Source organism: Salvelinus alpinus, chromosome 4 (assembly GCF_045679555.1).
Source record: "Salvelinus alpinus chromosome 4, SLU_Salpinus.1, whole genome shotgun sequence".
NCBI lineage: Eukaryota > Metazoa > Chordata > Actinopteri > Salmoniformes > Salmonidae > Salvelinus > Salvelinus alpinus.
The window spans coordinates 65557696-65846053 of record NC_092089.1 but is presented as its reverse complement, the minus strand read 5'-3'; the positions used below and the strand labels follow the sequence as shown (position 1 = coordinate 65846053).

Below are 288358 nucleotides of genomic sequence, written 5' to 3'. Positions count from 1 at the left end.
GGCAAACAGCAAGCACATCGAGCTCGTGCTCAAAAAGCCATTTGACCGCGAGCATACACCGTCTCATCAGTTCATACTGACAGCTGTCGACGGAGGCACCCCGGCGCGCACGGGCACAGCCAAAATCAACGTTCATGTCCTGGATTCCAACGACAATGTGCCCGCGTTCGACAACTCCGTGTACAAAGTGAAACTGTTAGAGAACTCGCCCAAGGGCGCTCTGGTGATAAAGTTAAACGCCACAGACCCGGATGAAGGCACAAACGGGGAGGTGTTTTACTCTTTCAGCAGTTACACGCCAGAGAGGGTGAGACAAATGTTCTCCATGGACACAGATACAGGAGAGATCCGAGTGAAGAACAACATAGACTATGAGGAGACTAACTCCTATGAGATGTACATACAAGCTATGGACAGGGGCCCTTCTGCGGTGGCCGTCCACTGTAAAGTGGTTGTAGAGGTTTTGGATGTGAATGACAATATCCCAGAGATCGTGCTGTCCTCTCTGTCCAGCCCAGTCCGTGAGGACGCTCGGGCGGACACGGTGGTGGCCTTGATCAGCGTTAATGACCGGGACTCCGCCCAGAACAAACAGGTGACCCTGGAGATCCAACCTGGCCTCCCCTTTAAGATCAAGTCCTTCCGGAACCACTACACCTTAGTCACTTCTGCCTTCCTAGACCGGGAAACCATCTCCACCTACAATGTCACGGTAACCGCCATTGACGGAGGGACCCCGGCCCTCTCCTCACACATGACCATTAAAGTTGACGTGGCGGATGTCAATGACAACCCTCCTCGCTTCGAACAGACGTCCTACACAGTGTACATGACAGAGAACAACACGCCCGGGGCCTCAATGTGCGTGGTGAAGGCTCTGGACGCAGACGCCGGGGAGAATGCTCGCATCACCTACACCGTCCTCAATGACAACAACCACGGAATCCCCGTGGCAAGCTACGTCAGCATCAAACCCGACACGGGCGAGGCCTATGCCCTGCGAGCCTTCGACTTTGAGAAGCTCAGAGAGTTCCACTTCCAGGTGAAAGCCCAGGATGGTGGCGTGCCGCCCCTCAGCCGTGTGGCAACCGTCTATGTTTACATCATGGACCAGAACGACCACTCCCCCAGGATAGTCCATCCTCCAGCCAATGGGACGCGGACCACTGAGACACTGATGAAGAATGCGGAGGCGGGGGCTCTGGTGACCAAGGTGGTGGCGTGGGACGGGGACGCGGGTCAGAACGCCTGGCTGGTGTACGCCCTGGAGCAGATCACCTCCGAGCTGGACCTGTTTAAAGTCCATGAGCACACGGGGGAGATCCGCACCACGCGGCGTGTCAGCGAGGAAAACTCCACCTCCTTCCTGCTCACCGTGCTGGTCCACGACCATGGCCTCCCGCCACTCTCCTCCACCGCCACCATCAATGTGCACGTCATGGAGCTGCCGCCCAAGCTGACCCCTGACCCCAAACGTATCATCAGGCCTCACAGCCCACTACTGTTCTCCAACGTGACCCTCTACCTGATCGTGGCCCTGAGCGCCACCACCTTTGTGTTCCTGGTCACCATTGTGGTGCTGGCCATCGTCCGCTGCCACGCCTACTGCACCCAGCCCGGCTCCTGCTCCCCATGCTGTGTGTCCCAAAAGAGAGTCCCCGAGGGGGGCACCTCGGCCGGCGGGGGTGGAGGGTCATTGGGTCGAGGTGGAGGTGGTGGGGGAGGTGGAGGAGGAGGTCAGGGTCAACCCAACAATAACGTTGCTCTGCGGAGAGACCTGAAAGTGGAGCCTCACTACATTGAGGTGCGGGGGAACGGCTCCATGACCAAAACGTACTGCTATAAGACATGTATGACGGCCACGTCGGGGAGTGACACCTTTATGTTCTATAACACGGGCCGGCCCCACAGCGGCACCTGGGGCTCCGGGGGATACGTTACCAGCCAGAGTGGACAGAGCCAGATGTTTGTGCGCAGGCTCAGCATGCCAGACGCAACTGCGATACAGGTGTGTGTGTGTGTGTGTGTCGTCATCCCATCCCAACAACACATCCCAACTGACTGGAAAGCCAGTTGGTTTTTTGGGAGATGTATTATTTGGGTTTTTCCCGTAAGCAGGGTTTTGTGGAACAGTGTTTGGCATTTACATTTTTCATGCAGGGAGGAGTGTAGAGGAGTTTTCATATTTTTTGTTGTGTTTATGCAATATTCAACTCTGCTCTTTAAAAAAAAAATCAGATTTCAATTTTATTTTTTTTGCAGATATGGTCAAGTTTGTAATCACCGAAATAATTTATACGCTTTTGTGTCACGGGCCTTGAGAATCGAAAACCTGAAAATCACAGTGCCCCTCCCAGTTCTTCTTTTTATCATTTGTTTCTTTTTGTCAGAAGGTTACCTGGGTTACCTGAACTAATTGCATTGTGTTGCAGTAGTAAAGGTGTTTTTGCTGTGTAATGCTCTGTTGTGAGCTCTGTCTGTACATTACGTACATGCATGCAGTGTCGGAAAATATGTTCTCTAACTTCTCAAGTTTTTTTTCATTTTAGCTGTGCGGGGTGCAGGCAAGTTCAGAGCTTCTTTGTGGGAGCTGTGTGCTTGTGTGCATGTTTGTGTTGGTGGGTGGAAACGCTCTTATCTCTGTGTTGTGTGTGTGTGTGTGGTGCTCGGAGCCTCTTTAGAGAGCCTGAATCATCAGAAACAAACGGCAGCTACCAGATGTTTTATGCGCCTCGCTCCTCCGTGGTCGTTTAGAGAGCTGTTACAAAAATACTCGTATTCAGGGAAAACTTCTCTCTCTCTCTCTCTCTCTCCATATCTCACTCACCTTCTTCTCTCTGTTGTGTACTGTACTGCTACAACCTTTGTCAGTAGTACTACAGTCAAGAGACAACTGCAACATATCTTGGTTATTTGCGATGATATTGTTTTGGAAATGAAATGGGGTCGATGGTTTAGAAACTGACCGTTTCTAAAGGGGCAGTGGGATTGCTTTGATCACTTTATTCTAGAACATGTCTGTACAGTTGAATAGACTTTTGTAAACTTGATTGGAATGCTAGGTTTAGTGTGTAAAGGGTTATTGTGATTGACTGGGTGAGGTGGTACTAGACCAATCTGATTGGTCCTCTGGTTCTGGTTCAATGGGCAAAGACTAGTCTGGTGTGGTCTCTCTGAACAGAGAGGTAGTCTGGGCATTAGTGTTGCTCTCTCCAACTTAAATAGTCATGGGTCTTACTCCATTACAATCCCCACGGGTCAGTCACGCTCAGGGCAAATGCCCTGAGTTTGGTTTAGTGGGTTAGCAATGGAATGTGAGGGAGATAGACAGACTCTGCGCTGGATTAAAGTCCCATCTTCAGTTCACTGAGTTTTGTCATTTGGCATCATTTGAGAAGCAGGGAAAAACAGAATCAAACTATTAGTAGCTATGTGTCCAGTGCCTTTACATCATTAATGGAGAGGTTCATTCCAGGTGTAAAGTGGAATCTGGTGACTGTTGCCATAGGAAACTGTTCTGACTGCATGGTTGTCAAAGAAAACACATTAGAGAAAAGGACAATTATGACCAAAAAATATGTACATTATCGACACGGCTAATTTAAAATTAAGGTAACATTTAAGCCTTCAAAGAGATGGATTGGGATCTTAGGCACTTTAATACACATGTGTAGCTTAATTTATGAATTGGAATTCGTAACATATCATACGAATCGCAAGAATTTAATTATTGTTATTTCGCTAAACAAATTCAGGACGTAACATATACAAAATGGAATACGTTTTGCACAGTTGTGAAATGATTTCGGGGATCGGTTTTTGCTCATGAGCTCTATTTTCAAAACTATTGGCTGAAATTATACACAATAAAAATGAATCAAGAAGAAATGAGGTAGGGGGAGTAAAAGAGGATGAAAGGGGTGAAATAATGAGGCAGGGGGAGTAAAAGAGGATGAAAAGGGTGAAATAATGAGGTAGGGCGAGTAAAGGGGGATGAAAAGGGTGAAATAATGAGGCAGGGGGAGTAAAAGAGGATGAAAAGGGTGAAATAATGAGGCAGGGGGAGTAAAAGAGGATGAAAAGGGTGAAATAAAGAGGTAGGGGAGTAAAATGGGATGAGAAAGGTAAAATAAAGGGGTAGGGGAGTAAAAGAGGATGAAAATTGTGAAAAAAAACAATGTTCAGGTAATTGCTCCTCTATCCCTGGTGGTTTCCCTCATTAAATGCCAGTCGTGTTTGCTCTAGCTTTGTAATGAACTGTCGGCGACGGGTTTCTCGATACCACGGTGGGATTGATCGGTTCCATGAGGACGGGGAAAGCAAGGTGATTGGACAAGGCGTTCGATGGTGGAGGTGCGAGCGCTGTATCCATGCGAGGGGTGTCCACTCAGAGGCAGAGAGAGAAAGAAAAAAAAACAGGGCCTTATTAACATTTGTGTTCACACAGCGAGGCAGGGAGGAAGGGAGTACACAGGAAACCCATAGGGATAAAAACATATCTTTATTTATTTCTCTCTCTCTCTTTCTCTCTCTCTCTCTCTCTCTCTTTTCTCTCTCTCTCTGTGTTTCTCTCTCTGTGTTTCTCTCTCTCTGTGTTTCTCTCTGTGTTTCTCTCTCTGTTTCTCTCTCTCTCTCTCTCTCAGATACAGAAAACAAATTCAAATTCACAATATCAACTCTCCGACATTGCGCTACGCCCTGTGTGTATTGCTGATAGACTCAGAGCCTGTATGTGTGTAGGGCTGCATCCGACTGCGGGTGTGTTTCAGGGTCCAGATGCTCCTCTCTAACCTGCGGTGCTAGTGGGAGTCTGTTCTAATGTACACACACACACACACACACACACCGTAAGGACGGCCAGACCACTCCCCCAAGCAGTTACTCCAGGGCAACTGCTTAGTGGCAGCGTTTATATTTCTATGGAATTGTTTATGAGAGTTGGAGTGTGGAGTGTTTAAGTCTCTCTTGTTTATGAGAGTTGGAGTGTGGAGTGTTTAAGTCTCTCTTGTTTATGAGAGTTGGAGTGTGGAGTGTTTAAGTCTCTCTTGTTTATGAGAGTTGGAGTGTGGAGTGTTTAAGTCTCTCTTGTTTATGAGAGTTGGAGTGTGGAGTGTTTAAGTCTCTTGTTTATGAGAGTTGGAGTGTGGAGTGTTTAAGTCTCTCTTGTTTATGAGAGTTGGAGTGTGGAGTGTTTAAGTCTCTCTTGTTTATGAGAGTTGGAGTGTGGAGTGTTAAGTCTCTCTTGTTTATGAGAGTTGGAGTGTGGAGTGTTTAAGTCTCTCTTGTTTATGAGAGTTGGGGTGTGGAGTGTTAAGTCTCTCTTGTTTATGAGAGTTGGAGTGTGGAGTGTTAAGTCTCTCTTGTTTATGAGAGTTAGAGTGTGGAGGGTTAAAGGCTTTGGAGTGTTAAAATGTCTTGTGCTGTTCAGGTGTGAAGCCTATTTCCATCCTTGGTTGTGCTAACAAAGTCTATTTTATCTGTAGAGTTTGTCACTGCTCCATAAGGTGTACTTCTTTATGGATTTGACGCAACTTCAATACAAATATGGTTTCTCTGAATCGCTGAGGTTTATACTGTGTCCCTGCTGCAGTGCTGATGAGGCTGTCCGTGTGTTGCTGTGGCACGTTGAGCTGTCTGTTTCCCTGTGGATGTAGATGATGTGATGGGATGTCTGAATGACTCCTGGAGGAATACCAGGTTTTTCTAATTTGGGCCACATATTGGATTTCAGGGTGATGAATGTGCTGCGTGGAGAGACTACGGTCGATTTTTCCATCTCCAGGAAGTTAACATCTGTCTTGTGGACAGCACAGGAAATGGGTAACCACTGTGAAGAAGGGAGAGCTTGTTCCTACCACTGATCTAGGATCAGATGTGTTTTTTTTTTTGCCCCGTAATGGTTAGGGTTAGGAATGGGTAATCTGATCACTATGTGATACAAATACATTTCCATTAACTTTTTACAGTAAGACTTGTGTTTTTTAAAGCATGTTATCAACTTGGATACATCCCCAAGTGTTGGCTGGTATTCAGAGTTCACCTGTAGATGTCACTACAGACAGAGCCTGCAGACAGAGGTTATGGCCGTTTCACACGCCTCTCTCACCGCTCTGTTGTGATGGGGATGTCACATTTATTCTCTGTCCAGGTGCAGGCCTGAGGGGGTAAAGCTGATCTCGCCTCCCCCTCACCTCCCCCATCACCTCACCTCTCCTCCTCCACCTGTGACCTGAAACAGAAGGAGATGAGGAGAGATGGGGTGGGGGGATCCATGTGGTTACCATGGTGAGGTCTGTCGGACCAGCTCAGGCTGATACTGTGACAGTGACACACAAGGTTTTGATCAGAGGGGGAAAGGAGAATAAAATGAAAGAGACGGAGCGATAGCTGGATATAAAATGGAGGATATAGAGATAGGAGAGCACTGAGACGAATGAGGGGCAGTAGATTGGGGCTAGCATTTTTTCCAGATTCTTAAACCACGCCTAATACATAAAATACAAATAAATCAAATATTAAATTAGTAAGAAGGACATTCCGAGCGAAAGAGTGATAGAAAGCGAGGGAAAAAGAGGAAGGGTGGAGAGGTGGACAGCTCTGATGGAGCCCTTCGACAAAAACAGCGATGTGAGAATTCCGTTGGGTCGCCATTGTAACGGAGCGTATCCCCTGAAGCTGAGTGGTTTGACCCAGGAAAGGGGTGACCTGATGGAGCGTGGCAGAGAGGCAGGGTCAGGGGACCGGTCTGGTCTGGGCACTGAACAGGCGTATCTCTCAAAGTCATCACTCTCACAGAGGACAGGGAGGAGGGGAAGAGGGGAGGGGAGCAGGGGAGGTCCAGCACAACTCGTCACTCATTTCTCTCCACAGTCAGAGGCAAGCTGTTGCCTTCATGATGAGTGTTTGTGCATATATGTGTGTGCATGTACTTCACGCCATGACTTATTCATGAGAAGATATTAGGTTTTGCCTGTGTGATCTCTTTCAGTACCTAAGACTCCAATCCATTTCTCTCTGTCTCTCTTGCAGCCCAAGGTACCCAATTCAGACTGGCGTTACTCTGCTTCACTTAGGGCTGGGATGCAGAGGTAAGCACATAGAACTTTTTTACCCTACCTCAGAAGGTGCCCACTGTCCATTAGAATGTTACTTCGTGATTCATAATTCACCGGCATTCCATTCCTTTTAAACCCTCATAAATCATATGTTACTTTACCCATTCCCCTCCACTAGAAGTACTACTCACATTGCCGCTTGTCTAATTCAAATGGATACCAAACCCTATAGCACAACAGAAGATTTTCCTTCGGAGTCAGCCACACTCCAAAAAAGCAAGTTTTGTCTAATCTTGATTGTTGTCCAGTCTTGTGGTCCAGTGCTGCAAGGAAAGACCTAGTTAAGCTGCAGCTGGCCCAACACAAAGCGGCATGTTTGGCTCTTAATTGTAATCAGAGGGCTGATATAAATAGCTAAGAGTTGAGGAGAGACTGACTGCATCGCTTCTTCTTTTTATAAGAAACAAGAATGTTTTGAAAATCACAAATTGTTTGCATAGTCAATTTACACACAGATCAGACACACACACTTATCCCACCAGACATGCCACCAGGGGTCTTTTCACAGTCCCCAAAACCAGAACAAATTCAAGAAAACAAACAGTATTATATAGAGCCCTTATTGCATGGAACTTCCTCCCATCTCATATTGCTAAAATAAACAGCAAACCTGGTTTCAAAACCCAGATAAAGCAACACCTCGCGGCACAACGCCTCTCCCCTATTTGACCAGACAGTTTGTTTGTGTTCATTGATATGTAGGCTACGTGTGCCTTTAAAAAAATACATACGTAGTTCTGTCTTTGAGCTGTTCTTGTCTATTGATGTTCTGTATTATGTCATTCTGTATTATGTTTCATGTTTTGTGTGGACCCCAGGAAGAGTAGCTGCTGCTTTTGCAACAGCTAATGGGGATCCTAATAAAATACCAAATACCACAATACATTACTATTAAACTAGATATTATCCTATTTATATAGCATCTGTTCTACAGTATTCTATTAGCTTGGTTGTTAGACAGTAGTAGATAGACAGAGAGCGAGGGGTAATCAGGGTGTCAGTGATAGACTGAGGGGACAGACGGAGGGATGGAGAGAGAGAGAGGGGGATGGAGAGAGAGATGGAAGGGAGGGCAGTTGGGCGGAAATATGGCATTGTGAATGCGCAACACAACACAGGGATCACATTACCCATGAGCCATTGGGCCACTAGCTGCTCTGGGATTGTCTGGGCTTGACCCAAACGAGGAGCATGCTAATGAGAGGGAGGGGCTAAGTTAACGAGCAGAGCCAGCCTTAATGAGCCAGGGGTAGCCAGGCGAACCACATCACCCACTGCACTGCACTGCGGCCAGGTAATCTCATAGTACCCCCGCAAACACACACACTGCTCTGCTGCAGTACCGATCTCATGAACTGAGGATGACTGGCGGACCAGTCCCTCCGTTGGGGAAAAACAGAAGTAGGTCATCGGCCACCGCCCCTCACAAACACTCACAAATATACACACACACACACACACACACACACACACACACACACACACACACACACACACACACACACACACACACACACACACACACACACACACACACACACACACACACACACACACACACACACACACACACACATAGAAGTCTTTCCCTCTGGCCATGGCAGACAGCACTGCGGCAGTGATGAGGGACATGAGAGATGACAGAATGGACAACGCTTTCACAGCTCCCTGTAAACAACGTCTGTCTGTCTGTCTGTCCAGAGACATGGTTCATCAGGGTCAGTGTGTGTGTGTATTTGTCATTGTTTTATGGTTTATCATTTATTGTTTAATGTGTCTGTCTCGTGTGTGTATGTGTGTCTGTGTGTCAGATTAATACAAGTTTAACATCTGAGTGTCATTGGTGTTACACAGATTCCCTCATAATTACAGCAGGGTTTAATGAGAGTTAATGTGCTTGAGCAAATCATTTTAATACATTAAATCGCTCTTGTCACTTTAGCATGGAGCCCTTTATCCATCCCTCCTCCTCTCTCTTCCCCTCCCTCCCTAAATTTGAGCTGTTGACTGATCTATTTATACTCTACTGAGATTACAGTTTGTTTGAAACATTCTGAGACATTTTGAGTGTATACCCCAAACAGCAATGCACTTGAGTAATGATTTTGACCTAGTTAGTTTTACAGCCCTAAATCTATTTCTCTGTAATTACGAACCCCGCTTAGCTAGAGGCTAGCATGTCTATGGGTTCATTTTTACTGCACTAGTTGTAATAATGACAGGCAAAGAGAGAGATAGAAATGTTTGCCAATTTATTAAAAATAAAAAACAGAAATACCTTATTTACATAAGTATTCAGACCCTTTGCTATGAGACTTGAAATTGAGGTCAGGTGCATCCTGATTCCATTGATCATCCTTGAGATGTTTCTACAACTTGATTGGAGTCCACCTGTGGTAAATTCAGTTGATTGGACATGATTTGGAAAAGCACACACCTGTTTGTATATGGTCCCACAGTTGACAGGGCATTTCAGAGCAAAAACCAAGCCATGAGGTCGAAGAAATTGTCCGTAGAGCTCTGAGACAGGATTATGTCGAGGCACAGATCTGGGAAAGGGTACCAAAACATTTCTGCAGCATTGAAGGTCCCCAACAACACAGTGGCCTCCATCATTCTTAAATGGAAGAAGTTTGTAACCACCAAGACTCTCCCTAGAGCTGGCTGGCTGGCCAAATTGAGCAATCGGGAGAGAAGGACCTTGGTCAGGGAGGTGACCAAGAACCCGATGGTCACTCTGACAGAGCTCCAGAGTTCCTCTGTGGAGATCGGAGAACCTTCCAGAAGGATGACCATCTCCACAGCACTCCACCAATCAGGCCTTTGTGGTAGTGTGCCCAGATAGAAGCCACTCCTCAGTAAAAGGCACATGACAACCTGCTTGGAGTTTGCCAAAAGGCACCTAAAGGACTCTCAGACCATTAGAAACAAGATTCTCTGGTCTGATGAAACCAAGATTGAAAATCTTTGGCCAGAATGCCAAGTGTCTGGAGGAAACCTGGCACCATCCATACGGTGAAGCATGGTGGTGGCAGCATCACACTGTGGAATGTTTTTCAGTGGCAGGGACTGGGAGACTAGTCAGGATCGAGAGAAAGATTAACGGAGCAAAGTACAGAGAGATTATTGATGAAAACCTGCTCCAGAGCGCTCAGCACTTCAGACTGGGGCGAAGGTTCACCTTCCAACAGGACAATGACCCTAAGCACACAGCCAAGACAACGCAGGAGTGGCTTCAGGACAAGTCTCTGAATGTCCTTGAGTGGCCCAGCCAGAGCCCGGACTTGAACCCGATCGAACATCTCTGGAGAGTTTAAAATAGCTGTGCAGCGACGCTCCCCATCCAACCTGACAGAGTTTGAGAGGATCTGCAGAGAAGAATGGGAGAAACTATAGATAGATAGATTATTTCATGGTATTTGCAGGGTACAGTGTAAATCTTATGCTCTTGGCTCCAACAGAGCAGGTTCAATTAAAAACCAAGAGAATTTTTTAAAAAGTGAATGAGACAAAATAAAGATAATAATAATATGCATATTTACAACTGTGGGAACAGGGTAAGAGGCGCAGCCCGTCTGGTGTTCAACTTTCCCAAGTTCTCTCACGTCACCCCGCTCCTCCGCTCTCTCCACTGGCTTCCAGTTGAAGCTCGCATCCGCTACAAGACCATGGTGCTTGCCTACGGAGCTGTGAGGGGAACGGCACCTCCGTACATTCAGGCTCTGATCAGGCCCTACACCCAAACAAGGGCACTGCGTTCATCCACCTCTGGCCTGCTCGCCTCCCTACCTCTGAGGAAGTACAGTTCCCGCTCAGCCCAGTCAAAACTGTTCGCTGCTCTGGCACCACAATGGTGGAACAAACTCCCTCACGACGCCAGGTCAGCGGAGTCAATCACCACCTTCCGGAGACACCTGAAACCCCACCTCTTTAAGGAATACCTAGGATAGGATAAAGTAATCCTTCTAACCCCCCCCCCCTTAAAAGAGTTAGATGCACTATTGTAAAGTGGTTGTTCCACTGGATATCATAAGGTGAATGCACCAATTTGTAAGTCGCTCTGGATAAGAGCGTCTGCTAAATGACTTAAATGTAATGTAAATGTAAGAGTCCGTTTGGGAATGTCCATGGGGGAGCAGCAGGGGGGTGAGAAGTGATGGGATGAACTAACCATCAGCCAGACAGACAGGCAGGCTGATTGTCTTTCAGAAAGACAAAGAGACATTTACATGGACACAAGGAGATAGTGAGACAATGAGCAATAGCGGTGCGTGTGTAAAATCCCCGGGGAAGCCAAACCAGGAAAAAAAAGCCATATTGCAACCTATGTGTTGTGATAATTGTATTATTTGCTCTGTAACCTGTTAGTTCATATGCCTTGACATCATGATGTATAGGCCTAAGGCTGAGACAATAAGAAGCCCCATTGGCAGAATACATTTAACCACACCTTTATTTCGTTACAAAGCCGGAGTACAACCTCTGTCCTGTGAAGTCCAGAAAACATATTGCATGTAACAAACAGTTACATGACCTACAGCGTGGTCAAGCGAGTTAATGTTTCCGACATTTTCAGACCACTAAACAACTATTGATTTAGAACCACAGAGAGTTACCGCAAGTCGCAAAGAAAACAGGAGATGCCTCCACTATTCCAGCACCATTTCATCTTCAACATTTTAACATCATCAGATCGCCTATGCTTGGTCTAATACAGTGACAAATTAAAGATACCAAAAACAATGTAGTCCAATCAACGTAAGATAAATATGATGTGGCTGTCCTTGGATCTGATTTGTGTGTCGTGTGTGCAAGTAGAAGAAACATGTTGGCTCACCCTACACCCTCCTCTTTCATGTTGACTAAACGGTCTATCACTTTATCATACAGTACAAGCTTTTTTTGTTGTTGTCCTAGGCTACCTGGCTAAAATGCTTGCTCGCTAGCCTAACGTCCTTTCATGGGCAACGTTAGCTAGTTAACATTAGCCTTCTACATCTAGCTACATATTGAACTTCCATCCTCTCAATCCAGGGGCACAATATGAATATGTGGTTGGATCAAAATCACCATTATAATCATTGGCTAGCAGGGAAAATTAAGTAAAACCACATGTCCAAATCCCTATCCATCCATTGCTAATTTCAGAAAAGGACAAATTTAGCTAGCTAGCTAGCCACCGGAGGACAGCAACACAACAAGATGCAACAATTCAAGTTGTTTCTGTCAATTACGGATTTCTCTTGATGTGATGACAAAGAAGCCAAATCAAAACTGGCTTCCCTTGACACTAGCTCAGTTTAGCTCAGCGATGATTGGCTATTATTATTATCTTTTTAATTATCAAGGGATGCCAAATGCTCGCTGGCTTCCCTGCATTCAGTGCTACAGGCGGCAACAATGTCATACTCTTTATGACCAGACAGCATCACAGCGATGGCCTACACATACAGAGACAGAGGGACGCTGTTTTGCTCACTCGGATCCTTTCTCCGGTGATATACATTCAACCTCTTGTGAATTGAAGGAAAATTATGAAACACAAAGAGAAGAAAGATACATTATTTTGTTTCTTTTTTTTCTTGGTCATTTTTTGGGGGGAAGCCTGGCTTCCCTTGGCATCCATGAATACACGTCACTGACAACGAGAGAGAAACAGATACAGGCATTAGCTGTAGGAACATGCTTTCGGTCCAGTGTTCCCCATTAATAATTGATCAGTGAATCTGGATGACTCCAGCTCTACACAGCACTTAAAATGGCCACCCTGCCAAATCTCTATTCATCTCCTTATACCACTACAAAAAGACAGGAGGACCTTTACACACACAACACACACACACATTTCAATACAGCTGATGGAATAGAGATGGCAGAGGCGTGAAAAATTGCAAAGAAAGAAAGGGAGGGAGAGGGGGAAGGGAGAAATGAATAAAGAGAGAATGGGTGAGGGGGAGAGAGTGCGAATCAGATGGCAGAAGAGCGAGGAGAGGATAGGGACTGAGCTGTGATTGCCTGACCTTGGGTGTGAACACGCTCACACATACACCCGCACACATACGCACATACACATGTGTGCACGCGGACGGCCAGACAGTGTGTGAAGAGCCTGGAGAAGAAGTGCAACTAAAATGGTGGCAATACTCCTGCCTCCTCCCACACGCTTTCCCTTCCGCCTGTCTCTCTTACATGTTCAACTATTATTTATTTCAATAGCTTCACTTTTACCCTATGGAGAAAATGTCCTTGTGTTCCACCTCTGACATTTTGCAGTATATTGTGTTATGGGATCGAGTATTCAATCACATATTGGACACTTCCAAGTATGTGTGTGTGGGCCAGAGAGAGAAATACAGCGAGAGAGAGACAGAGAAAGGGACTCCGGCTGAAGTGGGGGAATGGTTCTCTTCTCATCTGACCTCTGTGAGACTAAACTTTGCGAGACCCAGTTTTCCAGGCAGGGTCAAAGGGGAGGAGAAAAAGAGGGGGATTAAACATGGAATAGTAGCAATGCAGGGGGATTGAAAGAGGGAGAGCACCGCCTTAGAACCATATGAACGGGTTGATATCGGGAGACTGTGTGCATTTAGCATGTATCCATGCAAACACACAGCGCTCTCCGCGTTGTTAGCTCTGCCTGTGGGTTTCAGTCACCCCTGGTTCCTCTTAAGGTTTCTTCCTAGGTTTCTGCCTTTCTAGGGAGTTTTTCCGAGCCACCGTGCTTCTACATCCGCATTGCTCGCTTTTGGGGGTTTTAGGCTGGGTTTCTGCTGATGTAAAAAGGGCATTAAGAATACATTTGATTTGATGTAATATCTGCTAACACAATAAAGAGAAGGTCTAGATAGTGTTTTTCTAACCCTCAGTTAAAACCCTGCTCTGCATCTCACTATGGAAAAAGGTGCTGCCCTTATTGGATAAATGATAGTGGAACATGCAGATTGTTTCAAAAGCGACATGAAATGTACCTGAACCCTTTTCATGATTAAAACACGTAACCATAGTTTGAATAGAGGACATTAAGATTTTGTGGAATCTCATACCTTACATTTATGGTGTGTGTGTGTGTGTGTGCGTGTGCGTGTGCGCGTGCGCGTGCGTTTAAGGTTCTGTTTATTTGCTGTATTTTGGCAGCAGCCTGTCGCTGTTTTAACACTGCAGAGCTCAATACATTTTAGTGGGAGGGTTGCTGAAATCCTTGGGGTGGGTGTGAAAATGTTAGAGCACCCATCTGTAATCCCTAATCCAGGGAGCGGTGTGAATATGCAGGGTGACTACTGTTTAATCCTAATCCAGGGGCCCATTTGAGTTCCTGAGATAGAATTGGTCTGACCCCCATCCTGAGATCCCTGCTACTGACTGTGTACACACACACACACACACACACACACACACACACACACACACACACACACACACACACACACACACACACACACACACACACACACACACACACACACACACACACACACACACACACACACACACACACTGTGGTTTCCTACCATGGCTTAATTTAGTAATGCTCTGTATTATAGGAAACTTGTAGAGCGAGAGACGACTGGGTCCACAGAAGCTTATAGCTGCTGCTGCTTTATGGCCCTGTGATAGAGAATATAATGGAGTTCACCCAGAAAACGTGTGTGTGATGTGTTTGAGAGTGAAAGGGTGTGTTTGTGTGTGTATTTATGAGAGAAACTGTCTCAATATATACTGTACCATCAGACTGTGTGTGTGTGTGTGTGTGTTATATTGCTCTAGACTCTGTAACCTCTGAAAATGTGTGTGTTGGGATGTTTCTCCAGTGTGTAACCTCAGAGGGTGTGTGTGTTGGGATGTTTCTCCAGTGTGTAACCTCAGAGGGTGTGTGTGTTGGGATGTTTCTCCAGTTTGTAACCTCAGAGGGTGTGTGTGTTGGGATGTTTCTCCAGTGTGTAACCTCAGAGGGTGTGTTGGGATGTTTCTCCAGTGTGTAACCTCAGAGGGTGTGTGTGTTGTGTTCCAGCTCGGTGCACATGGAGGAGTCGTCGGTGATGCAGGGAGCACAGGGGGTTCTGGTCCAGAACTGGCCGACCGTGTCTAGCGCCGCCGGAGGTAAGAGCCAGGCCAGTACACCACACACTGAACCGCTCTGACCCTGACCAGACCAGAGCAGAATACAATCAGACTAAGACCCTGAGCAACCCAGGCCAATGCAGAACAACTCAGACTATCAAAAACCAACCCAGACTAGCTAAGCCAGACCTACCCAAGGACAATCCAGACCAGTTTAGGCCAACTCAGACTAACTCAGACTACCTCCGACTTTGACTGGCACAGTGTAATCCAGACCAACTACGGCATAACCAAAGGGAGAGTCCAGGTTCTCCATCGCCCTGACTCCTGCTCACTGCCCTTATCCACTCAGAGATGAAATGGCACTGTTCTGTGGGTGGAGATTGGTATCCGTAACAGGAAGAGAGGGACCGGAGAACAACAGAGAGAGAGAGAGAGAGAGAGAAAGGAGTCCAGAGTCAACAGAGTAGATGACCTGATAAACATCAGGTTGTTTACAGAGGCTTAGAGAGCTGGGACTCAGAGACATCAACACAGACCCATATTAACCATGAACACAACTCTGATTACATTCTTCCTCTTAGCAGTCTCTCTCTCTCTCTCTTTCGCTCTCCCATACACACCCCATCGAATGTGATTTTTTTTAAACAAAAATCACATTCGTCCCCCACGTCTCGTAACCCTGGTGACTGTTCTTGTCACTTCTGTACTTCTCGGATGATGAAACGGGTCGTGGCTCCCTGCTCTCGGCTGCTCTCTACCTCATTAGCATACTGATTATGACCGCACAAGAAGCATTAACATCTGACTCAAGGTCAGCACCTTCCGGAACAGACGTGTTTGGGTGGAGAGGAACTCAGCTGGAATGTGTTATGTAGCAGGGTCCAGGGAGGGAGGGAGGGAGGGAGGGAGGGAGGGAGGGAGGGAGGGGCGAGTAACAAGAGAGGAGTGGAACGTGAAGACATTGTGGAGGATACAGAGAGATAGAAAGGGGTGGGAGAGAGATGGATGGACACAGGAAGAGAAGGATGACAGTGCAATTGACTGAGTAGATAGGAAGGTGATTTGTTGTAATTAAGGTATGTAGAGAATGACCCGACTCTCTGTCCATTATAGACAGCCTGACTAACTGCCCACACACACTCTCTCTCTCTCTCTCTCTCTCTCTCTCTCTCTCTCTCTCTCTCTCTCTCTCTCTCTCTCTCTCTCTCTCTCTCTCTCTCTCTCTCTCTCTCTCTCTCTCTCTCTCTCTCTCTCTCTCTCTCTCTCTCTCTCTCTCTCTCTCTCTCTCTCTCTCTCTCTCTCTCTCTCTCTCTCTCTCTCTCTCACTCACTCACTCACTCACTCACACACTCTGCCTTCCCCGCTTTTTAATCGATTTCTTGCCCAGACTGAGGAGTTGCAGCCTTGAGCAGGGGGGTGGTGAGTGGAGGGAAACTGAATAGGTGGAGATGCCAGTCTTTATGGGTAGGGTTGACTAAGGGGTTGTGGAAAGGGGTGACAGGATGGGGAGGGTGTATACTGGGATCGACAGAGTAAGGGGTATGGATGGATTTTAATGGGGGAGGGAGTTAAAGTAAAGAGATTGATGCTAAATGAAGCAGTGCCGTCTGGGCATGAACGTTGGGGGTTTGGAATAATGGGGATGGAGTCCAAAAAAAGTCTAATGGCAAATGTTAGGATGTAGAATGATTCAATTGACCAGATTTGAAAAATGTCAGGAAGTTGTAACGGCGAAGATGTAGACAGGGACACAGCTGGATCTGTCCAGTATGATAACACTCATTGAATGAGTCATCTCCTGGTCTAATGATCAGTGAGTCAGTTGTTGCCTGTCTGCTTTCTGCAGGTTTAGGACCTGAAGTAACTTTTATATATTGCTGCAGCGTGAGAGAGGAGAGGTGTTGTGTCGATTGTTACAACTGCAGGGTGGGTTTGTGTGTGTCGTCTGACAGAGTCTATTTGCTCTCTGTTAGATGTGAGACAAAGAGCCACAGCTGTAGACTACGCCCCTGCTTCTTCCCCCGTGTTTTCGTCAGGGTGGTTTGCTGCGGATATGTGTGTTTGTGTAGGAGTGTGTGTATGTATTTTTATGTATGAGAAAGAGTGACTGTGTGTGTGTGTGTGTGTGTGTGTGTGTGTGTGTGTGTGTGTGTGTGTGTGTGTGTGTGTGTGTGTGTGTGTGTGTGTGTGTGTGTGTGTGTGTGTGTGTGTGTGTGTGTGTGTTCGCTCCCTGCTTTGTGTGCAACTCCTGGTATGACAGATGGAGTCCAGCCTACGCCCAGATTAACAGACTCACATTAATGAAATCAGGATTCTGCATGCTGCCTAACTCTATTACTCTCCTCTCTGCTTCCATCCATCCCGCCATTTCACGGCTCTCTTTCTAAAGCAGGGGCACGCACAGGGATTCACAGAGGGCTGTACTGGATCTGAACAATCCCCTGGGGAAAAAATGGTAGAGGGAAGAAAAGAGAAGGAGAGGGAGAAATGTAGAGCCAGAGTGAAAGGAAGGAGAGGAGAAATGGAGAGCAGTGAGAGGGAAGAGAGGGAGAGAGGAAAGGAGGGAAGAGAGGGATGGGGGGACTGGGAGAGAAGGGGGAGAGTGTGACAATGAGTTGGAAAAAAGAGACAGAGGCAGAGAGTGAAAAGGGGAGAGAGGGAGAGGGGGAGGGAGAGAGGGATGGAGGGGGTATGAGGCTGCTGTTGCTAGGGGAGAGTGTGTTGCTAGGGGAGAGTGGTTGACTCGGAGAGCGAGAGAAAATGAGGGAGAGAGAGAGAGAGAGAAAGCTCACAGCATTATTCTCCATCAGCACTGTCGCTGTGACGCCCAAGTCCTACCGCTTCACTGGAGGATGCAGTTTCCCCGGCAACCATTCATAGCCCTGAACTGAGTGTCGAGAGAGATGAAGAGAGAGAAAGAGAGATGAAGAGAGAGAGAGAGATGAAGAGAGCGGAGAGAGGGTGTAAGAAGACCATTACGGAGGGAGAGAGAGAGATGGAGATGTGGACGTGAGTGGGCTGTGAGGTTGAAGCTACGCAGGTGAATAGAGAGAAATAGGGAGGTGGCTGCTGGTCAAATAAAAAAAAACAAGCGTTGGATAGAAAAGAGGGAGAGGTTGTGTTAGCTAGAAATGGTCTGAGGAGGGCATGGCGAGGGGAAACAAGGAGAGAGGGAAGGAGAGAGGGAAGGAGAGAGTTAGAGAGGGAGACTGACCTACATACACAGGGCCGTGCTGTACTGCAGAGGTGGAGGCAGGTTTATTGCAGGTCTGTATGCATCACTGCTCTATTTGATGACAGGGACACACACACACACACACAAGCCTGATTTGATGAGGGGGGACAGGAGTCAACAGCAGCTTGCACCTGACGAGGCAAACGGAGGACAGCGGATGAGGGAGAAGGGGTAGAAAGGGCAAGAGAGGGGGAGGAAGGGTGAAAGAAGGAGAGAAAGGGGTGGGCCCTGCCCTCCTCCGGAAATAAGCTCCACGGCAGGTGGTCCATCCTGTGTCCCTCTCCCTTATTCAACCTCCTGGAGTCCAACCATATGACCACAGCACGTTGTTGGGTTAGATTAGGGGAGGGTGGAGGCGTAGAATTCTAATTTGATGAATGCAGAGATGGAGGGTTGAGGATGCTGCTTTCAGTTGCTCAAGCAGAGGCTCTGTGGTGGTAGTATTGTTATGTGGGTAGGTCTGCTGGATAGAACTCTCTGGAACCTGCCTGGGGCGGAGAGCCAACTCAGGAGGGGAAGCCTAGACCAAGTTGTTCCTCTTTGCTCATCCAAAAATGCCTCCCCTCTTCTCTTTTTTCCTCCCCTCCTCCACCTCCTTCCTTCCGATCTTCGCAGACTTTCTATCTCTGTCTGTCCTTCTTTTTTGTTTAATTTCTGCCCCTCACCATTTCATTTTCTGCCTCTGTTTCTTTTCTCACCCTCCCTCTCGCCTTCCCTTTCTCTCTCACCCCCCCTCTTTTTCTCTCTATCTCACTCCCCCTCTCTTTCTCACCCTTTCTCTCTCTCTCTCTGCTTCACTTAGAATAAATCCGTTTCTAATAGTCTGCTAACAGTCATGTCACTGTTAATGACTATATCATCCTCATTAGTAGCACTGCTCTCATTTAGATGAGACACACACCACACACACACACACACACACACACACACACACACACACACACAGTGGCAGTGGCACCTCTTTGTGAGGCTGTTGAGGACGGTCTCTTGGGAGAGCTTGTCTCTACCATCTGTCACATGATCCGTCTGGGCATCACACTTCAAGGTGTACACACACACACACACAGTGAAGAAAAACACGCAATCACTGTCACCAACACGTACTGTAATTTCTCATTAAAAAAAAAACACACAACCAGTCGCCATAGTTTATTTTTACACACACACGTACACTTGCTCCTTCATGTTGCCGTTACCAGTCAGGGGAATATATGGTGATTCATGCAGACACACATATACTCCTGTCACTACCGAGGCACAGGCAGAAAAATACAGATGCACGAATAACAATTAGGTTTTGAAGAGACAGCAGTATCGCTTAGGGTTTCTGTCCTCATAATACACAGTCGCACACGCACTCACGCATGCACACGTATGCACACACAGTCACACACACACGGAGCGCAGCTGTTTTGATAGTGAAGGGTGGGGTCCCAGCGTTTCACTACACCCGCAATAACAATCTGCTACATATGTGTATGTGACCAATAAGAATCATTTGATTTGCTATCATAACAACCCATTATCTTCTTGCACTGCGGCACCTCTCCCTCTCTAAAACAAATCTGCACCTTCAGGATTTTTAGTTGCAGTTTTTCTGCCTTTCTGGGTGGATCGCATTTCATACCCGCATCCCTGTACTTCCTCTCTCTCCTCTTCTTCTCTCTCTTCCTCCTCGTCCTCTCTTCTCCTCCTCCTTCCTTCATTATGTAACCCTGCACTGCGCTCCACTGTGCTTCTGCTCAAGCGGCCGATGGATCGTGGAGCTCCTGGATGATTTTAAGTCACTGTGAAAACCTTGGTCAGCAGAGAGAAAAAGGGAGACATGCACAGAGAGTTAGAGAGAGAGAGAGAGAGAGAAGGAGAGAGAGAAGGAGAGAGAGAGACAGACGGAGAGAGAGAGAGACAGACGGAGAGAGAGAGAGACAGACAGAGAGAGAGACAGACGGAGAGAGAGACAGACGGAGAGAGACAGACGGAGAGAGACAGACGGAGAGAGAGACAGACGGAGAGAGAGACAGACGGAGAGAGAGACAGACGGAGAGAGAGATGGCGAGAGAGATGGCGAGAGAGATGGCGAGAGAGACGGCGAGACAGGCGGAGAGACAGACGGAGAGACAGACGGAGAGACAGACGGAGAGACAGACGGAGAGAGACAGACGGACGGAGAGAGACAGACGGACGGAGAGAGACAGACAGACGGAGAGAGAAAGAGACAGACGGAGAGACAGACGGAGAGACAGACAGACGGAGAGAGAGATGGAGAGAGAGAGACAGAGAGTTAGGCTACATTAGAGGAGTGTATTGCTTTGGATATTTGTTTCTGAGAGAAAAATAATACACGTTTATGTATAAGTTCTGAAATACTTGGAGTGTGTTGGGCTATGATTCTGATCTTTGGTAAAGACAGAGAGGAAGAGGAAGAGACTCAGAAATGTAGAAACACAACAGAGAGAGATACACATATACAGAGAGGGTGTTATGCTGTGGTCATCCCAGTGTAAAATGAATCCTTCACATCACTAATGTGCCTCTTAATGAACAGTGATTGACAAGCTGTTTAATTTCCAATCATAATAACGTTGCCATAACAGTGATTGGCATAATTAACGCTCTATCAATCACTGGAAGGGACGGGTGTTTGCTGGACCAGGTTTCACGCTAGATTAGACGAAAGGTCAGAAGAAATGAGAGACTTCGAGCGGGAGGAAGGGTGAGTAAGGGAGGCAAGTAAGAGAGAGAGAGATTTTTCCAATGCAACAGCCATCGACAAATCAGACAGTGCTCAGGCCCCTCCTGTACTCCCTGTTCACCAATGACTGCCTGAGTCTCCAACTCAATGATCAAGTTTGCTGACAACACAACAGTGGTCGGCCTGATTGCCAACAACGACGATATAGCCTACAGGGAGGAGGTGAGAGCCCTGGTGGAGTGGTGCCAGGAAAATAACCTCTCTCTCGACATCAACATAACGATCGGCTAATTGTGGACTTCAGGAGACAGCAGAGGGAGCACGCCCCCATCCACATTGACAGGGCCACAGTGGAGAGGGTCAAAAGCTTTAAGTTCCTCTGCGTGCACATCACTGACAACCTACAATGGTACACCCACACAGACAGCATTGTGATGAAGGTGCAAATGCTTAGCTATTAAGACACTCACAAACTTCTGCAGATGCACCATTGAGAGCATCCTGTCGGGTAGTAGCACCGCCTGGTACGGCAATTGCACCATCCGCAACCACAGGGCTCTCCAGAGGGTGGTGTGGTCAGGCCAACGCATCACCGGGGGCACACTGCCTGCCCTCCAGGGCATCTACAGCACTTGGTTTCACAGGAAGGCCAAGAAGATCATTAAGGACCTCAGCCACCCGAACCACGGGACTATTCACCCGCTACCATCTCGAACAAGGGGGGGCCAGTCCTCCAGTCCTCGAGGGCCTGATTGGTGTCACAGTTTTGCCCCAGCTAACACGCCTGACTCCAATAATCACCTAATCATGATCGTCAGTTTAGAATGCAATTTGATCAGCTGTGTTTGCTAGGAATGGAGAAAAATTGTACACCAATCAAGCCCTCGAGGACTGGAGTCGCCCACCCCTGATCTAGAAGGAGGAGACCGTAGAGGTGCATCCATGCTGGGACCAAGAGACTGAGAAACATCTTCTATCTCCAGGCCATCAGACTGTTAAACAGTCACCACTAGCCTGCCTCCGCCCACTACCCTGCCCTGGACCTTAGTTAGTGCTCTAGCCGGCTACCACAAGGCTCTACCCTGCACCTTAGAGACTGCTGCCCTATGTACATAGTCATTGAACACTGGTCACCTTTAATAATGTGTACATACTGTTTTACCCACTTCATCTGTCTATACTGCATTCTAAGTCCAGGCTCATCCTATATAACTACTGCTGTACACACCTTTTCTTCTCATATACTGTCCATACTGTCTTTCACCATTTATATGTATATACTATATTTAAAAGATTGTATTGCCAGGTATTACTGCACCGTTGGAGCTAGAAACACAAGCGTTTCGCTGCACCTGCGATAACATCTGCAAATCTGTGTACGTGACCAATAAACTTTTGGGAGGGGGATTTGATTTAGAGGTTGTGGTTGTGTGTGGATCTGTGCTGGGCGAGGCATGTGCCTATGTTGCCCTCCTGATAGGCGAGAGAGAGGAAGAGCGGGAGTGAAGAGTGGGGAGAAGGGAGAGTGGGATGGGTAGAGGGAACGAAGGGGGAGTAGAGGAAGAAGGTCAGGTCAGAGAGGGAGGGAGCGACGCTGGGAGAGAGGGAGGGGAAAAAGATGATTGGAGCACAGACAGGTTTCCTGTTCCTGTTTGATTGACATGGCTCAATCAAAACAAAGAGGAGGAAAAGTGGAGGTTTTCCCCCAATATTGAGTCTTGAGGGCAGGAAGCAGTATGCATCCAAACATATAGACAAGGAAGCATTAATGGATTCAGAAAGTGGAAGAAGAAGAGGTGGGAGGGATTCATTCTGACCAGGATTTTGACATGCAGTCAGACCCAGTCAGAGCCGATCCTGACCTCCCTGGGGCCCTAAGCAAAATTCTGCTAAGGGGCCCTCCTACCTGACCCGTGAGCCATGTCAACCATTTGCCATTGGCACACAGTCACACCTGACACCCAGTGCTCCTCCCTCCTTTAAAACAGTTTGCTCCATCTGTCGGTCTAAGAATAAGTAGATCTATACGGAACAGAATGAGGTGTAAACAAACAATATTTATTGAATAGAATATTTTCTACAGAATCTTAACATAAGTGAATATTAACATGAACATAAAGAAGAAATAGTAGAAAATAATTAAATATAACACTGAGCTTTGGCTCTGCTGCCTGGTAATTAGTCCAGTCCTCAAAATATTATACAGTTAGCTTTGGCTGTACAATGTAAACATAAGCCTATAGGCAATGGCTGCAGCTATATGTCTCAAAATAGTCAAATAAAACCTATACAGCTGTGTGTTTAACTTTGGTTCCCTCTACAGCCTGGGCATTTTCAGCATCGGCATGGCCACCGGTCTATCTGGGCTGTCTGGAAGAAATTGAGAAAATATGTCACATAGTTAGTTAAGCAGTCATTTACACAAATGCACTTCTGCCGTACAATCTTAAATGTTACTAAGTGCGTAAACATTTGAATGTTTGAATTAAAATCTTACCATCAAAATATTCCTCTTCTGCACTTTCTTGAGGCAAAGTCACCAATGATGTCATCGTAGGACATGCGTTTCCCCCACGTCATGATTTATGCTCACGATGGCCAGACCACTCAAACGTTCCTGTGACATGGAAGACCTCAGGTAGCTTTTGATGAGCTTTCATTTTGAAAAGCTCCTCTCTGCCGATTCTACTGATACTGGTAGGGTGACTGCAATTCTTCGGGCTATCCAAAAGGCGAGGATATAGAGTTCCTCCAGGTGTTTCTCGCAGAGAAAGGAAAGCAGCTCAAAGGCAGTCATCTTATCTGATGGCAGATCAGGTACATTTTGAATCTCGTGTGCCAGATCCATTCCACTGATGTCACAGTCATCTCTGAAGGTCAGATGTTTTCAACTTCCACACAGGGACTCTTTACAGATTCACTGGACATCTGAGAGGCACTACTGAAGTTCAGCAGCACTCCATATGTGGTTTTCACCTGGTTGAGTGTTTCAAATCTCTCATCCATGGATGTCACAGCAGAGTCGACCACAATGCTGAAGTAGTTGACTTCAAGGTTTTTCAGTGCGTCAGTCACTGGTTCATCGGGAGCCTCGTAGCTGAAATGCCTCTTGCTGTTTCTCAGTCTCTTGTCTTTCAGAACAGGCTCCACATTCATTTCTTCACAAATGCTTTTTGGCTGTTGTCTGGGCCTCAGAGAATCCAGTTTCCCGGTATGTAGTGAGGGCCTTTGCATATGAGATTACATTCTCTGCGATATCCAACTGCATTGAGGCGGATTGGAGGAGCGTATTCACCTTGTTTGTCATTGTCAGTATCTCACACCATACGACACAGCAAATCAAGAAGCAGTGGGACCCGAATTCCCCTGCAAGTGCTTGTGCCGCCACTTTGGCCACAGGATCGTTGATCGCCTGTCTGGCTTCCAGTAATGCATCCCGAACCTCAGAAGCCTGATACCTGATTGCCTACTCTCCCATTTGTGTCACTCCATGACTTCACAGTTATGTTCACGTGTTTCTTCAAAACACTCCATCTTTGTGGGCCAGCTGAAAAGAAGGTGAAGAGCTTTTGCACACGCCCAAAAAACCCAACTGCAGATTTTGAAGATTTGGCAGCATCTGCAATGACAAGGTTTAGAGTGTATGCTCCGCATGGGACGAGCAGGCTCTGCGATTTTTTGGGAGCAGTCTGGCTTGTACTCCTTGGTGCTTGCCCTTCATGTTGGCCCCATTATCATAAGCTTGCCCTCTGCAATCTTCAAATGGAATCTTCAGCTCGTTCATCTTATCTAAGATGACAGTGGTGGACATATTCAAGCCTGTTGTAACCTCAACATTCACAAAGCCGAAGGAAGTGCTCCTTGATCTCTGGCTTTCCCTTTAAAACCACGCTTCTCAGAATAATGGACATTGGCTCCTGGTGACTAATGTCAGGTGTACAGTCCAAGATAATGGAGAAGTACGTTGAGGCTCTTACTTGAGTCACTATTGCTTGCAAAATCTTGTCACTCACAATCTGTATCAGCGCATTCTGTGTGCACTTCCCAAGGTCATGAGCATGTGTCTCTCCATCTTTCATTTTGCTGAGCTGGTTTTCCATAACGAGGTCAAATTCTTCCAGTGATGCAACCTCTTTTAGAAAGTTTCCGTTATCTGGTTGGAAGAGTTTGTCTGATGAACCCCTGCATGCTAGGTTTCTTTCAGCCAGAGACTGGGGGATACTTATGAAACGTGTAAGGACATCCCGCCATCTCTTTCTTTCAGCCTCCAAAATTGTCATTTGTATCTGGTCAAGAGTCTGTCCCCGACTTAGGCGCAGATCAAGTTCTCGCCACTTATATTGTTTGTGTGTTCAGGACTTCCCTCGTGGTGTTTCAGAATGGCGTTGATATTTGACCAGTCATTCACGCCTTCCTTTATTCTTTTGTAGTCTTTTGTAGAAAAGAGCTTACAGGAAAAACAACACACAGCGTTGTTTTTGATTGAGTATGAAAGCCAGCTCAGAAAAATCCAGTCCTGGTTTGAATGGACCTCTGCGCACCAACTCAGTCCTCATAAAGTCTGTTAAGACTGGGGGCCATTCTGCTGGGTCATTTGGTGGAGCAGCAACTGTTCTATTAGGGTCTGAGCTGTTTGTATCTGATGCTGGCTGTACACCTCTGGTTGTGTTAGTACTGGCTGAGGCTGCCTGTACTTCACCTGGGTCTGTGTTAGTAATTGCTGAAGATGGCTGTATTGGATCTGTGTTAGTATTTGCTGAAGCCAGCTGTACTGGGTCTGTGTTAGTACTTGCTGAAGCTGCCAGTACTGGGTCTGTGTTAGTATTATCTGAAGCCGGCTGTACTGGGTCTGTGTTAGTTCTGGCTGCGGCTGGATGTGGATCAACTGAGTCTGTGCTTGTCCTGGCTGATGATCCAGCATCTCCTCTACTGACAAACTTAAGCATAACACTTGTAAATTATAGATAACAATACTATTATTAATTTTATCAGCTGCATCAGGCCCATTCAAACTGTCTCCCCCAGATTTCCTTTTATACATTTTCAAATATAAAATACTATTTATATTATGGCTTGGCTGAGTACTTGATGGTTATTATTTACTTAGAGATGTGCATCCATATTGCCCAGTATGCCCAGCTAAGCAACACTTTAAATTCAATATATAAATCAATAATCACTGTCAATCCATTGCATTCCATCTTGCATTAGTCCAGAGTTGTAACTAAACCTTGACTGAGAGACTAGATAATCATTGTCTTGTTTTAAAAGTGTGTGTCTATGAGGAGTGCCATCATGCCCATATATTGTCTGGACTGGTCCCCACAGAGGTTGCTGCTAGAAAGCACGAGTTTCATTTCGTGCACGCGCAACGCGGTTTATCTTTCACGAGCTGCCGTTTATAAACACCGTTGCCGTTTATCAAACGTAATGAATAGTTGTATTTCACTCTCATTCACTCTCACACTCAAGTCACAGAACACAGCCCTGGAAGTGGCTGGCAAGCAAGCAAGACACAGACAGACCAAGAGATGCACTGCCCAGCTAGGTTAGCGAGACAGACAGACTAGAGAGAGATGCACTGCAAGCTAGCACATCGACTTAACGTTCCTGTTATTTGCTGACATCAAACTTGGAGGGGAGAACACAAGTTTACCTGATTGCTGTTCCCGTAATTCCCTCTCATGGTTTTTATCTTCTCTCTCTTCGTGACCAGAAGGATAGTTCCGTTTCATCCTCTCATCGAAGTTGTAAACATTGACACCCGCTTTGACACGAGGGGAAGGCGGGGCCCTTGTGTAATTTGCGGGGCCCTACGCAACTTGCGTAGTGAGCGTATAGGGCTGCCCGGCTCTGGACCCAGTCATGGGGCTTTTGACTCGGTCATGATATGTCAGAGACAATCAAAAGGCTTTTTCTACCCAGCTGTAATGTTTTTGACCCTGTGTAATGCTGCTTCTCTCCTCTGCCCGGCCCTATCAGGTCCTGCTGCATCTGTCTGCTCTCCATCACAGTGACTCAGGGCCGGCTGCGGGCATAAGCATATACAGTATACAGTGCCGTGCAAAACTATTCAGCCCTCTCGGATTTATTCACATTTTTGTGTGTTAAAAAGTGGGTTTATTTGTACAAAATACTATGTCATGTCAAAGTGGAGGGAAACAGATTAATACAAATGAAATAACTTAAATAGAGTCGTTGCATAAGTACTCAGACCCTATGTTTAGGCAAGCCTAAATTAGTTCAGTGATACAATTTGACTTAACAAGTCATATAATAAGTTACATGGACTCACTCCGTGTGAAATATTAGTGGTTGACATGATTTTTGAATGACTAACCCTTCCTCTGTCCCCCATCCATACAACATCTGTAAGGTCCTCAGTCAAGTATTGCATTTCAAGCACACTACAAAGACCAGAGAGCTTTTCCAACGCCTCACAAAGAAGGGCAGTGATTGGTAGATGGGTACCAATAACAAATCAGACAATGAATATCTCTTTAATCAATGGTCAAGTTAATAATTATGTATTAAACCACCCAGACACATCAAACTGGACTGCAGGACAGGAATGAAATTGCTCAGAGATGTTACCATGATGCCATTGGTGATTTTAAAACAGCTACAGAGTTCAATGGCTGTGATGGGAGAAAACTGAGGATAGATCAACAACATTGTGGTAGATCACAATAATGTTCTAAATGACAGCATGAAAAGAAGAATACAAAAATACAGAATACAAATATTCCGAAACATGCATCTTGTATGCAGCAAGGCACTAAAGCAATACTGCAAAAAAACACGGCAAAGGAAAACACTTTTTGTCTTAAATGCAAAGCGTAATGTTTGGGGCAAATCCAACAAAACACATCACTAGGTAACTGTCTTCTTATTTTCAAGCATAGTTGTGGATGCATCATGTTATGGGTATGCTTGTCATCGGCAAATACTGTGGAGATTTTTAGGATAAAAACAAACGGGATGGAGCTAAGTACAGGCAAAATCCTAGAGGAGAACCTGCTTCAGTCTGATTTACACCAGACACTGGGAGAGGACTTCACCTTTCAGTAGGACAACAACCAACAACACAAGGCCAAATCTATACTTGATTTTATTACCAAAAAGACAGTGAATTTTCCTGAGCGGCCAAGTTACAGTTCTTACTGAAATCTAGTCACGATCCCCAACATCGTGACAGAGCTTGAAGATTTCTGAAAAGAATAATGGGAAAATATTGTGCAATCTAGTTGTGCAAACTAAACTTTTATAGACTTCCCTGAAAGACGTACAGCTGTAATCGCTGTCAAAGGAGCTGAATACTTATGTAACGACTATATTTTAGTTATTACTTGTATTATTTTTTATTAATCTACAGTGGGGAGAACAAGTATTTGATACACTGCTGATTTTGCAGGTTTTCCTACTTACAAAGCATGTAGAGGTCTGTAATTTTTATCATAGGTACACTTCAACTGTGGGAGACGGAATCTAAAACAAAAATCCAGAAAATCACATTGTATGATTTTTAAGTAATTAATTTGCATTTTATTGTATGACATAAGTATTTGATACATCAGAAAAGCAGAACTTAATATTTGGTACAGAAACCTTTGTTTGCAATTACAGAGATCATACGTTTCCTGTAGTTCTTGACCAGGTTTGCACACACTGCAGCAGGGATTTTGGCCCACTCCTCCATACAGACCTTCTCCAGATCCTTCAGGTTTCGGGGCTGTCGCTGGGCAATACGGACTTTCAGTTCCCTCCAAAGATTTTCTATTGGGTTCAGGTCTGGAGACTGGCTAGGCCACTCCAGGACCTTGAGATGCTTCTTACGGAGCCACTCCTTGGTTGCCCTGGCTGTGTGTTTTGGGTCGTTGTCATGCTGGAAGACCCAGCCACGACCCATCTTCAATGCTCTTACTGAGGGAAGGAGGTTGTTGGCCAAGATCTCGCGATACATGGCCCCATCCATCCTCCCCTCAATACGGTGCAGTCGTCCTGTCCCCTTTGCAGAAAAGCATCCCCAAAGAATGATGTTTCCACCTCCATGCTTCACGGTTGGGATGGTGTTCTTGGGGTTGTACTCATCCTTCTTCTTCCTCCAAACACGGCGAGTGGAGTTTAGACCAAAAAGCTATATTTTTGTCTCATCAGACCACATGACCTTCTCCCATTCCTCCTCTGGATCATCCAGATGGTCATTGGCAAACTTCAGACGGGCCTGGACATGCGCTGGCTTGAGCAGGGGGACCTTGCGTGCACTGCAGGATTTTAATCCATGACGGCGTAGTGTGTTACTAATGGTTTTCTTTGAGGCTGTGGTCCCAGCTCTCTTCAGGTCATTGACCAGGTCCTGCCGTGTAGTTCTTGGCTGATCCCTCACCTTCCTCATGATCATTGATGCCCCACGAGGTAAGATCTTGCATGGAGCCCCAGACCGAGGGTGATTGACCGTCATCTTGAACTTCTTCCATTTTCTAATAATTGCGCCAACAGTTGTTGCCTTCTCACCAAGCTGCTTGCCTATTGTCCTGTAGCCCATCCCAGCCTTGTGCAGGTCTACAATCTTATCCCTGATGTACTTACACAGCTCTCTGGTCTTGGCCATTGTGGAGAGGTTGGAGTCTGTTTGATTGAGTGTGTGGACAGGTGTCTTTTATACAGGTAACGAGTTCAAACAGGTGCAGTTAATACAGGTAATGAGTGGAGAACAGGAGGGCTTCTTAAAGAAAAACTAACAGGTCTGTGAGAGCCGGAATTCTTACTGGTTGGTAGGTGATCAAATACTTATGTCATGCAATAAAATGCAAATTAATTACTTAAAAATCATACAATGTGATTTTCTGGATTTTTGTTTTAGATTCCGTCTCTCACAGTTGAAGTGTACCTATGATAAAAATGACAGACGTCTACATGCTTTGTAAGTAGGAAAACCTGCAAAATCGGCAATGTATCAAATACTTGTTCTCCCCACTGTATATGTGTATATATATTATTATTTTTTCACTTTGACATTTTTAGATTGGTAAATTAGTCTTGCCAGCTACCAAAACTTTTAGTAATCATGGCTGAATTACCGACCGGACATGAAGGGCACTTGCCCAGGTGCCATGACCTCCAGGGGTCCCCCATTGATTTTTTTTTAGCCACTGTCACTCAGATATCATTTTAACATGGCATAAGTCATTGCAAAATGTGTGGAACGTGCTGTAAAATTGCAAATTTTTCTCTCCGCACCATGGCAAAACAAATAAACTTACATAAAATTAGTTATAAACCTGCAACATTTTCTCTACGCTCCATGGCAAAATGTGTAGAATTTCAGGAAATTAACTTTATAACCAAATCTCGCTTAGGGCCCCCAATGGGCTGGAGCCGGCCCTGCAGTGACTCATCACTCTCTGGGGTCCTATTTGTTTTTGACTTTATGTTTGCATCAGGGGCATGGGTGTCTCTTCATCTGCCTAGATTGTTTTAGACAGGAAATTACCCAGGGACAGCATAGCTGAGCAAATGCATTTTAGAGTTAAATACCCTACCACTTTCTACGATTGCTGTCTTTCCCTTTCCCCTCTCATTCCTCCTCTCTTTTATCATTTTCCCTTTTAAAGAGCAGAATTGGATCACAATGTTGGCTGGGAGTCAGATAAGGGCATTAACCCAAGATTGATACAGACTATCCCACTGTCGAGAGAGAGAGAGAGAGAGAGAGAGAGAGAGAGAGAGAGAGAGAGAGAGAGAGAGAGAATGCAAAAATCTAAGAAATAAATTGAGGAACCTGTCCAACCAAAAACATAGAGACCCGGAAAACCTGAGTCTACGCCTTCACTATGGCGAATCACTAAAACAATACAGAAATACACTACGGAAAAAGAAGGAACAGCACGTCAGAAATCAGCTCAATGTAATTGAAGACTCCATAGACTCTAACCAATTCTGGGAAAATTGGAAAACACTAAACAAACAACAACACGAAGAATTATCTATCCAAAATGGAGATGTATGGGTAAACCACTTCTCCAATCTTTTTGGCTCTATAACAAAGAATAAAGAACAAAAACATATACATGATCAAATACAAATCCTAGAATCAACTATTAAAGACTACCAGAACCCATTGGATTCTCCAATTACCTTGAATGAGTTACAGGACAAAATAAAAACCCTCAAACCCAAAAAGGCCTGTGGTGTTGATGGTATCCTTAATGAAATGATCAAATATACAGACAACAAATTCCAATTGGCTATACTAAAACTCTTTAACATCGTCCTTAGCTCTGGCATCTTCCCCAATATTTGGAACCAAGGACTGATCACCCCAATCCACAAAAGTGGAGACAAATTTGACCCCAATAACTACCGTGGAATATGCGTCAACAGTAACCTTGGGAAAATACTCTGCATTATCATTAACAGCAGACTCGTACATTTCCTCAATGAAAACAATGTACTGAGCAAATGTCAAATTGGCTTTTTACCAAATTACCGTACAACAGACCATGTATTCACCCTACACACCCTAATTGACAACCAAACAAACCAAAACAAAGGCAAAGTCTTCTCATGCTTTGTTGATTTCAAAAAAGCCTTCGACTCAATTTGGCATGAGGGTCTGCTATACAAATTGATGGAAAGTGGTGTTGGGGGTAAAACATACGACATTATAAAATCCATGTACACAAACAACAAGTGTGCGGTTAAAATTGGCAAAAAACACACACATTTCTTCACACAGGGTCGTGGGGTGAGACAGGGATGCAGCTTAAGCCCCACCCTCTTCAACATATATATCAACGAATTGGCGCGGGCACTAGAACAGTCTGCAGCACCCGGTCTCACCCTACTAGAATCCGAAGTCAAATGTCTACTGTTTGCTGATGATCTGGTGCTTCTGTCACCAACCAAGGAGGGCCTACAGCAGCACCTAGATCTTCTGCACAGATTCTGTCAGACCTGGGCCCTGACAGTAAATCTCAGTAAGACCAAAATAATGGTGTTCCAAAAAAGGTGAGAGAGAGAGAGAGAGAGAGAGAGAGAGAGAGAGAGAGAGAGAGAGAGAGAGAGAGAGAGAGAGAGAGAGAGAGAGAGAGAGAGAGAGAGAGAGAGAGAGAGAGAGAGAGAATGAATCTACTTGCATTTGACTCCTCCCCTTTGCTGATAGCTACTTTATTGGGGGAAAGTGTACTTACGAGGCCTGTGATAGGTGGTTGTCTCAGCTAGCTATCTTAAGATGAATGCACTAACTGTAAGTGCTCTGGATAAGAGCGTCTGATAAATGGCTAAAATGTTTTTAAAAAGTCAATGTATGTGTGTCCGACTCTATCTCACGGCGCTGATGTCACAATCAGTGAAGGTCAGATAGCACTCCTGGCTTGAATAGGAAGTAAAAAGGAGGACTATGTGACTGCTGGAACTCTGTGTCTGTTTCATTCGGCCAATCTGTGCCCTCTTACAGAGTAGGCAAAATGGCCGCTGGTAGTGAGGATATTCCCTATAATCTTTCCCCTGCGTCCCAATTCTCTACCTTCGAGCATTGGCTAGAGACAGATGTGGCCATATTCTTACACCACTCATTTCCTTTTAAATCCATGAAGGGAAGTGAATAAGTGCACACTTTAGGTAAGAAGGGTAAAGAATTGGGACATAGCATCTGTATCAATGAGAGGGGGAATAGGACGGCGTCCCATCATCCAGAAAGGCTTGCTGCAGTGTTTGACTCCATAAGAGGGATTAGGAGTGTGTGCAATGCAGGGGATGTCACACTCTCCTGACGCCCAGCCTGGATTTACTCCCAGAATCCATCACTCTGAGCAGCTCCAGCAGAGAGCCCGGGCTAGTACAGAGGGGGTGAGAGGGAGGAGGGAGAGTAGGAGGAGAGAGGCTGGGAGGGAAATAGGGCTGCAAAGATAAGGGGAGGGAGAGAGGTGGAGAGGAGAGAGCAAAGTCGGGTAGGGAAAAAGGGTGGGGGGAGAAAAATAGAGAGGGAAGAAAAGAGAGGAGAGAGGTCGGTTAGGGAAAGGGGGCGGAGGAAGGAAGGGAAGGAGAGGAGAAGAGGTGATAGGGGAACGGGAGAGAAAGCGGGGGGATAAAGAGCTTCATAAAAATCTGCATGTTCCATCATTTTTATCGTTTTTTTTAATGTTCACCAAGTGCCAGAGAAAATGTTTTTGTTTCTTCCCTCTACTTCTTTTTATAGTACTTAGAAATGTTTTGGGTAACAAAAAAAAAACTATTTTGGTTCCTTTTGAATTGAGAGAGGAAGCGGGAGAAGAGAAGAGTAGGGTGGCACTAGAATAGATCAGTGATCTAGCTCCGTCTTGTAGTTCTGAGCTCTGCTTAGTTGTCATTGAGGCAGACTACATCTGTGCTGCTATTCGTGTTCCTTCGAGCCGTGTAACAAGGCCTCCCCCTGGCCACTTCAATCACTACCTGCTGGATGAGACATGTACTGGCTGATCACAACTTACTTACTGAACTCTTGCCCTGTACCAAATGATGGGTCTCTTTCCCATGTGGTGCTTCATACTAATTTAAAATAGTTTTTTTTGTTCTCTGTTTTTTTCCCCTGTACATGTTTATGTATTCAGGATGCCTTTAGTCCATCTGTCAAGAAAAAGCTATGTTAATGGGAATTTGAGCTGAAAGTACTACCAGAGCCTGTCCTACTAACTCACCAATAGAGGCAGGGTTAGGGAGGACAGGGACTGGGGAGATGGCCTTCCATACCCTGGGTGTTGTATGAGGCCAGTCCTCCCTCTTCCAGACACTGTTCCTTCTGCTTGGATGAACTCTGTTTTGTTAAACTCCCCTTTGGAGGGAAGTCAAAAAAAAGAGAGAGAAATAAACAGTGTAATATGTGAAGGAAGCATCGCAACTAGGTCATAGCTGTGAGGAACGAGGCAAAGTGGCGTGGGGTGTGTACGTGCGTCGGTTTGTGTGTGTAATGGGACTCAGTCGTTAGAACAGTCCCCTCTGGATCCCTGGGTTGTCAGGGTGGGGTGTTAGCTCTGTTACATGCACCCCGGCTCATCAAACCACACACGCCTTTTGAACGCAGAGTCACGGTGAGCTGGCTGTTTGACTGACTGGGCACCTCTGCCATCCCCTTCCCCATCCCCTTTAATGAGGAGTTATTGATGTGAGCGCCGCTACCCCTTTAATGGTGTTGTTTATGTGTGTGGAGGAGCGTTCTCTCTCCTCGGGCAGATCGACGGGGTCGGGTTGGGAGGGGAGAGCTGAGAGCCGAGAGCCGAGCCAGGTGTCGCTCTACTCTGCTCTGCTGCAGTGACTCCTGATGTGCGTCGAGAGACTGAGGGAGAGCTGGCAGTTTATAGAGGTCGTTTCACACACCGTCGTTCTCAAAGTACTGAGTACAGACTCTTTAACTAACTGGAGACCACTTAAAATGCTGAGCGTTTGAGATGGTTTAGGTCGCCGTTGTTTCGGCTACTTACTCACGCACACGCACACGCACACACACATAAGGTAAACACTTCTATTGAACAGACACTATCTCCATTTACCTTTTTTCTTCTTGGCGCTTCAGTGGCGATCTGTGATGGAAGTTGAAAGCGCAGTCATCTCCCAGAACGAACGCTCGGCGTGTAAGCGGCTTGTTGACTTTCCGTTTAAATGCCATGTCTTTATTCCCTGACCTTTCCCCGCCTCTCCCTGTGTGGTGGAGCGCTTCGTGTCTCGTCCCACAGCGCCAACCGGGGACCCTAGCCGTGGCAGAATGGACACTTTGATCCTGTGCTGCTTATCAGTGGACCGTTTGAGAGCTTGCATTCTGAGTCGCCACCCCTTCCTTTTGACTGGTGTTATGGCTGTTTCTGTGGATTAGGGACCGATTAGTGACATCACAATGGGAGTCAGGGTGATCAGAGAACTCCTGTGGGGGACGCTTCAGCATGGTGTTGACTGTGTGCTATGGGGGCATCACCAATGGATGCTATGTGGGAAGAGTCTGACATGGCAGAGGTCTTTTCAAGAAAGTGTCCAAGACTATGACCACCAATGACAACATTGACAGTTGTACCAATGACATTGTTGTTTACAACCATCTTACAACCCCCTCGATATAGACGATATTGATGACAATGGTTGTGAGAGAGATGATTCCAGCGCAACATTAATAACAATTCGTTGTTCTCTGTCTCTGTCTCTAGATGCTGAGGGTGGAGAGGTGTCCCCACCCATGGGAGCCGGAGTGGACAGTAACAGCTGGCACTTCCGTTACGGCGCCGGCGGTCCCGGAGGACCCCCCCAGCACCTGAAGCCCGGCGAGGTCCCCCCCGAAGCCTTCATCATCCCTGGATCGCCCGCCATCATCTCTATCCGCCAGCAGGGAGGAGAGGACGACAAGAGCGACTTCATCAGCTTCGGAAAGAAGGAGGAGGCAAAGAAGAAGAAAAAGAAGAAGAAGGAGAAGAAGGATAAGAAGGATAAGGGGAAGGATGACGATGAGTAGAGGAGGGAGGAGGAGGAGGAGGAAGAGAAGGAAGGGGAGCTGTTGAAACAGAGGTACCAACCAAAGTCCACCAGGAAACAAAAATAAAATCATTTTAGACCACAGGTGAAAAGAGATCCCCAATTCTACTTCATAATCTCTGGCTCAGTAACACAGACAGGCAGACAAAGTCACACTGCCGTAGTCTGCTCTATACCCACCCCTGCGACAAAGATAATAGCCCAAATCTCTCTGGTAAAAATCGGCTTTACCAAGATTATTGTAGATTACTGTCGCCTCACAAATCCCTTACTGGGGTAATTGATTAATCATGCCTTGATGAGAAAAAAACAGATTGATAAATGTTCCTCCATGCCCCCTGGTGCCTATACACCTTGAGCCAAACGATACCCTCCCTACTCTTCTCAGCGAGGGGACGAGAGCCACTGTCTCCCCTCGCCCTCTGCTTTTCACCCTCCCACCCACGGATACGTTGGCACCTCTGTCTTACCCCTTCCCACCATGTTGTATAATTCACTCTCTTTGAGAGGAAAAGAAAATCCAACAGCAAGAAGAAAACAGCTCTGTGCCAGCCTCGGAAAAAGAGCAAAAAAAAAAGGAAATGACGAGAAGAAAGTAAACTGAAGACTACACAACAGAAGACGAGTTAAATGTTGGTGATTTAGAGCTGGACACTCACACTTGTAAATAGCACGGGAGAGAGTTGCTAAAGCTGAGGCTAAAGGCTAACATGACACTGCTGCTGCGGCTTCCTATCGCGCTCTCTAGCCGTCAGTGTTCCCTGTGACGGCAAGGAAAACATGGCTGTCAATGACAAAACACATACACGCTGACACACACTCGCTGTAACAACCCGGACACTGAGAACACCTGAGAACTGGAGAGAGGTAAAAAATAAAATAAGAAATACAGGAGCAGCCAACAAAACAGCATTGTGTTTAATACAGAACGCAAGCTGTACAGAACGCAAGCTTTTCCCCAGCAACACAGCAGTCTCCTAAGCAGTACACATGTGTACAGTAGATCTACTCTCTCAGGGTTGGCACAGCAGCATCCCCTGCAGTTACTCCTGATGGGTTCGCTCACTACTCTCTTTTGGGACAACCAGATCCTTCTCTCGCTCAATGCAAACAGATAAAACGAGGGATCGAGAGAAAGGGGGAACACTCTTCAGAGTCTCTTGAGAACGAAAGAGAGAAGAGTCCAGTTGAGTTGGCCTGTGATCCAGTTTTGTTGATCTGAGCTCAGTTGGAACCTTGTAGAATAGCAGGAACGTCTCTAGCTAAAGAGGATCTCTTCTACTCTCCCCTGCCACTCAGCAAAAGCCTGAGGCTTTCTGCTCTGAATGTTTGGTAGCAACCATCACTTACCTGATATCCGACCCGATCCCCATCCCCCACAGCCCCCCCCCCCCCCCCGCCCTTTCCACTCCCTGCCCCTACCCACAGATTCTCATCCCCACCCTTACACCAACCACAGACTGCTTCTTCACGTGATGATGATGAATCTGTGAAACTTTTTCACTTTCTATTGGTTCTTGGAGAAGACCCACGATTTCCTACTCTGTTTTGTTAGCTTTAACTGCTCTGCAGCGCTTCTGCTTGTCCCACCCCCCTTGCCCTCGGCCTTTCTCTTTTTCTGGCCATGGACTCCCCCTCTAACCCCATGTTCTTTCAGGGTGAACTGGGAAGGCTGAACATTGTGGTGTGCTGGGAACAGCATGGAGTAATGTGGAGGAGGCCTGAAGAACCCAGTCGGGACCGGGGTTCCATTATTCTGAGTTCTAACGCCAGATGTCTCCAAGTGCAAAACGGTTGAGTGCTTTTAACTTGTGAATACTACGCTGTTCATTCCTGTTTGTGGTCACTGGCGAGAGGGGGCGAGGTGGGATGGGGACAGGGATGGGGTGGATGTCTGGGACATGGTTCTGAGGGCTAGGCCTATCCTCCATGTTCCTGGGTACACGTATATCTCGAAATTGATTGATTATGATTGGTGAATCAAAACAGTAGGTCATCCATTGGCTTTTATGTACACGAAAAATGTAGTTAGACTTGCTCTTTATATATGTGGCCTGTGCATTAATAAATGCAATGTATACGCTAATTATTACATTATTAATGAATAAATAAATAAGAGCATCTAAGGATTCCCACCCCACAGCTCTATCCCACCAATCCCCTCTCAGGAGGTTTTGTAAAGGGGCGGAGACATGCTTCGATTGGTTCCCCGTTCCCCTGCCTGTATGTCGTTGCGACGCCCCCCCCCCCCCCCCCCCTCCCGGTTTTGCGGCTCAATATGACGTCACTCCACTAAAGCGGCTGCTGCATGTTCGTCTCAAAGGAAACTCAAACAATATAGAGATACAAAATATATATATAGAAATAGATGGCTATGATTTTATTGTTTCGTATTATAATTTGACTTTATGACTCCCACAGGAGATATGTGTATGTACCGTCTCTGCCATGCATCTTCTACATATTACACCCTCCGCACTCCACAAGACAGTGGTGTTGTATGACGTTAACTAAACCTTTTCGATATTTGTAAATGCTGTTGTGTGATGCCCTTGAACTCAACTCTGTTCATTTTGTTTTTATGGAAATAGGATTTTCGTTTTTGAGAACAAGCAACAACAACTAAAACGTTTTGTGTCCGGCTTTGACATGATCTAACTAACACTGTAATATTGTAACTGAAATATGTATGATCCTGTGATGAGCTATCCTCTTCCCTTTCACTCCCTTTCAACAGAAAAAATAACAAAAAAATAACCACAAAAAAAGAAGACAATTCCTATGTAAAAATTGTATATGTAGTGTATGCTTGTGTTTAGTGAGCGTTCACGCTGTCATTCTTTTATCAGCGTATGATGGTGACCAATGGTGGCGCTGTCCTGGCCTACTGATCAGTACAGATCTGTTGTGAAACCTTTTTTGTACACCTGCTCATCTACTGTGACGGTGAAGTAGTGAAATTTCATTTCTTTCAGTTTTTTTATTTGACCTAAATGGATACAGTGGTAATGTGTTTTGTTTATAAATCACTAAATAAAAATTTTCTTTCATAAAATGAGACTGACGTTGTCGCCTTGGAGCTTGCTTGGAAACAGGCATTCACACACACACTCTTCCTCTTTGCACGAACAGCACAGTTGCAATCAGTACACTGTAACAAATAATGTGCCCCTTTTACGTAAACATTTTTTGGTAACTATTTGCATCAGCATTTTAAGTAAATCCAAAAAGGAGTATAATTTAAGTATAATATACTTCGCTTTTAGTGCATCACAAACTCAAATACATTGAACTTCGTTTTATCAGGTTCAGAACAGTTTTTTTTTTTTTGACCTGCTTAAGTCCTTCAAGTCCTATAACTAATGTTATAAGTTTGATATACTTAATGTAATCAGTTACAGAACTAATATTGTAAGGTTAATTTGCTGAATTTACTCCGTATCGTAATTGATATTCTATGTTTTATCTACAAATGTTTTTTTGCTCAGTTACTTATGGTTCTCAGGTTAGTTAAATGTATGTAACCTTAGTACTCAAATATATACTCACAAATATACTTAAAAAGCTGATGCAAATAGTTACCTCAATAGACTTGGGAAAATGTATTTCTATACAAGGGAATATGCAAAAAGAAACAACAGTGTTCAGCTTCAAACTTCAACACCTTGATTTTGAATAAAGATTTTCTTCAAACTTCAATCTCAAGTTGCCTCTTATACCCTACTCCTTAAGCATTTGTGGAGAGCTCATTATTTTGTCATCTTTAATCATTCTGCGTATAAATCCACCTTGCCTCCTTAGGTAAAGTTACATCCAGATAGCTTGCACCTGACTACAAATAAGTTCAGATCTTCACAACTGCATAAAGTTTAGGTGATAGTTTGCGATTAGCACTTTGACCTCACATCTTGTACAGTTTGGCAAGAATTCTCTGGTGGTCTGTGTGCCCCTTAGCAATATTTGAACAGAAACATAAATGAAGGATTTATCTTAACAGACTTTACACAAAGCACAATATGAACTTTAGCTCAAATACAACCTCATTCAAATTGTTTTAGATTCATCAAAACGTGGGTTTTCAAAACATACACTGCACATATTGTTACAAAATGTATGCCAAATTGTCCCTTAAACCTGACTCCATATGGACATATTATTTTGACTGGTATAAGCATTCTGGGTATAACTCCACCTTGCCTCCTTAGGTAAAGTTACACCCAGATAGCTTGCACCTGACTACAGATAATCTCAGAAATCCACTAGTGCATATGGAGTAAGTTATAAAACAAAACTGTTTTTTAAACAGGAATTGACCATGTCTCGTATGACTTCACCTGACAAAGAGCATCTTTGTAAACTGTAGCTCCTATACCACTTAGCAACTAGCTTTTCAGCTTACCGAGTAGGGTTTAGACCACCGTTTGTGAGTGGCCCTTTGAGAGTTCTCATAGATATCTCTGAAAACAAGTAACTTCATCTTTAGAGCTTGGACCTGTGGGGAGGTCCTGAGATCATCAAGTTCCAAGAATACTTTTTGGAACACCTCAAAAGGTATATTTCAGTTCTTTGGGGTACCTTAGATTTAAGCCATAGATGAGGCCCATATACAAGGTACGTGACTGTGTAACACTACAAATAGCAGACAGGACCTCTGCTCCTTCGATGCAGATCCCCATGCTCTATACTCTGGTGCAGATCCTTCACAGTGAACACCTTCATCACATGCTGAACGAGGTCCTCTCGGATCACGGTGTCGTTAGCATCCTGAGTGAAACAATTAAGAAATAACAGGCTAGGCTATTACGTTAACTGTGCCACTTGAGGAGGAGAGGGAAACAAAGGAAGATACCTCATTTAGAGATAAATAAGGATACAAAAATACAAACCTTTACCTTGTATCCTGTGATAAGGTCTTCAACCCTCTCGCCGAGGTATATGATCAGGCCACGGATCACACTGTCTCTTCTTTCCTGGATGGTGTCGCCCTGTAATACGATGTTATACAAATAATAGCATTTAATACCAGCAACTAAATACATACAGTATAACCTATATACTATTGTGAAGGTGTTCCTGTGCATACCCCTCACAGAACATACTCCCACCTTTACAGCACCTCCTTTTGACTTAAACAAGTCCAATAGTTTTGGTGTAAATTCATCCAGCTTCTGGATGAAAGTGGACTCAAGAGCAACAGTTGCAATTCTTCTGAACTCTTCCTTAATCTGAGAGAGAGAGAGAGACAGAGAGAGAGATAGAGAGAGACAGGGAGAGAGAGAGAGAGAGACAGAGACAGAGACAGAGACAGAGAGAGAGAGAGAGAGAGAGAGAAAGAGAGAGAGAGAGAGAGAGAGAGAGAGAGAGAGAGAGAGAGAGAGAGAGAGAGAGAGAGAGAGAGAGAGAGAGAGAGAGAGAGAGAGAGAGAGAGAGAGAGGAAACATCTTCTGAACAGATAAGGACAAAAGAGACAATGCTATTGGGAAACTCCTCCCAAAGCATGTGCAGAGTGAGAATGTTCAGACGAATCTTTAATGCATATATAATTGTAGATTAGAATATTAGGTCAAGATAACACAAAATATTTAAATGAATATTAAAAAAATTGACCTACATTGACTATGTTCATTCAGCTGTATTTTGTACCTGAGTGGGCTTAAACAGGGCTGGCCATCTTTCTTTTTCAGTCCCTCACAGGAAGGGCCTGAATGACATCTGCAAAACTGCAGCTCTTACATTGCATGTGCACCCTGATCCCTACGGAATTAAGATATAATCCATTCATTTTTGTGTGTGTATACATCAGCACACACATATATTATTACTTGTGTAACCATTATTCAACTAGGCAAGTCAGTTAAGAACACATTCTTATTTACAGTGACAGCGGGTTAACTTCCTTGTTCAGGGGCAGAACGACAGATTTTGACCTTGTCAGCTCGGGGATTCGATCCAGCAACCTTTCGGTTACCGGCACAGCGCTCTAACCACTAGGCTACCTGCTGTTCCCATTAGCTATCTCATTCTAAAATAAGGAAGACACACATTGTCAATACCTGCCTGGGCGACAACGCATTGAGTCAAACACTAATAGGGCCCTATGAAATCCTTGTTCTTTCCACCCCCCAAATGCTGTTTTATTTTCCGGAATTCCATGTTAACTTTTTGTTGCCTAACGTGTTCAATCCATTTGGTTGATTTAAAAAATACAGGATACATCTAATACCTATTACTCACACTAATGTTGGGGTACTGTAATAAAAATATCCTGTGTATCCTGTCTGAGGGGTACAGTGTATTCTGTTTACATTTCTGGATTCCATAGGATTCAGTCTGAGTTTTCCGCATTGCGGAAATCATGGGGCCCTACATGCCCCATTGTGAGTTACAATGAAAACACACAGACATTTGAATATACTGACATACCTTTCCAATGTATTCTGTAAAATATGGTCTGTCCGGTACTCAGGAACGTCTGAATACCTAAAAAAGAAAATAAAGAAGAGGAGTTGTATTAAAATCTATAACAATGTCAGGAAATTAAAACTCTAGGTTTCTGCAAGGACAGGTGTAGTTAGCTAGCTAGCTACGTATTGTTCCTACCTGTCTCTTCCTGGGTAGCTTGCCTAGCAGACAAACATTAAATTGCAGGGGTACGTGTTCAGTTCTACTGTAATGTTTGCAGAATATGCATTTTTTGAGAAGCTAGGTAGCTAATATGTTACATAGCTATTTCGGTTAGTATAAAACTTACACAAAATGACAAACGTTACAAACAGCCCTGAGGTGAGTAAATGTACTGCTAACTTACTAGCTAGTAGCATGCCCACCACTAGCTAACTAAACAGACATCACCGCCGTTAACTAGCTAGCTTATAAACGTGCAAATATATAACGTACTCTGGCAATATAGCTAGCTAAAGGCTTTTCGTATTTGAATAATATTATTTCACGTTTTCCACAAATATTTTTTACATTTCGTCGAAAATATGTGTAGAAATATCCAAACTACATTCCAAGTTATAATTTGGTCCTTACCTGCCGTATGGCCATTCCAGAGGAGAAAGATCAAGACCACGTCCGTTTAAATGTTCCAAGCGCAATTGATATTCATAACTAGATCTAGCATGTCAGTCCAACACAATAATGATAAATTGAATATCATATTTTTTAAGTTGTTGGTTGTTACTTAGAAATATTCGTTCAAATTTAGCAGCATATTACCTTGGATTTTTATTTGCAAATGCCAGTCTTTTCCAACACATATAAATGAAGTACTATATTCAAAAATGTAAGTAAAACCAGAAACCTATTATTTTAAGTAAAAATCATTGATTTTCTTTTGTAATATTTACTCAGCCCGTGGGTCAATTTTTACAGTGTATATTTGCCTCACAGTTGGACCTTGTTGCTAGGGAGAGTGAGAGACAGGGCTAGAAAGAGAGGGCTAGAGTGTTTCTCTTCAAGTTGAAGAGAGAGAGAGAGAGAGAGAGAGAGAGAGAGAGAGAGAGAGAGAGAGAGAGAGAGAGAGAGAGAGAGAGAGAGAGAGAGAGAGAGAGAGAGAGAGAGAGAGAGAGAGAGAGAGCAGACATTGATCTGCATTAGTCTGTGGAGAAAAGGCAGACATTCTCTCTCACACACACACACACACACACACACACACACACACACACACACACACACACACACACACACACACACACACACACACACACACACACACACACACACACACACACACACACACACACACACACACACACACACACACACACACACACACACACACACACTCCTGTCTCTGTTGTGGCACCCAGTCAGAAAGGCTCAGTCCCAAAGGAGATGAGAGAGACAGGCTGAGTGACCTGGCTCCTCCTATTGTCCTCTGTGTCTGCCACAGTCACAGTTTGTCCTGAAAAACACCTGCTTTTATATCAAACCTTGAATCAATTATACTTGAATGAATTGTTTATTGACTAAATACGAAGAGGTCAAATCATTTGACCATAGAGCACAGTGTATACAGTGAACGCATTTTGGTCCACTAAAGAGACACCTAGGATTTGGTAAATGGTTTGTAGAGCACAGTGGAAAAGTTTAAGTTAAATCACAAGAATAGCATTTAAACAATACTGCTATACATCTTTATCAGGTCCTTAGAGGAGTACTGTGTATATATTATAATTTCACACAGAACAAGGAGACCCATTTTGTCTATAATCAGTCCCAGCAGACTTCAAGATGGCCGCCATTCATAACTGAATAAATAGTTGGTGTTATAAGACCAATAAAGGCTTCAAATGTGTGGTACAATGAGGACAACAGAAAATGATGAACAAAGTATGGCATACAGTGCATTCGGAAAGTATTCAGACCCCTTGACTTTTTCAACATTTTGTCACGTTACAGCCTTATTCTTAAATGGATTAAAGAAATGTTTTTGTTCATCAGTCTACACACAATTCCCCATAAAGACAAAGCACTTCCTTTTTTTTTTGAAATGTTAGCAAATGTATAAAAAAAAATATATATATATATACCCTATTTATGTAAGTAGTCAGACCCTTTGCTATGAGACTCATAATTGAGCTTAAGTGCATCCTGTTTCCATTGGTTATCCTTGAGATGTTTCTACAACTTGACTGGAGTCCACTTGTGGTAAATTCAATTGATTGAACATGATTTGGAAAGGCACACACCTGTCTATATAAGGTCCAAACAGTTAGTGCATTTCAGAGCAAAAACGAAGCCATGAAGTCGAAGGTATTGTCCATAGAGCTCCGAGACAGGACTGTGTTGAGGTGCATATCTGGGGAAGGGTACCAAAACATTTCTGCAGCATTGAAGGTCCCCAAGAACACAGTGGCCTCCATCATTCTTAAATGGAAGAAGTTTGGAACCACCAAGACTCTTCCTAGAGCTGGCCGCCCGGCCAAACTGAGCAATCCGGGGAGAAGGGCCTTAGTCAGGGAGGTGAACAAGAAACCCGATGGTCACTCTGACAGAACTCCAGAGTTCCTCTGTGGAGATGGGAGAACCTTCCAGAAGGACAACCATTTCTGCAGCACTCTACCAATCAGGCATTTATGGTATAGTGGCCAAACAGAAGTCACTCCTCAGTAAAAGGCACATGACAGCCCACTTAGAGTTGGCCAAAAGGCACCTAAAGGACTCTCAGACCATGAGAAACAAGATTCTCTGGTCTGATGACACCAAGATTGAACTCTTTGGCCTGAATGCCAAGCGTCACGTATGGAGGAAACCTGGCACCAACCTTTACGGTGAAGCATGGTGGTGGCAGGATTATGCTGTGGGGATGTTTTTCAGCAGCAGGGACAGGGAAACTAGTCAGGATCGAGGGAAAGATGAACGGAGTAAAGTACAGATAGATCCTTGATGAAAACCTGCTCCAGAGCTCTCAGGACCTCAGACTGGGGCGAAGGTTCACCTTCCAACAGGACAACGACCCTAAGCACACAGCCACCACAACGCAGGAGTGGCTTCGAAACAAGTCTCTGAATGTCCTTGAGTGGCCCAGCCAGAGGTCGAAGTTGATCCTGATCAAACATCTCTGGAGAGACCTGAAAGTAGCTGTGCAGCAACGCTCCCCATCCAACCTGACAGAGCTTGAGAGGATCTGCAGAGAAGAATGGGAAAAACTCCCCAAATACAGGTGTGCCAAGTTTGTAGCGTCATACGCAAGAATACTCAAGGCTGTAGTCGCTGCCAAAGGTTCTTCAACTAAGTACTGAGCAAAGGGGCTGAATAATTATGTAAATGTAATATTTCAGTTGATATTTTTTATACATTTGCAAAGATGACTAAAAACATGTTTTTGCTACGTCATTATGGGGTACTGTGTGTAGATTGATGGGGGGGGGGAAGATGTAATCAATTTTAGAATGAGGCTGTAACGTAACAAAATGTGGAAAAAGTCAAGGGGTCTGAATACTTTTCCGAATGCGCTGTTTCATAGTTTTTAAGATGAGATCCACTCAATAGAATGTTCCACTGTTGTTTGATACTTTCAATGGGCATGTGAACATTCCAACTTGTCTCAACATTACTTTATCAGCCTGTGAACATATACACTACCAGTCAAGAGTGTGGACACACCTACACATTCAAGATTTTTCTTTATTTTTACTATTTTCTACATTGTAGAATAATAGTGAAGACATCAAAACTATGAAATAACACCTATGGAATCATGTAGTAACCAAAAAAGATTATTCAAAGTAGCCTCCCTTTGCCTTGAAGACAGCGTTGCACATTCTTGACATTCTCTCAACCAGCTTCACCTGGAATGCTTTTCCAACAGTCTTGAAGGAGTTCCCACATACGCTGAGCACTTGTTGGCTGCTTTTCCTTCACTCTGCTGTCCAACTCTTCCCAAACCAACTAAATTGGGTTGAGATCAGGTGATTGTGGGGCCAGGTCATCTGATGCAGCACTCAATCACTCTCCTTCCTGGTAAAATAGCCCTTACACAGTCTGGAAGTGTGTTGGGTCACTGTCCTGTTGAAACACAAATGATAGTCCCATCAAGCGCAAAACAGATGGGATGGCGTATCACTGCAGAATGCTATGATAGCCTTGCTGGTTAAGTGTGCCTTGAATTCCAAATAAATCACTGACAGGGTCACAAGCAAAGCACCCCCACACCATCAGACCTCCTCCTCCATGCTTCATGGTGGGAACCACACATGCGGAGATAATCCGTTCACCTACTCTGCGTCTCACAAAGACACGGCGGTTGGAACCAGAAATCGCACATTTGGACTCATCAGACCAAAGGACAGATTTCCACTGGTCTAAAGTCAATTGCTTGGCCCGAGCAAGTCTCTTCTTCTTATTGGTGTCCTTTAGTAGTGATTTCTTTGCAGCAATTTGACCATGAAAACCAGATTCACACAGTCTCCTCTGAACAGTTGATGTTGAGATGTGTCTGTTACTTGAACTCTGTGAGGAATTTATTTGGGCTGCAATCTGAGGTACAGTTAAAGTAATGAGGGACTTATTCTTTGCTTCTTTGAGATGTTCTTGCCATAATATGGACTTGGTCTTTTAACAAATTGGGCTATCTTCTGTATACCTACCGTACCTGGTCACAACACAACCGATTGTCTCAAACGCATTAAGAATGAAAGAAAATCCACAAATTAACTTTTAACAAGGCACACCTGTTAATTGAAATGCATTCCAGGTGACTACCTCATGAAGCTGGTTGAGAGAATGCCAAGAGTGTGCAAAGCTGTCCTCATGGCAAAGGATGGCTACTTTGAAGAATCTCAAATATAAAATATATTTAGATTTGTTCAACACTTTTTTGGTTACTACATGATTCCATATGTGTTATTTCATAGTTGTGATGTCTTCACTATTATTCTACAATGTAGAAAATAGTAAAAAAATTAAGAAAAACCCTTGAATGAGTAGGTGCATCCAAACTTTTGACTGGTACTGTATATCTCATACAGCAAGACATATAATGGTGTGAAAAACATAGAAAGCTACTTTTTTGGAGCGGTTACCGTACATTATGTATAGTACATTTGATCAGGGGCTTGTGGGGAACCATTTTAATCCATCAAACCTTTGCCACCCCAATGTGGACCAACTTTTGGTCTAGACCGTGGACTAACTATCTAATTTAGAATTCTAAGAATATTCCAATTAGACTGTGATCCATTGACTTGGTTCCCTGATTTCCACAGTGTTAATTATGGGGTTTGGAACACTTAAGTGTTCCTCCAGCACATTGATAGCTGAGTGATTAATGGCCGTTTATCTAGCAGGAAGCTTTGAAAGATCTGAGAGCTCTTGTCTCTTTTCACGTCTCTTTTCTCTGCTGCCTCTCATCTGAGTCTTTGAGCTGCGTACGATGATGTTTGTTGCTCATCTCTCACCCTCCTCTCTCATTGTATCTCTCTGCCTCTGTCTCGCTCACTCCCTCTTCCATTCTGCATCTTGGAGAAGGGAGGGAGCTGGCGGTGAAGAGAGTTCAAGGGGTCACATGTTAATGCTGCCTGCCAAAACAACCCTCTCTCTCTCTCCCCTCTCTCTCGCTCTCTCTCTCCAGAAAAGGAGGTTTCTATGGTTACCACCAATAGGGGACATGTCTCCATGGCAACAGCCTTATGATAAACTCATTGTGCAGAGGTGGAGGGTGGAAACAGTGGGGGACCAGGAAGGCAGGATGGGCGGGGTTCCTTCCATCTGACAGACAATGGTTCAATGGACTGTCAGAAGACTCTCTCTCTCTCACACACACACACACACACACACACACACACACACACACACACACACACACACACACACACACACACACACACACACACACACACACACACACACACACACACACACACAAACCTTTTCTCTCTCTTGGTGTCTACGTCAATGAGATGAGATGATTCCCCTGAACCCTCCTCCGATCACAGGTACACTGTCAAGACAAACTGCAGCTGCACTGACCCAGCACACCCTGTGTTCCAGACACAACACCAGACAAACATACAGAATCACAGACATCCTGGTCTGCACGCGTGGGAATAGCATCTCAACTCTCCCCAGAGCATTCACAAGGGGGGTCCTAGCCTTCTTAATTTCTGCATTTTGTATTATTTCAACTCTCTCAGTAACACAAACAAACAAACATACAAGCGAGGGGGAGGAGGGAAAGAGTAGCCAGCAGCGTGTGGTCTGTAGAGTAGTGAATCGCTCCGGTTAATGAATATGGATATGCATTGTGGCAGAACTAACAGACCTCGAGCACTACTAGCAATAGACTGCTATACTAACAGGGGTCTCTGGTCTCTCTTCTACACGACCGTGATCTAGTTATATGCCGTCCACAAAGATAAATAGGAGCCAATTACATTATGATGAATAGTAGGACTGGTTTTGAGAGAAGGAATGTAAAAAAATAAATAAAAAAAAAAGGCCCTGAGTGACTCCAACCCTTCAGCTCACTGCAAAAAAAAAAAAGAACTGACTTAACCCTGAAAATGGAGTGAGGGATTGTGGAGAGGGAGATGAAGGAGTGCTGCTTAACCTGAAGTCAGGACGAGGTCAGCACTGGATGACTGAAATGCAAAAAGCAGGTAAGGTGCTGCGCAGTGCATACTTAAATGACTGAAACACTTCATTTCATCATGGCTACCTCGCTGTCACTCCCACTCCGTTCCCTGTAAGAGTTCATAGTTGCTTATTGTGGCTTCTAACAGAGTATTTGGGATGTGAAAGTATACCGTACCGGGTTGGAGTGTTTGGGTTTGAGGGATTGAGATGTAATGTTTCAGGGGTTAAAGGTTTTGGGGGTGTCTGTGGTGGGGTTTGTCATGGGGTGACAGACAGCCAGCTCTCCAGCCGCAGTGACTCGGCAAGAACAGCATCCTGCTGAGGGAAGCGAACAGGGTGGGTCGGAGACACGACCACAGCCAAGCAGACGTGGAGATGGATGTCTGTAATAAATCCACTCCGCAGCAACAAAGCTTGCCAGGGAGAAATACAGAGCGCATAAGAGAGTGTGAGAGAGAGATAATGAAAGAGGGGCAGACAGGCATGGAAATTAAGTGACTGACGGTAAACTCACATCGGGTCTGCGGAGAGGGAGCGGGCAAGGACAGCGTCAGTGTGTGCGGTGGGTGTGTGAAGGACGTGAAGTTTAGACAAGAGCATTACCATAAACCCAACCCATTGAAAGACGCAATGTGCACTTTTGATTTTAATAAAGCTCCATATATTTCTATGGAGGGTTGCGTCTGTCATTTGCAGTTTGCCATTCATCATATTGAACTCTTACGGTATTTGCCTACTCTATAGCAGAGCAAGGTAGTGTTGCCGACTCACGGAGCTGGCAGTCACACCTGCCTCACGAGACGTGCCAGACAAACACCATGTCCCCATGCTGCCTACACTACACAAAGCAGGCTTACAGCAGCACAGCGCTGTCCATCTCTGATGACCAACCAACCATTCACGGTCACATTCACAGCCACACCGCAGAGGTCGCCTGGCGTGTGTGTGTCGTCTGTTCCGCTCCAGGCTATGTGCCAGGGACACGACTGTAGCTGGATGGTCATAAGAGCGAGGGCACAGTGAACAGGGCACAAGAGAGGTCTTAAAAGGGCTGATTAGACCAAACAAAATGGCTGCTGACGCTATATTGGCTGCAGTGGCCAGAGAGACTGGTCTAATGAGGAGCCCAGAGACTGCAGGGCTGAAGTTGATCAGATTTGACCATGAGTTCTCTATTCTCCCTTTCTCATATGTATAGCATAGTCTACGCTATAGAAGACATAAACATGCTTCCCACTGGGCACACACTGGTTGAATCAATGTTGTTTCCACGCCATTTCAATGAAATTACGTTGAACCAACGTGAAATAGACCTTGAATTGACGTCTGTGGCAATTGGTTTCTCGGTGTTTCTTCATAGACCTAAATGATTTGGCTATAGATGCAAATCTGCCTACAACCAAAAAGCCCTTCCTTGCCTTACACTGAGGAAAATGCGCAGACTATGCGCCCCACGATGCAATGGGTGGACGACGCAACACACGCTTCTGTCTCCCTGGAAAGCAACACTTTACAGTCACACACAAACAAACCGCTTACAGGTTGATAACACGCGTCTGCAATTCTGTATGCAATTTAGATCAGCTGTATACCACCAGCGTAACACGTTGCAAAGCTGTTGTAGAGCACAATTAGTTGGAAGACCGTTTATCGCTCTCGTCTGTTTCGTCCACATTGAGTCTTGCTGGCTCGCGCTGTGAGTGAAAGGCGCTATCTGCTGGAGAAACACAGCACACACGGACCGGGCAGGTGGTATTCATTACGTCTTGCAACGGAAACCAAACGGAAGCAAACAGAGCAAACGGAACGAAACGATAGGGAACTACCTGAATATGTTTTTCGCGTTTTCGTGCAAAACCTATTCTGTTTGGAGTAAACTGTTTCTGCTGCAAACCGTAATGAATACACCCTTGTTTTAAGGCCAAACAGGGGGGCCAGTGCGGTTATAGTTGCTTTCGTCTACAACCAACAACGGGTAATGTCTGCATTTACAACACAGTATCATCATCCTTGCCCAAAAATGCATGTTCACACGAGAATAGTCTGATTGATCCAAATGCAAGTTTAGCAGTGCCCTGACCAGTCCCTTTGGAGAGCGGGTCTATCACGCTAAACTGATTCACAACTTTAATTAACCAGAATAGGACCCCAACATGATTTTCCGATGTATGCCTACATATCAGATAAACGTGTAAGTTACCGTCACGTTCCATTATTTGCAAGCAAGCAGCAATATATAGGCCTCACACTGTGCTAGCAATTATATTTAACGAGCTTCTTTTATCACTGCAGGTTGTCTCCTATTTCCCACTGTCACTGGATCACGTGCAAGGAGGATGTCGTCATAGATGCCACAGAGAAAAGGTGGGATGTTGTGTATTGATTCATAGATTCATATAACTGTTGCTGAGGATTAACGGCCTATTGGAATACTGAATACGAGTTGCACGACGCAGAAGCTTCGTGTGTTTGGAATGTTGCCTTACAGAAACCAAATGTTTAGGCTTAATGTGTTTCGAACGAATATGGTCTAGTCCTCGACAACCCGAAATGCGTAGGCGAGTTGTTGTTTCGTGTCACTGGATTCAGTGGATCGCGTGCATTCAAATACCAGGACTAATCATTGGATCAACTGCAGTCGGTGCCTTCATTTAGTCGATGTGTGCAGTTCTAAAATGACTCTCTGCATGCCGCTGTGTAGCATCAGCCACGAGCTACTTTCAATGAATTGCGCAGGCGCGTCTCTTTCCCTCCCTCCCTCCCTCCCTGTCCCTTCAGGATAGCCTACAGTAAATACTGTAATGCGAGCGCAGCACTTGTGAACTGCATGTGTGTTAGCCTACACATCGTGTACAATGGGTCCGTGTCCGGCTTTTTCCCGTCAGTTAATTTGGTTGACATGCAGCATCTTTATAGGTCGGGATTCAGCTCGTTTTAATCCACCATCTCTCTGTCACTACATTGGGCCTGAAATGGCAGCATTCTGTGGTATTCAGTTTCCAGGTTGGAAAACGAGGCTATTTGCTGACATAGGGACGAGAAGAGGAAGCGTGAGAGTATTTCTAGCGCTTCCCCTGGTGACCGCTGTCCATGGTGCTGAAACATGTTGAAACATGTTGCTCTGTATAAACAATGGCTTTATTAATACAGATAAAAGCTTAGCAGATAATAAGAAAATACGTAAAATATTTATCTGGCTTAAAGAGAAGGAATATAATATCTATTGTTTACAGGAAACTCATTCAACAATTTTAGATGAAGTTGTGTGGGAAAAAGACTGTGGGGTGGGGGATATACTTATCCCATGGGCAAAAAAACTAAAAAGGGGTGATGATATTAATTAACAGGAATTTTTATTTTTTATTTATTTATTTATTTCACCTTTATTTAACCAGGTAGGCTAGTTGAGAACAAGTTCTCATGTACAACTGCGACCTGGCCAAGATAAACAAGCGTACAGTCAACACAATAGAAAAAAAGGAAGTCTATATACAGTGTCTGCAAATGGCATGAGGAGGTATGGCAATAAAAAGGCCATAGTAGCAAAGTAATTACAATTTAGAAAATTAACACTGGAGTGATAGATTAGCAGATGATGATGTGCAAGTAGAAATACTGGTGTGCAAAAGCGCAGAAAAGTAAATAAAAACAATATGGGGATGAGGTAGGTAGATTGGATGGGTTATTTACAGATGGGCTGTGTACAGCTGCAGCGATCAGTTAGCTGCTCTGATAGCTGATGTTTAAAGTTAGTGAGGGAAATATAAGTCTCCAGCTTCAGCGATTTTTGCAATTCGTTCCAGTCATTGGCAGCAGAGAACTGGAAGGAAAGGCGGCCAAAGGAGGTGTTGGCTTTGGGGATGACCACTGAGATATACCTGCTGGAGCGCGTGCTACGGGTGGGTGTTGTTATCGTGACCAGTGAGCTGAGATAAGGCGGAGCTTTACCTAGCATAGACTTATAGATGACCTGGAGCCAGGGGGTCTGGCGACGAATATGTAGCGAGGGCCAGCCGACTTGAGCATACAGGTCACAGTGGTGGGTGGTATATGGGGCTTTGGTGACAAAACGGATGGCATTGTGATAGACTGCATCCAGTTTGCTGAGTAGAGTATTGGAAGCTATTTTGTAAATGACATCGCCGAAGTCGAGGATCGGTAGGATAGTCAGTTTTACTAGGGTATGTTTTGCGGCGTGAGTGATCCAAATTATCCAAATATATCCGCAAGGTAGATGGATGATTTTAAATATGTTATTGGACCATTAACAGATATGGCTCATTAACCTTTACGGACCAAATAATGATGATCCACGATTCTTTGAAAATATATATAATAAATGATCAACCCTACAAGCAACACAAGACTCTATTATTATGGTGGGAGATTATAATAAAATAAATACCTCAATGGACCTTAAAGGAAATCACACTACAAACGATCGCCCTCCATGCTCTTAAGGAAAACACAAATGTCATGGATATATTGGAACTAGTGGATATATGGAGGCTTAAATATCCTGACCTAGTGGGATATACATGGCGGAGGCTCAATCAAGCTAGTCTTGACTACTTTCTTATGTCATTCTCGTTGGCACCAAAAGTGTAAAAAGTGTTGTTATGGGACCGAATGCGGTCGGACAATCAGATAATTAGCATATACATTGCTCGTACTGAATTTCCACGTGGGCGAGGATATAGGAAATGTAATCGATGACTAGGACAGAGAAATGTATAACTTATTTTTTCCCACATAATATAGGTACAGCAGATTCCCTTATTTTATGGGATACTTTTAAATGTGCCTTTATAGGCCATGCAATTCAGTACTCATCTATAAAATAAGCAATTTATGTCAAAAGAGTAATGAACAAAGGAAATAGAAGGCCTAACAGAACAGATAAGTAGCAATAAAACGGTACCATAGAGGCTCAGAATAAGTTAGAGGAAAAACAAAAAGAAATGGAGGGACTTATTCAAGAAAGATTAAGTGTAAGATATTATACAAATTAAGCAAGCTGGATGGAATATGGGGGAAATGCACCAAATTATGTATGTATCTTCAACATAGAAATGCTACCAAAAAGAATTTACTGAAACTTGTTACAAATGACGGAGTCACCCATGATTCACCAAATTATATTTTGAAAGAGGAAGCAAAGTACTTCAAGGTGGTTTTCGTTTCAGTCTCCTCCATCTCCTCTAATCGAAGCTAATTGTATGGATTTTTTTAAATTAATGAGATAAAATGAACATCTGTACGGAAATACTCATGTGAAGGCGAAATTACAGAAGAGGAACTTCTTTAAGCCTTTAAGTCCGGGAAAACTCCATGGCTGGATGGAGTTTTTTTAATATAGTCAGAGGACCGTTATTAGCATGTTTTAACCACTCCTATGAAAATGGTAGATTATCAGACACTCAACAAGGTCTGATTTCATTATTACTGAAACAGGATACAAGTGGTAAATATAAAGATTTAGTCCATTTAAAAATCCAGGGCTTAAAAACAAAGGTGTCATTGTACGCTGATGATTCATGTTTTCTTTTCAATTTGGATCCCAGCCCAGCCTCATAGAGGATACTTTTTCTAACCTCTCTGGATATATTCTAACCTCTCTGTACTATATTTCGTATTTGATCACAAACAAATACAAGTTTTACATTACATTACATTGTAGTTTACCAATACAATGGTCTAATGTTGATGTGGACATTTTAATTTAATAAAATAATATATATATATATATTTAACTAGGCAAGTTAGTTAAGAACAAATTCTTATTAACAATGACAGGGGCAGAACGACAGGTTTTTACCTTGTCTGCTCGGGGATTCGATCTAGCCCAACGCTCTAACCACTAGGCTACCTGCCGCAACCGATATACATATCGCGAAAGAAATGATCTCACTCCAATACATTTTTATAAAAAGTTTGCAAAAATTGATAAGATCTTGCTACCATGGAAAGGAAAATACCTTTCTATTTGTGGAAAAATCACCCTGATTAACTCATTAGTCATATTCCTGTTTACCTATTTGCTTATGGTATTGCCTACACCTAGCGAACAGTTATTTATATTATATGAGGAAAATATATAAAATTTTATTTGGAACGGCAAGCTAAACAAAATTTAACGGGCCTATTTATGTGCTGAATATGAATTCAGAGGGCATAAATGATGAAATATTAAAGCATAAGACCTCTCACTAGAGGCTTCAGTCATACAAAAGTTATACTTAAATCAGAACTAATTCTCCAGCAAATTAATAAGAATGTTTCACCCCATGTTCAAGACTGGCCTTTTTCCTTTATTCAGATTACAACCTCGCACTTTCAGTTATTTGAAAAGTAAATCATATCCCAAATATCGCTATTTTTATTTAAATTTAATCAACCAGAAAAAAAAACTGAACAAATAATACAACAAATATTATGGTTAAACTCACATATACTAATAGATTTTTTAAAAACATAATAAAAATAAAAATAGGTATAATCTTTGTAAATTATATCATAAATAGGACTGGTGGAGTTATGTCACACATGCAGCTAACAAAAATATATGGAAATGTCTGCTTTACCCAAAATTACAACCAACAAATTGCAGCATTACCGCAAAAATGGAAGAGGAATGTGGAAGGGGGGAAAAAGTAGGGAACTTGTCTGTCGGCCCTGCATTAAACAACATAACTGCTAGAAGAAAATTGTGATAAATAAAAAAGTATATCAGTTTAATTTAAGGTCCAAAAAATGCCATATAGATTGCAAAATAGTTGGGAAGAGATTTGTGACGTACCGATTCCATGACACATGGTTAATGAACTGATACGCAAAAGGACGCAAAGCTTAGAATTTTTCTATTTAAATTATTATATAAAATTCTTGCAACCGATAGAATGTAATATATATGGGGGATACAATCTTCCCAGCTCTGCAGATTTTGCTGCAAAGAGACAGAGTCATTATATCATTTATTTTGGTACTGTCTATATGTAGCTTGTTTTTGGTCACAGGTCCAGGAATGGCTGAAGAATTGTAACATTTGCCTGGAGCTAACGCTGCAGATAGCAACACTGGGTGATCTGAAAAGTCATAGTCAATCGATCAATAATACACTGCTCAAAAAAATAAAGGGAACACTTAAACAACACAATGTAACTCCAAGTCAATCACACTTCTGTGAAATCAAACTGTCCACTTAGGAAGCAAAACTGATTGACAATAAATTTCACATGCTGTTGTGCAAATGGAATAGACAAAAGGTGGAAATTATAGGCAATTAGCACACCCCCAATAAAGGAGTGAATCTGCAGGTGGTGACCACAGACCACTTCTCAGTTCCTATGCTTCCTGGCTGATGTTTTGGTCACTTTTGAATGCTGGCGGTGCTTTCACTCTAGTGGTAGCATGAGACGGAGTCTACAACCCACACAAGTGGCTCAGGTAGTGCAGCTCATCCAGGATGGCACATCAATGCGAGCTGTGGCAAGAAGGTTTGCTGTGTCTGTCAGCGTAGTGTCCAGAGCATGGAGGCGCTACCAGGAAACAGGCCAGTACATCAGGAGATGTGGAGGAGGCCGTAGGAGGGCAACAACCCAGCAGAAGGACCGCTACCTCCGCCTTTGTGCAAGGAGGAGCACTGCCAGAGCCCTGCAAAATGACCTCCAGCAGGCCACAAATGTGCACCGCCAGCATTCAAAAGTGACCAAAACATCAGCCAGGAAGCAGAGAAGTGGTCTGTGGTCACCACCTGCAGAATCACTCCTTTATTGGGGGTGTCTTGCTAATTGCCTATCATTTCCACCTTTTGTCTATTCCATTTGCACAACAGCATGTGAAATTTATTGTCAATCAGTGTTGCTTCCTAAGTGGACAGTTTGATTTCACAGAAGTGTGATTGACTTGGAGTTACATTGTGTTGTTTAAGTGTTCCCTTTATTTTTTTGAGCAGTGTATAATAATACTTTCAGCAAAACAGTTTATTTTTCATTTACAATCTGTAGAAATTATGAGAGTAGAAAGGTTCAGAACTTTTGTGAAACATCACAGCACAGTTGAAAAACATATGGCAAATAGAAATCCAATATGGATGGTGTTAAAACTTCTTCAGGATTGGTGGGTTCCCTGTAGGACGGTTGAGCAAAATGTAGACTAATGCGATTAGCATGAGGTTGTAAGTAACAAGAACATTTCCCAGGACATAGACATATCTGATATGGGCAGAAAGCTTAAAATCTTGTTAAGAGATAGATGGGAAGGGTTACATGTAGCCGAAGTAATAAATGAACATTTAAAAAAAATGTGTATATACACATTGTTGCAGAGAGGATCGAGAGAGCGGGGCTTTGTGGCAAGAAGACTTCGTGTGCTTTGACACAGGAACTTGTGTTAGAGAATCGTTTGGAGCTGCAACGATTAGTCTTCATGTTCAATCTATTAATGATAACTCTCCACAATTTAATGAGTTGATTCAATTTGAAATAGCAGGATCGGCAGATGTTTCAATTGAAGATAGCATTGCATTTTCTATGGATCATAAAACTGGAGAAATAACAGTTTGGTTCAGTTGATTATGAAGAGGAGTCATCGTATGAAATGCAGATCGGTGCCAAGGATTGGTTAGGGTCAGCGTCATACGCAACGTTGATAATACAAGAAACTGATGTAAATGACAATGCCCTTGTGATTTATCTAAAATTCCTGAGAACGCGTCACCTGGCACAGAGGTGGGCATCATTAACGTGGAGGATAGAGACTCTGAGAATAACCGTCAGGTCCGCTGCCCCATTCAGCAAAGCGTTCCTTGCTTCTACACCTGCATTGCTTGCTGTTTGGGGTTTTAGGCAGGGTTTCTGTACAGCACTTTGTGACATCAGCTGATGTAAAAGGGGCTATATAAATACATTTGATTGATTGATTGATTGATTAAGCTGGTGCCATCAATCAAAAACTACTATTCTCTGGTGACCACGGGTAAACTGGACCGTGAACTAGTGTCTGATTACAACATTACAAACACTGCCACCGACGAGGGCTCTCCGCCGTCTGCCCTCCTCTAAAACTAAAACGTATCTGATCATCGGGCTAGTGTCCGTCTTCACCTTTTTCTTTACCTTCATTATTGTCATCCTGGCCGCAGGGGAAAGCCCCGACTTTTGTTTGATGGAGTGGTCACCATCCCCAGCGCATATCTCCCTCCAAACAACACAGAGGTGGATGGCATGGGAACTCTCCGCAGTGCCTACAATTTATAACGCGTACCTGACGACGGAGTCACGCACAAGTGACTTCCATGTAAGATCTTCCATTGACAACACGCTGCCCGCAGATCAGACTCTGAGAAAAACTCCAGCAGACTTTTCTGAACAACTTGATGACACTGATGGGTCCTCGAAGGTAGGCCTTTATTGTAAATAAAAATAAACTACATTTGTTTTCATAATTGAATGGAAGAGAGCTATATTGTTATACAATTACAGGTAAGATGCTTTTTAACATTTTCCTGGATAAAATCACCGTTCCCCGTGACTATGTCAATGCAGATTGTCTATTTAGCTGACTAGTTTGTTCCCCAGGTTCGATGTAATCTCATTATGTGGTTTGATTTGTGACGGCCTATGTACTGTTTGGGATTGATTTATTGGATTTTTCACCTTCACGCAGCGCAGTTTGGATTTCACAGGAAATGTGTTGATATAAGACTTTTTTGGAACTGTTGGAGTCTAAGCTTATTTGAAATGAGGTTAGAAAAGAGAGAAATACATTTTTTTTGGAGAGCTACACTACATGACCAAAAGTATGTGGACACCTGCTCGTCGAACATCATTCCAAAATCATGGGCCATAATATGGAGTTGGTACCCCCTTTGCTGCTATAACAGCCTCCACTCTTCTGGGAAGGCTTTCCACTAGATGCTGGAACATTGCTGCAGGGACTTGCTTCCATTCAGCCACAAGAGCATTAGTGAGGTTGGGCACTGGTGTTTGGTGATTAGGCCTGGCTCGCAGTCTGTGTTCCAATTAAAACCAGAGGTGTTCGATGGGGTTGAGGTAAGGGCTCTGTGCAGGCCAGTCAAGTTCTTCCACACCAATCTCGACAAAACCATTTCTGTATGGACATCACTTTGTGCACGGGGGCATTGTCATGCTGAAACAGGAAAGGGCCTTCCCCAAACTATTGGCACAAAGTTGGAAGCACATAATCGTCTAGAATGTCATTATATGCTGTAGCATTAAGATTTACCTTCACTGGAACTAAGAGGCCTATCCTGAACCATGAAAAACATTCCTCTTACACCAAACTTTACAGTAGGCATTGGGGCAGGTAGCGTTCTAATGGCATACGCCAAACCCAGATTTATCCGTCGGACTGCCAGGTGGTGAAGCATGATTCATCACTCCAGAGAACGCGTTTCCACTGATCCAGAGTCCAATGGCGGCAAGGTTTACACCACTCCAGCCGATGCTTGGCATTCCGCATGGTGATCATAGGCTTGTGTGCGGCTGCTCGGGCCATGGAAAACCATTTAATGAAGCTCCCGACGAACAGTTCTTGTGCTGATGTTGCTTCCAGAGGCAGTTTGGAACTTGGTAGTGAGTGTTGCAACCGAGGACAGACGATTTTTACGTGCTACACGCTTCAGCACTCTGCGGTCCCGTTCTGTGAGCTTGTGTGGCCTACCAATTCGCGGCTGAGCCGTTGTTGCTCCTAGAAGTTTCCACTTCACAATAACAGCTCTTACTGTTGACAGGGGCAGCTCTAGCAGGGCAGAAATTTGACAAACTGACTTGTTGGAAAGGTAGTTTCCTGTGACTGTGCCACACTGAAAGTCACTGAGCTCTTCAGTAAGGTCATTCTACTGCCAATATTTGTCTATGGAGATTGCATGGCTGTTGGCTCGACTTTTTACACCTGTCAGCAACGGGTGTGCCTGAAATAGCCGAATCCACTAATTTGAAGGTGTGTCCACATACTTTTGTAAATATATAGTGTATTTACACAGCGTAGGCCTAATTAGCGATACAATGTGATGCTTCGACCACACAGACATTGCTTTTTGCGCATAATAGTACGCAGCATCATCTGACTATGTATGCAACAAAAATTCAACATTCACCTTCTGATACCATTTCTGTCAAGCAGTCTACGCATACAGTTTAACGCATACGTTAGATAAATCCAACGTATGCACCACACCGAAAGCACTGCAACTGCCTCTGCAACGCAATGCTACAAGGCAAACGCAGCGTTTAATTTGAAATTAATGTAATTCTGGTGTACCAAAATAGTAAACACTTTCGGTGTGTTCGAAGCGTGAGAGTGTCTGGCGTGCAGCGGCCTCGCTATGTCGCTGTCCATGATGTTGAAATCTCATACAATCCATGTTTAAGCCAGTGGGGTTTACTCAATGATTGTGGACTCTTAGGACTTTCTTTCACATTCTCTGCTTTTGTGTATGAGATTTTCCTCGCTGAAGTACCAGCATTATAAATGGCATACATCTAATATTTGCATTGTAGCTTATATGCCCAATCGCAGATGCGTTCCCTTTTGTAATGCATTCGTTCTGCCTGATCCTAACTCATATCAACAGAGTCCGGTTCATTGACAATTTTGGATGTTTTTGTGGTTTTATATGCTGTCGTTTGCTGTTATTTCCAATAGTTTCCCGATCAATTCAGCCTAGGCTATAGGCATTTTTGAACGATAATATGTGTAATATCTGAAGGGTACTCACTGTGTCGCTATTCACCAGCTGTGTTTTTATAGATCCAGTTCTCCACCCACTTGTGTTGTTACAAGGCTCGGGTGCCATTTAGCCGCGGAAGAGGTTGGAGACGGTCAGATTGCGTGCACATTTTGAGAATGTAATTTTGATCAAACTGTATGTTGTTTTTTTTGCAGAATACTATTTGTTAAAATTGTACTATCTTAAATATATGGTGTGTTCACGTTTTAATCCCATGATGGGACACAAAGGATTTTCGGTCGCAGTCCTGGTTTGCAGCGTTTCTTTCTTTCTTCTCACACTGCACTCCGCCTATGGAGACGTGAGCTATTCTTTTCCCGAGGAGATGAAACGCGGATCTGTGATTGGAAATATAGCCAAAGATCTCGGACTGGAGGCGAGCAGACTGTCCGCTCGCAAGGCCCGTATTGATACAGAAGGGAACCGCAAACGTTATTGTGACATTAATCTGAGCACCGGAGATCTTATTGTTGCGGAAAGGATTGACAGAGAGGGGCTTTGTGGCAAGAAGATTTCGTGCGTTTTAAATCAGGAACTTGTATTAGAGAATCCGTTGGAGCTGCAACGTATTAGTCTTCATGTTCAAGATATAAATGATAATTCCCCACAATTTAATGAGCACATGATAGATATGGAAATAAGCGAATCGGCATCTAAAGGCGCTCGTTTCTTATTAGGGGAGGCCCATGACGCAGACATAGGACACAACTCAGTCCAAACATACACGCTAGAAAGGAATGAGAATTTCGTTTTGATTGTTGACAGTAACAGTGTTGAGCTTGTTCTAGAGAAAGAGCTCGATCGAGAACAAAAGAACGATCTCAAATTATTACTCACGACGATGGACGGGGGCACTCCGCAGAGATCAGGTACTGTGGTCATACACGTCACTGTCCTGGATGCTAACGATAATGCCCCAGTGTTTAGCCAGGCCGTCTATAAAGTCAGTCTCCAGGAAAACTCTCCTTTAGATACTGTAGTGGTAACAGTGAGTGCTACAGATGCAGATGAGGGCGTGAACGGGGAGATGGCTTATGACTTCGATCACATTTCAGATGAGGATAAGACAGTATTTTCTATGGACCGTAAGACAGGAATAATTAAAGTTATCGGCGCTGTTGACTTTGAAGACGTTCCGTTGTTTGAGCTGCGCATTAAAGCGAAGGATGGTTTAGGCTTAGCCTCATATGCCAAAGTGATAATAGAAATTACTGACATAAATGACAACGCCCCAGTGATATATCTAAAATCTCTGAGTAACCCCATACCTGAGAACGCGTCACCTGGTACAGAGGTGGGCATCATTAACGTGCAGGATAGAGACTCTGAGAATAACCGTCAGGTCCGATGCTCCATTCAGCAAAACGTTCCTTTTAAGCTGGTGCCATCCATCAAAAACTACTATTCTCTGGTGACCACGGGCGAACTGGACCGTGAACTAGTGTCTGATTACAACATTACAATCATTGCCACCGACGAGGGCTCTCCGCCTCTGTCCTCCTCTAAAAGTGTTCAGTTATCTGTAGCTGACGTGAACGACAACCCACCTGTGTTTGAGGAACAGTCCTATAGCGCCCACGTGACTGAAAATAACCAACCTGGTTCCTCCGTGTGTTCCGTTACTGCTCGAGACCCAGACTGGAGACAGAATGGCACAGTTATTTATTCCCTTTTACCTGGCGAGATGAACGGTGTCCCGGTGTCCTCATTGTTATCTGTTAACGGAGACACTGGGGTGATCCACGCTGTGAGGTCATTTGATTATGAACAGTTCAGGAGCTTTAAAGTCCACGTTGTGGCCAGGGACAACGGTTCTCCTCCGCTCAGCAGCAACGTCACCGTCAGTGTGTTCATAACGGATGTGAATGACAACTCTCCTCAGATACTATATCCCGCTCCGGAGGGGAACTCTTTCATGACCGAGCTGGTCCCCAAAGCTGCACACGGGGGCTCTCTGGTTTCCAAGGTGATAGCGGTGGACGCGGACTCCGGCCAGAACGCCTGGCTGTCCTATCATATAGTCAAATCCACTGATCCGGGACTTTTCACTATTGGTCTCCACAGCGGAGAGATCAGGACACAGCGGGACATTTCTGAATCTGACAGCATGAAACAGAACCTTATTGTGTCAGTAAAAGATAACGGACAGCCCTCTCTCTCTGCGACCTGTGCCATGTATTTAGTGATTTCTGATAACTTGGCTGAAGTGCCGGAACTGAAAGATATATCTTATGATGAGAGCAATTCCAAACTCACCTCTTATCTGATCATCGCGCTGGTGTCCGTCTCCACCTTTTTCCTCACCTTCATTGTTGTCATCCTGGCCGTGAGGTTTTGCCGCAGGAGAAAGCCCAGACTGTTGTTTGACGGAGCGGTCGCTATCCCAAGTGCTTATCTCCCGCCCAACTACGCAGATGTGGATGGAGCGGGAACTCTCCGCAGCACCTACAATTATGACGCCTACCTGACGACGGGTTCACGCACAAGTGACTTCAACTTTGTCACATCTTACATTGACACCACCCTGCCTGCGGATCAGACTTTGAGAAAAACTCCAAAAGACTTTGCTGAAGAACTTGATGATTCTGATGTGTCCTCACAGGTAGGCCTGAACTGTAAATAAATATCAACTATAGATTTGATTGTATTTATCATAGAATATATGCCCATCTTTTTGTACAATTACAGTAAAGCAGCTTTGTACAATAATGCTTTTTGTTATGGAGAAAATCATGTAGCCTTTTGAACGGGAGTGTGTGAATACCACAGCTTGTCTATAAGGCAACCTGGTCATGCTTTACGTTTGATGCAATTTGCAATGCATTTATGATTATTGAAATCCCCCTCACAGTTGAACGGGGAAATATTGATGCTACTGGTTTGAGTTGTGTGGGTTTGAGTATGGGTTTGACTTGTGATTGGTTCTGTTTGTGATTGTTCTTTGACATACACGCTGCACATGTTTTGAGGTTAAATGTGTTCCTCTTAGAAGTTTGGCCTGTTGGAGTGGAGGCCATTTTGGGAAGGGATTACGAAAAACAACGACTTTATGTACAGCGCTATTAAGACAGTGACGAGAGAAGTGGTGTGATAGGGTCTGAAGTGCAGCGGCATTGTTGTGCCGCTATCCATGGTGCTGAAATCCAATTTGTAGCTAGCAGTGTATACGTCTTATAGCTTTATCACTGCAATTACTTTAATTCATTGCCATACTCTCCGTTTATTTATATTGCATTGATGAGTGTTCACTAAAATACCAGCGTTGTACATCTGATGCTTGCAACGTACAACTAAAGCCTACCTTCTCGCAGATGCCTTCCCTTCTGTAAAGTATTTCTTCTAGTTAATCTTAACTCGTGAAAATAGTTTGAGGCTTTTATTGCCGTAATTCATGCTGTAAGTGTTTTATTTCCGTTTCCTGTGTTTCTTTTTTGGTTATTTATATGAGCTTGCGGTGATTTCCCCCGAATAGTTACAGTCATCAATCATTCAGAAGGCTATTTATCCAAACACGTCTGGTGAACGACGACAGAGTGAGTAGGTCTACCCTTTTACATACTACACATTAACAAACATTCTTCTAAATCTATATTTGGTGAAATATAGAATCTACATTTCGTGATGTATAGATTTAGAAGAATGTTAATATGTGTCATATCTAACGAGTACTCGCTGTGTCGCTGTTCACCAGCTGTGTTTGGGTAGATCCAGTTCCCCACCCACTGGTGTTGTTACAAGACTCGGATGCCATTTAGCCGCGGAAAAGATTGGAGACGGTCAGATTTCTGGCACATTTTGTGGATATTGTTTAGATCATACTGAATATTTTGTGGAATACGATTTCTTTACATTGTAGTATTTAGACTTGATGGTATTTCAACGTTTTTAATGCCAGGATGGGGCACAAAGGAATATTGGTGACAGGCCTGGTCTACTGCGTTGCTCTCTTTCTTCTTACACTGCATTCCGTGTATGGAGACGTGAGCTATTCTTTTCCGGAGGAGATGGAACGCGGATCTGTGATTGGAAATATAGCCAAGGATCTCGGCATCGATGTTCGCAGACTGTCCGCCCGTAAGGCTCGTATAGATACGGAAGGGAACCGAAAACGTTATTGTGACATAAATCTGAGTACCGGGGAATTTATTGTTGCGGAGAGGAATGACAGAGAGGGGCTTTGTGGAGAGAAGGTTTCATGCGCTCTAAAATTCGAATTTGTGCTTGAAGATCCACTTGAGTTGCACCGAATCACATTGCAAATTCAGGATGTTAACGATAACACGCCTATCTTCCCAAAGGAGTCTATCAAGCTCGAAATTAGTGAGTTGGCTGTCAAAGGCGCTCGCTTTCGTGTGAATGCTGCCCACGACGCAGATATAGGACAAAACGCAGTGCAAAACTACATGTTACAAAGGAATGGCCATTTTCTGCTGAATGTTCAAACCAATACGGTCGGTAGTAAATACGGTGAGTTGATACTAGATAAAGAATTAGACCGCGAGGAGCAGCGGGAGTTAAAATTATTGCTTACAGCAGTAGACGGTGGCACTCCGCAGAGATCAGGTACTGTAGTCATACACGTCACTGTACTGGATGCTAACGATAATGCCCCAGTGTTTAGCCAGGCCGTCTATAAAGCCAGTCTGCCTGAAAACTCTCCTTTAGATATTGTAGTGGCTACAGTGAGTGCTACAGATGCAGACGAGGGAGTGAATGGGGAAGTGATGTATGAATTCAGTCGCATATCTGACATAGCCAGAAAATTATTTGCATTAGATCAGACAACTGGAGAAATTAGACTAAGAGGAGAAATAGATTACGAAGAAGAAGCTAAACATGAAATGATTATTGAAGGGAAAGATGGTTACGGTCTTTCATCTGACACTAAAGTGATTATAGAAATCACAGACATAAATGACAACGACCCTGAGATATATCTAAAATCTCTGAGTAACCCCATACCTGAGAACGCGTCACCTGGCACAGAGGTGGGCATCATTAACGTGCAGGATAGAGACTCTGAGAATAACCGTCAGGTCCGCTGCTCCATTCAGCAAAACGTTCCTTTTAAGCTGGTGCCATCCATCAAAAACTACTATTCTCTGGTGACCACGGGCGAACTGGACCGTGAACTAGTGTCTGATTACAACATTACAATCATTGCCACCGACGAGGGCTCTCCGCCTCTGTCCTCCTCTAAAAGTGTTCAGTTATCTGTAGCTGACGTGAACGACAACCCACCTGTGTTTGAGGAACAGTCCTATAGCGCCCACGTGACTGAAAATAACAAACCAGGCTCCTCCGTGTGTTCTGTTACTGCTCGAGACCCAGACTGGAGACAGAACGGCACAGTGATTTACTCTCTCTTACCCGGTGAGGTGAACGGTGTCCCAATGTCCTCGTTTTTATCCGTTAATGGAGACACGGGGGTGATCCACGCTGTGAGGTCGTTTGATTATGAACAGTTCATGAGATTTAAAGTCCATGTGATGGCCAGAGACAACGGTTCTCCTCCGCTCAGCAGCAACGTCACCGTCAGTGTGTTAATAACGGATGTCAATGACAACTCTCCTCAGATACTATATCCCGCTCCGGAGGGGAACTCTTTCATGACCGAGCTGGTCCTCAAAGCTGCGCACGGGGGATCTCTGGTTTCCAAGGTGATAGCGGTGGACGCGGACTCCGGCCAGAACGCCTGGCTGTCCTATCATATAGTCAAATCCACTGATCCGGGACTTTTCACTATTGGTCTCCACAGCGGAGAGATCAGGACACAGCGGGACATTTCTGAATCTGACAGCATGAAACAGAACCTTATTGTGTCAGTAAAAGATAACGGACAGCCCTCTCTCTCTGCGACCTGTGCCATGTATTTAGTGATTTCTGATAACTTGGCTGAAGTGCCGGAACTGAAAGATATATCTTATGATGAGAGCAATTCCAAACTCACCTCTTATCTGATCATCGCGCTGGTGTCCGTTTCCACCTTTTTCCTCACCTTCATTATTGTCATCCTGGCCGTGAGGTTTTGCTACCATAAAAAGCCCAGACTGTTGTTTGACGGAGCGGTCGCTATTCCCAGTGCTTATCTCCCGCCCAACTACGCAGAGTTGGATGGAGCTGGAACTCTCCGAAGCACTTACAATTATGACGCCTACCTGACGACCGGGTCACGCACTAGTGACTTCAAGTTCGTCAGTTCCTACAATGACCACACGCTGCCCGCGGACCAGACTCTGAGAAAAATTCCAACAGACTTTGCTGAAGAACTTGACGATTCTGAGGGATCAACCGAGGTAGGCCTTTCCTGCAAATAGAAATTGAGGAGGTTTGCTTTGATGTTTTAAGAATATTATTTCACAGCAAGTTTTTTACAAAGAGAGATAAAATGCAACTATTTAATCCCCTTTTATTTCAAAGGGAAACATCTTATTGATGTTGTGACCGGTTTATTGTGATTGATAGATTGGCTGGACACTTGTGCAGCATGTACGCTGCACATATGTTCGTACAGAGAATGTGTTCATGGTAGTTTTGTAAATTGTGGTTGGTAGTTAGGTAGCCTATTGTGGTACAGTTTACATGTAGACCTGTTTGTATATAATCATTTCACGAGCTAAAGTAATGAGAAAATCAGTTATAACTCATCCGTTAAAAACAGCAGCAACTCTGAACGAGTAGTGCTATCCGAGATCCTTGGGGCGTCCCTACCCTTACCCTAACCATTACCTAACCTTAACCATAACCCTAAACCTTATCTAACCCTAACCCTAACCCTAACCATTACATAACACTTATCTAACCCTAACCTTATCCCTTGCCGTAATCATTTTAAACGTGAACTTCAATGTGGTAGTGACGTCCCAATGAATCTACATAGCAAGGACAGACTCTGAACTAAGTGTGACTGTCCAGCCCAGCCTCACATTCAATTCGCGCATATATGTACAAAATGTATTTCAGCAGATTTCGTGCGTTTTTGTGAATTTTTGGGGTGGTTCAATTCGTTTGAAAATACACGAATTTCTGTGCTACTTAATTCGTGCGAAAAGACACGAATTTAACCAGTAGGCGACACACAAGCCGTTGCAACAACCATAGACGCGATCGCCTGTATTTATTTATTTTACGTTATGAATATATAGATATTTTGTCTTTTTTTAACCATTTAATCATAAGAGGTTATATATATATTGTCTTTATTTAATCCCTATTAAAACATTGTGGTTTTATGCCTATATGTACTGTTTTCGATTTTTCTGAACAGACTTTTCAGGATAGAATGAATGTAAGCAATGCATGATGGTTAATGGTGTTTTATTCGGTTGTAGTTCCATGTATTTCTTAAAAAATAAACGTGTAAACCATTTTTATTGAACAGAATGTAACTGAAAATGGACAATGGCAGCCTTGCTGTAACTTATTGATGGACAATGGCAGCCTTGCCATTGTCCATCAATAACAAAACGTATAACATTTGGGGAAACGTATGCAGTCATTGTAGTCTTACATTTTGTTGGCCAACCAAAATTACCAAAACGTTAACCCGTAATAAGGCTAGGGTGGCTGAGTGTAAATACATGCTCTGAGTGTAAGCACCTTTTCACTAGAAACGTTCTTGTGTTCAAATTACCGTCAGTGCGAAATAGCTAGAAAGCTTTCGTATTTCCACTTGGCTGCACCTACGGTTACGATAACGATAAATCAAGTGCAATACCTGCGTCGACCTGTGTCGAGCAGCAAAACACCGGAAAGCTTCTAGCCTACCGGAAAGTTACAAGAAGAACAAGAATAGTTACCTCATCCGGTCATGTGACACTCTGGTTGCCCCCTAAAAGCAATTTCAACCGTTTTGAAAAATGACGCCTGGTAACCCCAAAAAAATACCAGGTGCATGAAAAGTTTGGACTTAGAACATTTTTTGAAAACCTCCATAAATCACTCAGGCCATTGACTCGAGAAGAAAAAACATAAAATATTTTCCAGAAGAAAAAACACAATATTTTTTGAAAACCTCCATAAATCACTCAGGCCAGCACCCATTGATTTGGGGCGGTAGTATAGCGCTCCCAGAGCGGGTATGGAAGTCTGGATCCCCCCTAAAAGCATTTAAGGCTCTGTGTGTCTTTAAGCACCATACTTTTTCACTCCATCCTTGCTGTGTGTGTGTGTGTGTGTGTGTGTGTGTGTGTGTGTGTGTGTGTGTGTGTGTGTGTGTGTGTGTGTGTGTGTGTGTGTGTGTGTGTGTGTGTGTGTGTGTGTGTGTGTGTGTGTGTGTGTGTGTGTGTGTGTGTGTGAGAGCTTTTCTTTGACATCTGTTTAGCGAAATTACTGATTTACAGTTCATGAGGGTTGACCGATTCACACATTTAAAGTTTTGGAAAGATCTGACTTTTTTAAACCTTCGAAACAGCACCTATGACCCCATTTTAAGGCACTTCCGGTTGGCACAGGAAGCTATAAGTAAATACATATCCTGATCGGGGTATGCTTTTACAGAATCCTGAGTTTTAAGTCTATACGTTAAGGAAAAAAAATCATATTTTTTTGCTTTTGGGAGACAGAGAGAGAACCGTTAAGGTTAGAAGCACAATTTGACCTCAGGAACGTTCCTAAGGTCTCTGTGCAAGCCTAACATTGACCGTGTGGCATTAACCCTTAACAGTTAAAAGAAGGTGTTTACATCAAACAGTTTACAATGACATGTCTCCCCATAGGAATACATTTCCTGCTCCCCTAAATTCAACCTGAAGCCTATGTGGGTTAATAATGCCTTATGAACCTGTCTTCGATGACAATCCATCAGGCCACTATGAGGTCTACCTGTGTCGATTCTAAAGATTCGATTTTAAATCACCCTAAAAGTGTTTGCCATACCCAACCTGCAGTTTGAGAGAAATAGTGCATTCAACCCTATGTAAATCAGTGAGTTTTTAACGTATAGACTTAAAACTCAGGATTCTGTAAAAGCCCACTCCAATGAGGATATGTGTTTACTTTCAGCTTCCTGTGCCAACCGGAAGTGCCATAATTGGTGTCAAAAGGGCTGTTTCGAAGGGTTAAAAAAGTCAAATCTTTCCAAAACTTAATATATGTGAATAGGCAACCCTCATGAACTGTAAATCAGTCATTCATCCCATCAGATTTCAAGGAAAAATTTACACACCCACACAGAAAGGATGGAGTGACACTCTGAGGGGCTTTTACAAACCTGTTCTAGAGCTCAGGTCGATTAAGCACGGTGAGTTATGTGGCTCTAGAAGGTTCTCGGACCGATAAAAAGCCTCAGTTCATTTGCATTGACTTCAATTCATTTTGAGCATTACAAAATGGTGACATTTAGAAAAGTCCCAGAGTTGCAAGACTAGGTGCATTGAAACCGGCTCGGCCCATAGAGACGGACCCCGACATTTCTGTCCGATAGCTCATTCAAGGACCCCGTAGCAAGGCATGGAAAAAAGTGGAATTTCAGCACCAATTAAGGTTTTGCTCGGGCACCGAATGACCTATCGAGCCGAAACTTGGGATTCGAGGTCGCCTCACATAGGGCTAAACATAATGTGAAAACTGGACCCGCAGCTAGAACATAACTACGTATTATTTGTTTTATTATGGTTTAAATGGAAGGCGCTGTGAATTTTGGGCCTGCTCTGAAATATGTGATAGTTGGCTTCTAAACGAGTTGGAAAAAGTGAGTTTGGAGTCAGATGGTATCAGTTTGGTGTCTGAAAATATCTAATTGGCTGATGGACACTGACTTGCTAGTTGACTTTTGTGGATTTGCAATATGTTTCAACAGTGAAAAACCACCAAAATAGCATTCTGAAATCACCACTAAAAATGACATCACCATAGCCGTGCCGAGTTCAACGAGATGCCCCGCTTGACCGTAGCTTGCTCGGTCTGAGCGCAGCGACAGTGACAAGAAGATGACCCTTGACCTACATTTCAAGTATTTTGCTTTTGGGAGACAGAGAGAGAACTGTTAAGGTTTAGAAACACAATTTGACCTCAGGAACGTTCCTAAGGTCTCTGTGCAAGCCTAACATTGACCGTGTGGCATTAACCCGTAACAGTTAAAAGAACAGTTTACAATGACATCTCACCCCATAGGAACACATTGCCTGCACCCCTAAATTCAACCTGAAGCCTATGTGGGTTATGAATGTCTTATGAACCTGTCTTCAATGACAATCCATCAAGCCACTATGAGGTCTACCTGTGTTGATTCTAAGCTTCCTGGAGCAACCGGAAGTGATAAAATCACCCTAAAAGTGTTTTGCCATACCCAACCAGCAGTTTGTGATATATAGTGCATTCAACCCTGTGTAAATCAGTCAGCTAGCTACGGTCAAGCGGGGCATCTCGTTGAACTCGGCACGGCCTGGAGATAATGGCAATGCCATTTCAGGCTTTGTGTGTCTTTAAGCACCGTACTTTTTCACTCCATCCTTTTATCCCCTTTTCTTTGTGGTATCCAATCGCTAGTAATTACTATCTTGTCTCATCGCTACAACTCCCGTATGGGCTCAGGAGAGACGAAGGTCGAAAGCCACGCGTCCTCCGAAGCACAACCCAACCAAGCCGCACTGCTTCTTAACACAGCGCGCCTCCAACCCGGAAGCCAGCCGCACCAATGTGTCGGAGGAAACACCGTGCACATGGCCCCCTTGGCAAGCGCGCACTGCCCCCGGCCCGCCACAGGAGTCGCTGGAGCGCGATGAGACAAGGATATCCCTACCGGCCAAACCCTCCCTAACCCGGACGACGCTAGGCCAACGGACCTCCCGGTCGCGGCCGGCTGCGGCAGAGCCTGGGCGCGAACCCAGAGACTCTGGTGGCGCAGCTAGCACTGCGATGCAGTGGCAGAGCTTCGAGACCCACTTAAAAAATGTTCGTCTGAACACACTGCAACTGGATCTGTAACTTTTTCTTTTTTTTAACTCCTTTTTGTGAACATGACCAATTTGTCAATGTACGATTTCTCTTAAATTACGATAGATAAATGGCTGGTTCTTTTTTTCCTGACACCGTATGCTTATGTACTTTGACGTGAAGCGGTCAAATTAGCACCCTACTTTACGTTTTTGACCTTTAATCCCAGAAAAATGGCCATAACTCAAAAAGCGTTGAGGCCTCGACGCCATCTTGTTCGGGGCCAACTGTCCATTACGTCTTCGAAATATTTTCCGTTTAGGAGAAAAGGCCACATGCATTTGCAATGTGCTTGTGCATTTGCAATATTATTTATTTTCCCTCTGGTGGGAATTTCCTAGACTGCGGAAAAATGACCAAAATGTGTTATTTTTATAAAACGGAAACCGAACGTCCGAGAGATTTAGTTTGATGACTTCCTGAAAGATCTCTCCCCCGCGCACGGCCCGACGCCGTCCGCGAATTTTAGAAACGTTGCAGGACGTCTAGTAAGGGACCTTACATTTGCAATGTTGCGTTTCTCACTAACCATATTGCGAGTGCTAAAATGTTCCCTTAAGGTATGGAAAGGCCTTGGAAAGGTCATAAGTGTAAGCCAACATAATTCATTATTTTACATTAACATGTAATACATGCATTATGAAGAAAAATGTGTAATTTAGGCTCCACGAAATATGAAATGGGTTATGAAGAAAATCGTGTATGGTTGCCTACATGACAAAAAGGCGTTCTGATTACAAGTGCACCAGTATCCAAAGTATGAAGCGAAATCAAGCACAGAAAACAGCATTGGCATTAATAAAACAATATTTCCCACGAATTAAGTCGCAGGTAAATGTGCGTCTTTTCTCAAAAATTCTGTTCAGCAAGTCTAAAACAATACATATAGGCATACAACGACACATTTTAAAACATGGTTAAACAAAGACAACATTTCTGTATATTCATGACGTTGAATTAGCCATTAAGAAGAACAAAAATGAAATATAAATTATCGCGTCTATATGGTTGTTGCAAAGGCTTGTGTCGCCTACTGGTTAAATTCGTGTCTTTTCGCACGAATTAAGTAGCACAGAAATTCGTGTATTTTCAAACGAATTTAACCACCCCAAAAATGCACAAAAACGCACGAAATCTGCTGAAATACATTTTGTACATATATGCGCGAATTGAATGTGAGACTGTGTTGGACTGTCTGAGGTGCTGAAATCATGTATTCAAGAGCGGTAAGACCAGCTAGTCATTATTGGTTGAAAGTTATCACTTTGTTTACGTCACTATTTTTCTATTTTTATGGGAAACAAAGGCTTTTCCGTGACAGTCCTGAAATGCTACGTTGCTTTCTTTCTTCTCATGCTGCACTCTGCCTATGGAAATGTGAGCTATTCTTTACTGGAGGAGATGAAACGCTGATCTGTTATTGGAAATATAGCCAAGGATCTCGGTCTGATGGCGAGCAGACTGCCTGGTCGTAAGGCCCGTATTGATACCGAAGCGAACAAAAAACGTTATTGTGACATTAAAGTGGCAATCAGCAGTTGCTGAATATATTTAGACTGCTACGTTAATGATGTAGAATGATGATGGGTACCATTGATTCTTGAAGAATATATAGAATATATCTTAGAAATGCGTCATGAGCTTAGTTCAACTGTCGTTCCACATCAGAACCCCAAATATAAGCAATTTTTAAACTCTATTGTTTGTAAACAAAGAAAATGTAAGCAAACGCTATATATCCTCAAAACATGGTTAAAACTATAATGTTGTACCTTGGATGATTAGTCCTTGCATCCATAGCTCTGTCTGGATTTGAGAGTGGTAGATTTCCCCAGCTCAGTAGCTTTTTACCGAACCAGGGACGGCGTACGCTATGTTATTATTTACACTGCGTATTGCCGCTTTTATCTGAGTACCGTGGAATTGATTGTTGCCGAGAGGTTTGACAGAGATGGGCTTTGTGGCAAGACAGGATGTTGAAGGTATTAATGATAATTCCCCACAATTGAAAACGACATAATTACAATTTAGATCGCCGAATCTGCAATTGAAGTTGCGCATTTTTCATTAGATGAGGCCCACGATGCAGCTATCGGACAGAATGTGCTCCAGAGCTATACAATGCAAACAAATGGCCATTTCGTTTTGAGCATTAATGCGAAAAGTGGTGGACGCAGATACTTTGAGTTAATCTTAGACAAAGTGTTAGACCTTGAACAGCAGCAGGAGATACAATTACTATTGACAGCTGTAGATGGTGGCATTCTGCAAAGATAAGGCACTGTAGGCATACACGTCACTGTACTGGATGCAAACGATAATGCCCCAGTGTTTATCCAGACCGTCTGTGAAGCCCGTCTGCATGACAACCCTCCTTCAGATACTCTAGTTACAGTGAGTGCCTCATATGCAGATGAGAAAGGAAATGGTGGAGAGACGTACGACTTTGACCAAGTTTCAGATGAGAATGTTGAACTACTCTCGTTTGATCCTACGAAAGAGGAAATAAGGGTTTGTTGGGTCAGTTGATTATGAAGAGGGGTCGTCATATGACATGCAAATTAGAGCCATGGATGGGCCTGGGTTAACTTCATATTCTGTATTAATTATAGAAATAACCGACATAAATGACAACACCCCTGTAAAATATCTAAAATCTCCGACTAACCCCATTCCTGAGAACGCGTCACCTGGTACAGAGGTGGGCATCATTAACGTGCAGGATAGAGACTCTGAGAATAACCGTCAGGTCCGCTGCTCCATTCAGCAAAACGTTCCTTTTAAGCTGGTGCCATCCATCAAAAACTACTATTCTCTGGTGACCACGGGCGAACTGGACCGTGAACTAGTGTCTGATTACAACATGTCCAATCACTGCCACCGACGAAGACTCTCTGCCTCTGTCCTCCCAACAGACTTTGCTGAAGAAATTGATGACTGATCGGTCGCCAAAGGCCTTACTGTAAATATAAATAATCTACACTTGGGTTCATAATGTTATGGAATACGGCTATTTTTTTCATTCAATTACAGTTAAGATGGTTTCTAAAAAAAAATCCACTGAAGAAAATCATTCTCCCCACGGGCCCACAGGAATGCGTAATTTAGCTTGTCTATTTAGGCAACTTGTTAGTTCTCCACGAGTGATGTAGTTTGTAACGCATTTCAATCCCTTTGAAGTTCTAGTGAGAAATCCAGGGATGCTAATATTATATGGTTTGGTTTGTCATGTGGGATATGTGGCCTCCTGTTTGGTATTTCATTTTTCACATACACGCTGCACATTTTTGAGGTGACAGGAAAAGGGTTGATATAGGAGTTTGGCTCTATACGAGTGAAGTGCTATTTAGCTCGTTTTAGGAAGAGGATAAATACTTTACATTGAGAGCTATTTAAACAGAGTGACGAGAGTAGCGGTGTGAGTGTCTGACGTGCAGCGGCCTCGCAATGTCACTGTCCATGGTGCTGAAAATGCATACAATCCGCTTTTACGCCAATAAGATCTACTTATTGTTTAGTGTCACAACTTTCATTTCTTGCCATACTCTGTTTTTGTGTGTGAACGCACTGATGCTTTTGTAATGGCTGAAGAAGCCGCATAAATTGCATAGCCTAAATCTGATATTTGCATTGTAGCCTACTTCCTATCGCAGATGTGTTCTCTTTTGTAATATATTCATTCCACCTGATCTTAACTCATATCAATATAATGCGGGTTATTGGCAATAATTGATGTGTTTGGGGTTTTATATACTGTCGTTTGGTGTTCTTTTCTTTTGTTATTTCCAATTGCTTATCAACCAATTCAGCCTAGGCTATTTATAGGCCTATTGAAATACTTTTGGTGACATATAAACGAATGTGGGATAATATGTGTAATATCTGAAGGGTACTCACTGTGTCGCTATTCACCAGCTATGTTTTTATAGATCCAGTTCTCCACCCACTTGTGTAGTTACAAGGCTCGGGTGCCATTTAGCCGCGGAAGAGGTTGGAGACGGTCAGATTGCGTGCACATTTTGAGAATGTAATTTCGATGAAACTGTATTTTTTGATGAAATACTATTTGTTTGCATTGTATAGTATCTTGGCTATAAGGTGATTTGACGTTTTAATTCCACAATGGGGCACAAAGGATTTTCGGTCGCAGTCCTGGTTTGCAGCGTTTCTTTCTTTCTTCTTACACTGCACTCCGCCTATGGAGACGTGAGCTATTCTTTTCCCGAGGAGATGAAACGCGGATCTGTTATTGGAAATATAGCCAAGGATCTGGGGTTGGAGGCGAGCAGACTCTCCGCTCGTAAGGCCCGAATTGATACCGAAGGGAACCGCAAACGTTATTGTGACATTAATCTGACTAGTGGTGATTTGATTGTTACCGAAAGAATTGACAGAGAGGAGCTTTGCGGAGAAAAGGCGTCATGCCTTCTGAGCTTTGAGTTAGTCCTAGAGAATCCTCTTGAGTTGCATCGCATATCACTTCAAATACAAGATGTCAATGACAATTCACCCATATTTCTGAAGGATACAATTAAACTGGACATCAGAGAATCAGCTGACAAAGGAGCTCGCTATCGTGTGAACGCTGCTCATGACGCAGACATAGGACAGAATGCAGTTCAAAGTTACGTGCTACAAAGGAATAATCATTTTGCGTTGAGTGTTCAAACCACTTCTGCAGGTAGCAAATACGGCGAGTTAGTGCTTGACAAAGAATTAGACCGTGAGAAGCAGCAGGAATTACAATTATTGATCACAGCTGTGGACGGGGGCACTCCGCAGAGATCAGGTACTGTAGTCATACACGTCACTGTACTCGATGCTAACGATAATGCCCCAGTGTTTAGCCAAGCCGTCTATAAAGCCAGTCTGCCCGAAACATCTCCTTTGGGTACACTAGTTGTTACTGTGAGCAGTACTGATGCAGATGAAGGAGTGAACGGCGAAGTAATGTATGAATTCAGTCGAATGTCTGATAAGGCAAGGAAAATGTTTACATTGGACCAGAGAACGGGGGACATTACAGTGATAGGGGAGTTAGACTATGAAGAGGAATCAACATATGAAATGTTTGTGGAAGGAAAAGATGGCTATGGCCTTTCTTCAGACACTAAAGTGATAATAGACATTACAGATATAAATGACAACGCCCCAGTGATATATCTGAAATCTTTGACTAACCCCATACCTGAGAACGCGTCACCTGGCACAGAGGTGGGCATCATTAACGTGCAGGATAGAGACTCTGAGAATAACCGACAGGTCCACTGCTCCATTCAGCAAAACGTTCCTTTTAAGCTGGTGCCATCCATCAAAAACTACTATTCTCTGGTGACCACGGGCGAACTGGACCGTGAACTAGTGTCTGATTACAACATTACAATCATTGCCACCGATGAGGGCTCTCCGCCTCTGTCCTCCTCTAAAAGTGTTCAGTTATCTGTAGCTGACGTGAACGACAACCCACCTGTGTTTGAGGAACAGTCCTATAGCGCCCACGTGACTGAAAATAACAAACCTGGTTCCTCTGTGTGTTCCGTTACTGCTCGAGACCCAGACTGGAGACAGAACGGCACAGTGATTTACTCTCTCTTACCCGGTGAGTTGAACGGTGTACCGATGTCCTCGTTTTTATCCGTTAATGGAGACACGGGGGTGATCCACGCTGTGAGGTCGTTTGATTATGAACAGTTCATGAGATTTAAAGTCCATGTGATGGCCAGAGACAACGGTTCTCCTCCGCTCAGCAGCAACGTCACCGTCAGTGTGTTCATAACGGATGTCAATGACAACTCTCCTCAGATACTATATCCCGCTCCGGAGGGGAACTCTTTCATGACCGAGCTGGTCCCCAAAGCTGCACACGGGGGCTCTCTGGTTTCCAAGGTGATAGCGGTGGACGCGGACTCCGGCCAGAACGCCTGGCTGTCCTATCATATAGTCAAATCCACGGATCCAGGACTTTTCACTATTGGTCTCCACAGCGGAGAGATCAGGACACAGCGGGACATTTCTGAATCTGACAGCATGAAACAGAACCTTATTGTGTCAGTAAAAGATAACGGACAGCCCTCTCTCTCTGCGACCTGTGCCATGTATTTAGTGATTTCTGATAACTTGGCTGAAGTGCCAGAATTGAAAGATATATCTTATGACGAGAGCAATTCCAAACTCACCTCTTATCTGATCATCGCACTGGTGTCCGTCTCCACCTTTTTCCTCACCTTCATTATTGTCATCCTGGCCGTGAGATTTTTCCACCATAAAAAGCCTAGACTGTTGTTTGACGGAGCGGTCGCTATTCCCAGTGCTTATCTCCCGCCCAACTACGCAGAGGTGGATGGAGCTGGAACACTCCGCAGCACTTACAATTATGACGCCTACCTGACGACCGGGTCACGCACTAGTGACTTCAAGTTCGTCAGTTCCTACAATGACCACACGCTGCCCGCGGACCAGACTCTGAGAAAAATTCCAACAGACTTTGCTGAAGAACTTGACGATTCTGAAGGATCAACCGAGGTAGGCCTTTCCTGCAAATAGAAATTGAGGAGATTTGCTTTGATGTTTTAAGAACATTATTTCACAGCAAGTTTTTTACAAAGAGATTTGATGTTGAAATGTTTATGTGTTGTGACCGATTTATTGTGATTGATAGATTGGCTGGACACTTGTGCAGCATGTACGCTGTATAGATGCCCTTACAGAGAATGTGTTCATGGTAGTTTTGTAAATTGTTGTTGGTAGTTAGGTAGCCTATGTAGAACTGTTTGTATATAATCATTTCACGAGCTAAAGTGATGAGAAAATCAGTTATAACTCATCAGTTAAAAACAGCAGTAACTCTGAACGATTGTGCTATCCGAGATCCTTGGGGCGTCCCTACCCTAACCCTAACCATTACCTAACCCTAACCATTACCGTAATTTTTAAACGTGAACTTCAATGTGGTAGTTACGTCCCAATGATTCCACATAGCAAGGACCAACTGAACTGAGTGTGGCTGTCCGAGGTGCTGAAATCATGTATTCAAAAGCGGTAAGACTAACTAGTCATTATTGATTGAAAGTTATCACTTTGCTTACGTCACTCTTTTTATGCAAGCTGCTAACCTTAAGACCAACAGCAACATACAATGGTTTATTTGTGGTGGTTTTATGTTATAACATGTTTTTCTATTTGGTTATTAATTGATCTAAAGAGATAAATGTATCGAATAGTTGATCAAGAATGCACGTCTTTATTTGAAAATCATTCAGGACGATATCAGATCATTTGTGTAATTTCTGAAGGGTCCTCACTCTGTCGCTAAATCTGGTGCCATTTCACTGCAGAAAGGATTGGAGACGGTCAGATTGCGAAGATGTCATCTATTCTTTACTGGAGGAGATGAAACGCTGATCTGTTATTGAAAATATAGCCAAGGATCTCGGTCTGATGGCGTAAGGCCCGTATTGATACCGAAGCGAACAAAAAACGTTATTGAGACATTAAAGTAGCAATCAGCAGTTGCTAAATACATTTTTGACTGCTACGTTGATGATGTGTACCCATTGATTTTTGAAGAATATATCTTAGAAATGCCTCATGAGCTTAGTTCAACTGTTGTTCACCAACAGAATTGATCTGATGAACTTCAAGTTCCTCAGATCTTACAATGACAACACGCTGCCCTCGGAACAGACTCAGAGAAAAACACCTACTGACTTTGCAGAAACTTTTGAAGATTCTGAGGGAGGGTTAATTTGATTTTATAAATATATATATATGTATGTATGTATGTATGTATGTATGTATGTATGTATGTATGTATGTATGTATGTATGTATGTATGTATGTATGTATACATATATACATACATACATACATACATACATACATACATACATACATACATACATACATACATACATACATACATACATACATACGTACGTACAGTGGGGAGAACAAGTATTGGAAACACTGCCGATTTTGCAGATTTTAATACGTCATGTATTAAAATCCTGCAGCGCACGCAAGGTCCCCCTGCTCAAGCCAGCGCATGTCCAGGCCCGTCTGAAGTTTGCCAATGACCATCTGGAGGATCCAGAGGAGGAATGGGAGAAGGTCATGTGGTCTGATGAGACAAAAATAGAGCTTTTTGGTCTAATCTCCACTCGTCGTTTTTGGAAACTCCACTCGTCATGGTCTGTGTCACAGCATCATCGGACTGAGCTTGCTGTCATTGCAGGCAATCTCAACGCTGTGCGTTACAAGGAAGACATCCTCCTCCCTCATGTGGTACTCTTCCTGCAGGCTCATCCTGACATGAAGGTCCAGCATGAAAATGCCACCAGCCATACTGCTCGTTCTGTGTGTGATTTCCTGCAAGACAGGAATGTCAGTGTTCTGCCATGGCCAGCGAAGAACCCGAATCTCAATCCCATTGAGCACGTCTGGGACCTGTTGGATCAGAGGGTGAGGGCTAGGGCCATTCCCCCCAGAAATGTCCGGGAACTTGCATGTGCCTTGGTGGAAGAGTGGAGTAGCATCTCACAGCAAGAACTGGCAAATCTGGTGAAGTTCATGAGTAGGAGATGCACTGCAGTACTTAATGCAGCTGGTGGCCACACCAGATACTGACTGTTACTTTTGATTTTGACCCCCCCCTTTGTTCGGAGACACATTATTCCATTTCTGTTAGTCACATGTCTGTGAAACTTGTTCAGTTTATGTCTCAGTTGTTGAAATTTGTTATGTTCATACAAATATTTACACATGTCAAAATAAATGCAGTTGACAGTGAGAGGACGTTTCTTTTTTTACTGAGTTTATTTATATGTACATATTCTTATTCCATCCCTTTAGATTTGTGTGTATTAGGTAGTTGTTGTGGAATTGTTAGATTACTTGTTAGATATTACTGCACTGTCGGAACTAGAAGCACAAGCATTTCGCTACACTCGCATTAACATCTGCTAACCATGTGTATGTGACCAATAATATTTGATTTGATTTGTACAATAACCTTTTTTCCCCTGGATTAATTCAGTATTCTGACAGGAGTAACCTAAGTCAATATCCCAGTTTGCCCTTTTCAAGACAACTTGGAACTCGGAAAATTCGCACATTTCCTACTTGTAAACTCAATGTAGAAAGATGAGCTCCGAGTATCCCACTTGGAAAGTATCAGAATCAACCAATGGGAAGCTCTGCGCAAAAAACGTACCCACATTTTTACTCAGAGGATCAGAGTTTCCGAGTTGTCTTGAAAGCACCATATTGGTCAACTTGTTCATGCTTTAGGTTTGATTCTATTGATGATAATGTATATATACCCTCCAAATTGAAGTGAAAATGTTTTATGTTAATCTATTTTGTGGTTTGAATTATTTTGATTTGAGTATGTGCTTTGAGCTGTGATGTCTATGTTGTGATTTATTTAGATTTTTTACATATGCCTACACGCTGCATAATTGAGGTTAAAATGAGTTAGTAGCCTAATTTGTCCTGTTTGAGTGCAGGACTATTTGGAAAGGTGTTACAAAATATTAATACGGTATGAAGAGAGCGACTAAGACAGAGTGATGAGAGAAGCGTTGTGCAGAGGCATGTGTATGTCGCTGTCCGTGGTGCTGAAATTTAAAAATTTAAGACCTTTAGGGTTTACTTTTCATCGCCTTTTGACTGTCATTACTTTCATTCATTGCCATACTCTCTGTTTTTGTATATTGCATCGATGAGATTGTGTTAACTAAAATACCGGCACCTCAAATATGATACCTGCAATGTAGACCTATACCTTTTTGGATATGTGTTCACTTTGGAACGTATTTCTTTCAGTCTATATCTTAACTCGTGAAAATAGTCTGATATGGATTTTAATGCCTGGTAAATCCATTTGAACTCAATCACTTTTTGACGTCACCCGTTTTGATTTGAACGAAACCTTCCATACATATTTGCCTGTTTTAGAAGTGTTCAGTAAGTGACTTTTTGGACCGGAATTCCCAAATATTCAAGAGATAAATGTGCTCAAAGTTGACCGATGTTGCATATCCCACCATACCATGAGACATCCATGTCTTCATCCCTGGAAAAGATCACCAAATGGTTTAGATTGATATCATATAAAAGCTTACGAACAGGGTTGTTAAACTATATTGGGGGGGGAGTAAAATAAAATATATATATTTTTTAACCTTTCACATTAATTATCTAAAAAAAGCGTAAACTCAGAGTTTTTTCATGTTCACTTTTGTTGTATCTTATACCCTTTTTTGAATACAGTGTGGGTGTCATGTTTTGGCTGATAAATGTACAAAAAATTGCAATAACATTTACATTTCAACCTTGAAATAGAACCACAAAGATGGTTGGAGGTCCACACATCAGAGAATGTTGACTTGAATGGGAATATCCGTTGTTTTAAATTATACTGTCAATCCTCAATATACTGTAAACCTATTGATATCATAGAAATATAGATCATAGAATAGACATGACCATTCAAGTTGACATTCGACAGTGGTCTGTCTACAAGATACGTTACTGTGGTCTGACGGGATAGGTCCATTCTATTAAATGTATTTCTATGATTGAAATGACACCCACCCAGTATTCAAGAGCATGTTGTATCTCAACCGATAGCGGGCACAGCGCAAAATAGGGTCTGAGCTACAACATATGCAAATATTTCAAAAAAATTACAGATGACACATTGTTAGATACTTGACGTTAAAGGTTGATATCTAACAATATATAACATGTAAAGGCTATCCAAAACAAATACTATGGGTTATATTCTAGTCACTCAAAAAGGCTATTTTACATGGGAATCAGAATGGTTGTTCATGACCTTTTAAAAAATATATATTTTTAGAAATAATAACATGTTTTTGACAACACTGTTTGTAAGCTTTTAAATGATATCCAACTCAACCGTTTATATCTTCCAGTGATGAACACATGGATGTGGTGTCCAATGGTATGCGACATGAGTAAACGTTGAGCACCTTTATCTCCTGGATGTTTTGGCATTCAGGTCCAAAAAGTCACTTTCTGACCAACTTTTCCATGGGCAAACTTGAACAGAAAGTTTTGTTTAAGGGATGCTGTCAAAAAGGGGATTGAACTCGAATGGATTTACCCTTCTGTAATTTATGTGTTGGGCGTTTTACTGCCGTTTACTGATTTTCTATATATTTGGCTTAGAGGTAGGCAAATAATAATAAGTTTCCCCCCAATAATTACATTTAGGTCATTTAGCTGACGCTCTTATCCAGAGCGACTTACAAATTGGAAAGTTCATACATATTTATCCTGGTCCCCCCGTGGGGAATGAACCCACAACCCTGGCGTTGCAAGCGCCATGCTCTACCAACTGAGCCACACGGGACCTGTGTGACCTGTGCTCAATTACAGTAGTCTACCTATTCAATCATGCAGCCTACTTATATAGGCTACAGATTCCTATGAGGACTTTTCGTGAAATATACTGTAGATTTAGAAGAATGTTTGTTATCATATGTAATTTCTTAATAGTACTCACTGTGTCGCTATTCACCAGCTGTGTTTTTATAGTCCCAGTTCTCCACCCACTTTGTTCTGTTTCCAGGCCAGTGTGCTCTGGTGCCATTTAGCCGAGGAAAAGATTAGGAAACGGTCAGATTTCTGCCACTTTCGTTGGATATTATTTCAATCAGACTCCATAGTTTTGTGGAACACTATTTCTTTACATTCCAGTATCTAATGATATGCTAGTTTGCAGTTTATAGTGCAAGGATGGGTCACAAAGGAATATCGATGACAGGCCTGGTCTGCGGCTTTGCATTCTTTCTCCTAACACTGCACTCCGCCTTTGGAGACGTGAGCTATTCTTTTCCGGAGGAGATGAAACGCAGATCTGTTATTGGAAATATAGCCAAAGATCTCGGTTTGGAAGCCAGCAGACTGTCCGCTCGTAAGGCCCGAATTGATACGGAGGGGAACTATGAACGTTATTGTGATATTAATCAGAGTACCGGGGATTTGATTGTTGCGGAAAGGATTGACAGAGAGGAGCTATGTGGAGATAAGGTTTCGTGTATGCTTACATTCGAGTTGGTTCTGGAAGGTCCGTTGGAATTGCATCGTGTATCACTACTGATTGAGGATGTCAATGATAATTCACCCATTTTCCCGAAGGACACAATCAAATTGGAAATTAGTGAGTTGGCAGTCAAAGGGGCTCGCTATCGTGTTAACGAGGCACATGACGCAGACATGGGACAGAACGCAGTGCAAAGGTATACATTACAAAGTAATGAACATTTTGTGCTGTCTGTTCACGATTACACAGATGGAAGAAGGAACGTAGAGTTGGTTTTAGATAAAGAACTAGATCGTGAAGAAAAACAGGACATGAGTTTACTGCTAACAGCAGTAGACGGTGGCACTCCGCAGAGATCAGGTACTGTAGTCATACACGTCACTGTACTGGATGCTAACGATAATGCCCCAGTGTTTAGCCAGGCCGTCTATAAAGCCAGTCTGCCTGAAAACTCTCCTTTAGGTACTGTAGTGGTTACAGTAAGTGCTACAGATGCAGATGAGGGAGTGAATGGGGAAGTGACGTATGAATTCAGTCGCATATCTGACAAAGCAATAAAGGTATTTTCTTTGGGCCACAATACTGGAGAAATTAAGGTGATAGGTCCGATAGATTTCGAAGGCGACCCAAAATATGAAATGCGCATAGAGGGTAAAGATGGCTATGGCCTTTCATCTGATTCAAAAGTAATTATTGATATCACGGATGTAAATGACAACGCACCTGTAATATATCTGAAATCTCTGAGTAACCCCATACCTGAGAACGCGTCACCTGGCACAGAGGTGGGCATCATTAACGTGCAGGATAGAGACTCTGAGAATAACCGACAGGTCCACTGCTCCATTCAGCAAAACGTTCCTTTTAAGCTGGTGCCATCCATCAAAAACTACTATTCTCTGGTGACCACGGGCGAACTGGACCGTGAACTAGTGTCTGATTACAACATTACAATCATTGCCACCGACGAGGGCTCTCCGCCTCTGTCCTCCTCTAAAAGTGTTCATTTATCTGTAGCTGACGTGAACGACAACCCACCTGTGTTTGAGGAACAGTCCTATAGCGCCCACGTGACTGAAAATAACAAACCAGACTCACCATTGTGTTCCGTTACTGCAAGCGATCCAGACTGGAGACAGAATGGTACAGTGATTTACTCTATCTTACCCGGTGATGTGAACGGTGTCCCGGTGTCCTCGTTCTTATCCGTTAACGGAGACACTGGGGTGATCCACGCTGTGAGGTCGTTTGATTATGAACAGTTCAGGAGCTTTAAAGTCCACGTTGTGGCCAGGGACAACGGTTCTCCTCCGCTCAGCAGCAACGTCACCGTCAGTGTGTTCATAACGGATGTGAATGACAACTCTCCTCAGATACTGTACCCCGCCCCTGAGGGGAACTCTTTCATGACCGAGCTGGTCCTCAAAGCTGCGCACGGGGGCTCTCTGGTTTCCAAGGTGATAGCGGTGGACGCGGACTCCGGCCAGAACGCCTGGCTGTCCTATCATATAGTCAAATCCACTGATCCGGGACTTTTCACTATTGGTCTCCACAGCGGAGAAATCAGGACACAGCGGGACATTTCTGAATCTGACAGCATGAAACAGAACCTTATTGTTTCAGTTAAAGATAACGGACAGCCCTCTCTCTCTGCGACCTGTGCCATGTATTTAGTGATTTCTGATAACTTGGCTGAAGTGCCAGAACTGAAAGATATATCTTATGATGAGAGCAATTCCAAACTCACCTCTTATCTGATCATCGCGCTGGTGTCCGTCTCCACCTTTTTCCTCACCTTCATTGTTGTCATCCTGGCCGTGAGTTTTTGCCGCAGAAGAAAGCCCAGACTGTTGTTTGATGGAGCGGTCGCCATCCCAAGTGCTTATCTCCCTCCAAACTACGCAGATGTAGATGGCGCGGGAACTCTCCGCAGCACGTACAATTATGACGCCTACCTGACGACGGGTTCGCGCTCCAGTGACTTCAAGTTCGTCAGATCCTACAATGACAACACGCTGGCCACCGACCAGACTCTGAAAAAAACTCCCACTGACTTTGCTGAAGCGTTTGATGACTCTGAAGGGTCCCCAGAGGTAGGCAAATAATAATAAATTACATTTGTTTTTAGGCCTACATATGATAGAATAAAGGCTATACTTCTCTTAGAATTTCAGCTAAAATGCTTTGTACAATCACTTTTCCCCCTGGAGAAATTACAAGGCTGCACCCTACGAATTTACTCATTCCCTACTAGGTATCGATTATACTTGCTCCAGGTTTAATACAATTTGTGATGTTTCAGATAATTATTTCCTCCCCGTGCAATATAAATGATAACCTACATCTTGATTTGTTATTATATGTGTGTTTAAAAAAAAAACTTCTGATGGGGTAGTCCTATGTTTGTGATTGATACACTACATGACCAAAAGTATGTGGACACCTGCTCGTCGAATATCTCGTTCCAAAATCATGGGCATTAATATGGAGTTGGTCCCCCCTTTGCTGGAATAACAGCCTCCACTCTTCTGGGAAGGCTTTTCACTCGATGTTGTAACATTGCTGCGGGGAATTGCTTCCATTCAGCCACAAGAGCATTAGTGAGGTCAGACACTGACTGATGTTGGGCGATTGGGCCTGGCTCGCAGTCCGCATTCCAATTCATCCCAAAAGTGTTTGATGGTGTTGAGGGCAGGGCTCTTTGCAGGCCAGTCAAGTTCTTCCACACCGATCTCGACAAACCATTTCTGTATGGACCTCGCTTTGTGCACAGGGGCATTGTCATTCTGAAACAGGAAAGGGCCTTCCCCAAACTGTTGCCACAAAGTTGGAAGGACAGAATTGTCTAGAATGTCATTGTATGCTGTAGCATTAAGATTTCCCTTCACTAGAACTAAGGGGCCTAGCCCGAACCATGAAAAACAGCCCCAAACCATTATTCCTCCTCCACCAAACTTTACAGTTGGCACTATGCATTCAGGCAGGTAGCGTTCTCCTGGCATCCGCCAAACCCAGATTCGACCGTCTGACTGCCAGATGGTGAAGCGTGATTCATCACTCCAGAGAACGCGTTTCCACAGCTCCAGAGTCCAATGGCGGTGAGCTTCACACCACCCCAGCCGACGCTTGGCATTCTGCATGGTGATCTTAGGCTGTTCGGACATGGAAGCCCATTTAATGAAGCTCCCAACGAAAAAAGTTATTATGCTGACGTTGCTACCAGAGGCAATTTTGAACTCTGTGGTGAGTGTTGCAACCGAGGACAGATGGTTGTTACACGTAATGCGCTTTAGCACTCGGTGGTCCCGTTCTGTGAGTTTGTGTGCCCGACCACTTTGCGGCTGGGCCGTTGTTGCTCCTAGGTGTACATAACAGCACTTACAGTGGACCAGAGCAGCTGTAGCAGGGCAGAAGTTTGATGAACTGATGAACTGACTTGTTGGAAAGGAGGCATCCTATGACTGTGCCATGTTGAAAGTCACTAAGCTATTCAGTAAGGCCAATATACTGCCAATGTTTGTCTTTGAAAATTACATGTCTGTGTGCTCGATTTTATACACCTGTCGGCAACGGGTGTGGCTGAATAAGCCGAATCCACTAATTTGAAGGGGTGTCCACATACTTTTGTATATATATTGTATATTCGGGTGATATTTCACTCGTGCTTCACAGATTTGAGGTTACAGAAAATGAGTTGATAATCGAAATTGGTACTTTTTGAGTGAATGTTTGTTTGGAAAGAGTTTACAAAAGATAATTGCTGTGTGTGGCAAGCTTTCTGTAGAATTATGAGAGAAACAGTGTGCGAGTTTCTGAAGGCCTCTCGTTGTTTCTGTCCATGGTGCTGAAATGTGGAAAATGTCTATAAGCCAGTAGGGATCCTTCATCATTGATTGACTGTCGTGTCAACACTTTCCTTTCATGCCATCTTCTCTGTTTTTGTAGATGACATTGGGTGTGCTGGTTGTGATAATACATCTTATTTGCATTGCACCTTATATTTCAGATGTGTGGGCCTAAACTACTCTTTTGTAATTAATGTCTGTTTCACCTGAGTATGCGGGCTGTCTACATGCGATGATTTATATGTTGTGGTTATACATAGTGGCATTTCCTATCCGTCTATTTGGTTATGCTATTTCCGATAAACGCAGGGTCAAAGTTATTCCCAATAGCTATAAAGCAGACTATAGGCATTATTCACGTTTTCTAAATCATTTTGAAAAAGAGTTGCTGTGTGTAATTTTTAAAGGTATACTCAAAGTGTCGCTGTTCACCAGCTGTGTTTTTATAGATCCAGTTCTCCACCCACTGGTTTTGTCGTAAAGCTCGGGTGCCGTTGAGCTAACGTGTCGTAACACTCAGCAAATGTCTTCGTCCATTTTATCGTACGCGATCCGACAACCTAATTGGTGCAGTTTGTCTCGCGAATATGTGTCATGTTCACATGTGTTGGCTACATGTTTGTTGTTGAAGTGACATTATAGACTTTTACAACAACTTGTTGACAACCTTAATGGTCGAACTACTTTGACATTCTCTTAGGACACAGTAAACAGAGAACGTGACCTATCAGTAACATGCAAACACGATGGACATTTCTAATGCAACGTATTTTGTAGATCAATTCACATCATCAGATATTATATAATGTAATTATTATCTAGGTCTCTGGGTGACGCTATTTTATCGCGTTGGATTGAAATATGGCTTAATACAATCCAATGCTCTCCCTCCCCATCCGTGTTATTGTTGCAGGAATTGTGTGTGTGTGTGTGTGTGTGTGTGTGTGTGTGTGTGTGTGTGTGTGTGTGTGTGTGTGTGTGTGTGTGTGTGTGTGTGTGTGTGTGTGTGTGTGTGTGTGTGTGTGTGTGTGTGTGTGTGTGTGTGTGTGTGTGTGTGTGTGTGTGTGTGTGTGTGTGTGTGTGTGTGTGTGAGAGAGAGAGCAAGAGAGCGAGAACTTTGGTAGCCCAGTCATAGTGAGAGTGAATGCGCGCGGTTGAGGCGGGAGGAGAGAAATCCAAACTGACACGAGCAGGCTCCAGAGTAGGACATGCTCTATTCCTCTCGAGACGAGTATAAGAGGGTCACTGCGTTGCTTTGATGCTATATTTATTTTCAACCAAACGATATATTTTATAACTAATCTTTGTCGTGTTTAAACATGGTTTTACTACTAATAAATCGTATTATCAACAAGGGATTTACCATAGAGCAACTGTGCGTAAAACGGAGTAGCTGGCTGCGATTTTGGGGGATTGTGCTTCTCTTCGGCGCGTCGTTTGGAGATGTGCGCTACTCCGTACCAGAGGAGATGGAGCGCGGCTCGGTCATTGGGAACCTGGCTCTGGATCTGGGGCTGGAATTAGTTGAGATTGGTGCACGTCGAGCCCGCATCGTGGCGGAGGGCACTCGGCAGCTTTGTGAGCTTGACTATGGTTCGGGCTCTCTGTTGGTCAGCCAGAGGATAGATAGAGAGGAGTTGTGCGTGCAGGCAGCTGTCTGCGTCCTACAGTATCAGCTGCTGCTGGAGGATCCGCTCAAAGTTTACGGTCTTGCTTTGGACATTCAGGATATGAATGACAATAGCCCTGCTTTTTCTACTGGGAAAATTGATCTGGACCTGGTCGAGTCGACGGTGCTGGGGAGACGCTTCCCTCTGGAGAGTGCGCATGACCCTGATTTGGGCACCAACTCGGTTTGTGATTATAAACTGAGTCACAATGATCATTTTGCCTTAGAAATGAACACTCAAGTGAATGGAATAGCATACCCAGAGCTGGTTCTGAAAAAAGCTTTGGACCGGGAGACCCAGGCAGAATACACTCTGACCATCAGTGGGGTTGACGGGGGTAATCCTGCCAGGTCAGGTACCGCGTCTGTTCACATCCATGTTCTGGATGCCAATGACAACGTCCCCGTTTTCAGCCAGAGGACATACAAAGCCTCTCTGATCGAGAATTGTGCCATGGGCGTTTTGGTGGCGACGCTGAACGCCACTGATTTAGATGCCGGTGTATATGGGGAGGTAACCTACTATTTCAGTCACGTGTCTGACAAAACTAGAGGCATCGTTGAAATTGACCCTGTGAGTGGGGAGGTGAGGGTGGCGGGTCAAGTGGACTATGAGGAGGCGAGTGCGCACGAACTTGACGTCCAGGCTAAAGATGGCGGGGGTCAGGCATCACACTGTAAACTCATCATTGAAGTGATTGATGTGAACGACAATGAACCAGTTATTGCCGTGAAAACAGCCTCGGCTATCGTTTCTGAGGATTCTAAACCCGGTACCATGGTTGCTCTGCTAAACGTGTATGACCTGGACACTGGAAACAGTGGTCGGGTCAAGTGTGCCATCTCAAACGACATACCTTTCAAGTTGATATCAGAGGTTAAGAACTACTATATGTTAGTGACTGATGGTGTATTAGATAGAGAGATGAACCCACACTATAACATCACGGTGACGGCTATTGACTCTGGTTCTCCCGAACTGTTCAGTAGAAACGTGATATCCATCACAGTGGGTGACGTGAATGACAACCCCCCTACATTTACGCAGAGCGAGTACACCGCCAAAGTTTGGGAAAACCAACACAGAGGCACGTTAGTGATAAGGGTGAGAGCCGAGGACCTAGACGCAGGACCCAATGCTAAAATACTGTACTCTTTATCAGAAGGCATGAACCCGGAAACATTCTCTTCCCTCTCCCTTAACGCGGAGACCGGAGAGCTCTTCACCTCGCGCCCCTTTGATTATGAGCAGGCCAGTCACTATCAGGTAGGAGTGACAGCTCAAGACGGTGGTGACCCTCCTCTTTCCGGTACTTGCACTGTGAGGGTGTTCGTCGGTGACCATAATGACAACACGCCAGTTGTTCTGTATCCTGTCCAATCATCTGGCTTCATCGCTGAGGACCTGGTGCCACTGGAGGCACCTAAAGGTTACCTGGTTACCAAAGTGCTTGCTGTAGATGCTGACTCTGGCAATAACGCGTGGCTCTCCTACCACGTGGTCAAAGCGTCTCAGCCCAACCTCTTCACTGTTGGCCTGCACAGCGGGGAAATCAGGACTGTGAGGCCATTTGTAGAGCAGGACGAGCCTAAACAAACTCTTGTGATCACGGTAAGGGACAACGGGCCTCAGTCTCTCTCAGCCACTGCCACAGTCAATGTAGTCATTGGCGATGACGTGCCTGTTTTAAACGAGCTTTTTGAGAACACGGACGATGACTCACAGGCGAGCTATAACTTGACGCTTTATTTGAAAATCGCCCTGGCGACCGTGTCTTCTCTCCTCCTTGTTCTGATCAGTGCGGTCGTGTACTTCAAGACGTGTCGACGCGGGTTTGTATACCGCGCATCTAGCCTCCCAGTCTTCCCCGCAGCCTACGGCCCCCCGAGATACGCTGACGTCAGCCGGTGTGGAAGTGTCCTGAAAGATGACCGATACGACTCCTTTCTGACCACTAGCTCGTGGAAAGGTGACTTCCGTTTCGGGTCCTCCATAGACACTGACCCGTTGAGGAAAAGCAGCGTGGCCTATCAAAAAGGCACACTCAGACGCACAAGTCTCAAGGTGAGCCTATGGGAATGGGTCTCTGATGACGTAGTTCATTAAGTGTCAGCTATGGCAAAGCATTGCATCGGTTGAATGCGTTCAGTTGTGCAACTAACTGGGTATCCCCTTTCCCTTATCTCTTATCTGAACCAAGCTCTGCTCGTCTACCAGTAACTGTGTGGCTCAGTTGGTAGAGCATGGTGCTTGCATCACCAGGGATGTGGGTTCGATTCCCATGGGGGACCAGTATGCAAATGTATACACTTAGTCACTCTGGATAAGAGCATCTGGTAAATGACTAAGAGTGTCATCATCTCTTATGTAGGCTATCATTCTACTGCCCTGCCTGTCCTTTCTGTGTACTCTGTTTCTCTGTGTGTGGTTGTCTATCAGGCTGATCTCTATGTTAGTTGGTTTGTTTTGGGAGCTAAAACCAGTTTGCAAGCTGCTATTTCTTTTATCTTCTTTTATCTTATATCATCACGTAGTTATGTCACACCTACAGTGGTTATGTCACACCTACAGTGGTTATGTCACACCTACAGTGGTTATGTTACACCTGCAGTGGTTATGTCACACCTACAGTGGTTATGTCACACCTACAGTGGTTATGTCACACCTACAGTGGTTATGTTACACCTACAGTGGTTATGTTACACCTGCAGTGGTTATGTCACACCTGCAGTGGTTATGTCACACCTACAGTGGTTATGTCACACCTACAGTGGTTATGTCACACCTACAGTGGTTATGTCACACCTACAGCGGTTATGTCACACCTACAGCGGTTATGTCACACCTACAGCGGTTATGTCACACCTACAGCGGTTATGTCACACCTACAGCGGTTATGTCACACCTACAGCGGTTATGTTACACCTACAGTGGTTATGTTACACCTACAGCGGTTATGTTACACCTACAGTGGTTATGTTACACCTACAGTGGTTATGTCACACCTACAGCGGTTATGTCACACCTACAGCGGTTATGTCACACCTACAGTGGTTATGTCACACCTACAGCGGTTATGTCACACCTACAGCGGTTATGTCACACCTACAGCGGTTATGTCACACCTACAGCGGTTATGTCACACCTACAGTGGTTATGTCACACCTACAGCGGTTATGTCACACCTACAGTGGTTATGTCACACCTACAGCGGTTATGTCACACCTACAGCGGTTATGTCACACCTACAGCGGTTATGTTACACCTACAGCGGTTATGTCACACCTACAGCGGTTATGTCACACCTACAGCGGTTATGTCACACCTACAGTGGTTATGTCACACCTACAGCGGTTATGTCACACCTACAGCGGTTATGTCACACCTACAGTGGTTATGTCACACCTACAGTGGTTATGTCACACCTACAGTGGTTATGTCACACCTACAGTGGTTATGTCACACCTACAGCGGTTATGTCACACCTACAGTGGTTATGTCACACCTACAGCGGTTATGTCACACCTACAGTGGTTATGTCACACCTACAGTGGTTATGTCACACCTACAGTGGTTATGTCACACCTACAGTGGTTATGTCACACCTACAGCGGTTATGTCACACCTACAGCGGTTATGTCACACCTACAGTGGTTATGTCACACCTACAGTGGTTATGTCACACCTACAGTGGTTATGTTACACCTACAGTGGTTATGTCACACCTACAGTGGTTATGTCACACCTACAGTGGTTATGGTACACCTACAGTGGTTATGTCACACCTACAGCGGTTATGTCACACCTACAGCGGTTATGTCACACCTACAGCGGTTATGTCACACCTACAGTGGTTATGTCACACCTACAGCGGTTATGTCACACCTACAGTGGTTATGTCACACCTACAGTGGTTATGTCACACCTACAGTGGTTATGTCACACCTACAGTGGTTATGTCACACCTACAGTGGTTATGTCACACCTACAGTGGTTATGTCACACCTACAGTGGTTATGTTACACCTACAGTGGTTATGTCACACCTACAGTGGTTATGTCACACCTACAGTGGTTATGGTACACTATGTTACCTCATATTACCTCTCATTGAAACGGTTATAAGGAAAGGTCAGAGGTTGCTACTCTGATGGCTTCTGATAGAGTTTCACTGTTGCTGTGTTCAGTTGTCCTGGTCATTAGTGATCTGGCTGTACTCAGGTCAGAGGTTAAACTTTGTAATGGTTATCGTGTATGTGTGTGTGTGTGTGTGTGTGTGTGTGTGTGTGTGTGTGTGTGTGTGTGTGTGTGTGTGTGTGTGTGTGTGTGTGTGTGTGTGTGTGTGTGTGTGTGTGTGTGTGTGTGTGTGTGTGTGTGTGTGTGTGTGTGACTGTGAGTCCTCAACGCAGAGCAGAGTGGAGAGCTTGTCGCATTGGTTAGATTTCCATGTGAACCCATGTGTGCTCATGTTATGGCTGCAGGCTCAGTAATGGTCCACATTTCAGTCATGGGAGAAGAAGAAAAAAGAGGAATCATAAACAGCATTATGAAATCCCAATTTGTCTGCTATGTTATGTTATACTGTAGCCATGGCCCAGCCAATGGGATATGCAGTGCGTTACAGGGATTTAACTAGTCCCCGAGCCTTTTCCTGCTCAGGTCATCATGAAACACTCCTGGACCTAAGTGTGTGCGTTGTGTTGAGTTGTGTGGTACATTTCTGTTTACTTGCTTTTGATATCTCCACACTCTGGTTTAGTGCACGCACACATTCAGAATAGTCCTATTAGATGTTGCATTGATCAGGAATCGACTGCAGTTCTGTTGAGAACCTGTACCTGCGAATAAGTAGTGTTGGGGTACTACAGATGCCCTGCTACAGAGATTATGATAATTCCTCCACAGAACACTGCTTTCCAATTTGTCTGGTCCAATTCTGTGTAGGCCTACAATATCAAATATCAAACAATCATAGGAATGTCTTACTAACGGTTTGTTTTCCCCCCTCTCTTTCCCTCTCTCTCGTTGGCCTCCCTCTCCCTCTGAATGGACCTCCTCTGCATATATGACAGGTGAGAAACGTTCCCTTTTCTAATTCTACTTGCACAGCTCACACACAATGAGCTACACACACGGGCTCAGAAACAACGGCAGTAAGTAAGACACTGTAAGTCGCAGTTCTCTCATTTATTCACATGTAGGCAACGCTCTCTAAGAAAAAGAGCCACTGTGACATTTTAGGGACCTCTCTCTCACTCTCTCTCTCTCTCTCTGTCTCTCTCTGTCTCTCTCTGTCTCTCTCTGTCTCTCTCTGTCTCTCTCTCTCTCTCTCTCTCTGTCTCTCTCTCTCTCTGTGTCTCTGTTTCTGTCTCTCTCCCTGTCTCTCTCTCTCTCTCTCTCTCTCGCCCATGTCTTTTCTCTCTCCACTTGTCTGTCACTTGCCTGCCTTCAAAACAGCAACTACATTGTGTTTTGCTTTGTATATCTCCAAAGAAAGAACCGCGCGTGAATCTAAACTATTTCTAAGTGGCTTACTATTTCTAAGTGGCTTTGTGCTCAAAACAAAGCAAGGAAAGTCATTTTATTTAACCGTCAATTATCCAGGGTAGTCTCACTGAGATAAAATCTGTTTTTTCAAGAGAGACCTGGCCCAGCCAAGACTGCAGCAGGGGGAACGATAACAACTTACAGACATAGACACACCATTAACTACATTTTGATGTGGACACATACAATACAATTACAGAAACATACAAGCGTTGTGGATTTAAAAAAAATCATTCGTATGTACCACTGCATCAAGTCCTGATGACAATCACATTCCTCAGTGACATGTGAGTCAACCAAACTTTTAAACAAGACCCTGGCGTTTCCAGCTGGTCTGGAGAGAATTCCAAGACCACGGAGCGGAGTAGCTAAAACACTTTTTTGCCATGATCTGATTTTAGGAACCGTTAAATGTAAGTAAGAGTGAGACCGTGACTGCTATTTCTTTTTAAGACCTTATCAAAGAAGAACAGAGATAAATCTGCAGTTTTCCCAAAATGGCCTAATAGATCTTAGTAGACCAACGTTTAAGCCTACGTAGAGTCAACGAAGACCAGCCAACAGCACTTTAGAGATCACAGTGGTGTGTCAGATGCTTTTGGTTGGTAATAAACCTAAGAGCTGCATGATACACGGAATCAAGTGTCTTCAGAGTAGTGCTTGGGGTCTGCATATAAATGACATCATTTTTTAGCGTTGTAAAATACCATGCATTTTGTTTTTGAGGAATTCGGAAACAAGCTTCAACTCGTACAGATTCTGTTGAATGACGGTAAAAGCTATGTTGAGCTTTTTCAAAAGCCAAAGTAAAACTGCTGCCGCTTGAGGAGAGAACAGTGTCATCTGCAAGACAGTATGGTCCACAGCGTCGAATGCCTTTGACAAGTCTATGAACACAGATGCACAATGCAACTTCTTATCCAGGGCACAGTGAATATCGTCCAAAAGCATCAACGTTGCTGTAACAGTGTTGTGGCTTGACCTGAAAGCTGATTGCATACCACTCAATATATTGTTTTCCTGGTGGTAGGCCTTAAGCTGCTTATTGACTAGGGACTCCAATACTTTTGCCAAAGCAGAACATTTAGATATGGGCCAATAGTTGCTCAGTAGTGTGGGATCACCTCCTTTCAAAAAGAGTTAGGACAAATGCTGTGTTCCACAACTTGGGGATGACTTTACATTCTAGGGTGAGGTTGATGATGCATGTTACAGGCTGGCTAGATCATCAGGACCAGGGGATATCTATATATCTTATTTTTTTTGACATAAATTGCTTTCATGGCTCTATGCACCTCTGATACAGAGAAGGTGAGAACGAGAACCTGGAGAAGAAGTGCTCAGGAGTGTCAGGTCATTTCACGGGGGATCAGTTTGACCTTTAAACCCTATTAAATAATCTGCCTGCATCGAGAAAATGCTGATTTAAAAGAGTTCAGAATAGAGGTTCTCTCAGTTACCACGTGAGTCCAGCAGTAGTTGTTAAGGAAGCTGTGCGTCTTTTTTTGCACTTTCAATACTTGCCAAAATGTACAACGATTATTCAGATGATCAGAAGTCGATTTTAGGTAGTGTTCCGCTTTCAGTTTTCAGGTCATAGCCACACCCTGATTCCGATTCGTGTTTAAAAGCCATCCAATCATAAGCTGAATCAGACCCTCTTGCTTCAGCCCACATAGCAGTTTGTTTCATTAGGACATCAGCTAGTTCCTCTGAGAACCAAGGGTTGTCTCTGAACTTCATTCTTTATCGTTTGAAAGGGGCATTCTTGTTGCATACATCCTGGAATACTTTGTGGAAGTAAGAATAGGCAAATTCAACATCAGGGATGAATTCAACTCTATTAAAGGGCAATGTTAAAAATATTATGTAAAAATCCCTGAATTTCAAACTGCTTCCATTTTCTTTTCATGGTGATACATGGAGGTAGTTTAGAAAATGTACCATCCCTTATACAGGCAACAGCACAGTGATCACGTATATCATTTGCAAAAACAACGCACGCATTAAAATGATGAGGAGTGTTGGTTAAAATCAATCAAAGGGGATATCAGAGGATACTTTATATTCAACCGGGTTACACTGTTAACAATCTGAGTAAGATTTTTGGTGTTACGTAGACTGTTGAGTTGATCAGATTTGGATGTCAACCAGTCTAGGTTCAGGTCACCCATAAGCACAAATTCAGATTTGACATACTGTGATAATAATTGAAAAATACAATCCACAGAGCCAGCAATAGCAGATGGGGTCTTTAACAACAGGAGACAACACGATTCAAGGGTGCGCAGAGATGTTTTCAAAGACAGATTTGGTAACAGACGTCAAAATGGCCGCCGAGAACTTGTCTTTTATGTATATAACAACACCACCGCCAATGAACAGCTCCGGTGGTTGTCTTACAAACAGTGTTCTTGTTTCAGTGCAGTTCTAGACCTACTTTCATCTGGCATTAATATTTATCCTGCTGCCTCCTGATGTGGAGCCGCCAACTGAATAATACACAGTCGTAATGTGGGGAGTGTTGTGGTTTGCGGCTACATAACATGCTAATGCCTTGCTCTGTGCCACAGCAGAGCACAGCAGGACTGGTGCAGTCAGCTGTTTTAATGCTGACAGCCAGGGGGTCCACCTGTGGGACCTACTAAAAGCACACTCTCCTAAATGTAGTTCTGTCCTTGAGTTGATCCCGAAGTATGTGTGTGTGTGTGTGACTGGTGGATGCTGCTGGGTGTGAATGTGGTTTCGGGGAATGAAGGTGGAAATGTACGACCCGTTGCAGAGGTGGAAACCATTAAGTTGAAACTTTAGCGGGAGGAAACTCCACATGATTCGAGGTTGCTGCGTTCACGTCTGTTTGACCCTGCTGGTCATCTATGAACGTTTGAACGTCTTTGAAGAACGATCTGGCCTTAATGGCCATGTACTCTTATCATCTCCATCTGGCACAGCCACCCCTCAGAGCCTGGTTCCTCTTTAGGTTTCTTCCTAGGTTCCTGCCTTTCTAGGGAGTTTTTCCTAGCCACCGTGCTTCTACATCTGCATTGCTTGCTGTTTGGGGTTTTAGGCTGGGTTTCTGTATAATCTTGTAAAAAACCTTGTTCATTTTATGAGCAGTTCCAAATCCTGCAACCCGTTACACTATACCTCACCTAACCCTTCATGGGCGGTAGACTGTAACAAGGCTCACTATTCAATGCCTGGTTATGTAGGCATGTTCATGAATGTTGCATTTTACCTAATGAAACTTGCATTCACTATGAGTTACATGATTATGAAGGCATAAATGTAGGAAAGCGTGTATTCTTATTTGAAATACATGTAGTTCTGTCCTTGTGCTGTACTTGTCTGTTAATGTTCTGTATTATGTCATGTTTTATGTGGACCCAGGAAGAGTAGCTAAACACACATTAAGCTGATCAACCTTGTGGATACACACAAATCTCTGTGGTAGCTTTGAGATTACAAGGCAGTGTTAGTGTGATTTCTATGTCAATAGTGGAGTGTTGAACTGGCTCTCTTTCTGCCGCATGATTGTTCTCCCATCTCAGATGTAGGTCACTGGACTTATCAGATTGGATCATGAATCATATTTCAGATTCATACAGGGATGACTACTGAACCACACACATATATATAGTAGCTAAACACTATCATTGCAATTTCACAAATGTATGTTATAGCTGAAATGTGACATTTTACTTGTTTCAGGGACGATGCGCTCCTCTTATAGATTTGAACTTTTCTTTTGTGGCTGTGAAAATATCTTGTTTCAGTTCCTTTTTATGTCTTATCCCCACAGATCAACCGAAGGTAGCTTTTTCAGTTGGACTTTGTGAAGTACATATCATTGCAATTTCACAAATGTATGTTATAGCTGAAATGTACTTCACAAAGTCCAACTGAAAAAGCTACCTTCGGTAGCTTTCAAAGAGAGAGAGAGAGAGAGAGAGAGAGTTTCTACGCCATTAAAAAGCAAATTCAAATTGAAATACCTATTAAAATTTGGCTAAAACTAATTGAATATATCATTGAACCAATTGCACTTTATGGCAGCGAGGTGTGGGGTCCACTTGCAAAACAAGATTTCATCAAATGGGACAAACATCCCATTGAAACCCTGCATGCAGAGTTCTGTAAGATTATCCTACATGTCCAGAGGAAAACTACAAACAATGCATGCAGGGCAGAATTAGGCAAATATCCACTAATAATAAAAACTCAAAAAAGAGCAATTAAGTTTTGGAAACATCTAAAATACAGTGACCCCCTCTAATATCACTACCAAGCCCTGCAATGCCAAGAGCTGAGCAAAGAAAAGAGTCCCCTCATCCAGCTGGTCCTGGGGCTGAGTTCACAAACCTGTTCTACTAACACACTGAAGCCTCAGGACCAGAACATCCAATCAATCAGGATAAACCAAATTACAACACAGTCAAAACAAAACTATATTGCTTATTGGGAAACACAAGCACAAACACAAAGCAAAATGCAGTGCTATCTGGCCCTAAATCGACAGTACACCATGGCTAAATATTTGACCATGGTTACTGATCAAAACCTTAGAAAAACCTTGACAAAGTACAGGCTCAGTGAGCACAGCCTTGCCATTGAGAAGGGTAGACACAGGAAAACCTGGCTCCCTGTAGAGGAAAGACTGTGCAACCACTGCACAACAGCAGAACCCGAGACAGAGCTGCATTTCCTGACAAAATGTCAAAAATACAAAACAATTAGAGAGTGTCATTTCCCCAAATTTGAAACTCTTATTCAAGGTTTCACAGACCTCTCTGATGAGGATAGGCTACCCGTCCTGTTGGGGGAGGACGCAGAGAGCTGTGGGTTGGCAGCGCACTACATTGCTGCCTGCCATAAGTTGAGGGACAGTGTCTGACAGACCAATCAACCTGCACATGTACTCTACTGTATGTTTATTGTTATTGTTCAATGTATGGTTATTTTGACACTTGGTTATTGTTGTTACTGTTGTCCCGTTGACAATTTTGATTCTCTTTTTTTATATTGTAAATAAGCTTTGGCAATATGTACACTGTTACGTCATGCCAATAAAGCAAATTGAGAGAGAGAAGAGAGAGAGAGAGAGAGAGAGAAGAGAAGAGAGAGAGAGAGAGAGAAGAGAGAGAGAGAGAGAGAGAGAGAGAGAGAGAGAGAGAGAGAGAGAGAGAGAGAGAGAGAGAGAGAGAGAGAGAGAGAGAGAGAGAGAGAGAGAGAGAGAGAGAGAGAGAGAGAGAGAGGCAGCCACCACGCGGTCACGCTGTTGAGCGCGATAAACCCAGCAGAGTTGCAGTTCTTGACACACTCAAACGGGTGCGCCTAGCACCTACTACCACACCGCTTTCAAAGGCACTTCAATATGTTGTCACCCTGAATGGCACACACACAATCCATGTCTCAATTGTCTCAAGGTTAAAAATCATTCTTTAACCTGTCTCCCCCCCTTCATCTACACTAATTGAAGTCATTTAACAAGTGACATCAATAAGGGATCGTAGCTTTCACCTGGATTCACCTGGTCAGTCTGTTCCTAATATTTTGTCCACTCAGTCAGCGTACATAGTGTCAGCGTACATAGTGTCAGCGTACATAGTGTCAGCGTACATAGTGTCAGCGTACATAGTGTCAGCGTACATAGTGTCAGCGTACATAGTGTCAGTGTACATAGTGTCAGTTAACATAGTGTCAGCGTACATAGTGTCAGTCAGTGTACATAGTGTCAGCGTACATAGTGTCAGCGTACATATTGTCAGTGTACATAGTGTCAGTCAGTGTACATAGTGTCAGTCAGTGTACATAGTGTCAGCGTACATAGTGTCAGCGTGCATAGTGTCAGCGTGCATAGTGTCAGCGTGCATAGTGTCAGCGTACATAGTGTCAGCGTACATAGTGTCAGCGTACATAGTGTCAATGTATATAGAGTCAGCGTACATAGTGTCAGTGTACATAGTGTCAGTGTACATAGTGTCAGCGTACATAGTGTCAGCGTGCATAGTGTCAGCGTACCCAGTGTCAGCGTACCCAGTGTCAGCGTACCCAGTGTCAGTGTGCATAGTGTCAGTGTAATATACATCAGTAGTCTATACTATGGCTGTTTATTGCCCTCCTGTGGTGGTTATTTACTATCAAACCAGCATTACCATGTCATGGCACAGTGATATCCAATCTCTAACCCACTTGACAAATGACTTCATAAGCTGCTGTTTTACTCCCAACCAGTCAATGTCAAATGTTTGAAATGTGTTGGTAACAGAAATGTCATCTGATAGCTCCCATTAGTGTCCCGTTAGACACATTCAGGGCTCTGTGTACCTAGGTTTTGAGACAGCACTCACTTCTGATCATAACCCTGAGGTGCTGCTCCCTTGACTCGAGACGTTCTGTTTCATGATGTATGAGACAACATTTTGGTGGGGTACTCGTTCATTGGTTAATCATTTCAATAGAGGGTTAATAGGCCTATGATGTCGTTCTGCACACTCACTCTGAGTGGTGCTGTTGTCCAAGCGACCTATCTCGGCTCGGGCGCATATGACTGCTGCTACAAGGCAACTATGCGTCAGTGACAAGACCAAGGAAGGATCATTGTGCACAGAACCATCGAAGCAGTTTTAACGGAGTACAACAATATCTTCTTGAGCAAAATAGATCTCTAAAATTGGCTTTTCCATTGTATGTGAGTTTTGGATTGTATTATATTTTTCCCAGTTTTGGGTAACGTTATGGATATTTTTGGGAGGATGAGCACTGGAGAGGCTTTGAATAGCGCAGTCTGGGGTTTGAGATGGCAAGTGCGAGTCTCCATTTTGCTTGTCTGCGTACTGAGTGCGGTGAATGGACAAATTCGATATTCTGTACCAGAGGAAATGAGAAAGGGCTTGTTTGTCGGAGATGTGGCGAAAGACCTGGGTTTGGACGTGAAGAGGCTGATTTCAGGCCGGGCACGGTTAGTTATAGACGGCAATAACCAGTATGTAGAGTTGAATCAGAACAAAGGACATCTGGTTGTTAAGGAAAGGATTGACAGGGAGAAATTATGCGGTCAGAAATCTCCGTGTAGCTTCAGTTTGGAAATGATTCTTGAAAGCCCACTTGAATTATATTCGATTACCATCGAAATTGAAGACATAAACGACAACGCACCTGTGTTTTCAAAAAAGGACATTCATCTGGAAATTGGGGAGTCTTCGCCAATAGGGACTGTTTTCTTATTAGACGGAGCCGCTGACCCTGACGTGGGTATGAACTCACTGCAAAGCTACACAGTTAAACCAACCGATCATTTTGTGCTCAAGCAACACAGTAGAGCTGATGGAAGTAAATACGCAGAAATGGTGTTGCAGTCTGGACTTGACCGTGAAAAACAGAGCGAACACTCCCTGATATTAACTGCAGTCGATGGCGGGGACCCACAGAGGTCTGGAAACGTTAAGATACATATCACTGTTCTGGATGCAAATGACAATGCGCCTGTGTTCACAGAGTCTTTGTACAAAGTCACTGTTGTAGAAAACGCGTTGCGAAGCACAGTTGTAGCCCAAGTAAATGCCATCGATGCAGACCAAGGGTATAATGGAAATGTGACGTATTCATTTACGCATATGGAGGAGGGGACACCCCCTTTGTTCCATATAGATCCACATACTGGGGAGATAAAGATCACTGGTGACCTAGATTACGAAACTGTTCAGAATTACGAAATTAACCTTCAAGCTAAAGATCCGTGGGGTCTGACGGGCGCGAGTAAGCTAGTCATTGAGATTCTAGACGTTAATGACAATAGTCCGATCATAACCATGACATCATTTTCTGGTAAAATCCCAGAGGATAGTATTCCTGGCACAGTTGTGGCATTGATAAGTGTCCAGGATGTAGATGCTGGGAAAAATGGACAGGTGCGTTTAAGAATCGACGAAAAGCTCCCATTTAAGATAAAGACCTCTCTTAGAAACTACTACACGTTGGTAACTGAGAAGAGCTTAGACCGAGAGAAGGTGTCTCGCTACAACATCACCCTCACTGCCACTGATGAAGGTTTGCCGCCGTTATCAAGCATGAAAACTGTTGTTTTAGACATCAGTGATGTTAATGATAACGCACCGGCCTTTAGTCAAAACGTGTATAGCACGCACGTCGTGGAAAACAATTCTCCCGGCGTTTCTGTGCTTGCGATCCAAGCAACGGATCCAGACAGGGGCCAAAACTCACGCATCTCGTATTATCTAATTGACAGTGAGCTAAACGGAAACCCAATGTCCACCTACTTTTCTATTAACTCAGAGAAAGGTGTCATTCACTCAGTGCGTTCACTTGACTATGAGCAGGTTAAAGAGTTCAAAATACTAATCAAAGCGCAAGATGGAGGCTCCCCACCCCTTAGTAGTAATACTACTGTTCTCATTTACGTACAAGACCAGAACGACAACGCGCCTCAGGTTCTGTACCCAGTCCAGACTAGCAGCTCTCTGGTGGCTGAAATGGTGCCTCGTTCAGCAGATGTGGGCTATCTTGTAACTAAAGTGGTGGCTGTTGATGTGGACTCTGGACAGAATGCCTGGCTCTCGTATAAACTACAGAAAGCGACAGACAGGGCGCTGTTTGAAGTGGGCTTACAGAATGGAGAAATAAGAACCATACGCCAAGTCAATGATAAAGATGCCGTGAAACAAAGGCTCACTGTTGTAGTGGAGGATAATGGGCAGCCCTCTCGTTCAGCTACAGTCAATGTTAACGTGGCGGTGGCGGACAGCTTCCCTGAAGTGCTCTCGGAGTTCACTGATTTTACGCACGACAAGGAGTACAATGACAACCTGACCTTTTACTTAGTATTGGCTTTGGCTGTAGTCTCATTTCTGTTCATCACATGTTTAGTTGTTATTATATCAGTGAAAATATACAGATGGAGACAGTCTCGCATCCTCTATCATTCCAATCTCCCGGTTATTCCGTATTATCCACCGCGTTACGCAGACACTTTGGGGACAGGAACTCTACAGCACGTGTACAATTACGAGGTGTGCAGGACGACTGACTCCAGAAAGAGTGACTGTCAGTTCGCCAGACCCTGTAGTCAGAACGTACTGATAATGGACCCCAGCTCTACAGGGACGATGCAGCGGATGCAGAACGAAAAGAACATCCTGGATGAACCAGGCTCTCCATTAGAGGTGAGTTTATTTGCAGTTTAAATACCATTTTCAACTATCTTCGCCTCGAGCCTCGGGGCTCATTTTCTCAGTTATCTTTATCCTTTTATATGGCATTTTTAAAGATGATGTGTTTTTAGTACCGTAGAAATAGCTTTAGGTTTGCTTTTTCCAATTATTTCCAACCGAGCAAAGGTTAAGTGCTGTAGCTGTTTCACCACCACACTGTGTGGGCTGCGCCTATTTTTGTCTTGACAGCGAACAAGTGGCCTGCTCCGCTCACTCATACAGTGTATACTTTACCTCTCTTCAGCTGTCTATTGAGCAATTGTTCTTTTTGTGGGATGTAGGCCTACTTCATGCGTAAAAACGGTTACCCTACATAGCATACCGTTTTTCAAGCGTCTAGGTAGTAGATAAAGACTTGCATTGGTAGTTAGCGATTGAAGTGAAAGCCGACGTACTAATACCGTTTTTTCCAAGTTGTATTTTTCTTGCACAAGGTACACAATCAGTCAACAACAAAACAAATATTGGTCTTCCATTTTTACATTACAATCACCATTGTACTTATTTTATTTTTTTTCCCTTACAAACAAAAAATAAAAACAGACCAGGTATTTATGAGGAAATGGTATGTGGAGGTTATTTTGTATATGTGGCTTGGAAACGAAAATATTGTCGTTGAGCTGGGGTTGCTCTGACACTTTTGATCAGTCGTCCTGTCGCTGTCCACCGCACTTGTGCTGGACCACCAGACCATTGCTGACCACCAGACCATTGCTCGTCCAGTTGTGCTTATAGTGCATTTACAACAACCCTACATATTCTGAGATTATATGATTCGGGTTTTTTTCAATTCATTATTTTGTCTTTTTCCTGAAGCACTTTAGAAATACTGTAGTTTCCAATACTTTGTTTTGTTATCAAATCTTAATTTCCCTGGGCTGTGCGGTATTGAATACCTATTGACGTTTTGGTGCGTGTGAAACGTGGATTTGTGTGTTTCTGCATTGCGTTTGCCGTGTTTGGACTCCGAGTGCCGCTGTTGATCAGTGATACACTCGAGACGTTAATTCTATCTCTGAGTGGCGCAGTGGGGCCCTCCTATATTCTCTCTCTCACTTACAGACGCAGATAGACCTTCTGAAACGGACAGAGAGCTCTTGGCATAGACATCCCACGGATTATTTCCATTCGTTTCTTTCGGAAATACAGTCGTTTTCTTTCTTCATTTCTGGATATACAGACGAGCCATATTGTATCATTAAAGGAGTAAATATATCAGTTATCTGTTTTTTTTCCCGGTGGAATGGGTGATTGGTGTTCGACAGGCCGCAGAGGCGGATGGCAAGTACTGTTTTTCATTCTTTGTCTATGCGCCCTAGATTCCGTGACTGGGCAGGCACGGTATACCATACCCGAGGAGCAAGCAGAGGGGTCGATCGTTGGAAACATTGGTAGAGATTTAGGCTTGGAGGTGAAGAGGCTAGTGTCCGGTAAAGCTCGTATTATAACCAGAGGAACTCGACAGTATGTAGATCTGAACCGAGACAAAGGGATTCTCGTTGTTAAAGAGCGAATCGACCGAGAGGAGCTATGCGCACAGACTACCCCGTGTAGCTTCAGCTTTGAGCTTATTATAGAAAACCCCATTCAGTTATATCGGGTTACAGTCGAGGTTCGCGACATTAACGATAATACACCATCATTTCCAAAGGAAGAAATCAGCTTGGAAATCAGTGAATCTGCGGTGTCAGCTACGCGCTTTTCTCTGGAGAGCGCCGTCGACCCAGACGTCGGTGTCAACGGTATACAAAATTACCATCTCAAACCGACAGATCATTTCCAATTAGAGGTACACAGCCTATCCAACGGCGGTAAATACATCGAGATGATTTTACAACACCCACTCGACAGAGAGAAGCAGGAGACCCTCTCGTTGGTGCTTATAGCTACAGACGGAGGCGAGCCTCAGAGGTCTGGCACTGTCCGCATACATATTACAGTGCTGGATGCTAACGACAATGCACCCGTGTGTGGCCAACCCGTTTATAAAGCAGACGTTAAAGAGAGCTCTCCAAAGGGGACTTTGATAACCACCGTCAGTGCAAATGATGCAGATAAAGGAATAAACGGAGAAGTAACTTTTGCTATGGCTCATGTCTCCAAAGAAGCTAAAGAACTGTTTGAGCTGAACGTTACCACTGGAGAAATTAAATTGGTTGCTAAAGTAGATTTTGAAAAGACAAACAATTATCAATTAAATGTACAGGCAAAAGACCACTGGGGTCTTGCCGATACTTGTAAAGTAGTTATACAAATTACTGATGAAAACGACAATGTCCCCACAATACAGCTCATGTCATTTTCTCATTCGATTTCCGAGGATTCTCCCCTTGGTACCACTGTAGCTGTTATTAACGTAGAGGATGCAGACTCGGACGGTAACGGTATCGTTCTGTGCTCTATTAATGCGGATATTCCATTCAAAATAGAGTCGTCGTTAACTGATTATTACACAATAGTCACCGAAAGTCCTTTGGATAGAGAAACGGTGTCTGAGTATAACGTCACTATTAACGTTTCAGATGAAGGCTCTCCGCCTCTCTCTAGCAGTAAGAACATAACAGTTAAAGTATCAGATGTCAATGACAACCCACCCAAGTTTGTTCAACCTGAATATAGTAAATCTATTCAGGAAAACAACTCGCCAGGGTTTTCGATATTCGCAGTGAGGGCAAGTGATGCTGATTGGGGCCAAAATGCTCGTGTCTCCTACTTTCTTGATGATAAACAGGTTAACGGGTTGGCTGTGTCCTCTTTCGTCTCGGTAAACTCAGAAAATGGCGCCATCCACGCTGCTAGGTCATTCGATTACGAGCAAATCAAGTCGTTTGACTTCAACGTCACTGCACGTGATGGGGGGTCTCCACCTCTCAGTTCAGTGGTGGCTGTTAGAATTTTGGTCCAGGACCAGAACGACAACGCGCCTCAGGTTCTGTACCCAGTCCAGACTAGCAGCTCTCTGGTGGCTGAAATGGTGCCTCGTTCAGCAGATGTGGGCTATCTTGTAACTAAAGTGGTGGCTGTTGATGTGGACTCTGGACAGAATGCCTGGCTCTCGTATAAACTGCAGAAAGCAACAGACAGGGCTCTCTTTGAAGTGGGATTACAGAATGGTGAAATAAGAACTATACGCCAAGTCAACGATAAAGATGCTGTGAAACAAAGGCTCACTGTTGTAGTGGAAGACAACGGGCAGCCCTCTCGTTCAGCTACAGTCAATGTTAACGTGGCGGTGGCGGACAGCTTCCCTGAAGTGCTCTCGGAGTTCACTGACTTTACGCACGACAAGGAGTACAATGACAACCTGACTTTTTACTTAGTCTTGGCTTTGGCTGTAGTCTCATTTCTCTTCATCACGTGTTTAGTGGTTATTATATCAGTGAAAATATACAGATGGAGACAGTCTCGTGTCCTCTATCATTCCAATCTCCCGGTTATTCCGTATTATCCACCGCGTTACGCAGACACTTTGGGGACAGGAACTCTACAGCACGTGTACAATTACGAGGTGTACAGGACGACTGACTCCAGAAAGAGTGACTGTCAGTTCACCAGACCCTGTAGTCAGAACGTACTGATAATGGACCCCAGTTCTACAGGGACGATGCAGCGAATGCAGAACGAAAAGAACATCCTGGATGAACCAGCCTCCCCACTAGAGGTGAGTTAAACTAGTTTAAATTATAGCAAATTGCGTTGGAATACATCTCAATATGTCCAATTTTGTCCTAGGAAAACATCAGTGAATTTTGAAATGTCATAAAACTTCCTTTGGTAAGGGTGTCATCTGGCATTTTGTGCCCCCGGTTTGTAGGAACATTCGAGAAGTGATGTATGCTTTTTACATCATCTATCCCTTTGTGTTCTTTCTCCTCATGCAAATAACCATTTTTTTTTTTTTTTTTAAATAACATTTGAAAGTCGGTTTCTGATTCATAACTTTGAGAGAATATGCATGCGTTTCTCAGGTCTTTACATTGACTGACTACCTGCTAGCTATTCTTATAGTGGACTCAGAGGGCCGCTGTTGGTCTTAAAAGCAAACTTCAGTCGATTTAAATACTGCTTTACTTCCTCTGTACCTCCCATATTCTCTCATTTTGTCACTGATTGAGGGACCATCACGAATGCCCTCTTGGATCTCCTTTTTTCGGTATTCTGTTTTCTCGACGCCAGCTTTTAAATTGACTGATTCTAAGACCGTCAACATTGACCAGCAGTGTTTCATCGCATGTGTATACAGCTTGTGTGGTCTTATTGTATCATGTGGAATTCGATGCTTTGGTGTGACGCCACGGCTTCTGCCAAAAATGGGCGCTGTCTCAAACGGCAAGTACAGGCCTTTATTCTTGTTAGCCTTTTCCAGGTGATTCGCGGGCAGATTCGTTATTCTATTCAAGAGGAGATGAGAAAGGGCTCGTTTGTTGGAAATGTGGCGGAGGATTTAGGAATGAATGCTAAACAAATGAAATCGGGAGGTGCTCGCATTGTTAGTGGTGATAGCAGCGAGTATATCAGGTTGGATGTAGACAAAGGGACCCTGGTCGTGGGAGAGAGGATAGACAGGGAGCAGCTTTGCGGGCAGACATCGCCCTGCAGCTTGAGCTTCGAGATGATTATGATGAATCCGATGCAGCTGCATAGTATTCTAGTAGAAATACTAGATGTTAACGATAATGCCCCCTTTTTTAACGAAAAGGAAATCAAATTAGATATCTCTGAGTCTGCTCTACCGGGGACACCGATATTGCAGGAGAGTGCGACAGATACCGACGTTGGTATCAACGCGCTTCAAGGCTACACATTGCACCCTACCGATAATTTCAACATTAAAATCCAGACTGGTTCCGACGGCAGTAAATATGTGGAGATGTATCTGTATGCGCCTTTAGACCGAGAGAAAAATGATAACCTGCCTCTGACATTGACAGCTGTGGATGGCGGTGAACCGCAGAGATCTGGGACACTTAAAATACAAATATCAGTACTTGATGCCAATGATAATGTCCCTGTTTTTACACAACCTAATTTCAAGGCAACAGTAACAGAAAATGCACCTAAAGGAACATTAGTGACAACTATCCGCGCAACAGACCGAGACGAAGGCTTATATGGTCAAGTTACTTACTATTTTACGCGCATGTCTAATAATTTTGCTGAGCTTTTTGCATTGCATGAAAATACAGGCGACATAACAGTCAGTGGACCAATTGATTATGAAAAAAATAAACACTACGAACTTGGCGTACAAGCCAAAGACCAAGGAGGACAAAGTGCTTCCACAAAAGTAATAATTGACGTTATTGATGTGAACGACAATGTCCCCTTGATTACACTGACGTCATTCTCGAGTCCAGTATCCGAGGATGCGATTAGTGGCACTACCGTGGCTATAATAAATGTCAAAGACATAGATTCTGATAAAAACGGAAAGGTAGATTGTTCGATAAATACTAAGATCCCGTTTGCCATCCAGTCGTCTTTAAAGAGCTATTACACCCTTGTGACGGATGGTGTTTTAGACAGAGAGCGCAATGTCGAATATAACATCACATTCACAGCCGTAGATGAGGGTACCCCGCCCCTCTCGGCGAGTAAATCCATCACACTGAGAATCTCAGATGTTAATGACAACGCGCCCGTTTTTGAGCTGAGTTTATACACTGCTAATGTGATGGAAAACAACTCTCCGGGGGGCTCAGTGTTTTCTGTGAAAGCCCACGACTTAGATTGGGGTCAAAATGCACGCGTGTCCTACCTGCTCATAGAATCTCAATTAAATGGAAATCCAATATCGTCTTACATCTCCGTTAATGCAGAGACAGGTGTCATCCAGGCGGTGCGCTCCTTTGATTATGAGCAAACTAAATCGTTTGAGATGTATATCAAAGCTCAAGATGGAGGCTCCCCTTCTCTCAGCAGCAATGCCACAGTCAAAATTAGTATCCGTGATCAGAATGACAACGCGCCTCAGGTTTTGTACCCAGTCCAGACTAGCAGCTCTCTGGTGGCTGAAATGGTGCCCCGTTCAGCAGATGTGGGCTATCTTGTAACTAAAGTGGTGGCTGTTGATGTGGACTCTGGACAGAATGCCTGGCTCTCGTATAAACTGCTGAAAGCGACAGACAGGGCGCTGTTTGAAGTGGGCTTACAGAATGGAGAAATAAGAACTATACGCCAAGTCAATGATAAAGATGCTGTGAAACAAAGGCTCACTGTTGTAGTGGAGGACAACGGCCAGCCGTCTCGTTCAGCTACAGTCAATGTTAACGTGGCGGTGGCGGACAGCTTCCCTGAAGTGCTGTCGGAGTTCACTGACTTTACGCACGACAAGGAGTACAATGACAACCTGACTTTTTACTTAGTCTTGGCTCTGGCTGTAGTATCATTTCTGTTCATCACATGTTTAGTGGTTATTATATCCGTGAAAATATACAGATGGAGACAGTCTCGCATCCTTTATCATTCCAACCTCCCGGTTATTCCGTATTATCCACCGCGTTACGCAGACACTTTGGGGACAGGAACTCTACAGCACGTGTACAATTACGAGGTGTGCAGGACGACTGACTCCAGAAAGAGTGACTGTCAGTTCGCCAGACCCTGTAGTCAGAACGTACTGATAATGGACCCCAGCTCTACAGGGACGATGCAGCGGATGCAGAGTGAAAAGCACATCCTGGATGAACCAGCCTCTCCACTAGAGGTGAGTTGATTGGAATTCAGACGAAGTAGCTCATGTTGTTTGAGTACCTCTTTACAATATGCCTTCATTTACATGTTGAACTATTTTCCCCGGTGTTCTTACTCTTTTTATCGGTAACTCAGAGATTGGGTTACTCTCTCTCTCTTTGTAATTTTTTAGGGGTAAAGCAAGTGTTATGTATTTTTTTTGCTAACATATAAAAAGGTTTAGGTTCCTGTTGTATGTGTGCTGAGTTCTTATAAATGTAACCTGTTTCGAACAGAGCACAAGTGCTGGTGAGATATTGATAATTCTGTAGCGCTGTCATGCCGTTTCACCACCTCCCTGTATGGACAAGAACACATGTCTTTACCGCAGCAGAGCGCTGCTTCACTCTCTCACACTGTATTATCCCTGGATCTTACCTTAGTCTATAATGTCGCTATAGATTTGATCATGTACCAAGCATATTACTGTCAACATACATCGGTATTGGTTTGTTGTAGTGAGTCATGGTTTGAACGGGTGTTCCATTGACTTGTTTTTACGCACGATCCAATCTGAAGTTAATGGGTTAGTATACTTTTTTTCTAGGTTATAAAATGGCAGTTTCTTTCCATTCTTGGTCAAAGCTTTGTAGTGATGAACCTTCATGTACTTATATTGAAAAAGTGAAGTGTTTAACTCGTGATTTGACATTGATACTTTTGGAAAGAAAATAATTCTGTCCAGTGTTTAATGACTTCGGGGAAGTTTTAGATGTCCAAGTTTCTTATGATATTCATGTTTTGGACTCTGAGGGCCGCTGTTGATCAGTGAAATAATTTATATCCAGTGTTGTCAGTCAGTGGAGTCCCCTCCCTATCACTGTGCTCGAGCAGAGGAGACGGAGAGACTGCGCTTAATACGAGGCGCGGAGAGACAGACATACTCGTTTTGATCCATAGATAAGAAAAGGACAGTGAAAATAGTCTGGATTGAAACGAAACATCGAATAGTATTTGCTCACCATTTTTGAGGATATCATATAAGAAATATTGGTGTGGATGTTATTCTTTGTTGACTATGGAATTTAAAGTATTCCTTCAACCTACAACATGGCGTTTGTGTGGACTGCAGTGGCAAGTACTCATTTTTCTCCTGTATCTAAGTCATATTGTCAGTGGACAAATCCGGTATTCCATTCCGGAGGAGATGAAGACAGGATCTCTTATCGGTAACGTAGCTCAAGACCTGGGGTTAGATTTGAAACGGCTACGAGCGGGCCGGGCCCGTATCGTGACCGGAGAAAGCATTCAGTACACAGAGCTGAAGACAGACAAAGGGATTCTAGTCGTGAGTGAGAGAATAGACCGAGAGCAGCTTTGTGGCGACGTCACACCGTGTAGCTTCAGCTTCGAAATGATTCTAGAAAATCCAATGGAGCTCCATCGTGTGACTGTAGAAATAATAGATGTAAATGATCATGCTCCTGCTTTTCCAAATAAAGGCATACATTTTGAAATCAGCGAATCGGCTACGGTTGGATCACGATTTCTATTGGAAAGTGCAGAGGACCCTGATGTAGGCCTAAACGCCCTACAGAATTACATTTTGACTCCGAACGATAATTTCATTCTCAAGCAACATGCGAATCCAGACGGCAGTAAATATGCTGAGATGTTCCTCCAGAAACCATTAGATAGAGAGGATCATCCTCGTCTCTCTCTAAAGCTAATCGCTGTAGACGGTGGAAATCCGCAGAGATCTGGCACAGTAAATATAGAGATCACTGTCCTGGATGTAAATGACAATGCGCCTGTGTTTAACCAGTCAGTGTACAAGGCTGCTGTGGTGGAAAACGCTGCAAAGGGCATTTATATTACAACCGTGAATGCCAGTGACGCAGACCGCGACACAAACGGACAAATAACTTATAGTTTTTCGAAGTTGAAGGGTAGTATAGCGGACATATTTGTCATAGATCAAAACTCAGGAATCATATCTGTTTCGGGCCAGATAGATTTCGAGAAAGATAAGAAATATGAAGTTAGAGTTGAAGCTAAAGACCAGGGTGGTTTAACAGACTCTAGTAAAGTTGTAATTGAAGTTATTGATGTTAATGACAACTCACCAGTTATAAACGTCATGTCTTTCTCCAGCCCGGTGTCTGAAGATGCTCCTCCGGGCACCACTATTGCTATTATAAATGTTAAAGATGCTGATTCTGAGAGAAACGGACAGATTACATGTTCTATAGATACTAACCTTCCATTTAAGATCAAATCCTCATTGACTAATTACTACAATTTGATAACAGATTCGATTTTTGACCGAGAAGCGGTGCCCGAATACAACATAACCATTACAGCGACAGATTCTGGTTCGCCTCCTCTCTCTAGCGCCAGGACATTACACCTTAGAATCTCTGACGTAAATGACAATGCCCCATTGTTCGATAAAGGTCCCTACTTTGCTTACGTCACAGAGAATAACTCTCCTGGAATGTCCATATTTACTGTCAGCGCGCGGGACTCTGACTGGAACCAAAACGCGAGAATATCGTACCTGTTGGAAGACACGCAGATCAGTGGAACTCCAGTCTCTAGTTATATATCAATTAACTCTGAAACCGGAGTTTTACATGCGGTGCGCTCCTTTGATTATGAACAAATCAAACAACTTAAACTCGTGGTTAAGGCGCAAGATGGAGGCTCTCCTCCACTCAGTAGCAATGTGAGTATCAACATCTTCATCCAAGACCAGAACGACAACGCGCCTCAGGTTCTGTACCCAGTCCAGACTAGCAGCTCTCTGGTGGCTGAAATGGTGCCTCGTTCAGCAGATGTGGGCTATCTTGTGACTAAAGTGGTGGCTGTTGATGTGGACTCTGGACAGAATGCCTGGCTCTCGTACAAACTGCAGAAAGCAACAGACAGGGCGCTGTTTGAAGTGGGCTTACAGAATGGAGAAATAAGAACCATACGCCAAGTCAATGATAAAGATGCTGTGAAACAAAGGCTCACTGTTGTAGTGGAGGACAACGGGCAGCCCTCTCGTTCAGCTACAGTCAATGTTAACGTGGCGGTGGCGGACAGCTTCCCTGAAGTGCTCTCGGAGTTCACTGACTTTACGCACGACAAGGAGTACAATGACAACCTGACTTTTTACTTAGTCTTGGCCTTGGCTGTTGTTTCATTTCTGTTCATCGCGTGTTTAGTTGTAATTATATCAGTGAAAATATACCGATGGAGACAGTCTCGCATCCTCTATCATTCCAACCTCCCGGTTATTCCATATTATCCACCGCGTTACGCAGACACTTTGGGGACAGGAACTCTTCAGCACGTGTACAATTACGAGGTGTGCAGGACGACTGACTCCAGAAAGAGTGACTGTCAGTTCGCCAGACCCTGTAGTCAGAACGTACTGATAATGGACCCCAGTTCTACAGGGACGATGCAGCGGATGCAGAACGAAAAGAACATCCTGGATGAACCTGACTCTCCATTGGAGGTGAGTTTATTGCAGTTTAAATAATGAAGTACATTTTGTTTGAGTAGTTACATATTTACAATTTGCCTTTTTAAATTATGAACTATTTCCTCCGGGTGTCTTACTCTTTCTATCGGTATCTCAGAGGTTGGGTTGCTCTCTCTTTGTAATTTTATTGCGGTAAATCATTGATTATGTATTTTTTTGTTACCTATGAAAAGGTTTAGGCTCGTGTTGTATGTCTGCTGAGCTGTATGTCTGCTGAGCTGTATGTCTGCTGAGTTGTATGTCTGCTGAGTTGTATGTCTGCTGAGCTGTATGTCTGCTGAGCTGTATGTCTGCTGAGTTGTATGTCTGCTGAGCTGTATGTCTGCTGAGTTGTATGTCTGCTGAGTTGTATGTCTGCTGAGTTGTATGTCTGCTGAGCTGTATGTCTGCTGAGCTGTATGTCTGCTGAGCTGTATGTCTGCTGAGTTGTATGTCTGCAGAGTTGTATGTCTGCTGAGCTGTATGTCTGCTGAGTTGTATGTCTGCTGAGCTTGTAAAATGTATTTCGAACTGGGCAGAAGTGCTTGTGATATATTGGTCATTCGGTAGCGCTGTAATGCCGTTTCAGCACCACCCTTTATGGACAGTGACACTTCTGTCTTCATAGCAGCAGAGGGCGGCTTCGCTCTCTCACACTGTACAGTGTATTGTCCCTGGTTCTTACCTCTTTCTATAATGTCACTACACTTTTTAGCATTTACCAATCATTTTACCGTCAACATTCATAGGTTATGTTGTTGTGTTGAGTCATGGTTTGGACGGCTGTTATATTGACTTTTTTACCACTATCCAATATGAGGTTGATGGTATGGTGTCATTTTTAGTGGGCATTACAATTGTAGTTTTTTCCCCCCTTTGTTGGTCATAGCATTGTAATGATGAACCTTGCATTGATTTCGATTGCAGGAAGTGAAGTGTTTAGCTAGTGATTCGGATATAGATTATTTTGGAAAGAAAATAATGCTGTCCAGTGTTTAATCACTTCTGAACGGATTTACATGTTCAAGTGTCTTATGATGTTCATGTTTTGGACTCTGAGGGCCGCTGTTGATAAGTGAAATAATTTCTGTCCGTTGTTGTCAAGAAGTGAAGTCCCCTCCCCTATCACTGCGCTTTACCACCGGAGACGGAGAGACTCTGCGCTTCATACGAAGCGGGGCGCGACCGAGATAGACACACTCGTTTTGATTCATAGATTTACAAAAGGCCAGCGAATATAGTCTGGATTGAAACGAAACATCGAATAGTATTTGCTCACAATTTTTGAGAATACACAATAAGACATTTACTTGTGAATGTTACTCTTTGTTGGCTATGGAATTTAAAGGACTTCTTCAACCTAAAACATGGCGTTTGTGTGGACTGCGGTGGCAAGTACTTATTTTTCTCCTGTATTTCAGTCATATTGTCAGTGGACAAATCCGGTATTCTATTCCGGAGGAGATGAAGAAAGGCTCTCTTATCGGTAACGTGGCTCAAGACCTGGGGTTAGATTTGAAACGGCTCCGGGCGGGCCGGGCTCGTATCGTGACCGGAGAAAGCATTCAGTACACAGAGCTGAAGACAGACAAAGGGATTCTAGTCGTGAGTGAGAGAATAGACCGAGAGCAGCTTTGTGGCGACGTCACGCCGTGTAGCTTCAGCTTCGAAATGATTCTAGAAAACCCTATTGAACTGCATCGTATTACTGTTGAAATTCTTGATGTGAATGATCATGCCCCCACCTTCCAAAATAGTGACTTAAAATTGGAAATCAGTGAGTCAGCCACTATAGGTGCGCGCTTTATATTAGAGAGCGCAGAGGACCCCGACGTAGGCGTTAATGATTTACAGAAATATGTATTAACACAAAATGACAATTTTGTTTTAAAACAACTTGCCAATCCAGACGGTAGTAAATATGCAGAAATGGTTCTCCAGAAACCGTTAGACAGAGAGGAGCATCCTCGTCTCTCTTTAAAGCTAATCGCTGTAGACGGTGGAAATCCGCAGAGATCTGGCACAGTAAACATAGAGATCACTGTCCTAGATGTAAATGACAATGCGCCTGTGTTTAACCAGTCAGTGTACAGGGCTACTGTGATGGAAAACGCACCGAAAGGAACCTATATTACAACCGTTAATGCCAGCGATGCAGACAGTGGATCAAATGGACAAATAACATACAGTTTTTCAAAATTGAAGGGTAGCATAGCGGATATATTTGTCATAGATAAGGATATAGGAATCATATCCGTTTTGGGGCATATCGATTTTGAAAAAGATAAGAAATATGATATTAGAGTAGAAGCTAAAGACCAGGGCGGATTTACAGACACCAGCCAAATTGTCATTGAAGTTATTGATGTTAATGACAACGCACCAGTTATAAACGTCATGTCTTTCTCCAGCCCTGTGTCTGAAGATGCTCCTCCTGGAACCACGATAGCCGTTATAAATGTAAAAGACGGGGATTCAGAGAGGAACGGACAGATTTCATGCACTACAGATACTAACCTCCCGTTCAAGATAAAATCGTCGATAACAAGTTATTACAATTTGATCTCTGATATAGGGTTTGACAGAGAAACAACACCAGAATACAACATAACTATAACAGCGACAGATTCTGGTTCGCCTCCTCTCTCAAGCGCCAGGACACTACACCTTAGAATCTCTGACGTAAATGACAATGCCCCGTTGTTTCATCAGAGCTCATACTCAGCTTACGTCAAAGAGAATAACTCTCCTGGAATGTCCATATTTACTGTCAGTGCGCAGGACTCGGACTGGAATCAGAACGCGAGAATATCGTACCTCTTGGAGGACACGCAGATCAGTGGAGCTCCAGTATCCACGTACATAACCATTAACTCTGAAACCGGAGTTTTACATGCGGTGCGCTCCTTTGATTATGAACAAATAAAACAATTTAAACTCGTGGTTAAGGCGCAAGACGGAGGCTCTCCTCCACTCAGTAGCAATGTGAGTGTCAACATATTAATTCAAGACCAGAACGACAACTCGCCTCAGGTTCTTTACCCTGTCCAGACTAGCAGCTCTCTGGTGGCTGAAATGGTGCCTCGTTCAGCAGATGTGGGCTATCTTGTGACTAAAGTGGTGGCTGTTGATGTGGACTCTGGACAGAATGCCTGGCTTTCTTATAAACTGCAGAAAGCCACAGACAGGGCTCTGTTTGAAGTGGGCTTACAGAATGGAGAAATAAGAACTATACGCCAAGTCAATGACAAAGATGCTGTGAAACAAAGGCTCACTGTTGTAGTGGAGGACAACGGGCAGCCCTCTCGTTCAGCTACAGTCAATGTAAACGTGGCGGTGGCGGACAGCTTCCCTGAAATACTGTCGGAGTTCACTGACTTTACGCACGACAAGGAGTACAATGACAACCTGACTTTTTACTTAGTCTTGGCTTTGGCTGTAGTCTCATTTATGTTCATCACATGTTTAGTTGTTATTATATCAGTGAAAATATACAGATGGAGACAGTCTCGCATACTCTATCATTCCAATCTCCCGGTTATTCCATATTATCCACCGCGTTACGCAGACACTTTGGGGACAGGAACGCTACAGCACGTGTACAATTACGAGGTGTGCAGGACGACAGACTCCAGAAAGAGTGACTGTCAGTTCGCCAGACCCTGTAGTCAGAACGTACTGATAATGGACCCCAGTTCTACAGGGACGATGCAGCGGATGCAGAGTGAACAGAACATCCTGGATGAACCAGACTCCCCACTAGAAGTGAGTTAATTGGAGTTTAACAAAGTACCTATTTTTTTTGAGTACATCTTAAAAATATCATAAATTTTATATTTGCAACTATTTTCATCTGGTGCCTGACACTTTGTCTGTATCTCAGAGGTTGGGTTGCTCTCTCTTCGTATTATTACAGTGTTATTTCAAGGATAATGTATTTATATATTTTCCTAAGAAACGATTTTGGCTAGTGTTGTATGTCTCCTGAGTTGTATGTCTACTGAGCTTGTTGAAATGTATTTCGAACTGAGCAGAAGTGCTTGTGATATATTGGTCATTCTGTAGCGCTGCAATGCAGTTTCAGAACCACCCTGTGAGGACAGCGACCCTTCTGTCTTTATTGCAGAAGGGGGCTGCTTCGCTCTCTCACGCAGTGTATTATTCCTGGTTCTTACGTCAGTCTATTGGACAAATGTCGCTATAGATTTGAGCATTTACGAATTACTTTCAACATAGGCCCTATCAGTTTTGGTTTGTAGTGTTCTGTCATAGTTAGGACGGTTGTGGAATCCTCTTTTACGCACGATCCATTCTGAAGTTGATGTGTTGGTGGAATTTTTTTTTAGGCTATAGAATTGTCGGTATTTATTTTAATGTTCATATAATTGTAGAGATGAAACATGCATTTATTTCGATGGCAAGAAAGTGAAGTGTTACGACAGTATGATTTATATACATCATTTTTTTGGGGGGGGGAAATACTGCACGTGTTTAATCATTTCGGAACGGTTTTACATGTTCAAGTGTCATGCGGTGTTCATGTTTTAGACTCCGAGGGCCGCTGTTGATCAGTGAAATAAATTGTGTCCAATGTTGTCAGTCAGTGGAGTCCCCTCCCCTATCATTGCGCTCTACCAGAGGATACGGAGAGAATATCTGCACTTCATACGAGGCGGGGCACGACACAGACACACTCGCTCTGATCAATATATAACAAAGATTACGTAAAAAGAGTCTAGGTTAAAGCGAAACAACTACTTATTTCCTCACCGTTTCTCTGGATCTAGTATAAGGAATATTCGTGTAGGATTTATTCTTGTTTGGCTATGACATTTGAAGGATTCCTTCAACATAAATGCCTAAAATGGCGTTTGTGTGGACTACGGTGGCAAGTACTGATTTTTCTTCTGTATTTCATTCATATTGTCAGTGGACAAATCCGGTATTCCATTCCGGAGGAGATGAAGACAGGATCTCTTATCGGTAACGTAGCTCAAGACCTGGGGTTAGATTTGAAACGGCTCCGAGCGGGCCGGGCCCGTATCGTGACCGGAGAAAGCATTCAGTACACAGAGCTGAAGACAGACAAAGGGATTCTAGTCGTAAGTGAGAGAATAGACAGAGAGCAGCTTTGTGGTGACGTAACTCCGTGTAGCTTCAGCTTCGAAATGATTCTAGAAAATCCCATCGAGCTGCATAGTATTACAGTGGAAATTCTAGATGTAAATGATCATGCTCCTGCTTTTCCCATAAAAGACGTACAATTTGAAATTAGCGAGTCAGCTACTGTCGGCGCGAGATTTCTACTAGAGAGTGCAGTGGATCCCGATGTAACACTTAACGCCCTACAAAATTATATTTTAACTCCCAACCATAATTTTGTTCTAAAGCAGCATACGAATCCAGACGGTAGTAAATATGCAGAGATGGTCCTCAAAAAACCGTTAGACAGAGAGGAGCATCCTCGTCTCTCTTTAAAGCTAATTGCTGTAGACGGTGGAAATCCGCAGAAATCTGGCACAGTAAATATAGAGATCAATGTCCTAGATGCCAATGATAATGCTCCTGTGTTTAACCAGTCAGTGTATAGGGCTACTGTGATGGAAAACGCTCCTAAGGGCACTTATATTACAACTGTGAATGCCAGCGATGCAGATAGTGGATCGTATGGACATATTTCCTACTATTTTTCAAAGTTGAAAGGGAATATAGTAGATATATTTACCATTGATATGTCGACCGGTTCTATTTCTGTTTCAGGCCAGATAGATTATGAGAAAGATAAGAAATACGAGGTTAGAGTAGAGGCTAAAGACCAGGGTGGTTTAACAGACTCTAGTAAAGTTGTATTTGAAGTTCTTGATGTCAATGACAACGCACCAGTTATAAACGTCATGTCTTTCTCCAGCCCTGTGTCTGAAGATGCTCCTCCTGGAACCACGATCGCCGTTATTAACGTCAAAGACGCTGATTCAGAGAGAAATGGGCAGATTACATGCTCTATAGATGTTAACCTCCCATTCAAGATAAAATCATCCTTAACTAGTTATTACAATTTGATCTCTGATATAGGTTTTGACAGAGAAACAACACCAGAATACAACATAACTATAACAGCGACAGATTCTGGTTCGCCTCCTCTCTCTAGCGCCAGGACTTTACAGCTTAGAATCTCTGACGTAAATGATAATGCCCCATTGTTCGATAAAGGCACCTACTCTGCTTACATCACAGAGAATAACTCTCCTGGTATGTCCATATTTACTGTCAGCGCGCGGGACTCTGACTGTAACCAGAACGCGAGAATCTCGTACGTGTTGGAAAACACGCAGATCAGTGGAACTCCAGTCTCTACTTATATATCCATTAACTCTGAAACCGGAGTTTTACATGCGGTGCGCTCCTTTGATTATGAACAAATAAAACAGCTTAAACTCGTGGTTAAGGCGCAAGATGGAGGCTCTCCTCCACTCAGTAGCAATGTGAGTGTCAACATCTTCATCCAAGATCAGAACGACAACGCGCCTCAGGTTCTGTACCCAGTCCAGACTAGCAGCTCTCTGGTGGCTGAAATGGTGCCTCGTTCAGCAGATGTGGGCTATCTTGTGACTAAAGTGGTGGCTGTTGATGTGGACTCTGGACAGAATGCCTGGCTCTCGTACAAACTGCAGAAAGCTACAGACAGAGCGCTGTTTGAAGTGGGTTCACAGAATGGCGAAATAAGAACTATACGCCAAGTCAATGATAAAGATGTTGTGAAACAAAGGCTCACTGTTGTAGTGGAGGACAATGGGCAGCCCTCTCGTTCAGCTACAGTCAATGTTAACGTGGCGGTGGCGGACAGCTTCCCTGAAGTGCTTTCGGAGTTCACTGACTTTACGCACGACAAGGAGTACAATGACAACCTGACTTTTTACTTAGTCTTGGCCTTGGCTGTAGTCTCCTTTTTGTTTATTACGTGTTTAGTGGTTATTATATCAGTGAAAATATACAGATGGAGACAGTCTCGCATCCTCTATCATTCCAACCTCCCGGTTATTCCATATTATCCACCGCGTTACGCAGACACTTTGGGGACAGGAACTCTACAGCACGTGTACAATTACGAGGTGTGCAGGACGAGTGACTCCAGAAAGAGTGACTGTCAGTTCGCCAGACCCTGTAGTCAGAACGTACTGATAATGGACCCCAGTTCTACAGGAACGATGCCACGGATGCAGAATGAAAAGAACATCCTGGATGAACCAGACTCCCCACTAGAGGTGAGTTTATTGGACATTTTTTAATTTAGCACATTGTTTTGGAATACATTTCTGGAATGTGTCTTTTTTCAACTATTGTGCTCTGGTGCATGGCTAATTTACTCGGTTGGCTCCCTTTCTGCTCATCTCTGTAGGGTTAAACGTATATCAGCTACTACGCGTTTTACTGTTAGATTTGGCTTGCGTATGCCTGCTGAGTTGGTAGGAACTGACTTCGAACTGAACAAGAATACCAAGTGCTACAATAGTAAGGATGTAGCGTTGAAATACCATATCAGAACCACAATGTATGGACAGCGCCATTTCTTTCACACGGTGTATGCTATACCTTTTCCAACTGCTGTCTAAATTGATCAGGAGTCACTATACATTTTCATCCGTGTTTACGGTTAGTCCTATACCAATCAAAAAGCTCTCAATACAGGTATTTTACTGTATTTTCCAGTAGTGGTTTGGACGGCTGTTCCATGGAAAAGTTTTATGCACGATCAAATCTAGGGCTTAGAGGATATAGTCCCATGTTCCTGTATCAAATGATTAGGCTATGTTCCCCGTTGGTCTTATTTTAGTAATTGGACATGACATTTATTTAGATTGTTCATGCACGTACCACAGTGCTTCTAAATGTCACATTTTGGAAAGAAAATAGTGCTGGACAATGTTGAATAATTTTTACACAGCTGTACATTTTTTTTTTACATGTTTTGGACTCTGAGGGCCGCTGTTGATCAGTGAAATAATTTCTGTCCAGTGTTGTCAGTCACTGGAGTCCCCTCCCTATCACTGTGCTCCACCAGAGGAAAGGGAGAGACTCTGCGCTTCATACGAGGTGGGACTCGACAGAAAGATTTTCGCTCTGATCCATTTACATAGATCAGAAAAAGACAGTGAAAATAGGCTAGATTGAATCGAAGCGTCAACTAGTATTTGCTCACTGTTTCTGAGGATACCCTTTACGGAATATTCTTGTGGATTGTATTATTTGTTGGCTATGGAATTTGAAGGATTCATTCAACCAAAATGCGTAAGATGGCGTTTGTGTGGACTACGGTGGCAAGTACTTATTTTTCTCCTGCATCTCAGTCATATTGTCAGTGGACAAATCCGGTATTCTATTCCGGAGGAGATGAAGAAAGGCTCTCTTATCGGTAACGTAGCTCAAGACCTGGGGTTAGATTTGAAACGGCTCCGAGCGGGCCGGGCTCGTATCGTGACCGGAGAAAGCATTCAGTACACAGAGCTGAAGACGGACAAAGGGATTCTAGTCGTGAGTGAGAGAATAGACCGAGAGCAGCTTTGTGGCGACGTCACACCGTGTAGCTTCAGCTTCGAAATGATTCTAGAGAATCCTATTGAGCTGCATCGTATTACTGTGGAGATTCTAGATGTAAATGATCATGCTCCTGCTTTCCCAAATAAATATATACATTTTGAAATCAGCGAATCGGCTACCGTTGGATCACGATTTCTGTTGGAAAGTGCAGAGGACCCCGACGTAGGGCTCAACGCCCTACAGAATTATGTTTTGTCTCACAATGATAATTTCATTCTAAAACAGCATGCGAATCCAGGCGGTAGTAAATATGCAGAGATGGTTCTCCAGAAACCGTTAGACAGAGAGGAGCTTCCTCGTCTCTCTTTAAAGCTAATCGCTGTAGACGGTGGAGATCCGCAGAGATCTGGCACAGTAAATATAGAGATCACTGTCCTAGATGTGAATGACAATGCGCCTGTGTTTAACCAATCAGTGTACAGGGCTGCTGTGGTGGAAAACGCACCGAAAGGCACCTATATTACAACCGTGAATGCAAGTGATGCAGACAGTGGAACAAATGGACAAATCACATATAGCTTCTCGAAGTTGAAGGGGAGCATTGCTGATATTTTCATAATAGACGAGAAAACAGGAATCATATCTGTTTCGGGACAGGTAGATTATGAGAAAGATAAGAAATACGAGGTTAGAGTAGAGGCTAAAGACCAGGGTGGTTTAACAGACTCTAGTAAAGTTGTAATTGAAGTTCTTGACATAAATGACAACGCACCAGTTATTAACGTCATGTCTTTCTCCAGCCCTGTGTCTGAAGATGCTCCTCCTGGAACCACGATCGCCGTTATTAACGTCAAAGACGCTGATTCAGAGAGAAATGGGCAGATTACATGCTCTATAGATGATGACCTCCCATTCAAGATAAAATCATCCTTAACTAGTTATTACAATTTGATCTCTGATAAAGGTTTTGACAGAGAAACAACACCAGAATACAACATAACTATAACAGCGACAGACTCGGGTTCGCCTCCTCTCTCTAGCGCCAGGACTTTACACCTTAGAATCTCTGACGTAAATGATAATTCCCCATTGTTCGATGAAGGCACCTACTCTGCTTACATCACAGAGAATAACTCTCCTGGAATGTCCATATTTACTGTCAGCGCGCGGGACTCTGACTGTAACCAGAACGCGAGAATCTCGTACGTGTTGGAAAACACGCAGATCAGTGGAACTCCAGTCTCTACTTATATATCCATTAACTCTGAAACCGGAGTTTTACATGCGGTGCGCTCCTTTGATTATGAACAAATAAAACAGCTTAAACTCGTGGTTAAGGCGCAAGATGGAGGCTCTCCTCCACTCGGTAGCAATGTGAGTATCAACATCTTTATCCAAGATCAGAACGACAACGCGCCTCAGGTTCTGTACCCAGTCCAGACTAGCAGCTCTCTGGTGGCTGAAATGGTGCCTCGTTCAGCAGATGTGGGCTATCTTGTGACTAAAGTGGTTGCTGTTGATGTGGACTCTGGACAGAATGCCTGGCTCTCGTACAAACTGCAGAAAGCTACAGACAGAGCGCTGTTTGAAGTGGGCTCACAGAATGGCGAAATAAGAACTATACGCCAAGTCAATGATAAAGATGTTGTGAAACAAAGGCTCACTGTTGTAGTGGAGGACAATGGGCAGCCCTCTCGTTCAGCTACAGTCAATGTTAACGTGGCGGTGGCGGACAGCTTCCCTGAAGTGCTTTCGGAGTTCACTGACTTTACGCACGACAAGGAGTACAATGACAACCTGACTTTTTACTTAGTCTTGGCCTTGGCTGTAGTCTCCTTTTTGTTTATTACGTGTTTAGTGGTTATTATATCAGTGAAAATATACAGATGGAGACAGTCTCGCATCCTCTATCATTCCAACCTCCCGGTTATTCCGTATTATCCACCGCGTTACGCAGACACTTTGGGGACAGGAACTCTACAGCACGTGTACAATTACGAGGTGTGCAGGACGACTGACTCCAGAAAGAGTGACTGTCAGTTCACCAGACCCTGTAGTCAGAACGTACTGATAATAGACCCCAGTTCTACAGGGACGATGCAGCGGATGCAGAACGAAAAGAGCATCCTGGATGAACCAGACTCCCCGCTAGAGGTGAGTTGATTGGAGTTTAAATGGTATTGCACATTGGCTTGGAATATATCTTTATCTACATTGCCCTTTGTGAAAATGTCAACTATTTTGTTCTGGTGCCTTTAGGTTAATTTATTCTGTATATCTAGTCAACAGTGTATAATGTAGGGCTGTACCCTTTCTGATTAGCTTCGGATTTTATACTTTGCCTGCTGATTTTTTCATATTTTTTAATGATTTTGAATTTACAATTCTAAGTTCTATGGTGTAATTGTAACACTCCTGCGCTTTATTACGAGCATTTCAGCACCACTGTGTGCTGACAGCGCTACTTCTGTCATGAGCAGCAGAGGTCTGCTCCGCTCTCGGGCAGCGTATACTATCTCTCGTTCAAACTACTGTCTTTAGCTCAATAGTCACTATAGAGCCAGTGTAGCCGTTTTTGTAGCTAGTTCTGTACCAAGCAAAATACTCTCAACCAGTGCGACATACTGTATGCATGTTGCCGTACTGTTCAATAATGGGTTTTGTGCGCCGTATCCATGGAACATTTTTACCCACGATCTAAACTAAGGTTTAGATGATATGGTGGCATGTTTTACAATCAAGTGATTACCGTTCACCCTGATGGTCATCGTTATTTTAGTAATTGTACGTGGCGTTTTTTATTATTATAGATGGCAGTACAGTGCTGTACAGTTTTGAAATGATTATAGATGGCAGTACAGTGCTGTACAGTTTTGAAATGATTATAGATGGCATTACAGTGCTGTACAGTTTTGAAATGATTATAGATGGCATTACAGTGCTGTACAGTTTTGAAATGATTATAGATGGCATTACAGTGCTGTACAGTTTTGAAATGATTATAGATGGCAGTACAGTGCTGTACAGTTTTGAAATGATTATAGATGGCAGTACAGTGCTGTACAGTTTTGAAATGATTATAGATGGCAGTACAGTGCTGTACAGTTTTGAAATTATTATAGATGGCAGTACAGTGCTGTACAGTTTTGAAATGATTATAGATGGCAGTACAGTGCTGTACAGTTTTTAAATTATTATAGATGGCAGTACAGTGCTGTACAGTTTTTAAATTATTATAGATGGCAGTACAGTGCTGTACAGTTTTTAAATGATTATAGATGGCAGTACAGTGCTGTACAGTTTTGAAATTATTATAGATGGCAGTACAGTGCTGTACAGTTTTTAAATTATTATAGATGGCAGTACAGTGCTGTACAGTTTTGAAATGATTATAGATGGCAGTACAGTGCTGTACAGTTTTGAAATGATTATAGATGGCAGTACAGTGCTGTACAGTTTTGAAACATTTCTACCCAGTTGAATATGTCCACATATCTGGTGTTCATGTTTTTGACTCTGAGTGCCGCTGTTGATCAGTGAAATAATTTCTGTCCAATGTTGTCAGTCAGTAGAGTCCCGTCCCCCCCTCTCCTATCACTGCGCTCCAGAGTAGAAAGAGAGACTGCGCTCCATACGAGGCGGGGCACTACAGAGAATCACTCGCTCAAACAGATACGTTAAGAAATAGCCTGGATTAAAATAACACTTCCGCTATCAGTAATCTCTTTTCTCACCGTTTGAGGATACAGTAGGCTATACGGAATATTCGTGTTGGATTTATCTTTGTTGGCTATGGCATCTGAACGATTCCTCCAACCTAGATGCGTAAAATGGAGTTTGTGCTGTGGACTGCGATGGCAAGTACTTTTTTCCCTCCTGTATTTCAGTCATATTGTCAGTGGACAAATCCGGTATTCTATTCCGGAGGAGATGAAGAAAGGCTCTCTTATCGGTAACGTAGCTCAAGACCTGGGGTTAGATTTGAAACGGCTCCGGACGGGCCGGGCCCGTATCGTGACCGGAGAAAGCATTGAGTACACAGAGCTGAAGACGGACAAAGGGATTCTAGTCGTGAGTGAGAGAATAGACCGAGAGCAGCTTTGTGGCGACGTCACACCGTGTAGCTTCAGCTTTGAAATTATTCTGGAAAATCCAATCGAATTACATCGTGTTACAATTGAAATTGTGGATGTAAATGACCATTCACCTATTTTTAAGAATAATCATATCAAATTTGAAATCAGCGAATCTGCTACTCTTGGCTCTCGTTTTGTGCTGGAGAGTGCAAAGGATCCCGATGTGGGAGTTCATGGTCTACAGGACTATGTTTTGACTCAAAATGACCATTTCGTTCTGAAACAACATTCGAATCCTGATGGAAGTAAATTTGCAGAAATGATTTTACAAAAGCCTTTGGATAGAGAAGAGAATCCTCGTCTCTCTTTAAAGCTAATCGCTGTAGACGGTGGGAATCCGCAGAGATCTGGCTCAGTAAATATAGAGATCACTGTCCTAGATGTCAATGACAATGCGCCTGTGTTTAACCAATCAGTGTACAGGGCTACTGTGATGGAAAACGCACCGAAAGGAACCTATATAACCACCGTGAATGCCAGCGATGCAGACAGTGGTTCTAATGGCATAGTGATGTATTATTTTTCGAATTTGAAAGAAAACTTGGCAGATATATTTGACATTGATGAGACAACTGGCAAGATATCTGTTGTTGGACAAATCGATTTTGAAAAAGATAAAAAATATGAAATTAGAGTTGAGGCAAAAGACCAAGGTGGTTTGACAGACCTCGGTAAAGTTGACATAGAAATAGTTGACATAAATGACAATGCCCCAGTTATAAACATCATGTCTTTCACCAGCCCTGTGTCCGAAGATGCTGCTCCTGGAACCACGATTGCCGTTGTAAACGTTAAAGATGCCGATTCAGAGAGAAACGGACAGATTACATGCTCCGTAGATACCAACTCGTTCAAGATAAAATCGTCGTTAAGCAGTTATTATACGTTGATCTCAGATGTAGCTTTTGACAGAGAAACAACACCAGAATACAACATAACCATAACAGCGACAGATTCTGGTTCGCCTCCTCTCTCAAGCGCCAGGACACTACACCTTAGAATCTCTGACGTAAATGACAATGCTCCGTTGTTTCATCAGAGCTCATACTCTGCCTATGTCGCAGAAAATAACTCTCCTGGAATGTCCATATTTACTGTCAGCGCGCGGGACTCTGACTGGAACCAAAACGCTAGAATATCGTACCTCCTGGAGGACACGCAGATCAGTGGAACTCCAGTCTCTAGTTACATATCAATTAACTCTGAAACCGGAGTTTTACATGCGGTGCGCTCCTTTGATTATGAACAAATCAAGCAACTTAAACTCGTGGTAAAGGCACAAGACGGAGGCTCTCCTCCTCTCAGTAGCAATGTGACTGTGGAAATAATGATCCAAGACCAGAACGACAACGCGCCTCAGGTTCTGTACCCTGTCCAGACTAGCAGCTCTCTGGTGGCTGAAATGGTACCTCGTTCAGCAGATGTGGGCTATCTTGTCACTAAAGTGGTGGCTGTTGATGTGGACTCTGGACAGAATGCCTGGCTCTCGTACAAACTGCAGAAAGCGACAGACAGGGCGCTGTTTGAAGTGGGCTTACAGAATGGAGAAGTAAGAACTATACGCCAAGTCAATGATAAAGATTCTGTGAAACAAAGGCTCACTGTTGTAGTGGAGGACAACGGGCAACCCTCTCGTTCAGCTACAGTCAATGTTAACGTGGCGGTGGCGGACAGCTTCCCTGAAGTGCTCTCGGAGTTCACTGACTTTACGCACGACAAGGAATACAATGACAACCTGACTTTTTACTTAGTCTTGGCCTTGGCTGTAGTCTCATTTCTGTTCATCACATGTTTGGTGGTTATTATATCAGTGAAAATATACAGATGGAGACAGTCTCGCGTTCTCTATCATTCCAACCTCCCGGTTATTCCGTATTATCCACCGCGTTACGCAGACACTTTGGGGACAGGAACTCTTCAGCACGTGTACAATTACGAGGTGTGCAGGACGACTGACTCCAGAAAGAGTGACTGTCAGTTCGCCAGACCCTGTAGTCAGAACGTACTGATAATGGACCCCAGTTCTACAGGGACGATGCAGCGGATGCAGAACGAAAAGAACATCCTGGATGAACCAGACTCCCCGCTAGAGGTGAGTTGATTGGAGTTTAAATGGTATTGCACATTGGCTTGGAATATATCTTTATCTACATTTCCCTTTGTGAAAATGTCAACTATTTTGTTCTGGTGCCTTTAGGTTAATTTATTCTGTATATCTAGTCAACAGTGTACAATGTAGGGCTGTATCCTTTCTGATTAGCTTCGGATTTTATACTTTGCCTGCTGATTTTTTCATATTTTTTAATGATTTTGAATTTACAATTCTAAGTTCTATGGTGTAATTGTAACACTCCTGCGCTTTATTAAGAGCATTTCAGCACCACTGTGTGCTGACAGCGCTACTTCTGTCATGAGCAGCAGAGGTCTGCTCCGCTCTCGGGCAGCGTATACTATCTCTCGTTCAAACTACTGTCTTTAGCTCAATAGTCACTATAGAGCCAGTGTAGCCGTTTTTGTAGCTAGTTCTGTACCAAGCAAAATACTCTCAACCAGTGCGACATACTGTATGCATGTTGCCGTACTGTTCAATAATGGGTTTTGTGCGCCGTATCCATGGAACATTTTTAGCCACGATCTAAACTAAGGTTTAGATGATATGGTGGCATGTTTTACAATCAAGTGATTACCGTTCACCCTGATGGTCATCGTTATTTTAGTAATTGTACGTGGCGTTTTTTATTATTATAGATGGCAGTACAGTGCTGTACAGTTTTGAAATGATTATAGATGGCAGTACAGTGCTGTACAGTTTTGAAATGATTATAGATGGCATTACAGTGCTGTACAGTTTTGAAATGATTATAGATGGCATTACAGTGCTGTACAGTTTTGAAATGATTATAGATGGCATTACAGTGCTGTACAGTTTTGAAATGATTATAGATGGCAGTACAGTGCTGTACAGTTTTGAAATTATTATAGATGGCAGTACAGTGCTGTACAGTTTTTAAATGATTATATATGGCAGTACAGTGCTGTACAGTTTTGAAATGATTATAGATGGCATTACAGTGCTGTACAGTTTTTAAATTATTATAGATGGCAGTACAGTGCTGTACAGTTTTTAAATGATTATAGATGGCAGTACAGTGCTGTACAGTTTTGAAATGATTATAGATGGCAGTACAGTGCTGTACAGTTTTTAAATGATTATAGATGGCAGTACAGTGCTGTACAGTTTTTAAATGATTATAGATGGCAGTACAGTGCTGTACAGTTTTGAAATGATTATAGATGGCAGTACAGTGCTGTACAGTTTTGAAATGATTATAGATGGCAGTACAGTGCTGTACACTTTTGAAACATTTCTACCCAATTGAATATGTCCGCATATCTGGTGTTCATGTTTTTGACTCTGAGTGCCGCTGTTGATCAGTGAAATAATTTCTGTCCAATGTTGTCAGTCAGTAGAGTCCCGTCCCCCCCTCTCCTATCACTGCGCTCCAGAGTAGAAAGAGAGACTGCGCTCCATACGAGGCGGGGCACTACAGAGAATCACTCGCTCAAACAGATACGTTAAGAAATAGCCTGGATTAAAATAACACTTCCACTATCAGTAATCTCTTTTCTCACCGTTTGAGGATACAGTAGGCTATAAGGAATATTCGTGTTGGATTTATCTTTGTTGGCTATGGCATCTGAACGATTCCTCCAACCTAGATGCGTAAAATGGAGTTTGTGCTGTGGACTGCGATGGCAAGTACTTTTTTCCCTCCTGTATTTCAGTCATATTGTCAGTGGACAAATCCGGTATTCTATTCCGGAGGAGATGAAGAAAGGCTCTCTTATCGGTAACGTAGCTCAAGACCTGGGGTTAGATTTGAAACGGCTCCGGACGGGCCGGGCCCGTATCGTGACCGGAGAAAGCATTCAGTACACAGAGCTGAAGACGGACAAAGGGATTCTAGTCGTGAGTGAGAGAATAGACCGAGAGCAGCTTTGTGGCGACGTCACACCGTGTAGCTTCAGCTTTGAAATTATTCTGGAAAATCCAATCGAATTACATCGTGTTACAATTGAAATTGTGGATGTAAATGACCATTCACCTATTTTTAAGAATAATCATATCAAATTTGAAATCAGCGAATCTGCTACTCTTGGCTCTCGTTTTGTGCTGGAGAGTGCAAAGGATCCCGATGTGGGAGTTCATGGTCTACAGGACTATGTTTTGACTCAAAATGACCATTTCGTTCTGAAACAACATTCGAATCCTGATGGAAGTAAATTTGCAGAAATGATTTTACAAAAGCCTTTGGATAGAGAAGAGAATCCTCGTCTCTCTTTAAAGCTAATCGCTGTAGACGGTGGCAATCCGCAGAGATCTGGCACAGTAAATATAGAGATCACTGTCCTAGATGCCAATGACAATGCGCCTGTGTTTAACCAATCAGTGTACAGGGCTACTGTAATGGAAAACGCACCGAAAGGAACCTATATAACCACCGTGAATGCCAGCGATGCAGACAGTGGTTCCTATGGTATAGTGATGTATTATTTTTCGAATTTGAAAGAAAACTTGGCAGATATATTTGACATTGATGAGACAACTGGCAAGATATCTGTTGTTGGACAAATCGATTTTGAAAAAGATAAAAAATATGAAATTAGAGTTGAGGCAAAAGACCAAGGTGGTTTGACAGACCTCGGTAAAGTTGACATAGAAATAGTTGACATAAATGACAATGCCCCAGTTATAAACATCATGTCTTTCACCAGCCCTGTGTCCGAAGATGCTGCTCCTGGAACCACGATTGCCGTTGTAAACGTTAAAGATGCCGATTCAGAGAGAAACGGACAGATTACATGCTCCGTAGATACCAACTCGTTCAAGATAAAATCGTCGTTAAGCAGTTATTATACGTTGATCTCAGATGTAGCTTTTGACAGAGAAACAACACCAGAATACAACATAACCATAACAGCGACAGATTCTGGTTCGCCTCCTCTCTCAAGCGCCAGGACACTACACCTTAGAATCTCTGACGTAAATGACAATGCTCCATTGTTTCATCAGAGCTCATACTCTGCCTATGTCGCAGAAAATAACTCTCCTGGAATGTCCATATTTACTGTCAGCGCGCGGGACTCTGACTGGAACCAAAACGCTAGAATCTCGTACATCTTGGAGGACACGCAGATCAGTGGAGCTCCAGTCTCTAGTTATATATCAATTAACTCTGAAACCGGAGTTTTACATGCGGTGCGCTCCTTTGATTATGAACAAATCAAGCAACTTAAACTCGTGGTAAAGGCACAAGACGGAGGCTCTCCTCCTCTCAGTAGCAATGTGACTGTGGAAATAATGATCCAAGACCAGAACGACAACGCGCCTCAGGTTTTGTACCCAGTCCAGACTAGCAGCTCTCTGGTGGCTGAAATGGTACCTCGTTCAGCAGATGTGGGCTATCTTGTCACTAAAGTGGTGGCTGTTGATGTGGACTCTGGACAGAATGCCTGGCTCTCGTACAAACTGCAGAAAGCGACAGACAGGGCGCTGTTTGAAGTGGGCTTACAGAATGGAGAAATAAGAACTATACGCCAAGTCAATGATAAAGATGCTGTGAAACAAAGGCTCACTGTTGTAGTGGAGGACAACGGGCAGCCCTCTCGTTCAGCTACAGTCAATGTTAACGTGGCGGTGGCGGACAGCTTCCCTGAAGTGCTTTCGGAGTTCACTGACTTTACGCACGACAAGGAATACAATGACAACCTGACTTTTTACTTAGTCTTGGCCTTGGCTGTGGTCTCATTTCTGTTCATCACATGTTTAGTGGTTATTATATCAGTGAAAATATACAGATGGAGACAGTCTCGCATCCTCTATCATTCCAACCTCCCGGTTATTCCGTATTATCCACCGCGTTACGCAGACACTTTGGGGACAGGAACGCTTCAGCACGTGTACAATTACGAGGTGTGCAGGACGACTGACTCCAGAAAGAGTGACTGTCAGTTCGACAGACCCTGTAGTCAGAACGTACTGATAATAGACCCCAGTTCTACAGGGACGATGCAGCGGATGCAGAACGAAAAGAACATCCTGGATGAACCAGACTCCCCGCTAGAGGTGAGTTGATTGGAGTTTAAATGGTATTGCACATTGGCTTGGAATATATCTTTATCTACATTGCCCTTTGTGAAAATGTCAACTATTTTGTTCTGGTGCCTTTAGGTTAATTTATTCTCTATATCTAGTCAACAGTGTACAATGTAGGGCTGTATCATTTCTGGTTAACCTCGGATTTTATACTTTGCCTGCTCATTTTCTTATTTTTTTATCATTTTGAATGTACAATTCTAAGTTCTATGGTGTAATTTTAACACTCCTGCGCTTTAAGAGCATTTCAGCACCACTGTGTGCTGACAGCGCTACTTCTGTCATGAGCAGCAGAGGTCTGCTCCGCTCTCAGGCAGCGTATACTATCTCTCGTTCAAACTACTGTCTTTAGCTCAATAGTCACTATAGAGCCAGTGTAGCCGTTTTTGTAGCTAGTTCTGTACCAAGCAAAATACTCTCAACCAGTGCGACATACTGTATGCATGTTGCCGTACTGTTCAATAATGGTTTTGTGCGCCGTATCCATGGAACATTTTTACCCACGATCTAAACTAAGGTTTAGATGATATGGTGGCATGTTTTACAATCAAGTGATTACCCTTCACCCTGATGAAATGATTATAGATGGCAGTGCAGTGCTGTACAGTTTTGAAATGATTATAGATGGCAGTACAGTGCTGTACAGTTTTGAAATTATTATAGATGGCAGTACAGTGCTGTACAGTTTTGAAATGATTATAGATGGCATTACAGTGCTGTACAGTTTTGAAATGATTATAGATGGCAGTACAGTGCTGTACAGTTTTTAAATGATTATAGATGGCAGTACAGTGCTGTACAGTTTTTAAATGATTATAGATGGCAGTACAGTACTGTACAGATTTGAAATGATTATAGATGGCAGTACAGTGCTGTACAGTTTTGAAATGATTATAGATGGCAGTACAGTGCTGTACAGTTTTGAAATGATTATAGATGGCAGTACAGTGCTGTACAGTTTTGAAATGATTATAGATGGCAGTACAGTGCTGTACAGTTTTGAAACATTTCTACCCAGTTGAATATGTCCACATATCTGGTGTTCATGTTTTTGACTCTGAGTGCCGCTGTTGATCAGTGAAATAATTTCTGTCCAATGTTGTCAGTCAGTAGAGTCCCGTCCCCCCCTCTCCTATCACTGCGCTCCAGTGTAGAAAGAGAGACTGCGTTCCATTTTGAAACAACATTCAAATCCAGATGGAAGAAAATATGCTGAAATAATTCTTCAGAAACCGTTAGACAGAGAGGAGCATCCTCGTCTCTCTTTAAAGCTAATCGCTGTAGACGGTGGAAATCCGCAGAGATCTGGCACAGTGAATATAGAGATCACTGTCCTAGATGCCAATGACAATGCGCCTGTGTTTAACCAGTCAGTGTACAGGGCTACTGTGGTGGAAAACGCTCCAAAAGACACCTATATTACAACTGTGAATGCCAGTGATGCAGACAGTGGATCTAACGGGCTCATTACATATTATTTTTCCAACTTGAAAGAGCACCAATCAGATATATTTCACATGGATGAGACAACTGGCGCAATGACACTTGTAGGGAAAATAGATTATGAAAAAGACAAGAAATATGAATTGATGATTGAGGCGATGGACCAGGGAGGTTTAACCGACTCCAGTAAAGTTTTAATCGAGATTGTTGACGTCAACGATAATTCTCCCGTTGTTAACGTCATGTCTTTCTCCAGCCCTGTTTCTGAAGATGCCCCGCTGGGAACAACCATAGCGATAATCAATGTGAAAGACGCTGACTCGGAGAGAAATGGTCACGTTACGTGTTCAATAGACAACAACCTCCCATTTAAGATCAAATCCTCATTGACGAATTATTATACTGTAATCACAGATTCAGCTTTCGACCGAGAGACTATGCCAGAATATAATATAACCATAAAGGCGACAGACTCGGGTTCGCCTCCTCTCTCTAGCGCCAGGACAATACACCTTAAAATCTCTGACGTGAACGATAATTCCCCGTTGTTCGACAAAGGCACCTACTCTTCCTACGTCACAGAGAATAACTCTCCTGGAATGTCCATATTTACTGTCAGTGCGCGGGACTCTGACTGGAATCAAAATGCAAGAATCTCGTACCTCTTGGAGGACACGCAGATCAGTGGAACTCCAGTCTCTACTTATATATCCATTAACTCAGAAACCGGAGTTTTACATGCGGTGCGCTCCTTTGATTATGAACAAATCAAACAGCTCAAACTCGTGGTTAAGGCGCAAGATGGAGGCTCTCCTCCACTCAGTAGCAATGTGAGTGTCAACATTTTTATCCAAGATCAGAACGACAACGCACCTCAGGTTCTGTACCCAGTCCAGACTAGCAGCTCTCTGGTGGCTGAAATGGTGCCTCGTTCAGCAGATGTGGGCTATCTTGTCACTAAAGTGGTGGCTGTTGATGTGGACTCTGGACAGAATGCCTGGCTCTCGTACAAACTGCAGAAAGCGACAGACAGGGCGCTGTTTGAAGTGGGATTACAGAATGGAGAAATAAGAACTATACGACAAGTCAATGATAAAGATGTTGTGAAACAAAGGCTTATTGTCGTAGTGGAGGACAACGGGCAGCCCTCTCGTTCAGCTACAGTCAATGTTAACGTGGCGGTGGCGGACAGCTTCCCTGAAGTGCTCTCGGAGTTCACTGACTTTACGCACGACAAGGAATACAATGACAACCTTACTTTTTACTTAGTCTTGGCTTTGGCTGTAGTCTCCTTTTTGTTTATTACGTGTTTAGTGGTTATTATATCAGTGAAATTATACAGATGGAGACAGTCTCGCATCCTCTATCATTCCAACCTCCCGGTTATTCCGTATTATCCACCGCGTTACGCAGATACTTTGGGGACAGGAACTCTACAGCACGTGTACAATTACGAGGTGTGCAGGACGACTGACTCCAGAAAGAGTGACTGTCAGTTCGCCAGACCCTGTAGTCAGAACGTACTGATATTGGACCCCAGTTCTACAGGGACGATGCAGCGGATGCAGAACGAAAAGAACATCCTGGATGAACCAGACTCCCCACTAGAGGTGAGTTAATTGGAGTTAAAGTGATGTAGCTCATTTTGTTGGAGTTCATCTCTGCAATCTGTCCTCTATCTATTCATGTTCAATTGTGCTCTGGTGCGGATATATTCGGTTTGCTCACTCTGTGACTAACTTACTTTTTGGGCTAATTCAGCTACTACGCATTCTTTAAGGGCTTTCTTTTGGCCGTATATGCCTGTTGCGTTGGTGGGAAATTATTTCAAAATGGTCATGATACAGTAAGGCTGTATCGCTGTAAGACTATGGCAGCACCCCTCTGTGTGTACCGCGCACTTGTAGTGCTCTCCTCTCTCTCACTCTCTATGCTGAGCCTGGTTCCAACTTCCTTATATGGATCAAGAGTCACTATACATTTTACCCATGTTTACAGTTAGTCATATAACAAACTAAATCACTTTTAATACAAGTATTTTGCTGTATTTTTCAGTGATGGTTTGGACCGCTGTTTCGTTGGCATGTTTACGCACGATCCAATCATGGGCTGGGAAGATAGGTTGGCGTGTTTTTACTATTAAATGATGAGGCTACTACTTCCCTTCTGGTCATAGTATTTTCGTAATTTAACTGTGCATTTATTTTGATTGCACAAACCACCGTTTTTTTATTTGTGACATTTTGAAAAAAAAATAGTGCTGGAAAGTGTTGAATCATTTCTGTGCAGTTCTATATGTGTACATATCATCTGGTGTTCATGTTTTGGACTCTGAGGGCCGCTATTCGTCAGTGAAATTAATTCCGCCCGGTGTTGTCAGTCAGTGGAGTCCCCTCCCCTATCACTGCGCTCTACCAGAGGAGCTGGAGAGACTGCGCTTCACACTAGGCGGGGTGACAGAGAGACACTCGTTCTGGTTCATACATGTAGATTTCAAGTACGAAGACGGTTCAAATAGACTGGATTAAGATAATACGTCGACTACTACCCTTCTCTTTGCTCCCCATTTACGGATACAGTACAAGGAATTTTCGTGTTGGATTTGTTTTGTTGGCTATGGAATTTGAAAGTTTCCTCCAACCTAAATGCATAAGATGGCGTATGTGTTGTGGACTGCGATGGCAAGTACTGGTTTTTCTCCTGTATCTCACTCATACTGTGAGTTCCCAAATCCGGTATTCTATTCCGGAGGAGATGAAGAAAGGCTCTCTTATCGGTAACGTGGCTCAAGACCTGGGGTTAGATTTGAAAAGGCTAAGTACGGGCCGGGCCCGTATCGTGACCGGAGAAAGCATTCAGTACACGGAGCTGAAGACAGACAAAGGGATTCTAGTCGTGAGTGAGAGAATAGACCGAGAGCAGCTTTGTGGCGACGTCACACCTTGTAGCTTCAGCTTCGAAATGATTCTAGAGAATCCGATGGAACTACACCTAGTCACTGTAGAAATATTAGACGTTAATGATAATGCACCCGTGTTTCAACAGAATGATATACAATTGAAAATCAGCGAATCTGCTTCTGCAGGGGCGCGCTTTACCCTAGCAACTGCAGATGACCCTGATGTAGGCCTTAACGCCTTACAAAATTACATTCTAACACCGAATGATAATTTTGTCCTTAAACAACATACAAATCCAGATGGTAGTAAATATGCCGAGATGGTTCTCCAGAAACCGTTAGACAGAGAGGAGCATCCTCTTCTCTCTCTAAAGCTAATCGCTATAGACGGTGGAAATCCGCAGAGATCTGGCACAGTAAATATAGAAATCACTGTCCTTGATGCCAATGACAATGCTCCTGTGTTTAACCAGTCGGTGTATAGGGCTGCTGTGGTGGAAAACGCACTGAAAAGCACCTATATTACCACCGTGAACGCCAGTGATGCAGACAGTGGTTCCTATGGCTATGTATCGTACATGTTTTCTAATTTAAAAGGCACAGTTTCCGAAACCTTCACTATTGATGCAAACACTGGTGTCATTTCCGTGTTAGGGGAAATAGATTATGAAAAATATAAGAAATACGAAATTCGAATAGATGCCACAGACCAAGGTGGCTTGACTGACTCGAGCAAAGTCATTGTTGAGGTAATTGATGTAAACGACAATGAGCCTGTAATAAGTGTGATGTCATTCACTAGTCCGGTCTCTGAAGATTCACCTCACGGTACAACCATCGGAATTATCAACGTTAAAGACCTTGACTCGGGTGAAAACGGACAGGTGAGCTGTAGCATAGACCAACACATTCCTTTTAATATAAAATCCAATTTAAGAAATTACTACACCTTGCTAACAGGCGCTGTGTTAGATCGTGAGAGGGTGTCAGAATATAACATCACTGTAGTCGCCACTGACGCAGGGTCGCCTCCTCTCTCAAGTAAGAGAACCTTTCACCTGAAGGTGTCTGATGTCAATGACAATGCCCCAGTGTTTCCACGTGGCGTGTACAACTCTTATATCGCAGAGAATAACTCTCCAGGCGTCTCTATACTTACTGTTACAGCTAAAGACACTGATTCCAATCAAAATGCCCGTATTTCCTATATTCTGGAAGATTCTGATGTCAGCGGGACTCCTGTGTCTGTTTATGTTTCCGTAAACGCAGAAAGTGGGGTCATACACGCAGCGCGCTCCTTTGATTATGAACAAATTAAACAACTAAGACTCGTGGTTAAGGCGCAAGATGGAGGCTCTCCTCCACTCAGTAGCAATGTGAGTGTCACCATCTTCATCCAAGATCAGAACGACAACGCGCCTCAGGTTCTATATCCAGTCCAGACTAGCAGCTCTCTGGTGGCTGAAATGGTGCCTCGTTCAGCAGAAGTGGGTTATCTTGTCACTAAAGTGGTGGCTGTTGATGTGGACTCTGGACAGAATGCCTGGCTCTCGTATAAACTGCAGAAAGCGACAGACAGAGCGCTGTTTGAAGTGGGCTTGCAGAATGGGGAAATTAGAACTATACGCCAAGTCAATGATAAAGATGCTGTGAAACAAAGGCTCACTGTTGTAGTGGAGGACAACGGGCAGCCTTCTCGTTCAGCTACAGTCAATGTTAACGTGGCGGTGGCGGACAGCTTTCCCGACGTGCTCTCGGAGTTCACTGACTTTACACACGACAAGGAGTACAATGACAACCTGACTTTTTACTTAGTCTTGTCCTTGGCTGTAGTCTCATTTCTGTTCATCACGTGTTTAGTTGTTATTATATCAGTGAGAATATACAGATGGAGACAGTCTCGCATCCTCTATCATTCCAATCTCCCGGTTATTCCATATTATCCACCGCGTTACGCTGACACTTTGGGGACAGGAACTCTACAGCACGTGTACAATTACGAGGTGTGCAGGACGAGTGACTCCAGAAAGAGTGACTGTCAGTTCGCCAGACCCTGTAGTCAGAACGTACTGATAATGGACCCCAGTTCTACAGGGACGATGCAGCGGATGCAGAGTGAAAATAACATATTGGATGAACCAGACTCCCCGCTAGAGGTGAGTTAATTGGAGTTAAAGTGATGTAGCTCATTTTGTGGAGTTTAAATGGTATTGCCCATTCCGTTGAAATACTAATTCGGTTGGAATACATCTTTACAACATGTCCTTTGTAACAATTTTAGCTGCAGATGTAGGATCTTCATTTGATCTGATCACACTGTTGCAGGACAACTTTCGTGTCGTGTATTTGAGGTTTAAAAAGTATTCTAAAGTTTGTGATTTACTTCTTTTTTTAAGTGTATCAACCTCAAAACATGTTTTATTAATCATAATCCTCATAATACTTCAAATGTCCTGTTTCTGCAGGATTTTTATCCCGCTGTAGCAAATTGGCTGAAATGAAGATCCTACATCTATGTTGCCTTAAGGTTAATTTAGTCAGTATTTGTCTAGTTAAAAGTATAACAGCTGTTACATATTGTTGTGGTTAGCTTTGTTTTTTATTGAATGTCATTGTCAGCTGACTGTGGTTTCGAATATAGCTACTAAGTGCTACAGCAGAAGCAATTACTTTTTTTTCTGGTTAGTTTTGGCTTTCATATTATGCCTGATGATTTTACTTTATTGTAGCGCGCCAAGGCCATTTCAGAACCACTCTGTATGGACAGCGCCTCTTCTGTCATGATAGCAGCAGAGGACGGCTCTCCCTTCCTCCAACTGCTGTGTTTTGATTACGTCAATGTAGCGTCACTAAAGAGTCGCTTAAGCAGTGTGAACTGCTTGTCATATGTCAAATAATTCTCAACATTAATATGTTGCTGTGTTGTTCAATAATGATTTAGAGTGAGTATCCATGGACATGCTTTTACGCACGTTCAAATCCATGGCTGAGAGGATAAGGTGCCATGTTTGAGTATCAAACATTATTGCTGTTTGCCTTGCTGGTCATCGTAGTATTATAGTGATTGAACGTTGCATTTATTTAGATTTGACCTTGCACAGTGGTCACCTACTTGCTATATGGGAGACAGAAGTGCTCTAAAGTATTGAAATATTTCTACCTTTTTTATGAATTCAAATATAATCTGGTGTTCACGTTATGGACTCTGAGGGCCGCTGTTGATCAGTGAAATTATTTCTGTCCAGTGTTGTCAGTCAGGGAAGTCCCCTCCTTTATCACTGCGCTCTACCAGAGGAGAGGGAGAGACTATCTGCACTTCATATGAAGCGGGGCACGACTGAGAAACACTCGGCTCTGATCGATGTTACAGATAACAAAAGGAGACGCTGAAAATAGCCAGGATTGAAAGAATAGGTCGAATATCAGTCTCAGAATTTCTGAGGATACAGTATAATACATTTTTGTATTGGATTTATTCTTTGTTGGCTATGGCATTGGAAGGATTCCTTAAACCTAAATGTGTAAAATGGCGTTTGTGTTGTGGACTGCGGTGGCAAGTACTCATTTTCCTCCTGTATCTCAGTCATATTGTCAGTGGACAAATCCGGTATTCCATTCCGGAGGAGATGAAGAAAGGCTCTCTTATCGGTAACGTAGCTCAAGACCTGGGGTTAGATTTGAAACGGCTCCGGGCGGGCCGGGCTCGTATCGTGACCGGAGAAAGCATCCAGTACACAGAGCTGAAGACGGACAAAGGGATTCTAGTCGTGAGTGAGAGAATAGACCGAGAGCAGCTTTGTGGCGACGTCACACCGTGTAGCTTCAGCTTCGAAATCATTCTAGAGAATCCGATGGAGCTCCATCAGATAACTATAGAAGTCTTGGATATTAATGATCATCCTCCGATATTTAAGAAAACGGATGTTAAATTGGAAATTAGCGAGTCTGCTATCCTCGGTGCGCGCTTTGTGCTAGAAAATGCAGAAGATCCGGATGTGGGAGTTCACAGTCTACAAAATTATGTTTTAACCCCGAATGATAACTTCGCCCTCAAGCAACATGCAAATCCAGACGGTAGTAAATACGCTGAAATGATTCTTCAGAAACCATTAGATAGAGAGGAGCATCCTCGTCTCTCTTTAAAGCTAATCGCTGTAGACGGTGGAAATCCGCAGAGATCTGGCACAGTGAATATAGAGATCACCGTCCTAGATGCCAATGACAATGCTCCTGTGTTTAACCAGTCAGTGTACAGGGCTGCTGTGATGGAAAACGCACCGAAAAGCACTTATATTACAAATGTAAATGCGTCTGATGCAGACAGTGGTTCTAATGGCTATATAACGTATTCGCTGTCTAACCTGAAGGGAAATCTAGCAGATATATTGACTATAAATGAAAACACTGGGATACTGTCAGTTGCAGGCCTGATAGATTATGAAAAAGACAAAAAATATGAATTACGGATTGAAGCTAAAGATCAGGGAGGTTTAACAGATTCGAGTAAAGTTATTGTTGAGGTCATTGACGTTAACGACAATGCACCTGTCATTAGTGTGATGTCATTCACTAGTCCAATATCTGAAGACTCTCCTCCCGGTACAACTATTGGTATTATCAACGTTAAAGATGTCGATTCAGGTGAAAATGGACAGGTTAGCTGTAACCTGGACCAAAACATTCCGTTCAAGATCAAATCTAATTTAAGAAATTACTACACCTTGGTAACAGACGCTGTTTTAGACCGTGAGAGCGTGTTAGAATATAACATCACTGTAGTCGCCACGGACGCAGGGTCGCCTCCTCTCTCAAGTAGAAGAACCTTTCACCTGAAGGTGTCTGATGTCAATGACAATGCCCCAGTGTTTCCACATGGCGTGTACAACTCTTTTGTCGCAGAGAATAACTCTCCGGGCGTCTCTATACTTACTGTTAGAGCTAAAGACACTGATGCCAATCAAAATGCCCGTATTTCCTATATTATAGAGGATAGTGATGTCAGCGGGACTCCTATGTCTGCTTATGTTTCCGTAAACGCAGAGAGCGGGGTCATAAACGCGGTGCGCTCCTTTGATTATGAACAAATTAAACAACTTAAACTCGTGGTTAAGGCGCAAGATGGAGGCTCTCCTCCACTTAGTAGCAATGTGAGTGTCAACATCTTTATCCAAGATCAGAACGACAACGCGCCTCAGGTTCTGTACCCAGTCCAGACTAGCAGCTCTCTGGTGGCTGAAATGGTGCCTCGTTCAGCAGATGTGGGCTATCTTGTTACTAAAGTGGTGGCTGTTGATGTGGACTCTGGACAGAATGCCTGGCTCTCGTATAAACTGCAGAAAGCAACAGACAGGGCGCTGTTTGAAGTGGGCTTACAGAATGGAGAAATAAGAACTATACGCCAAGTCAATGATAAAGATGCTGTGAAACAAAGGCTCACTGTCGTAGTGGAGGACAACGGGCAGCCCTCTCGTTCAGCTACAGTCAATGTTAACGTGGCGGTGGCGGACAGCTTCCCTGAAGTGCTGTCGGAGTTCACTGATTTTACGCACGACAAGGAGTACAATGACAACCTGACTTTTTACTTAGTCTTGGCTTTGGCTGTAGTCTCATTTCTGTTCATCACATGTTTAGTTGTTATTATATCAGTGAAAATATACAGATGGAGACAGTCTCGCATCCTCTATCATTCCAACCTCCCGGTTATTCCGTATTATCCACCGCGTTACGCAGACACTTTGGGGACGGGAACTCTACAGCACGTGTACAATTACGAGGTGTGCAGGACGACTGACTCCAGAAAGAGTGACTGTCAGTTCGCCAGACCCTGTAGTCAGAACGTACTGATAATGGACCCCAGTTGTACAGGGACGATGCAGCGGATGCAGAGTGAACAGAACATCCTGGATGAATCAGACTCCCCACTAGAGGTGAGTTAATTGGAGTTTAAATGGTATTTCTTATTGGGTTGGAACACATCTTCACAGTATATCCTTTGTAACTATTTAAACTTTTGTGCTTTAAGGTTCATTTACTTAATATTTCTCTAGTCAACAGTACGGGCACATCAGTATTACTTATTGTTGGGCTTTTATTGAATATAATTTTAGAATTGTGGTTCCGAAGTTAGCACATAAGTGCTACAATACAAGCAACTACTTATTTTCTGGTTAGTTTTGACTTTCATAGTATGCCTGTTGATTTTTTTAATCATATGTACTACACATGCAATAAAGTAGCACTGTTAGGCAGATTTCAGTATCACTCTGTGTGGACAGCGCCTCTTCTGTCATGATAGCAGCAGAGGTCTGCTCCTCTCTATCGCACTGCTCTCTCTTCTTCCAACTGCTATGTTTTGAATAAGTCAATATGGAATCACTAAAGAGTCGCTTAAGCAGTGTTATCTGCTTGTCATATGTCAAATAATTCTCAACATAAATATTTTGCTGTGTTGTTCAATAATGGTTTAGATTGCCGATCCATGGAAATGTTTTACGCACGTTCCAATCTTTGGCTGAGAGGATAAGGTGCCATGTTTTAATATCAAATTATTGCTGTTTGCCTTGCTGGTCATCATAGTATTATAGTGATTGAACGTTGCATTTATTTCGATTTTACCCTGCACAGTGTTCATCTACTTGCTACTACATGGGAAGACAGTTGTGCTCTTAAAGTATTGAATTATTTCTACCTTTTTATGAATTCAAATTTCATCTGGTGTTCACGTTTTAGACTCTAAAGGCCGCTGTTGATCAGTGAAATAAATTCTGTCCAGTGTTGTCAGTCAGTGGAGTCCCCTCCCCCCCCTCTCCTATCACTGCGCTCTACCAGAGGAGAGGGGGAGAGAGACTATCTGCACTTCATACGAGGCGGGGCACGACTGAGACAAGCTCACTCTCCACATGTGTATGTGGATTACAGATACCACAAGAGGACGGTTAAAAATATGCTTATTTAATATTATACATCGACTAACACTCTTGTCTTTCCCGTTTGAGGATACAGTATAAGGAATATTTTTTGTGGGATCAATTCATTGTTGGCTATGGCGTCCGATGGATTCCTTCAACATAAATGCGTAAGATGGCGTTCGTGTTTTGGACTGCCATGGCAAGTTCTTGTTTTACTCCTTTATTTCAGTCATATTATCAGTGGTCAAATCCGGTATTCCATTGCGGAGGAGACGAAGAAAGGCTCTCTTATCGGTAACGTAGCTCAAGACCTGGGGTTAGATTTGAAACGGCTCCGGGCGGGCCGGGCCCGTATCGTGACCGGAGAAAGCATTCAGTACACAGAGCTGAAGACAGACAAAGGGATTCTAGTCGTGAGTGAGAGAATAGACCGAGAGCAGCTTTGTGGCGACGTCACACCGTGTAGCTTCAGCTTCGAAATGATTCTAGAGAATCCGATGGAACTACACCTAGTCACTGTAGAAATATTAGACGTCAATGATAATGCACCCGTGTTTCAACAGAACGATTTAGAATTGAAAATCAGTGAATTGGCTTCTGTGGGGGCGCGCTTTACCCTAGCAACTGCGGATGATCCGGATGTAGGCTCTAATGCTTTACAAAATTACATTCTAAACCCAAATGATAATTTCGTTGTAAAACAACATTCAAATGCACATGGAAAAAGATATGCAGAAATGGTGCTCCAGAAACCGTTAGACAGAGAGGAGCATCCTCGTCTCTCTCTAAAGCTAATCGCTGTAGACGGTGGAGATCCGCAGAGATCTGGCACAGTGAATATAGAGATCACTGTCCTAGATGCCAATGACAATGCGCCTGTGTTTAACCAGTCAGTGTACAGGGCTGCTGTGGTGGAAAATGTACCGAAAGGCACCTATATCATAACGGTAAATGCCACTGACACGGACAGTGGATTAAATGGTTTGGTACATTATTCTCTTTCAAAAATGCAAAACAATGTGGACAATGTGTTTGATATTGACAAGAACACTGGCTTTATATCGCTTGTGGGACAGTTAGATTATGAAAAAGACAAGAAATACGAAGTGAGTATCGAAGCCACAGACCAAGGTGGATTGACTGACTCCAGTAAAGTTGTCGTCGATGTAATAGATGTCAACGATAATGTCCCTGTAATCAGCGTCATGTCGTTCACTAGTCCGGCCTCTGAAGATTCGCCACTCGGTACAACCATTGGTATTATCCATGTGAAAGATCTTGATTCAGGTGAAAATGGTCAGGTGAGCTGCAGCCTGGACCAAAACGTTCCTTTTAAAATAAAATCGAATTTAAGAAATTACTACACCTTGGTAACCGACGCTGTTTTAGATCGTGAGAGCGTGTCAGAATATAACATCACTGTAGTCGCCACTGACGCAGGGTCGCCTCCTCTCTCAAGTAAGAGAACCTTTCACCTGAAGGTGTCTGATGTCAATGACAATGCCCCAGTGTTTCCACGTGGCGTGTACAACTCTTATATCGCAGAGAATAACTCTCCAGGTGTCTATATATTTACTGTTAGAGCTGAAGACACCGACTCCAATCAAAATGCCCGTATTTCCTATATTCTAGTGGATTCTGATGTCAGCGGGACTCCTGTGTCTGTTTATGTTTCCGTAAACGCAGAGAGTGGGGTCATACACGCGGCGCGCTCCTTTGATTATGAACAAATTAAACAACTAAGACTCGTGGTTAAGGCGCAAGATGGAGGCTCTCCTCCACTCAGTAGCAATGTGAGTGTCACCATCTTCATCCAAGATCAGAACGACAACGCGCCTCAGGTTCTATATCCAGTCCAGACGAGCAGCTCTCTGGTGGCTGAAATGGTGCCTCGTTCGGCAGATGTGGGCTATCTTGTGACTAAAGTGGTGGCTGTTGATGTGGACTCTGGACAGAATGCCTGGCTTTCTTATAAACTGCAGAAAGCGACAAACAGAGCGCTGTTTGAAGTGGGCTTACAGAATGGAGAAATAAGAACTATACGCCAAGTCAATGATAAAGATGCTGTGAAACAAAGGCTCACTGTCGTAGTGGAGGACAACGGGCAGCCGTCTCGTTCAGCTACAGTCAATGTTAACGTGGCGGTGGCGGACAGCTTCCCTGAAGTGCTCTCGGAGTTCACTGACTTTACGCACGACAAGGAGTACAATGACAACCTGACTTTTTACTTAGTCTTGGCCTTGGCTGTAGTCTCATTTATGTTCATCACATGTTTAGTGGTTATTATATCAGTGAAAATATACAGATGGAGACAGTCTCGCATCCTCTATCATTCCAACCTCCCGGTTATTCCGTATTATCCACCGCGTTACGCAGACACTTTGGGGACAGGAACGCTACAGCACGTGTACAATTACGAGGTGTGCAGGACGACTGACTCCAGAAAGAGTGACTGTCAGTTCGCCAGACCCTGTAGTCAGAACGTACTGATAATGGACCCCAGTTCTACAGGGACGATGCAGCGGATCCAGAGTGAACAGAACATCTTGGATGAACCAGACTCGCCGCTGGAGGTGAGTCTGTTGCTGTTTTAATGGTATTGCTCATTAGGTTGTACTACATCTTCACAGTATATCCTTCGTAACTCTTTGAACTTTTGTGCCCTAGGGTTCATTTACTCTGTATTTCTCTTGTCGTCACAGTATATGGGACAATCAGTTAAATATTGTTGCGGTTAGTTTGGGTTTTATAGAATTCCATTGCCAGCGGTTTTGGACTGTGGGTAGCAATACCAAATGCTACAATAGAAGCATAAACTTGTTTTCTGATTATTTGTTTTTTTTTATAGTATGCCTACTTTATTTTCTCATAACTCGGCCGTTTCAGCACCACTCTGTGTGGACACCGCAAATTCTGTCATGGTTGCAGCAGAGTTCTGATACGTTCTCTTACACTTTTCTCCCTACTCTTCCAATTGCTGTGTATTTATTAAGTCACTATAGGGTGGCTTTTAATATTGACCGCTTTTCATTTCAAATGACTCTCAACAGAGGTATTTTACCGTATTTTTCAATAATGGTTTGGATGGGGCATCCATGGAAAATGTTTACGCACGGTCCGGTCTAGCGCTGACTGGATAGTGTAACATGTTTTAGTAGGCTATCAAATTATTGCTACTTGCCTCGCTGGTCGTAGTATCATAGTGATTGAACGACGCATTCATTTATATTGCACCGCAGTGTTCAGCTACCTGTTTGGAACGGGAGTAGTACTGTAAAGTGTTGAATCATTTATACGTTCTGATGAATTCAAATATCATCTGGTGTTCATGTTTTAGACTCCGAGGGCCGCTGTTGATCAGTGAAATAATTTAAAGTCCGGTGTTGTCAGTCAGTGGAGTTAACTCCCCTATCACTGCGCTCTACCAGAGGAGAGGGAGAGACTGCGCTTCATACGATGCGGGGCGCGACAGAGAGACACTCTGGTCCATGTTTATTTCTGTTAAGTGAAAGGGACGGTGAAAATAGCCTGCGTTGAAACAAAACATTACTTATTACTCCTCTCTTTGCTCAACGTTTCTGAGGATACAGTGTAAGGAACTTTCCTGTGGGATTTATTCTTCGTTGGCTATGGCATCTGAAGGATTCCTTCAACCTAAATGCGTAAGATGGCGTTCATGTTGTGGACTGCGGTGGCAAGTACTTATTTTTCTCCTGTATCTCAGTCATATTATCAGTGGACAAATCCGGTATTCCATTCCGGAGGAGATGAAGAAAGGCTCTCTTATCGGTAACGTAGCTCAAGACCTGGGGTTAGATTTGAAACGGCTCCGAGCGGGCCGGGCTCGTATCGTGACCGGAGAAAGCATTCAGTACACAGAGCTGAAGACAGACAAAGGGATTCTAGTCGTGAGTGAGAGAATAGACCGAGAGCAGCTTTGTACTGACGTCACGCCTTGTAGCTTCAGCTTCGAAATCATTCTAGAGAATCCGATGGAACTGCACTTAGTCACTGTAGAAATATTAGATGTAAACGATCATGCGCCCGTTTTTCCAAATAAAGATATTCAATTTGAAATTAGCGAATCGGCCACAGTTGCAGCTAGGTTTCCACTAGAGAGTGCAGAGGATCCCGATGTAGGACTCAACGCCCTACAAAATTACATTTTAACTCCCAATGATAATTTCATTCTCAAGCAACATGCGAATCCAGACGGTAGTAAATATGCTGAGATGTTCCTCCAGAAGTCGTTAGATAGAGAGGAGCATCCTCGTCTCTCTTTAAAGCTAATCGCTGTAGACGGCGGAGATCCGCAGAGATCTGGCACAGTAAATATAGAGATAACTGTCCTAGATGCCAATGACAATGCGCCTGTGTTTAACCAGTCAGTGTACAGGGCTACCGTAATGGAAAACGCCCCAAAAGGGACATATATCACAACCGTGAATGCCAGTGATGCAGACGGTGGATCGAACGGCGAGATAGCATACAGTTTTTCAAAGTTAAAGGGCAGCATAGCGGACATATTCATCATTAATGAGAACACCGGAATCATATCTGTTTCGGGTCAGATAGATTATGAGAAAAATAAGAAGTACGAAGTTAGAGTTGAAGCTAAAGACCAGGGAGGTTTAACAGACACCAGTAAAGTTGTCATTGAAGTTATTGATGTTAATGACAACTCACCAGTTATAAACGTCATGTCTTTCTCCAGCCCTGTGTCTGAAGATGCTCCACCCGGCACAACTATTGCTATTATAAATGTTAAAGATACTGATTCAGAGAGAAATGGAGAGATTACATGCTCTATAGATGCTAAACTCCCATTTAAGATCAAATCCTCAATGACTAATTACTATAATGTTATAACAGATTCGATTTTAGACCGAGAAGGGGTGCCCGAATACAACATAACAATTACAGCAACAGATTCTGGTTCGCCTCCTCTCTCTAGCGCCAGGACATTACACCTTAGAATCTCTGACGTAAATGACAATGCCCCATTGTTCGATCAAGGTCCCTACTTTGCTTACGTCACAGAGAATAACTCTCCTGGAATGTCCATATTTACGGTCAGCGCGCGGGACTCTGACTGGAATCAAAACGCTAGAATCTCGTACCTCTTGGAGGACACGCAGATCAGTGGAACTCCAGTCTCTAGTTATATATCAATTAACTCTGAAACAGGAGTTTTGCATGCGGTGCGCTCCTTTGATTATGAACAAATAAAACAACTTACGGTCTTAGTTAAGGCGCAAGACGGAGGCTCTCCTCCTCTCAGTAGCAATGTGACTGTCAAAATAATGATCCAGGACCAGAATGACAACGCGCCTCAGGTTCTGTACCCAGTCCAGACAAGCAGCTCTCTGGTGGCTGAAATGGTGCCTCGTTCAGCAGATGTGGGCTATCTTGTGACTAAAGTGGTGGCTGTTGATGTGGACTCTGGACAGAATGCCTGGCTCTCATATAAACTGCAGAAAACGACAGACAGGGCGCTGTTTGAAGTGGGCTTACAGAATGGAGAAATAAGAACTATACGCCAAGTCAATGATAAAGATGTTGTGAAACAAAGGCTCACTGTTGTAGTGGAGGACAACGGGCAGCCCTCTCGTTCAGCTACAGTCAATGTTAACGTGGCGGTGGCGGACAGCTTCCCTGAAGTGCTCTCGGAGTTCACTGACTTTACGCACAAGGAGTACAATGACAACCTGACTTTTTACTTAGTCTTGGCTTTGGCTGTGGTCTCATTTCTGTTCATCACGTGTTTAGTGGTTATTATATCAGTGAAAATATACAGATGGAGACAGTCTCGCATCCTCTATCATTCCAATCTCCCGGTTATTCCGTATTATCCACCGCGTTACGCAGACACTTTGGGGACAGGAACTCCACAGCACGTGTACAATTACGAGGTGTGCAGGACGACTGACTCCAGAAAGAGTGACTGTCAGTTCGCCAGACCCTGTAGTCAGAACGTACTGATAATGGACCCCAGTTCTACAGGGACGATGCAGCGGATGCAGAGTGAACAGAACATCTTGGATGACCCAGACTCGCCGTTAGAGGTCTGTTGTATTTGAATAATTATCTTTTCCCTAAAGCTATGATTTCCGTGTGTATGTTTAAGGACTATCGTGTGATTTTAACTATTAGAAATCGAACTTGCATACCTGGTAAGTGTCAATGGTCAGAAATGCTGTTTATTTCAATAATATGTGGCCATTTCAGCACCAAGGCCACGGACAGCTTTATTTCAATATGTAGCCTGTAATACATCTCTTATAGTATCAGTTTACTCAACGCCTATTTTTGTTAGATCTTGTTTGTCTACATCTCACTTACATATTGGTTTCCGTTTGTCATTAATAGATTGGCTTCTTATTTTAAATGGCATAATATTATTTCCCAAATATGTTTCATATTTTTCTGATGAATATCTGTAGTTCAGTGGATTGAACTCAGAGGGACGCTGTTGGTCAGTGTCTTACAATTTTCGAGCGGATTTGTAGCCGTACCTTCCCCATCATCTCGATGTATTAAGAGAGAGAAACTGCTGCACGCAGAGCGCAAAGTCCAGGTTACAGAGAACACCAAGCACGGAGACAACGAGCTGCGATTCTTTTGTTCCAGATTTTTTTTCAGGATTGTTGAGGCATTTAACTTTGATTTTTTTTAAACTAAAAACGAATGGAATATTACTGACTTCTTAACGGACTATACGGTTTGTATTATTTGATATCATACGGAAAATGTCGGACAGAACAATGGCTCGGCAAGTATTGTTGTTTATCTCAGTCCTCTCTCTCAGTTCAGTGAACGGGCAGGTCAGTTACTCCATTCCAGAGGAAATGGCGAAAGGCTCTTTAGTCGGTAACATAGCGCAGGATTTGGGTTTAGATATCAAAAGACTGAAATCAGGTAAAGCTCATATTTATACTGGAGACAGCGCAGAATACATCGAGCTGAATAAAGAAAGGGGAGTTCTCCTTATCAAAGAGAGAATAGACCGTGAAGCGCTCTGCAGACAGACGACGCCTTGCGCATTGCATTTGCAAATCATTTTAGAGAATCCCATGGAATTTTACAGCATAACAATTGAGTTAACCGATGTAAATGATAATTCGCCTATTTTTGAAAAGAGTGAAATGAAATATGAAATAGGCGAGTCCGCTTTAACGGGAACAAGGATTGTCTTAGAAAGAGCAATTGATGACGACGTTGGCGTTAACGGCCTTCATAGCTATTCTCTGAAACCGTCCGATAATTTCATTTTAAAAACGCAAAATTTGCCAGACGGTGGTAAAAATGTTGAAATGGTTTTGCAGAAAGCTTTAGATCGAGAGAAACAGGAGCACATATATCTGACATTAACAGCAGTAGATGGAGGAGAGCCTCAGCTATCGGGAACAATGCAGATAATCATCACTGTACTAGACGCCAATGATAATGCACCTGTCTGTTCCCAAGCCGTTTATAAGGCCAGTGTATTGGAGAACGCGACTAAAGGCACTGTTTTAACCACAGTCACTGCATTTGACGCTGATCAAGGTTCATATGGAACAGTTACCTATCATGTTCCAAAATCTGGAGCAGCCCAGCTATTTGAGATTGGTAAAGAGGATGGAGTGGTCAAATTAAACCTGAATGTTGATTACGAAAGAACTAAACATTATCAAATTGACGTTCAAGCCAGAGACCAAGGAGGTAACACCGATTCCTGTAAAGTGATTATTGACGTAATCGATATAAATGACAACAAACCTTCCATCAACATTATGTCAAAAACAAACAGCATATCTGAGGATGCTAAACCTGGCACGGTCGTAACAATGATGAATATTCAAGACCCAGATTCTGATGGAAATGGTAAAGTGCATTGCTCTATTGAGGACAATATTCCCTTTGTGATGAGATCGACCTCAAACAATTTCTATAGTCTAGTAACTGATAGTGACTTGGACCGAGAGAGAGACTCTGAGTATAACATCAGTGTGACGTGCTCTGATGAGGGCGTGCCCTCGCTCTCCAGCAGCGTCACTCTCACCTTACTCATATCAGATGTGAATGACAACGCGCCTGTCTTTGAGAGGAGCTCATATGAGGCCTACATTATAGAAAACAACACACCGGGCCTCTCTATATTCACAGTGAAAGCCAGAGACGCTGACTGGAACCAGAATGCCCGTGTTTCTTACATACTGGAGGACTCCTCGGTTAACGGAGTGCCCGTCTCCTCATATGTGTCCGTTAGTGCTGATAGTGGAGTCATCCATGCAGTGCGCTCTTTTGACTACGAGCAGATCAAGGATTTCCAGTTCCGCGTAAAAGCGCAAGATGGAGGCTCCCCTCCACTCAGTAGCAATGTGACTGTGAAAATAATGATCCAGGACCAGAATGACAACGCACCTCAGGTTCTGTACCCAGTCCAGACTAGCAGCTCTCTGGTGGCTGAAATGGTGCCTCGTTCAGCAGATATGGGCTATCTTGTCACTAAAGTTGTGGCTGTTGATGTGGACTCTGGACAGAATGCCTGGCTCTCGTATAAACTGCAGAAAGTGACAGACAGAGCGCTGTTTGAAGTGGGCTTACAGAATGGAGAAATAAGAACTATACGCCAAGTCAATGATAAAGATGCTGTGAAACAAAGGCTCACTGTTGTAGTGGAGGACAACGGGCAGCCCTCTCGTTCAGCTACAGTCAATGTTAACGTGGCGGTGGCGGACAGCTTCCCTGAAGTGCTCTCGGAGTTCACTGACTTTACGCACGACAAGGAATACAATGACAACCTGACTTTTTACTTAGTCTTGGCTTTGGCTGTAGTCTCATTTCTGTTCATCACATGTTTAGTGGTTATTATATCAGTGAAAATATACAGATGGAGACAGTCTCGCATCCTCTATCATTCCAACCTCCCGGTTATTCCGTATTATCCACCGCGTTACGCAGACACTTTGGGGACAGGAACTCTACAGCACGTGTACAATTACGAGGTGTGCAGGACGACTGACTCCAGAAAGAGTGACTGTCAGTTCGCCAGACCCTGTAGTCAGAACGTACTGATAATGGACCCCAGTTCTACAGGGACGATGCAGCGGATGCAGAGTGAAAACAACATCCTGGATGAACCAGACTCCCCAATAGAGGTCTGTAATCTATTTCCATTTCTAACCATTGACATCTTTAAAAGCATCGTTCGAGTTGATTTTATTCCCCCTGTCCGAAAAGCTCTTCTTTCCATCGTTATTGCACTTTCAGCATCACAGTCATGGACAGCGGCACTTTGCAAATGGGGTGACTTGCATTGTAGCTGAATCATCGTTGATGGTAAAGATAATACCATCCTTTAAAGATCAAGCAAACATATCGTTTGTATTTCATGACATTCATGATAGGCTACGTGTATTTAATGCACAATATTCCATTAATTTCCTGTTTCACCTGCAGTCTAACATTGTGTTCTGTTGTAATTGCAATTCCATGTGTGTGGGGATAGGCTCAGACTTTCTTTTTCCACGTCTTTCCGGGATCTGTATGTACATTTGGCCTACATGCATTGACCAAGATAATTAATTGATATCGTCTATATGGTTACCAGTGACTTAATTGTGTTCATTTATTACGTGTCTGAGATTGTTTTAAATGGTATCTGTGAAAGACAAACAATTTAGTGTCCATTTTGTTTACTTTATGCTCACTTTATTGCATTAGTGAGCCCTCAAATGATACTTTAGCCTAATTTGCTACATAGGTCATCTGCCTTTTTTGAAATTATTTTCCATTGGACAAAAGATTTAACCCACATACGTTGGCTTAGGTTTTTTTTTGCCAAACTAACAATGTCTTACTATATTTAAATTATTTGATTTGATTTCAACTAACTTATGTTTTAATTCAATTAAGTTTTCTGCCTCTCTTATGTGGGCCCTAACATTCCCAACTCTGGTGTGTTTGTCTTTCTATGTTCAATTCTGTAATTTAATAGTCTGAACTCAGAGGGACGCTGTTGGTCAGTGTGTTGCCGTTTTAGAGCAGATTTGCAGCAGTACCTCCCCCGTAATCTCGATATATTAGAGAGAGAAAGCGTCGCACGCAGAGCACCCGGTCCAGGTTACGGAGAACACTAAGTACGGAGACACGGAGCTGCGAATCTTTTGTTCAGGCGATACGATTTTTGGACACATTGTGCTTTGTTTATCAGCACTGAAACCAAACTGAATATTACAGACTGTTTTACGGATTATAACGTGATTGACTTTTCATGTGCAGGGGAAAATGTCGAACAGAACAATGGCACGGCAAGTACTGTTGTTTATCTCGGTCCTCTCTCTCAGTTCAGTGCACGGGCAGGTCAGTTACTCCATTCCGGAGGAAATGGCGAAAGGCTCTCTAGTCGGTAACATCGCGCAGGATTTGGGTTTAGATGTCAAAAGACTGAAATCAGGTAAAGCTCGTATTTATACAGGAGACAGCGCAGAATACATCGAGCTGAATAAAGAAAGGGGAGTTATCCTTATCAGAGAGAAAATAGACCGCGAGGCGCTCTGCGGACAGACTACACCTTGCGCGCTACATTTTCAGATTATTCTGGAGAATCCAATGGAATTTTACAGCATCACAGTTGAAATAACGGATACCAATGACAATGTTCCGGTTTTTAAAAGGAATGCAATGACATTCGAAATAAGCGAGTCTGCTTTAACGGGTGCTAGATTCGTCTTGGAGAGAGCGATTGATAATGACGTAGGTATAAATGGCCTTCAAAGCTACTACCTTAGACCCACTGATCATTTTATTTTAAAACCGAACAGTAAAATTGGTAGTAGTAAAAACGTAGAGATGGTTTTACAGAAACCTCTAGACCGAGAGGAACAGGAGCATATTTCTCTGACATTAACAGCGTTAGATGGAGGAGAGCCTCAGCTATCAGGAACAATGCAGATAATCATCACTGTACTTGACGCCAATGATAACGCTCCTGTTTGTGCCGAGGCAGAGTATACGGCCAGTATATCAGAGGGTGCTGCTAAAGGCACCGTTTTAACCACAATCAGTGCATCTGATGCCGATCAAGGTCCTAACGGAAGGGTCACATACTCTATATCGAATACTGCCGAGGGTGCTGCTGAACTATTTGAGGTAGACGAAAAAGATGGCGTCATGAGATTAGTTGGGAATGTTGATTATGAAAAAATGAAACATTATGAGATAGACGTTCAGGCGACAGACCAGGGAGGACACTCTGACGCGTGCAAAGTGATTATTGAAGTAATGGATACAAATGATAACAGACCAGCCATTAATACCATGTCAAAGACAAACAGCATATCTGAGGATGCTACACCTGGGACTGTAGTAACAATGATGAATATTCAAGACCCTGATTCTGGTGAAAATGGCAGGGTGCAGTGCTCTATGAACGAAAACATTCCTTTTGCGATGAAGTCAACATCGAATAATTTCTTTACTGTAGTAACTGACGGCGACTTGGACCGAGAGAGAGACTCTGAGTATAACATCAGTGTGACGTGCTCTGACGAGGGCGTGCCCTCGCTCTCCAGCAGCGTCACTCTCACCTTACAGATATCAGATGTGAATGACAACGCGCCTGTCTTTGAGAGGAGCTCATATGAGGCCTACATTATAGAAAACAACACACCGGGCCTCTCTATATTCACAGTGAACGCCAGAGACGCTGACTGGAACCAGAATGCCCGTGTTTCTTACATACTGGAGGACTCCTCGGTTAACGGAGTGCCCGTCTCCTCATATGTGTCCGTTAGTGCTGATAGCGGAGTCATCCATGCAGTGCGCTCTTTTGACTACGAGCACATCAAGGATTTCCAGTTCCGCGTAAAAGCGCAGGATGGAGGCTCCCCTCCTCTCTGTAGCAATGTGACTGTGAAAATAATGATCCATGACCAGAACGACAATGCGCCTCAGGTTCTGTACCCAGTCCAGACTAGCAGCTCTCTGGTGGCTGAAATGGTGCCTCGTTCAGCAGATGTGGGCTATCTTGTCACTAAAGTTGTGGCTGTTGATGTGGACTCTGGACAGAATGCCTGGCTCTCGTATAAATTGCAGAAAGTGACAGACAGGGCGCTGTTTGAAGTGGGCTTACAAAATGGAGAAATAAGAACTATACGCCAAGTCAATGATAAAGATGCTGTGAAACAAAGGCTCACTGTTGTAGTGGAGGACAACGGGCAGCCCTCTCGTTCAGCTACAGTCAATGTTAACGTGGCGGTGGCGGACAGCTTCCCTGAAGTGCTCTCGGAGTTCACTGACTTTACGCACGACAAGGAGTACAATGACAACCTGACTTTTTACTTAGTCTTGGCTTTGGCTGTAGTCTCATTTATGTTCATCACATGTTTAGTTGTTATTATATCAGTGAAAATATACAGATGGAGACAGTCTCGTGTCCTCTATCATTCCAACCTCCCGGTTATTCCGTATTATCCACCGCGTTACGCAGACACTTTGGGGACAGGAACGCTACAGCACGTGTACAATTACGAGGTGTGCAGGACGACTGACTCCAGAAAGAGTGACTGTCAGTTCGCCAGACCCTGTAGTCAGAACGTACTGATAATGGACCCCAGCTCTACAGGGACGATGCAGCGGATGCAGAGTGAAAAGAACATCCTGGATGAACCAGACTCCCCAATAGAGGTCTGTTATATTTGAGTTATTATCTTTTCCCCAATACCAGTTTTCTAATGTGTATCCTATGTCTAAATGTGTTGTGCGATTTTTGTTTGAAATTGAATCCGTCAAAAATGCTCTTCATTCCACCAATAAGTGGTTATTTCAGCACCAAGGCCATGGACAGCAACACTTTCAAAAAGGCTCTATTTCAATAGGTAGCCTGTAGCTTCCTATATTAACATAATATCACGGAACGTGTCTTTCGTTAGACGTTCTTTCTCCACATCCCTCAGATATATTGATTTGCATTTGTTATTCATTCATGAGGCTATGTGTGTTGATATAGCATCATAGTGCTGTATTTGATCCCACGGACAATCAAACCATCTCAAATATGGTGGAATATTTCTCGTTTTCTGTAGTTCATTCCATTCAACACAGAGGGACGCTGTTAGTCAGTGTGTTGCAGTTTTATATTTACAGCAGTACCTCCCCCGTCATCTCGATGTCTTAGAGAGGGAAAGAGCCGCACGCAGAGCTGGCAGTCCGGGTTACCGAGAACATTAAGCACGGAACGAGCTGCGATTCTTTTGTTCCAGAGATACGGATTATTGGCGGAAGATTGTGTTATTTTCTGGATTTACGTGAAACGGAATATTGCAAATTGCTTAACGGACCTTTACGGTATTTGTGATTTAATTGTGCAGTGAGAAATGTCGGACAGAACAATGACACGGCAAGTACTGTTGTTTATCTCGGTCCTCTCTCTCAGTTCAGTGCACGGGCAGGTCAGTTACTCTATTCCGGAGGAAATGGCGAAAGGCTCTTTAGTCGGTAACATAGCGCAGGATTTGGGTTTAGATATCAAAAGACTGAAGTCGGGTAGAGCTCGTATACACGTTGGAAACAGCGCAGAATACATCGAGCTGAATAAAGAAAGGGGAGTTCTCCTTATCAAAGAGAGAATAGACCGTGAAGCGCTCTGCGAACAGACGACGCCTTGTGCTTTACACTTTCAAATTATTATGGAGAACCCAATAGAATTCTATCGAATCACAATTGAGATCATCGATATCAATGATAATGCTCCCGTTTTCCAAAAGGATTCAATGAAATTCGAAATAAGCGAATCAGCTGTGACCGGAGCTAAATTTGTACTAGAAAGAGCTTTTGATTCTGATATAGGAATAAATGGACTTCAAAGCTACTCCCTTAACCCAACTGATCATTTCCTTCTGAAATTACATGGGCAAGATGATGGAAGTAAAAAGGTAGAGATGGTTTTGCAGAAGCCCCTCGACCGAGAGAAAAGGGAGCAGATATCGTTAGTCTTAACTGCCCTCGATGGAGGTGAGCCTCAGTTGTCTGGAACAGTGCAGATACACGTCACAGTCTTGGATGCAAACGACAACGCTCCGGTTTTTACACAGGCAATATATAAGGCGAGTGTTGTCGAGAACTCGAAGAGGGGTACATTATTAACTACAGTTCGTGCAACTGATATAGACAATGGATTAAACGGTTTAGTCACTTACTCAATATCAAGTAGCAAAGTTGGTATTTTGGACTTATTTCAAATTAGCGAGAGTAATGGAGAGGTGCGTTTGATAGGCAAGGTCGACTATGAAACAGCTAAACATTACCAGATTGACATAGAAGCAAAAGATCAAGGCGGTCTTTCAGATTCCAGTAAATTAGTAGTGGACATTGTAGACGTTAACGACAACAGCCCTTTCATTGACATGATGTCAACTTCTAAATCAATAGCAGAAAATTCCCCTTCTCATACGATTATCGCTGTAATGAGTGTCCACGACCCCGACTCTGATAATAACGGAGTGGTGAATTGTGTTTTAAGTGAAAACATTCCTTTCACCATTCAATCTACATCTAACGGCTTCTATAGCCTAGTAACAGACAGTGATTTGGACCGAGAGAGAGCCTCTGAGTATAACATCAATGTGACGTGCTCTGATGAGGGCGTGCCCTCGCTCTCCAGCAGCGTCACTCTCTCGTTGCAGATATCAGATGTGAATGACAACGCGCCTGTCTTTGAGAGGAGCTCATATGAGGCCTACATTATAGAAAACAACACACCGGGCCTCTCTATATTCACAGTGAAAGCCAGAGATGATGACTGGAACCAGAATGCCCGTGTTTCTTACATACTGGAGGACTCCTCGGTTAACGGAGTGCCCGTCTCCTCATATGTGTCCGTTAGTGCTGATAGTGGAGTCATACATCTAGTGCGCTCTTTTGACTACGAGCACATCAAGGATTTCCAGTTCCGCGTAAAAGCGCAGGATGGAGGCTCCCCTCCTCTCTGTAGCAATGTGACTGTGAAAATAATGATCCAGGACCAGAACGACAACGCGCCTCAGGTTCTGTACCCAGTCCAGACTAGCAGCTCTCTGGTGGCTGAAATGGTGCCTCGTTCAGCAGATGTTGGCTATCTTGTCACTAAAGTGGTGGCTGTTGATGTGGACTCTGGACAGAATGCCTGGCTCTCGTATAAACTGCAGAAAGCGACAGACAGGGCGCTGTTTAAAGTGGGCTTACAGAATGGAGAAATAAGAACTATACGCCAAGTCAATGATAAAGATGCTGTGAAACAAAGGCTCACTGTTGTAGTGGAGGACAACGGGCAGCCCTCTCGTTCAGCTACAGTCAATGTTAACGTGGCGGTGGCGGACAGCTTTCCTGAAGTGCTCTCGGAGTTCACTGACTTTACGCACGACAAGGAGTACAACGACAACCTGACTTTTTACTTAGTCTTGGCTTTGGCTGTAGTCTCATTTCTGTTCATCGCGTGTTTAGTTGTTATTATATCAGTGAAAATATACAGATGGAGACAGTCTCGCATCCTCTATCATTCCAACCTCCCGGTTATTCCGTATTATCCACCGCGTTACGCAGACACTTTGGGGACAGGAACGCTACAGCACGTGTACAATTACGAGGTGTGCAGGACGACTGACTCCAGAAAGAGTGACTGTCAGTTCGCCAGACCCTGTAGTCAGAACGTACTGATAATGGACCCCAGCTCTACAGGGACGATGCAGCGGATGCAGAGTGAACAGAATAACCCGGATGAACCAGACTCGCCATTGGAGGTCTGTTATATTTAAATAATGAATTTTCCCCTACAGCTGTATTTTTGTGTGTAATGCATTTTTATAATCGTCTTTAACTGTTTTTAAATCGAGTCTTTACATTTGGAAGCTTTCCGTGGACAGAAATGCTGTTCATTCCCCTGATGTGGCCAATTCAGCACCACTGAGATGGACAGCGGTGCTTCGCAAAGAGAGACCTTTGACATAGGAAACGGTGAATTGTATTGACGTCTTCACCGTTGTCAAGATCATACAAACATTTGATACAATAAGAGTTCATCTCATAAATCTATGTAACTAATTGTGTATTTGTATAAAAACCACGTTACCATACATCCGGTTTTCTAAAGTCGTTTCCGGTTGTGATGTACCCTATAGTTTCAGAAACGTTTATCTTGTTTGAGATTACTTGTCCACATCCTGTGGTATCTATGTTTACAGTTGTTCATGTGTTAATATAGCCCACATGACTGGGTTGGGTAAAACATGATTGGGCTGTACATTCTTTTTTGGAGACTCAAACCTTCCCAAACATTTTAGAATTGTTTCTTTCTTAAGAATAGCTGTAGTTCAGTGCATTGAACTCAGAGGGACGCTGTTGGTCAGTCAGTGTGTGGCAGTTTCAGAACAGATTAGCAGCAGTACCTCCCCCGTCATCTCGATATATTAGCGAGAGAAAGAGCCGCACGCAGAGCGCACAGTCCGGGTTATAGAGAACACTAAGCACGGAGACACCAAGCTGCGATTCTTTTGTTCCAGCGATAAGGATTATTGGAAGACATTATTGTTGTTATCTGGATTTATATTTAACAGAATATTTAAAATTGCTTAACGGATTGCATGGTGGTTGTGGTTTAATGGTGAAGGGAACATGTCGGACAGAACAATGACACGGCAAGTACTGTTGTTTATCTCGGTCCTCTCTCTCAGTTCAGTGAACGGGCAGGTCAGTTACTCCATTCCCGAGGAAATGGCGAAAGGCTCTTTAGTCGGTAACATAGCGCAGGATTTGGGTTTGGATATAAAACGACTGAAATCAGGTAATGGTCGTATTCACGTTGGAAACAGCGCAGAATACATCGAGCTGAATAAAGAAAGGGGAGTTCTCCTTATCAAAGAGAGAATAGACCGTGAAGCGCTCTGCAGACAGACGACGCCTTGCGCACTACATTTTCAGATTATTATGGAGAACCCAATAGAATTTTATCGAGTCACAATTGAGATCATCGATATCAATGACAATGCTCCTGTTTTCAAAAAAAATGCAATGAAATTCGAAATAAGTGAATCAGCTGTGATCGGAGCTAAATTTGTCTTGGAAAGAGCTTTTGATTCTGATATAGGAGCAAATGGACTCCAAAGCTACTCCCTTAATCCAACCGAACATTTTATTTTAAAATTACAAGGTCAGGCTGATGGAAGTAAAAAGGTAGAGATGGTTTTGCAGAAGCCCCTTGACCGAGAGAAACAGGAGCAGATATCGTTAGTCTTGACTGCCCTCGATGGAGGTGAGCCTAAGATGTCTGGAACAGTGCAGGTACACGTCACAGTCTTGGATGTAAACGACAACGCTCCGGTTTTTACACAGGCAATATATAAGGCGAGTGTTGTCGAGAACTCGAAGAGGGGTACTTTATTAACTACAGTTCGTGCAACTGATATAGACAATGGATCAAACGGTTTAGTCACTTACTCAATATCAAGTAGTATCGATGGTATTTTGGATTTATTTGAAATAGATGAAAGCAATGGCGAAGTACGTTTGATAGGCAAGGTCGACTATGAAACAGCTAAACATTACCAGGTTGACATAGAAGCAAAAGATCAAGGCGGTCTTTCAGATTCCAGTAAATTAGTGGTGGACATTGTAGACGTTAACGACAACAGCCCTTTGATTGACATGATGTCAACTTCTAAATCAATAGCAGAAAATTCCCCTTCTCATACGATTATCGCTGTAATGAGTGTCCACGACCCCGACTCTGATAATAACGGAGTGGTGAATTGTGTTTTAAGTGAAAACATTCCTTTCACCATTCAATCTACAGCCAACGGCTTCTATAGCCTAGTAACAGACAGTGATTTGGACCGAGAGAGAGCCTCTGAGTATAACATCAGTGTGACGTGCTCTGATGAAGGCGTGCCCTCGCTCTCCAGCAGCGTCACTCTCTCGTTGCAGATATCTGATGTGAATGACAATGCGCCTGTCTTTGAGAGGAGCTCATATGAGGCCTACATTATAGAAAACAACACACCGGGCCTCTCTATATTCACAGTGAAAGCCAGAGACGATGACTGGAAACAGAATGCCCGTGTTTCTTACATACTGGAGGACTCATCGGTTAACGGAGTGCCCGTCTCCTCATATGTGTCCGTTAGTGCTGATAGTGGAGTCGTCCATGCAGTGCGCTCTTTTGACTACGAGCACATCAAGGATTTCCAGTTCCGCGTAAAAGCGCAGGATGGAGGCTCTCCTCCACTCAGTAGCAATGTGACTGTGAAAATAATGATCCAGGACCAGAATGACAACGCACCTCAGGTTCTGTACCCAGTCCAGACTAGCAGCTCTCTGGTGGCTGAAATGGTGCCTCGTTCAGCAGATGTTGGCTATCTTGTTACTAAAGTTGTGGCTGTTGATGTGGACTCTGGACAGAATGCCTGGCTCTCGTACAAACTGCAGAAAGCGACAGACAGAGCGCTGTTTGAAGTGGGTTCACAGAATGGTGAAATAAGAACTATACGCCAAGTCAATGATAAAGATGCTGTGAAACAAAGGCTCACTGTTGTAGTAGAGGACAACGGGCAGCCGTCTCGTTCAGCTACAGTCAATGTTAACGTGGCGGTGGCGGACAGCTTCCCTGAAGTGCTCTCGGAGTTCACTGACTTTACGCACGACAAGGAATACAATGACAATCTGACTTTTTACTTAGTCTTGGCCTTGGCTGTAGTCTCATTTCTGTTCATCACGTGTTTAGTGGTTATTATATCAGTGAAAATATACAGATGGAGACAGTCTCGCATCCTCTATCATTCCAATCTCCCGGTTATTCCGTATTATCCACCGCGTTACGCAGACACTCTGGGGACAGGAACGCTACAGCACGTGTACAATTACGAGGTGTGCAGGACGACTGACTCCAGAAAGAGTGACTGTCAGTTCGCCAGACCCTGTAGTCAGAACGTACTGATAATGGACCCCAGTTCTACAGGGACGATGCAGCGGATCCAGAGTGAACAGAACATCTTGGATGACCCAGACTCGCCGTTAGAGGTCTGTTGTATTTGAATAATTCATTTTCCCTCAAAGCTATATTTGTATGTCTAATTTATTGTTTTATCGTGTTTAACTGTTTACAATCGAGTCTTTTTAATTTGGAAACTGTCCGTGTACATAAATGCTATTTATTCCACTGATGTTGTAAATTCATCACCAACTCACATGGATAGTTCGCTGTTATAAGAATGCAATTCCTAAATCTATATCAGTCATGTGTATTTCTATAGAAAGCACACTAGCGTCCATACATCCGGTTTTCTATTCTGTCGTTTCAGCAACGTGTATCTTGTTGGAGATTGCTTGTCCACATCCTCTGGGATCTATGTTTACAGTTGTTCATGTGTTAATACAGGTCACATGACTGGGTTGGGTTAAATTTGATAGGACTATACTTTTGACTATAAACAGATCAAGGATTTCCAGTTCCGCGTAAAGGCGCACGATGTGGGCCCTCCGCAGATTCCCCAATAGAAATCTGTTATTTTTTAGTCATTACATTTTCCGTAAATGTCTACATTTTATTTGCAATCGAGTCTGTCAGAATTGCTCTTCGTTCCACTGATATGTGGCCATTTCAGAAGCCCTATCATGGACAGAGTTTCTTTGCGAAGAGGGTGAATTTCAAATGGTTGCTTTGTTGTCTACCACAGTAGTCTAGTTTCACGCAACGTGCTTTTCGTTATACATTCTTTGCCCACATCCCCCTGACATATTGGTTTACATTTGTCATCATACATTGACCTATATGTGTTGATTTCACCTAATAGTATTCTGTATTCTATCCTTCGGATGCTCAAACCTTCTCATTGTCACGATCGTCGTAAGGATGAGACCAAGGCGCAGCGTGGGTAGAGTTCCACATATTTTTAATAAATCAAAACTCACCAAAACAAACCAAAATAAATAAATAAATAAAGAACAAACGAAACGTGAAGCTACTGGTATGCACTCAGGCAACTCAATGTAGACAAGATCCCACGACACAAACGAGGAAAATGGCAACCTAAATATGATCCCCAATCAGAGACAACGATAAACAGCTGTCTCTGATTGGGAACCATATCAGGCCAACATAGACATACAAAACCCCTAGACATACAACACCCATAGACATACAAAAACCCTAGACATACAAAAACCCTAGACATATAAAACTAGCGTACCCACCCTAGTCCCACCCTGACCTAACCAAAATATATAGAAAAACAGAGATATCTAAGGTCAGGGCGTGACACTCATATACAATATGTTGCGGTGCGTTTATTGTTTTAAGGCAATCTGTAGTTCAGTGGATTGAACTCAGAGGGACGCTGTTGGTTAGTGTGTTGCAGTTTTAGAGCAGATTTGCAGCAGTACTTCCCCCGTCATCTCGATATATTAAGAGAAAGAGAGAGCCGCACGCAGAGCGCACGGTCCGGTTACAGAGAACACTGAGCAAGGAGACTACGATCTTGGATTCTTTTGTTCCAGTGAGACGGATTATTGGCAGAGAATTGTGTTATTTTCTGAACGTACTTTTAACGGAATACTGCAAATTGTTTAACGGATTATATGGTGTTTATGGTTTAATTGTGAAAAGGATATGTCGAACAGAACAATGACACGGCAAGTACTGTTGTTTATCTCGGTCCTCTCTCTCAGTTCAGTGAACGGGCAGGTCAGTTACTCCATTCCAGAGGAAATGGCGAAAGGCTCTTTAGTCGGTAACATAGCGCAGGATTTGGGTTTGGATATAAAACGACTGAAATCAGGTAAAGCTCATATTTATACTGGAGACAGCGCAGAATACATCGAGCTGAATAAAGAAAGGGGAGTGCTCTTTATCAAGGAAAGAATAGACCGTGAAGCGTTGTGTGGAGAGACGACGCCATGCGCTTTACACCATCAAATTATACTCGAAAACCCATTGGAATTTTACAGCATAACGATTGAGATCACAGACATCAATGATAATTCACCGGGTTTCAAAAAGAATGAAATGAAATTCGAAATAAGTGAGTCATCACAGCCCGGAGCTAGGTTCGTTTTGGATAGAGCAGTTGATAATGACGTTGGTGTGAATGACCTGCAGAGCTACACCCTAAAACCAACCGATAATTTCGTTTTAAAATCACACATTTTACCTGACGGTAGTAAAAATGTGGAAATGGTTTTGCAGACGCCTCTAGACCGAGAGAAACAGGAGCAGATATCGCTGATTTTAACAGCAGTAGACGGAGGAGAGCCTCAGCTATCAGGAACAATGCGGATAATCATCACTGTACTAGACGCCAATGATAACGCTCCTGTCTGTTCCCAAGCCGTTTACAAGGCTAGTGTAACAGAGAACGCGCCTAAAGGCACCATTGTAGCTACAGTAGGCGCGACTGATGCTGATCAGGATTCATACGGAAAATTGACATATTCCATATCAAACATCGTCGAAGGCGGTGCTGAATTATTTGAAGTTGATAATGATGACGGTGTAGTGAGTCTATCAGGAAATATTGATTACGAAAGAATGAAAAAATATCAAATTGACATTCAAGCTAGAGACGCGGGAGGACTCATAGATTCTTGCAAAGTAATCGTCGATGTTTCTGATTTAAATGATAACAAACCAATCATTAATATAATGTCTAAGACAAATGCAATATTAGAAGATTCTGTGTCTGGCACAGTTGTAACAATTATCAATGTTCAAGACTCAGACTCGGGTGATAATGGTAAAGTAGAGTGCTCCATAAATGAAAACATTCCATTTACTATTAAATCTACATCAAATGGTTTTTACAGCCTAGTAACTGACAGCGACTTGGACCGAGAGAGAGACTCTGAGTATAACATCAGTGTGACGTGCTCTGATGAGGGCGTGCCCTCGCTCTCCAGCAGCGTCACTCTCACCTTACAGATATCAGATGTGAATGACAACGCGCCTGTCTTTGAGAGGAGCTCATATGAGGCCTACATTATAGAAAACAACACACCGGGCCTCTCTATATTCACAGTGAAAGCCAGAGACGCTGACTGGAACCAGAATGCCCGTGTTTCTTACATACTGGAGGACTCCTCGGTTAACGGAGTGCCCGTCTCCTCATATGTGTCCGTTAGTGCTGATAGCGGAGTCATCCATGCAGTGCGCTCTTTTGACTACGAGCACATCAAGGATTTCCAGTTCCGCGTAAAAGCGCAGGATGGAGGCTCCCCTCCACTCAGTAGCAATGTGACTGTGAAAATAATGATCCAGGACCAGAACGACAACGCGCCTCAGGTTCTGTACCCAGTCCAGACTAGCAGCTCTCTGGTGGCTGAAATGGTGCCTCGTTCAGCAGATGTTGGCTATCTTGTTACTAAAGTTGTGGCTGTTGATGTGGACTCTGGACAGAATGCCTGGCTCTCGTATAAACTGCAGAAAACGACAGACAGAGCGCTGTTTGAAGTGGGCTTACAGAACGGAGAAATAAGAACTATACGCCAAGTCAATGATAAAGATGCTGTGAAACAAAGGCTCACTGTTGTAGTGGAGGACAACGGGCAGCCCTCTCGTTCCGCTACAGTCATTGTTAACGTGGCGGTGGCGGACAGCTTCCCTGAAGTGCTCTCGGAGTTCACTGACTTTACGCACGACAAGGAATACAATGACAACCTGACTTTTTACTTAGTCTTGGCTTTGGCTGTAGTCTCATTTCTGTTCATCGCGTGTTTAATGGTTATTATATCGTTGAAAATATACAGATGGAGACAGTCTCGTATCCTCTATCATTCCAACCTCCCGGTTATTCCGTATTATCCACCGCGTTACGCAGACACTTTGGGGACAGGAACTCTACAGCACGTGTACAATTACGAGGTGTGCAGGACGACTGACTCCAGAAAGAGTAACTGTCAGTTCGCCAGACCCTGTAGTCAGAACGTACTGATAATGGACCCCAGTTCTACAGGGACGATACAGCGGATACAGAACAAAAAGAACATCCTGGATGAACCAGACTCCCCAATAGAGGTCTGTTATATTTGAGTCTTTATCTTTTCCATAAAACTATATGTTTCACGTGTCTGTCTAAATGCATCGGCGATTTCATCTGTTTGAAATCTAGTATGTGTCATACCTGGGGACTTTCCATGGTCAGAAATGCTCTTCGTTCTACATGTGGGGCCATTTCAGCACCATGGTCATGGACAGCGGCTCTTGGCAAATAGGGTTTATTTCAATGCGTAGCAAATAGTTTCCTATTGTAGAATATTTTAATGCAACGTGTATTTTACTAGACCTTGTTTGTTAATATCTCACTGACTTTGTTTTGTCATATTTACATTGGCTTAGTTGTTGATATAAGAACAATACGGTATTTATCGTTTGTAAACTGAAACCTTAAGTATGTTGTAATGTTTTTATTTTATGTAGTGGAGTGCATTGAACTCAGAGAGACGCTGTTGGTCAGTGTGTTACAATTTTAGAGCAGATTTGCAGCAGTACCTCCCCCATGATCTCGATATATTAGAGAGAGAAAGACACACACAGGGCGCGCAGTCCGGATTGCAGGGAACACTAACACGGTGACTAAGGGCTGCGATTCTTTTGTTCAACCGTGGTGGATTTTGGGACCATTTTTTTAAACGTTTTGCACTGGGGACCAGTGGAATATTACAGACTTCTTTACGGATTATAACGATTGTGTTGTTTGATATCGCATTGAAAATGTCGGACAGAACAATGACACGGCAAGTACTGTTGTTTATCTCGGTCCTCTCTCTCAGTTCAGTGCACGGGCAGGTCAGTTACTCAATTCCGGAGGAAATGGCGAAAGGCTCTTTAGTCGGTAACATAGCGCAGGATTTGGGTTTAGATATCAAAAGACTGAAATCAGGTAAAGCTCGTATTTATACTGGAAACAGCGCAGAATACATCGAGCTGAATAAAGAAAGGGGAGTTCTCCTTATCAAAGAGAGAATAGACCGTGAAGCGCTCTGCAGACAGACGACGCCTTGTGCACTGGATTTTCAGATTTCTCTTGAAAACCCGATGGAATTGTACCCGGTAACTGTTGAGATCACAGATATAAACGATAATCCTCCCAGTTTTAAAAAGGCTGAGAGAAGATTGGAAATCAGTGAGTCGGCGGTGATTGGCTCTAAATTTGTGTTAGAGAAAGCAGTCGATCCAGACATAGGTTTAAACGGTCTCCAAACCTACTCGCTGAAACCCACAGACAATTTTATTCTGAAATTACATAGTCAGGCCGACGGAAGTAAAAAGGTAGAGATGGTTTTACAGAAACCTTTAGATAGAGAGAAACAGGAGCATATGTCGTTGTTGTTAACTGCTTTGGATGGAGGCAAACCTCAAATGTCTGGTACAATGCAGATACACGTAACCGTGTTAGATGCAAACGACAATGCGCCGGTTTTTACCAAAACAGTTTATACGGCAACAATAACAGAGAATTCACAAAAAGGAACTGTTGTCACTACAGTTAGTGCTTCTGATGCAGACGAAGGAATAAATGGTGAAGTGTCCTATCTAATTTCGAATGGTATGGACAGTGGTTCAGAATTGTTTCATATAAATGCAGATGGGGATTTGATATTAGATGGCCCAATTGATTATGAAAAAGCCAGATATTATCAGATTGATATAGAAGCAATAGACAATGGAGGCCTTTCAGACTCAAGTAAAATAATAATTGATGTTAGTGACGTGAATGACAATAGTGCTGTTATTAATTTGATTTCCAAATCAAGTTCAATACCAGAGGATTCCCGTCCGAACACAGTAATAGCTATGATGAGCGTGAACGACCCTGATTCAGAAAGTAATGGTAAAGTTCACTGTGGCATAAATGCGAAAATCCCCTTTACAATAAAATCAACATCTAACACATTTTACAGTCTAGTAACTGATAGTGACTTGGACCGAGAGAGAGACTCTGAGTATAACATCAGTGTGACGTGCTCTGATGAGGGCGTGCCCTCGCTCTCCAGCAGCGTCACTCTCACCTTACAGATATCAGATGTGAATGACAACGCGCCTGTCTTTGAGAGGAGCTCATATGAGGCCTACATTATAGAAAACAACACACCGGGCCTCTCTATATTCACAGTGAAAGCCAGAGACGCTGACTGGAACCAGAATGCCCGTGTTTCTTACATACTGGAGGACTCCTCGGTTAACGGAGTGCCCGTCTCCTCATATGTGTCCGTTAGTGCTGATAGTGGAGTCATCCATGCAGTGCGCTCTTTTGACTACGAGCAGATCAAGGATTTCCAGTTCCGTGTAAAAGTGCAGGATGGAGGCTCCCCTCCACTCAGTAGCAATGTGACTGTGAAAATAATGATCCAGGACCAGAACGACAACGCGCCTCAGGTTCTGTACCCAGTCCAGACTAGCAGCTCTCTGGTGGCTGAAATGGTGCCTCGTTCAGCAGATGTTGGCTATCTTGTCACTAAAGTGGTGGCTGTTGATGTGGACTCTGGACAGAATGCCTGGCTATCGTATAAACTACAGAAAGCGACAGACAGGGCGCTGTTTGAAGTGGGCTTACAGAATGGAGAAATAAGAACTATACGCCAAGTCAATGATAAAGATGCTGTGAAACAAAGGCTCACTGTTGTAGTGGAGGACAACGGGCAGCCCTCTCGTTCAACTACAGTCAATGTTAACGTGGCGGTGGCGGACAGCTTTCCTGAAGTGCTCTCGGAGTTCACTGACTTTACGCACGACAAGGAATACAATGATAACCTGACTTTTTACTTAGTCCTGGCTTTGGCTGTAGTCACATTTCTGTTCATTACATGTTTAGTGGTTATTATATTAGTGAAAATATACAGATGGAGACAGTCTCGCATCCTCTATCATTCCAACCTCCCGGTTATTCCGTATTATCCACCGCGTTACGCAGACACTTTGGGGACAGGAACTCTACAGCACGTGTACAATTACGAGGTGTGCAGGACGACTGACTCCAGAAAGAGTGACTGTCAGTTCGCCAGACCCTGTAGTCAGAACGTACTGATAATGGACCCCAGCTCTACAGGGACGATGCAGCGAATGCAGAACGAAAAGAACATCCTGGATGAACCAGACTACGCAATAGAGGTCTGTTATATTTGAATAATAGTTATTTTCCCTAAAACTGTATGTTTCATATAGGTCTATATGTAGGCTATCGGTGATTTCATCTGTTTGAAATCAAGTCTGTGTACCTGGGAAGTTTCCATGGTCATAAATACTCTATAATCCACTGATATGTGGTCATTTCAGCACCACGGCGTTGGACAGCGGTGCGTTGCAAATAATCTGTATTTCAATCAGAGAGCCTGCAGTTTTCTAAAGAAGCAGTTTCTCTCAACGTGTATTATCTTTAGACCTTGTTTGTTCACATCTCATTGACATATTGGTTTTCATTTATCATCAATACATTGGCCTGTTTGTGTTGTTGGCATAGTTGTACTGTGTTTTATAGTTTGGAGACTCAAACTTTCCCAAGTGTGTTCGAATATTTTAATTTTTTCAAAAGTGTATCTGTAGTTCAGTGGGTTGAACTCAGAGGGACGCTGTTGGTTAGTGTTGCAGTTCCATAGCAAATGTGTTGCAGTAGCAGTACCTCCCCCATCATCTCGATATATTAGACCGAGACAGAGCCGCACACAGAGCGCACAGTCCGGGTTACAGAGAACACTAATACCGAGATACAGAGCTGCCATTCTCTTGTTCCAAAATTGTTTATTGTTGAGTCGTTTACCTTTGATGTTTTGAACTAGAAACGAATGGAATATTACTGACTTTTTTACGGATTATAAACTGCTTGTTGTTTCGTGGGGAAGGAAAAATGTCAGACAGAACAATGACACGGCAAGTACTGTTGTTTTTCTCGGTCCTCTCTCTCAGTTCAGTGAACGGGCAGGTCAGTTACTCCATTCCGGAGGAAATGGCGAAAGGCTCTTTAGTCGGTAACATAGCGCAGGATTTGGGTTTAGATATCAAAAGACTGAAATCCGGTAAAGCTCGTATTTATACTGGAGACAGCGCAGAATACATCGAACTGAATAAAGAAAGGGGAGTTCTCCTTATCAAAGAGAGAATAGACCGTGAAGCGCTCTGCGGACAGACGACGCCTTGTGCACTGCATTTTCAGATTATTTTAGAAAATCCCATGGAATTCTTTCGAGTAACTGTTGAGATTACAGATGTAAACGATAACTCTCCTACTTTTAAAAAGAACGAGAGACGTTTTGAAATTAGCGAATCCGCTGTTCCTGGCTCTACGTTTATGCTGGAGAGGGCGATGGATCCTGACGTTGACGTGAACGGTCTCCAGAGCTACATCCTTAATCCCACTGCTAATTTCCAGTTAAAACTGAAAAATCAACCTGACGGGAGTAAAAAGGTAGAGATGGTTTTACAGAAGCCTTTAGATCGAGAGAAACAGGAGCAGATATCGTTAGTCTTAACCGCCCTCGATGGAGGTGAGCCTCAGTTGTCTGGAACAGTGCAGATACACGTCATTGTATTAGATGCGAACGACAATGCCCCGGTTTTTACGCAGGAGATATACAAAGCAACCGTTGTTGAAAATTCGCCGAAAGGAACCTTGATGACGAAAGTCAGCGCATCTGACGCGGATAAAGGATCAAATAGTCTCGTTAGCTATTCTTTGTCCAGCAGTACTGATCTGTTTGAGTTAGACAGCGACAGTGGTGAACTTAGACTCATTGGTCAAATAGATTATGAAAAAGCTCAACATTATCAAATGTTTATTGAGGCAATGGATGAGGGAGGGCTATCCGATTCTAGTAAAATAATCATAGATATTATTGACGTCAACGACAACAGTCCCGTTATTAATATAATGTCAAAGTCTAGTTCAATAGCTGAGGACTCGAGCCCAAATATAGTTATAGCTATGATCAACGTTAACGATCCGGACTCTGACCATAACGGTCAGGTGAACTGTGGGATAAATGAAAATATTCCCTTCACCATTAAATCTACATCTAATGGATTCTATAGCCTAGTAACTGATGGCGACTTGGACCGAGAGAGAGCCTCTGAGTATAACATCATTGTGACGTGCTCTGATGAGGGCGTGCCCTCGCTCTCCAGCAGCGTCACTCTCACCTTACACATATCAGATGTGAATGACAACGCGCCTGTCTTTGAGAGGAGCTCATATGAGGCCTACATTATAGAAAACAACACACCGGGCCTCTCTATATTCACAGTGAAAGCCAGAGACGCTGACTGGAACCAGAATGCCCGTGTTTCTTACATACTGGAGGAGGACTCGGTTAACGGAGTGCCCGTCTCCTCATATGTGTCCGTTAGTGCTGATAGCGGAGTCATCCATGCAGTGCGCTCTTTTGACTACGAGCAGATCAAGGATTTCCAGTTCCGCGTAAAAGCGCAGGATGGAGGCTCCCCTCCACTCAGTAGCAATGTGACTGTGAAAATAATGATCCATGACCAGAACGACAATGCGCCTCAGGTTCTGTACCCAGTCCAGACTAGCAGCTCTCTGGTGGCTGAAATGGTGCCTCGTTCAGCAGATGTGGGCTATCTTGTTACTAAAGTGGTGGCTGTTGATGTGGACTCTGGACAGAATGCCTGGCTCTCGTATAAACTGCAGAAAGCGACAGACAGGGCGCTGTTTGAAGTGGGCTTACAGAATGGAGAAATAAGAACTATACGCCAAGTCAATGATAAAGATGCTGTGAAACAAAGGCTCACTGTCGTAGTGGAGGACAACGGGCAGCCCGCGCGTTCAGCTACAGTCAATGTTAACGTGGCGGTGGCGGACAGTTTCCCTGAAGTGCTCTCGGAGTTCACTGACTTTACGCACGACAAGGAGTACAATGACAACCTGACTTTTTACTTAGTCTTGGCTTTGGCTGTAGTCTCATTTCTGTTCATCACATGTTTAGTTGTTATTATATCAGTGAAAATATACAGATGGAGACAGTCTCGCATCCTCTATCATTCCAACCTCCCGGTTATTCCGTATTATCCACCGCGTTACGCAGACACTTTGGGGACAGGAACTCTACAGCACGTGTACAATTACGAGGTGTGCAGGACGACTGACTCAAGAAAGAGTGACTGTCAGTTCGCCAGACCCTGTAGTCAGAACGTACTGATAATGGACCCCAGCTCTACAGGGACGATGCAGCGGATGCAGAGTGAAAGGAACATCTTGGATGAACCAGACTCTCCACTAGAGGTTGGTGTTGATGAAAATGATTTGTACTATTTACTCAAGTGTTCTTGCTTACAGCCTTTCGTCATATGCCGGTTGCATTTTCAGATCGCCTACTTCTGTCCTTCTCAGCACCAGGGCTGTGGACAGCGCCGCTTTTCTTTCATTGAGCTCCAGTGAGAGTTCCATTCAAACGTCAAAGTGTGATGTAGAACTAAAGTCAGAGATGGTTCTCAGTGCATAATTCACAACTACACGAGTGTGTCAACATTTTCCCGCTTGTCTAGAACAATCTAAATCTATTTTGAGCAACGACTGACAGGCCTATGTACCTTCAATGTGTTATGTCGGTGACATGATTCAAGTGAAGACGTGTTGCTATTTGACTCCGTGTTAACATTCAATCGGCCTACTTCACTCACATTCATCTTATCATACTCCTCTGATATACTGTGTCGTCATTTCATTTAGATTCTGCATTAGCTTCTTGTTTAATATTTCATGCATTTTTCTTGCCATGGGATATGCTTTGTGATGTTACTTTAACTTAATAGAACGCTGAAGTATTTCAGAATATATATGGCATTAGATGTATATTGCCATTGATGAGAATTAAGGTCGTGTAATGTTTGATATGTTCTGTCAGTGGGCTAGTTTAAACTTGAAAGTACTATTGTTGACCGAAAATACCTCTATACATTTTCTTTAATTAATATTGTGTAGTTCATTTCATTGAACTCAATGGGCCGCTGTCGGTCAGTGTGTTGCAGTTTTAGAGCAGATTTGCAGCAGTACCTCCCCCGTCATCTCGACATATTAGAGAGAGAAAGAGCCCCACGCAGAGCGCGCAGTCCGAGTTAGAGAGAACACCAAGCACGGAGACACCAGCCTGAGATTCTTTTGTTCCAGAATTGTGACATTTTTTGTCAATTACCTTTGATGTTTTCGACTGTTAACTAATGGAATATTGCAGTCTGTTTTACGGAGTATAACCTGCTTGTTGTTTCATGGTGAAGGGAAAATGTCGGATAGAACAATGACACGGCAAGTACTGTTGTTTATCTCGGTCCTCTCTCTCAGTTCAGTGCACGGGCAGGTCAGTTACTCCATTCCAGAGGAAATGGCGAAAGGCTCTTTAGTCGGTAACATAGCGCAGGATTTGGGTTTAGATATCAAAAGACTGAAATCAGGTAAAGCTCGTATTTATACTGGAAACAGCGCAGAATACATCGAGCTGAATAAAGAAAGGGGAGTTCTCCTTATCAGAGAGAAAATAGACCGTGAAGCTCTCTGCGGACAGACGACGCCTTGCGCCCTTGATTTTCAAATGATTTTAGAGAATCCAATGGAATTATATACAATAACGATTGAGATCACAGATATAAACGATAACTCTCCCAGTTTTGGAAAAAATGAAATGAAATTTGAGATTAGTGAAATTGCAGGTACCGGAGCCAGATTTATGCTGGAGAGGGCAGTGGATTCGGATGTTGGTGTTAACGGTCTTCAAACCTACGCCCTTAAACCCACGAATCACTTTAAATTACAACTGAAAAACCAGCCAGATGGTAGTAAAAAGGTAGAGATGGTTTTACAGAAGCCAATAGATCGAGAGGAACAAGAGAATATTGAATTAGTGCTAACAGCAATGGACGGAGGCGAGCCACAGATGACTGGGACGCTGCAAATCCATGTCACAATACAAGACGCGAATGACAATGCTCCGGTTTTTACCCAGGAGATTTACAAAGCCACTGTTGTTGAGAACACTCCTAGAGGAGCCGTGTTAACTACGGTCAGCGCATCTGATGCGGACAAGTGGTCTAATAGTCTTGTTACCTACTCTACGTCAAGTGGCACCGCTGGTGTATCGGATTTGTTTGAGTTAGACCGTGACAGCGGCGAATTGAAATTGATTGGTCATATAGATTATGAAAAACAAAAACATTATCAAATATTTATTGAGGCAAAAGATCAGGGAGGTCTGTCAGACTCGAGTCAAATAATCATAGATGTTAGTGACATGAATGATAATAGTCCTGTTATCAATTTGATTTCCAAATCAAGTTCAATACCAGAGGATTCCCGTCCGAACACAGTAATAGCTATGATGAGCGTGAACGACCCTGATTCAGAAAGTAATGGTAAAGTTCACTGTGGCATAAATGAGAACGTCCCATTCACTATTAAATCAACATCTAACGCCTTTTACAGTCTAGTAACTGATAGTGACTTGGACCGAGAGAGAGCCTCTGAGTATAACATCAGTGTGACGTGCTCTGATGAGGGCGTGCCCTCGCTCTCCAGCAGCGTCACTCTCACCTTACACATATCAGATGTGAATGACAACGCGCCTGTCTTTGAGAGGAGCTCATATGAGGCCTACATTATAGAAAACAACACACCGGGCCTCTCTATATTCACAGTGAACGCAAGAGACGTTGACTGGAACCAAAATGCCCGTGTTTCTTACATACTGGAGGACTCCTCGGTTAACGGAGTGCCCGTCTCCTCATATGTGTCCGTTAGTGCTGATAGCGGAGTCATCCATGCAGTGCGCTCTTTTGACTACGAGCAGATCAAGGATTTCCAGTTCCGCGTAAAAGCGCAGGATGGAGGCTCCCCTCCTCTCAGTAGCAATGTTTCTGTGAAAATAATGATCCAGGACCAGAACGACAACGCGCCTCAGGTTCTGTACCCAGTCCAGACTAGCAGCTCTCTGGTGGCTGAAATGGTGCCTCGTTCAGCAGATGTGGGCTATCTTGTTACTAAAGTGGTGGCTGTTGATGTGGACTCTGGACAGAATGCCTGGCTCTCGTATAAACTGCAGAAAGCAACAGACAGGGCGCTGTTTGAAGTGGGCTTACAGAATGGTGAAATAAGAACTATACGACAAGTCAATGATAAAGATGCTGTGAAACAAAGGCTTACTGTTGTAGTGGAGGACAACGGGCAGCCCTCTCGTTCAGCTACAGTCAATGTTAACGTGGCGGTGGCGGACAGCTTCCCTGAAGTGCTGTCGGAGTTCACTGACTTTACGCACGACAAGGAGTACAATGACAACCTGACTTTTTACTTAGTCTTGGCTTTGGCTGTAGTCTCTTTTTTCTTTATTGTGTCCATCATAGCCATCCTGTCAGTGAAATGCTACAGATGGAGACGTGAGCGCATGTTTTACAAATCCAACGGGAATCTCCCAGTTATTCCGTATTACCCGCCCCTTTACGCTGACGTAGGTGGCACTGGGACACTGCGACACGTATATAATTACGAGGTATGTGGAACTACTGACTCCAGAAAGAGTGATATGAAATACGTCAGACCTTGCAGTCAGAGCATCATTAGTCTGGACGGAACACAGACTCTCCCCCACGCGCAGAGGGACAATCTGATCAATGATAATGGGGATAACCAGGTGAGCATGAACAATCGGCTCTCACAACCTCAGAATATGAATGATGTCACTGATTCTCATTTCATAATCTTACACTTCAATCATTTCAAAAATATATTCAATAATTGGCTACAAAGAGATCTTTCTATACTTGGGAGAGTACTTCTGTCCAAGGCAGAGGGACTGTCTCGTTTTGGTTACCCCTCATTATCGTTATGTTTAAATCCTGCTACTGGTAAAGAGATCAATAGGACCTTTCTTGACTTCATCTGGAAAAATAAGTCTCACAAACTAAAAAAGTCAGTCCTTTCTAACTAAAGAGCTGAAGGCGGTCTGGAAGTGTTGGATTTTGTTGACATAAATAACACTTTCAATATAAACTGGTTGAAAATATGTTTGATTAATACTAATTCAATATGGTATTTCATTCCAAATAATGTGTTTGTTAAGTTGGGAGGGCTTCAGTTTTTGCTGAAATGTAATTATATTCCTGAAAGATTACCTGCTAAATTGGCTAGGTTTCACCTACAAGCTTTTTAATGGGCTGGAAAATATGTTTCCTGCACAATTTTTCCCCACATAAAGCTCTTTTGTGGAATAATTCAGACATAACTGTAAGGAATAAGTCATTGTTCGACCCCAGCTGGCATGAGAGGAACATTGACTTTGTTCTTGATGTTTTCAACAACAGGGGCAATATTCTCACATATGAACAATTTATAACATTGAAAGAGTTTCCAATACCTTTCAGAGAGTTTATTTCTGTGATCAATGCCGTTCCCAGTGGTCTAACTACACTAATGAAAACTCCTCTTAGCTTTGGGAATGATCACAACGTTTATCCAGAACTCAGATTGGAAGGTGTGGGCTTACTTGAGAAATCTTGTTGTAATAAATATATAAGACACATTATTCATTCCCCAAAAAATAAATAAAAAACACTTCAATGATTTCACAAGCAAATGTTATTATGGTTCTCTTGCCCTGTGGTTATATTTCAAATATTGAGCAGTGGGCTTCGCTCTAGAATGTCTGAACTGTGTTTCCTATGGATTTGTTTAGTTCAACACTCTGACAGCTTTCCATTGTGATCATGCCAGTATTGCGAATTCAGTGATAGTGCATAATGGCCTAATTGTAACCAGCATATAGTTCATGCTCAATAACCATCAGTTACTGTGTTGTGCATAACAGCTCATACATAAAAGTAAATGGTCACTGTAATCATGCCTTTATAATAGTGCATACGTATTTGGTTTTGGATATGCGTATATTACGCATGGTTGGCGAGCATATGTGCTTTGCATATTCTGTGTGTACTTTAGACTCCTGAACTCAGAGGGCCGCTGTTGGTCAATGTGTTGCAGATTTGCAGTAATACCTCCCCCATCATCTCGATATATTGGCGAGAGAAAGCGCCGCACGCAGAGCACAAAGTCATGGTTACAGAGATCTTTAAACACAGAAACACTGAGCTGCGAATATTTTGTTCCAAAGTGGGTGACTTTAGGCACATCTTCCTGTAATTGTTTAGCACGGAATCTAATGGAATAATACAGAATTCTTTACGGATTATAATATGTGTGTTGTTTGATATCGTAGAGAAAATGTCGGACAGAACAATGACACAGCAAGTACTGTTGTTTATCTCGTTCCTCTCTCTCAGTTCAGTGCACGGGCAGGTGAATCCTTACCACTGCTACACCTGGCTATCAGCGGAGCCTTGTCTGGCAGCGAAACAGTTCATTCTGCCTCATTTACTGCCTTTAAAAAAAACCTAGCTGATATGGCTGACTTGCTTAAACAAATGTGGTTTCTACTGACAATTGAGATGTACAAACTATGGCATAAGGGGTCGACAAGATGACAAGAGAAAATCCGTAAATTCGATGAAGACATTAATGAGCGAGCAAGGACGGACATAGTCAGTATAACTATTTTTTAAGCAGTTTTGAAACGTACAGCGACAGAATTCAGAACATGGGCCGTTCTTACATTAATCTCCCTGTACACCAATTCAGAACCGTAGGATAAATAGCGGGGGCATATAAGCAGACAATGAAAGCTAATACAATATTCGATGATGACATTTCTCTAAAACAGGCTATTGACTACATGTGCACAACCAACAGCAAACAGTTTGCTACACAACATACACTTAGTATTACTTTCTTAGCTACAGTATACATATCTCCCTGGCATATTACATCATTTATGCAGCAGCATTCAAAACATTTTTGGACTCACCTTGTTGTGCTGTGCTCACTAGAACAGGAAGGTGGCGCGGCGGTCCTTCGTGGGCAAATTTTGTTATCAAACTTTATCATCGAAGTCTGACATTCGCTGGATTTATGGTGCTTTCAAGACAACTGGGAACTCTGAAAAAACTAGTTTGAATCATGACGTCAGTGATCTTCAGGTCAGAGCTCTAGAAAGAGGCCCCAGTTCCCGAGTTGGATGACCGTTCAAAACGTATTTTCCCAGTCGGAGATCATTTTTCTCCGAGTTCCCAGTTGTCTTGAACTAACTGATGTCGGATATTTCCCAGTTCCAAGTTTCCAGTTGTTTTGAACGCGGCAGAAGTCATGCTGTATTGACAGCATGGCCAATGTTAAATGTTTATCCTTTTAAGCTTGGAAAAGAGGCCCTTAAACCCATACTTGGACCACACACCCACTCCACTGAATAGCAGGCTAGTGGTTGCTTTGCAATGCTTGCAATTAGCCACTGACTCCTTCCAAACCTTCCAAACCACTCATTGTTGAATTTGCGATTTCCAACTTGTTGTGTAATGTTTATGTCCAATGACCAATGAGCACCGATACGTTTATCTATGATTTCTCTTCATAATTTCTCTTCATATGACAAGGATTGAAAAGGATTTACCAGTAGATTGTCGTCTTGATTCATAATAATGACTCTCAGCTTGCTGGCTAAGATTTTGAAAGTATGACGTTGACATGATCAGTCCTTTCAAATCTACGGCAGATATAATGTGATTTGACGTCATTTTATCTGTGGCCAATGACCTTGAGCCTTCTTGTATTTAACTTCTAATGTAACTCTATGGCAGCATCCAAGGGGCTTAAATTTTCCAGCTCTCCCGGTTGATTTTGCGGTGACATAGTGTCCCCATGAGTGACAGAAGACTGAGCCAATCACGGCGCAACTAGAGAGCATTACTAACCCCTACGCTCCGTATTTTCCGCTGGCTACCCCACCACCACAGAAAGCATTGAGCTAGGCTGAAAGACCTGCATTTTGGAGGTGCCTTACTCACGAAAGCAAAAAAGAGAATATGTTTGTATGTGGCTTTGTTAACTCAATTATTTATTTATTTTACATTGTTTGCAAACTGATATGTGACACATATTAATGCCAAAATAACATGCAAAACAGGCAACCAAGAAAAAACTGATGGGGCTCACTGAATGATGGGTTGCCACTGTTCTGGAGAACCCAATGGAGTTGTTTTGAATAACTGTGGAGATCACAGATTCAATGACAATGCTTCCAGTTTTAACATGAATGAGAAACCTTTTGAAATCAGTGAATCAGCTGTGATTTAATCTAAATTCGTGTTCGAGAAAGCAGGGTATCCAGACAGGTTTAAATGGTCTTCAAAGCTACTCGCTGAAACCCACAGACATTTTTCATATACATGCAAATGGCGAGGTGATAAAAAAATTGAAAAAGCCAAACATTACCAAATAGATATCGAAGCAATAAACAATGGTGGTCTATCAGATTCCAGTAAGGTAATAGTTGATGTTATCGATATCAATGACAATGCTCCAGTAATCAGTGTACTTTCGATATCTAGTTCAATACCAGAGGACTCAATTCAAAATACGGTTATAGCTATGTTCAGCGTCCACGATCCTGACTCTGATAGTAACGGTCAGGTACACTGTGGTATGAATGAAATATCCCAGTTACTATTAAATCTACATCAAATGGTTTTTACAGCCTAGTAAGAGACAGTGACTTGGACAGTGATCCTCGGTCTCCAGCAGCATCACTCTCACCTTACAGATATCAGATGTGAATGACAACGCGCCTGTCTTTGAGAGGAGCTCATATGAGGCCTACATTATAGAAAACAACACACCGGGCCTCTCTATATTCACAGTGACAGCCAGAGATGATGACTGGAACCAGAATGCCCGTGTTTCTTACATACTGGAGGACTCCTCGGTTAACGGAGTGCCCGTCTCCTCATATGTGTCCGTTAGTGCTGATAGCGGAGTCATCCATGCAGTGCGCTCTTTTGACTACGAGCAGATCAAGGATTTCCAGTTCCGCGTAAAAGCGCAGGATGGAGGCTCCCCTCCACTCAGTAGCAATGTGACTGTGAAAATAATGATCCATGACCAGAACGACAACGCGCCTCAGGTTCTGTACCCAGTCCAGACTAGCAGCTCTCTGGTGGCTGAAATGATGCCCCGTTCAGCAGATGTGGGCTATCTTGTTACTAAAGTGGTGGCTGTTGATGTGGACTCTGGACAGAATGCCTGGCTCTCGTATAAACTGTACAAAGTGACAGACAGAGCGCTGTTTGATGTGGGCTTACAGAATGGGGAAATAAGAACTATACGCCAAGTCAATGATAAAGATGCCGTGAAACAAAGGCTTGTTGTTGTAGTGGAGGACAATGGACAGCCCTCTCGTTCAGCTACAGTCAATGTTAACGTGGCGGTGGCGGACAGCTTCCCTGAAGTGCTCTCGGAGTTCACTGACTTTACGCACGACAATGAGTACAATGACAACCTGACTTTTTACTTAGTCTTGGCTTTGGCTGTAGTCTCATTTCTGTTCATCACGTGTTTAGTTGTTATTATATCAGTGAAAATATACAGATGGAGACAGTCTCGCATCCTCTATCATTCCAACCTCCCGGTTATTCCGTATTATCCACCGCGTTACGCAGACACTTTGGGGACAGGAACTCTACAGCACGTGTACAATTACGAGGTGTGCAGGACGACTGACTCCAGAAAGAGTGACTGTCAGTTCGCCAGACCCTGTAGTCAGAACGTACTGATAATGGACCCCAGTTCTACAGGGACGATGCAGCGGATTCAGAGTGAACAGAACATCCTTGATGAAAAAGACTCCCCACTAGAGGTCTGTTATATTTGAGTCATTATCTTTTCCATAATACTATGTTTCACGTGTCTATCTAAATGCATCGGCGATTTTATCTGTTTGAAATCTAGTATGTGTCATACCTGGGAACTTTCCATGGTCAGAAATGCTCTTCGTTCTACATGTGGGGCCATTTCAGCACCATGGTCATGGACAGCGGCTCTTGGCAAATAGGGATTATTTCAATGCGTAGCAAATAGTTTCCTACTATAGAATATTTTCATTCAACGTGTATTTTACTAGACCTGTATTTCATTAGAACTTGTTTGTTAACATCTCACTGACATTGTTTTGTCATATATACATTGGCTTATATGTTGATATAATAGTAGTACGGTATTTTATCGTTTGTAAACTCAAACCATCCCAAGTATGTTGTACTGTTTTTATTTTATGTAGTTCAGTGCATTGAACTCAGAGGGACGCTGTTGGTTAGTGTGTTGCAGTTTTAATGCAGATTTGCAGCAGTACCTCCCCCATCATTTCGATATATTAGAGAGAGAAAGATACGCACGCAGATCCGCACGCAGAGCGCTGTAGTCCGGGCTGTAGAGAACACGGTGACACCGAGCTGCGATTCTTTTGTTACACAGTGGTGGACTTGGGGCACATTTTATTTTGATGTTTTCCACTGGAATCTAATGGAACATTACAGACTTCTTTACGGATTATAGCGTTTGTATTGTTTCATGGTGAAGGGAAAATGTCGGATAGAACAATGACACGGCAAGTACTGTTGTTTATCTCAGTCCTCTCTCTCAGTTCAGTGAACGGGCAGGTCAGTTACTCCATTCCGGAGGAAAAGGCGAAAGGCTCTTTAGTCGGTAACATAGCGCAGGATTTGGGTTTAGATATCAAAAGACTGAATTCAGGTAAAGCTCGTATTTATACAGGAGACAGCGCAGAATACATCGAGCTGAATAAAGAAAGGGGAGTTCTCCTTATCAAAGAGAAAATAGACCGTGAAGCTCTCTGCGGACAGACGACGCCTTGTGCACTGCATTTCCAGCTTATTCTGGTGGATCCGATGGAATTTTACAGCATTATCGTTGAGGTAACCGATGTAAACGATAATGCTCCGGTTTTCAAAAAGAGAGAAATGAAATTCAGAATTAGTGAGTCGTCCGTTACTGGAGCGAAATTCGTGTTAGAGAGGGCGATGGATCTTGATGTTGATTATAATGGCCTCCAAAGCTATACACTAAAACCGACCGATAATTTCATCTTGAAATTACAAAACCAACCTGATGGCGGAAAGACAGTAGAAATGGTTTTACAGAAACCTTTAGATCGAGAGAAACAGGAGCATTTGTCTTTGATATTAACCGCAATAGACGGAGGTGAGCCTCAAATGTCTGGAACAGTGCCGATTCATATTACTGTACTAGACGCCAATGATAATGCACCTGTTTTTACACAGGCTATCTACAAGGCTACCCTAAGAGAGAACTCGGCTAAAGGCACAGTTGTAGTATCAGTCAGTGCGTCAGATAATGATCAAGGTTCTTATGGTAAAGTAACATATTCTATTTCCAATTCCCTCGACGATGTGTCTGAATTGTTTGAAATGAATGGGGACAATGGTGAAGTTAGACTAATAGGAAATATTGATTATGAAAAGACACGGCAATATCAGATACATGTACAGGCCAGTGATGACGGAGGGCTCACCGAATCGTGTAAAATCATGGTCGAAGTCCTTGATACAAATGACAATATACCAGCCATCAATGTGATGTCGAAGTCTAGTGTCATATCGGAAGACATTAAACGTGGTACGGTTGTGACTATGATGAATATTCAAGACCCAGACTTCGGTGAAAACGGCGAAGTTCAGTGCTCAATAAACGAGAACATTCCCTTTGCGATGAAATCAACATCGAATAATTTCTTTACTGTAGTAACTGACGGCGACTTGGACCGAGAGAGAGACTCTGAGTATAACATCAGTGTGACGTGCTCTGATGAGGGCGTGCCCTCGCTATCCAGCAGCGTCACTCTCACCTTACAGATATCAGATGTGAATGACAACGCGCCTGTCTTTGAGAGGAGCTCATATGAGGCCTACATTATAGAAAACAACACACCGGGCCTCTCTATATTCACAGTGAAAGCCAGAGACGCTGACTGGAACCAGAATGCCCGTGTTTCTTACATACTGGAGGACTCCTCGGTTAACGGAGTGCCCGTCTCCTCATATGTGTCCGTTAGTGCTGATAGTGGAGTCATCCATGCAGTGCGCTCCTTTGACTACGAGCAGATCAAGGATTTCCAGTTCCGCGTAAAAGCGCAGGATGGAGGCTCCCCTCCTCTCAGTAGCAATGTGACTGTGAAAATAATGATCCAGGACCAGAACGACAACTCGCCTCAGGTTCTGTACCCAGTCCAGACTAGCAGCTCTCTGGTGGCTGAAATGGTGCCTCGTTCAGCAGATGTGGGTTATCTTGTCACTAAAGTGGTGGCTGTTGATGTGGACTCTGGACAGAATGCCTGGCTCTCGTATAAACTGCAGAAAGTGACGGACAGGGCGCTGTTTGATGTGGGCTTACAGAATGGTGAAATAAGAACTATACGCCAAGTCAATGATAAAGATGCTGTGAAACAAAGGCTCACTGTTGTAGTGGAGGACAACGGGCAGCCCTCTCGTTCAGCTACAGTCAATGTTAACGTGGCGGTGGCGGACAGTTTCCCTGAAGTGCTCTCGGAGTTCACTGACGTTACGCACGACAAGGAATACAATGACAATCTGACTTTTTACTTAGTCTTGGCTTTGGCTGTAGTCTCATTTCTGTTCATCACATGTTTAGTTGTTATTATATCAGTGAAAATATACAGATGGAGACAGTCTCGTATCCTCTATCATTCCAACCTCCCGGTTATTCCGTATTATCCACCGCGTTACGCAGACACTTTGGGGACAGGAACTCTACAGCACGTGTACAATTACGAGGTGTGCAGGACGACTGACTCCAGAAAGAGTGACTGTCAGTTCGCCAGACCCTGTAGTCAGAACGTACTGATAATGGACCCAAGTTCTACAGGGACGATGCAACGGATGCAGAACGAAAAGAACATCCTGGATGAACCAGACTCCCCAATAGAGGTCTGTTATATTTGAATAATAGTTATTTTCCCTAAAACTGTATGTTTCATATAGGTCTATATGTGGGCTATCGGTGATTTCATCTGTTTGAAATCAAGTCTGTGTACCTGGGAAGTTTCCATGGTCAAAAATGCTCTATATTCCACTAATATGTGGTCATTTCAGTACCACGGCGATGGACAGCGGTGCGTTGCAAATAATCTGTATTTCAATCACAGAGCCTGCAGTTTTCTAAAGTAGCAGTTTCTCTCAACGTGTATTATCTTTAGACCTTGTTTGTTCACATCTCATTGACATATTGGTTTTCATTTATCATCAATACATTGGCCTGTTTGTGTTGTTGGCATAGTTGTACTGTGTTTTATAGTTTGGAGACTCAAACTTTCCCAAGTGTGTTGGAATGTTTTTTTAAACTATATCAGTAGTTCAGTGGGTTGAACTCAGAGGGACGCTGTTGGTTAGTGTGTTGCAGTTCCATAGCAAATTTGTCGCAGCACCTCCCCCATCATCTCGATATATTAGACAGAGACAGAGCCGCACACAGAGCGCACAGTCCGGGTTACAGAGAACATTAATACCGAGATACAGAGCTGCCATTCTCTTGTTCCAAAATGGTTTATTGTTGAGTCGTTTACCTTTGATGTTTTGAACTAGAAACGAATGCAATATTACTGACTTATTTACGGATTTCATAACCTGCTTGTTGTTTCATGGTGAAGGGAAAATATCGGACAGAACAATGACACGGCAAGTACTGTTGTTTATCTCAGTCCTCTCTCTCAGTTCAGTGCACGGGCAGGTCAGTTACTCCATTCCGGAGGAAATGGCGAAAGGCTCTTTAGTCGGTAACATAGCGCAGGATTTGGGTTTAGAAATCAAAAGACTGAAATCAGGCAAAGCTCGTATTTATACTGGAAACAGCGCAGAATACATCGAGCTGAATAAAGAAAGGGGAGTTCTCCTCATCAAAGAGAGAATAGACCGCGAAGCCCTCTGCGGACAGACTACACCTTGTGCACTAGATTTCCAGATCATTCTAGAGAATCCGATGGAATTTTATAGCATCACAATTGAGGTAACCGATGTAAACGATAATGCACCTGTTTTCATAAAGAGTGAAATGAAATTCAGAATTAGTGAGTCGGCCGTTACTGGTGCAAAATTTGCGTTAGAGAGGGCGATGGATCTGGATGTTGGTATTAATGGCCTCCAAAGCTATACACTAAAACCGACCGATAATTTCATCCTGAAACTACAAAACCAACCTGATGGTGGAAAGACAGTGGAAATGGTTTTACAGAAACCTTTAGATCGAGAGAAACAGGAGCATTTGTCTTTGATATTAACCGCAATAGACGGAGGTGAGCCTCAGATGTCTGGAACCGTGCAGATTCATATTACTGTACTAGACGCCAATGATAATGCACCTGTTTTTACACAGGCGATCTACAAGGCTACCCTAAGAGAGAACTCACCAAAGGGCACAGTTTTAATTTCTGTCAGTGCGTCTGATTCTGATCAAGGTTCCAATAGTAAAATACGTTATTCGATTTCCAATTCACAGGATGGTAATCACGAATTGTTTGAAATAAATGAGGATAACGGTGGGGTGATATTAGTAGGAAATATTGATTATGAAAAGGCACGACAATATCAAATACATGTACAGGCCAGCGATGATGGAGGCCTCACCGATTCTTGTAAAATCATGGTCGACGTCGTTGATGAAAATGATAACAAACCAGCTATTAATGTGATGTCGAAGTCTAGTGTCATATCAGAGGACATTAAAGCTGGTACTGTTGTGACAATGATAAACATTCAAGATCCAGACTCCGGTGAAAATGGCATTGTCCAGTGCGCGATAAACGAAAACATTCCCTTTATAATGAAATCGACATCTGTTAATTTCTTTACTGTAGTAACTGACAGTGACTTGGACAGAGAGAGAGACTCTGAGTATAACATCAGTGTGACGTGCTCTGATGAGGGCGTGCCCTCGCTCTCCAGCAGCGTCACTCTCACCTTACAGATATCAGATGTGAATGACAACGCGCCTGTCTTTGAGAGGAGCTCATATGAGGCCTACATTATAGAAAACAACACACCGGGCCTCTCTATATTCACAGTGAAAGCCAGAGACGCTGACTGGAACCAGAATGCCCGTGTTTCTTACATACTGGAGGACTCCTCTGTTAACGGAGTGCCCGTCTCCTCATATGTGTCCGTTAGTGCTGATAGCGGAGTCATCCATGCAGTGCGCTCTTTTGACTACGAGCACATCAAGGATTTCCAGTTCCGTGTAAAAGCGCAGGATGGAGGCTCCCCTCCTCTCAGTAGCAATGTGACTGTGAAAATAATGATCCAGGACCAGAACGACAATGCGCCTCAGGTTCTGTATCCAGTCCAGACTAGCAGCTCTCTGGTGGCTGAAATGGTGCCTCGTTCAGCAGATGTGGGCTATCTTGTTACTAAAGTGGTGGCTGTTGATGTGGACTCTGGACAGAATGCCTGGCTCTCGTATAAACTGCAGAAAGCGACAGACAGGGCGCTGTTTGAAGTGGGCTTACAGAATGGAGAAATAAGAACTATACGCCAAGTCAATGATAAAGATGCTGTGAAACAAAGGCTTACTGTCGTAGTGGAGGACAACGGGCAGCCCTCTCGTTCAGCTACAGTCATTGTTAACGTGGCGGTGGCGGACAGCTTCCCTGAAGTGATCTCGGAGTTCACTGACTTTACGCACGACAAGGAGTACAATGACAATCTGACTTTTTACTTAGTCTTGGCTTTGGCTGTAGTCTCTTTTTTCTTTATTGTGTCCATCATAGCCATCCTGTCAGTGAAATGCTACAGATGGAGACGTGAGCGCATGTTTTACAAATCTAACGGGAATCTCCCAGTTATTCCGTATTACCCGCCCCTTTACGCAGACGTAGGTGGCACTGGGACACTGCGACACGTATATAATTACGAGGTGTGTGGAACTACTGACTCCGGAAAGAGTGATATGAAATACGTCAGACCTTACAGTCAGAGCATCATTAGTCTGGACGGAACACAGACTCTCCCCCACGCGCAGAGGGACACACTGATCAATGATAATGGGGATAACCAGGTGAGCATGAACAATCTGCTCTCATAACCTCAGAATATTAATGATGTCACTGTTTTTCGTTTCATAATCTTACACTTCAATGATTTCACAAGCAAATATTTTTATGGTTCGTTGCCCTGATTATTTTCCAAATATTGTGTAGTTGGCTTCACACTTGAACGTCTGAATTGTGATTCCTATGGATTGTTTTACTCCAATTATCTTATTGGCAGCTTTCCGTTATGATCATGCCTGTACCGCGCATTCAGTGATAGTAGATAATGGCCTAATTGTAACCAGCAAATAGTTCACGCTCATCAGTTAATGTGTTGTGTATAAAAGCTCAAATACAATGGTGTAAAGTACTTAAGTAAAAAATACTTTCAATCATTACTTTAGTAGTTTTGGGGTATCTGTACTTGACTTTACTATACATCATTTTGACTACTTTTACTCCACTACATTCCTAAGGAAAATAATGTGCTTTTTACTCCATCCGTTATCCCTGACACCCAAAAGTACTCGTTACATTTTGAATGCTTAGCAGGACAGGAAAATGATCTAATTCACACACTTATCAAGAAAACAACCCTGGTCATCCCTACAGCCTCTGATCTGGCGGACTCACATGCTTCGTTTGGTAATTATTTCTGAGAGTTGAAGCGTAACCCTGGCTATCCATGGAAAAAAGAATAACTAGAAAATGTTGCATTTTGCTTCGCTTAATATAAGGAATTTAAAATGATTTATACTTTTACTTTGGATACTTAAGTAAATGTAAAACCTAATACTTTTAGACTTTTGCTCAAGTAGTATTTTACGGGGTGACTTTCACTTTCACTTGAGTCATTTTCTATTAAGGTATCTTCACTTCCACTCAAGTACGACAATTGGGTACTTTTTCCACCACTGCTTAAATATAAGGTAAATGGTCACTGTAATCATGCCTTTTTAATAGTGTATATGTATTGGGGTGTGGATATGCGTATATTACGCATGGTTGGAGAGCATATGTGTTTTGCATATTCTGTGTGTACTTTACACTCCTAAACTCAGAGGGACGCTGTCGGTCAGTGTGTTGCAGTTTTAGAGCAGATTTGCAGCAGTACCTCCCCCGTCATCTCGATATATTAGGGAGAGAAAGAGTCGCACGCAGAGCACCAAATCCAGGTTACAGAGAACATTAATCACGGATACCCCGAGCTGCGATTCTTTTGTTCCAAAGTGGTGGACTTGTGGCACATCTTCCTTGGATTTTTTATACCACGAAAGCTAATGGGATTTTACAGAATTACTTACGGATTATAACGTGTATAATCTTTGAGAAAATGTCGGACAAAACAATGGCACGGCAAGTACTGTTGTTTATCTCGGTCCTCTCTCTCAGTTCAGTGCACGGGCAGGTCAGTTACTCCATTCCGGAGGAAATGGCCAAAGGCTCTTTAATCGGTAACATGGCGCAGGATTTGGGTTTAGATATCAAAAGACTGAAATCAGGTAAAGCTCGTATTCATACTGGAGACAGCGCAGAATACATCGAGTTGAATAAAGAAAGGGGAGTGCTCCTTATCAAAGAGAGAATAGACCGTGAAGCGCTCTGCGGACAGACGACGCCTTGCGCACTGCATTCACAAATCATTCTGGAGAACCCCATGGAGTTGTTTCAAATAACTATAGAGATCACAGACATCAATGACAATTCTCCGAGCTTTAAAAAGAATGAGAAACGCTTTGAGATCAGTGAATCAGCTGTGATTGGATCTAAATTTGTGTTAGAGAAAGCCGGGGATGCAGACATGGGTTTAAATGGTCTCCAAAGCTACTCGCTGAAACCCACAGACAATTTCGCCTTGAAACTCGAAAATCAGGTCGACGGGAGTAAAAAAGTAGAAATGGTTTTACAGAAACCTTTAGATCGAGAGAAACAGGAGCAGGTATCTTTAGTCTTAACTGCTATAGATGGAGGAGAGCCTCGGCTGTCTGGTACTGTGCAGATACACGTCATTGTGTTAGATGCAAACGACAATGCTCCGGTTTTTACGCAGCCGGTTTATAAGGCATCTATAACGGAGAATTCCCCCAAAGGAACCTATTTGACGACAGTTAGTGCATCTGATGCAGACAAGGGCTCAAATGGTGAAGTGTCTTATTCCATATCGAATAATATGGATAGTGTATCGGACATTTTTCATATACATGCAAATGGCGAGGTAATATTAGTCGGCAAGGTTGACTTTGAAAAAGCCAAACATTACCAAATAGATATCGAAGCAATAGACAATGGTGGTCTATCAGATTCCAGTAAGGTAATAGTTGATGTTATCGATATCAATGACAATGCTCCAGTAATCAGTGTACTTTCGATATCTAGTTCAATACCAGAGGACTCAATTCAAAATACGGTTGTAGCTATGTTCAGCGTCCACGATCCTGACTCTGATAGTAACGGTCAGGTACACTGTGGTATAAATGAAAATATCCCATTTACTATTAAATCGACATCAAATGGTTTTTACAGCCTAGTAACTGGCAGTGACTTGGACCGAGAGAGAGACTCTGAGTATAACATCAGTGTGACGTGCTCTGATGAGGGCGTGCCCTCGCTCTCCAGCAGCGTCACTCTCACCTTACACATATCAGATGTGAATGACAACGCGCCTGTCTTTGAGAGGAGCTCATATGAGGCCTACATTATAGAAAACAACACACCGGGCCTCTCTATATTCACAGTGAAAGCCAGAGACGATGACTGGAACCAGAATGCCCGTGTTTCTTACATACTTGAGGACTCCTCGGTTAACGGAGTGCCCGTCTCCTCATATGTGTCCGTTAGTGCTGATAGTGGAGTCATCCATCTAGTGCGCTCTTTTGACTACGAGCACATCAAGGATTTCCAGTTCCGCGTAAAAGCGCAGGATGGAGGCTCCCCTCCACTCAGTAGCAATGTGACTGTGAAAATAATGATCCAGGACCAGAACGACAACGCGCCTCAGGTTCTGTACCCAGTCCAGACTAGCAGCTCTCTGGTGGCTGAAATGGTGCCTCGTTCAGCAGATGTGGGCTATCTTGTTACTAAAGTGGTGGCTGTTGATGTGGACTCTGGACAGAATGCCTGGCTCTCGTATAAACTGCAGAAAGCGACAGACGACAGGGCGCTGTTTGAAGTGGGCTTACAGAATGGAGAAATAAGAACTATACGCCAAGTCAATGATAAAGATTCTGTGAAACAAAGGCTCATTGTTGTAGTGGAGGACAACGGGCAGTCCTCTCGTTCAGCTACAGTCAATGTTAACGTGGCGGTGGCGGACAGCTTCCCTGAAGTGCTCTCGGAGTTCACTGACTTTACGCACGACAAGGAGTACAATGACAATCTAACTTTTTACTTAGTCTTGGCTCTGGCTGTAGTCTCATTTCTCTTTATCGTATCCATCATAGCCATCATGTCAGTGAAATGCTACAGTTGGAGACGTGAGCGCATGTTTTACAAATCCAACGGGAATCTCCCAGTTATTCCGTATTACCCGCCTCTTTACGCAGACGTTGGAGGAACAGGCACTCTGAGACACGTGTATAATTACGAGGTGTGTGGAACAGCGGACTCCAGAAAGAGTGATATGAAATACGTCAGACCTTACAGTCAGAGCATCATTAGTCTGGACGGAACCCAGACACTCCCCAACGCGCAGAGGGACAAACTTATCAATGATGATAACCAGGTGAGAACATCATCAGCATATATTTTCTTTTTCATGTGCGCTACGGTTTGAGTCATCAATGGCCTTTGATTTCAATCAAAGGTTTATTAAGCCTCCCTGTGCCGATATAATAAAAAATAATAATATCATTCAAAACTTCTGATGAAGGCAAGGGTTTTTGACGTTTGCAGGGGTTTGGACATTTCACATTTTACCATTTTAATTTCTGCCTTTTATATATAATCTCAAACATCGTTGACAATTTATGGCACCCTGATATTTTTTTTGTGCAGATATTTCTGCAATATCTATTCAGCGCTCTACGGGTCACTGTTGGTTAATGTGAGGATATATAAGGCTCAGGCATTAGTAGATCCTCCCTCTCCTATTTCAATCAAAAACATTGCAGCGGACTCCCCTTCTATATTATAAGAACTAGCCTCTTAAAAGAGCGCACACAATCGTTGCGGACCTGTTGGTGACACAATATCTGTTATTGTGAAAACAACGTGTTTTTTTATCGTATTGTTTTCAGCCCGAGGAGTATGATGATGGACGTTCTTTGTTGTCATGGCGCAGGGAGAACCAGCTCGCGTACATGGACATGGCAGACATGGCTCGTGCTTTTTATCTGTCTCTATGGCGCAGGGGTAGCGCGCGCCCAGGTCCGTTATTCCATCCCAGAAGAGATGGCGAAGGGCTCGCTCGTGGGGAATATCATGCAGGATCTGGGTTTGGATGTTAAAAGGTTGAAATCTGGTCGAGCGCGGATCTTTACTGAGGACAGCAGCGAGTACATCGGTCTGAATGCGGATAAAGGGACGCTGGTGGTGAAAGAAAGGATAGATAGAGAGGAGCTGTGCGCCCAAGTGTCTCCCTGCTCTCTGCATTTCCAGATCATCGTCGAAAATCCGATGGAGCTTCATCGAATTGACGTGGAAATATTTGACATCAACGACAATGCTCCTGCTTTCGAGAGGAAGGAAATCAGATTCGAGATTAGTGAATCTGCTCCTCCCGGTGCTCGGTTCTCGTTAGATAGCGCTAAAGACCCCGATGTAGCCATAAATACTCTCCAAACATACCAACTGAATCCCACCGATCGTTTTAAATTGAATACCCTATCTCGTCCAGATGGAACAAAATATGTCGAAATGGTTCTTCAGATCGCACTTGATAGAGAAAAGCAGGAAGAGCATAAATTAATCTTAACTGCTTATGATGGCGGGACCCCCCAGAAATCTGGCTCAGTCAAAATCAACGTAATTGTCTTAGATGCAAACGACAATTCTCCAGTGTTCAGCAAGTCTGTATACAGGGTCACCTTACCAGAGAATGCATCAAAAGGCACCATTGTCTTGCGAGTCAGTGCAACTGATGCAGATCAAGGAGCAAATGGCGAGGTGACGTATTCGTTTTCTCGAAGTACTGGTAGTAGCGCATCAAGCTTGTTTAATATTGACACATTTTCAGGCGATATTACAGTTAATGGTATGCTTGACTATGAAAAAGTAAAACATTATGAGATAGATGTGGAGGCTACAGACAAAGGGGGTTTAACAGACACTAGTAAAGTGCTCATTGAAATGGCGGACGTAAACGACAATGCACCAGTGATTAGCATAATTTCCTTCTCCAACCCTATTCCCGAGGACTCTGCCCCGGAGACGGTCATAGCCATGCTCAATATCAAAGACTTAGACTCCGGTAAAAACGGTCAGGTGAAGTGTTCTATTAGTCCTGATTTACCATTCGGTATAAAGTTATCCTCTACTAATTTCTACAGTTTAGTTTCTGATCAGGCATTGGACCGTGAAACTGTGTCTGAATATAACATAACAATAACAGCCACTGATGAAGGGTCTCCATCTTTTTCCACTAATAAGACAGTAACACTGAAAATATCAGATGTGAATGACAACGCCCCCCTGTTTCCACGACAGTCGTACACAGTTTACGTTGTTGAGAATAACTCACCTGGACTGTCAATATTTTCTGTCAAGGCCAGCGACGAAGACTCCGGCAACAACGCGCATATGTCGTATTTGCTCGATGATTATCAAGTAAATGGATTGCCGGCGTCTGCGTGCGTTTCAGTGAATGCAGAGAGTGGGGCGATTCTTGCTGTGCGTTCTTTCGATTATGAGCAAATGAAAGAGTTCCAAATTCGCGTAAAAGCGCAGGATGGAGGCTCCCCTCCACTCAGTAGCAATGTGACTGTGAAAATAATGATCCAGGACCAGAATGACAACGCTCCTCAGGTTCTGTACCCAGTCCAGACTAGCAGCTCTCTGGTGGCTGAAATGGTGCCTCGTTCAGCAGATGTGGGCTATCTTGTCACTAAAGTGGTGGCTGTTGATGTGGACTCTGGACAGAATGCCTGGCTCTCGTATAAACTGCAGAAAGCGACAGACAGGGCGCTGTTTGAAGTGGGTTTACAGAATGGAGAAATAAGGACTATACGCCAAGTCAATGATAAAGATGCTGTGAAACAAAGGCTCACTGTTGTAGTGGAGGACAATGGGCAGCCCTCTCGTTCAGCTACAGTCAATGTTAACGTGGCGGTGGCGGACAGCTTCCCTGAAGTGCTCTCGGAGTTCACTGACTTTACGCACGACAAGGAGTACAATGACAATCTAACTTTTTACTTAGTCTTGGCTCTGGCTGTAGTTTCATTTTTCTTTATTATGTGCATCATAGCCATCCTGTCAGTGAAATGCTACAGATGGAGACGAGAGCGCATGTTTTACAAATCCAACGGGAATCTCCCAGTTATTCCGTATTACCCGCCCCTTTACGCAGACGTTGGAGGCACAGGTACTTTGAAGCACGTGTTCAATTACGAGGTGTGTGGAACCACTGACCCCAGGAAGAGTGATATGAAATATGCCACACCTTACAGTCAGAGCATCATTAGTCTGGACGGAACCCAGACCCTCCCCCATGCGCAGAGGGACAAACTGATCAGTGACATTTCAGAAAGTCAGGTGAGCATTGTAACTTACCAGTGGAAAAAAAACGAATATCCTTGTAACGTGCTTACAAGAACAAGTGGTTAGCTAGGCCGTACATGTACCTACTAATTTTTTCACAGATTTGTGTGTGTCAACTTTGATAACAGAATCATGCCTGTACCAGGTATTAGGTAATCACATTCCTCTATACTCAGCCTGGAATAATACCCTTTCTGATATAGGCAGTGGTGGAAAAAAGTACTCAATTGTTATACTTAAGTAAAACTAAAGATACTTAAATAGAAAATGACTCAAGTAAAAGTGAAAGTCACCCAGTAAAATACTACTTGAGTAAAAGTCTTAAAGTATTTGGTTTAATACATACTTAAGTATCAAAAGTAAAAGTATAAATCATTTCAAATTGCTTAAATTAAGCAAACCAGACGGCACCATTTTCTTGGTTTTTATTTATTTACGGATAGCCAGGGGCACACTCCAACACTCAGACATAATTGACAAATTAAGCATGTATGTTTAGGGAGTCCGACCAGATCAAAGGCAGTAAGAATGACCAGGGATGTTCTTTTGATAAGTGTGTGGATTTGACCATTTTCATGTCCTGCTAAGCATTCAAAAGGTAACGAGTTCTTTTGGGTGTCAGGGAAAATGTATGGAGTAAAACTTACATAATTTTCTTCAGGAATGTAGTGAAGTAAAAGTAAAAGTTGTCACAAATATAAATAGTACAGTAAAGTACAGATATCCCCAAAAGCTATTTAAGTAGCACTTTAAAGTATTTTTACATAAGTACTTTACATCGAATCCCTGAGCTGACAAGGTAAAAATCTGCCGTTCTGCCCCTGAACACGGCAGTTAAACCCCTGTTCCTAGGCCGTCATTGAAAATAAGAATTTATTCTTAACTGACTTACCAAGTTAAATAAAGGTTAAATAAAAACATATAGAGACATGGAGGGTTAGTGCTGATGAAGGGGCCACACACAATAGACACATAACGAAATATACTGGGCTGGTTTTGTGGCTGGACTGGGTTGGGGCTGTGGAGAAGCATCACTGCAGAGGCTTTTTCGCTCTCTCACACACATTGCACTATATTTCACTGACCTAGTTTCCTCTCTCTCACACGCTGCTGTTATATTCCCGTCTTTGAACCGTGCAGAGGACGAGAGAGAGATGAAGGGCGGGAGAGGAGAACATATCGAGGAGTGGTAGGGAAGGAGAGAGGAACGGGATTTAGAGGTGTAAAACGTGATGAGAGAAGGATTTAGGATGGAGACGGGGAGAGGCAGTAGCAGGGAGCCAGAGAGAGGGAGAATGCGGGGGAGGAGGAGACGTGTTGTAGTTTACCTCATCTGCCGTTTATGAGCAGCAGCACCCGCGTTAGTGATGCACGGCAGCCATTTTGCGCCACAAGCTGCAGTGTTTGCAGGGGAAGAGGTCATGAGGAGAGCATAAGGTGGGAAGGGGTTGGCTAAACGACTATAAATAATTGAAAGGGTTGAGGTTATGCCTAATGAGGCAGATAGAAAATGATATATGGGGGAAAGATGGAAGAAGTGAGGGAAAGAAAGCTATATGAGAGCTCAGCAAAGGCAAGAGGAGGAGGAATGGATGAGGTTGAGCGCTGAAAGGAAAGAGAGAACAAGAGAGGAGGAGGAATGAGGTTGAGCGCTGAAAGGAAAGAGAGAACAGGAGAGGAGGAGGAATGAGGTTGAGCGCCGAAAGGAAAGAGAGAACAAGGGAGGAGGAGGAATGAGGTTGAGCGCTGAAAGGAAAGAGAGAACAAGGGAGGAGGAGGAATGAGGTTGAGTGCTGAAAGGAAAGAGAGAACAAGGGAGGAGGAGGGAGATGGAGAGAGAGAACGATAAGAAGACATTGCTATATTTCTGAATATGGTGCAGGTCACATGTTTGCATCACTGAGGAGAGCTTTTTATTCATTTTCTTCTACCCCTCCTTCCCCCCTCTCACGGCAGACAGCGTCATAAAGGGCTTATAATAGCCCCGTGGCCCGCATGCCTCCATATGTACTGGGTAACACACACACACAGGAGAGGAAATGCCCTCCATATGGCTCTCACATGCATCCCATAATACTAACCCCACACCCCAGGCCACCGCCACACACAGGAAGTCATCAGGACAACCGATAGGCTACCTCCTAAAATGGGTGACACTAACCCTCATTTTCACAAGGTTGCGATGCTAGTACAGGTCAATGTGAGTAGATACATTTGTAGGTTGTAATGATGTTGTTGTAGCGGTAGAGATGTTGTGTAATGTTAGATGGTGGTGGTGTAGTTGACCCAGTTGCAGTGGGTAAATGTATATAGATAGGTGGTGTGGCAGAATCACTGGTGCATGACCGATAAAGGCACTGGCATATAGGCTGTCTGTCTGGTATAATTAAGCAATATGGCCAATATACCACGGCTAAGTGCTGTTCTTAAGCACGATGCAACACGGAGTGCCTGGATACAGCCCTTAGTCGTGGTATATTGGCCATATACTACAAACTTCTGAGGTGCCTTATTGCTGTTATAAACTGGTTACCAACGTAATGAGAGCAGTAAAAATAAATGTTTTGTCATACCTGTGGTATACGGTCTGATATACCACAACTGTCAGCCAATCAGCATTCAGGGCTCAAACCACCCAGTTTATACGGTATAGGCTCAGGAAGTGTGTGTGTTCACTGTTTATGTGTAGAAGAGTAGCACATGGCTCTCATAAACATCTGGCACGACACAGGAATGCTTGAGGTTTTATTGAGGAAACCTCTGTCCCTCTGGAAACAGTCTATCATCATTATCACCCCACATCTGTGTCCACTTTATCCATTTTAACCACATTTTACCGCTAAACCCTGGTTCTCAGGCTCATTAGCGAGGAAGGCTTTACTATGGACCGTAAATCCGGGAACTCACTGTGTCTCTGTGCGGGTCAGACCCCACCGACCCATACACCCTTACGTCCAGTCCGGTTCAGTTCAGTCCAGTATACACGTGGGAGACCTTTGGGTATGATTTCTTGCTTCTGGTTCTGATCCCCACTTTGGTGAACTCTGAACTGTAGAACAGTGGTTTTCCCTTTGAGGAAGGATTTAGCAAACCACTGCCTTGACAGCCATTTTGGATCCCACCCTGAGCCAAGGGCCTGTAGTTTCCTGACCTTGTGATCATCCACACTGCTATGGGAAGAAGCTGCTTCCCCACAGCCCCAAGCTGTTGCTCATACTGTACTTCCTTCCTCACCGGCCCAGCCGTCTGGTGTGCAGCTGTTTCTGCAGCAGTGCGTTGCTGTTTCTGCAGCAGTGCGTTGCTGTGTCTGATGATTAACGTTGGATGTTGGATTTTTGAGCAGTGTTTATGATTGGTGTGTATTTTTGAGCAGTGTTTATGATTGGTGTGTATGGTGATCAGGATGCACTGAGCTGTGTGTGTGTGTGTGTGTGTGTTTCTTAACTAGTATTCTGGAAAGTGGGGTTGGAAGATCTAATCTGCTTCCCCAGCTTCGCCTGCCCCATTACCTGATCCTTGATTAGATATCAGGGATGTCTGGTAGATTTGTGATTGACCTCATCCTCTATCACACACACGCGCCTGCTCACACTCAAACATTCTCACTCACTCCACTGGAAATCTAGCTAAGGGGAGTTAAAACAGCACTGCTGGTTTTTGATCAACTCTAGCCATAAGTCTGTGTAGTAACTTTGTGTGATCTGATGTAAGTAAGGAGAAGCGGGAACAGGGAGTGTACATTTTCGTTTTAGAGAGAGTGAATCCATCCGTTATCCATTCCTTACATCCTCTTCAACTTTTATGGAATCACTCAAACGATGTCATTTCATCTCAGTTCAGGTTTGGATGATGGAGGCCGTTGGAGGGAGGCAACTCTGCCTGTACTGTTCTGTACCCCTGAATCTTAACATCTTTTCACTCGGTCTATTTCAGTCATTACAGTAAACCCCCAGGTTCTTCTCCCTGGCCTGGTAGTAGAAGTGTCCTGTTTCCCTGCAGTGTCCTTGGATGTGTCCTACCGGCCCAGGCTGTGTCTCGATAGTCTGGAGCGGCTTCCTCTCATTTGTCTGTCTGCACTGACGTGAAAGAGAGGGTCAGGCGGAAGCAAATAGCTGAGATATGCTATACTGCTTTCACCTATCCTATGTTTTCAGGTCACTGAGTGGCAGGTAGCCAAGTGGTTAAGAGCGTTGGGCCAGTAACCGAAAGGTTGCTGGTTTGAATCCCCGAGCCGACAAGGCGAAATATCTGTTGATGTGCCCTTGAGCAAAGGCACTTAAACCCGAATTGCTCTTGTAAGTCGCATCTGCTAAACGTAAGGAGAGGAAGCTACTTCAGACCTTTGCGGTGTACTCATAGAGATGGAATGACTGGTGGTCTATCATGCTAAATATTTCCTCTGTGTGCAGGCCTGAAGAGAAGCGAGGCAGTTTTGGCTCTGATGATGGGGCAGATGTCCTCTCGACACTAACGCCCGATGTCCACCATATGCGTTTTGTTTTTCGGGATGTCTAGCCCGCATTTTTTTTGTACTTGATGCACATGTGCTTCCCTTTTCAGCTAGCTAAAAGCTAGCCAGTTGGAGTGTGTGTGTGTGTGTACTTCCGTTTGTGCCACCGCCCGGTAAAGCAACGCACGAGTTGAACATTTTTAACGAATGCTGTACACAGAACGCACCGCAGCCTAGTGCGGCACCCTCGATTTAACGGCGTGGACTACTCCCTAGAACGAATGACTTCCCCCCGGGAACGCAAAGAGTTTGACGCATCTGGTACACATGAGACCTAAGGCCTCTATTCAGCGCGCAATGGCGGAAGTTCTGCGTTACAGCGTGAACTTCCGCGTTAGCGGAGACCGCCTTCGCGGTAAACGGCGCCTATGTCGGCTCAATCAAGAAATTACCTTTCAAATTCTAGCGCACAATCTGTACCGCTTCAGCCTGGCCTATTGAGACATGTATATAGAGTTGGACACTTACATACATTAAGGACAGGCCTAAATACTTCATCCAAACACATATTATATTGTTCTAGGTCAGTGGTTCCCAAACTTTTTCAAACGTCCCCGTTCCATCATTGGGAAACATACATGGATGGGGTGGAGAGAACATATTGCAGTTGATAGCTCATTTGTGTGTTCATGTGATATCTGATTGACACAAACGTCACAACAAAATCAATGGGTTAAGAAACCTAGCTAAGACACGTTAGCGGACATCCGCTCGTTGACCTGGACATTCCCGACAAGTTCTAAAGAGCTCTCTAAGGTCCACGAGGACTGCTGATGCATTCCCCAATTTCAAATTGCAACTTGTGTATTGTACTCTTACAACTTTCAAGACTAAATTGACTGCCCAAATGAGTTCCTTTCAAAAATAAAGTCGGGGGAGGGACTCCACACCCCTCCCTCCTATTGAGATCTACACGCTGATTGTTTGTGTGTGGGTATATGGTCGTTACTTGTCCAGTAGTGAATGAAGCCTAGTGAGTTTGTACAGGCTGATCCTCTGGAAAGGATTACACCGGGGATTATACAGGGCGGTGGAACAGCGGGGCATAGTCAGACTTGTCTTATACGTCACACACACACACACTCATACACACCGTCTGAGTTCCACACAATACACACTGCGACGCGACGCACACCTTTGCACAATAGCGGCACACACACACACAGCACACACACACACAGCACACACACACACGAAAAACACACTGTGTGTGTGTAGCTGTGTATGACGCTGTTCTGATCTGTCAGGCTGGGTAGACTCACCGCTGACATTTTTCTGTGATCTGAAAACCAGGTCGAGTGATTCATTCAGTCAGACCCTGAGGCTGAGCCCTGACAACCACCAGCAGGAAGGAGGAGTTGCTGTGGGTTATGACCTATATGCTTATTGTGTATGTAATCAATATGACTATTATGGTGATCACAAGATGGTCATTGATGCCAGTATTAACAGTGGCCGTGTCAATGATGCCAGTATTGTCATGATCATCAGTGATGTTGTCTATGGAGAAAGGTCACAACAATAGTGATGATTTTGATTCAACATGTACACGGAATATACAAACATTAGGAACACCTTCCTAATGAGTTGGCCCTCAGAACGGCCTCAATTCTTCGGGGCGCGGACTCTACAAAGTGTTGAAAGCGTGCCACAGGGATGCTGGCCCATGTTGACTCCAATGCTTCCTATAGTTGTGTCAAGTTGGCTGGTTGTCCTTTGGGTGGTGGACCATTCTTGATACACACAGGAAACTGCTGAGTGTGAAAAACCCAGCGGTGTTGCAGTTCTTGACACAAACCGGTGCACCTGGCATCTACTACAATACCCCATTCAAAGGCACTTCAATATTTTGTCTTGCCCATTCACCCTCTGAATTGCACACATACACAATCCATGTCTCAGTTGTCTCAAGGCTTAAAAATCATTATTTAACCTGTCTCCTCCTCTTCATCTACACTGATTGAAGTGGATGTAACAAGTGACATCAGTAAGGAATCATAGCTTTCACCTGGATTCACCTGGTCAGTCTATGTCATGGAAAGAGGGGGTGTTCTTAATGTACTCAGTGTATGTTTGTAGCAAAGGAATGTTTGTTGGCGAACTGTATCCTTTATAAGGCATTGTGGATTTGTGTGTCCTCTTCTCTCCTCTTTCTTCCTGTTCTCGTTTTTTCTCTGCTTCCCTCCCCTCCCCCTCTCCAGCTGCACCATTCTGCTGCAGTGGGTGAGAGAGCGATGGAGGAGAGAGCGAATGAGCTCTCCTCTGTTCTGTGTATAAACCCATGATGCGTTCAGGCGTCCAAAGTCGCATCTGTGTTCCACTGCGTTGTTTTAATCAGAAGAAGATGCTCTTTCTTCTCATGAACAGGACTCTTTCTGTAACTAGTCAATATGGTAACACCACTTTCCACAAGCCTGTACATTCTTCTGTTAGACATGCCACTAGCTTCCTCGGTATCGTTGTGAGTGATAAGTTATTATAAGAAAGGATAGGAAGGTTCCTGAGTAATCTGTTCATTTTCTCTTCCTCTCTCCATGCTGTTTTTCTTAGAGCTCCTTTTTTTTCATGGCTCTCTGGAAGAGAGGTGGGATGTGTTGCCGTAGCAACAAGCTGACTCACTGTCAGGACCGTACCATTGTGGTTTGGTCCACAGGGGGGCAGCAGCAGATGCAGGGTCTGGTGTCTGATAGGATACAGGCAGCTGTTGGTTTAAAGGGGGCAGACACACCCCTGTTTAGGACACAGAGGTGCAGTGTCCTCGGGCTCTGGCCTGGATTGGATTGGGAGGGGGGGGAGAGAGGGTGTATGACGGGGTGGGGTGGGGGTAGGTTGAAGGATCTACCTCTCTGTTTCCGTAAAATGGATGCTGCCATGGCCTGATTGCCTCTCACTGTTTCACCTCCCCGTTGCTCTGACTGGGACTGTGAAAACACTGTCTAAAATAAGCCCACAAGGCACTGTGGAGGTTGTGCTGTTTTATTATAGGGTGTACAGTTATTTCTAATTGACTGATACATGTCTATTCTTGTGTATGTGGCTGTGCACAAGAACTCACATGCACACATTGTGTATCTAACAAAGTGGTTATCTGTGCTATGATAATGATCACATTCATATAACTCCTATTCATATATTCATATTCACTGTAACATTCCAGCTATAGGGTGTGTTGACCATCTTTGGCTGAAGCTTCATTCTGCCTGGTCTGGAACACTGAAAACACACACACACACACACACACACACACACACACACACACACACACACACACACACACACACACACACACACACACACACACACACACACACACACACACACACACACACACACACACACACACACACACACACACACACACACACACAGTGAAAGCATCTCCTTAATTAAGCATACAGCATCCCTGGGCATCGCCTAGAGTGCCTCTGCTGTTGCTGTGTAGGAGCTGTTCTTCTGCAGCATGGCAGTGTGCTGTGCTGCAGTGTAGTGATGCTATCCTGCCGCTCTGGGAGAGAACACACCCCTCCTATGGACTCACTGCGTCTGAAATGGCAACCTATTCTCTATATAGTGTATTACTTTCAACCAGCTACCCATAGGGCTTTGGTAAAAAGTAGCGCACTATATAGGGAAGAGGGTACCATTTGGGGGACACCCTTAGTCTCCTTCAAAATGGTGCTATCATGATCCTGGCTGGGACATGCAGATGAGATACTGCACTGCTCATGCTCCTGTTACAGAGGGACTGGGCCAATTGTCGATTTCTCTTTTATTAAGTATTCTTCTCCCTCACTCTCTCTCTCTCTCCCCTCCCCTCCCTCTCTTTCTCTGCTCCTCTATCCCTATGTTTCATGCCCTATGCTTTCTACTTCCCTTTCTCTCCACAAATAAACAAGAACACCTCACAAAATGCAACAGCGGACACAAGCTAAGACACACCGTGATATCGGAACTTGACTGAATATCCATTTTGTTGTTTGTGTTGCTTTTACGTTCGCCCACCTTTCTGTGCCACACACGCAAACAGACACCTAAACGAGACACACCTATGACACATAACGAGCTACTGGCGACAGCATTCTGGGACATGATCATTAGGGCACATATCACAGGTATCGCAATGCAAATCAACACAGTCACCACCTCTGGAACCAGTCAAGGCTACATTACCAATGTAAGGTGAACGGTGAGTATCAGGGATGTCTCTGTCCCAAGACTCTCTTTTTGTCTGCTGATCATCCCTCTAACCCGTGTCTCTTTTGTCTCTCTGTTCTCCTCTTCCATGTCTTCCCTTCGCTGCTGTTGCTGACGTGTCTCCTGTCGTCCTCCGTCTCTCCAAATAAGGTAAGAAATACTTTCAGTAATAATGACTCCACCATCACAAGACAATAGACAGTAAACACATCCATGACCTTACTGATTCTGACTGGAAGTAAGAGAAACAAAAGGACCGCCGCTGTGATCCGTAGACACAAGCATGAGTGCTATTCCACTCACATGTTGGGTGATACATCTCACTTAACCCTCCTGTACGTTTTATATTAATTCATTCTGTGTTCCCGGTCCAAAATGACCGCCCCCGTTATTGCTGATTATAAATCCATAATAATACATATATTATCACCTAATGTTGTGTTAGATCTTTTTATCAACTTAAGTTCTTGTCAACATTACTCGTTTTTAACTTCTATTTGCTATTTATGGCCTGTAGGCCTCATTGACCTGAGCTCATACAACTCATTTTTTAGTTAAAAAAAAGCATAATGTATGGATTATTTTGACTGTAACAAATACTCAGATGAAGCATATTGTGCTATTTATCACAGACTACTTTGTGTCAAAGTTTAACAAGGACTCTCTCCTCCTCATCCAGTGTCATGATCAAAGATATGATTAAGAGCCTCACATACAGTGTATCGTTTGGTCATTGTGCTGCCACAGAATGAATTGTGAGCAAGGCCTCAAAAAAGCTTTATAGAACTGCGAGAAAAGTTTAAACAATGTTGCGATTGTTTGTGAGAATGCCAACAAGTGTGGTTCCCGTGGGGGGAAAGATTCTATTGGGGAAAGGTTCCCGTGGGGGTTGCCATGGAAGCCAAGAAGGGGAGTGAGGTGTGTGTGTGTGTGTGTGTGTGTGTGTGTGTGTGTGTGTGTGTGTGTGTGTGTGTGTGTGTGTGTGTGTGTGTGTGTGTGTGTGTGTGTGTGTGTGTGTGTGTGTGTGTGTGTGTGTGTGCGCTCAAACACACATATGTGGGGATCTGGGAGAGGAGATGTGTCCATCTGATGAATGGGCATGTGCCTGAACTCAATTTTATACACTAATTGTAGTCTCACCCATTCATTTCTAATGACCAGTCAAATGACCGGGAACACCACAGGTGTACAAAAGTTAAATAAAACACCCAAAATGTAATGAAAATCATCAAAATGTATTTTGTGTGTTCAGATGCTCTGTCTGGACAAAGTCATGGAAACTTATGCCAATCAGATTAAATGAACTACATTTTTCAGAGAGAACTTGTAAATCGGTCCAATTCGACCAGAACATAGCAGGAGGGTTAACATAATATGCATATGGACATAATAAACCATTTATTTGACGTCACACACACAGTCAAGAAGCAGAATATAAGGCTGGAGCTCTTAATGAATCTGGGTAACATTTTGTTTGTGGATGAGGTTTGATATGTGGGCCGATTCATCTGGTAGAGTTGAGTTGTAATATAGATTGGGAAAATGTACATGACAGTAACTTAAATCTCTGTAATAAATAAAACGACTCACCTTAGAGAGAGCTAGAGAGAGAGAGAGAGAGCGAGAGCTATGGCTGCTTGTGTAGCAGCCACCACGCGGTCGCCGCTCATTCCACCAGTATGCAGCAGCACGTGCTGGCCGCCTGTGTGGCGCTGTCCACCCGCGTGGTTCTGAAACACGCTCTAGAGCTCAGTGGCAGCGTGCTCCCCCCTCCCTCTCTCCCCATCTACATCCGTCGCCTTGACGAGCACGGATTAACCAATAGCAAAGCTGATGCATTAATGTTTTCATATGATGATACATTCGTTGTAGTATTGTGATATGATGTAGGTTACAGCTTGTGATTGTGTATAATGGTTAATGGTATCGAGTTTATTTATTTATGTATTCACTATTCAGCTCTCAGGTAATTAGTTCATGTCATGGAAATATTACAGTGGAGTGAGTGAGTTCCAGGGTCCCAGGGTCTAACACAACTAACATATCAGATATGATTTACCAGTTCCTGGGTCCCAGGGTCTCTGTGTGTGTGTGTGTGTGTGTGTGTGTGAGTGAGTGAGAGAGTGAGAGAGTGAGTGAGTGAGAGAGTGAGAGAGTGAGTGAGTGAGTGAGTGAGAGAGTGAGAGAGTGAGAGAGTGAGAGAGTGAGAGAGTGAGAGAGTGAGTGAGTGAGTGAGTGAGAGTGAGAGAGAGAATGTCATCAGAGCAACCCTTTTCCTTTGCTCTCCAGACCTCCATACGGGTATTTTTTTAAAGCCGGCTGTGTGATGTATTATTATTCTGAGCCACGTGGGTTGCTTTGACGACATACTCCTGCTGCGCTTGCTTTCTTTTACCACAGGACGGCAACGGAGAGCCTTTGTCACCCACACAGTTTCAGGAAGCATTGAAACGGTGGGAATGCATATAGAATACTTCGAGAATAATGTTCTGTTGCGTGTGCGTCCTTACAGTCCCCGCGGTTCCATGAGGTGTTGCTTAATCCCTTTTTAAAAGGTAATTTTGCTGTTTGCTTGAGGAATCGGAGATGGAAAGGAGTTCCATGTGATCATGGCTCTGTATAAATCTGTGCGTTGCCGTGAATTCGTTTTGGACTTGGGGACTCTGACGAGACCCCTGGTGGCATGTATTGTGGGGTATAGATGGGTGTCTGAACGGCTACTAATACTAAGTGATATGAATAGTATAGTAGCAGTACTAATAGTATTACACATTAAATGGAGTACTGTTTTTCTCTCATGTTGAATTGTTATGGTGCCTCATATGTTTCCCAAGAGCTCGTATTTTCACTGTATAGCTTTAAATGACTGGTACATCCTGATTGGTAGCTTGTGTTAGGCGCTGTGCACCAATAGCATGCAGAACTGTACAAAGAGATCTACTCCCTCCCTCCCCCCAGCCTCAGCACCGTAAACCCTTGCCATGCTCAGAGCTGGAGGAGAAAGAGGGATGTGCCTCGACACAAAGCGTCTCCATCACAGTCAATTATGAGAGACATTGACATTCGATTACAGATTGATTATCACCACTCCTGCGAAAGGGCGAATTTTGGGTGAAATAATATATTCGTTTTGATGTGTCGTGGAACAATGTGGAATAGACTGCCCGTGTGGCAGGTGCTGCTATGGTGGCATCATTTCTTTCTCTTGTGGAGTACAATAGACGGACAGACTCGCTACACCATCTCGGAGGAACTGAAACAGGGCTCTGTGGTAGGAAATCTAGCCAAAGATCTGGTTTTGGGACTATCTGAGATTTATCGTCGTAAATTACGAATAACCTCGGAAGCTGGTAAGCAGTATTTCAGTGTGGATCTGGGGAAAGGAGAGCTGGTCGTCTGTGAGAGGATAGACAGAGAGGAACTGTGTGGACAAAGAGTTCCGTGTATTTTGCCTTTGGAGATAGTGATTGAAAATCCCTTGCAGCTTCACCGAGTTGATATTGAAATACAGGATATCAATGATAATTCTCCCAGCTTTCTCACCAAAGAAAAAGTATTAAAGATTGCAGAGTCAATAAACCCAGGAGCAAGATTTCCACTCGAAAGCGCACTGGATCCTGATGTCGCTGCGAATACAATACGCTCATACAGCATTAACAAAAACGACAATTTCAAATTGAATGTCAAAAATCACAAAGATGGTAGCAAAACCCCAGAACTGGTCCTTGAAAGGTCTCTCGACCGGGAGAAGCAACCTGTTCATAAGCTTATTCTCACCGCTGTAGATGGGGGTGATCCAGTGCGTTCAGGAACCTCTGAGATTAGTATCATGGTACTTGATATTAATGATAACGCACCGCAGTTTGAGAGACAACTTTATGAGGCTAATGTTAACGAAAATGCTGCACCTGGCACTCAGATTTTACGAGTAAAAGCGACAGACCCGGACGAGGGACTAAATGGGGAGATAGAGTATGCATTTGGAGAACAGACGCCAGACTCAGTGACTGCATTGTTTGATATAGATTCTTCGACAGGAGTGATTGTAATAAAGAGACATCTCAACTATGAGCAGACGAGCTTATATAAATTTGACATCGTCGCTAAAGATAAAGGCAACCCGGATATGGACGGGCATTGTGATGTTGAATTTAAAATGATTGATGTTAATGACAATATTCCAGAGATAATTGTCACGTCTCTAACGACACCTGTTCCAGAAGATTCCCCTATCGGAACCGTGATAGCTTTGATAGGCGCTAAAGACTCCGACTCGGGTGACAACGGGAGGGTGCGGTTAAGCGTGTCACCAAAATCTCCATTCAAGTTGAACCCGTCCGTATCCAAGCATTACACACTGGTAACTAATGCTCCTCTTAACCGTGAGCGTTACTCTCAGTATAGTATAGAAATCAGTGCCAGTGATTCAGGGAAACCCCCTTTATCCAGCAAGAAAACAATCATTATTGATGTGTTAGATGTGAATGACAATCCACCGCTATTCTCTCAGCCCTCGTACACAGTGTACGTGAAAGAGAATTACGCACCAGGGAAACTACTATGTTCAGTCTCCGCCACTGATTCCGACCTGGGGGATAACGCGAAGACCTCCTACTCCATCCTAGAGTCCAAAGTGCAGGACGTGTCTGTGTCCTCCTACGTGTACATAAACTCTGACAACGGTAGTATCTACAGCATGCACTCGTTTGACTATGAGAAACTAAAGGTGTTTCAGATTCTGGTGCAGGCCATGGACCACGGCTCTCCCTCTCTGAGCAGCAACGCCACAGTCCATGTTTTTATCCTGGACCAGAACGACAACGCCCCCGCTGTTATTTACCCCTCCGCTGCCCTGGGCTCGCTCTCTCACCAGAAGATGCCCCGCTCCGCTAAAGCAGGCTACCTGGTTACGAAGGTAACGGCTGTGGACGCAGACTCGGGCCATAACGCCTGGATCTCATATAAACTGGTGGAGGCCACAGACACGTCTCTGTTCAGTGTCAATCTTTACACAGGGGAGGTGAGGACTAAACGCGCTGTGTCCGAGCAGGACGACTCCTCTCAGAGGCTGCTTATAGAGATACAGGACGACGGGGTGCCGGTCCAGTCCGCCACGGTCACATTGGCCATACTGGTAGAGGACGGGCTCCACGAACCCATCTTGGACCTTCGGCAGAAAGCGCCAGAGCCTAGCAAGAAAAGCGGGAGAATCACCCTGTATTTGATCATCTCTCTGGCCTCGGTGTCCGTGCTGTCTCTGGTGACTTTTGTCATCTTAGCAGTCAAATGCGTTAGAAACAGCAGGAGCAGCGGTAGTTGCTGCATGAGACGGGACGACTTGGACGGCTACAAGAACCCCAACAGAAACCTGCAGATTCAGCTCAACACTGACGGGCCGATTAAGTACGTGGAGGTCCTGGGAGAGGATATGTTGTCTCAGAGTCAGTCCTTCAGGTCATATCTCTCTCCCATGTCAGAGTTCAGTGATTTTACCTTCGTTAAGCCCAGCAGCACCACTGACTTTAAGGAGATGATCAACGTCCTAGACGCGTCTTTACCTGACAGCGCCTGGACCTTTGAGAGTCAGCAGGTGAGAAGTGACGTATAATTTATTGTGATGATTAAGATGATCGAATGTAGGCTGTTTTATGACGTCAACATACAGTTTTGTGTTGTAACATTACACAAATCAAAGCTAGATGTTTTGGCAGTATTTTCATGACTCGGTATTTAACAGACTCCAATCTGTGAATAAATATGCCACTGACGTTTGTGTTCAGTTGTTATCATTTAAGCAATAGGTTATTTATTCAGTTTAAAATAATTAATTGTCAGTATTCATCAAAATGGTGCAATGGTTCCCTTCAGTACAATCCATATTATCTTGTAATAATTTAGCATTCAACATAGGCTACTGGTAATTACTAAAACCCATACTCGTGCGGTTTGAATGATTTCAAAATATCCTGTGATGTATTTTAACCTGTTGGTTGTAATCCTCAGAGACCTTGTAATCTCTATTGTTACTGTAGTGGGTGTTTTGCGTGATTCTGTGCCTATCTGACTGGCTAGTGGACGACTGAGGGTTTCAGCACCATTGACAGCAACACTCCCGTTGAATCAACTGTGTGGTTTTGTGTGCGCGATGACAGACAGCATATTTTACTATTTCTGCAATATATATAGTACCAGTCAAAAGTTTGGACACATCTACTCATTCAAGGCTTTTTCTTTATTTTTACTATTTTCTACATTGTAGAATAAAAGTGAAGACATCAAAACGATGAAAAAACACATATGGAATCATGTAGTAACCAAAAAAGTGTTAAACAAGTCAAAATATGTTTTAATATTTTAGATTCCTCAAAGTAGCCACCCTTTGCCTTGATGACAACTTTGCACGCGCTTGGCATTCTCTCAACCAGCTTCATGAGGTAGTCACCTGGAATGCATTTCAATTAACAGGTGTATCTTGTTAAAAGTTCATTTGTGGAATTTCTTTCCTTCTTACTTAATGTGTTTGAGCCAATCAGTTGTGTTGTGGGGTGGTATACAGAAGATAGCCTTATTTGGTATAAGACCAAGTCCCTATTATGGCAAGAACCACTGAAATACGCAAAGATAAATGGCAGTTCATTATTAGTTTAAGACATGGATGTCAGTCAATCCGGAAAATGTCAAGAATGTTGAAAGTTTCTTCAAGTGCTGTAGCAAAAACCATCAAGTGCTATGATGAAATTGGCTCTCATGAGGACTGCCACGATACGTTAATTAGAGTTAACTGCACCTCAGATTGCAGCTGAAATAAATGCTTCACAGAGTTCGAGTAACAGATATCACAACATTAACTGTTCAGAGGAGACTGCATGAATCAGGCCTTCATAGTCGAATTGCTGCAAAGAAACCACTACTAAAATACATCGATAAGAAGAAGAGACTTGCTTGGGCAAAGAAACACGAGCGAGCAATGGACATTAGACCGGTGGAAATGTGTCCTTTGGTCTGATGAATCCAAATTTTAGATTTTTGGTTCCAACCACCGTGTCTTTGTGAGACGCAGAGTAGGTGAACGAGGGGCCTCCCGAGTGGCGCAATCCTGGAGACCCATGGGGCGGCGCAGAATCGGCCCAGCGTCGTCCGGGAGGGGAGGGTTTGGCCGGCAGGGATGTTCTTGTCCCTAACTATCAATTGGATACCATGAAATTGGGGGGAAAAAGGGGTGAAAAAAAGAGTAGGTGAACGGATGTGTGGTTCCCACCGTGAAGCATGGAGGAGGAGGTGTGATGGTTTGGGGATGTTTTTCTGGTGACACTGTCAGTGATTTATTTAGAATTCAAGGCACACTTAACCAGCAGGGCAACACAGCATTCTGCAGCGATACGCCATCCCGTCTGGTTTGTGCAAGTGGGACTATCATTTGTTTTTAACAGATCAATGACCCAAAACACACCTCCAGACTGTGTAAGGGCTATTTGACCAAGGAGAGTGATGGAGTGCTGCATCAGATGACCTGGCCTCCACAATCACCCGACCTCAACCCAATTGAGATGGTTTGGGATGAGTTGGACTGCAGAGTGAAGGAAAAGCAGCCAACAAGCGCTCAGTATATGTGGGAACTCCTTCAAGACTGTTGGAAAAGCATTCCTCATGAAGCTGGTTGAGAGAATGCCAAGAGTGTGCAAAGCTGTCATCAAGGCAAAGGGTGGCTACTTTGAAGAATCTAAAATGTCAAATATATTTTGATTTGTTTAACACTTTTATTATACAATGTAGAAAATAGTAAAAATAAAGAAAAACCCTTGAATGAATAGGTGTGTAAAAACTTGTGGCTGGGACTGTGTGTACATATATATATATATATCAGACTAATTTTAGCTCATTCAATATTTTATGTGAAGAAAAACATCTATAACGGCATTAAAAAAATGTGTCTCGATCCACGGGGCTCCATCAGAATTGAAATGTTTTGAATGTTATATATATATTTATATATATTTTTATCCTTGTTTACGCATAACTCTCTATACTTCTGGCTGCCGTTAATATTTTTTCACATCAATATGGACAGTATGTTATATTGGAAAATACAGTTACATTCTCCCCTCTCCCTGTTTTTTTGTGAGAGATAGAGTGCTGATAGAGGCAGACTGCTGTGGCTTTAAGGAGTCTGTTCTGTTGGTCTGTTATTGGATGGTAGATATGTGCTCTGTGCACCAATAGTGTGCAGAACTGTACAAAGAGATCTACTCCCTCCCCCCAGCCTCAACACCGTAACCCTTAGAATACTCAGAGCTGGAGGAGAGAGAGGGATGCGCTCACATTCACGGAGATACACTCGAATCTAAAAACAACATCATTTCTGCTATACAAAATTAATCGAAAATGCTAAATTGAATATACATTCTGGAGATGTATTTTGGTATGAAGCTCTTTTTTATGGACAATATTTCAATCGGAATTGTGTTATAACGGCTCAGGGATGACAAAGACAATTGGATACCGAAACTGGAGATGGCTGGCTCTTTGGTGGCATCATTTCTTTCTCTTGTGGAGTACAATAGACGGACAGACTCGCTACACCATCCCGGAGGAACTGAAACAGGGTTCTGTGGTAGGAAATCTAGCCAAAGATCTGGGTTTGGGACTCTCTGAGATTTTTGACCGTAAGCTGCATGTCGCCTCTGAGGCTGGTAAGCAATATTTCAATGTGGATGCGGGGAAGGGCGAGCTGGTCGTGAATGAGAGAATAGACAGAGAGACTTTATGCGGACAAAGTGCCAGCTGCGTTTTACCTCTGCAGGTTGTCATTGAAAACCCGTTACAGTTGCACCGTATTGAGGTGGAAATACGCGACATAAATGACAATTCTCCTAATTTCTTAACAAAAGATCGTGTTCTGAAAATGGCTGAATTGACAGCTGTAGGCGCTCGTTTTCCGTTGGAAAGTGCAGAGGACCCCGACGTGGGAAGCAATTCACTTAAATCCTACATTCTTAGTAAAGACGAATGTTTCAGTGTAAAAGTTAAAGACATTGAAGGAGGACGAAAAATCCCAGAGCTCGTGTTAGAGAAGCCACTGGACAGAGAGAAAAAAGCTGTCCACGAGCTATTATTGACGGCTCTAGATGGAGGCACTCCGGCTAGGTCTGGAACTTCACAGATCACGGTCACTGTCCTTGATAACAATGACAACAATCCCGTATTTCAGAAAGCTGTATATAAAGTACGGGTTAATGAAAATAGCGAAAAGGGCACTTCCCTGATTAAGCTTGAAGCTACTGACTCAGACGAGGGTGTCAACGGGGAGATAGAATATTCATTCGGCGAGCATACACCAGAGTCAGTGTTATCTGTGTTTGATATTGATGCAGTAACGGGGGAAATGTTTCTAAGAGGGGAATTAGATTATGAGAGTGCGGCTTCTTATCGTATAGACATTACTGCTGTAGACAAAGGCATCCCAGAAATGGAGGGACACTGTCGGGTACAGGTAGAAGTAACAGACGTTAATGACAATGCTCCCGAAATTGTCCTCACCTCCAAACCTAGTCCAGTGCGCGAGGACGCACCAAGTGGCACGGTAGTGGCTTTGATCAGTGCCCGTGACCTAGACTCCGGGAATAACGGTAAAGTAACGTTACAACTTACAAAAGGCCATCCTTTCAGTCTGAAACCGTCATTTTCTGATAATTACGCACTGGTCACCAGTGGTGTTTTAGACAGAGAGAGTTTCTCAGAGTATAATATTGAGATAACAGCCACTGATTCAGGTTCCCCTCCCCTGACTACCAAGAAAACTATACCAGTCACTATCATTGATGTCAACGACAACCCCCCTAAATTCAGCCAGTCCTCATATAATGTCTATTTAAAAGAGAATGGACCACCAGGCTCCATGCTATCCTCAGTATCTACATCTGACCTGGATTTCGGGGATAATGCCAAGATTTCTTACTCCATCTTAGACTCCAAAGTGCAGGACGTCTCTGTATCCTCCTATGTGTACATTAACTCTGATAACGGCAGTATCTACAGCATGCACTCGTTTGACTATGAGAAACTGAAGGTGTTTCAGATTCTGGTGCAGGCCAAGGACCACGGCTCTCCATCTCTGAGCAGCAACGCCACTGTCCATGTTTTTATCCTGGACCAGAACGACAACGCCCCCGCTGTTATTTACCCCTCCGCTGCCCTGGGCTCGCTCTCTCACCAGAAGATGCCCCGCTCCGCTAAAGCAGGCCACCTGGTTACTAAGGTAACGGCAGTGGACGCAGACTCGGGCCATAACGCCTGGATCTCATATAAACTGGTGGAGGCCACAGACACGTCTCTGTTCAGTGTCAATCTTTACACGGGGGAGGTGAGGACGAAACGCGCTGTGTCCGAGCAGGACGACTCCTCTCAGAGGCTGCTTATAGAGATACAGGACGACGGGGTGCCGGTCCAGTCCGCCACGGTCACATTGGCCATACTGGTAGAGGACGGGCTCCACGAACCCATCTTGGACCTTCGGCAGAAAGCGCCAGAGCCTAGCAAGAAAAGCGGGAGAATCACCCTGTATTTGATCATCTCTCTGGCCTCGGTGTCTGTGCTGTCTCTGGTGACTTTTGTCATCTTAGCAGTCAAATGCCTTAGAAACAGCAGGAGCAGCGGTAGTTGCTGCATGAGACGGGACGACTTGGACGGCTACAAGAACCCCAACAGAAACCTGCAGATTCAGCTCAACACTGACGGGCCGATTAAGTACGTGGAGGTCCTGGGAGAGGATATGTTGTCTCAGAGTCAGTCCTTCAGGTCATATCTCTCTCCCATGTCAGAGTTCAGTGATTTTACCTTCGTTAAGCCCAGCAGCACCACTGATTTTAAGGAGATGATCAATGTCCTAGACGCGTCTTTACCCGACAGCGCCTGGACCTTTGAGAGCCAGCAGGTGAGAAGTGACATTGGCCTATAATTTATTGTGGACTGTTCTGTGATGTGGAGGATCAACATACAAGCCTACCGAACATCCTGCTTGGAACACACTGCTTGAATCAACGTCGATTCCACGTCATTTCAATGAAATTACGTTGAACCAACGTGGATTAGACGTTGAATTGTATGTTTGTGCCCAGTGGGATGCGTGTTTTGGGCTTCCACATTCAACGAATGGATGCTTGTCCTTTTGGCAGTATTTTCATTGATGCATTATGACATAGGAATATTACTGCAGGTTAATGTTGAGACTCCGTATGTGACATGCTACAGCCTGTAAATAAATAGGCTGGCGATTAACGATATGCAACTGACGTTGAAGTGGAATTTATAATTCAAGCAGTATTTTGTCACATTGAAATAGGGTTGCAAAATTATGGCAATTTTCCCCATTGTCTTCCAAAAAGATCCTGGTTGAATGATTCTCAGATTCCCTGCGTATTCCCTCTTAATTCCGGCAATCTTCCAAGTGGGATTTCTGGAAAACCAGGGAATTTTGGGAAATGTACTGGAACTTTGCAACTTTAGGTTAAAATGATTTCAGCGTTCAACTAAACGATGCAACGGTGCTTCCATTCAGATTTATAAAAATGATCGTAACGCATCATTTTAAGGGGTCCTAATTACAGTGTAGTAACGTGTAATCACACTAACGAGGATTGTAGTGAACTGTAACGTCGCGTAACTGGTAGTAATTGTGGTATGCAATTACAGAGGTGTAACAATGAATGCTTGTTACCGTGCTTGTTACAAATGGGCAGGTTTCCACTAAATTCACCAACTTAGTGTTTCCCTTCTTCTCAGCTGCATACAGTTACACCTGTCACCAAGGTTGTGGTCCCTCGTGGATGCGCTGGGCGTCTGAGAGATTATAGCCTGTGCTCAATGGGCTCTAATTACTTACCCTTGAATGTGCACTGTTCAAACTTTATCTCTCAGTGTTGTTGCTGGCGCTTGCTCCCAAAATAAAGTGCAGCATCTGGGTTAACTTGGTTGAGCAGGTAAAAACAGATCAGTAGGTCAACCTCACTGACTGGGATCTAAAATGGGTGGTCATCCCAGATTTGGACAAATACACTATTCCAAAGCATAGTACACGCATTGTTTGCCGAAGTGCAATGTAATTACTAGTTGTTACACTTCATTTTAATGAGCTAAATCTAGTGTATCACGAGGAGAACTTATTTGTAACGAATGTGTACTTATACAGTACATTGCCCATTCTGACAACCTGGCCCTCATTTTAAAGCTTCAAGACGTTTCACTTCATTTCCCAATAAGGTACAGAAATGAAGTGAAACGTCCAGAAGCTTGAAAATGTGGGCCAGGTTTTCAGGATGGGTAATGTACTGTATGAGTTAAATGAGTTAACATGAGTTAAAAGTAAGTACCCCTCAATATACACTTCATTTTAACTAGCTAAATCCAGTGTAACAACAAGTAATTGCAAGTAATTGCGTTGCACTTAAGCAAACATTACATGTGCTTTGGAACAGTGTCTTATTCCTCATCTGGGATGACCAAGTTAACCCAGAGGGAACACTTTATTTTGGTCTAAAGTGCTAGAAATAACGTTGAGTGGAGATGTATTTTCAAAATTACACATTAATGGGTAAGCATGGTAACAAGCATTCATTGTTACACCTTTGTAATTACACAACGCAATTACTACCAGTTACATGTTGTTATTACACTGACTGTGGGTTGTTACAGTTAACTACAGCGCTTGTTACAGTGTAACACATGTAACTACAATGTAATAGGGAACCCTTAAAATGAAGCGTTACCAAATGATCTTGGAATAATTTTAGCAGTAAACATATTGCCAATACTTGAATGATGTCAAAATATCATGTGAATGATTTTAATCTGTTGGTTGTGATCCACAGTCACAGATACAGTGCAATATATATTATTACTGTATTGGGTGATTTCCGTGATTCTGTTTCTATTTGGCCGTAGGGCTGAGAGTTTCAGCATCATGGACAGCGACACTAGCGCTGAATCAACTGTGTTTCTTGTGGTCGCTATTGCAGACAGATGCTGCGTCCCAAATTGGCACCCTATGCCCTATACAGTGTGCTTCTTTTGACCAGGGCCAATAGGACGGCCTGTAAGATTTTCAAATAGATTGCAAGCTCATTCAATATTTAACGTATAATAGGGAAAACAGGTGTTTCCTTCCAGTGGGCTCTTTGAGAATAGCAATGTTTTGGATGATGCCAGTGCGTAATGGGAGATTCTATTTCTGATCATTGTTTACACTTTTACGCAGTCCTATCTGGTCCTATCTGTTGTCTATCGGCTGCCATGTCCATACTATATTTCACATTATTATTGTTGTGTAATCGAAAATATTCATTTTATCATCTCTCTCTCTGTCTCTGTCTCTCTCTCTCTCTCTCTGTGGGTGTTCTGTGTCACAGTGCCTATAGGCCTGGCTGCTGTGGCTTTAAGAAGTCTGTTCTGTTGGCCCCTCATTGGATGTTACATGCAGACTGTGCACCAATAGTGTGCAGAACTGTACAAAGAGATCTACTCCCTCCCCCCAGCCTCAGCACCGTAACCCTTACAATACTCAGAGCTGGAGGAGAGAGAGGGACGCGTTCACACAGACGAATATATAAAGTCATTTAAACACCGTATCCTTTCCGATATCCAAACTTTAGAAAAATGCTAGATGGAATATGCGTTCTGGAGATGCATTTTGATATAAAGCTCTTCGTTCTGGACAGTATTTTTGGAATTGTATTATAACGGATAAGGGATGACAAAGAGAATGGGATACCGAGACTGGAGATGGCTGGCTATTTGGTGGCATCATTTCTTTCTCTTGTGGAGTACAATAGACGGACAGACTCGCTACACCATCTCGGAGGAACTGAAACAGGGCTCCGTGGTAGGAAATCTAGCCAAAGATCTGGGTTTGGGACTCTCTGAGGTTTTTGACCGTAAGCTGCGTGTCGCCTCTGAGGCTGGTAAGCAGTATTTCAATGTGGATGCGGGGAAGGGCGAGCTGGTCGTCAATGAGAGAATAGACAGAGAGACGTTATGCGGACAAAGCGCCAGCTGCGTTTTGCCTCTGCAGGTTGTCATTGAAAACCCGTTACAGTTGCACCGTATTGAGGTGGAAATACGAGACATAAATGACAATTCGCCTAGTTTTCTTACAAAGGAGCTCACAGTGAAAATAGTCGAATTGACTGTTGCAGGCACACGTTTTCCTTTGGAGAGTGCAGAGGACCCAGACGTGGGCAGTAATTCCCTTAAATCCTATACTATTAGTAAAGATGAGTGTTTTACGTTGAAGGTAAAGGAGCTTGGTAATGGAAAGAAAATACCAGAACTAGTTTTAGAGAAACCCTTAGACCGAGAGAAAAAATCTGTCCATAAACTACTGTTAACAGCGCTAGACGGAGGCAATCCTGTCAGATCCGGGACGGCAGAGATAACTATCACTGTGCTTGACGTAAACGATAATTTTCCAGTATTTGAAAAGTCTGTGTACAAAGTTTCTATCCACGAAAATAGTGCAAAGGGGACATTTATGATTAAACTTAAAGCGACAGATATTGACGAGGGTCAAAACGGGGAGATAAAGTTTTCGTTTGGTGAGCGCACCCCTGCGTCTGTGCTTTCTACATTTAATATGGATCCAGACACAGGGGATCTTTTTTTGAAGGGGGATTTAGATTTCGAAAGAGCGACAACATATGACATTGATATCACGGCGAGAGATAAAGGCATTCCTGAAATGGAAGGACACTGTCGCGTGCAGGTAGAGGTAATAGACGTTAACGACAATTCGCCTGAAATTGTCCTCACTTCCCAACCAAACCCGGTGCGCGAGAACGCGCCCAGTGGCACGGTAGTAGCTTTGGTCAGTGCCCGGGACCTTGACTCCGGTAATAACGGTAAAGTGAAGTTACAGCTCCCGAGAGGTTATCCTTTTAGTCTGAAACCGTCATTTTCTAATAATTATGCACTGGTCACCAGTGGTGTTTTAGACAGAGAGAGTTTCTCAGAGTATAATATTGAGATAACAGCCACTGATTCGGGCTCCCCTCCACTGACTACCAAGAAAACTATACCAGTCACTATCATTGATGTCAACGACAACCCTCCTAAATTCTCTCAGCCCTTCTATGATGTATATTTAAAAGAGAATGGACTACCAGGCTCAATGCTCTCCTCAGTATCCGCGTCTGACCTGGATTTCGGGGATAATGCCAAGATCTCCTACTCCATCCTAGACTCCAAAGCGCAGGACGTTTCTGTGTCCTCCTATGTGTACATGAACACTGATAACGGTAGTATCTACAGCATGCACTCATTTGACTATGAGAAACTAAAGGTGTTTCAGATTCTGGTGCAGGCAAAAGACCACGGCTCTCCATCTCTGAGCAGCAACGCCACTGTCCATGTTTTTATCCTGGACCAGAACGACAACGCCCCCGCTGTTATTTACCCCTCCGCTGCCCTGGGCTCGCTCTCTCACCAGAAGATGCCCCGCTCCGCTAAAGCAGGCTACCTGGTTACGAAGGTAACGGCTGTGGACGCAGACTCGGGCCATAACGCCTGGATCTCATATAAACTGGTGGAGGCCACAGACACGTCTCTGTTCAGTGTCAATCTTTACACGGGGGAGGTGAGGACTAAACGCGCTGTGTCCGAGCAGGACGACTCCTCTCAGAGGCTGCTTATAGATATACAGGACGACGGGGAGCCGGTCCAGTCTGCCACGGTCACAGTGGCCATACTGGTTGAGGATGGGCTCCACGAACTCATCTCGAACCTCCGGCAGAAAGTGCCAGAGCCTAGCAAGAAAAGCGGGAGAATCACCCTCTATTTGATCATCTCTCTGGCATCGGTGTCCGTGCTGTCTCTGGTGACTTTTGTCATCTTAGCAGTTAAATGCGTTAGAAACAGCAGGAGCAGCGGTAGTTGTTGGGTGAGACGGGACGACTTTGACGGCTACAAGAACCCCAACAGAAACCTGCAGATTCAGCTCAACACTGACGGGCCGATTAAGTACGTGGAGGTCCTGGGAGGGGACATGTTGTCTCAGAGTCAGTCCTTCAGGTCATGTCTCTCTCCCATGTCAGAGTTCAGTGATTTCACCTTCGTTAAGCCCAGCAGCACCACTGATTTTAAGGAGATGATCAACGTCCTAGACGCGTCTTTACCCGACAGCGCCTGGACCTTTGAGAGCCAGCAGGTGAGCACTGTATTGACGTGTAGTTTAATTGTGACACTTGGCTATTGAAAACAACCTATTTTCTGGTCTGTGATGCTTGTTAATTTGTGACGGATAGGCTATCAGCCATATAATTAGGAATTAGAATACTAGCATATCTATACTGAAGCCATAGTATTGTAATTTAATCGGTTCTCTGTGCTCTCCAACCATGAAAAGTCAAAGTTTGCTTTTCGGGTGGTATTTGGTTCTGGTCTTTCTGATTTATACGAAATGATTTCTTGGCAGTAATTGGCTACAAGGTTATAATTGATAACATGTATTTATTGTAGTATCATGAGCTCAGCACAGAAGAACAAATGCTCAAATGGTGTGTTTTTTAGATGAATCCAAGTTCGCATGTGTATTATTTAGCAGCTGACATAGGGCCACGTTTATATTGGGCCTATTGAGTACATACAACATATCAAATGACTTATGTGTTGTGCATGATGTTTGCTCTATCAGGGATCCGTTATCTAAAAGGCTCAGGATTTCAGCACCATTACTGTGGACAGCGACACACTCTGGTTGCTGAATCAACTGTGCGGTTTTGTGGAAGCGATTGCAAACAGGTTGAGAGGTAGAGACAGAGAAGGTAGACAGAGACATTTATTTTTTACGAATAAGTGCTGCTCAGTTAATATTTATATAAACTCTGCATATGTAATGTTCACATAAGTATGTTTTGTATATTTGTTTTATCCTGTTTTACATGTTTACTCATTCTTTAGGCCTAATTAAATTCTGTCCTTACTAATGTATTTATTTTACCACCAATATTGACAGTAGGGGAGAGTGGGGTAAATTGAGCCATTTTTTATATTCACCATCACTCTATAAACAAATTTAAAAAAAGGGAAATATAGTATTATTTCTAACAACGACACAGTATCTACATATATTTCAGGATGTTGTGTATTACTGGAAATAATCAGAATTCATGTAAATATTACAGCTTTTAAAACATAGCTTGTCCACAAATGTTGGTCTCTTGGCAAAACTTAGTTGTGTAAGTTGAGCAGCTGGACAGGGTATGTTAAGGCGCCTATACACATTTCTGTACTGAATGAAATATTACCACTACCACTACCTTTTTAAAACCAAATCCACAGATGATGTAATCGCCATCACACTGCACACTGCCCTATTCCATCCGGACAAGAGGAATACTTATGTAAGAATGCTGTTCATTGACTACAGCTCAGCATTCAACACCATAGTACCCTCCAAGCTCATCATTAAGCTTGAGGCCCTGGGTGTCAATCCCGCCCTGTGCTATTGGGTTCTGGACTTCCAGATGGTGAAGCTAGCAAACAACATGGACAAACTGAAATAGTCCACCCACACAGATAGTGTGGTGAAGAAGACGCAACAGCACCTCTTCAACCTCAGGAGGCTGAAGAAATGTGGCTTTTCACCTAAAACCCTCACAAACATTTACAGATGTATAATTGAGAGCATCCTGTCTGGCTGTATCACCGCCTTGTATGGCAGCTGCACCGCCCACAACCGCAGGGCTCTCAGAGGATGGTGCGGTCTGCACAACGCATCACCGGGGGCAAACTACCTGCCCTCCAGGACACCTACAGCACCCGATGTCCCAGGATGGCCAAAAAGATCATCAAGGACAACAACCACCCGAGCCACTGCCTGTTCACCCCGCTACCATCCAGAAGGAGAGGTCAGTACAGGTGCATCAAAGCTGGGACCGAGAGACTGAAAAATAGCTTCTATCTCAAGGCCATCAGACTGTTAAACAGCCATCACTAACACAGAGAGGCTGCTGCCTACATACAGACTTGAAATCATTGGCCACTCTAACAAATGGATCACTAGTCACTTTATTAAGGCCACTTTAATAATGATGTTTACATATCTTGCATTACTCATACCATTTGCATATACTGTATTTTATACCATCTATTGCATCTTGCCTATGCCGCTCGGTCATTGCTCATCCCTATATTTATATGTACATATTCTTATTCCATTCCTTTAGTTAGATTTGTGTATTAGGTAGTTGTTGTGGAATTGTTAAATTACTTGTTGATATTGCTGCACTGTCGGAACTAGAAGCACAAGCATTTCACTACACTCGCAATAACATCTGCTAACCATGTGTACGTGACCAACAAAATGTGATTTGGTTTGATATATTTTTTTTCCCAACACACAATTCAATATAATCACAATAGCTTTTTTTGTCTTTTGATAATTTTAAGCATATTTTAACGCAGACGCATCACCTAATAAACACTTGGTACTTTAAAAATTGTTTTTAGCGTAGGCCAGGGGCCTCGTTTATAAAAAATGTTCTTAGATTTATACTTGAACGTAGTCGTGAGATCGTTTACGACGGTGTGCTTGCGTTCGATTCATAAAAGATACTGAGCATTAAAAAAAACTTGCTTACGCAGGTTCTAAGAAGCCCATTTGTAACTTACGCACCTGTGATCTATAAATCTCAAATTAACTTAAAATTGACGGCACCTGAACGCGCCTTAAATCAGCGATGTCCCCTGTTACCACAATTGAGGATTTAGTCAGGAATAGCCATGGATCATAATACGCAAAAAAAGTCATTCCGGTTTCTGAAAACTCTCTCCCTTCTAAAAGTACGGTTTTCAATGTCTTCCAATAACACATAACAGCCATGGTTACTTTTGTCTGATTTGACACACTATTTATAGAACACCGCATCCTGTTATTAATTCAAAACACCTTGCGTCTGGCAGTTCATTCCTCACACCTTTAGTTCATAATTCCTAACAAATTGTTCATAAAGCTAATGCAAAGTTCACCACAGGCTTGGAGGCATATGCGTCCCAAACTGCAATCCCCCTACATAACCAGCAGGAAAATCACTTACGGCAAGTCGAGACTTTACGTAGAGATAAGATCATTTCCACGTCAAGGAAAGGTTTTATAAATAACTACTTATACGTGGTTTTCTGCGTAAGTCATACTTAAGATCAAACTTGATCGTAAGTCCGTGTTATAAATGAGGCCCCAGGCCCTGTTGTTACCTTGTACCCCAGCAACAATGCCGTGCATTATCCCTCAACTTACCCCAAGGCAAACATTTTGGACTATATTAGCCCACACAGCTACTGTAAAAGGATGCACTTTCATGTTAAGTTTAGGACCTCATATTGACGCTTATAGAGACCCAACTGATGTACAGAAAATCCGTTGTTTGGACATAAAATGCTTACCACTTTTTTAATGTGGTTTCTTCCTTCACAGACTCCATGAAATTATTACCTTTTCTTAAGCATTTGGTCGAATTATGCATTTTGTGTATGGTTCCCTAGGAACAAAGGCAGCTCAACTTACCCCACTCTCCCCTGTGCTATATTGTATATTATAAACTGGGTGGTTCGAGCCCTCAATGCTGATTGGCTGACAGCCATGGTATATCCGACCGTAGACCATGGGTATGACAAAACATGTATTTTTACTGCTCTAGTTACGTTGGTAAGCAGTTTATAATAGCAATAAGGCTCCTCGGGGGGTTGTGATATATGGCCAATATACCACGGCTAAGACCTGTGTCCAGGTACTCTGCGTTGCGTTGTACATAAGAACTATTCTTAGCCATGGTATATTGGCCATATACCACACCAATTCGGGCCTTATTGTTTAAATGAAAAATACAGTCACTTTATCCACTCCCTTTCTCTATGCCAGTTAAAGTGCTTAGGCAGAGCCTGGCTGCTGTGGCTTTAAGAAGTATATTCTGTTGGCCCCTCATTGGATGCTAGAGCTGCACGCTGTGCACCAATAGTGCGCAGAACTGTACAAAGAGATCTACTCCCTCCCCCCAGCCTCAGCACAGTAACCCTTACAATACTCAGAGCTGGAGGAGAGAGAGGGATGCGTTCACACACGGAGACACAATATCATCTAAACACTTTAACGTTACCGTGATACAACATTTATAGAAACATGCTAAATGGAATATGCGTTCTGCTGATTAATTTTGATATGAACGTCTTCGTTCTGGACAGTATTTTTGGAATTGTGTTATAACGGATCAGTGATGACAAAGAGAATGGGATACCGAGACTGGAGATGGCTGGCTCTTTGGTGGCATCATTTCTTTATCTTGTGGAGTACAATAGACGGACAGACTCGCTACACCATCTCGGAGGAACTGAAACAGGGCTCTGTGGTGGGAAATCTAGCTAAAGATCTGGGTTTGGGACTATCTGAGTTTTTTGACCGTAAGCTGCGTGTCGCCTCTGAGGCTGGTAAGCAGTATTTCAGCGTGGATTCGGGGAAGGGCGAGCTGATCGTGAATGAGAGAATAGACAGAGAGACTTTATGCGGACAAAGCGCCAGCTGCGTTTTACCTCTGCAGGTTGTCATTGAGAACCCGTTACAACTGTATCGTGTTGAGGTTGAAATACAAGATATAAATGATAATTCTCCAAGTTTCCCTTCCAAACAACACCCGTTAGAGATAGCTGAAACAACTGCGGCAGGTGTACGTTTTCCCTTGGAAAGCGCACACGACCCAGATGTGGGGAGTAATTCTCTAAAGTCATACATTCTTAGTAAAGATGAATGTTTTACTTTAAAGGTAAACGAACTCTCTGGTGGCAGAAAGGTACCAGAACTAGTCTTGACCAAAGCTCTGGACCGAGAGAAAAAAACTGTCCATCATCTATTGTTGACAGTTGTAGACGGGGGCAACCCAGTGAGATCCGGAACCTCGAAGATAACTATTACAGTTCTCGATGTAAATGATAATGTGCCCGTTTTTGAAAATGCAGTGTATAAAGTTTCTGTAAGTGAAAAAAGCGCAGAGGGCACTTTCATAGTTAATCCTAGAGCAACGGACGCCGATGACGGACAGAATGGACAGATAGAATATTCGTTCGGTGTCCATACGCCAGACTCGGTGCTATCTGTGTTTGAGATTGATTTTCTAACAGGAAAAATCATTTTAAAAGGGCAATTAGATTTTGAGAGCGCTGCAAATTATGAAATTGACATCAGTGCGAAAGACAAAGGTAGCCCTAGAATGGAGGGGCATTGTAGTGTGCAGGTAGATGTAGCAGATGTAAATGACAACTCTCCCGAAATCATTTTAACCTCCAAACCAAGTCCTCTGCGTGAGGATGCACCGAGTGGCACGGTAGTAGCTTTGATCAGTGCCCGGGACCTAGACTCCGGTAATAACGGTAAAGTGACGTTACAGCTCCCCCGAGGTTATCCTTTTAGTCTGAAACCTTCCTTTTCTGATAATTACGCACTGGTCACCAGTGGTGTTTTAGACAGAGAGAGTTTCTCAGAGTATAATATTGAGATAACAGCCACTGATTCAGGTTCCCCTCCCCTGACTACCAAAAAAACTATAACAGTCAGTATCATTGATGTCAACGACAACCCCCCTAAATTCAGCCAGTCCTCATATAATGTCTATTTAAAAGAGAATGGACTACCAGGCTCCATGTTATCATCAGTATCCGCATTTGACCTGGATTTCGGGGGTAATGCCAAGATCTCCTACTCCATCTTAGACTCCAAAGTGCAGGACGTTTCTGTGTCCTCCTATGTGTACATGAACACTGATAACGGCAGCATCTACAGCATGCACTCGTTTGACTATGAGAAACTAAAGGTGTTTCAGATTCTGGTGCAGGCAAAGGACCATGGCTCTCCCTCTCTGAGCAGCAACACCACAGTCCATGTTTTTATCCTGGACGAGAACGACAATGCACCCGCTGTTATTTACCCCTCCGCTGCCCTGGGCTCGCTCTCTCACCAGAAGATGCCCCGCTCCGCTAAAGCAGGCTACCTGGTTACTAAGGTAACCGCAGTGGACGCAGACTCGGGCCATAACGCCTGGATCTCATATAAACTGGTGGAGGCCACAGACACGTCTCTGTTCAGTGTCAATCTTTACACGGGGGAGGTGAGGACTAAACGCGCTGTGTCCGAGCAGGACGACTCCTCTCAGAGGCTGCTTATAGAGATACAGGATGACGGGGTGCCGGTCCAGTCCGCCACGGTCACATTGGCCATACTGGTAGAGGACGGGCTCCACGAACCCATCTTGGACCTTCGGCAGAAAGCGCCAGAGCCTAGCAAGAAAAGCGGGAGAATCGCCCTGTATTTGATTCTCTCTCTGGCCTCGGTGTCCGTGCTGTCTCTGGTGACTTTTGTCATCTTAGCAGTCAAGTGCGTTAGAAACAGCAGGAGCAGCGGTAGTTTCTGCATGAGACGGGACGACTTGGACGGCTACAAGAACCCCAACAGAAACCTGCAGATTCAGCTCAACACTGACGGGCCGATTAAGTACGTGGAGGTCCTGGGAGAGGATATGTTGTCTCAGAGTCAGTCCTTCAGGTCATATCTCTCTCCCATGTCAGAGTTCAGTGATTTTACCTTCGTTAAGCCCAGCAGCACCACTGATTTTAAGGAGATGATCAACGTCCTAGATGCGTCTTTACCTGACAGCGCCTGGACCTTTGAGAGCCAGCAGGTGAGCGGTAAACTGTAGCATTGTAACGAATTGGATTGTTGGATGTAGACGGTTTTATGACGTTTGATATTAACACACAAACAACATGCGTGTATTTTTGTGTTTCAACATTCCACAGCTCTAAACCTTGTTCTTTTGGCAGTGTTTTCATTTACTGAAGATATTAATATTATGGTAGCTTATCCTTTAGACTATGTCTGATACAAAAGGCTGTAAATAAATAATGAATAGTTTTACCATTGAAGTCGCAGTGAAACTTTGAATTCAAACGGTACTTTTTCCGATTCTAATATTTTCCCGATTGAACCAAATGCTGCAATGTTTCTTCCCTTCAGATTTATCAAAATTCTATAATATTCTAAATATTGAATTCATTATTCTACCCTGTTGATTGTAACCATTAGAGAGCTATTGTGTAATCTATATTGTTACTGTAGTTGGTGTGTAGAGTCATTCTGTGTCTTTCTGACTGGCTAGTGGACGCGTATGGGTTTCAGCACCATGGATAGTGACCCGGCTGAACGAACTGTGTGGTTTTTGAGTGTAAGAGGGCAGACAGAAATTCTTATACAATTGCTGTAAAATATATATTTTTCAGATTGACTGAAGCTCAATCGATATTTTATGCAAACTATAATCGTCAAAAATGTGTTTCCTTCCACAGACTCTTCTAGAATGGCAGTATTTTGGATGATATCTGTGCGCAATGGGAGACTATATTTTTGAACATGTCTTACCCTTTTACCTATTTTTATCTACAGGCTATGGGCTGCCCATAATACATTTCCAACGAGCCAATATTAACAGGGTGATTGTATATTGGAAAACAGTCGTTTTAGCCGCTCTCTGTGTTGTGGTGCACCAGATAGACCTCTACGTTTAGTCTGGCTGCTGTGGCTTTAAGAGAAATATTATGTTAGCCCCTTATTGGATGCTAGAGACACACGCTGTGCACCAATAGCATACAGAAATGTACAAAGAGATCTACTCCCACTGCCTTCTACTCCCTCCCCCCCCAGCCTCAGCACCTAACACTTACAATACTCAGAGCTGCAAGAGAGAGAGAGAGTGATGCGCTCACTATTAGATAGAATAAAATCTCAACACAACATTATTTTTGTTATACAAAATGTATGGAAACATGCTAAATGGAATATACACACTGGGGATATCTTTTGATATGAAGCTCTTCGTTCTGGACAGTATTTCAATGGGAATTGTGTTATAACGGATCAGTGATGACAAAGAGAATGGGATACCGAGACTGGAGATGGCTGGCTCTTTGGTGGCATCATTTCTTTCTCTTGTGGAGTACAATAGACGGACAGACTCGCTACACCATCTCGGAGGAACTGAAACAGGGCTCTGTGGTGGGAAATCTAGCTAAAGATCTGGGTTTGGGAGTCTCTGAGGTTTTTGACCGTAAACTGCGTGTCGCCTCTGAGGCTGGTAAGCAGTATTTCAATGTGGATGCGGGGAAGGGCGAGCTGGTCGTGAATGAGAGAATAGACAGAGAAACTTTATGCGGACAAAGCGCCAGCTGCGTTTTACCTCTGCAGGTTGTCATTGAAAACCCGTTACAGTTGCACCGTATTGAGGTGGAAATACGCGACATAAATGACAATTCACCTAGTTTCTTAACAAAGGAGCTCACATTGAAAATAGCAGAATCGACAGTTGCGGGCATGCGTTTTCCTCTGGAGAGCGCAGAGGACCCAGACGTTGGAAGCAATTCGCTCAAGTCCTATACTATTAGTAAAGATGACTGTTTTAGTTTAAAAGTAAACGAGCTTCGTAATGGAAGAAAACTCCCCGAACTGGTCATAGAGAGAGCACTTGATAGAGAGAAAAAAGCTGTCCATCAGCTGCTGTTAACAGCGTTAGACGGAGGCAATCCCGTCAGATCCGGGACTTCACAGATAACTATCATAGTGCTTGATAACAATGACAACGTTCCCCTATTTGAAAACAATGTATATAAAGTGTCCATTAACGAAAATAGTCCAAAGGGTACCTTCATGATTAAACTTAAAGCGACGGATAACGACGAAGGACAAAATGGTGAGGTAAAATATACATTTGGTGAGCGTACACCCGAGTCCGTGCTTTCCACATTTGATATTAATCCAGTTACGGGGGAAATGTTTTTGAAAGGTGAATTAGATTCTGAAAGCGCTGCAAATTATGAAATTGATGTAGTTGCTAAAGATGAAGGTATTCCGGAGATGGAAGGACACTGTAGCGTGCAGGTGGAAGTAATAGACTTAAACGACAACCCTCCAGAAATTGTCCTCACCTCCAAACCGAGCCCGGTGCGCGAGGACGCTCCTAGAGGCACGGTAGTGGCTTTGATCGGTGCCCGGGACCGAGACTCCGGGAATAACGGTAAAGTAACGTTACAACTTCCAAAAGGCCATCCTTTCAGTCTGAAACCGTCCTTTTCTAATAATTACGCATTGGTCACCAGCGGTGTTTTAGACCGAGAGAGCTTCTCAGAGTATAATATTGAGATAACAGCCACTGATTCAGGCTCCCCTCCACTGACTACCAAGAAAACTATACCGGTCAGCATCATTGATGTCAACGACAACCCCCCTAAATTCACTCAGCCTTCCTACAATGTATTTTTAAAAGAGAATGGACTACCAGGATCCATGTTATCATCAGTATCTGCATCTGACCTGGATTTTGGAGATAATGCCAAGATTTCCTACTCCATCCTAGAGTCCAAAGTGCAGGACGTCTCTCTATCCTCCTATGTGTACATTAACTCTGACAACGGCAGCATCTACAGTACGCACTCGTTTGACTATGAGAAACTAAAGGTGTTTCAGATTCTGGTGCACGCCATGGACCACGGCTCTCCCTCTCTGAGCAGCAACGCCACAGTCCATGTTTTTATCCTGGACCAGAACGACAATGCCCCCGCTGTTATTTACCCCTCCGCTGCCCTGGGCTCGCTCTCTCACCATTTGATGCCCCGCTCCGCTAAAGCAGGCTACCTGGTTACTAAGGTAACGGCCGTGGACGCAGACTCGGGCCATAACGCCTGGATCTCGTATAGGCTTGCTGAGGCCACAGACACGTCTCTGTTCAGTGTCAATCTTTACACGGGGGAGGTGAGGACTAAACGCGCTGTGTCCGAGCAGGACGACTCCTCTCAGAGGCTGCTTATAGAGATAAAGGACGACGGGGTGCCAGTCCAGTCCGCCACGGTCACATTGGCCATACTGGTAGAGGATGGGCTCCATGAACCCATCTCCGATCTCCGGCAGAAAGCGCCAGAGCCTAGCAAGAAAAGCGGGAGAATCACCCTGTATTTGATCATCTCTCTGGCCTCGGTGTCCGTGCTGTCTCTGGTGACTTTTGTCATCTTAGCAGTCAAGTGCGTTAGAAACAGCAGGAGCAGCGGTAGTTGCTGCATGAGACGGGACGACTTGGACGGCTACAAGAACCCCAACAGAAACCTGCAGATTCAGCTCAACACTGACGGGCCGATTAAGTACGTGGAGGTCCTGGGAGAGGATATGTTGTCTCAGAGTCAGTCCTTCAGGTCATATCTCTCTCCCATGTCAGAGTTCAGTGATTTCACCTTCGTTAAGCCCAGCAGCACCACTGATTTTAAGGAGATGATCAACGTCCTAGACGCGTCTTTACCCGACAGCGCCTGGACCTTTGAGAGCCAACAGGTGAGCGGTGAGCTGTACCATTGTAATGATTATGATTCCTGACTCTAGTGCCTTTAATATGACGTCCTATCATGAGGATTCAGAGTTTAGTTTTCCTATATGCTATGATGTCATAATCAGTGAGTGGAGACCAACCAACCTCGAGACGTTTAAAGTGTCAGGGTGCAGCTTATGTACAAAATAAACGCTCTGTAGCCTATACCGCCTCGGAAATAATTGATGACGCAGCAGGACGAGGCAGAGCATATCAAACACAAGGCTACAAGCTATAAATACATTGAACAAAAATCTAATCGCAACATGCAACAATTTCAAAGATTTTACTGAGGTACAGTTCATATAAAGAAATCAGTCAATTGAAATAAATGAATTAAGCCCTAATCTATGGATTTCAGATGACTGGGAATACAGATATGCATCTGTTGGTCACAGATACCTTAAAAAAAAAAGGCGTGGATCAGAAAACCAGTCAGTATCTGGGGTGACCCCCATTTGCCCCATCCAGCGTGACACATCTTCACATGGAGTTGATCAGGCTGTTGATTGTGGCCTGTGGAGTGTTGTCCCACTCCTCTTCAATGTCTTTGTGAAGTTTCTGGATATTGGCGGGAACTGCAACACGCTGTCGAACATGTCAATCCAGAGCATCCCAAACATGCTCAATGGGTGACATATCTGGTGAGTATGCAGGCCATGGAATAACTGGGACATTTTCAGCTACTAGGAAATGTGTACAGATCCTTGCGACATGGGGCCGTGCATTATCATGCTGAAACACGAGGTGATGGCGGCGGATGAATGACACGACATCGATCCTTACACTCTAAAAATAAAACGGTTTTGGAGAATCCCATAGGGGTTCTTCAAATTTAAACTGTGGGGGGTCCCCTATAAGTTCTTTGAATAACCCCTTTTAATGGTTCCTCAAAGAACCTTTTGAATAACCTTTTGGGGTAAATGTTTTAACTACTACTATTATTATTATTATGATACGCATAACGATAACAACAATATCCCAATATTTTAGTTGTCAGTGTTCATTATGATTTTAGTGGCAAAGCAGAATTAAAACATCCAAATATGAGGTAAACTCCCAGCAGAGCCCCAAGTATAATGGTTATATCCTCTGGCGTGTTGATGTTAATGTGTTGATGTTCTCCGTATCCATCGGCAGAACGATTTTTCCAGTGAATGGTGATCGAACAGGTTTCCTGTTATATTCATCAGTGTAGGGAGTGTCAAGTCTGTGAATCCCCAAAATAGTAATTATACAGATGACTAACAAAACATACACACGACAGTATTCTTACACATACCTTGTCCATAATGTAGAAGCCAATGGGCTATTCATTGAAGAGGTAAGGGAGTCGGGTTTTAAGTGGGCTCTGCATAACATACCAATACCATTTGACATACCTTTGTATGCCTCCTTGTCGGTATACCTGTATACACAAAAGTGAGCCGTTCAGTCACCTGCACCCAATGCAGCTAGTCTTCAACATATACTTAAAGCCTACATAGTCTTACCTCTTTGTTGATTGATATCCAATGAATTGTGTCCAATTTCTGTTTTAGAAAGATTTGCACAAATATTAAAAGATAGATGGTATCATCATAAAACAATATCGATTGATATCACACAAGGGACAAAACTTACCTTTAATTGAGGGGATCTTTAAAAAATGTGTTAATTGCCTGCACCTGCTGTCCTTTCAAATTCAAATCCAAATGTTTGTTGGGCAGTTAGGTTCCCGCAAGAATCGCCACCAACTAAGGAGATTCCTCGATGAACCCCACCTCCTAAGGTGTTCTTGGAATAACCCTTTGGGGGCTATTTTCAGAGCCAATAACTGAAAATAGGTTATTCGAAGAACTTTGAGGATCTTAGAAGAACCCTTGTTGAATCCTTAATTTGTAGAGTATAGGATCTCGTCACAGTAGCCCTGTGCATTCAAATTGCCGTCAATAAAAATACAATTGTGTTCATTGTCAATAGCTTATGCCTGCCCCTTCCATAACTCCACCGGCACCATGGGGCACTCTGTTCACAACATTGACATCAGCAAACTGCTCACCCATACAACACCATACACGCTGTCTGCCAGTTGAACACAGGATTTATTCCGTGAAGAGCACACATCTCCAGCCTGCCAGTGGCCATCGGAGGTGAGCATTTACACACTGAAGTCGGTTACGACGCCGAACTGCAGTCTGGTTAAGACCCTGGTGAGAATGACAGTATGCAGATGAGCTTCCCTGAGACGGTTTCTGACAGTTTGTGCAGAGGTTCTTCAGTTGTGCAAACCCACAGTTTCATCAGCAGTCAGGGTGGCTGGTCTCAGATGATTACGCAGGTGAAGAAGCCGGATGTGGAGGTCCTGGGCTGGAAATGGTTACACGTGGTCTGAGGTTGTGAGACCGGTTGGACGTACTGCCAAACTCTCTAAAACAACATTGGAGGTGGATTATGGTAGAGAAATGAACATTCAATTCTCTGGCAACATCTCTGGTGGACATTCCTGCAGTCAGCATGCCAATTGCTCACTCCCTCAAAACTTCAGATATCTGTGGCAGGGGGCCGGAGAAATTCATGTTCATCACTCCCCACATTAGTTCATCAGATGTACCAAAACATATTTTTTTCTGCAAAAAAACAAATCAATGCTATTTAACTACCTACATGTTTCCTTGTTGGACCTGTGTTTACAATGTATCCAATTTCGGTTTGTGTTGTCACTTTGTAGCGAGAACGTTTGGCATGTGTAGGCACATATTGAGTCATGATTGCAAGGTGTCCCAATATATTTTCCAACTGTCCAGATATCTTTTCCAACTGTCCCGTTGTCTGGTTATAAATGTCCATTCTAGAATGCCCTTCTAGCCAATCAGAAATGAGTATTCAACGATGCTGCGGTATTAGATATAATGTTGGCCTAATATTAGCACCAAAACATTCTTACCGGTATCTACATTCACCTTAATGTTGTAGCCTATGAGAATGGATGATATCTGGATCTGCAGGTTAATAAATGTTTGTAAAGTACTCCAGAAAAATGATTAATTGTTCACACTTATCAACAGCTCATAATTTGTTTTTAGGCCTATGGTTTTATGTGAAATATATTTGGCTATTCATAACAGTAATTACATGTAGGTTTATCAAAATATGGAATTTACATCAGTCAAATGATTACTTCATTAGCTTACCAGTGAACAATACGGATTTCTTTAGGCCTATATCATAGCTTTATACTTTCTCATTCAAGTATTTTGTCAATAGGCCTACAGTAGAAATTGCACTGGATCAAACGTGATAAGTTCATATGTCATTCATTATCTGTTTTAGTAGGCCTAATACATACAAAGAGATGTAAGTAGGCCAAAGGTTGTTATGCTGGTTATCAACGGCATTGCTGTCTCCTTGCTAAAACCAATCTGTGCTTTACATCATGGCACATGGTTCAAGCGTTATCAACACCTCTGGAAAGTAAATCTTCTGATAACCATGCCGCCTTGCGGCTAAGTCCATCATTGCAATTTGACCATGAGTCCATCAGTTACTTTGCGTAACTTTGCTTATATTCAATGTAAGTAGTTCTGTTCGTTGACAAAACATAGCAACAAGTTCATACTTAGTCTTGTGGTTTATACCTACCATTGTTCGTGCCGGTCTGTGCATTAAGCGTTTGGAAATGGCATAAGTAGCTTTTTAATTTTTTTTATGATATTATTTTATGCGTTCCATGGCCTCGTCGTCGTGAATTCGGAGTTATTTTTGCTCTGAAGGTAATGTCTTTAGCGTGTAACATGTCTCTAACTTGATGGTAAATCCAAAATGAGTGCCTCTTAAGTTTTCACTCACTCTCTGCTTTGTGAGGCGGGGACACTGTGTGGGGAGCGAGTCCCGGCTTCTCGGCCAATAGGATACGGCTCTTTGTGTCTGTGTCCCCGCCCCAGAGAGGAGCAGAGCAGAGGAGACGAGTGTGGAGAGTTTTAGCGGATCCTTCATGGAGTTTTACTTTTCCTCTTTTTTATTTGCCGTATAGAATTAGGGCGTCATGATAACTTCTAAACTTCCCACCGCACTTTTTCTTAAACGGAAGTGTTTACCGACAGGCCGGTAGCGTTTTCCCGAGACTATAGATGAGTTACGGTAAAATATTAACTTTGAACATTTTCCATCCCCCGGACCCCTCATAATGGAATCCAGACAGAGGAAAGGCTACGGAAGGTGGCCAGTGCTGAGGCTCTGGTTTTCTCTGGCGTGCTTTACGGGCGCGACCGCGCAGCTCAGCTACTCTATTTTGGAGGAGCTTAGACCCGGGGCGGTGGTCGGGAATATCGCTAAGGATTTGGGCCTCACGGTCCAGAGGATAATTCAGCGAAAATTGCGGGTGATCTCGGAATCTAACGCGCAGTACTTCGAGGTAAACCATGCGACTGGGGATTTGGTTATTAGACAGACAATTGACAGGGAACACATGTGCGAATTAAGTTCAACATGCTCACTACATCTTGAGATTGTACTTGAGAACCCTTTAGCAATACATCGGGTTCTTGTGGATATTGTGGATGCGAATGACAATGCGCCGCAGTTTTCCACTAAGAATATTTCCTTGGAGATATCAGAGGCGGCCGCGTCGGGCACTCGGTTCCGACTGGAGAGTGCGCACGACCCAGATGTGGGTATCAACTCTCTGCGCACTTATCACCTCGCACCCAATGACTGCTTTGTTTTGAATGTGGAAACGAAAAGTGACGGGAGTAAGTTCCCGGAATTAGTTTTAGAGAAGGCTTTGGATAGGGAGACGCAGGCCTCGTTTCGCCTGTTGCTCACCGCGGTAGACGGGGGAAAGCCGGAGAAGTCTGGGTCCACTCTTTTACTCATAAAAATTCTGGATGTCAATGACAATGCGCCCGTCTTTGAAGAGCCGGTGAAAAAAGTTAGCATTTTGGAGAATGTTGAACCGGGCACTTTAGTAACGAAACTGAACGCGACCGATGCGGATTACGGTCAGAATGGGCAGATCTCCTTCCTGTTTAGTAAATACACGCAGGACCGGGTGCTCAAGCTATTCAGCGTGGATTCTAAAACCGGGGAGATCCGTGTAAATGGCCAGGTGGACTATGAGACAGCGAATGAATATCACATCACCGTGCAGGCCAGGGATGGGGGAACCCCCGCCATGGAGGGTTCCTGTAACATCATAGTTGACGTCACTGATGTGAATGACAATTCTCCAGAGGTAACGTTGACGTCACTGACCAGTCCCATCAGAGAGGACGCAGCTCCTGGTACAGTCATCGCCCTCATCAGTGCAAGGGACCTGGACTCTGGTAAGAATGGGGAGGTGACATTAAAGGTCCAGTCCGGCCTGCCCTTCAAACTCAACTCTGCCTTTGGTGAGCACTACAATCTCGTCACGGATGGCAACCTGGACCGAGAGACCATGGCAGAGTACACTGTGGTCATCATGGCGACCGACGCGGGCTCCCCTCCCCTGTCGTCGCGGACGACCTTCGTGGTCAAGCTCTCAGATGTGAACGACAACGCTCCTTCATTCTCCCAGCCCTCCTACTCAGTGGACGTCCCCGAGAACAACGATCTCAGCACCCCCATCACCATGGTGATGGCCTCTGACCCGGACACAGGGGACAACGCCCGCGTCTCCTTCTCCATCCTGCCCAGCATGGTTCAGGGCTCCTCCATTTCCTCCTATGTCTACATCAACCCAGAGACTGGACATATCTACAGCATGCGTTCCCTAGACCACGAGACCCTCAATGCCTTCCGTATCGAGGTGCAGGCCCGAGACGCCGGGGCGCCACCCCGGACCGCCAACGTCACCGTGCATGTGTTCGTAGTGGATCTTAACGACAACGCGCCCCTCATCGTATATCCCCCCTTCCCCCAGGACACGGGGCTGCTGCTGAGTGTACCCCAGTCGGCTGGGCCGGGTCATCTCATTAATAAACTAGTAGGGGTGGACCCTGATAGTGGACATAACGCTTGGCTGTTCTACTCCATCGCCCCAGGGCCACACGCTGGTCTCTTCCGCATCGCCCCCCACACTGGGGAGCTCCGCACCGCCCGCAAACTAGCCGAGGAGGAGGGCGGCTCCGCCTATGACATCATCGTGGTCGTCCAGGACAACGGCGAGCCCACTCTCTCCACCACTGTGGCCATCACAGTGACCGTGGAGGAGAAGGGCACCAGCGACGCTGCCACGGACAACCGGAAGACGTCTGCGATGCGTCCCACCGGCATGCCTGACATCACCCTGTACCTCATCATCTCGCTGGCCTGTGTCTCGGCCGTGTTCTTCCTCACCTTCCTCATCCTCATGGTGCGATGCCTCCGCCACCGCAGCGACCTCGGAGGGACAGGCTGCTGCTACAGCCGCCACCGGCCCAGCCGGGCCCACCATCAGAGACCCAGCAAGGACCTCCACCTGCAGCTCAACACAGACGGACCCATCCGTTACATGGAGGTGGTGGGAGGGGCTCAGGACCCCCCAGGAACACGGACCTACAGACCCTGCTACTCCACCATCTCCAGCCGAAGTGACTTTGTGTTTGTCAAGACGCCCATGATGAGTCACAACAACACCCTCAGCATGACACTCAACAGGAAGCACCTAATGAACTCAGCCATTGAGGTGAGGGTGCTGGGGGGAGGAGGCAGGATACTGGCCAATCGAGTATTGTGAAAATCACTTGACCAATGACATAGGTCTGTAAGTACTAGGTTATAAGCATTGGCATTGGAGGTTTTATCCTAAGATCCTGGTCTTTATTGACTTAGCTTACCCAATTGAGCCTGCTCACCTAGACTGACTAAGTCACGTAGCAATGCAGTATTTATCCTAAAGCCTAGTGTTGTTGACCCTCAACCCTCTCTTTATGATGTGTGTGGTATAGTAGATAGCTCATACAACTGTGTCGCCCTGCTAGCCAGTGAGGGGAGGAAATGAAGGAGAGGAGAATTGCTTTAATATTTCATAGGAGATGCAGTCTCCCTCGCTCTCTCTGACTTCCAATTACTAAACAGGATCAGCAGGGAAGCAATGTTCTACAAGAGAATGAGGGAGAGAGAGGGAATGGATGGATAGGAGTGCAGAGAGGGGATGGGGTGGTTTTGACAGATGGAGAGGAGGAGAGTAACGACAGATGAAAATAGATACCAGAGCTTAGAGTAATAGCATAGTGAGATAGGAAGTGGAGGGGAACCGGATGACAGAGAGAGAGGAAGAGAGAGGGGGGTGGAAAAGAGGAGGGGATGTGAGGAAGGGAGAGGATGGAACAGAGGGAAGGAAAGAGAGAAAAGGGGGAATGAGTCAAAGAGTAAAGCAGTGTCTGAAAAAAAAGAAGGAATTCCAGGGGTCAGCGCGCGACCTCTCACTTCCTGTGGTCCTCTGAACCTTGATTGGTTCCATGCCATGTCTGAGTCACACGGCCAACCGTGACCTCACCCTGTGTGGCTGTCTGTGTGCCTGTGGCAGCAGCTCTAGTCAAACATTCCCAAACCTCATTCCCAGAGCACTTGTTAGGAAATACCATTTCACTCTGTGTTCCGGGGTGTGGATGGAAAGTTATGTTCTGACTGTCCACATGGAGTACATGCAGAGGACCTCTCCCTGTTCACTGACTAACTGTGTATATCTTGATTTCCAAGATGGCTGCCAGTGCTCTAGTTTTGATGATTGATTGATTGATGTAGAGAGACTCAGTGGCCTCTTTTTCATTTGTTTAATCCCTTTTTCATTTAGCCTAGCTAGTGATGATAGTTTTAGTAAAGTCCCTACAGGAAGAGGGCAGTGGGTAGTGTGCTGGTTTAGTTTGTGATAATGCCTCTTGTGTAGGCTATGTGTCTCTGGTGAATGACACAGCTTATATCTCATGATGGGAGAGCACGGGTGTTTTCCTGGTTATCTGATTTTCTATTGGTCTGTTTTTCCTTTCATGACTGTCATGGTCATCATGACTCTCTCTCTCTCTCGCTCTGTGTGTCTCTCGCTCTGTGTCTCTCTCTCTCTCTGTGTGTCTCTCTCTGTCTGTGTGTCTCTCTGTTTCTCTCTCTGTGTTTCTATCTCTCTTTCTCTCTCTCTCTCTCTCTCTCTCTCTCTCTCTCTCTCTCTCTCTCTCTCTCTCTCTCTCTCTCTCTCTCTCTCTCTCTCTCTCTCTCTCTCTCTCTCTCTCTCTCTCTCTCTCTCTCTCTCTCTCTCTCTCTCTCTCTCTCTCTCTCTCTCTCTCTCTCTCTCTCTCTCTCTCTCTCTCTCAGGCTGTCCACTGGGGTCGTTAGGGTACCATCTGTCTCCCTGCTCCAGTGACACGTGTAGTACAGCAACGATAGAGGGAGGGTGAGAAGGATGGAGGGAAAGAGAGAAAGACAGTGAGGGAATCACATTACGCACGTGTGCCGCAGTGACAGACAGATTGGCCTCTAATGGACTAGAGCCACAGAGAGGACACAATCAGCGTGTGTGTGTAAACAGCGTATAGTCAGGCGCTCCAAGCCCTACAGCAAGATGTAATCTTAGCAGGGCCCTAGGTCCCCAGGGTCCCATTGTGACAAACAGAGTGACTTCTCCTCTCATTTCAATAGCAGTGTGTAGTTCCTCCGCAAAGGCTTTTTGTATATGGAACCGTCGGAGTGTGTAGTTGTGAACGTGTAGTACTGAGTGTGTAGTACAAACCCCCACCTTCAGGCTATGTGTGTGCGGTCGCATTTACATTATGTGGCTAGATCTGTATGTCAGGGTCGGCGCGCATGCTGGTCACGAGAAAGAGACGTCGATTTTGGACGTTTGTAAAGGTCCTGAGGACGTCGACAGGTGCCTTCGTTGGCGCTCCCCAAAAACAAAAGATGGCACAGCACTTGGCTCAAACTGGCCAGGCTCAGAGCCAGAGCGCACTGTTTTAGACCACCGCGCCGTGGCAGTTCAGTTCTCCAGCGAGCAGGGAGAGTGCTTGAATGATACTTAATGGAAACAGCGTATCGTTTTTGAATTGTTTTGTTTTAAGCCTTCGCCAAGCCACAGCCCTGACCTTAACCACTTGGAATTCATTCCGAAACTTAACCCTTTGAGTTGTTTCTGTTTGAACCCTGTAACCATTCAGAATTAACTCTGTAACCACACAGAATGAATTGGTTATCATCCAATTACGGCACATTCCGGAATGAAACTATGAGATCAGGTTACAGGGCGTGTGGTCACGTGCGACAACTAGATGTGGGAGCGTTTTGTGAAAACTCTGTTCTTACGGATGAAGAAGCAGCACATGCTGCCAATTGGGCCGCATGGCTCGGTGAATCCGTCCCCGAGTCATCTACAGGATCATATGGTGTGAGACTGTGTCTCAGTGTGGTCCTGTGTGTCAGTATAAATCTCACCAAAAGCCTTCCTTTTCATCTCTCATTTTGTCTCCAGTCCTGGACTTAGCCTCCTGGCGGGTCCTACATTGTCAACTCTGTCTCTAGGATCCGTATAGCTTTCAGCATTAGGATTCATGATAATCTGTTTTTTCCTCCAGTGTCATCATCTGAATGGCTTAGGGGGACAATGGAACTGAAAAGCATTTATTGTGATAGCCGGGAGAATATTGTGTGGGAGTTAGTGTGTGGGGATTTGGGTTGGGAGACTGTTAGAAAGACTTCCTCTTTCAGACAGAGCGCCAGGTGCAGTCTAGCCGCAGTTCTGTCAATGCCAAGAGGTGTGGGTGTGAGCGTGTGTGTTTTGGTGTGTGTTTGCGTTTGGAAACCGTAACTTCCTCACACGACACACAGCACCAGGTGGGGCCCAGCCTGTGTGAGAACCATGCCGGCGGAAGGTTTGTGTGTGCGTGTGTGTGTGTGTGTGTGTGTGTTTCAGCGGGAAGAATCCTGCCGATGAATGTCCTCCCATTCATCAGATTATGGCCAGTGCTCAAAGAGTTAACCTCTCATTGATCCACTGAACCAGATGTGCTTTCTTTTCCGGGGTCGGACTCGGGACGCACACTGGCATGGAGCCCAGATGTTCATGTCCCAGCGATTAGCGCCTCTTTCTCCTGTGTGTCCAGAGCTTTCACTCTGTGATTGTCCTTCTTTATCAGATAAAGATCAGATATGGACTGAGATAAATCCTCAGTCCATACAATTCTCTGCCGTTGTCTGTACAAATAATACTGTTTTCATGTGTACTGAACAAAAATATCAAGGCAACATGTATACTGAGTTATTTAAAAAAAAAAAAATATTTAACCTTTATTTAAACCAGGAAAAGCCCATTGAGTCCCAGAGTCTCTTTTTCAAGGGAGACCTGGCCAGGAAGGCCAGTATACATGACCAAGTAAATTAGTCAATTGAAATACGTCAATTAGGCCCTAATCTATGGAGTTCACATGACTAGGATGCAGATATGCATCTGTTGGTCACAGACACCTAAAAAAAAAAAAGGTAGGGGCGTGGATCAGAAAACCAGTCAGTATCTGGTGTGACCACCATTTGCCTCATGCAGCGTGACACATCTCCTTCACATAGAGTTGATCAGGCTGTTGATTGTGGCCAGTGGAACATTGTCCCACTCCTCTTCAATGGCAGTGCGAAGTTGCTGGATATTGGCGGGAACTGGAACACGCTGCCGTACATGTCAATCCAGAGCATCCCAAACATGCTCAATATGTGACATGTCTGGGGAGTATGCTGGCCATGGAAGAACTGGGACATTTTCAGCTTCCAGGAATTGTGTACAGATCCTTGTGACATGGGGCCATGCATTATCATGCTGAAACATGAGGTGATGGCGGCAGATGAATGGCACGACATTGGGCCTTAGGATCTCATTGCGGTATCTCTGTGCATTCAAATTGCCATTGATAAAATGCAATCGTGTTTGTTGTCCGTAGCTTATGCCTGCTCATACCATAACCCCACCGCCACCATGGGGCACTCTGTTCACAATGTTGACATCGGCAAACTGCTTGCCCACACAACGCCATACACGTGGTCTGCGGTTGTGAGGCCGGTTGGACGTACTGCGAAATTCTCTAAACAACATTGGAGGTGGCTTATGGTAGAGAAATTAACATTTGATTCTCTGGCAACAGCTTTGGTGGACATTCCTGCCGTCAGCATGCCAATTGCACGCTCCCTCAAAAGTTGAGACATCTGTGGCATTGTGCTGTGTGACCAAACTGCACATTTTAGAGTGGCCTGTCATTGTCTGCAGCACAAGGTGCACCTGTGTAATGATCATGCTGTTTAATCAGCTTCTTGATATGCCACATCTGTCAGGTGGATAGAATATCTTGGCAAAAGAGAAATGCTCACGAACAGGGATGTAAACAAATTTGTGCACAAAATCTGAGAGAAATACACTTTTTGTGCGTACGGAGAATTTCGGGAATCTTTTATTTCAGCTCATGAAACATGGGACGAACACTTTACATGCTGCGTGTATATTTTTGTTTAGTATAGTAGTAGCTTAGGGACATGCACAGGTTGTAAGGCAGTAGGTTCTCTACCTCTTAGTGTAACTCTGTCCAGTGATAGTGGTAACTGTGTTAGAAGCAGTCAGTCTGGTAAGTCTCTATGGATCAGAACAGGAGAACCATAATCCCTATCTGACCTCAGAGCAGACAGAGCTTCTCACTGAGGGAGTTCAGTGGGTTTTTCATCTACTCTGGTCACTTTCTGGTTTCTGCCCTTAATAACTGACTCTGGATCAGCTATCCGGAGCACTGGTCCCTATCAGGAGTATTATGGGTGGATTTTTAAGGGCAGAAAGTAAGAACACATTTACTTGAGAACTGTTGATGTTCTAACAGAAGGTTGTGCTCTTAGTAACGCCACTTGACCCTTTTAATGTGTGATCTGTGAACGCAGTAACAGTACAGGACATGCTTACTCAGATCTCATAGCGTTCCGGTGGAACGTCAGCCGAGCTGCGAGTTTCCTTTTATTCCCTACATGCCTGTGGCGGTACCTGACCTTGGGAATGACCTCTGGGAGTGAGACAGGTTTAAAAAAAAAAAAAAAAAAAGAGGGTCACACCGCTGGAATGTTGGGCCCCCTACTCATTTTCAGATGAAAAATCACTTGTTCTCTTTTTCCCCTTTTACTGCCATGGCGACTGCCGCCAAACCAGCAGAGCGAAAGGGGGAAATATACATCTGTCAGTCTGTCTCTCAGATTGAGACAAAATGCCCACTGGACGAGCGGAGAAGATTAGGTTACACGTCCACCCCCCTGTTCCTCCCTCCCAGTCATCATTCTGTAATTTAGAGGTCTATTGATAGTTCAAAGACCTGGGTGTTCCCGTTTTATTTACATTCTTGCAAATAATATGTAACCAGATAGCCAACCATTAAAGATGGCCGCCTCGAGTCCATCTGCTCGTCTGGATCCGTCTACAGAATCCATAACAGGATAGAATTTGCACACAGAGCGAGTGATGTGTGTTATTGTGTTACATGCGATGAAATCAGAGACCCTGGGGTAGACTGACATGTACACCCGTACTGGGTCATTTTGGCGCAGCTTGTAAATGACACGCTGGTGGTGAAGGTGTTATTGGATAGCGTGTTTCTCGCTCTACCCCTCTCGCTCTCTCCCCATACCCTCTTCTTCTCTCTCTTCCACCCTCTCCCTCTCTGGTCTCTCTGTGGTAGGACACTTGTGTTAATAATGCAGGGGAGGCGGGCGGCGGCCCTGCTAGTTTGTCTGGGGAGCCTCTCTCTTCCCTCCTGTTCTCTCCTCCATTGTCGATTAGGAGACAGAGCCGGGAACACAGCCAAGGGTCTATTCACCGCCTCACTGCCAAACCACAGAGAGAGGGAGAGAGAGGAAGGGAGAGGGGAAGGGAAAGAGAGGAGAGAGAGAGGGGATGGGACAAGAGGTAGAGGCGGAAGAAAAATGGATGTGGGTTGGGACTTTAGGATTAAAGAGAGATGGGGGTGAAAGAGAAGGAGGTCAGAGAGAGGCTTTTATCTCTTCTAATAAACAAACAAATCTTCCCTCTCTCCCTCTCTGGTCAATTTCGCACACTGTATCTGTTCATATTAAAACAACAAACAGCTGCTATATTCAGCTGACGCTTATTTTCTATGACTGCTCTCTCCCTCTCCCCCCCCATGTCACTCACTCTCTCCCTCTCTCTCTTTCACTCTCTCCCCCTCTCTTTCTCTCTCTGTCTCCCACTCTCTCTGTCTCTCTCTCCCCCTCTCTTTCTCTCTCTTACACAGGCACTCAATTAGCTTCTATCTCTCCCAACAACCACTGACTGCGTGAGGAGTCCTTTGGGCACTCAGTCATGGCCCTGGGGATCTTAATGGCTCTAGTAGCATGTCAGAGTTCTCATCGCTGTGAATCAGCCAAGACCACATTTTAGACCAGCACTGTTTGTGTGTCACCTATTTGTATTGACTCCGGTGGATCAATGTTAGGGAGTTTGTCATCAATGAAGCCCTCGTCTTGTCTGAATCTGAGAAACAAAGACATTGATCATGTAAAAGCTTCAGTGGAGGCTTTATAAAGTTTTGACGCGCTGTAGTGAGGACAGAGTCATCAATGCAACAACAAGGACCGATCTCTACTGCATATCTTGTGGAATCCCATACATTTGGTTGAGTTTTTGTTTTGTGCCCGTAATTGGGAGCGGAGTCCCCGTCTCTGTGTGTGCCTCTGTGCGCTTCACTGATGTTTTCTGCTCCATGGATTTCAGAACAAAATGGCCACCCATCCAGGCTGAGAGATGTATGCCTTTTTATTCAGCCCCCTGACCACAGGCAGAAAGACTACACGCGAGAGGAGGCTGGTGGGAGGAGCTATAGGAGGACAGGCTCATTGTAATGGAACGGAGTCAAACATTTGGTTTCCATCTGTTTTATACCGTTACATTGATTCCATCCCAGCCGTTACAATGAGACAGTCCTCCTATAGCCCCTCCGACATGCCACCTCTGACACACACACACGGATGGACAGAGACTGGAACGATACACGCATAACGTCCTGTTGGTGTGTAGAAACAGAGATATGACGTTGTATTTTGTGTTCTCTTCACAGCAAAAGCCTCCTAACGCCGACTGGCGCTTCACCCAAGGACAGAGACCTGGACCCAGTGGGTGAGTACATAGACTCTTACACACACACACACACACACACACACACGAAGGCCGTCATTGTAAATAAGAATTTGTTCTTAACTGACTTGCCTAGTTATATAAAGGTTAAACAAATAAAATAAAAATAATACATTATATTAGGAAGCAGTAGGAACATACTCATTGTGCGCAGCGGAGGTGATATCAGCAACTGAAGCACATTGACTTTGTGTAGATGAGAATCTGGAGCTCCTGAGATTCCATCTGAGCCCTGACTCCTCTGAGTGAACAGTCAGATTCTCCAGGCTGCTCTCTGCCTCACACACAAAATGGCCGCCATTCCTCTCCCTCCCTCTACTCTCACAGAGTCTGTGTGCCATCACTCAGTACTGCTGAGGAGAGTAGAGGAGCAGAGTGAGGGGGGGGGGGAAGGGAGAACAGAAGTGCACTAACATATACACATTCTAGCTCATTGATCGCGTTTGTGTTTCCATCTGGGTGATAGCATCTGATTGATCACTTGTGATTCACTGTTTGGACATCAGTGATTGGCTGTTTCATGGTGGTAGAGGGGAAACTGCATCTACTGACATGAATCAGTTTGTGTGTGTGTGTGACTGTTTGCCTCCTTCATCGGTTATTTGGCCTACATTGTGTGCCAAACTGCTGATCACGCCGCAACAGTTCCCAAAACAGAACTTTTACACAACACATTCCATGAGTCAAGAACCATCTGAGTGAGTGAGTGGGTGGGTGGGTGGGGGGGGGGATATCCAGTCCTAGCTTGCTTCTCCTACCACTCGGGACACACACACACACACACACAGTTTTAACAAGGAACAAAAACATGAGAGCTTTCCATGTTGGAAGCCACTGAGGTCATGGATACATTGGAAAACTATCCATTTGGAAAAAGCTGGCTTCTTCTTTGAGACGTTATATGGATGTCAAAGGCGCAACACTTTCCACAGAAACGCGGAGCTCCGCTGAGCTGATGTTGCCCTGGTCTCTTCCTGGCCTGTAGATCCAGATAGAATACTGTAACACTCCTCTTGTGTTTCCAGTCTCTACAACTACAACGGCGATCACATGAGATGGACGCCGAAGCGAGGCACAAGGTATCGACGTGTGTGTTAGCATAGAGAGTGTGGTCACTTCATGGCCTCGACAACTTGTTCTGGATCAGTTTGTTTTGAGGCACCCGTAAATAGGTCATGTTGAAACTGTTTGTAAGGGAAACTGATCTAAAACCAGTTGTTAAGGGCAGAGAGGAGCTACGGTGGTTCTTCCTGTAGGTAGGTAGAGCTCTGCAGTACTGTGTGTAGATACCCCTGACCCGTTAGCTATAGAGCAGATTCACTAGCCTGTGCCGAGCTGGGCTATTGGTCTCTCTGTGAAAGTCAGACTTTGATGAGGATTTCCGATTGGTTCACTTCTGTGCAGTGTGATGTTTTTAGTTTGTGCGCTGTGTGTATTTCGTGGTAGTTTTACTTAGCGTGGTGTGGTTGTGTAATCAAAGACTATAGAATATTTGTCCTTTTTAGTTTGGTGTAAAATGTGTTTAATCCCAAGTAGAGAGGGTGCGTTGAGTCTGCTGCGTTTCCCAGACACAATGACACTTGTAGATATCCTATATCACGATGTGGTCTTCTTCTCATATGCCTTTTCCTGGTGGCCAGAAAAGAGGGCTTTGAAACGACTGTCTGATGAGAGATTGGACCCAGCTGGCTGAGAGGGCATTGAACAGGAACGTCTAAAGAAGGACGGGAATGTAATCTACTTTATAGAAGGATTGGACAAGAGTTCCCATAGTTGAAGTGGACAGTAGAGTTTAGGAAGCGGTTTGAAAAGCTTATCTAGATAAGATGCCTGTTTCATGCATGGTTACAGAAGCAGCTCTGACTGACCAGTTAGAATGACCCCTCTGGACATGACCAGTCATCATCTCAGCCACAGGAAGAGATAGTCCTGAAAGCAGGAAGTGATTATTTGGACCACAGGAAGTCATAGAGCAGGGAGAGGCTAATTAGTGATAAACAAGGCGTCCTCTTTGTCTCTCTAGTCCACAAAAGGAAACCAATCAAAATGGCAGTCCTGCTGGCTCCACTTACCATGCTTTAACCTGGTCTGGTTCTCATTTGGGATGCTGGCACTGGTCAAGGACTCTTTCGCACTTTGGCACATAAGTAATACCCCCTTTAAAAATGTGGCTGAACATTTTGGCAAGCTGGACCGCACCACTTCTTAAAAACAAAAATCTTGATCTCTCTCTCATCTCCCTCTCTCCATCCTGGTTACTTTCTCAGTCCATATGCCTTTGTCCAGTGGGTTTTTAATTGGTTCCAAGCAGAGACCAAAGGAAGGGCATTCGCTTATTTTTTTTTTTACTGCAGCCAATAACACACACACACACATTCTTTTTTTACTGCTGCTCATAGAAGGCAGTAAGCTGGATGTGAGACTCTCATGTCCTTTTAACCCCTCGCGTGCCATTCTGTTTCTTCTCTGGCGCTTCAAGCAGGGGCACAGCCTTTACCCACAACCCCCTGGTGCTACTGCTTTAGACCATCAAACAGCTACTGAAATGGTCCAATCACTGAGGGACTGATGTGGATCAAAACCATCAGTAGAAATGCCAGACCTCAATCTCTCTCTGTGTGTGTGTGTGTGTGTGTGTGTGTGTGTGTGTGTGTGTGTGTGTGTGTGCCTCTCTCACTAAGAGGTATGGGAGTTGGTGTAAGTCGGTGAGTGTAATCAAGAGCAGGTCTACTCCTTTTCTTCCTCTGCATGCAAAATGAGACTTTAAACAAAACAGCCCTTTGAAGATTTACGCTGCCCATATGGAAATGTTCAACGCTCCGTGTGTGTGTGTTGTGTAGCCAGCTGTTCCCTTTTAATGTGGTGCCATTATGTTTCATCACATTTACTACGTTGTGTTGTGCTGGTGGCCATTGTTTAAATAGTGAGCCAACAGGTTTCAGGTACTTTTATTTCCATTTCCAGCAGACATTTTGAGCAAAATGTTTGTAACATAAAACCGCAGTATCGAATCACAATACATTTCGTATCGGCACCTACAGTACCAGTCAAAAGTTGACACACCTACTCATTCCAGGGTTTTTCTTTATTTTGGCTATTTTCTACATTGTAGAATAATAGTGGATACATCGACACTATGAAATAACACATACAGTTGAAGTCGGAAGTTTACATACACCTCAGCCAAATACATTTAAACTCAGTTTTTCACAATTCCTGACATTTAATCCTAGTAAAAATTCCCTGTCTTAGGTCAGTTAGGATCACCACTTTATTTTTAGAATGTGAAATGTCAGAATAACAGTAGAGAATGATTTATTTCAGCATTTGTTTCTTTCATCACATTCCCAGTGGGTCAGAAGTTTACATACACTCAATTAGTATTTGGTAGCATTGCCTTTAAATTGTTTAACTTCTCACGAGTCACCAACCCTGATCCGGTAGCACCCCCCACCCCCCCCACTGAGTAGCATAGCTAGCATAGCATCACAAGTAACTTGTAGCATCTAAATATCATTAAATCACAAGTCCAAGACACCAGATGAAAGATACAGGTCTTGTGAATAAAGCCACCATTTCAGATTTTTAAAATGTTTTACAGGGAAGACACAATATGTAAATCTATTAGCTAACCACGTTAGCAAAGGACACGATTTTTTTACTCCCAACAGCTTTTTCCTGCGTCAGTAGCTATCACTAATTCGACTAAATAAAAATATATATAGCCACTAACCAAGAAACAACTTCATAAGATGACAGTCTGATAACATATTTATGGTATAGCATAGTTTTTTTTTGGGAAAAATGTGCATTTTTCAGGTATAAATCACAGTTCTACATTGCAGCTGCAATCTGAAATAGTGCTGACCCAGCCAGAACAATTACAGAGACCAACGTCATATAACGAATTACTCATCTTAAAACATTTCAGAAAAATACACAGCGTACAGATATTGAAAGCCCAACATCTGGTGAATCCAAACAATATTTCAGATTTATTAAATGTTTTATAACGAAAACAAAATGTAGCGCTAAATTAGCATAGCTATACCAGGCAGATTCGGCTATGCGCCCACGGCCAGTTCACATGCACAACAGATATGATATAACATCGTAAATTGGGTCTTACTATGGCTGATCTTTCATCAGAATGTTGATCAAAGTGTCCTTTGTCAAGATGAGTCGTTGGTTCCGTTCAGAATTGTTCCTTTCCCACTCCATTTAGCACAGGTACTGGTCGAGTGGCACGGATCTCTCAAACGTAAATAAAATCAGACAACGGAACACCACAAAACTCCCGAAAAAATTCAAATAATCTGATTAAACTATATTGAAAAAACATACATTACGATGATCTGGTCACATGTATCAAACAAACTTCGAGACGGAGATAGTTTTCATCCATAATGGCCGCACAACAGAAGACAATCGCAGCTACAAGTCGCACGATTTAGACAACCAGAAGTTGTCGGTCACGCCAAAGAATTAGCTCTCATTTCACGTCAGTCCCAGATAAACAAGATATTTTTCCTCTGACGTCCTCTTGACACCCAGAGGAAGGCCAATGAGGTGTGTTTCGGGTCATAGGGGGCACGACCATATATAGGCAGAGCGTTGAAGCTGGCATACACATCTTGCTTTTTTCTTCTTGGTCATGGAAAGTGCTGTCAAATGACTTCTGTATCACTCAGAGACAAAATTGAAACGGTTTTAGAAACTAGAGATTGTTTTCTTTCCAATGGTATTATTTATATGCATATAGTAAGAGCAATAATTGAATAAGAGGCAGTTTAATCTGTAGAGCAAATTATGCTAATGGGAAAATAGCACCCCCTGTATTCTCAGGAAGTTAACTTGGGCCAAACGTTTTGGGTAGCTTTCCACAAGCTTCCCACAATAAGTTGGGTGAATTTTGGCCCATTCCTCCTGACAGAGCTGGTGTAACTGAGTCAGGTTTGTAGACCTCCTTGCTCGCACACGCTTTTTCAGTTCTGCCCACAAATGTTCTATGGGATTGAGTTCAGGGCTTTGTGATGGCCACTCCAATACATTGACTGTGTTGTCCTTAAGCCATTTTGCCACAACATTGGAAGTATGCTTGGGGTCATTGTCCATTTGGGAGACCCATTTGCGACCAAGCTTTAACTTCCTGACTGATGTCTTGAGATGTTGCTTCAATATATCCACATAATTCCCCTTCCTCATGATGCCATCTAGTTTGTGAAGTGCACCAGTCCCTCCTGCAGCAAAGCACCCCCACAACATGATGCTGCCACCCCCGTGCTTCACGGTTGGGATGGTGTTCTTCGGCTTGCAAGCCTCCCCCTTTTTCCTCCAAACATAACGATGGTCATTATGGCCAAACAGTTCTATTTTTGTTTCATCAGACCAGAGGACATTTCTTCAAAAAGTATGATCTTTGTCCCCATGTGCAGTTGCAAACAGTAAACAATTGTTGGAAAAATTACATTTGTCATGCATAAAGTAGATGTCCTAACCGATTTGCCAAAACTATAGTTTGTTAACAAGACATTTGTGGAGGGGTTGAAAAACGAGTTTTAATGACTCCAACCTAAGTGTATGTAAACTTCCGACTTCAACTGTATGGAATCGCATAGTAACCAAAACCGTGTTAAACAAATCAAAATACATTTTATATTTGAGATTCTTCAAAGTAACCACCCTTTGCCTTGATGACAGCTTTGCACACGCTTGGCATTCTCTCAACCAGCTTCATGAGGTAGTCACCTGGAATGCATTTCAATTAACAGGTGTGGCTTGTTAAAAGTTAATTTGTGGAATTTCTTTCCTTCTTAATGCGTTTGAGCCAATCAGTTGTGTTGTGACAAGGTAGGGGTGGTATTCAGAAGATAGCCCTATTTGGTAAAATACCAAGTCCGTATTATGGCAAGAACAGCTGAAATAGGCAAAGAGAAAGGACAGTCCATCATTACTTTAAGACATCAAGAGCACTCAATCCGGAAAATTTCAAGAAATTTGAACATTTCTTCAAGTGCAGTCGCAAAAACCATCAAGCGCTATGATGAAACTGGCTTTCATGAGGACCGCCACAGGAAAGGAAGACCCAGAGTTACCTCTGCTGCAGAGGATAAGTTCATTAGAATTACCAGCCTCACAAATTGGAGCCCAAATAAATGCTTCAGAGTTCAAGCAACAGCCATATCTCAACATAAACTGTTCAGAGGAGACTGCATGAGTCAGGCTGTCATGGTTGATTCGCTGCAAAGTAACCACTACTTAAGGACACCAATAATAAGAAGAGACTTGCTTGGGCCAAGAAACACAAGCAATATGCATTAGACTGGTGGAAATCTGTCCTTTGGTCTGATGAGTCCAAATTTGAGATTTTTGGTTTATCCGCTATGTCTTTGTGAGACGCAGAGTAGGTGATCAGATGATCTCCGCATGTGTGGTTCTCACCGTGAAGCATGGAGGAGGAGGTGTGATGGTGTGGGGGTGCTTTGCTGGTGACACTGTCTGTAATCTATTTAGAATTCAAGGCACACTTAACCAGCATGGCTAACACAGCATTCTGCAGCGATACGCCATCCCATCTGGTTTGCACTTAGTGGGACAATCATTTGTTTTTCAACAGGACAATGACCCAAAACACACCTCCAGGCTGTGTAAGGGCTATTTTACCAAGAAGGAGAGTGATGGGGTGCTGCATCAGATGACCTGGCCTCCACAATCACCCGACCTCAACCCAATTGAGATGGTTTGGGATGAGTTGGACAGCAGAGTGAAAGAAAAGCAGCCAACCAGTGCTCAGCATATGTGGGAACTCATTCAAGACTGTTGGAAAAGCATTCCTCATGAAGCTGGTTGAGAGAATAGCAAGAGTCTGCAAAGCTGTTATCAAGGCAAAGGGTGATTACTTTGAAGAATCTAAAATCCAATTTGTTTTGTTTAACACTTTTTTGGTTACTGCATTATTCCATATGGTTTATTTCATAGTGTTGATGTCTTCACTATTCTACTACAATGTAGAAAATAGTAAAAATAAAGAAAACCCTTGAATGCGTAGGTGTGTCCAAACTTTTGACTGGTACTGTAAGTATCAGCATAATATTGTATAGTTAGGTCCCCTGGACCGTGTGTGTGTGTGTGTGTGTGTGTGTGTGTGTGTGTGTGTGTGTGTGTGTGTGTGTGTGTGTGTGTGTGTGTGTGTGTGTGTGTGTGTGTGTGTGTGTGTGTGTACGCCATCTTCGTTTCTCTGCGTTGCCTGCAGGCTGTGTCTGCTAATCATCAGACCCTGTAACTTGACATCAAAGACCACCAACCGTCACACCAGGGACCAGCAACACACAATAACACAAGCAGAAGATATTACAGTTCTAAAATGGCCGCTGGTTGTTGACATATGTGTCCTATCTCTCGCTCTGTCCCTGCAGGGCTGGAGGTCCCCCTGAGATGGCCATGGGAACAGGACCCTGGCCCAACCCCCCCACTGAGGCCGAGCAGCTCCAAGCCCTGATGGCCGCAGCCAACGGTGAGTCCAACACTTCTCCATTAATCTCTCTATTTTTCTATCCCATCTTTCTATCACTTGTTCCCATCCTCTACCACTCTCTCAGGCCCTCTTTTTTTATGGTCTACCTGCAGACCCTCCATATCATACTCTATCCCTCTCTTTTCATCACCACCACATGCCTATGCCTCTGACATTCAATCATTTCCTCTCTCTCATTGTAGTGTTGTATAATGGAGAGAAGGGCAGAGTTGGGAGAGAGGGGAAGGTAGGGAGGGGTCAGGGTTTGTTCCTGTTTGGTTAGAGGGCATGCAGCCAGACTCATTGATAAAGCCCTCTCTATCCTCATTGATGTTCTATGGCCCACTGTACTGGCACACACACACACACACACCAGTTCAAAGACTATATCAAATGCTACCAGCATTACTCCAGATATATACAGTAACTATTACAGAAACCTGTTTAATGCAATAATATTACTGTGCTTAGTGTTTGCACTGTATACAGTTTCCACACCTGCGAACATATATTGGCAAACAGAACGCACAGTGTTAGCACACACACATGACACAGACACACACAGTGTTAGCACACACACATGGCACAGACACACACAGTGTTAGCACACACACATGACACAGACACACACAGTGTTAGCACACACACATGACACAGACACACACAGTGTTAGCACACACACGACACAGACACACACAGTGTTAGTACACACACATGACACAGACACACAGTGTTAGTACACACACATGACACAGATACACACAGTGTTAGCACACAAACACATGTTCTCTTGCCCGTGCAGAGCAAACGACTCAGAGCTCTATGACATCACAGCCCTTCCCTTCCCCTATGCTTTTTCTGCCGCAGTTACTGCGCACACACACACACACACACACACACACACACTGCGAGTGACTCATTCTTGAGCTGTTGCTGCAGATTGCCTTCTAATCAGTCTAACACAGAAACACATCAGATTGGCCTTGAGAGCAAGGCCCACTAACACACACACCCCTGTGTGGTAAGACCTATTACCACACAGACTTCTGTCATTGTTTCCATTGTGATTACTACCATTGACACATCAAATGAAATCTATTTTTATTTGTCACATGCTTCCTAAAACAACAGGTGTAGACCAGCAGTGAAATGTTTACTTCCGGGTCATTTTCCAACAATGCAGAGTTTAACGTAAAGAGAAAAAATGACACAAGGAATAAATACACAGTGAATAACTAACAATAACATGGCTATATACAGGGAGTACCAGTATCGAGTCGATGTGCAGGGGTACGAGATAATTTAGTAGCAGTCTTTTTAGCAGTCTTATGGCTTTGGGGTAGAAGCTGTTCAGGGTCCTGTTGGTTCCAGGCTTGGTACACTGGTACCGCTTGCCATGCTGTAGCCGAGAGAACGGTCTGTGGCTTGGGGTGGCTGAAGTCTTTGACAACTTCTTGGGCCTTCCCCTGACACCACCTGGTATAAAAGTCCTGGATCGCAGGGAGCTAGGCCCCAGTGATGTAGTGGGCTGTACTCACCACACTCGGTGGCGCCTCTTGCGGTCGGATACCTTGCAGTTGCCGTACCAGGCGGTGATGCGGCCAGTCCAAATGAACTTTTTGAGGATCTGAGGGCACATGCTAAATATTTTCTGCCTCCTAAGGGGGAACAGGCATCGTCGTTCCCTCTTCACAACTGTGGACCATGTTAATTCCTTAGTGATGTTGACACCGAGGAACTTGAAGCTCTTGACCCGCTCCACTATCGCCCTGTCAATGTGGATGGGGGCGTGCTCGCCCCTCCATTTCCTGTAGTCCACGAACAGCTCCTTTGTCTTGCTGATATTGAGGAAGAAGTTGATGTCCTGGCACCACACTGCCAGGTCACTGACCTTCTCCCTATAGGCTGCCTCATCATCGGTTATCAGTCCTACCACCGTCTCGTAGTCAGCAAACTTGATGAAGGTGTTGGAGTCGTGCGTGTCCATGCAGTCCTGGGCGAACTGGGAGTACAGCAGGGGACTAAGCACGCACCCCTGAAGTGCGGCCCACGTGTTGATGGTCAGAGTGGAGGATGTGTTGTTGCCTACCCTCACCGACTGAGAGCGGCCCGTTAGAAGGTCCAGGATCTAGTTGCAGAGGAAGGTGTTCAGTCTCAGGGTCCTGAGCTTAGTGATGAGCTTGAAGGACACTATGGTGTTGAACGCAGAGCTGTAGTCCATGAATAGCAATCTCACATAGGTGTTCCTCTTATCCAGGTGGGGGAGGGCAGTATGGAGTGCAATAGAGATTGCGTCATCTGTGGATCTGTTTTGGCGGTATGTCAATCGGAGTGGGTCCAGAGTGTCTGGGATGATGGTGTTGATGTGAGCCATGACCAGCCTTTTCAAAGCATTTCATGGCTATAGATGTGAGTGCTGCGGGGGTGAGTGCTAAAGATGTGAGTGCTACCCTCTCCCTCAGACACACACACACTCCTCCCTCCTAGACGCTGCTCACACACACACACACCGGACATGATCCTGAGGTTTCCATTGGGAGAGTGATAGAACGTTCTGTCTCTGGCTGGATGATGTCTATTGGTCATCACAATGAGATGGAGGAAACACTCCCTCAGACAGAGCCGGAGCCTAGCTACCAGACGAGTCACGATGACGACTGGAAACAGAGGGATCAGAATGTTATTCAAGGCAGCTAGATGTTTATGCAGTAGTGCCATCGGTGCCTGCTGTTCCTTGACACTATCAAACAGCGGTTGCACAACCAGGATAGCACAGCCAGTTACAAAGCAGAAACAACATTGTGGAAGAAGCTGTTGTCCCAGATTTTCTCTGAAGTCTAATTATACTAGCTTGAGTGTGTGTGTGTGTGAGCGTGTGGTGAGAGCATGTGTGTGTGTGTGTGTGTGTGTAAGCTTGTGTGTAAGCATGTGTATATATATATATATAAGCATGTGTACACATATATATATGTGTGTGTGTGTGTGTGTGTGTGTGTGTATACTGTATGTGTGTGTGTGTAAGCATGTGTGTGTTTACGGCTGCCTGCGCTGTGTGTAGCAGAGCCAGAGAGCAGGGAATAGCGGAGGGGACGTGTGTGTGTGTCTCTGTAGCTCTGCAATGCAGGGGCTGGGAGAGAATTACGAGCTAGAAGCTACGTCACCCGCACACAGCCAGAGCACACATAATGGAAAAAGACACACACACACACACACACACACACACACAGCAATGAACACAGACGCACACCATAAATGCAAAATGTTCTCCACCTCGACAAAATGTCAGCACATTCACCATTTTGTAACACCAGTCTCTCTCTCTCTCTCTGTCTTTCTCTTTTTTTTCCTCACTCACACTCTTGCAGTCTCTCTCAATTCTCTTATTTTCAGTCCAATTAGCTTTACATAAGCATGCTAACAGTTTCACCAAAGCAATGAGTGCTTTAGCATATATACAAGTCACAATGGAAATGTAACAAATCGTGAGCATCAATGTATATTGCAGGTCATCACTGCAATGTCAGAACACCTTATTCATATGTTCCATCTCTCCCCTCCTCTCCTCCTCCCCGCTCTGCCCCTCTTTCCCCCAGAAGTGAGCGAGGCGACCGCAACCCTGGGGCCGGGCACCATGGGACTAAGCACCCGTTACAGCCCCCAGTTCACCCTGCAGCACGTGCCCGACTACCGTCAGAACGTCTACATCCCTGGCAGCACCGCCACCTTGACCTCCAACCCCCAGCAGCAGCAGCAGCAGCAGATGCTGATGCAGCAGCAGATGGCAGCCCAACATCAGGCACTGCAGGCCCAGCCCTCCGAGGCCGCCGCTCAGCCTGAACCCCCCAAGGCTGCCCAGACCCCCGCCTCCAAGAAGAAGTCCACCAAGAAGGAGAAGAAGTAGGATGGGTGGAGGATGGATAGATATGGAAAATACGATGAGAAAAGAGAAAACCGACCCGATGAGAACTGAAATCCCCCCCCCCCCCTCTACCACCCCATCCTCTACACCTCCTCTCAATGCGTTTACTCTAACCAGGGTCTGGATTCTATTGGTCACGCTCAGATGATAACACGAAATGTGGAGATGTTTGCGAATGTTTGTCTTTGGCCTCTGGAATGGGTTGAAGGTTTAAGAGCGAACAGCGTTGACATTTTGTTTTTGTTTTTGTTTTCTTTCTGAAAGCTATCTAGAAATAGTTGTCTTTTTGGAAAGCCTGTGTCCTTTAAAAAAAAACAAGTATTAATACTATTTGCAGATACGGAAGACATGCGGGTTCAGGGGGGATTTTGTTTTGGTTAAATCAATGAATTTGAATTCACTTCAGACGCAACAGTTTGAGTGGAAGCAACTTTGCTTGGATAACAAGGCTTTGGCCAGTGACGTATTCACAGGTGGATATTTTAACGATGTTCCATAAGATGTTTCATGTTGGATTATAATTATAATTCCTTTTTTTCCTGAGATGGAAAGTAGATCCTTGTTGACTATACTAGATTGCCATGATAAGATTCCTATATAGGATCAGCCTTATAGGATCCTACACCACAGCTCTTTGGGACACGGGAATGGGTATTCCATTGCACTGGTACAGTAGTATTCCACTCTGCATGTCCCTATGTGTTCAAACCACAGACCTTCTAGAAGATTCAACTATGCATTGAATAATGTTGCAACGAGGACGACCACCTTAAAAAAATACAGGTCGACGAATGCCCTCGTAGCATTTACCTGACGTGGTCGCTAAAAACGATAAATATTATTTTGTAAGCATAGTTAAATGGTAAGATTTGAATCTTTCACTGTTTTTATGACCTGAGCATGAACCCTATTAGAAAACTAGCACTGAGGGGGAAGGGCATGTTATAGTACTATCAGCCCTATTTGCTGGCTTGGTGGCATAGTAGGCGCTGCCCCTTTTTAAAACTACCCAGATGGGTATAGAGACCCTCCTGCTGTCCACCTCTATCCCCTCCTCAACCAGATGATGTGCCCTCCCCTCACTGGCTGTCCCACTTTGAGAGCCAGACCATAGAGATGCACTGTTCATACTATAAAGATGAGACGCAGGGTAAAAAATAACTTCAAAGTAGAGATCTTTAACGGCGTGCTTAGGAGGTAGACACTTCTTAGGCCGCATGAGTCTAGATTGAGTATACATCCCTTGCTACGTACCCTGAAGTGCTGATGATTATATTTCTTGATGTGGGAAGTGTTTTTTGATGACTCAGTAGTATAAGATAAGTATGAAGTCTTTTCTTTGCCGTCAGTCCGTCCGTCTGTCCGGCAACTAGCTGGACACCACTGCATGAAGAGGCAGCTTGCAGGCTGGGTTCAAGGGGGAGTGGAGAGGGGTGGGCTGAGGGGTACGACGTCTGGGTTGGTACAATTAGATTGACGGGGAGGGGGGCAATGACCTTGGCCCTACTCACTGAATGTACACAGGCACCACTGTTGACCCTCCCTCCTAGTCCACCCCTAAACATCCTCTAATGCACTGACCCAGGTTAGAGGTCAACAGAGACAAGCACATCCCTCCATGTCACAGAGGAGATACCACTTCAGAAGCAGGGAGGGGGGACAGAGTTAGCTCCTCGCTGTATCTATCCCCTCAGTGTAAATCCCTTCTGGCAACGCTAACCTCAGACTCTCCCCTTGCTTCCATCCCTCCACCCCCTGGTCCTGTGAAGGCTCTTCCCCTCTGTAAATAAACACTAGTCCTGTCGATGGTATGAGCCAATTGTTTGTATAGTACGGACCACATCCAGAATTTTCAAACTAAAAGTCCCTACTCCTCAAGGCGTGGCTTACTGGAATGTGTTGTATTTGTTTTTCAAGAAAAATAAGAAAACCACAGCGGGAGAAAAAAAACGATCTCTGAAATGTTCTTCAACAGTTTTTGTTGCAATGTAGTAACTAAGCACCATGAAGGCCAACTAACTAACTCTTCAGTGTAAATATAAAGAAAGTTGCTAATAACTTTAGACGATAAGTAAACAGAGTGACACACACGTAGACTAGTTAACTTGTGATATGTGTTGCGCATATTATTGTGTTCATTTTCTCTATCTCTATTTTACTACCCTGTAAAGAAACGAAACAAAAAAAATGATATTGAAAAAATGTTTCTATCCTTCTGTAACCTTTTTCTGTGCTTTATATTTCTTGTGCATTTGCGCAAGAATGCCTCTCTGTCCATATGAGCAAATTATTATAAATATTATATATGTGTGTACGTCCGTCCGCTGCTGAATTAATCCTCTCTCGTGCTGTAATATCTTTCTTATGAAATGCTTAGACCTCCTACGCTCCTCCCGGTGTTAATCTCTTCATTTTTATGCTAATATTTATATTGCTGTTTTATTTTCTCTTGAACACTGACATTTCAAATAAAAGGCTCTGAAATCATTAAACGCTCATCTTCCGTCTTTTCTAAACATCCGTCTCGGTTTGTACGGTAACTAAAATACAATAACTTTATTTTTCCCGAGGGAACTTCAGAGGGTGTCTTTTTGTTCTGTATAAAATCACAATACAAAAAGTCAACACAATTCACAGTGCAGAATGATACAGTATTCAAGACAAACACAAAGTCCCTATGAATATTATTGGGTTCCTTGAGTGGTGCAGCAGTCTAAGGCACTGCATCTCAGTGCTAGAGGCGTCACGACAGACCCTGGTTTGAGCCCGGGCTGTATCACAACCAACCGTGATCAGGAGTCCCATAGGGCGGCACACAATTGGCCCAGTGTCGTCCGGGTTAGGGGAGGGTTTGGCCGGGGTAGGTCGTCATTGTAAATACGAATTTACAGATTTTAAATTGTAGCATAATCACATATCATGATTATAGATGGGCCTACCCAAGGCATTACAGTCCATCAAATAAGTAAGTATTCCAGTCTTTTGTTTGCCAGGGGTTTTAAGTGACAGTAGTTCTGCATCAGTTCACTGAGTGGTTGTAGTGTTTCTCTGTTTTAACTGTGGCTCACATCCACCAAGCTTCATCAGCACCACGCTCTCCCACAATCCTCTGCTCCCAGCAGACTCCGCTCCCTCCCACGCCCGTTTGAAGTATCTTCTGCAGTGTGAATACGGAGGGAAATGGGATGAGGGGAGGGTGAAAGAGGAGACGATGTTTCCTCAGCAGAAATGTGTTATTCTCCTACAGTCTTCTAAGTGAATGTGGACACACATTATGCAATACATATCTGTAGACTAATTTGGGGATTTAAATGAATCACATTCCATACGTATGTAGGGCAATCTATGGAACTATGCAGAACAGTATACAGAAATGTATGGGAAGAAGGTCAAATGTTGAGCTTCTAGGTACATTAGCCCAGTGCTATATAACCACTACACTTTTATACTAGGCTACACAATTCTATGTAATTGTTGAACTACTTTAGCGTCACAGTGATCTAATTAAGCAATAAGGCACGAGGGGGTGGGGTATATGGACAATATACCACGGCTAAAGGCTGTTCTTAGATACAGCCCTTAGCCCTGTGTGTAGCTCTGTCCTTGAGCTGTTCTTGTCTATTGATGTTCTGTATTATGTTTCATGTTTTGTGTGGACCCCAGGAAAAGTAGCTGCTGCTTTTGCAACAGCTAATGGGGATCCTAATAAAATACCAAATACTGGCAATATAACACAAACCCGCGAGGTGCCTTATTGCTATTATAAACTGTTCACCAACGTATTTAGAGCAGCAACAATAACGGTTTTGTCAGCCAATCAGCATCCAGGGCTCGAACCACCCAGTTTATAATACAGAATCATTCATACGATAACACATCGTGGCTTCTGCTTGACTAGCATCAGTGGGATCCTAGGGGCTTCGATCCGGACCGCGGAAGATCCGCGTTACAGCAGGGTTGACATTTCAAGGAGCTTGCCGATTCAGCAGACATGCAGCGTTTACCATTCCTTGGCCCATTTTGAATCTAGGCCTTAGGCGACACCTCGCGGAACCCAATTGAGAAACACCTTGAGCTCATTATTCTGGTGGTGTAGACAGAGCTGGGGTGTGATTCAGAGGGATACGGCTGTTGTCCTGCGAGCGTGATTCAATTCCTCCGGCAAGGGTTCAAATCCCGCTCGTCTTTATCTGTTATAGCCTGAGGGGATTGTTTAAATAGGATGAACAGGTAGGTGTCATCAGGCCACTAGCGTGGCTCAGAGAGGTTAATGCATGTGGCCAGCACCAGTGTCATTATGGCAAACACAGATTCAAATCCCATCCGTACTCGTCTGTTAGCCTGTAATAGGACGAAAAAGCCAGTGAGAACAGAACTGTGGTTTCGGATCAGAGGCTTAAGGCAGGTGTCAACCACTACAGGCTCTGTTCCTGCAACATGGGTTTAAATCTTGCTCTTACTTAAAGGAAAATTCCACCCAAAAACTGCGTTAAAGGGAAAACTCCACCCAAAAATGATATTTCGGGAATTTCTTTCACTAGTCCATTGTTGACACAGTCTCAAAATGTTTCGCTTGTCAGCAATCCAGTTTTCAAGCTATGCGACTTCCAAAAATACAGAAATCATCTCCCGTATGACGCATTTTGCGTAGCATCTGACGATGCAAAATGCCTCCTACGGGGACGATCTCTGTATTTTGAAAGTTGCATAGCTTGAAAACTGGATTGCTGACAAGCAAAACCCTTTAGGGACTATGTCAACAACGGACTAGTGAAAGAAATACCGAAAGATCATTTCTGGGTGGAGGTGTCCCTTTAACGCTGTTAGCCTAAACTGTTTGGTTAAGGAGAAGAAATGAGCAGGTAGGTTCAGAGCTCAGGTGTAGCTCAGGGGGGGGGGGGGGGGGGGTTCAAGGCTGGTGTTCCACAGTAGCTGCATGTGTGTAGTCCTCGCGTCACGAGTATGAATCCAGCTCTCGCCAGAATCTTCAGTTGTAGACCTACTGGGAAGCACATGCAACACCACTTGAGCAGCAATAAAAGAACAAGGAAAAAAACAAGAGGGAGATTGTTGTTCTACAGGTGCTTGAATTATGTGGCCGACTGCACTGCAAATAGTTGAAGTTGCAACAAGATAACTAGAAATTGGTTGCACATTGACAGTCAGTTCAATGTCAAAACAGAGACACAGGAAACCTCTATTGTACGGCACAAGAATAAAACACCGGGCAGTTCCAGAATTACATAAAGAAAGAGAAGTCCTTTTTCCTGTCCTTCATCATAGCAGTGAGGCCTCTTTTCCTGGTTTGCGTTCTCTTTGCTCAAGAGGTTACACTCTTTGCCTTATACAAGAGGTTACACAATAACAAAACATCTATAAATACCCCGGTGCACATCGCTAACCAAAACCAAGGGAATGGGTCCTGACTCAGGGAGGAAGGACTAATGTGAGCCACGCAGGTGAATCAGGGGTCGAGTCCTTCCCCACGAGGGGAACTCATCCTTCTATTCGGATGATGACTTAGCTAGCCTGCGACAGTGGATGTACCTTTAAACCCAAAATGACCATTTCGTCCCCTCGTGCTACACTACTCCTGTGTGCTGTTGCCAAGGCAATGTCGCTCTAGTGTTCTGAAAGGGCCCGGTTCTGTTTCTCAGCTTCTTCATTAAACCCTCCAGTTGACATCATTAGCTCAGCCCCAATGAATTCTGGGTAAACTGGCAGAGAGAATGGGCTCTGGAAAACAAGCATATGCTGTTATTAGTCAGCCTTGGCACGGCGCAGGACCATGTGCAGGAAACATGCTAGAACGTGCCCCCCACACACTCTCACAGACACAAACATGAGTCAATAGCATAGCACTTGATTGTAACCCAAGCCAAAATCTGTAAAAGTAGATGTCATGGGTTCAATTGGTAATTCGGAGGTGGGGGAGCCATCCCTCTCTGTCAACCTGTCCCTCTTGCACACGTTTATACCTGGTGCTAACATGCATCCTTTTCCTGATCTTGTCCATATTCTGATTGTGCCCACATTTTCAGACACATTGCATTAAAACGTCCCTCTTATTCGTCCACATTGAATGGTCCCTCCCTGTACGCAAATTCTTTTACAGATATTCTTTAAAAAATAATATGTATTTATTTTAAGACACATATTGATGCCACAAGTCAATGGTGCCCCCTGTCAATTATTTTATAGGATGGGATAATGATGATTTAAATGGAAGATGTGATCACAATCTGACCACAATGCACCGGTCCAAAAATGTGGGCACAATCAGAATGTGGACAAGATCAGGACAAAGGACATATGTTAGCACCAGGTATAAAAAGGGCTCCTGATTCTCCCAGTGACAGGGATAGTGACGGTCCTCGTGGTCCCCATGTGCCACAGACTTCCTGCTTCCTGTAACTGTGCAACAGGAAGTGATGCGTTGCCTTGGGTGGAACACAACAGAAAGGGGGGATTGTTATTTTATTACCCCCTCATCTCTCTTCATTAGACACATTCCCACCAATCACACACACACACACACACACACACACACACACACACACACACACACACACACACACACACACACACACACACACACACACACACACACACACACACACACACACACACACACACACACACACACACACACACACACACACACACACACACACCACACCACACAGATCAGGAATGTATAGCCGGGTCATCCATTGGGAAGAGCATTAGGGAAAACCCAGGCCTAGCCAGTCTGACGGTAGCCTTGACAATAGGCTGTCTTTATGTGGTAATAACGTTAGTCTGACATTCTGGGCACAGGACATCACACATCGTCATACCCTGAGTGACACACACCAGACTCACACATACATTGAACACAAACACCATGCGCAGGCTTCCACACAGACCCTATGGCTCCCTCTGAGAGAAAAAAACTAATGTGGGGTAAGATAAAAGTGGCAATATGGAACAAACAAAAAAAATCTAGCTTGCATGGATTGCTTAGTCCATCTTAAACTGCTCGAGAAAGACCAAATGAACAAAAAAGAAACAAACGTACACAGAAAGCAGAGGCAGGAAGGACAGTAACAACTTCTCACCTAAACCACCCAGGCAGCAGCAGAAGAGGTGTAAGAGGGGAAGGGGAAGACAGAGGAGAAAATGAAGGCTCTGGAAACAGGGATCTGATTTCATGGGCAGCCGTCTGATCCATTGTGAGGAAAGCAGGATGTGATGCGATATGTGTATGGCGGGACAGGAAATACATTTACGTGTCTTTTTAAGCTCTTTATGCTGCCATTACAGCTCTGGCCCATCCAGGGACCAGGAACCCCCCCCCTACCCAGCATCCTACCCAGCATCCGGGCAGCTGTCCCACTGACACAGGATGAAGAGCCACAGTGCTTTTATAGAGTAATATAGGCGAACACAAATAGAAATTACAGCTCTGGACAGACACAGGATTAAATACAGGGAGAAAGTCTGTGTTGTGATATAAAGTCTATGTTATGTCTATGTCTGGTAGAGTTGTATGTCTCCTCCAGAGCATCAACAGGTAACCTAAAGAGAAATACAAGATGAGGATATCTGTGTAATGATGACTGCAGCAGAGTTGTGTGTTCATCTCCACTCGGAAACACCAGCCAACATAACAGGACTTGCAGAGAGAGAGAGAGATTTATGAAGATTTAAGCAGAGGGGAAATGCAACATCTGTTTCTGTTGTTGGCCCCTGAACAGGGGATACAGGGGAGCAGTTTAGTGTCAGACCATTGACACAGAGAGGAAACAATACCATACATGGTCAAACTCACACATACCTCTAAACAAACACACATATGGTTTTGCACGTACGCATATTTGGTCATATAAAATACAGCACATACAGCAAATACAGCACACTGACACACACGCGGAGGTTTGAACAAGTTTATGCATACAACTGGTAACAAAATGTCCTTTTAATTCCCTCATGCAAAGTGGCTCCGGTGACGTAAAGGAAAAATGGCGGGAAGTGAACTTGACCTGTGATGGACTGAGGACATGGTGAAAGCCATTGAGTGAAAGCGCTGGGAAACAGTCACCGCGTTGCTAAGGCTAACCTCTCTGCTTTAGAGAGGCACAGTAATGCCGTGGGTGCTAACTCAGCTAGAGCTGAGAGATGTACCCTAGCCCGGCCTAGCCCAGTGAAAGGCTAACACAATGCTCTCTTTCACTGCAGCAAACTCACTTCTCTCGCCGTCGGAAAAGCCCTCTCCTTGTCTCCTCTGCCAAGAGTCCCCGCGCCTGTTTTCTCAGCTGGGAGGAAATCAGACCGAGAGAGAGGGAGAGAGAGAAAGAGAGAGAGAGGGAACTGCGGAGGGAGAGGAGGAGGAGGAAGAAAACTATTCTCACTCCTCCATGAGGTACTGGCGGTCCCAATTTAACCCCAACAAGAGCACAAGTCAAAGATCCAAGTTGCGAAATTCATTCACTCAGCCGATTGCAGTGCTATACGAGGCAGCTGATGTGGAAACGGAAGGAACTCAAGCGCCTCAAGGACTTGGTTATGAAAAGCTCCAAACAGTGAGTCGAAATTGCGTAGAACAGTACTGAACTAAATCAAATGGAGTAGAATAGCATCCGTTAATCATGATGAAAGAGAGACTCATTTGTGGGATCAAAAGCTTCCATCTGGTGCTGTGGTTTTGGGGAAATCGCCCCCCCCCCCACTCCCATTTCCAATACCCTTCTAGTCTAGCCCCCCTTAACCCTCCTCTTACCAACCACCCCTGTCCCCAATCTCACTCACCCCTTCCTTCCCTACTCCCCCAAATCCCATTCCAATCCCCCTCCCCCTATTCCCGGTTTCTCTCCCTGTTCAAGCTGCAAAACACATCATCAGCACTCAGCACAGCAGAAATCCATTTCCTCCAGCTCTGCAGTTGACATGGAAACGCTGCTTTCCCCCCCTCTGACAGTAGAGGAAGAAGATACGGGGGGGGGGGGGGGGGGGGGGGGGAGGAGCTGGAAAGTTAATGAGGAGGAGAGATTAAAAACAACAAAGGGAGCGATCTTCCCTGAAGGATTCGAGGAACAGGCCAAAGCCTCCGAGTGCTGTTGTGTAGCTGTGTCTTTAGGAGACAGAGGAGATCCTCTATCAGAGAACACTGGCCCCTCATACACACCCACAAACACACAATTTTCTCACACACCACATACCAGCCTCACACATTCACCAGGTGTTGAACTGACTGCTGTGTGTGTGACCATGTCTGTCTGTGTGTGACCGTGTCTGTCTGCATGTCTCTGTGTGTGAACGGGGTCTGACGTTACTGTGTGTTCTACATGTATTCATAAAGCTAGAACGGGAGGGTGTTGACAAGTGGATAAAACTGGTGAATGTTTTTATGCATACTAACGTCTTTGTGTAATGGAGAAAATACGTTTGTGTGTTACAGGCGGCTGGTGGCACCTTAATTGAGGAGGACGGGCTCATAGTAATGGCTGGAACGGAATCCGTGGAATGGTGTCGAACGCATCAAACACGTGGTTTCCATGTGTTTAATACCGTTCCATCCCAGCCATTATTACGGGCCGTCCTCCCGTCCGCAGCCTCCTGTGGTGTGTGTGTGTGTGTGTTTCTCACCCGCTCGTCGGCCAGTGAATGCAGAGCGTGTTAGACACGCAGACTTTGACATGGAGGCATGTCGACATCGAAGCGCCATGGCGACAGAGGTTGCCGAGGAAATGGGGCAGCTGTTGCACGGATATTTGAGGATAATAAGCGTTCAATATAAACCCCTTCTCTTTCACCCCAAACCAACCCTTCCCTTGGATCAGAGGCTGGAACGCATTCGGTGGAGAAACTATCCTAAACATTTATCTGACTTTCCTAAGCTACAGCCATGGGACTAGATGATATCAGCTTACAGCTGCAGTAGGCTACATTTCCCCAGGCCTGACTACTAACAACATTTGCAAAAGTCCCTCTGTGAGTATAGTATGACGATGATAATAACTATAAAATAACTTTCATGAAACAGGCTTGTAACAGCCTAAAGCCCTTTTAACATCACGCAGGACTTTGAAGTGGCTTTTAAAAGACAAGCTTACAACGGAGGTTATGGTTGATCAAATCAGATCCTTATCCTGCCACGCCACCTAGTCCAGCCATCAGCCAGACCTTAGACAAACACAAACCCTGCCATCCCCAAAAGTGAATGATGGCTGAAGAGTCATATTCAGTAGCCCCCCCCCCCCCCTTCACTGCCGTGTGTGAAGTCTGTGTTCGTGCTTGCATGTGTTTGAGAGAGAGAGAAATAGTTGGTCTGAAGCCAAAAAGTAAAAGACAATTTTGTTATATACAGTTGAAGTCGGAAGTTTACATACACTTAGGTTGGAGTCATTAAAACTTGTTTTTCAACCACTCCACAAATTTCTTATTAACAAACTATAGTTTTGGCAAGTCAGTTAGGACATCTACTTTGTGCATGACACAAGTAATCTTTCCAACAATTGTTTACAGACAGATTATTTCACTTACAATTCACTATCACAATTCCAGCGGGTCAGAAGTTTACATGCACTAAGTTGCCTGTGCCTTTAAACAGCTTGGAAAATTCCAGAAAATTATGTCATGGCTGTAGAAGCTTCTGATAGGCTAATTGACATAATTTGAGTTAATTGGAATTGTACCTGTGGATGTATTTCAAGGCCTACTTTCAAACTCAGTGCTTCTTTGCTTGACATCATGGGAAAATCAAAAGAAATCAGCCAAGACCTAAGAAAAATAATTGTAGACCTCCACAAGCAACATCTCAGGACATCAGTCAGGAAGTTAAAGCTTGGTCGCAAATGGGTCTTCCAAATGGACAATGACCCCAAGCATACTTCCGAAGTTGTGGCAAAATGGATTAAGGAGAACAAAGTCAAGGTATTGGAGTGGCCATCACAAAGCCCTGACCTCAATCCTATAGACAATTTGTGGGCAGAACTGAAAAAGCGTGTGCGAGCAAGGAGGCCTACAAACTTGACTCAGTTAAACCAGCTCTGTCAGGAGGAATGGGCCAAAATTCACCCAACTTATTGTGGGAAGCTTGTGGAAGGCTACCCGAAACATTTGACCCAAGTTAAACAATTTAAGGCAATGCTACCAAATACTAATTGAGTGTATGTAAACTTCTGACCCACTGGGAATGTGATGAAAGAAATAAAAGCTGAAATAAATCACTCTACTATTATTCTGACATTTCACATTCTTAAAATAAAGTGGTGATCCAAACTGACCTAAGACAGGGAATGTTTACTTGGATTAAATGTCAGGAATTGTGAAAAACTGAGTTTAAATGTATTTGGCGTATGTAAACTTCTGACTTCAACTGTATAGCTAAGTAAATACGTATACTAAGCTACCAAGATGCTAGGACAGAATAGACCTGGCGGCACCTTCAATAAGCACTGAAGAGTGAAGTTAGATGTGTGGAAGCTCTTAAGCCCAACAATAGCAGGAGAGGTTCACAGCCCACCCACCCAAATGCAGAGGCCTTTGAAGCCCCAATGGCTTATCCCTGTCCAGAGGTCATTACAATACAGTACCCCATGGATGTTAAAAATAACACTGCAAGGAATAAGTACAAAACAAAGCTCCTCAGGGACAATCCAGAGATACTATTTGCTGACTGCTACAAAGAGGGGAACGTCAGCAACTTCATTTTCCACGCAGACCATCCTCTGGCATGGCACAGTGCTATAAGAGCACACTACCCCTATGCCATGAGAGAGGGTATTGGCCCAGGGAGGAAACTCAGAATATTAGACATTAAGGAAATTGAAACAACCTCTGTCAACGTGTGCAAGTCTGGGACAGTAATGGTGCAGGGCATCCTCATTCAGTTCCAGCAGGACTTTTACATGATCAAAGAGAGAGCACAGCAGGAAAAGCTCTCTCTCTCTCTCTCTCTGTGACGACTCCCCCATCCTGAGTGAGTCTGATCACACCTCTTCAAACTGTCCTGCAGACGAGGATAGTCAACCCCCCAGCACTGAACACACCCAGGTCCCACAACTGCACTGCCCCTCTATCATTGAGAGTGATAAATTCACAGCTGGACAGAGACATGATGGAGCTCAGAGAGCTAGTCCACACAATCCAGACAGAACCAACCCAGAAAAAAGACCAGCACAACAAGACCCCCCACCCCAACAAAACCCGGAGGGCTGAAGGTGGAGATGGACGGCTGTCAGAGAGCTGGCTGCTCTCCGGACTGAGGTGAGAGAACTTAAAGAGGCACACATGGCACTGAAGGAAGAGGTGAGAAACCTGAGGTGTGACAGAGAGCAGGACACTCCCCTAGAGAAGCCAGCAGAACAGCCCACCTCAGACCCGGACCACAACGGGACAGACAACAGTCCTCCTGTCAGCTCCCCTGATAGCCCTCCTGACAACCCCCTCACATCCACTGAGGACACACAAAAGCCAGAGATTGTGCTCCTCATTGACTCAAACAGCAATGGTCCCCCAGCCACATCATAATTCACACAGGCACAAATGACCTGAGGGCCCAGCAGGAAATTGTGGCAACAGCACTCAAGGGAGAGATTGAAAAAGCTTCTTCCACTTTCCCCAACACACAAGTGGTTATCTCCACCCTGCTACCACGAAAGTACTTTCAGCCTGCCACCATACAGTGGGTTAATGCAAGCATTTCTCGAGACTGTGCCTCAAACCTAATGTCTACCTGGCCCACCACTCCACCCTGGACTTGAACAGCCTTTACGACCAGGTCCACCTCTACAAGGCAGCAATCCCAACTTTTGCCAGGACCCTGAAGGACGCACACAAAAACAACACTACACACTATGGAACACAAAGCTTTTACTTTCTCATCCTGGAATATACAAGGTCTGAAGTCATCCGCCTTTGGCATAAAGAGCAGGAACCCATACTTCATCAAAGAAATTGGAAATACAGACATTGTCATCCTACAAGAAACATGGTATAAAGGAGACGGACCCACTGGTTGCCCTCTAGGTTACAGAGAGCTGGTAGTCTCACCAAACTACCAGATGTGCCACACGGAAGAGACTCAGGGGGTATGCTAATTTGGTATAGAGCAGACCTAACCCACTCTATTAAATTAGTCAAAACAGAAACATTTTACATCTGGTTAGAAATTAATAAGGAAATGACCTCAACAGAGAAAAATATCCTCATTTGTGCTACCTACAGTGGGGAGAACAAGTATTTGATACACTGCCGATTTTGCAGGTTTTCCTACTTACAAAGCATGTAGAGGTCTGTAATTTTTATCATAGGTACACTTCAACTGTGAGAGACGGAATCTAAAACAAAAATCCAGAAAATCACATTGTATGATTTTTAAGTAATTCATTTGCATTGTATTGCATGACATAAGTATTTGATCACCTACCAACCAGTAAGAATTCCGGCTCTCACAGACCTGTTAGTTTTTCTTTAAGAAGCCCTCCTGTTCTCCACTCATTACCTGTATTAACTGCACCTGTTTGAACTCGTTACCTGTATAAAAGACACCTGTCCACACACTCAATCAAACAGACTCCAACCTCTCCACAATGGCCAAGACCAGAGAGCTGTGTAAGGACATCAGGGATAAAATTGTAGACCTGCACAAGGCTGGGAAGGGGTACAGGACAATAGGCAAGCAGCTTGATGAGAAGGCAACAACTGTTGGCGCAATTATTAGAAAATGGAAGAAGTTCAAGATGACGGTCAATCACCCTCGGTCTGGGGCTCCATGCAAGATCTCACCTCGTGGGGCATCAATGATCATGAGGAAGGTGAGGGATCAGCCCAGAACTACACGGCAGGACCTGGTCAATGACCTGAAGAGAGCTGGGACCACAGTCTCAAAGAAAACCATTAGTAACACACTACGCGGTCATTGATTAAAATCCTGCAGCGCACGCAAGGTCCCCCTGCTCAAGCCAGCACATGTCCAGGCCCATCTGAAGTTTGCCAATGACCATCTGGATGATCCAGAGGAAGAATGGGAGAAGGTCATGTGGTCTGATGAGCCAAAAATAGAGCTTTTTGGTCTATACTCCACTCGCCGTGTTTGGAGGAAGAAGAAGGATGAGTACAACCCCAAGAACACCATCCCAACCGTGAAGCATGGAGGTGGAAACATCATTCTTTGGGGATGCTTTTCTGTAAAGGGGACAGGACGACTGCACCGTATTGAGGGGAGGATGGATGGGGCCATGTATCGCGAGATCTTGGCCAACAACCTCCTTCCCTCAGTAAGAGCATTGAAGATGGGTCGTGGCTGGGTCTTCCAGCATGACAACGACCCGAAACACACAGCCAGGGCAACTAAGGAGTGTCTCCGTAAGAAGCATCTCAAGGTCCTGGAGTGGCCTAGCCAGTCTCCAGACCTGAACCCAATAGAAAATCTTTGGAGGGAGCTGAAAGTCCGTATTGCCCAGCGACAGCCCCAAAACCTGAAGGATCTGGAGAAGGTCTGTATGGAGGACTGGGCCAAAATCCCTGCTGCAGCGTGTGCAAACCTGGTCAAGAACTACAGGAAACGTATGATCTCTGTAATTGCAAACAAAGGTTTCTGTACCAAATATTAAGTTCTGCTTTTCTGATGTATCAAATACTTATGTCATGCAATACAATGGAAATTAATTACTTAAAAATGATACAATGTGATTTTCTGGATTTTTGTTTTAGAATCCCGTCTCTCACAGTTGAAGTGTACCTATGATACAAATTACAGACCTCTACATGCTTTGTAAGTAGGAAAACCTGCAAAATCGGTAGTGTATCAAATACTTGTTCTCCCCACTGTATATCCCCCATATAGAATCCCCATACTTTAACGATGTCAGCTTCTACATCCTAGAGGGGGAGATCAGACATTTCCAGGCTCAGGGACATGTACTTGTCTGTGGTGACCTAAATGCCAGAACTGGACAAGAAACCGACACCATCAGCACACAGGGGACAAACACCTATCTGCAGGTGACAGCATTCCCTCCGCCATATGCCCTCTAGACACAACTACGACAACATAACCAACAAAAACGGGTCACAACTCCTGCAGCTCTGTCGGACGCTGAGTATGACTTTGTACAATGGTAGACTTCGAGGGGACTCTTATGGTAGGTACACCTATAGCTCGTCTGTTGGCAGTAGTACTGTAGACTACTTTATCACTGCCCTCAACCCAGAGTCTCTTAGAGCGTTCACAGTCAGTACACTGACAGCCCTATCAGATCACAGCAAAATCACATGCTAATTGAACAGAGCTCAGTCATGAGGCATCAAAGCCAAAGGAACTGACTAATATTGAGAGATACTATAGATGGAAGGAAAATAGTGAGGAAATCTACCAAAAAAACAATTAGTCAACAACAAATACAATCCCTTCTAGACAATTTCCCGGACAAAGGGTTTCACTGTAGTAGTGAAGGTGTAAACTTGGCAGTAGAAAACATAAACAGTACATTTGACCACTCAGCTTCCCTATCAAATCTAAAAATGTTAAGTAGACAACCTAACACAATTAATAACAATGACAAATGGTTTGATGAAGAATGCAAAAACCTAAGAAAGAAATTGAGAAACCTATCTAACCAAAAACAGAGACCCAGAAAACCTGAGCCTTCACTATGGTGAATCACTAAAACAATACAGAAATACACTATGGAAAAAGAAGGAACAGCACGTCCGAAATCAGCTCAATGTAATTGAAGAATCCATAGAATCGAACCCCTTCTGGGAAAATTGGAAAACTCTAAACAAACAAAAACACTAAGAGTTATCTATCCAAAACGCAGATGTATGAATAAACCACTTCTCCAATCTTTTTGGCTATATAACAAATAACAAACAGCAAAAACATATACATGATCAAATATAAGTCTTAGAATCAACTATTAAAGATTACCCGAACACACTAGATTCTCCAATTACATTGAATGACCTACAGGACAATCCCAAAAAGGCCTGTGGGGTTTGATATGTTCCCCAGTTTCTGTGTTGTCGTGGGTTTGTATGTGTGTGTGTATTTCAGGAAATGGAATCCTGGATTCCTCAAGCAGATGATTGGTCGGCCCCATCGATGATTGGAGCTCTGACCCTCCCTCTCGTCAGGGGAAACAGCTGTCTTCAATTACCAACTCCTTCTCCAGCTGGATAAAAGCCAGTGTTCCTTTGTCAGGAAGAGAGAGCTTCTTTGATGTCCTGTGTTGGTTGTTAGTCAGTGAAAGTTTTGTTGAAAGTATTTTGTAGCAGCTACTTCTGAGGTATGTGTATGCCAATAGGACTTAGTGTTTTTGATTATTGAAATTGTTCACTTAAAGTATTAGTAATTACACTGCTCAAAAAAATAAATGGAACACTTAAACAACACAATGTAACTCCAAGTCAATCACACTTCTGTGAAATCTATCTGTGCAAATGGAATAGACAAAAGGTGGAAATTATAGGCAATTAGCAAGACACCCCCAATAAAGGAGTGATTCTGCAGGTGGTGACCACAGACCACTTCTCAGTTCCTATGCTTCCTGGCTGATGTTTTGGTCACTTTTGAATGCTGGCGGTGCTTTCACTCTAGTGGTAGCATGAGACGGAGTCTACAACCCACACAAGTGGCTCAGGTAGTGCAGCTCATCCAGGATGGCACATCAATGCGAGCTGTGGCAAGAAGGTTTGGTGTGTCTGTCAGCGTAGTGTCCAGAGCATGGAGGCGCTACCAGGAGACAGGCCAGTACATCAGGAGACGTGGAGGAGGCCGTAGGAGGGCAACAACCCAGCAGCAGGACCGCTACCTCCGCCTTTGTGCAAGGAGGAGCACTGCCAGAGCCCTGCAAAATGACCTCCAGCAGGCCACAAATGTGCATGTGTCTGCTCAAACGGTCAGAAACAGACTCCATGAGGGTGGTATGAGGGCCCGACGTCCACAGGTGGGGGTTGTGCTTACAGCCCAACACCGTGCAGGACGTTTGGCATTTGCCAGAGAACACCAAGATTGGCAAATTCGCCACTGGCGCCCTGTGCTCTTCACAGATGAAAGCAGGTTCACACTGAGCACATGAGCACATGTGACAGACGTGACAGAGTCTGGAGACGCCGTGGAGAACGTTCTGCTGCCTGCAACATCCTCCAGCACGACCGGTTTGGCGGTGGGTCAGTCATCGTGTGGGGTGGCATTTCTTTGTGGGGCCGCACAGCCCTCCATGTGCTCGCCAGAGGTAGCCTGACTGCCATTAGGTACCGAGATGAGATCCTCAGAGCCCTTGTGAGACCATATGCTGACACATGCACATTTGTGGCCTGCTGGAGGTCATTTTGCAGGGCTCTGGCAGTGCTCCTCCTTGCACAAAGGCGGAGGTAGCGGTCCTGTTGCCCTCCTACGGCCTCCTCCACGTCTCCTGATGTACTGGCTTGTCTCCTGGTAGCGCCTCCATGCTCTGGACACTACGCTGACAGACACAGCAAACCTTCTTGCCACAGCTCGCATTGATGTGCCATCCTGGATGAGCTGCACTACCTGAGCCACTTGTGTGGGTTGTAGACTCCGTCTCATGCTACCACTAGAGTGAGAGCACCGCCAGCATTCAAAAGTGACCAAAACATCAGCCAGGAAGCATAGGAACTGAGAAGTGGTCTGTGGTCACCACCTGTAGAATCACTCCTTTATTGGGGGTGTCTTGCTAATTGCCTATAATTTCCAACTTTTGTCTATTCCATTTGCACAACAGCATGTGAAATGTATTGTCAATCAGTGTTGCTTCCTAAGTGGACAGTTTGATTTCACAGAAGTGTGATTGACTTGGAGTTACATTGTGTTGTTTAAGTGTTCCCTTTATTTTTTTGAGCAGTGTATTCTGCTTAATTTCCCCCACAATACCGTGTTAGGAATTATAAATTCCCTGTAAACGGTAATTTTCTCTGCCTCTGGCTATACTTAAACATCATCCTCAGCTCTGGCATCTTCCCCAATATTTGAAACCAATGACTAATCACCCCAATCCACAAAAGTAGATACAAATTTGACCCCAATAACTACCGGGGGATATGAGTTAACAGCAACCTTGGGAAAATCCTCTGCATTATCATTAACCTCTACGGACCACCCATTCCGGATCCGGGATCATTCTCATCAGAAACGCTGACTAGAATAGCCTAGCCTAGCGCCACAGGGATATAATATAATATCATAAAATCACAAGTCCAATACAGCAAATGAAAGATAAACATCTTGTGAATCCAGCCAACATGTCCAATTTTTTAAATGTTTTACAGCAAAAACACAACATATATTTATGTTAGCTCACCACAATATCCAAAAACACACTGCCATTTTTTCACAGAAAAGATAGCTTTCACAAAACCCACAAAGAGATAAAATGAATCACTAACCTTTGAACAACTTCATCAGATGACAGTCATATGACATCATGTTATACAATACATTTATGTTTTGTTCGATTATGTGCATATTTATAGCCAGAAATCGTGGTTTAACATTGGCGCCATGTTCAGAAATGGCTCCAAAATAGCGAAAGTAATTACAGATAGCAACGTGAAATACAGAAATACTCATCATAAACTTTGATGAAAGATACGTTTAACATATAATTAAAGATACACTGGTTCTTAATGCAACCGCTGTGTTAGATTTAAAAAAATAACTTTAGTAAAAAGCACAGCATGCAATAATCTGAGACAGCGCTCAGCCATTCTCCGCCATGTTGGAGTCAACAGAAATACGAAATAACATCATAAATATTCCCTTACCTTTGATGAACTTTCATCAGAATGCAGTGCCAGGAATCCTAGTTCCACAATAAATCGTTGTTTTGTTTTATAATGTCCATTACTTCTGTCGAATTAGCAACTTTGGCTAGCATGTGTAGTTCACGTGTCCATCGAACTTTACGCTAATGAACGAAAACTTCAAAAAGTGATATTACAAATCGAATAAACTGGTCAAACTCAGTTGAGAATGAATCTTCAGAATGTTTTTCTCATATATATCCAATAACGTCCCAAACGGAGCATTTCTTCATGTCTATCTAACGCAGTGCAGACAAAGGCATCACATACCCTCTGCGCGTGGCCAAGAACTGGCAATCTGCCTGACCTGTCACTCCAAAGGCTCTCATCCGGTCCCACATGAAGCTATATGCTTCATTCCATGTTCTACTGCCTGTTGACATCTAGTGGAAGGCGTATGAAGTGCATACAGATCCATAAATATAAGGCAATTGAATAGGCGATGCCTTTCACAGCGACCTATTTCAGAATTTTCACTTCCTGTTTGGAAGTTTGCCTGCCATATGAGTTCTGTTTTACTCACAGATATAATTCAAACAGTTTTATAAACTTCAGAGTGTTTTCTATCCAATAGTAATAATAATATGCATATCATATGATCTAGGACAGAGTACGAGGCCGTTTAATTTGGGCACAAATTCATCCAAAAGTGAAAATGTCGCCCCCTATCCCTAAGAAGTTTTAACAGCAGACTTGTACATTTCCTCAGTGAAAACAATGTACTGAGCAAATGTCAAATTGGCTTTTTACCACATTACCATATGACAGACCACGTATTCACCCTGCACACCCTAATCGACAAACAAACCAAAACAAAGGCAAAGTCTTCTCATGCTTTGTTGATTTAAAAAAAAACTTTAGACTCAATTTGGCATGATGGTCTGCTATACAAATTTATGGAAAGTGGTGTTGGGGGAAAAACATACATAAAATCTATGTACACAAACAAGTGTGCGGTTACAATTGGCCAAAAATACACACATTTCTTTCCACAGGGCCGGGGGGTGAGACAGGGATGCAGCTTAAGCCACACCCTCTTCAACGAATTGGCAAGGGCACTAGAACAGTCTGCAGCACCCAGCCTCACCACACTAGAATCTGAAGTCAAATGTCTGTTTGCTGATGATCCGGTGCTTCTGTCCCCAACCAAGAAGGGCCTATAGCAGTACCTAGATCTTCTGCACAGATTCTGTCAGACCTGGGCCCTGACAGTAAATCTCAGTAAGACAAAAACAAATGGTGTTCCAATAGAGGTCCAGTTGCCAGGACCACAAATACAAATTCTAGACAGCGTTGCCTGAGAGAGAGAGTCAGTACTTCTCATGGCTGGAGAGGAAACAGACTGCCTGCCGAGAGGATTAATTAGAAGATGCTACAAGATCTTCCAAGAAATGAAAGGAACGAAAGAAAGAGAGAAAAAAACACAGCTCATCACAGCCAAGGCAGCTCCACTGCCCTAGTTTACTGGTCTCAAAGCTCTTTCTCGCTCTCCAACCCCTCCTCCTCCCCTGTGCCCCATCCATCTTTCTCTCTGTCCCTCTTCACTTCCTGCTCTGGCAATTTGTGTGCCTCTTTATCCTAACAATCATTTTCTACATCTCTCTTTCTCCTTTTCTCTCGCCCAGATGAAATATTTTAGGTATGCGAATTCTTTTTTCAACCTTCCTTTTCTCTGACCTTCCTCTTCCCTATTTTCCCAGATTAAATGACAGGTTTGTGAATCGACGTTTTGCTGGCGAGTGCCGCGTGTCGGTGTAAATCAAGCTCAATAATTCATGTGCCTGCTGGGTGCCGCCGAGCGACAGATGATGTTGTTCCTCCGAGTGAGGCCACAGCCTTAGTTTCCATGGTAACCCCACCATTTCCCCAAGAATCTGTGTATGGTTGTGACTAGCTACCTTAGCGGTATCATGTATGGGCAGGTGAAACCAAAGAGACCCTAACAGAGTTACTCAGACGTGGCCAGGACCTGCTGTATGCACAGACTCTACTTTAGTTAACAGAGAGAGAGACAGACAAAGAGAGAAAGAGATGACGGATTGAGAGCGGTAGAATAAGTACGAAAAGACAACAGATGGAGAGGAATAGAGAAAGCGATAGGTCCATGCCCTCCCACCCTGCCTTCTCCATCCCATGGTCTCCACTCCTGTGGCTGGGCTTTGTCCTATCCCTGTCCCTCTCCTAAAGACCAGGCCTGCAGAGGGACTGTAAGCTGCTTACTGTAAGACAGCTGCAGAAGGGGCTTTAATACAGCATTATACCTGCTGCCCTATTAACACGGTCTCATCCTTCATTTCACTGCTCCTTACTATCTGCCTTGTCTCCATTTTACTGGCCCCGTTGCCATCGCTTCCCCTTTCATGTCCTATCCTTCCTCTCTATGTCCTGGACTAGAAAACCTCTCTCCCATAAAGATCCTATAAATAATTGATTGTATATGCAATATAAGGAACTATCTCAATGTTCATCCCTGCATATATGGCCCTCCTAGATCAAATACCTTTCTGTCTTTTTTTATAGTCTTTAATACACTTCTGTTCTCTCTCTCTCTCGTAGCCCTGTTTGCTTTCTGTCTGGTCCCAGTGCGACCTTGTGGCCAGGCCACTGACCGTGTCACTGTCCTATCTGTCTTGTCTCAGTACAGCCTTTGAAAGGTCAAGGCTGACCGCATGGCATTTCACTGGTCAGAGAGCTGTTCTGTCTGCTGCTCTCTGTTTCCTCCATCATATATGATGCCCTCTGACTGCTCCACTTCATATACAGGGAGACACTGGGAGATGGAGAGAGAGAGGATGGAAAACAGTAGGAGAGAAATGTTGGAAAGGAAGGAAACTGAGCAAGGTGGAAGAGGAAGATAACGGAGAGCGACAAGAATGAAACAGAAAGAGAGAGAGGAAGGAGAAGAGGAAGACAGCGGGAAGAAAAAAAGGTGGGAAAAGGGGTGTGGCTGATGTTCAGTAGAGAGAAAGAGAGAGAGGCAATGGTAACCATGGTTACTGAGCCAAAGTGGTGATGTCATCCCCTGTGAATAGGTCCGTCACAGGCCGGGTGTATTTTAGGGTTTGCGGTGTGAACGTGTCTGTGCACTCAGCCCTTCATTTGGGAGTCTAATAAACCAGAGAAAATATACAATTACACCCTCATTCTTACTCTTTAAACCTAGCACATTCAAATACACAGCTAAGAGTCCTCCATTTTCCTTTTGCTAGGTAATAACAAAAATAGTGCGACCTCTCCTTCTCTTCCTCTGCTCCCCTTTCTCCTCCACTCTCTTTCCATCTATACTGTCTCCTCTCCCACGCCTTTCTTTCATCCCTCTCTCAGCAGCAGACTTCTCCCTTTAAGAAAGTCTACTGCCAGAATGTTCATATGAAACGTGAACAGGGACTAACCAGCCAGGCTGCCACAGAGTGTTAATTTACACAAAGAACAAGGGGAATAATTAACACTGACCAGGAAAAAAATGAAACCCATCTTAAACAATCTTCTACGTGTGAATGGGTAGTTTAAGTAAGGAGGCTTATCTTGCGACTGACATCTATAGGGAATCGGGTGCCATTTTAGATGCAGCCTGGGACGTCCTTCAGACTATGAATGATGCAAATGTCTAGTTTAACCCTTAAATGTCACACTAGATGTATTTATGGCCCTCATGTCCCCTTCTAAACCGAAGCAATCACACAATAATTGTTATGCCCCACATACTCTCACACACAAGACCCTATATTGACAACACATGCGTGCAAACGCACAGCCTAGAGGAATTCATTACCCCCAGTGACAATCACTCTGCTGCAGTCGCAGCTGATGTGGGTCAATCGACTGGTGACTCCCTCACCTTCATCAATATAGAGTTATAGAGGGCAGGAGGGAAGGTCAAACACACAAAAATACACTCACACGACAGATCAGGGATGATGGGAGAAATGGGTCAGGGGTTCAGAGTCGTATGACTAAGTCCTGACTACAGACACAACAGCCCCGGGGCCTCACACATAGATACAACTGGCTTTATCAAATGCAACATCAGTAGCACTACCACTATAAAACCGCCAACATCAGTAGCACTACCACTATAACACCGCCAACATCAGTAGCACTACCACTATAACACCGCCAACATCAGTAGCACTACCACTACCACTATATCACCGCCAACATCATCAGTAGCACTACCACTATAACACAGCCAACATCAGTAGCACTACAACTATAACACCACTAACATCATCAGTAGCACTACCACTATAACACCGCCAACATCAGTAGCACTACCACTATAACACCACTAACATCAGTAGCAATACCACTATAACACCGCCAACATCATCAGTAGCACTACCACTATAACACCGCCAACATCATCAGTAGCACTACCACTATAACACCACTAACATCATCAGTAGCACTACCACTATAACACCACTAACATCATCAGTAGCACTACCACTATAACACCACTAACATCATCAGTAACACTACCACTAAACACCACTAACATCATCAGTAGCACTACCACTATAACACCACTAACATCATCAGTAGCACTACCACTATAACACCACTAACATCATCAGTAACACTACCACTAACATCATCAGTAGCACTACCACTATAACACCACTAACATCATCAGTAACACTACCACTAACATCATCAGTAGCACTACAACTATAACACTGCTATCATCATCAGTAGCACTACCACTAACATCATCATTAGCACTACCACTATAACACCACTAACATCATCAGTAGCAATCCCACTAACATCATCAGTAGCACTACCACTAACATCATCGGTAGCTCTACCACTATAACACCACTAACATCATCAGTAGCACTACCACTATAACACCACTAACATCATCAGTAGCACTACCACTAACATCATCAGTAGCACTACCACTATAACACCGCTAACATCATCAGTAACACAACCACTATAACAACGCTAACAATATCAGTAGCACTACCACTATAACACCACTAACATCATCAGTAGCACTACCACTATAACACCACTAACATCAACAGTAGCACTACCACAATAAACCCACTAACATCATCAGTAACACTACCACTATAACACCACTAACATCATCAGTAGCACTACCACTATAACACCACTAACATCATCAGCAGCACTACCACTATAACACCACTAACATCATCAGTAGCACTACCACTATAACACCACTAACATCATCAGTAGCACTACCACTATAACACCACTAACATCATCAGTAGCACTACCACTATAACACCACTAACATCATCAGTAGCACTACAACTATAACACCGCTATCATCATCAGTAGCACTAACACTAACATCATCATTAGCACTACCACTATAACACCACTAACATCATCAGTAGCACTACCACTATAACACCACTAACATCATCAGTAGCACTACAACTATAACACCGCTATCATCATCAGTAGCACTAACACTAACATCATCATTAGCACTACCACTATAACACCACTAACATCATCAGTAGCACTACCACTGACATCATCAGTAGCACTACCACTATAACACCGCTAACATCATCAGTAGCACTACCACTATAACACCGCTAACATCATCAATAGCACTACCACCATAACACCACTAACATCATCAGTAGCACTACCACTATAACACCACTAACATCATCAGTAGCACTACCACTATAACACTGCTATCATCATCAGTAGCACTACCACTATACCACCACTAACATCATCAATAGCACTACCACTATAACACCACCAACATCAACAGTAGCACTACCACTATAACACCGCTATCATCATCAGTAGCACTACCACTATAACACCGCTATCATCATCAGTAGCACTACCACTATAACACCGCTATCATCATCAGTAGCACTACCACTATAACACCGCTATCATCATCAGTAGCACTACCACTATAACACCACTAACATCATCAATAGCATTACCACTAACATCATCAGTAGCACTACCACTATAACACCGCTATCATCATCGGTAGCACTACCACTATAACACCGCTATCATCATCAGTAGCACTACCACTATAACACCGCTATCATCATCAGTAGCACTACCACTATAACACCACTAACATCATCAATAGCATTACCACTAACATCATCAGTAGCACTACCACTATAACACCACTAACATCAGTAGCACTACCACTATAACACCACTAACATCATCAGTAGCACTACCACTATAACACCGCTAACATCAGTAGCACTACCACTATAACACCACTAACATCATCAGTAGCACTACCACTATAACACCACTAACATCATCAGTAGCACTACAACTAACATCATCAGTAGCAATACCACTATAACACCACTAACATCATCAGTAGCGCTACCACTAACATCATCAGTAGCACTACCACTATATCACCACTAACATCATCAGTAGCACTACCACTATAACACCGCTATCATCATCATTAGCACTACCACTATAACACCACTAACATCATCAGTAGCAATCCCACTAACATCATCAGTAGCACTACCACTAACATCATCGGTAGCTCTACCACTATAACACCACTAACATCATCAGTAGCACTACCACTATAACACCACTAACATCATCAGTAGCACTACCACTAACATCATCAGTAGCACTACCACTATAACACCGCTAACATCATCAGTAACACTACCACTATAACAACGCTAACAATATCAGTAGCACTACCACTATAACACCACTAACATCATCAGTAGCACTACCACTATAACACCACTAACATCATCAGCAGCACTACCACTATAACACCACTAACATCATCAGTAGCACTACCACTATAACACCACTAACATCATCAGTAGCACTACTACTATAACACCACTAACATCATCAGTAGCACTACCACTATAACACCACTAACATCATCAGTAGCACTACCACTATAACACCACTAACATCATCAGTAGCACTACCACTATAACACCACTAACATCATCAGTAGCACTACCACTATAACACCACTAACATCATCAGTAGCACTACCACTATAACACCACTAACATCATCAGTAGCACTACCACTATAACACCACTAACATCATCAGTAGCACTACCACTATAACACCACTAACATCATCAGTAGCACTACTACTATAACACCACTAACATCATCAGTAGCACTACCACTATAACAACACTAACATCATCAGTAGCACTACCACTATAACACCACTAACATCATCAGTAGCACTACCACTATAACACCGCTAACATCAGTAGCACTACAACTATAACACCACTAACATCATCAGTAGCACTACCACTAACATCATCAGTAGCACTACAACTAACATCATCAGTAACACTTCCACTATAACACCGCTAACATCATCAGTAGCACTACCACTATAACACCACTAACATCATCAGTAGCACTACCACTAACATCATCAGTAGCACTACAACTATAACACCACTAACATCATCAGTAGCACTACCACTATAACACCACTAACATCAGTAGCACTACCACTATAACACCACTAACATCATCAGTAGCACTACCACTATAACACCACTAACATCAGTAGCACTACCACTATAACACCGCTATCATCATCAGTAGCACTACCACTAACATCATCAGTAGCACTACAACTATAACACCACTAACATCATCAGTAGCACTACCACTAACATCATCAGTAGCACTACAACTATAACACCACTAACATCAACAGTAGCACTACTATAACACCACTAACATCATCAGTAGCACTACCACTAACATCATCAGTAGCACTACCACTATAACACCAGTAACATCATCAGTAGCACTACCACTATAACACCACTAACATCATCAGTAGCACTACCACTAACATCATCAGTAGCACTACAACTATACCACCACTAACATCATCAGTACTACTACCAATATAACACCGCTAACATCAGTAGCACTACCACTATAACACCACTAACATCATCAGTAGCACTACCACTATAACACCGCTATCATCATCAGTAGCACTACCACTAACATCATCAATAGCACTACCACTATAACACCACTAACATCATCAGTAGCACTACCACTATAACACCGCTATCATCATCAGTAGCACTACCACTATAACACCGCTAACATCATCAGTAGCACTACCACTATAACACCACTAACATCATCAGTAGCACTACCACTATAACACCGCTATCATCATCAGTAGCACTACCACTATAACACCACTTACATCATCAATAGTACTACGGATAGCTCTATCACTTATAACATCTAATGCTTATGCTACTACTTCTACTACCATCACTACTATTAATCCCCCATATCCTTGACCCTTGTTATAATGAGTGTGTGGGATTTACTGCATTGTGTGTGTATGAGTTACAGCGCTGAATGTGCCTGTTTGACCTTTGGGTCTTATTGCTATTCTAATGGCATCCTTCCTCAGCTCAGCTGTAGAGAAAGAGAGAGATCTTCCCCCTGCTAATAGCAGAAATAAACACTGACATTTGGGAGAGACATCTCTGTGCACAGAACTGATCCTGTGGGATGAGCTGTGGCATTAGGATTAGGATGAATACTCAAATCTAAATGTGTTTCTACATTTGAGAAGTGAAACAGATTTAGTTGGAGGGATGGTGGAGTGGTGAGGTTGGGGTATACCAATCTAAAGCAGCAGAGGAGTCAGGCAAAAGCAGTGGGATGTGGATTTGATTTGATCCTCAAACAAATCTACTCATGAAAATAACTTCCTAGCTTTTAGATTCATGCATTGTCACCCCATATCTTTTTTAATCAATATATATCTATTTTTTCAGATTTTTCAGGGGGTGCTGCAGCAGCCTCAGGACCCCTACTTCCACGGCTATGGATCACATGTTTTATGAAAGCAGGGGTGTAAAGTAATTAAAAGTATTTTCACTTAAGTAGTTGTTTTGGGGTATCTGTACTTTACTTCACTATTTAGATTTTTGACAACTTTTACTTTTTACTCCATACATTTTCCCTGACACCCAAAAGTACATTTTGAATGCTTAGCAGGACAGAAAAATGGTCAAATTCACACACTTATCAAGAGAACATCCCTGGTCATCCTTACTGCCTCTGATCTGACAGGTTCACTAAACACAAATGCTTAATTTGTAAATGTAGTGCTTCTGGCTATCTGTAGATAAAAAAAGAAAAAAAAGTAGTTTGGTTTGCTTAATATAAGCAATTTGAAATGATTTATACTTTGACTTTTGATACTTATGTATATTTATAACCAAACACTTTTAGACTCAAGTAGTATTTTACAGGATCACTTTCACTTGAGTCATTTTCTATTGAGCTATCTTTTACTCACGTATGACAATTGGGTACTTTTCCCACCACTGTATAAAAGGAAGTCATGCTGGTCTACATTCTACGCCCTCAGATCGAACATACTGCACAAACATTAAAAGTAATTTTCAGAGTGCATGGATGGTATTCGCTGAAATTCAAAGCGAATGTGAATTACGTGAATATGTAGGCCAAGTTGACTTTGTTCCCGCACGCTCCCCGTGGAGAGAATCACAGGCTGAAAGCACTAGCATATAATTGGGCAGTTTTTCTCCGCAGTGCAGCGCTATCAATCCCCTCGACGCAGCGTCTTTAGAAATGAATACGTCACATCATGTCAATGCATGACGAACATGTCCTCAATATATTGTTCTACCCCAGCTGGCATGAGAGGAATATTGACTTTGTGCTTGATATTTTCGACAACAAGGGTAATATTCGCACATATGAACAATTTATAACATTGAAAGAGTTTCCAATACCTTTCAGAGAGTTTATTTCTGTGATCAAAGCCGTTCCCAGTGGTCTAACTACACTTATGAAAAGTCATCTTAATTTTGGGAATGATCACAAAGTTTATCCAGAACTCAGATTGGAAGGCGTGGGCTTACTTGAGAAATCTTGTTGTAATAAATATATAAGACAAATTCTTCATTCACAAAACCAACTTACACTGAGAGGAAAGTTTTTCTGGAACATGCTTATTCCTGACATTGTCTGGAAAAATGCATGGTTAAGGCCTTACAAATACTGTATACCAAACAAAGTTAAGTAAGTGCACTTCAAAATGTTACATAAGATATATCCATGTAATTCTATGATTTCCAAATTTGTGGCTATTGATATCTGCGTTTTCTGTGAAAAAGAAGGTGAGAATCTGTCTTTGAGAATCTGTCTCTGTTCTTTGAATGTAAATTTGTGTCAGAATTTTGGGAAAACCTTGCAAAGTACTTATTTAACATTATGAACACTGCCTATAATTTTAACATAAAATATATAATATGTTACTATTGCAATGATAACAAAACCACTGAAATTGTTATTTTTTTTTATTCTTGTTGCCAAATACTTTATACACAAACAAAAATTCCAAAATTCTATACCAAAATTAGCAATTTTTCTGATTGAATTTAATTATCTTATTAAAACACTAACCCTAGTGAATAACAAGAATAACATCTTCATGAATCATTATAATAAGATATTTTCAGAGTGAATATAATTGCACTTAAATTGTTTTTTTGTATATATATTTTTTGTATGTTTGAGCATTGTTAATACCTGTGTTTGGTTTGCTAGACATGTTTGATGTAGCAATGTAAGTTGATTTTTGTATTATGAAGAAAATAAATGTATTAAAAAATAAATAAAAATAAATGTCCTCAATATATACACAACAACCCGCGGATTCCTCTTTCTTTGTATTTTTATGACATGAAACATGCTCCACATGTGAGACGAGAGAGAGATTGTAGTTGATCTAGTCTGAGTCACCAACGGCACCCTATTAGTGCAGTACATAGGAAATAAATTGCCATGCAAGCCTACTTTCTTGAATTCTCTGCTGCTTATGTAAGGTGGGATATGAGGAGGCTGCATTGGAGATGTCACTCAGTTTGGTGGTGGCAGAGCGAATCGGTTGACATTTGGTGGCCAGTGCTAATTGTGCATAAATTGTAGGTCTTGTAGAACCTTTTGTAGAAGGAGCTGGATCATTTCATCAGAGAATACATGATGCACTGAGGCAGGAAGGGAGAGAGACACAGAACGGGTCTCTGTACACAAACACACACACTTTCGGAACTGCCATCCATTCCAGGCAGGTCAGCCAAGATATTATTTTTCATCAGTCAGCACTACCCCCCTTTGTCTCGCTTTCTCTGGAACGGCATCCTGCTGTAGTGGGTATTTGGAATAAGATAATGCCAAAACATACCCTCTTTCTCCCAGGGAGAGGAGAAAGTACAAACAAGCCATTCTAAACTAACTCAAGTTTTATTATGCTTCTCTCAGAATTTCAGCGAGAGAAAGAGAACTTTTGTGAGTGTAATGTTTACTGTTATTTAATTTATTTCACTTTAGTTTATTATCCATTTCACTTGCTTTGGCTATGCAAACATGTTTCCCACGCCAATAAAGCCCTTGAATTGAGAGAGAGAGTCTGTGAGAGACCATATGAGGGCCAAGGTTGTTCTGAGTGGGACCTCCAAAGGAAAGAGTTATGCTGATTTCAAGCTGAGCCCTGCCTGCAATCTGCTGCTCCTTAGCAGCTAGAGAAAAACAAAGATGGAAGGAGAAAAATATAAAGAAGGGGATAGGTAATAGGGGAAAGGGAATAATGACAGGAAGAGAGGATGGATAGAGGTAACAGGATAAAAATAGAGGTAGAGAGAGGAGGGAGAAAGGTGTGTTTATCCCGTTCTCCTCCTGTAGCCTCCATTCATTCTCATCCTGTAGCGAGATCACATCGCCTCCATCCATTCTCCCTCCTGGGGGTGGATATTCTCCAGTTCGTCCAGTCTGCTACCTGGAGACCGACCGACAGAACCCACAGCCAGCCAATCACCGGCCCTGAGAACCGAGCCTCTGCGTTCTGATTGGTCCTGGGCTCCCTAGGGCTCATTACAGTATCAATGCGGATGGCAATGCGTCGTCTGGCCATGGTGGACCGATCATACGCCCCCCTCCGCTTTGTCCCCAACTACCCTTCTGTTCCTGTGCTGCAATACCCGCCCACCCTCTACACCACACACAAAGAGACACACACACACCCTCCTCAAAACAACATCTTAGTGAGGAAGGGAAGGAGATCTTGTACTAAAGGCCAAGAAAGCCACATAAAGATACTGCAGGAGACTCCTAGCTTCTAGTAACGAGACAGTCTGGAGGAATTGAGTTTATAGCTGAAAGATTGAGACTCAGAACGGCACAGATACAGTTCCATGTGGGATGAGGATGTGGTGTGGAGGTAGGCACCAGGGACAGGAACAATAAGATCCATTTTTAGGAACCAGAACACACAAACTTAAAACCTATAAAAACACGACTTCGTCAATGGCAAACAATGAGAGGCTTCGCTGTCTATTGGTGGTTCTTCTGGGTACAACGTTCAAATACCCATACAGGATTACATTCAAATGGTCATGACGCAACATACAGTCACAAAGCCAACGGGAGTTGTTCACCTTTAGACATACTGTACACACACACACACCCAATAAAAGAACACACAGCACACATTCAGAGACACTCACTTGAGAACACACACACACACACACACTCTCCATCTCTTTAATCTCTCCTTTGTCAGATGGCTAATCACTTCATCATGGGCAGCTCTCGCTCTTTTTCACTCTCTCTCTCTCTTTACCCTCCATCGTCTTCTCTCTGACACACACTCCTCACATTAACCACACTGTTTCATGTCGAGATACTCAGAGAAAACGAAGACCTCAGCAGAAGTGGGAAGATGAGGTGAGTGTGAGAGGGTTGGAGAGAGAGAGGGAGACAGATGGTAAAGGAATGCAGGGGGCTGCTGTATGAGGTCAGAGGTCAAGGTGGGAGCGGAGGGAGGATGGGGTCGGTCTTTGAGGAGGAAGATGGGGGGGGGTTTACCTCCGCGGTCTATCAGAATAACTACGGCTCCATACAGAGACTGGGACAAGACAGATCTAGATGAAAGGTAATCTAATCTGTAGTCTGGACATTCCCTCCTGACCCACACGCCAATCCCCCAACCTCAGAAACACACTGAACAACTAGACTACTCCCAGCGCGCACGCACATTTAGCTTCGCCACATTGTCCACGTCATTCCCAGAGCAAAACACACACACAAAAAAAAAACAGGCACACTTAACCAAACGTATAAAGACAGACCAGAGAGACGACAGTTAGACCTCATGTGGGTTGTGTCTGACTCAGATCAGATGCAGAGAGAATAACTGGACTGTTATTTCTGTCTTTAAAAAGGAGAGGGGAAGAATGACATGCCACGGCTGAGTGCAAAGAGATATACAGGAAGCACAAACACACAGAGACTCGTTTACTGTTTGTCCAAAAGCACTAGTCTAGTTTAATATGGCCGGCACATGTCTTTGGTCACAACAGAGCTATAAAGGATGAAAGGGAGAGAGGGAGGTCTTGGTTAAATCAACACCAGTCTTAATGAGGGGAAAAGTGGAGGAGAGAACACTATATTATCTTCCCTGCCTTACTGAAGACAACATGTGTCACAGAGAACATCCTCTACTCGGTCTTCCAAGTATTCTGGGGAATGGGAAATTAGGCTGTCTCATAGTCAGCCACTCTTGGAGGACAGTGGAAGTTGAATGAAATAATGTGTTCTCCACTCAACGACTATTGACCTAAGAGTGGTAGACTATTTTGGTTGTATTAAACCCTCGGAACACAGGCCCCCAAACTCAACCTAGCTGGTTGAGCAAAATTCCGTATGCATAAAGTGTCAGAGTAGGAGAGCTGATCTAGGATCAGGTCCCCCTTCTAATTAATTATTAAAAAAGGCAAAACTGGTCCTAGATCAGCACTCCTAAATATGGGCCTAGAGCCATAATGGCGATGGTGCTTGCGGTCATCTTTTGTCAAGAGAAACCATGGCTCTTTTATTTGGTTCCGGGTGGCTGACTGAGGGGGTGAGTAGATTATTGGGAATCATGACTTAACCTGATTTAATAGTCAGACCTCTATACCACCACATGCCTCAACCACTATCTAACCATTCGGGAGAGGAGTATTAAGAAAATAAACAGGCAAATATCTTCCTCGCTCACACACGGTCTGGTGCTCATCCAGTGAGGGTTCATTGGGATCTGTGGAACGTTGGCTGGCAGAAGTCTGTGGAAAACTCACCAGCATACTTCAGGGACCTGGACCCACAGAAGAAACACAGCCACAACAACGGATTTTACCAC

The 288358-nt window shown here is 43.9% G+C and overlaps 3 protein-coding genes across 85 annotated transcripts in view; all 3 read left to right on the top strand.

The window, feature by feature from the left end:
- The window catches only part of LOC139574176 (protocadherin alpha-C2-like), a 305452-nt gene extending 266796 nt beyond the window's left edge, over positions 1 to 38656 (top strand). For 39 of the 48 annotated variants that reach the window (XM_071398475.1, XM_071398452.1, XM_071398461.1 and 36 more), the window contains 3 exons: positions 7030 to 7088; positions 15124 to 15212; positions 35275 to 38656. In XM_071398475.1, coding sequence (XP_071254576.1) covers positions 7030 to 7088; positions 15124 to 15212; positions 35275 to 35576 — 450 coding nt within the window. In that variant the 3' untranslated portion in view covers positions 35577 to 38656. Of the gene's footprint in view, positions 2009 to 7029; positions 7089 to 15123; positions 15213 to 35274 lie in introns of all 48 variants that reach the window. The other 9 variants (XM_071398497.1, XM_071398496.1, XM_071398498.1 and 6 more) reach the window with 3 other exon arrangements.
- Positions 38657 to 60529: 21873 nt separating this feature from the next.
- On the top strand, positions 60530 to 257780 carry LOC139574169 (protocadherin gamma-C5-like). 36 transcript variants are annotated; one of them, XM_071398430.1, is made up of 4 exons: positions 60530 to 63033; positions 243780 to 243838; positions 251272 to 251369; positions 254963 to 257780. In XM_071398430.1, exons 1-4 carry the CDS (start codon positions 60622 to 60624, stop codon positions 255268 to 255270), a joined length of 2877 nt encoding a protein of 958 aa, XP_071254531.1. In that variant the 5' UTR covers positions 60530 to 60621; the 3' UTR covers positions 255271 to 257780. The 36 variants fall into 36 exon arrangements, with proteins under 36 accessions (XP_071254531.1, XP_071254537.1, XP_071254534.1 ...); XM_071398436.1 differs by lacking the exon at positions 60530 to 63033 and adding an exon at positions 64183 to 66727; XM_071398433.1 differs by lacking the exon at positions 60530 to 63033 and adding an exon at positions 75353 to 77888.
- Positions 126045 to 128688, top strand: LOC139572242 (protocadherin gamma-A11-like). The gene has a single exon (XM_071394890.1). It carries the CDS (start codon positions 126244 to 126246, stop codon positions 128686 to 128688), a length of 2445 nt encoding a protein of 814 aa, XP_071250991.1. The 5' UTR covers positions 126045 to 126243.
- Positions 257781 to 288358: the final 30578 nt, after the last annotated feature.

Bases quoted from the DNA above. Each gene is read 5' to 3' on its own strand.
- LOC139572242 (XM_071394890.1), top strand. From the start codon at position 126,244: ATGGCATCTGAACGATTCCTCCAACCTAGATGCGTAAAATGGAGTTTG.
- LOC139574169 (XM_071398409.1), top strand. From the start codon at position 107,962: ATGTGTATACAGCTTGTGTGGTCTTATTGTATCATGTGGAATTCGATG. The intron at 110,437-243,779 runs GTGAGTTGATTG...TTCTCTTCACAG, and splicing joins AACCAGCCTCTCCACTAGAG to CAAAAGCCTCCTAACGCCGA. The intron at 251,370-254,962 runs GTGAGTCCAACA...TCTTTCCCCCAG, and splicing joins CCTGATGGCCGCAGCCAACG to AAGTGAGCGAGGCGACCGCA.